The 288,358-nt window shown below is 41.3% G+C and overlaps 2 protein-coding genes across 4 annotated transcripts; one reads left to right on the plus strand and one right to left on the minus strand.

Moving 5' to 3' along the window:
- Positions 1-69,508: 69,508 nt before the first annotated feature.
- LOC111153484 (N(alpha)-acetyltransferase 35, NatC auxiliary subunit) lies at positions 69,509-160,960 on the plus strand. 2 transcript variants are annotated; one of them, XM_022512526.1, is made up of 23 exons: positions 69,509-69,617; positions 70,487-70,615; positions 83,163-83,196; positions 86,619-86,733; positions 88,047-88,121; positions 88,691-88,858; positions 104,559-104,625; positions 104,704-104,747; positions 105,924-105,974; positions 106,612-106,695; positions 107,608-107,722; positions 127,902-128,080; positions 132,641-132,700; positions 137,075-137,181; positions 145,315-145,381; positions 146,988-147,086; positions 147,695-147,873; positions 151,191-151,327; positions 152,194-152,261; positions 153,390-153,530; positions 153,923-154,045; positions 156,840-156,920; positions 157,554-160,960. In XM_022512526.1, exons 2-23 carry the CDS (start codon positions 70,492-70,494, stop codon positions 157,611-157,613), a joined length of 2,178 nt encoding a protein of 725 aa, XP_022368234.1. In that variant the 5' UTR covers positions 69,509-69,617; positions 70,487-70,491; the 3' UTR covers positions 157,614-160,960. The 2 variants fall into 2 exon arrangements, with proteins under 2 accessions (XP_022368234.1, XP_022368235.1); XM_022512527.1 differs by having other exon boundaries at positions 69,545-69,749.
- A 74-nt stretch (positions 160,961-161,034) lies between these two features.
- Positions 161,035-220,345, minus strand: LOC111153486 (golgi membrane protein 1). 2 transcript variants are annotated; one of them, XM_022512529.1, is made up of 10 exons: positions 220,217-220,345; positions 209,154-209,301; positions 207,160-207,339; positions 191,529-191,583; positions 188,789-188,891; positions 180,994-181,123; positions 169,563-169,722; positions 168,671-168,940; positions 167,086-167,199; positions 161,035-161,433 (listed from the first exon to the last, which is right to left on the minus strand). In XM_022512529.1, exons 2-10 carry the CDS (start codon positions 209,280-209,282, stop codon positions 161,357-161,359), a joined length of 1,218 nt encoding a protein of 405 aa, XP_022368237.1. In that variant the 5' UTR covers positions 209,283-209,301; positions 220,217-220,345; the 3' UTR covers positions 161,035-161,356. The 2 variants fall into 2 exon arrangements, with proteins under 2 accessions (XP_022368237.1, XP_022368236.1); XM_022512528.1 differs by having other exon boundaries at positions 169,572-169,722; positions 220,217-220,258.
- Positions 220,346-288,358: the final 68,013 nt, after the last annotated feature.

Consider the following 288,358-nt stretch of genomic DNA (forward strand, 5'->3'; position numbering starts at 1 on the left):
GTTGGTTGAAAAAATAAGAAAAAAGGAGAAAATGTGATCAGGCTGGAGACTAGAACAAAACGATATGCTAGATTTAGGGTATATTTTGATCTGTTAGAAGAAACTGTATCCCAAAATTTTAAAGAAAGAAAAACTTATATGTATATAAAAAATAAGATTAAATACAATGAAGGTATAGAATATGACTATAACAATGAATATGAAAAAAGATTTTTAAAAAGGAATTGATGAAATAGCTTAAAAAGATTAAAATAGGGAAGAGGAAAAATTTTTAAAAATAGAATAAGAAAAAAATAAAATTAAAAAAATTTGACTTTGAAAGACTAAAGAATCATGGGGGGAACAGCCATGAACCCTATGTGCTGCATTCCCCTAGGTCTGGAGTTCCGCAGTTCTCATTGATCAGTGAACTTGGTCTTGGCTTGATGTTCTTGTTGATCTTCTGGGGGAGGGGCCTGTTGCTGTGATTCTCAAATGTCTTTGCCTGAGCTGGAATTGCACTGCCCTTGCCAGGGGCCAAGGTAAGCAATCTGCTCAGGTTCACTCTCGGTAGCTTTTGTTCCCTGAACACTTTCTGTATAGCTTTGGAGGACAAGAATGAAAATAGCAGCCTCCTAATCTCCAGCCCTGTAGGAGCCGGGAGCTTAGGCCCCACTCCTCAGTGCACCCTCAGAGAAAAGCAGTCAATTCCTCCTGTCTCCCTGGTTTCCGGCCGCACTCCAACTTCACCTGGACTGTGACTGATGGTTTCTATCTCTGGCACAAGGCCCCCTTTGGAGACTCCAAACCCAGCGGATTCCTGCACCATGCTCCCACACTGCTCCCTCTGGGGAAGGAAGGTGAGTCTCCCCAGAACTGCCACTTGTGGGGTCTCTGAGCAGTGGCCCGACTGTACCTCAGACCTCAGTTTAAGTTAACCCTGAGCTGAGAGCTCACTCCTCGGCTCCATCTCTATAGCTGGCTTCCCTACTCTGATACCTGGGAGCTCTGCCACACTCAGACACTTCCGGTCCTTTGTGACCCCATGGGTCCTGAGACCACACTGTCCCCGCTAGGGCTCCACCACCTGCTTAGCCTCTGGAGCGACATCCCTCAGTGGAGCAGACTTCTAAAAGTTCCCGTTTTGTGCTCTGCTGTCCCACTGCTTGCGGGGAGCTGGCCCCTCCCCCCATGGTCTCTCTTCCCCTATATTGCTTTGGATTCACTTCTCTGCATGACCTACCTTCCAGAAAGGGGTTGATTTTCTGTTCCTAGAATTGTTGCTCTTCCTCTGTTCGATCTCCTGTTGAGTTTGTAGGTGTTGAGAATGGTTTGATAATCATGTAGCTGAACTCTGGGGACATGATGATATTTAGGTCTCCTGCTCTTCTGCCATCTTGCCCTCACCCCCTTAAGCTGATTTTTTAAAAAAATAAATCGCTGGTAAAAGACAAGGGAATGAGTAAAAGAGGAGGAAGTGACTAATAGTCCAGAGTGGCTAAGGAAGATTAGACAAAGGAGGTGAAGAATCTAACTGGGTTTTGAAGGTTGAATAGGAGGTTACCAAGAGGGAAGAAATTGGAATGGGATAATGGAATGGTATTTTTATGTTTATCTCTTGTCTCCACTAGACATAAACAAAGGAACAGGAAGGTGGGGAGCCTGGACTAACAGCATCCTGAGAGGACCTGACAGCGGTAAAGAGTCATCATCTCTAAATAGAGCTATTGGGAGAAACTCCAATTCAGTATGTGCCCTCGGGTAAGCCACACCAATTCTCTGGGCCTTGGTTCTTTCTTTTCTAAAATTGAAAGGCTGGAAAATAATCAAACTAACAAAATGAGGGGCTGAACTAAACCTTGGAGAAGGTAGTATTTCCAAGCATGTATGCTAAGTAATATCAACATAATGGGGACAGCTTTATGGGTGAGCAGTCATGTTGGTGTCCAGTGTGCACTCTGATTGGTCAATGCCTGGGCAGTAAAGGTTGTTAAAAGTGTGAGGCCCACCCCTGGTTATGGGTCTGCTGGAACCCCTAGGTCTGCTACTTTGAGCCACAAACCTCCTGATCCATTTTCTTGGTGTACAGTCTATACACCAATGTCTATGAAAAACACTAGAAAATATGAAGATCCCTTTCAGAATTAACATTCTGTGAATCTGTGAGATAAGCATTTGCATTTTCCAGAGGGAGAGATTCCAAACTCCCAAGATTATGCATAGGAAGCCATGAAAAAGACCAAATTTATTTTCTTTTGGAAATCTCAGAAAGGCAGGAAAGAGGTTCATGGCGAAGGTAGAGAATTTGCAGGTAGGTGTAAGAAACTTTGGCCTTTGAAGACATATTAATGTTTTTCACAACTGGATAATAATGATAAACATTAGAAGTGCCTCATCAAATCTGGCATAAAAATATGCTAAAGGAAAGGTGAATGAATATGACCTTTACTAAGTGGCCACAGGGTACTAGGATTATACCCATAAACCTGTAATTCCGTTGGTAAGACTTAAGCTAGCCATTTATGTATATCTGTTGCCTGCACTAGACTCTGAGGGCTTCTTGAGCAATACAATTTGTTTTACAGCACTTGGCAAAGTGCTTTGGATATACTTTTCACTCAACGCAAATATGCTGAGTTTAATTTAGAGATAACGGTTTGGATGGAGCACTTCCTGCTTTAAAAAATTTGCAGTGCATTGGATGTGTGAATAAGGCTAATCAACTTTAATAACTATACACATTACATATATTAACATGATAAGTTATGTTTATTAATATGTAAATTATAAGGATGTTTATTAATGAACTGTACACACAATTCAGTCTTACTTTCATTAAATGTGCTTTCTTGTTTACCTTTCATAGGTCTCCCCTGTGACCTGAAATTGATGTAATTTATTTTTCCTATTTGATGAAAGAGCTCTATTCTCCTTTTCAAAACCCTGGTCTTCCTCTTGTCCTCTCCATGGCTAGCACCTTTGCAGGATTCTGGGCTCAACTGGGTTTCAGGAGGACACCTCCAGAGCAGAGACTGAGATAAGCACTTCAGAAGGGATTCTTGGTAGCAGTAGTGAGGGAAGATAGAGGAATGAGACAGGAAAGGAGGAAAACCAATCACAGGACCCGTAAAGTGGCTGGTTGTGACTAGGGGCAACTGAGACTTCCACCCACCCCCATCCCAGGAGCCCTCTAATGAACCATGTAGATTAGGCTACAGAATTGCCCTCCTAGAAGGATCAGAGGCTGGGACTTTTATCTACCAACTTTTCTCCTCTCTTGTCTAAGGGTTGCTCATGGTGCACACTTCCACTTGCCCTGTATGTGGAAAACCTTGGTACCCAAAACTACCAAGAAAGAGGCAGAATCAGAAGTGGAGGTCTGTCCATCCACACACAGGAGAACTGACCCCTGGAAGTACAGTTAAAATCAGAAGTGAGTTAAGCCCTACAGAGGCTCTGCTAAAGTAGGTATCCTTCCATCATCTTGCATAACAATATAGATTATCTTTTACTTACTGATCAAGGTACATTATTGTTGATCTTTGTTCATGAACAGCTAATGTTTGGGGAGAGTCTGTCCCTCGGAGAAAGTCTCCTTTGTTATTCTCAGTCCAGGGGCTCCTAGTGAAGACTCCACTCTGGGGTCTAATAATGTCTGGGAGGGCCGGACAGGCCAATCGCAACATCACATTCCCAATCAGCAAATGAGAAATAATGAGAGGTATTCTGGGAACTTCTCCTCCCCAAACTGCTTCCACACCTTTGTGTATCAGGAGCAAGCTTGTTAAAGTGTGCAGCCCACAAATGGAAAGCAAAACCAGAAGCCCTAGACAAAGAGAACTTGGGTTCTGTTACTTAAATTGAGGTCCTAGATAAAACTTCATAGGAAGCAAGCTCTATTTATGGATTTATTTTTTTAAAAGATTTTATTTATTTATTTGACACACAGAGAGAGAGTGCACAAGTAGGCAGAGAGGCAGGCAGAGAGAGAGAGGAGGAAGCAGGCTCCCTGCCGAGCAGAGAGCCTGATGCAGGACTCGATCCCCAAACCCTGAGATCATGACCTGAGCCGAAGGCAGAGGCTTTAACCTGCTGAGCCACCCAGGCGCCCCTGGATTTATTTTTTAAATTACCCTTTTTCCATAAATCACTTTGGGTTTAGATTTTCCATTACTTGCAACTCAAAGGATCTTGTTACATTGCTTTACTACCCCCCACCCCTACAAGTAGTGTGTCCCATGAGGGCAAAGACTTTATCTTTCTCATTCACCACTGTATTTGCACAGTGTGCAGCACACAGGTGCTTAATAAATGGTTGTTGACTTAATTCAACTTCACCTCTGAGCAGGGTAAAATACAATAAAGAAGAAAATTCTAATGTTGAAAACAGAATGTAAGAGAAGTGGAGGAAATTAGGGTATTTCCTGGTAGGAAATTAGGCTCAGGTGTCTTACCTGAGGAGGCTTTAATGAATAGACTATTTAATGAAGGGACTATTGGTCCTTCACACAAGGACCCAGCAAGAGATGTTGGGGCATCTAGAGCCTGCAGCAGTTGGAATCTAAAACTACGCTAGGGCTAAAAGAACAAGGGGAGGAAATAGTGTCATCAGAGTTTGGGAAGAGCAGAGCTGAGGAGAAGGAACCATCCTGGAAGAGCTGGAGCTATGGAAGGAAGCTACCAGTGTCAAAACCACATTGCCCCAGGAGGTAGGAAATGGTGGAATTAATACCCTGTCCACTATCTCCTCCACACAACTCTGGCAAAATCCAACCAGAAATCAGTCTACAAGTGAGCCTGGATAACACAATCCCTAGAGGTAGCCTTCCAGGAACAAGTCAAAGAAAGGCAAGAGAATGGATCATGATTGGCCAACTACCACAAGTACAAAAGAAGGTTTTCTTGAGATAGTAAAGAAAATGGCCACAGATATGAGGAAGGAAGTCAAATATGACAGAAACCTTCAAATCAAGAGTCAATGCTGCTGTGGTTCACTTTCATATTTTTCCCCTTGTAGTAGGTATATTTGTCTTCATTTTTTCCAGTTGGACCTAATTATTGGCCTCATTACCATAAATGTTGTCTTTGTGTATAAAAAATACAACTGTTTACAGAAATTCTCAAGCATCTATAAAAGGAGACAGAATAATATATCATTATACCAACCAGCTTCAACAGTTAAAAACTCATTGGCAGGGGTACCTGGCTGGCTCAGTCAAAATTGCATGCAACTCTTGGTCTTGGGGTTGTGAGTTCAAGTCCCATATTGGGTGTAGAGATTACTTAAATAAATAAACATTTTTTAAAAACCCTCATGGGCAATCTTTCCACCTCTGTAATCCCAACCATTACCCATCCCAGATTATTTTAAAGCAAATCCCAGACATCATACACACATATTTCAGTATGTATCACTAAAGACAAAGATTCTTTGAAATGTAAGTACAGTATCATTACCACACAGATTTCACAGTTCCTGATTGCCTCACAAAAATTGTTATGCTTTGTTTTTTTAATCAGAATCCCAATAAGATCTGTCTTAGTTCATTTGGACTAACACAATACCATAGACTGGGTAGCCTAAACAAAAAGCTTGTACTGTTCACAGTGCTGGGGGCTGGGAAGTCCATGGTCAAAGCAGATTCAGTGTCTGTTGAGAATCCACTTCCTGATCATAGACAGCCATCTTCTTCTTACATCCTTACATGGAGGAAAGGGAAAGGATCTCTCTGGGATGTTTTTTATAAGAACACTAATGCCATTGATGAGTGCCCTATCCCCAAGACCTAATTACATCCTAAAGGTGCTATTCTCCAAATACCATCACATTGGGAGTTAAGGTTCAACATATGAATTTTGAGAGGATACATTCAGTTTATTTATTGCAATTGTTTGATATGTCTTAGGTCCCTAAATCTATAGGTTTCTCCTATTTTTTTTAAATACCTTGTGACTTTTTGTTAAAGAAAAAAAGTTTAGCTGTTTCCCACAAGGCTAGATTTTCTGGTTTTGTCCCTAGGGTGTCATTTAACACACTCCTTTGACCTCGACACTGATGCTTCAATTTAGAGTGTTGACCAGATTCAGGTTTGATATTGGGGGGGGGGGGAGAGTAAGATAATTTCCCAGGTGGTGCCATATTCTTCCCTCAGGAAGCCCATGCTGGCTAGTAGTCTTTGCATGTATGTATGTGTTAGCAATTGAGGATAACTGGCTAGATTGATTAATTTACCAGGAATTGAAAAATGGAGATACTCTACTTCTGTCATTATTCTTCATTTGTTAGCTGGTATACTTCTTCTTTTTTTTCCCCAATATTTTATTTATTTATTTGAAAGAGAGAGAGAACCAGCAGGGGAAGGAGTAGAGCAAGAGGGAGAAGCAGGCTCCCCGCTGAGCACAAAGCCCAACGCGGGGTTCAATCCCAGGACCCTGGGATCATGACCCAAACTGAGGGCAGATACTTAACCAACTAAGCCACCCAGACACCCTTAGCTGGTATACTTTTAAGAAAGAAAAACTTTCCATCATCAATTATTGGATTACCTTGTGGTACAACTAATATAAGAAAGACAAAATAAATGCTTGATTCTTTGTCCTTTACCAGTTTTTAAAATAATGAGTTCATTCCCTGGAATCCTCCAAAGATGACCAATGTTATTTTTTTCTTTAGTGTCATTATGAGCTCATGGATTTTAAACACACTTGAAGTACTTTAATATCTTGCAGTTATTATCTTTATTAATGTTCAAATGTCTCCATCTTTAGCCAGTGGAAGTCTATATAAGTTCGTTCCATGCCCTCCCCCTCTTTTTTTACTAAGTGCAGTGTCTCATAATAGTAGTGTATATCCTCATGTGTATTATGAGACATTTTTTATTGAGGTAAAATAGACATACAACATTATATTACTTGCAGGTGTACAACATAATGATTTGATATTTTTATATCTTGCAAAATAGTCACCAGATAAGTCTAGTTAATATCCATCACTATACATAATTATAGATATTTTTTCTTGCGGTAAGTTTTAAGATTTACTTTCATGGCAGCTTTCAAATATACAATACAATATTATTAACTATGGTAAATATACTGCACACTGTATCTCCATGACTTATTTATTTCATAGCTAGAAGTTTGTACATTTGACAGCCTTCACCCATTTTGACCACCCCCCCCCACCCTGCCTCTGGCAACCATCAATCTGTTCTCTGCATCTATGAGCTTGTTTTTTTTGTTTTTTTGGTTGTTTAGATTTCCCACATGAGTGAAATCATACGGTATTTGTCTCCCTCTGGCTTATTTCACTTAGCATAATGCCCTGAACATCCATACATGTTTTTGCAAATGGAACAATTTTCTTCTTTTTTCTGGCCGAATAATATTCCATTATATATGTCTCACATCTTCTTTATTCATTCATCTGTCAATGACACTTAGGTTGTTTTCATATTCCAAGTCCCTTTGATACACACTGCTAGTCCTGGTAGCTTTCTTATTATCTTGTGTTATAAAGTATCCCAGCCTTATCCTTTACTTTGCTTGCCCCAGACCTGAAATCAGCCATTTCTCCAAAAGGTTCTGGTGCTCATTCCAACTCATTCGAAAATACTTAAAAACAATGGCCAACCAGGTGACAATGAGGACCTGTAGTGGCCAGATTATGATCTCAAAATAACATTTTATCAGTAGATCATTGTTTCCAGGTCTTTTAAATATTGCCATGCTTAATATGGTAAATACTAAATTATGGCAAATTGTAAAAAGGGGCCCAAGCCCCTCCTCTTCCTGTATACGACATGTCTCTTTGCACTGTGACTTTGACACTCCTCCCATCAAGAGGTGGAATCTATTTCTCTAACCTTAGAATCTGGGCTTGGCTGTGTGATTTGCCTTGGCTAATGGACCACAGTGAAGGCGAAAAAGCAGGGACTTAAAACAGTACGTGTGCAATACAGGCTTACTCATCATAATGCTGGGAACTAGCCTGAGTTGGCTTCCCTGAGGATCAAAAACCACATGGAGAGAGGCACCCACCATCCAGCCTGTCCTGGCTAAGGCCACAGATATGTGAATTATTCTAACCTACACAATCCCTCCCCAAACTAGCCATCCCAAACCAGAAGACCCACCCAGCTAATCCACAGAATCATAATAAACAAAAATGTTTGTTATTTGAAGCCATTATACTCTGGGGTGGTTTGTTAAGCTGTAAAAGCTTGCTGATACAAAAATATGTATTTTAAAGATACAGTATATCATGGGTTCACATTAATACCTTAAGTTAAAATCCAAATCTACAGAGTTTTTAATGTAAGCCTCGATCTTCTACTGAAATGTCTTTCTCCTACCTCAAAAATTCTGATTTAAAACAAACTGGACATGATTACTCATTTTATGCCAAACTACACATATAAAGGTCTTAGAATAAAATACTACCTCTGTCACAGGCTGAGTTTTCTGGAAGCCGACACTGAGAAAGAGTTAGGATAGACCATAAGAAAGGTGGGGACACCAAGCAGAATTCGGCAAACTCCACCCATGTTTACCATGACCTCCAACAATATGATTCCTGAAAACAGTTGAGGATTAATTTAATTTAATTTAATTTAATTGAGAGAGAGAGAGAGAGAGGGAGGAGTGGTGGGGAAGAGCAGAGGGAGAGAGAGAAGCAGACTTCCCACTGAGTAGGGAGCCCAATGAGGGGCTCCATCCCAGGACTCTGAGAATATGACCTGAGCCAACGGCAGATGCTTAACCAACTGAGCCACCCAGGTGCCGGTCGAGGATTATTTTTACCGTTCTTAGTCTTTTGGGTTATATACCTCTAGGTATATGCAATCAAATTACTATATTTTAGAGACATTTAGACTAACGCTTCTCTCTGTAGTTATGCCATTGACTGGATCTATTTTTAAGTTCATTTGATTATATTTTAATTTTACATCTAATTTTATATTATGATTATGTGAAACATGTACATGGTTCCAAAATCAAATATATGAGCAAAACACATTTGAAGAAATCTCTCTCTCTCCCCTCCATTCTCTCCCTCCCTATAGGCAACCTACTTTTTAAATGTAACGGTTTGTCCTTCCATTATAAATATATTTTTAAAGATTTGTTTATTTATTAGAGACAGAGAGAAAGAGAAAGAGGGTAGGGGCAGAGGGAGAAAGAAACTTTAGCAGACTCCTTGCTGAGCTTGGAGCCCAACATGGGGATCAATCTCACGACCCTTAGATCATGACTTCAGCTGAAGCCAAGAGTCAGATGCTCAACCGACTGAGCCACCCACGGGCCCCCTTCCATTAATTTTAATCACTTTGTTAAGTCGTTTTAAATAAAATAAATTACTTTTTTGGTAATTAGAGTAATTTTATTAAGTCTTACATTTATCTAGAACATCATAGTTTACAGAAGTCTTCTTTGATCCAGAAGGCTTCAAAGCCCCTCACTTGAGAGGTCTGATTTTAAAGACACACATCCTCCTCTGCTTTAATTTGAAAAGACAAGGGAATCTGTGCTTTTTACATCCAAGTCATCACATGCGGTATGCACACCAGAGTACAGAAGAGTCTTTCTGAAGAATGAAGGAGGTGCCATAGGTTAACTAATGCTTTCTTCCAACTGTTGGCTGGGTCTCCTCTATTCTAACTTGGTTCCACTCCAACAGCTAAATTAAATGAATAATAATTTGTAATCCACTTCCACAGTGCAGCACATATGATTTGGAAAATGGTTGCTAGGTACTGTGGAGGACAGAACAAAAGGCAAGATCAGTGCTTGACTCGAAAAGCTAGGCATCAAGTGGATTTCTGAGGCCATTTCAACAAGCTCCCAGCATTTTTGTCCTTGAAAACAGTCCTACTTCACCTAGAAATTATATTGTCTAGGAAGCGTCACCAAGCATAAGACTTTGAACCAAGAGTTTGGAAATAAGCAGCTTCTGCTTTTCTATTTTTCTTCAGATTTATTGTGGAAAAACTGCCTTCTGGCTTTAGGGTCATACCCATGATTCTGTTAAACCATACCCTTGGTTCTTCAATATTTCCGTACACTGTGCTAGCAGTCAGGGAATGCACAGCAGCTCCCCCAACACAGAATGTTCCCGAACAGAACCTAGAGAAAAACAAGCTAACATGCTGTCAGAGACACTTAATTGTTCCACATAGTGGTACTTATTTTCTCTCTGAGGCTTGGAACTAGAATCTCCAGAGCTGATTGAAACAGTTTGGCAAAGGATCTATAAAGTAAATGAATAGACTGAAAAATTTTTTACTCCATATCTTATTTCTAAAAACCTCATATTTATGAAAGAAGGTGAAGAAAATGAAAAATGATTTTAATTTTTTCCAATGTTGTCAATCCTTTAGGAAGTTAAGAGTGCCAAGGTCTGTGATTGTAAAACTTGAGGTCTGTGGATAGGAAGGTATTGTTTTGGTGTTTTTTTTTTTTCTTAAAGATTTTATTTATTTATTTGACAGAGAGAGATCACAAGTAGACAGAGAGAGGGAGGGAAGCAGGCTCCCTGCTGAGCAGAGAGCCCAATGCGGGACTCGATCCCAGGAACCTGAGATCATGACCTGAGCCGAAGGCAGCAGCTTAACCCACTGAGCCACCCAGGCGCCCCTGTTTTGGTGTTTTTCAACGAGAACATTGCAAAGATACAATTGAAATTATAAAGTCAAATCTCAGGATCTGTAAGCATTCACTTTCTAGCTATAGTTATAAAAGAAATAAGTGATAATACTAATGCTATTACTCTACTATCAAATACCTTTTGCATTTAGTGAATACTATCTAGATTTAGACCGGGGGCCGGCAAATTATGGTCAGTAGGCTAACTCCAGCCCACTGTCTGGATTTAATATCCTAAAAAATCCTATCCTCATATCTATTTCAGGTTTTTCTTAGTTTGCTAATTTCTTTTTCTTTCTTCCTTTCTTCTTTAACAATTAAAAGAGCTTTACTTTCCCGCTAGCTAACTTTGATGCACGAGCTCCGAAGTGAGCTTTAGTTCCTGCCTAGGAATGGTTTTACATTTTGAAATGGTTAAGGGAAAAAATATCAAAGGAAGAGTATGTTTCCTGGCACATGAAAATTATATATGTAATTTAAATGTCAGCATCCATAAATAAAGTTTCAATGGCATTTTACCATACCCATTCACTTACATATTGTCTAAATCTGCTTTTGTGCTCCCAAAGCAGAGTTGAGTTGGTGTAAGAGACCACGTAGTTCCTAAGGCTTTAGATATTTTCTATCTGCATTTTTATATGTAAAGTTTACTGACCAATGTACCAGGCAGACCAGGGGTAAAGGGTACACTGATCACTGATGAGTCATAAAAGATGAGATTCCTTGACCCATGGAACTTACCACCAAGATACTAACTCATTTAAATCTCACAAATCTAGGAGAGGAGGTATAACATTATTATCTCCATGAAGTAGCTGAGACATGTTATTCTGCCCACAAGGCCACTGATGTAGAGAGAGGCTAAGAACCTTGTCAAAGCCCACATGGATCCCTGAAGGAGGTGGGCTGTGCAGCTCATTCTAGAATCCACAACCTGTCTGCACATCCAAGTGGGCTGGCTACTAAGTTATACTCCTTAAACTGAAAAAAAAAAAAAAAAAGAAAAAGAAAAAAAGAACTGACTATGAAGACAGTGGAATAATAATGAAGATATTATTCTATTAATGGACTGATTCAGGAATTGTTCTAGACTTACAGAAAAATTAAAGAAATAGTACAGACAGTATCAAAATACAGCCCCACCTCTGCTTATAATTGCTCCTATTAGTAACATTTTACATTAGTGTGCTAAATTTTTATGATTAATGATGATATTGATGTATTATTAACTATAGTCCACACTTTATTCACATTTCCTTACTTTTTCCCACATGTTCATGTTTTGTCCCAGGATCCCATCTAGAATATCACATTACATCCTGTTGTCGTGCCATCTTAGAGTCCTTTTGGTTGTGACAGTTTCTCAGACTTCCCTCATTTTTGATGATCATTACCATTTGGAGGAGTACTGGTGAAGTGTTTTGTAGAATCTGCCTCAGTTTAAATTTGCCTGTGTTTTTATCATGATAACTAGGATTATGGATTGGGGGGAGGAAAACCATGAAGGTGTCATTTCCATCACATCAACATAATTTTTAACTGTCGATGTTTACTTCCATCACCTGGCTGAAGTAGTATCTAACATGTTTCTCCACTGTCAAGTCATTCTCCCCACCAACCCACCCACACACACTCCTTTCCAGGCTGTGGAGGGAAGTCACTATGCACAGCCCACACTTAAGGGACAAGGAGTCATGCTTTCCTCCTTTACAATGGAGTTTCTACATAAAGTATTTGGAAGTCTTTTTTATAGAAGATTTGCCTCTTCTCCTCTGTTTATTGATTTACTTAATCATTTATTTATATTAGTATGGACTTTTAGTTATTTATTTTTTAAACTTTGGGTTATAATCCAATACTACTTTATTTATTTTGTTGCTCAAATTTTTCCAACTTTGGCCATTGAGAGCTCTTTCAGTTGACTCCTCTGTCCCTTTAAAACGCTCCCATAAATTTGTTCTGTTGCTGCTGTTGAAAACTTCCTTACTTTCTGGTTCTACAAAATGTTCCAGACTCATTTTGTATAGCTCCTGTCCCAGTCCTAGAATCAGCCATTTCTCCAGAAACCCTGGTTCTTCTACTGGGTAATGGTATTAGAAACCAATGTCTGGGCAATGGATATAATTGTTGTTACTGGGGTGTTGTTTCTCTAAGCTGCCAGGGTGAAGAAATGTGTGTGTGTATGTTAATCTGTATGTGGTAAGCCAAAAATTCTCTCTCTCTCTCTCTCTCACAAACACAAACACACACACACACACACACACACACACACCTGTCAAGTTCCCTACCTCAAATCCCTGGAGCCTATGAATGTACATTATCTGGAAAAATTGTCTTTGCAATTGTGACTAAGAATCTTGAGATGAGAAGATAATCCTGGATTATCTGGGTGGACCCCAAGTGCCATCACATGTATCTTTATAAAAGAGACACAAAGAGGAAAGACAGACAAAGAGGAGGAAGCAGAGTGATCACAGAGACAAAGACTGGAGTGAGGCAGTCATAAACCAGGAAATACCTGAAGCCACCAGAATCTGGAAAAGGCAAGGAATGGACTCTCCCCTAGAGTCTCTAGGGAGGGTACAGCCCTGCTGACACATTGATTTCAGACTTTTGGCTTCCAGAACTGTGAGAGGATAGATTTCACTTGTTTTAGGCAATCCAGTTATGGTAATTTCCTACAGCAGCTGCAGCAAACTAAAACACCGGGTATATACACACATAAAAATATTTCTCTATATGATCATGAGTATTTACATCATGCTAAACCTGAGTTCTTCCTGATGTCTCCAACTCTAATTGAGTGCCATAGGGGCCATTCTGCCTCCTCCCTGATCTGTCACTTCCTATTTCAATAGTGAGAAGCCTGGCTCCCACATCTGTCATCAATTTACTTAACTGCTCAAGCACAATATACATGTATAATATCAGCATTCCTATCCCGCCAAAGGAAACATTGTTATCAACTAGAATATAGGACTGCGTGCAGTTCATTTTGTCCTTGGTCACACAGACTCCATTCGTTGCCAAAGTTATTTAGGTCAGCACCTTTTCCTTGGTCCCTTCCATGAGTTTGTTTCATTTATTCATAATGCAGTTAGATTCTCTCAGCAGAGCCTGGATGCTTTCCTGGTATCCCCTGACCTTCCAAGTGGATTTTTAAATTTGTATACATTACAATTCACTCTTTGTGTTGTAAGGACCTATACATTTGGACCCATACATGATGTTGTGTGAACACCATTACACTATCATGAGAACAGCTTTGCTTCTCTAAAAGTCCCCACCCCCTCCCTGAATTCCTGGCAAGCACTGGTCTCTTTACTACTATTTCTATTCTTTTGCCTCTTTCAGAATGTCATATTGTTGGAATCACAGTATGCAGCCTTTTCAGACTGGCTTCTTTCATTTAGCAATAGGCATGCAAGTGTCCTCCATGTCTTATGGCTTAATAGCTCATTTCTTTTTATTGCTCAGTAGCATTCCATTATATGGATGCGACACAGTTATTTTGTGCTCTCCTAGATTTACAACACAGATAGGTAAATACCTACCAGTGTAATTGCTGAATTGTTTGACAAGACTATATTTAGTTTGAGGAAGGCAAGGTTATCTATGGATACTCTTATTCTAGAAAACAAAAGTATTTCAGTGATACCTTTACTTTTTAAAAAAGATTTTATTTATTTACTTATTTGAGAGAGAGAGAGAGAAAAATGTGAACAGGGGGAGGACCAGAGGGAGAGGGAAAAGCAGACTCCACACTGAGTGCAGAGCCTGATGCCGGGCTTGACCTCACCACCCTGAGATCAGGACCTAAACTGAAATCAAGAGTCAGATGCCCTAGGGGTGCCTGGGTGACTCAGTCAGTTAAGCCTCTGCCTTCGGCCCAGGTCATCATCTCAGGGTCCTGGGATCGAGCCCCACATCGGGCTCTTTGCTCAGCAGGGAGCCTGCTTCCCCCTCTCTCTCTGCCTGCCTCTGCCTACTTGTGCACTCTCTCTCTCTGTGTGTCAAATAAATAAATAAAATCTTTAAAAAAAAAAAAAAAAAAAGAGAGAGAGAGAGAGTCAGATGCCCAACCAACTGAGCCACGAAAGCGCCCCAACCTTTCTCTTTTAGGCAAGAGAATTCCCTTTGTTTTAGCATCTGATTATCTTCTCTATGTCTTTTTATTCTCCATGCCATTTATTACCATTTATTGAAAAATTCTGAATTAGGTAGTTTTTGTTTTGTTTTGTTTTGTTTTAAGATTTTATTTATTTATTTGACAGAGAGAAAGATCACAAGTAGGCAGAGAGGCAGGCAGAGAGAGGGGGAAGCAGACTCCCTGCTGAGCAGAGCGCCCGACGCGGGGCTCGATCCCAGGACTCTGAGATCATGACCTGAGCCGAAGGCAGGGGCTTAACCCACTGAGCCACCCAGGCGCCCCTCTGAATTAGGTAGTTTTTAAAAATAATTTTACTACCAGGGTGCCTGGGTGGCTCAGTCTGTTAAGCATCCGACTCTTGGTTTCAGCTCAGGTTGTGATCTCAGAGTCATAAGATCAAGCCTCATGTTGGCCTCCGCGCTCAGCTCAGAGTCTGCCCTACACCCCCTAAAGTAAATAAATAAATCTTTAAATAAAAAATTGTAATAATTTTACTACCTTCATATATGTAGAGTTAGGAAACATTTGGCCACATTTGCACTGACTAATAAAGTTCTCATTTATTAATAAAGAAAATACTTTTCATTAACAGATAAGAATTATAAAATGTAGTACAATATATGTAATTGGATTTGAAACTGTATGAAGCCATTTGTTTATTAAAATATGACTGACATCCTTTATACTTTATTTGGATTATAAGCTTGCCCCTTCTCTTCCCTACAACCAATAAGGTAACCTGTGTGCCTACAGTCTGCTTCCATTATTTTCCTTACACATAACTAACGTTAAATATCTTTCTCTGATCTCCTTGAAGCAGGGACTATACTCATTTCAAAGGTAATTTTTAGCTCAAAGTCTGATATATATTGGCCACTCAGTAAATGTTCATTAGGAGGAGGGATGGATGATCTTGAAGCTAGAAAGAACTTTGGCTGTGAGTTAGAGCATCTTTTAGACAAATAACCATCACCCCAGACCTTGTCTGGACTATCACATATTTTAAATCAGCGGAGTCTGAATTAATAAGTTAACTACTGAAGAATTTGTGCCTCCATACTCAGCACCTTTTACATTTTACTTCCACTCAGTATTTATTGTTTATTATGAACTCAGCAATGTGCAGCCAAACACAGCCCGTACGTCTTGTCCCCTAAACCAACGTCAGTGCTGCATCTGTGGTAATTAACTACCATCGGGTGTCTGGACTCATGAGATCCTATAAAGACCAAGCAAGCCAGAAAATTTCTGGAAAAATGGAGGAAATTTCAAAACACCAGAGAAATATGAGATTAGTAAAAAGGGAGAGATGTAAAAGGTCATTAAAGGTCTTGCTGCCAGGGGGCACCTGGGTGGCTTAGTCATTAAGCGTCTGCCTTCAGCTCAGGCCATGATCCCAGGGTCCTGGGAATGAACTCCGCCAGCAGGGAGCCGGCTTCTCCCTCTCCCACTCCCCCTGTTTGTGTTCCCTCTCTCACTTTCTCCCTCTCTCTGTCAAATAAATAAATAAAAAGTCTTCAACAACAACAAAAAGGTCTTGCAGCCAGGACAAAAGAAATCACAGTACCAGAGGAAAGGTAAGACCAGAGATCAGATGGACACAAGCCTTCATTATGGGTGAAGCTAGCCACAGGGGAGGGCTCAGCCCTCTGAGAGGCAGACTGGTTGGCAACCTAGAGCAGATTAACCTTGACAGTGTACTAAGAAGAAAGGAGAAGTATGTATTATTTCAGGATTTTTCAAATTGTAACGTGCACACAAATCACCTGGGAATCATGTTAAACAGCTGATTCTGACTTAGGGAATATTGATGAGATCTGAATTCTGACTCAGGAGATCTAGGGTGCGGGTCAAGAGTCTGCATTTCTAGCACGCAGTCAGATGATGCTACGCAGCTGGTCCAAGACTACACCTTGACTAGCGAAGCTGGGTTTGACTGAATTTCAGTAGAAATTTATAGGAGCTCTCTACATTTGGCTGAGTTTATCTGGAAGTGTCTAGATTAAATTTTCTGACATGAGGCAGAAATGAGGAACTGAAATAGAAATGAAGTTTGGTTTTAGGAAAATTAAAATTTACATTTTTATACAATCGATGCTATGAGAAATCCTGCATCACCACCACTGTTATCCTTCAGTGTCCAGTTCAAATACACCTTCCTCCCTGAAGTCTTTCCAGATTATTCTTCTGGTTGGAATTAGTCTTGAGAACCCATGTCTCAGGGGTTATGGGCTGAATATTTATGTCCCCCCAAAATCTATATGCTGAAATGTGATGGTTTGGGAGGAGGGCCTCTGGGAGGTAACTAACGTACAAAAGTGGAGCCCTCACAAATGGGATTAGTGCCCTGACAAGAAAAGAGCCAGCTCACCCTGTTTTCAGCCATAGAAAGACACAATGAGAAGTCAGCTACGTGCAACACAGAAGAGGATCCCCACCAGAGCTCGACCATGTTGGGATCCTAATCTGGGGCTTTCAATCTCCAGAACTATAAAGAAACAAATTCCTGTTGCTGAAAAACCACTGTTTATGATATTTGTGGTAACAACCCAAGCTAAGACATCACTTTACTGGTAAAACTCATTTTAGCATACATTCCACATATTTCATGCATCACAGTTATTTACTATAAAGGCAAAGATGTCATTATCTCCTCTTTTTTCTCCCACATACAGTGATTTATAGGAAAGTACGTGGCGATTACTCCTTGAATTGAAAATATTAGCCTGGCAATAGAATGAGAATAGTATCTCAAGGATTAAAGACATCGTAAAATCAAGCAGTTAATTAAAAAGCATTTGAGGGTGCCAGGGTACCCGAGCTAGTTAAGCGTCTGACTCTTGAGTTCAGCTTAGGTCATGATCTCATGGGTCATGGGATCGAGCCCCACGTCAGGCTCCCCCGACAGCTGGGAGTCTCTTTGAGAGACTCCCCTTCTGTCTCCCTCCATGCTCACACTTTCTCTAAAATTATTAAATGAATCTTTTCAAAAAGGATTTAAAGAAATGAAAGTGAGAACAGTGACAGTTGGATGGGAACTTCTCGAAGCAATAGAAGTTGGGAAAATAAGGATAATTTAGGTGAAACCAGCCCAGGGCATTTTAGGTGACTAAGTGTTTAATCTTTAAGACAGCTAAAAGACTTGAACAATGTAATTTTAAATTTACTGAAGATAAAGGGTCAGCAAGGATGTGAGTAAAAGGAACACTCATGCACAGGATACATGAATACTCATGCAGGATACAGAAACAACTCAAGTGTCCGTCAACAAACAAATGGATAAAGAAAATGTGGTATATATATATTTAAAAAAGTTGTAATGATGTACAATGACAGGTGTTAACTAGACTTATTGTGGTGATCATTTCACAATATATACAAATATAGAATCATGTGTTGTATACCTGAAACAAACAAAATATTATATGTCAATTATACCTCAATAAAATTTTTTAAAAATAAAATCAAATTACATTGTAAAGGCACAAAAATTAATAATTGTTACCACATGCAAACTCTAAAAAAATATGAGCAAAGTTAGGTTATACCTTACAGAAAGCCATCAAGATTCATCTTCTTAATGGTAATGATATTTCTAAAAAAAATAGATGCAGTAGGGGGAGGCTGGGTGGCTCAGTCAATTAAGTGTCTGCCTTTGGCTCAGGTCATGTTCCTAGGGTCCTGGGATCTAGGCTCCCTGCTCAGCAGGGAGGCTGCTTCTCCCTGTTTCCCCTGCTAATGCTCTCTCTCACTATCTCTCTTTCTCAAATATAATGAATCTTTAAAAAAAAAGATGCTGTAGAATTATTTCATACATGGAAATTAGGTTCTAATCTAAAAGACAAAAATTAAGATAGTTAAAATTCCTCTTTAAAATCCCTCAAGATCCAGAAAAAACATACTATACCTATATTTGTAATCAATTTTCTTTTTTGTCTGTTGCCTGTAGTTTAATTCATATAACTTAAATTCATGAGGTATGCTGGACCTCCAATACATAGGACTGGGAAAATAGGCATGCTAAAAATGTATTTCATTAATATCTATTCATAATTTCTTCTGATTTTGTTCAATTAGCAAATAGCTGTTACTCGTTTGGTAAGTCAGCCTAGCATATACAACAAAGAAAAAAATGTCCTGTGGGTTAGAAAAGCATCCCTCCATTCCCTGAAATTAAGATCACAGGCATTGGGGCATGCAGTAGGAAGGCCTCCAGGGATCTTAGTTAGCAGTAAGATTGTACATATACACATGCGCTCACACAGGAGGAGGGAACATAAGCTATATAAAGATCATTGAAAATCTGGAACCTATTTTGTTGGCCATGAAATCCTCTGTAATTATCACATTCCTCATAAAAAGACGAAATATGCATTTCATGGTTTACTAGCCTTACTAAAGTCAAGAGTGAAATTCTTTTCTGCCCTTAGGATTTCGTGGTGTCCACCCACGAGCTTTTGGAAATGTTATACAGCCTGCATTTGTCACTGAACAGCTGCATCTATTAGACCACAGTCTAGAACCTGGGTAGAGGGATCTGATTTTGAATGTGTAGGAAAACCAGTTTTATTTGGCTTTAGAGAACATGCAGGAGTGTGGCTGACATACTGTGGTTAAACGCATGCTGATGAGAGACTGAGTCCACTGAAAGAAGGAATGGACGTTTTCCCACTACCATGATGTCAGCTCCAAGTCTTTGATAATACTCTCGGAGTCTTTCTAAAATATCCCTGATTACTCTCATGACTGGTGGTTTTGTCTTGTTTCTTTTTCCCACAGGTCTCAAAATAGTTTTTCATTTTAGTAGTATGTGAAGTCTTTGAGCACTGGAAACATCTGTACATTTTATGTTTTAATTTCTGTCTTTCCATTGCCAAAACTAGAAGTAGAAATGATTTCATCTTTGTTTTATAGTAAATGCTTTATTATAGTTATTAGCTTTGACATTTCTGAGATAATTCTGAGTCCTTCAGAAACATACATACTTTCTTGGTAATGACTGTTTTCATGTGTAAGAATATCCAAACCAATTTTTAGAACCTATCACCAATTAATGTGCTAAAGTTATTTGTTCATAACTTATTTCTTCTGTGTTCAATTATAAGCAAACTGAGAGGTAGGGTCCTATACTATGCCTTACAAAAAATATATATATGGATGTTCTTTTTTTCTTTCTTTTTTTTTTTTTAAAGATTTTATTTATTTATTTGACAGAGAGAGATCACAAGTAGACGGAGAGGCAGGCAGAGAGAGAGAGAGAGGGAAGCAGGCTCCCCGCTGAGCAGAAAGCCCGATGCGGAACTCGATCCCAGGACCCTGAGATCATGACCTGAGCCGAAGGCAGTGGCTTAACCCACTGAGCCACCCAGGCGCCCCAGATGTTCTTTTTTTCTTATAAAAAACATACACTCTAGAATATTCTTTGACAATATTTGGGAACCACCCTTATAAAAGTGAGAGCATACAATGCAAAAACATAACTTTTACAATTTGGGGGGAACTATTACTACCTTAGTTGGAAACAGTATTAATTAATTAATTACTTTTTTTTTTGGTAGATTTTATTTATTTATTTGACAGACAGAGATCACAAGTAGTCAGAGAGGCAGGCAGAGAGAGAGGAAGGGAAGCAGGCTCCGTGCTGAGCAGAGAGCCTGATGTGGGGCTCAATCCCAGGACTCTGGGATCATGACCTGAGCGGAAGGCAGAGGCTTTAACCCACTGAGCCACTCAGGCACCCCTAATTAATTACTTTTTAAAAGTATTGATCTATAAGAAAGATTTAAGTCAGTATTTGAATTTACTCAAGATTTGAAATATCCGAGGGGTGCCTGGTGGCCCAAGTCATGGTATTGGGATCCTGGGATCAGGGATCCCCCCACATCCGGCCCTGCCTCTGGGTTCCCGCTCAGTCTGCTTCTCCCTCTCCCTCTGCCCCTCCCCTGTTCATGCTCTCTCTGTCTCTCTCAAATAAATAAATAAAATCTATAAGGAAAAAAGGATTCGAAATATCCAATAGGTATCCTTATTGATTACGTTTATAAATGCAGACAAAAAATTCAGAAATGTCAATTTTAACATGATCTGCTGAGTCGTATTTTACCAAGTATAGTGTTAGAGTGGGCTAAACTGCTAGAACAAAGAAACCAAGAGGGGCACCCGAGTGGCTCAGTAGGCTGAACTGCAGATTCTTGACTTCGACTCAGGTTATGGTCTCAGGCAGGGCTCTGGGATGGTGCCCAGCATGGGGCTCTGCACTCAGCAGGGAGCCTACTTCAGGATTCTCTCTCTCCCTGTCCCTCTGCCCCACCCTCTGCTCACTCTCTTTTTCTCTCTCTCAAATAGATAAATCTTTAAAACAAACTAACAAACAAACAAACAAACAAAAGGAACAAAGAAATGCAATGGTTCAAACACAAAAGAACTAGGCTTCTCACTTGGTCAGTGGGATCCAGCCTCTGTTCTCCGCGAGGTGACTCAGAAACCCAGACTCCTCTAGTGGGTTTAGTTAAGGATCTTGTGGCTCTAGTTAAGGATCTCCTTGTCTGCAACCTGAAACAGGAAAAAGGGGACAGAAGGCATACACTTGTCTCTGTAAAGTCACCTCCGCTTGTAAGCCATCAGCTAAATTCATTCAGGTAATCACATCCAACTGGCAGGAGGGCTGGAAAATGTATATAGTTTAATTGTGCAGTTTGGAAGCAGAAAAGCATTATCTGTGAACAGCTAGCCATTCCTGCCCCATCAGGTCAGACAGCCACACAGGACTACGTGTATTGGGAAAGCTATTTCCTAGGTTTGCGAGTTGTTGGGGTTAGAATTTAGGCAAGTCTTTCTTTTTGTGAGTTTTGAGTCTGGAAGAGTCATTTGCTTCCGGTCTTGGTGACTCCGGGGCGTCTGTCACAGAGAGACCCCTAGACACGGAACCGGAGCTGACCAGATGACCTTTCCTCAGGAACAGGGACTGCTGCCACCTGGAGGATAGACACCAGAGAGAAAACCCGTTCATGGGAAGCTCTCAGCATCCGTGAGAATACGTGTTCTCTCCCTTCTTACAATCTCATCTGCAGGAGGAAGGGTACATTGGCACAAAGACTTTTCCTTCCTAAACTCTCCCCAAGCATCTCTGCTTTTCAGCCTCGGAAAAAATAGATACATTTCATAGAAATACAAAGATGAGTCAAGTCAAGCTGTGGGGAAAAGCTCTGAGTGCTAGCAGCAAGGATTTGCTGTGGGGTTTTGAAATGTTTGCAGGAAGACCTAGCTCTCTCGCGATCTGATTGGTTAAATTTGTTTTCTTTTTTTAGGTGCATAATGGAAGGAAGAAACAACGTGTGCTATTTAAGAATTCCCAGAGTTAGAGATTTTTAACTGGACAAGGTTCCAGCTCTGATGTGCAGCTCTCATATGCTGTCGGGCATCCATCTCTGCTACATCCACAGTCCAACATTTTTAATGTCACCCTGCTAAGTAAGATCTCCATCCAAGAGTCGTTCTGCTAGACTAGAGGTAGGACTCCTGACCTCAAAAGAGGGCCTCCTTCAAATCAGATTTTGATAGGATGCCTCTACTTTGTGAAACATATTTTTCCCCATTTGGATAAGGACTCTGTTGCTCCCAAGCTGCTATAGGGACACCACCTCTGGTAAAGGACATGTGCTTCCCTTGGAAACTATCCTTGAAAAAGAGAGGATGGCCCGCCTCCAGAGAGAATTAACAGATAAAATTCCTGAGTCCCAAATTCAATGGCTCTTCTCTTTCGATTGATTTTTAGACACTCTCAAGAACTTATACAGATCTAAAATAAGAAGTGTCAAAGTTTGCCAGGGAAAAAAAGAAAGAAAGAAAGAAAAAAGAAGTGAAATAAAATCTTTAATGCTTTATATGAGCTATGCTTCTTGAGAAAATCTTTCCAGGATGGAAGAAATAAAAGTGTGAACGTCATGATAATGCCAAGCAGTAGAATATACTCTGTAACTTGCACAAATACTTTAAAATAGATTAAAGAGATCAGTCTTTAGGGAACTAAATCTTATAATGGTTTTCTACCTGGAGAAGATCCTTGTTCTATTCCAAGTAAAAATCAATTACTCAACTGAGTTATGAGACCATTGCTTAAAGGTAAATATCTTTACCAAATGAAAATATAACTTTGGTTTATTAAAGTATTCTTCAAGATCCTTGCTTCTGAATTATAAGATCAGGACCTAAGAGAGGCACATTGGCACTGCTGGCATTGGGCCAACAATTAGTAATTGTAAGAGATCTTTAAGGAATTTTTCTGTGTTAAGATCTTTTACTAAGGTTTGGAGGGTTTTAATTCTAGACCATAAAATTAATTTGAAGAATTCTATTTTAAGCATTAGCTAAGTCTACTTAACACTTCTAATACTGAAAAATCCTTAAATTAACTTTATTTTATGAATTGGAGTTAAAGGATAGTTGAATGCCCTCTCTCTGATTTATATCACAGTGCAAAACTTAAGTGCAAATATGACATTGTCATTTGTGCCAAATTTGAATTTGTTTTTGGCAAAAAGGTTAGTTAACTGTAACCTCCTAAATTTGTTATCCTTATTCTTTACACCATTATTTAGTATATGGAAGGAAACAGATTTCATTAAACTGAATTTTTTAAAATGATGGTTATATAATTTGCTCTTGTAAATTTCTGACATTACTGAAGATTATGTGGACCTGCAGATATCCTCCAATTACACCATCCTGGGATGTTTTATTTTTCTGATGCCTTCTTAATATTAATAGTGATTTAATAATTTAATGTCAACAGATTATACATTCTAACTGATTTTGAGACCTTGGAATACACTAAATTAATTAGTGAAGAATCTTAGGTTGCCAGGGAATTTTCTAAAGAAGTTCACATTTTGAAGGACAGAGAAGATAAATTATATGTGTGTGTGTTAATAAAAAATTTTGTGGTTTTAGATATTGACTAGGATATTGACATTGATAGAGTCAAGATATAGGACAGTTCCATCACCACATAGCTCCTTTTAGTCACACCAACTTCCCCCAAGCCCCACTTTGTCCAAGTGACCACTACTCTGTTCTCCCTTTCAATAATTTTGTCATTTCAGGAATGTTACAAAAATGGAGCCATATAGCATGTAACCTTTTTGGATTGGCTTTCTTCATTCAGCACAATTATCTAGACGTTCATCTGGACATCATCATGTGTATCAATATTTCATTCCTTTGTATTGCTGAGTAGTAACCCCTGATATGGAGGTTCCATAACTTGTTTAACCATTCACCTGTTGAAGGGTCACTGGGTTGTGCTTAGTTCAGGGCTATTATGAATAAAACTACTTTAAGTATTCCCTTGCAAGTTTATGTGTTTAAGTTTTCACTTTTATGGAACAAATGCCCAGGAGTGCAAATGCTAAGTTGTAGGTGAGTTGCATGTTGCATTTTAAGAAACTGCCAGTTTCCCAGAGTGGCTGTACCATTTTACATTCCCGCTAGTAATGCATGAATGATCCAGTTTTTCTGCATCCTCAACAGCATTTGGTATTGTCACTGTTTTTTATTTTAGCCATTCTCATAGATATGTGGTGATATCTCATTGTGGTTTTAATTTTCATTTCCCTAATAGGTAATGATATTGAATTTCTCTCCAAGTACTTATTTGCCATCTGCATATCTTCTTCAGTATGATGTCTCTTTATACCTTTTTTCCATATTTTATTTGGACTGCTTGCTCTTTTACTGTTGAGTTCTGGGAGTTGTTTTATACTCATATATTTTTATATGTTATATTATATATTATATATTATAAAAATATATTAAAAACACATTATATATGTGTTATAAATATAAATATATGTATTTTGTCAGTTATGTGTTTCACAAGTGTTTTCTTCCAATGTACAGCTTGTTTTTCATCTTCTTATCAGACTCTTTCACAGAGCAAAAGTTTATAATTTTGGTGAAGGACAATTTATTGGTTTTTCCTTTTTTTGGATCTGGTTTTAGCATTGCCTAAGAATTCTCAGCCTAGCCATTGATCCCAAAGATCTTGTGCCATGCTTTTTTTCTAAAAGCTTTATAATTTTACCTTTCATATTTAAGTCTGTAATCCATTTAAGTTCATTTTTATATAAGGTGTGAGACTGAAGTCAAAGTTCATCTTCTTGCAGATGTGTGTCCAACTGCTCCAGAGCAATTTACCAAAAAAGTTATTGTTCGTCCATTGGATTGCTTTTGTACTTTTGTCAAAAGTCATTTGAGTTGAAGAGACTGTCTTTTTTCCACTGTATATTTTTTCCTGTTTTGTCGAAGATTATTTGACCGTAGAGTTGAGGATCCATATCTGGGCTCTCTACTCTGTTCCACTGGTCTATGTGTCTGTTTTTATGCCAGTACCATGCTGTCTTGGTGATCACAGCTTTGTAGTAAAGCTTGAAATCAGGTAACGTGATGCCCCCAGTTTTATTTTTGTTTTTCAACATTTCCTTAGCGATTTGGGGTCTCTTCTGATTCCATACAAATTTTTGGATTATTTGCTCCAGCTCTTTGAAAAATACCGGTGGAATTTTGATTGGAATGGCATTAAAAGTATAGATTGCTCTAGGCAGTATAGACATTTTAACAATGTTTATTCTTCCGATCCAAGAGCATGGAATGGTCTTCCATCTTTTTGTGTCTTTTTCAATTTCTTTCATGAGTGTTCTGTAGTTCCTCGAGTACAGATCCTTTACCTCTTTGGATAGGTTTATTCCCAGGTATCTTATGGTTCTTGGTGCTATAGTAAATGGAATCGATTCTCTAATTTCCCTTTCTGTATTTTCATTGTTAGTGTATAAGAAAGCCACTGATTTCTGTACATTGACTTTGTATCCTGCCATGTTACTGAATTGCTGTATGAGTTCTAGTAGTTTGGGGGTGGAGTCTTTTGGGCTTTCCATATAAAGAATCATGTCATATGCGAAGAGAGAGAGTTTGACTTCTTCATTGCCAATCTGGATACCTTTTATTTCTCTTTGTTGTCTGATTGCTGTTGCTAGGACTTCTAATACTATGTTGAACAAGAGTGGTGAGAGTGGGCATCCTTGTCGTGTTCCTGATCTCAACGGGAAGGCTGCGAGCTTTTTCCCATTGAGGATGATATTTGCTGTGGTCTTTCATAGATAGATTTTATGAACTTCAGGAATGTTCCCTCTATCCCTATACTTTGAAGTGTTTTAATCAGGAACGGATGCTGGATTTTGTCAAATGCTTTTTCTGCATCAATTGAGAGGACCACGTGGTTCTTCTCTCTTCTCATATTGATTTGTTCTATCACATTGATTGATTTGTGAATGTTGAACCATTCTTGTAGCCCAGGAATGAATCCCACCTGGTCATGGTGGATAATCTTTTTAATGTGCTGTTGGATCCTGTTTGCTAGGATCTTGTTGAGAATCATAGCATCCATATTCATCAGTGATATTGGTCTGAAATTCTCCTTTTTGGTAGGGTCTTTGCCTGGTTTGGGGATCAGGGTAATGCTGGCTTCATAGAAAGAGTCTGGAAGTTTTCCTTCTGCTTCAATTTTTTGAAATAGCTTCAGGAGAAAAGACAGTCTCTTCAATAGATGGTGCTGGGAAAACTGGACAGCTATATGTGGAAGAATGAAACTCGAACATTCTCTTACACCATACACAAAGATAAACTCAAAATGGATAAAAGACCTCAACATGAGACAGGAATCCATCATAATCCTAGAGGAGAACAGAGGCAGTAATCTCTTCGATATCAGCCGCAGCAACTTCTTTCAAGATATGTCTCCAAAGGCAAAGGAAACAAAAGCGAAAATAAACTTTTGGGACTTCATCAAAATCAAAAGCTTCTGCACAGCAAAGGAAACAGTCAAGAAAACAAAGAGACAACCCATGGAATGGGAGAAGGTATTTGCAAATGACAGTACAGACAAAAGGTTGATATCCAGGATCTATAAAGAACTCCTCAAACTCAACACGCACAAAACAGATAATCATATCAAAAAATGGGCAGAAGAAATGAACAGACACTTCTCCAATGAAGACATACAAATGGCTATCAGACACATGAAAAAATGTTCATCATCACTAGCCATCAGGGAGATTCAAATTAAAACCACACTGAGATATCACCTTACACCAGTTAGAATGGCCAAAATTAGCAAGACAGGAAACAACATGTGTTGGAGGGGATGTGGAGAAAGGGGAACCCTCTTACACTGTTGGTGGGAATGCAAGTTGGTGCAGCCACTTTGGAGAACAGTGTGGAGATTCCTCAAGAAATTAAAAATAGAGCTTCCCTATGACCCTGCAATTGCGCTACTGGGTATTTACCCCAAAGATACAGATGTCGTGAAAAGAAGGGCCATCTGTACCCCCAATGTTTATAGCAGCAATGGCCATGGTCGCCAAACTGTGGAAAGAACCAAGATGCCCTTCAACGGACGAATGGATAAGGAAGATGTGGTCCATACACACTATGGAGTATTATGCCTCCATCAGAAAGGATGAATACCCAACTTTTGTAGCAACATGGATGGGACTGGAAGAGATTATGCTGAGTGAAATAAGTCAGGCAGAGAGAATCAATTATCATATGGTTTCACTTATTTGTGGAGCATAACAAATAGCATGGAGGACAAGGGGAGTTAGAGAGGAGAAGGGAGTTGGGGGAAATAGGAAGGGGAGGTGAACCATGAGAGACTATGGACTCTGAAAAACAACCTGAGGGGTTTGAAGGGGCGGGGGGTGGGAGGTTGGGGGAACCAGGTGGTGGGTATTAGAGAGGGCACGGATTGCATGGAGCACTGGGTGTGGTACAAAAACAATGAATACTGTTATGCTGAAAATTGAAAAAAAAAACTTTAAAAAAAAGTCATTTGAGTATATTTTTGTGGGTCTATTACCGAGTTCTCTGCTCTCTTCCATGGATGTATGTGTCTACCCCTTCCCAATATCACAGTCTTTATTACTGTATCTATACATAAGGTTTAAAACCATGTAGACTGATTCCTCCCATTTTATTCTTCTTTTTCCAAAATCGTTTTAGCTAATCTACTTCATTTGCCTTTCTATATACGTTTTAGAATAATTTATCTATATCCTCAAACAGTTTTTGCTGGGGTCTTGGTAGAAATCGTATTCAACCTATGTATCAGTTTGGATAGAATTAGAACATTTACTATGCTGACTCTTCCAAGCCATGACCAAAGTATGTGTCTCAATTTGTCTAGATCTTCTTTGATTTATTTCATTAGTATTACATCGTTTTCAGCATCCAAGTCTTGCACATTTTTGTTAGATTGATACCTAAACATTTCTCCCTCTTTTGAGCAATTGTAAATGATACCACATTTTAAATTTTGGTGTCTACAGCTGTCTGTAGCTAGTATATAGATGTCTACAGCTAGTATATAGAAATACAATTGATTTTTGTATGTTTATCTTGTATCCTATGACCTTGCTCAACTTAACAGTTTTAGTATTTCTGTATATCCTTTAGGATTTTTTATGTAGACAATCATGGCATCTACAGATAAGGACTGTTTATTACTCTTCATACTGGATAAATCATAACTCTGGGTGTAATCTTGACTTGGAAATACAAGGTGACCTCTTTTTTTTAGGAATATCTCTGTATTTCTAAAGTATAAATACTTGTCAGATTTCTTTAGCAACACAGAAGAAGATCATTGCAAGCTTGACTCTGCTGGCACATGTTTTGAGAATCTATCTTAATTTAGCATAAGAGTGGTAATTTAGACAGACTTTCATTGGAAACCTACATGAATTTTATTCAGTAATAAGTCTTGTATTTAGATTTTCTACTCTCTTTTAAATACCACTGTAGAAAATAAGCTAAATAATATAAAGCAATTGCTCCAAAGTACTAGTCTGACACTTCTCCTTCCAGATAATCAAATTTTCATTGATCCATGATGAAGGGAGAAAAATAAAAAGATAATGAGCTTTACATAACACTAATTTATCCAGTTTTGAAGATGATCTTTCATGAGATTATATCCTAACTGATTTTTTGGCATTAAAATTTTCTTTCTTTTGTGGAATAATAATGGTGGTTGATGTTAATTTTTATTATTTTGAATGTACTTGAGAAAACCAGAATCTCCAGCTTTATGTCTACACTGAAAATTTAAATTAAAATGGAATATTTTAAAGTCTTAGAAATTAAGAAGTCTAAATACCCTATTATCATGATAAGCACACACTACCATTTTATTAATGAAATATTAAATATATCATATATATATATGTATATATTATATAGATAGATCAATAGGCTGCTGCTCTATCAACCAAAACACCTCCAAGTTATAAAAACTAAATAAAAGTACTGATTTTAGTGCAATTGCAGGATTTTAGTCCTGAAGTGAAGAGGCTCAGTGCATCTCTAGGCCAGACATAGAATTCTGCTGCTGCTTGACCGATAACTCTCATTGGTGATGATCAGAAAAGCTGGACAAAATATAGGGCTTCCTATATTTTGATGCCTTCTACTTGAAGGCATCAGAAAGCTAACAAGGTAAGGAAGAATTGCTAAAATCCAAGAGAAGACAGGGATCTTGACATCTGAGGTTATTTGCCTTTGGGACATTTGTCAGCTGAAAGACCGAGTGATGTTTTTTGACAGCTTTGATTTAAGAGGGGAACAAAAGTTCAGGGCCCACTAAGAGAAAGGTACTGATAAAGCCCCACTTTGGAACAGTACACTGAAAGGTGCTAGCCTAGGCCTAAGAGGAAACCAAGGCATAACAGCCCTCAATCAAACTGCAACCCAGCTCCCAGTTATCTAGGTGGCTCATAAAAACTTTAGTCTCTGAAATTGACGAAGGTAATCCAAGATGGTAGTACTTACAGACACCTGATCAAAACAAATGCAACTCTTTTTCTGGAGAAAGATAACATCCTAGGACTTGCTCAAATACAATAACTAGCACATACTTATAGATAACCAGGCACATCACAAGGTAAGACAACATGAATGAAGTCCAGTTAGAAATCATAAGCAGGAAAATTAGATCTATAGAAGTTCTGGATATTGGAACTAACATATAGATATAAACAAATAGATAAAATTTTAGATAGAAAATTCAGCAGAGGGGTACCTGTGTGGTTCAGTTGGTTGAGGGTCTGCCTTCAGGTTGGGTCGTGATTCCAGGGTCCTGGGATCAAGCCCTGTGTCGGGCTTCCTGCTCAGTGGGAAGTCGGCTTCTCCCTCCACCTCTGCCCCTCTCCCCCACTTGTGCACTTGCACTCTCTCCCTCTCTCTCTATCAAATAAATAATTTAAAAAAAAAATCAACAGAAAATTGAAAATTATATAGAAATGACATAGATTTTTTTTTCAAAGGAAGTATCCAGAAATTTTAGAACTGAAAAAGTACAGTAACTGAAATTAAGAATTCAGTGGGTGAGCTTGGTGGTGGGTATTAAGGAGGGCATGTATTGCATGGAACACTGGGTGTGGTACATAAACAATGAATCTTGGAACCCTGAAAAAATAAAATTAAATTGAAAAAATAAATAAAATAAATAATGAATGAAGTTATCCGTGCAGCATTATGCTTTTGAAAACAAAATCTTTTACATCCCCCAAAAAAGAATTCAGTGAGTGGGTTTAACATCCAATTTGACACAGATGAAGAGTTAATTACTATAAGATAGGACAGAAGAAAATATCCAAGGTGAAGCACGGAGAGACAAACAGATAAATATTACAGAAGAGAGGATAAGAACCAGAGGACTTGGTGGAAAAAAAAACTAACTTGCATTTCACTGAAGTTCCAGAAGAAAAAGAAAAAGGAAGTAGATCAGAAGAAATATATAGGGATTATAGCTGAGGATTTTCTAAGCTAATTGAAGACCTTGCCTTAGCCCAGATCACTTAGAAAACAGAACCTGAAGCAAATGCTTATTTGTCATAACATTTTCTTAATCCCATAGGAGCAGGAGGTAAAAATGGAATGAGACAAAGAAAGAGATTATATAAATATATAGAATGTGTTTTGTCGAGCTGGCCATAAACTTGTGCCAAGCTCATCATTTAGTCTCACAAGGACTCTTCATATATATGCAACTGGTATTCCAACAATCTGGTTAGGAGGAGAAAGAGAGAGAAAATTATCCACCAGTTCTCCTCTTGAATTGGATAGAGTCCCCCAGTTAGGCATTAACCCCTGAACTTCAGGATTGTGTATGTGTAAGTGCCAAGTGAGTGCCTTGGTATGTCATGCCTCAGCCACACTGGGAAGCCCCAGGGCAAGAGATGAAAGTACATAGGGAGTGTATGCGGTGAGACGCTGGCAGACTGAGCTCAAGTGTGGCAAGGGACTGGGAATGGTCACCACAGAGGGCAGGGGTGGGGATGGGACTCAGGGCTGTGACCTGAATCTGTGGAAACATTAGCATATGGGTCATAGTGACACACAAAATAACTCTTGTACAGATATCAGCCAACCAGTTCAAGAACCTCTGAGAAAACTAACCAAAACTGGAAAAAGAAAGACTACCTAAGCACACTGGAGTAAAACTGCCAAACCCCGAGAACAAAAAGAAAGTCTTAAATGCAATCAGAAAAAGAAGGCAGATCATCTTAGAAATGAACAACTGAAATGATAGTTTGCTTTTCAACAGCCATAATGGCAGCCAGAAGGCAATGAAATGGCACCCTCGATTTGCTAAAAGAAAATAACTGCCATACCCAGCAATCGTACTCCTGGGTATTTACCCAAAGGATACAAAAATACTAATTCAAAGGGATACATGCACCCCAATGTTTATAGCAGCATTATCCACAATAGCCAAATTATGGAAGCAGACCAAGTGTCCATCAACCGATAAATGGATAAAGAAGATGTGGTATATACATACAATGGAATATTACTCAGCCATAAAAAATAGTGTAATCATGCCATTTGCAATGACAAGGATGGAGCTACCATGCATGATGTTAAGGGAAATAAGTCAGTCAGAGAAAGACAAATACTATGTGATTTCACTCATACGTGGAAGTTAAGAAATGAATGAGCAAAGGGAAAAAGAGAAGCAAACCAAGAAACAGACTGTGGAGGTATCCGGGTAGCTCAGCTGGTTAAATGTCTGATTCTTGATCATATCTTGGGTCATGATCTCAGGGTTGTGAGATCGAGTCCCACCTTGGGCTCCATGCTTAGTGCACAGTTCCCCCTGCCACTTGTGTGTGCTAAATAAATAAATAAGATCTTTAAAAAAAGAAAGAAAGAAACAGACTGTTAACTGTAGAGAACAAACTGATAGTTACCAGGGGAGAGGATGGTGGGGGGATGGGGGAAATCAGTGATGGGAACTAAGGAGGACACTTGTCATCATTAGCACTGGGTTTTATATGGAAGTGTTGAATCACTAAATTCTACACTGGAAACTATTATTATACTATGTGTTAACCAACTGGAATTGAAATAAAAACTTTTTTAAAAAGAAGAAGACATTAACTGCCATAGCTACTTGGTAAAATCTATCAGTAGTGAAAATGCCCTTTAGAAATGAAATAGAAATAAAGACATTTTCAAGAAAAAAAATTAAGTGAGAGGTCATCACCAGCAAGGCCATAGTATGAGTATTAAAGGGTGCACTTCAGGCAAAAAGAAAATGCATCAATGTAGAAGGTCAGGAATACAGAAGGAATGAGGAATAATAAAAACAATGGTATTAGTAAATCTAAAAATGCATTTATGATATACAACAAAAATAATAATGTCTTACGCAATTTAAATTATTTATAGAGTTAAATATAAGGCCACAATGGTACATAATTTGGGAGGGAGGTATATGGGTTTGCACTGTTCCAGAAACCTCCCATTGTACTGGGAATGAGTAAAAGTGCTGTTATTATTAAAATTTGGCAACGTAAAAACTGCATGTTGTAATCTCTAAGGCAACCCCCAAAAGAGGAGTGAAATATGTAACCTCTCAGTGAATAGAGATTAAAAGTAGAATTTTTTAAAAAAATCAGTCAATCTAAAAGACATCAAAAGGGAGAGAAAAAGAAACAGAGAACAAAGCAAACATAAATCATGTAGTAATCACAAATATAGAATGACGTAATCAAATATTTAAATGTTTACAGTCAATATAAACCAATGAAATGCTCCAACCCAAGCACTAAAAATGACAGGTTAATTTAAAAATAAACCCCAAGGAACAGAGTTTAGAGTTCCTCTTCTTCAAGTTATCTATAATGTGAAACTCACTGCATACAGCCACTCAGCTTTGGTTTGATCTTGTAAACAGTAGGCATCTCACTACATCGCTATGTCCCACTCCAAATCATTCTTTTCCTTCTTTCCTTCTTTTTTAAAGATTTTATTTATTTATTTGACAGAGAGAGAGAAAGAGAACAAGTGCGGGAAGTGTCAGGAAGAGGGAGAAGGAGAAGCAGGCTCCCCACTGAACAGGGAGCCCGATGCGGGTCTCCATCCCAGGACGCTGGGTTCATGACCTGAACCAAAGGCAGATGCTTAACTGACTGAGCCACCCAGCTTCCCCTGGGTTATTCTTTTCTTACATAGATCTTTTATCTCCAATATTAGAGTCCCTTCCTTATTGAGCCAAAAAGTTCATCCTAGGTGTATTTATGGAGTTACAGATAATATGTCTGTTTCTAATTCCAGATGATAGTCCTGCAAAAAAATGAATATGGCTACCTCCTTTTTCCTCTTCCTATTCCAAGTTATTTTTAGCAGTGTTTTACATGATCTTCACCATCTTTCTATATTATTTATGAAAATAGCGTTCTTTAGATTTGACTCATTGATCCAGCTTGACGAATTATTTTTGGATTCTGCCACAGCTATCCATCATATTGACGCTTTCTTCAACGTTGTATCATTGGGAAATGATCCAAAAACATGCTTTTGTGCTTTCATTTTGTTCACTGAGAAGAATATTGGGGGAAAAAAAAGAAAAATACTGAATAGAGCACATTGGATGGGAATGTTTCAAAGCAGACACTGGAGAACTTTCTTTAAGTTGACCTAAGTTGACCTGACTAATGGATCAAAGCCAACTTGATCCATTAAACAGCATTCTGAAAACCTGAGCATTTAAATAGTAATGACAAGTATAAATCAATAATAGCAATAACTAGTATAAGTCAATAGCCAGCTCACATTTGTCCAGTTTGTGAACAAAGCATGAGAGGCTTTGTTGGAACATCTTGCTGAAATTCAGACACCCTGGTTCTACTTATCAAAGTAGACCTAACAATCTCAGAGGTAATAGTAGATCTCATTTCCATTTGTTTTTAGGGACAGAGAGGCAGCTATAAAATACAAACCTACAGATTTAGGTTATTTTAATGCAATAATCAAGCCCCTCCTCTATCTATAGACACTGAAATTGCTGGGCATTACTTTTCTAAAAAGATGCCACATTGGAATGTACAGGGTCTTTGAACCCTGGAGAATCCCAAGTGCTCTCAAAAGCATGCATAATAAATGGATAAAACTGGTGATAGTTTTCAGAGAGATCAGGGGCCATTACAAAAAATGTCAAGCTAGACAAGATTCTCCTAGCCTCCAAGAAGTTAAAAAGAGGTCCATTCGAGGCTCCGAGGGCCCTGGTCTCCGAATCTAGGAGAAGTTGTTCTTTGGAGCATTTGATTTATAGTGATACCCAAACTCTGAGGTCCGTCTTAGTGAATTGGAATCACAGCAATGGACTCCTTTCTTGGGGATCTGTTCTCTGCTGTGCAAAACAAAAATCCTGACTCAAGCTGGCTTAAACAATAAAGAAATTCATAATTTCACTAAATCCAACTACGAGAAGCATAGCACCCTAGCACCCTTCAGAGTTGGTGCATTCCTTAGTGGAAGTCTGTCACTGGTAACCCAAGAATAGTTTCACCACTCCACTTTGGAAGAGAAATAGAATTTCTACAATGGATTAGACGACTACTTTTCTGGGGTTGAATATATGTGGGTGAATCAGCCAGTGTCCATCACAGGGTTTTTGAATCTTTTTTTTTTCTATATTCCCTATGCTGTACCTTTCTTTTTTAAGATTTTATTTATTTATTTGAAAGAGAGAGCACACACGAGTGAGGGTGAGGGGCAGAGGGAAAGGGACAAGTAGGGAGCTCAATGTAGGGCTCAATCCCAGGACTTGAGATCATGATCCGATCCAAAGTCAAATGCTCAACCGACTGAGCCACCCAGGTGCCCCTCTGCTACACTTTTCATCCCTGTGACTTACTCATTCCTTAACTGGAATCCAATATCTCCCACTCCCCTTCACCCATTTTGCCCACCTCCATCCCACTGACTTCTGAATGTAGAATTGATCTCCTTGTTCTAAGTCAAAGTCTCCTGACTTTTAAACTATAACAATAAAATTGAAATTAAGGTTGTAAACTGGCTGACCTGAGAACATCCAGCAGGATGGTGTTTTACTCACAACTACATACCAATATACAATTCTACAGAGACTTTCCAACATGACAATAACACAGTTCTTGAACCCTAACACAGGCCTAGGATAAGCACTAGTGTCACAGACATGATGTTTGAGAAGAAGTCTTTCTTTTGGAAGCTTGTGGTGGAGAATCTACCCAAGGGGGAGGATACCTAGGCTAATTTTAATCAACCTAGCCTAATTTTAACAAATGGTAAAACATAAGCTTTTGATTCTATATTTCATTATTCATTCAGTAATGGATTTAGTGAGGAGAAGCTGGAACTAATGAATAAACTGAGGAATGAGGTGTTGATTTCATTCATGTGTGTTATCCTCATCTTTGATCATAAATACGTAAGAGCTAACTACATAATATGGGCAACAATATTTTCCTTAATTTATTTCTTGCTTATTGAGGTGTTTTTGAAAACAGGGAAATATTTTTGATAGTCTAATTTATCATACATACTAAAATTTACAATGTATGCAAGAAAAAGAAATTATTAGATGAATTGCTAAAAATGAAACATTGACTTCACCACGGGATGATTTCAACAATCTTAGGCACGTGCATTTGTCTCAGTCATGTGGATTGCTCTTTCAAAGAGAAGAGGATGGAAAGAAAAGAATTTCATTTCTAGAGTAAGATAAGTGTGTAACTTCTGTCGACTAAGAATAAAAATTGCCTTGAATTAAAGCAAAACTTATTCAAGCTGCATATTTTCTGTCTCGTTCTACCTTTGGGTAGCATATAAATTTCTAAGAAGTAGACAGAAAGAGTGCCAGATTTGCATACAAATTTAGATATCCAATGCAGGAAAGCTATCTTAGGAGCTGACAAAACATATTTGAATAATGGAAGCCTGAAAAGCTTGAAAGCTTGAAAAGACCATGTATCTGGTGCTTGCATTGTGTTCTGTAGATAATTGCAAGTTAATTTTTTGCATATTAACATTTTAATGCAAATATTTCAATGGAACTTTGAGACCCACTAAACCTCCTGTGTATTAATGCAGCTGACTAACCCTTGCAACTTCATAATTCCTTCATTTGTTCAACATATTTGAAATGTGCCAAACAACCACAGCTCTAGGCATTGGGGATATAGTTTAATAAGATGGGTACACTCTTTGTGCTTGAGCAGATTACATTCTTGGGGGAGGGAGGAAATAACTAAGCAGATGAATGAACGAGGTAATTTCAAGTAGTAATGAGAAAATGGGACAGCATGATAAGATAGAGTGATGTAGGAACAAGATGAGGCGGTCAAAGATTTCTTGGCAGAGGTGATCTTTGAACTGAGACAGAAATGATGCGAGAGAGGCATCCACGGGCACAAAATCTTCATTCATCCAATATGAACAAGATATAGAAAGGACTACTGCTGCATTCATATAAAACCTTATTATTTATTGCTGGTAGGATGAGTTTTTCATTGAAATACTGTCACATTTCTAATAAGTGCTTGCAACTATGGATGTTAATTTGTCAAGCAAAACATGAATGACTTTAGTACCTGCCTTAAGATGTTGTAGTCTGTCTATTGTCTGGACTGGGGTGTCACTGAGGACCAAAGGAAGAAGTGTAACCTGCTAGCTTCTATCTCCAGGTTTACTGGTCATTTTCAGTTATGATAGCCTTGTGACATGCTCTTATTCCAAATGTGAGTGTCTTTGGCTGCTTTCTTGTTGTTTGATTTTAAGTTGGGATATAAGTTATTTAACATCACAAAAAAGGGGACAGTCCCTTTCACAGGCCTGAGACACATCTTCCTTAAATATGTCCACATGTTCTCATTGTAACTGGGAAATTGTGGAGACAGTCAAGCACAGAAGTGCACCACGCCGTTGTCCAAAATATGCCAGTTGGTAAACTTTCACAAAAATATGTATACCAAGGGGTGCCTGGGTGGCTCAGTCGGTTCGTCATCCAGCTCTTGATTTCAGCTCAGGTCATGATCTCGGGGTTCTGGGACTGAGCCCTGCGTCTGGCTCCCTGCTCAGTGGGGAGTCGGCTTGAGATTCTCTCCGTTTCCCTCTCCCTCAGCCCCTTCCCCAGCTGGTGCTGTCTCTCTCTCTCTCTCTCTCCCTCTCTCTCTCAAATAAATAAATAAATGTTAAAAAAAATATGGATATACCAAGAGGTATTCCTGCCCCTAAGTCTGTCTCTAACATTATCTTAAAACCTTAAAGCAATTGCAGGAAATAGCATCTTTTTATAAATGTTTATAATGGTTCAAAAAGTATGAAGGGGCTCATTTTGAACACAATGTTATTTATACCACCTCAAAAGATAGGAATTATTCTAAGAGGATTGTGTTTTCTGAAAATTCATGACTAACTCCTGCAGTTACAAGATTGTAAAGGGAAGCAGAAGTCACATAAAAGAGAGGAGATGCAGGACGCTTTGGTGGCTCAGTCCATTAAGGGTCTGCTTTCGTTTGGCTCAAGTCATGATCTCAGGGCCCTGGGATCAAGCCCTGAGTTGGGGCTTGCTTTTCTCTCTCCCTCTGACCCTCTCCCTTGTGGTCTCTCTCAAATAAATAAATGAAATCTAAAAAACAGAGAGAGAGAGAGAGAGAGAGGAGATGCCACATGACCTGACATATCTAAGACAGTAAAGGAAAGGAAAGAAATTAATGAGGATGATTAGGACATGGGAGGAGTTTCAAAAGAGGGTAAGTTAACCATCAAAGGATTAAGATAGGCCTCATGAAAATCAGGTTACATCCTTTAATATTTCGGCGAAAGTACTCAGGCTGTGAAAGTCCATTATGAAGGATGGCAGGTCCACTATCCTATAAAAATCAATGCTGGAATTCTTCTTCATTCTATCATCTAATGGTTAGCTGAAATTATTTAAATTTTGTTCAATATAAGATAAATTTTTTACACTGTTTAGTTTTGTGTTTCAGGATAAATTTCCAATTAAGCTTTTTTTTTTTTTTTTTTTTTTTCACAATTTCACAATTTGATTTTTCACAATCCTCAAAACTGCCATACAGGGTTGGTACTCTCATTATCTGCACTTTTTATTTTATTTTTTAAAAGATTTCGTTTATTTATTCGAGATAGAGAGAGTAAGTGAGAGAGAGAGAGAGCATGAGTGGGGGGGAGGGGCAAAGGGAGAGGGAGAAGCAGATTCCCTGCTGAACAGGGAGCCCTACTCAGGGCTCCATCCCAGGAGCCTGAGATCATGACCTGAGCCAAAGGCAGGTGTTTAACTGGCTGAACCACCCAGCTGCCCCACACCTGCATGTGGCCACTATGTCACTACATTCAATACTAGAACCCTCAGAGGAAATGGATATCAAGAAGTTTTAAAAATAGATGGTGAAAAAGAAAGGCACTTCAAGTAAAATCTAGGGATTGAGACTGCTGCTATTGCCAAGATTTAACTTTGCAAGCGAGCAAAGGGTCTCAAACACCTTTGAGAGAGGAAAAAGAATCCATTGGTGGATTACACTCACAGATTTTTTCAAATTTTTAATTATTGCAAAGGATATTGTCATCACATCTCAGTATACTAGCCTCGTATTTTAGTAAAGGATTTTTTTAAATTTTATTTTTTATAAACATATAATATATTTTTATCCCCAGGGATACAGGTCTGTGAATCGCCAAGTTTACACACTTCACAGCACTCACCATAGCACATATCCTCCCCACTGTCCATAATCCCACCCCCCCTCCCAACACCCCTCCCCCCATCAACACTCAGTTTGTTTTGTGAGATTAAGAGTCACTTATGGTTTGTCTCCCTCCCAATTCCATCTTGTTTCATTTACTCTTCTCCTACCCCCTTAGCCCCCCATGTTGCATCTCCTCTCCCTCATATCAGGGAGATCATATGATAGTTGTCTTTCTCCGATTGACTTATTTCGCTAAGCATGATACCCTCTAGTTCCATCCACGTCGTCGCAAATGGCAAGATTTCATTTCTTTTGATGGCTGCATAGTATTCCATTGTGTATATATACCACATCTTCTTTATCCATTCGTCTGTTGATGGACATCTAGGTTCTTTCCATAGTTTGGCTATTGTAGACATTGCTGCTATAAACATTCGGGTGCACGTGCCCCTTCGGATCACTACGTTTGTATCTTTAGGGTAAATACCCAGCAGTGCAATTGCTGGGTCATAGGGTAGTTCTATTTTCAGCATTTTGAGGAACCTCCATGCTGTTTTCCAGAGTGGTTGCACCAGCTTGCATTCCCACCAACAGTGTAGGAGGGTTCCCCTTTCTCTGCATCCTCGCTAGCATCTGTCATTTCCTGACTTGTTAATTTTAGCCATTCTGACTGGTGTGAGGTGATATCTCACTGTGGTTTTGATTTGTATTTCCCTGATGCCGAGTGATGTGGAGCACTTTTTCATGTGTCTGTTGGCCATCTGGATGTCTTCTTTGCAGAAATGTCTGTTCATGTCCTCTGCCCATTTCTTGATTGGATTATTTGTTCTTTGGGTGTTGAGTTTGCTAAGTTCTTTATAGATTTTGGACACTAGCCCTTTATCTGATATGTCATTTGCAAATATCTTCTCCCATTCTGTCAGTTGTCTTTTGGTTTTGTTAACTGTTTCCTTTGCTGTGCAAAAGCTTTTGATCTTGATAAAATCCCAATAGTGCATTTTTGCCCTTGCTTCCCTTGCCTTTGGTGATGTTCCTAGGAAGATGTTGCTGCGGCTGAGGTCGAAGAGGTTGCTGCCTGTGTTCTCCTCAAGGATTTTGATGGATTCCTTTCTCACATTGAGATCCTTCATCCATAACCAGTAAGGAGATTGAAACAGTCATCAAAAATCTCCAAACAAACAAAAGCCCAGGGCCAGATGGCTTCCAAGGGGAATTCTACCAAACATTTAAAGAAGAACTAATTCCTATTCTCCTGAAACTGTTCCAAAAAATAGAAATGGAAGGAAAACTTCCACACTCATTTTATGAGGCCAGCATCACCTTGATCCCAAAACCAGACAAGGATCCCATCAAAAAAGAGAACTACAGACCAATATCCTTGATGAACACAGATGCAAAAATTCTTGCCAAAATACTAGCCAATAGGATTCAACAGTACATTAAAAGGATTATTCACCACGACCAAGTGGGATTTATTCCAGGGCTGCAAGGTTGGTTCAACATCCGCAAATCAATCAATGTGATACAACACATTAATAAAAGAAAGAACAAGAACCATATGATACTCTCCATAGATGCTGAAAAAGCATTTGACAAAGTACAGCATCCCTTCCTGATCAAAACTCTTCAAAGTGTAGGGATAGAGGGCACATACCTCAATATTATCAAAGCCATCTATGAAAAACCCACTGCAAATATCATTCTCAATGGAGAAAAACTGAAAGCTTTTCCGCTAAGGTCAGGAACACGGCAGGGATGTCCGTTATCACCACTGCTATTCAACATAGTACTAGAAGTCCTAGCCTCAGCAATCAGACAACAAAAGGAAATTAAAGGCATCCAAATCGGCAAAGAAGAAGTCAAACTATCACTCTTCGCAGATGATATGATACTATATGTGGAAAACCCAAAAGACTCCACTCCAAAACTGCTAGAACTTGTACAGGAATTCAGTAAAGTGTCAGGATATAAAATCAATGCACAGAAATCAGTTGCATTTCTCTACACCAACAACAAGACAGAAGAAAGAGAAATTAAGGAGTCAATCCCATTTACAATTGCACCCAAAACTATAAGATACCTAGGAATAAATCTAACCAAAGAGACTAAGAATCTATACACAGAAAACTATAAAGTACTCATGAAAGAAATTGAGGAAGACACAAAGAAATGGAAAAATGTTCCATGCTCCTGGATTGGAAGAATAAATATTGTGAAAATGTCTATGCTACCTAAAGCAATCTACACATTTAATGCAATTCCTATCAAAGTACCATCCATTTTTTTCAAAGAAATGGAACAAATAATCCTAAAATTTATATGGAACCAGAAAAGACCTCGAATAGCCAAAGCAATATTGAAAAAGAAAGCCAAAGTTGGTGGCATCACAATTCCGGACTTCAAGTAAAGGAATTTTCTAATGTACGGTTTGGGTTGTTGAAAGAATTAAGACTCGGGAAGAGATTTTACAGCCAAGCAAAAAAGAAAGATCATATCTTTTGGAGAAGATGCCTTTGATTGGGGCAGTGGCAGTGAGGGTGGACAATTGTTGGGGCATATCACAGATCTTCTGCTTGGAGCTAAGCTGAACTGAATTTTTATTTAAAAAATAAGCATCCAACTCTTGATTTTGACTCAGGTCATGATCTTGGGGTCATGAGATGGAGCCCCAACTTGGGCTCTGAGCTGAGAGTAGAGCCTACTTGGAATTCCCTCTCTTTCTGTCCCCCTACCCCTTCTCACACACACAGTAAATAAATAAGTAAATAAATAATAGTGAATTGAGGGATTCTGGGAAGATGACACTGATAAGTGCAATTTTTAATCTCCTCAAATATTTTCCTAACAGTAGGCAGAGCAATTTAAGATAGCAAAGTGAAAATATCTTATCCAAAGTATGGGTGGTGTTCACAATCTACAAACAAGGAAAGAACAACGTGGTGTCTGCATTTGTAAAGTACAAAGAGCAAAAGTAAGGCTTCTGAGGGCTCTGAGAACAGGGGAAAAAATATAACAAAAAAACCACATCTCACTAACAAGTCTTATTTGGGCATAAGAAGGAGCGAAGTACTGCTACATGTTATAATGTGGATGAATTAAAAAACATTATGCTAAGAAAAAGAAGACAGGCACAGAAAATCACATATTGCATGATTCCATATATATGAACACAATAAGTAAATCCGTAGAAATAGAAAGCAGATTGGGTGTTTGCTGGGGACCAGGAAAAGGGGAGTGGGAGTAACTACTTAATGGATACAAAATTTCCTTTGGGGGTCATGAAAATATTTCCCAACTAGACAGAGTAGTGGTTGAATATAGTAGTGGTTGAATATAGTAGTGGTTGAATAACATGGTGGATATACCAAATGCCACTGAATCGTTCACTTTGGAAAGGTTAATTGATTTTATGTGAATTTCCCATCAATTAAAAGAAAAAAGAATTAAGGTCCCTGATAAATTTTGATAAGCATGCAACACCTTGCAGAATATCATTCCAATGACCCTTCTTTTTTTTTTTTAAGATTTTATTTATTTTTTTGACAGACAGAGATCACAAGTAGGCAGAGAAGCAGGCAGAGAGAGAGGAGGAAGCAGGCTCCCTGCCAAGCAGAGAGCCCGACTCGGGGCTCAATCCCAGGACCCTAAGATCATGACCTAAGCCAAAGGCAGAGGCTTTAACCCCCTGAGCCACCCAGGCACCCCTCCAATGACCCTTCTTGTGGAACCTAGGACATAAAGAACTCCTGACAAGCAAAAAAGAAAACAGATACATTGAATATACAATATATAGTGGCAATGTGCTCTAGAAATATAGATGGTGCGACTGTAAAAATGAACCGAGTATGCAAAACCCACGTGAACCAAGAACCAACGCACTAGCTACACTATCAGTGTTTAAAAAAAAAAAGTCATAGTTTAATATTTGGAGAAACACACAGGAACCTGACAGTGTCTGGTTAGATCTGACATGGAATCCAGAAGTCAGGTGTTGTGTAAGGTTTTTTAGGTATTCTAGTTTGATCCTAAGAATTCCAGTTTAAACCAGACTTAAGTGATGGATACCATAAACTGGTATTCAAAATCCCTTCTACTCTATATTTCCTGAGTGTCTCTATACAAAGACTGGAAGCTAAACTCTTATTTATACTTTTCCTACAATTGCTCGTTATCCCAAACAACGTTGCAACAAACATCACTGTACATGTACCCTTTGTGACCTGTGTGTATCTTTCTCTGGGTGCATGCAGTATGTGGTTATTTGGTCTAGAGGATATGGTATGCCTATCCATTTCACCAGTCAAGTACCCTTGACTGAATGACTCCCCCAGTGAAGTATGAGGGTTCCATTTTCCTACATTCTTACCAATATTTGGTGTTATCAAATATTCTAAGATTTTCCCAACTGAAAGGTGAAAGGTAACAAAACTAGTAGGTTGAACAAGCTGTCTTGATTTAAGGAGTGTAATTAGAGAACACCTTTCTATCTTTCTTTTTCCTTTTCAGCCTCATTGGGTCAGGATTACAGGGAAATCAGGACAATTTTATATTTTGTTTATGTGACTATTGATGTTTGGTCCAGGGGTATATTTAAACTGTAGTCTCTGTTTTGGTTTTTCATGAAGGGTTTTATGACTTGATGTTTTGGTATATTTATATGTTGTGAAATGATCACCCCAATCAAGCTAATGAACATATCCATCATCTCACATTGTTACGAGTTTCTCTTTCATTCTTTCTTTTTTCTTTCTTTCTTGCTTTTCTTCCCCCGCTCCTTTTTCTTCCTGGTGATAAGAGCACTTAAGATCTAGTCTCCTCACAGATTACAAGTACTTGGTACAGTAGTGGACGCTTGAACAACACAGGTTTTGAACTGCATGCATTTTTTCTGATACAGTACAGTACTGTAAATGTCTTTTCTTTATTACTTTTTAAATAACATATTCTTTTCTCTAGCTTGCTTTATTATAAGAATACAGTATACAGGGTGAGGGGGGTGGGGTTATGGACATTGGGGAGGGTATGTGCTATGGTGAGTGCTGTGAAGTGTGTAAACCTGGTGACTCACAGACCTGTGCCCCTGGGGATAAAAATACATTAGATGTTCATTAAAAATAAATAAATAAATAAATAAATTTTAAAAAAAGAATACAGTGTACAATATATGTAACATACAAAACATGTGTTAATTGACTGTTTATGTTATTGGTAGGGCTGCTGGTCCACAGAAGATAATTTGTAGTTAAGTTTTGGGGAAGTCAAAAATTATACATGGATTTTCGACTGCTAGAGGGGTCAGCATTCAAGGGTCAACTGTATTGTTAACTGTAGTCACTGTACTATACATGAAATCCCCAGATCATACACATTTTATAAGTGAAAGTTTGTACCCTTTACCCGACAGCTCCCCTTTTCACCTTTTCCCCTACCCTCCAACCCCTGATAAGCACCATTCTACTCTGTTTCTATGAGCTCAGCTTTTTTTTTTTAAGATTTATTTATTTATTTACTTATTTGAGAAAGAGAGAGAGAGAGAGAGTACATGTGATGGGGGAAGGGAGAGAGAGAATCTGAAACAGATTACACATTCAGCACGGAGGTAGGCATGGGCATGGGCTGGATCCCACAACCACAAGATCATGACCTGAGCCAAAACTAAGAGTTGGTTAAACTGGGCCACCCAGGGTCCCCGGAGCTCAGTTTTTTAAAGGTCCTTTTTATCTAATTTTTTTTTTTAAGTCAGGTGTTTATTGACTTTCTGTCTGGATGTTCTATTCATTCTTGAAAGTAGAGTACTGACTCCCACTATTACTGTATTGCTATAAATTTCTCCCTTCAGATCTGCCAATGTTTGTCTTATATATTTAGGTGCTCTGATGTTGAGTGCATATATATTCATAATTGCCAAATCTCTCTGTTGAATTGACCCTTTCATCATAGAATAACCTTCTCCATCTCTAGAGCCAGCTTTAATACCTGCTTTGAGGTTTATGCTTTCATATTGTTTAACAAGTTTTCATTTCAAGTTGAAGAACTCCCTTAAGCATTTATTGTAAGGCAGGTCTAATGATGTCAAATTCCCTTAGTTTTTGTCTGGGAAAGACTTATATGTCCTTCATTTCTAAAGAATTCTTTTGCCAGACATAGTACTCTTTGTTGAGAGTTTTCTTCCATTTAGCTGAATGGAAGAATATATCATACTCATCGAATATATCTTTTAATATATCATCCCAGTCTCTCCTGGCCTGTAAGGTAATGGTTGAGAAATCCACTGATAGCCTCATAAGGGAAATCCCTTCTGTGCGATGAGTCACTCTTCTCTCACAGATTTCAAAATTCCCTCTTGCCTTCATCTTCTTTTTTTTTTTTTTAAAGATTTTATTTATTTATTTGAAAGAGAGTGAACAAGAGAGAGCACAAGTCGGGGGGGGCAGTGGAAGAGGAAGGAGCTGATTCCCTGCAGAGCAGGGAGCCTTACAGGGGACTCGATCCCAGGGCCCTGGGATCATGACCTGAGCTGAAGGCAGATGCTTAACCCACTGAGCCAACAAGGCACCCATTTGCCTTTGTCTTTTGACAATTTAATTATAAATTAAACCTCTTTATATTCAACCTCTTTGGAGTTCTTTGGGCTGCCTTAATGCAAATGTCTATTTCCTTCCCCAGTTTCAGGAAGTTTTCAGACACTATTTATTTAAATAATCTCTTTATACCCTCCCTTTCTTTTCTCTTTCTTCTTTTGGGACTCCCAAGTGATTTACTTCAGGATGTCCCATTACCCTGTAGGCTTCTTTACCGTGTTTCATTCTTTTCCCTTTTCTCCTTCAGCTGGATAATTTCCAATGGTTTTTGAGTTTGCTGATTCTCTCTTCTGTTTGATTGAATCTGCTGTCAGAGGTCTCTATTGCATGTTTCATTTCATTCATTGTATTCTCCAGCTCCAGAACTTCTGTTTGTTTCTTTTTTAATGATTTCTCTTTGACGAACGTCTTGTTTTGTCCATGTATTGCTTTCTTGATTTTGTTGAATTGTCTATCTGAGCTCAACTGAGTTCACTGAGCTTCTTCACAAGAATTATTTTAAAATTCTTTGTCGGGTAATTCAGAGGTATCCATTTCTTTGGGGCTAGTGACTGGAAATTAGTTGTGCTCCTTTGGTGCTGTCATGTTTGCCTGTTTTTTGTGTGTGTTCTTTGTAGCCTCGTGTTTCTATCAGCACATTTTAAGAAGCAGTCACCTCTTCTAGACTTTAAGGACTAGCATCAGTAGGGAGAGACTTTCACCTGTAGTGGGCACCAGGGGGACGGCAGGGGACATGTGGTGATCCCCTTTCTGTGGACACATTCTGAGTTCCATTGAGTCCATGTCACTTCACTGGGTCTGGTGGGTATGCAGAACCTCCAGATCCGGAGTGGGTGGGTGTGCATATGGTGGTAACAGGGCTGTGGAAGGGAGGTGGGCCATAATGGAGCTGCTTCAGGGGGAGGGGACACTGGCCTGGGCTCCCTGGGTTTCCAGCAGCCGAGATCTCCATTGGCGAGGACTGTTCAGGTCCTCAGCTGTGAAGGCTATGGGGATCCAAGGAAGCAGTGTGGGTGGCTAGAGGCCTTAGTAGTAAAAGCCACTGGTGTCCTTTTGCTCTCCTTATCCCCCTCAGAAGAACTCACAGTGTAGGGGGTTCCTCTTGGCACTGGGGCTAGGGGGCAGGTAAAATGATTCCTACCTTCTCTGTTTAGCCATCCTTGGTTTTTGTGTTCCACTGAGTTGCTGTACTTCTTAACTATCATCTGGAATATTCCCAGGCTATTCCATCCATTGGTAGTTGTTAAATTATTATGCTGTTAATTTTTAAAATTATAGTATAGTTAACATACAGTGTTATATTAGTTTCAGGTGTACAATATAGTGATTCATGTTAGTTTATTTTCTGGGAGATTTTTCGAGGGGTTGGAGTGGGGGCTAGGACCTCCTGGTTATCCATTTTGCTAAAACCACTCTTTCTTTTTTGACTTCCACTGTCCCCTTAAATCATTTAGTGGGAAGTTACTTTCCCTGCTTCTATTTGAAACTGTAGGCATTCCCATGACATTTCTCTTATTTTTAGGAAATAAGAAAAGAAAGATAAAAATAAAAATATAGAATAGAAAGAGGAAGCCTTCTGAGATCAGCTGTCTCTATCAGCCTGTTTTCCCTTCCAATGAACTCAGACTGGTAGGCCAGCTCTTTGCTAATCTACTGAAACGATGAAGGGAATGAACCTTCAGGACCATGCAAATTTGTATGTCCTGAGCAGTGTGTTCAGGCATGCTTTGTCCTACAAAACAGTTTACCTCTCAACATTGGAGCAGTTAGCAACTCTTTCTCTCTGCCTTTAAATTTTCCAATGGTCAGATACCAGGCCACTTTTTCTCCCTGGTATGTTGGATAAATAGAAGATTTTAATAAATCTTGCTAAAGCCCCTCTTAGCCAAGGGGAAGAGGAAGTCATCCCCTATGCTTCCATCCTGGAGATTGGCATTACAGAATAATGCTCTCCAAAGAAACCTTTTTTTTTTTTAAAAGATTTTATTTATTTGACAGACAGAGATCAGAAGTAGGCAGAGAGGTAGGCAGAGAGAGAGAGGAAGAAGCAGGCTCCCTGCCAAGCAAAGAGACCGATGCGGGGCTCGATCCCATGGACCCTTAGATCATGACCTGAGCCGAAGGCAGAGGCTTAACCGACTCAGCCACCCAGGCGCCCCTCCAAAGAAACCTTCTTTTTTTTTTTTAAGATTTTATTTATTTATTTGACAGACGGAGATCACAGAGAAGCAGGCAGAGAGAGAGGAGGAAGCGGGCTCCCTGCTGAGCAGAGAGCCCGATGCGGGGCTCGATCCCAGGACCCTAGGATCATGACCTGAGCTGAAGGTAGAGGCTTTAACCCACTGAGCCACCCAGGCGCCCCACCAAAGAAACCTTCTTAACAAATTCTCTTTTGACCTTTTGTAGCCTCAATTAGTTTTGACACTTGCTTAGAAATTTCCACGTATTGGATGGAATAAAATCTTTTATGCTTTGTAACTAAGCATAGAAGGGTCACGAAGACTTTGAGAGTGGTTCTCAATCTTGACTACATGTTGGAGTCATTAGAGAAGACTTTAAAATATCCTTATGTCCTGGCTAAACCCTGACTACTTAAGTCAGAGTCCCTGGGGATAAGATCCAAACATCAGTAGTTTTTCAAGCTCTCTAGGTGATTCCAATGTGCTATCAAGGCTGAGAACCCCTGCTTCTGTAGAAACAAAGGCTTTGAAAGAGGAAACAGAATTACTTGAATTGATTCATGTGATTCAACATAATTTCCAGCAGCTTCCTATTGATCAAGGAATCAAGGATTCATTGGGTTCATCTGGTGCATGCCTTCTAAAAGCAGGCAATCTAGCTCCATTCCATGCTGTAGTTGGTACGGAAAGGTGAGCTGCAGTCAGTCGTGTTTCTGGAAGTTTCCCAGAGTACAATTTTTGCTTTCTTCCAGTTGTTTCTGTTTCCTTCCGTCTGCTGAATTCTGTTGCTGGACTTTCAAGAAGTGCTCCCTGCCACTTGGTTTGGAGAAGCTTTTATACTGTATCTGAAAAGGAGCTTTGGTTTCATATCAGTTGCCTGCTATGGCCATCAGTGTGTGCACCCACAATCGCAGGTGAGTGACTCCAGCTCCTGACTCTTCAGAATCCCACTATTGGCTATGGCTTCTCACTTCCCCTTTCCTGTACAAACACCCCTAAGGACCAAGATATAGGCTTCTACTATGTGCCAGTCACTGCTGAAAAATTCTTTACGGTCTGTGCTTTTCATGTTTGATCTTTTATAATCTTCTCAATCATGCTATGAAGGGAATGCTCTCATTATCCCTATGTTAGGGGAACTTTCTCTTCAATAAATTTAAATTTGATGAAACAAAATATTTTATATCTGTTTGCTCCTACAAGACTAGGAGCCTATTGAAAACAGGTGTGTTCTTTCTTTTCTAAGTAGCTAATGCAGGGTTTTGAACATACGGGGCATTTGTTAAATGCTTGAGGCACAGATTCTGTCCTCTAGTGCGATGCTAGGGTGTGGTTGAAAGACCAATAATAAGGTCTTACCTGGGAACCTGCTGGAAATGCAGTCATGGTCCCCACCCTAGACCTATCGGGATTCTGGGGAGACGGTCAGGACTCCTCCTTCGGACAAGCTTCCTTTCCCTGACCCTCACCCCAGGGAGATCCGATAGAGTCTTGGGTTTGAAAATCTCTGCTTCAGTGACTTTCAGTCTGGTAGACTAATGTGAAAATCACTTAAAAACAAATATTCAGAATGGAAACCTGCCAAAAGTAATAGTAATGTTTCCCTGTTAGAATAAAAGAGGTGCGAGTTCACCTCATAACTTTGATTTTTCATCTTCTTTTGCTTCGTGTTGCTTCATCTTCCCTTCTTTGCACTGCTTTGCTGTTCAGAAATCCAGCTAGGACCATCAGGGAGATTCAAATTAAAACCACATTGAGATACCACCTTACACCAGTTAGAATGGCCAAAATTAGCAAGACAGGAGAGGATGTGGAGAAGAGGAGGATGTGTTGGAGAGGATGTGGAGAAAGGGGAACCCTCTTAAACTGTTGGTGGGAATGCAGCCACTTTGGAGAACAGTGTGGAGATTCCTCAAGAAATTAAAAATAGTTTCCCTATGACCCTGCAATTGCACTACTGGGTATTTACCTCAAAGATACAGATGTAGTGAAAAGAAGGGTCATCTGTACCCCAATGTTTATAGCAGCCATGGCCATGGTCGCCAAACTGTGGAAGGAACCAAGATGCCCTTCAACGGACGAATGGATAAGGAAGATGTGGTCCATATACACTATGGAGTATTATGCCTCCATCAGAAAGGATGAATACCCAACTTTTGTAGCAACATGGACGGGACTGGAAGAGATTATCTGAGTAAAATAAGTCAAGCAGAGAGAGTCAGTTATCATATGGTTTCACCTATTTGTGGAGCATAACAAATAGCATGGAGGACATGGGAAGATGAAGAGGAGAAGGGAGCTGAGGGAAATTGGAAGGGGAGGTGAACCATGAGAGACTATGGAGCCTGAAAAACAACCTGAGGGTTTTGAAGGGGCGGGGGGGTGGGAGATTGGGGGAGCCAGGTGGCGGGAATTATGGAGGGCACGGATTGCATGGAGCACTGGGTGTGGTGCAAAAAACCATTCTGTTATGCTGAAAAGAAATAAAAAAGAAAAAAAAAAGAAATCCAGCTAGGAGCCAGGTGATGTTCCGCTTGTTTGCGTACAACGCTAAGAGCCTTAGCCCACAGACGGGGATAAGAAACCATCTTTCCCACCTAATGAGCTGGAAGAGAGGAATATTCGTTTGTAGTGGTGGGTCCCTACAGCACTGAGGAAGCAGAGTGTGGTTTCACTAGCATGAAACTTCACAAAGATAAACATCGGCCTCACATGGAAGACTTGTTAAAGCAGATTGCTGGGATCCGCTCCCAGAGTTTTCAATTGTGTAGGTCTAGGGTGGTGTCTGAGAATTTGTTTCGAACAGGTTCCCAGGTGAGCTCAGGCCTCGGCTCTGGAAAGCACACTTTGAGAACTACCAATGATACACAAAGATAACAGAGGCAGGAGTTGGGTGGAGCCATTCTCCAACCCCTCCTAAAGGAGAAATGCATGAACTTATTGCTACTTAGGGCAATTGCTTTCCTCCCTGGTTTGCGTGTTATTTTGCAACCGGGTTTTTTCCACCCTCCCAGGATAGTCCCCCCACCGTCACCCTCTGCCTCCCATAAGCCTATTTCTGGTTCCTGCTTTAGTAAGTAATCAGGCTTCAGCTGACTTTGGCTTGCTCCTAGAAGAATTGAGCTTCTAAGAGGACGGGTTTCATTTGCAGGTGGTAGGAATTTGAGAAAAATGAGAGTGCAGAAAGCAGCTCCTATTTCACAAATAGAGCTTAGCATGTAGAGTCAGAGAAGTTCCAGTGACACAGGTGAAGTATGTAGGGAGGAAAAAAATTAATGCAAAACTTAAAGAACCCAAGTGAAGTTGTGTGTGTGTGTGTCTCTGTCTGTCTGTCTATATATAGAATTATCTAGTGGTAAAGATTCTTAAGTGGCCATAATGCTTTTGGTAAAATAGAATATTTAAGACTGCCATATCTCAGTAATATTAAAGTAAGAATGCTGAGTGAACTTCTCTAGGGCAAGGGAGAGAACTCCATGTCCTGCCTATGATATTTTCTCCTTTCAATGACCCAAATGCTTGTGACAGAAACAGAACTGGTTGTAGCAGTTCCTGAAGATACTACTATTAAATAATCCAGAGACACATAGATCTGGAAATCCATAATACAGCAATTTGTGAATTTCTCATTCTTTCCCCTCAATTGCCAAGAAACTATGCTGTAGACAAACCAGACAGCTGTCTCCAAATCTCCTTACTCCTGCTCCTGGGTGCCTTTTTGTGCTTCCTTCAGGAGCAGCAGACAGGCTTAAGGACCAAATGCCACTAGGATGGTTAATTTTATGTGTCAAGTTGGCCACAGGGTGCCCAGACATTAGGTTAAATATTATGCTGGTGTGTATCCTGTCTTATTTCTGGATAAGATTAACCTTTGAATCCGTAGACTGAATAAAGGAGATTCCCTTCCCAAATGTGGGTGGACCTCATCCTATCACTTTAAGGAACAGAACAAAAAAGGCTCACCCTCCTGCACACAAGGGAAAACTTTTCGTGCCTGACTCTCTTCTAGCTGGAATATCTGTTTGTTTCACTGCCTTGAGATACTAACTAAAATATTGGCTGGCACACACACACACACACACCCCCTACATCCTATTGGTTCTGTTTTCTAGAGAACCCTGACTTATCCAACTATAGATGGTCCCAACCACAACCCAGCCTGGCCCTAAGCAACATTTCTTGGGGCACCTAGTGAAGAAGACTGCAAGAAGGTGTTTTGAGGGGCACCTGGGTGGCTCAGTGGGTTAAGCCGCTGCCTTCGGCTCAGGTCATGATCCCAGGTCCTGGGTTCGAGCCCCGCATCGGGCTTTCTGCTCAGCGGGGAGCCTGCTTCCTCCTCTCTCTCTGCCTGCCTCTCTGCTTACTTGTGATTTCTCTCTGTCAAATAAATAAATAAAATCTTAAAAAAAAAAAAAAAAGAAGGTGTTTTGAGCTCCGTGATTTCGGCTAATGAACTGGTCTTGAAATAAAAAGCTGAGCCTTCAGTGTATTCATGCTTATCCAGGCCAATCTAATCTCTGCTTTAGGTTAGACCCAGATTAGATTAGCCAAATTTAAAGTAGAATTCTTGGGTTGGTTCCCCCAACTTGTATTTGACAATTTTCTCTAGAGCAGTAGGTCTCAAGCTTGGCTGCACACAGAATCACCTGGAGGGTTTCTAGAAGTCTCATGACTCTAAAGATACTGCAGAGCAAGTAAAACCATCTCTGATGGGGAGGCTTGGGTTTTCATATTTAAAGCCCTCTGGGTGATTCTAATGTGCAGCTAAGTTTGAACCTCTGAGTCTAGAACATACTACATTTTGCTAGAAACCGATGTTATCTAAATTATGGTTATGAGTCCCAGTGTTCTTTTGGTTATAGTATATATACCTACCAGACAAATGGGTTCAGAAAAACAACACATATTTAATAATTGATTGTTCTTCATGACAGAGTGTTATATCCTTTTGTAGAATGAAGTTTACAAACACCTTGATGATGCCTCATTAACCTGAACCTAAAAGATGGGTAGTATTACGACCACTTCTAAGATGGTAACACCAAAGCTCGGAGGTATTGTAACTTGAAGTTCATAGAGCTAATAAATGCTGAAGCCAGAATTAGAACTCATGTGTTGGTGGATCCAAATTCAGAGTCCTGTCTACCCACTGACCCACCTATCAATGTAGAGAAATAACATGTTCCTCTGTGACCTGAGAAATCTGTTTTCACTTTGCAGTGAGCTCTGGATGCCTACTGGGAGTCACATAATAGATAACATAATTTATGACAATTCTCAGAATTAATGGGTTATTGGCAAGTTAGTAACCTAAACCTCAGTTTAAAGTAACTTAAAATTCTTAAAATAGGCATGTTCAAAATACTCACTGAAATACTACATTCATAAAACATTCAATTGTTGCTGACTTTTTCTTAAGAGTTTGGCATATATATATATTTATATATATACGGGTTTTATTCATTTTATAGTGGGAGTGAGCATGTGCATGTACAAGCGGGGGTGGGGGGGATGTGGAGAGGGAGAGGGAGAAGCAGCCTCTTCATTGAGCAGGGAGTGTGACCCAGGACTGGATCCCAGGATCCTGGGAGCCTGACCTGAGCCGAAGGCAGATGATTAACTGAGTCACCCAGGCACCCTGTCACATTTTATATTTAAACAGAAATTGTTTTCCCTATCTTGATAACCTATATTTTCATCCTGCTTCATTCTTGATTATCAGCAGATAGGAAACCAGTCCTCAGATATTTGCCATCTTTGTTATCATTAGTCCTTTCTGCTCTTTCTCTCTTATTCTGAGCCTTTGCTGGGAGGGAGAGAGAGTGTCTCACTTAATACTGTGGCTTCAGAGATACAGAAAAAAATTTTCCCACTTCATATTTGACCTACCTAAAAAGCAGATAGTTTTACAGAGAATGAAAGGAAACTTTTCTTCTTAGATATTTAGCAAGTGCCTGAGTGAGAACTCAAGTCCAGATTCATGTAGTCAGTCCTAAGTATCATGCCATCACTACCTCTTACCCTTTGAGATGACTCCCAGACCTACCTTTTCAACTCTCCTGACTTTTCTGTGGAGATCCTACTTTCTTAAGGACTTGCCCTAATCCAGCTTGAGTACTTCAACCCACATAGATCAGACAGGCTGTACTAGTTTGTAATCCCTTAATTTCTCTGTCAACATTTTGTTTTGCTTCCCCCTATTGCCAGGTGTGGTACTAATCTTGGATGAGATACCATGTGGTGGGCCACATTAGCTTGGTTCCCAGGGGTTGGTAGCTGTTAGCCTAAGACCAAGGCTGATACATACTACAGCATTTTATCCAGGTGCTACCTGAAGGGTTTCAGGGGACCCTTCTGGAGTTGTTGTCATATCACAGTAGATAGCTATGCTCTAGTGAGTGACCAGTGTTACATATTGACCAGACACTAGGTACCTATTTTTACCCATTCCATGGTCTTGCTCTGTGGTCTCAGTGGAATCCTAACAGGCCTGACTGGCAGAGAAACCAGGTAATCAGATAGTTCTTTCACTGCTGTTCAAGGTCAGACATGGCAGTCTCGGGATCATAGATCCAGTTCTGCCTGCATCGATGGCTAACCATATGGGCCTATCTCTCTATGCCAGGCTAGGAGAGAGAAGAGGTACCAGCTAGCTACAACTCTGCTTCATTTTCCCCCTTGTATAAAAACTCAACTCTGACTTCTGGCGTTGTATAGATGAATACCTCCCTCTGTCCCCCAACCTCTGATCCTTGGCATTCTCTGGAGGTATTAGGACATTTCATCTTCCAGGAAACCATCCTCTCTGGGGAGCTCCGATAACTGCTGTCCCAAGAAGGACTCCAGTGTAAGAAAACTCTGGATGACAATGCTGTACTAGGAAGCCTACCATAGTCATGTGTTCTGGAGGTTCACCTGGGGGGGCACGAAGAAGTGCTTAGCTGTACAAGTTACCTTTCTTTACCACCTAACCAGTTGAAAATCAACATATGACTGGTTACCTGGAATTTGTGAAATACAGTTGCTAACAGCAACACCTCTGGGCCTTGTGGCTGGCCACAAATTATGCTGCCCTACAGAACTTCTGCTTCAAGGAACGTAACTATTCCAGAACTCTGGATTCTGACCAAGAATGTTTCTAGTCTCTGAGCTGGAATCTTAGATCCTCTGAGAGCTTACTTAAATTATGTCAGATTTTTATTTACCATATACCTTATTCATTTTGAAGGTACACTTCGATGACTTAATAAATTTTGAGTTGTGAAACCATTGCCAGAATCAAACATTTTCACCAGCCCCGAAAGAATCCTTATGACCACCAGCAGTCAGTCTTCATTCCCATCCTGTGACCCCAGTTTTTTTAAAGCAGCTTTATGGAGCAATAAACCACAAACCATATAATTCATCCATTTAAAGTATACACATCCCTGGCTTTTAGTATAATCGCAGTTGTGCAATCAATACCATAATCAATTTTAAAACATTTTAATTACCTCAGAGAAACCCTGTACCTCTTAGCAATCACCGGCAACCCTCCATCTTGCCTAGCTTCAGACAACCGCTAATCTACTTTCTAGCTCTTTCCGGTTTGTCTACTCTGGATATTCTGCGTGGATGGAATCCTATGGGCTCTTTTCACTTGGCCTAATCTTTTCAAGGTCCATCCATCTTGTAGCGCATGTTAGTACCTCATTTTGTATTCTAATACTCCATTGTATGGGTATACTACATTTTATCCATTCTTCATTTGGAGGGCATGTGGGTGATTTTTTACTCTTTGGCTATCATGTGTAATGCTGCTCTGAGCATTCATGTCTATGTTTTTGTGTAGAGAGAAGTTTTCATTTCTTTGGATAGGGGTCATTCTAGTCTACTATTCTAGTAGAATAGTATCTGTAAGTTTAGCCTTTGAGGAATTTCTAGACTGTTTCCAAAGCTGCTGTACCATTTTACATTCCTATCAGCAATATAGGAGGGTTCCAGTTTCTCCACATCCTTGCCACCATTTGTTATTATTGGTCTTTTTTATTAGCGTGAAGTGGTACCTCATTTGTATCTCATTTAACTTGCATTTTCCTAATGACTAAAATGCTGAGTATCTTTCGGTGTGCTAATTGGCCATTTCTGTATCTTACTTGAATCTTTTGTCCATTTTTAAATTTTTGAGTTGTAATAGTCCTTTATATACTCTATATACAAATTCTGTGTCAGATAAAGGACTTAAAAAATCTTTTTTTTTAAAGATTTTATTTATTTATTTGACACACAGAGAGAGATCACAAGTAGGCAGAGAGGCAGGCAGAGAGAGGGGGGAAGCAGGCTCCCCGCTGAGCTGAGAGCCCGATGTGGGGCTCGATCCCAGGACCCCGGGATTATGACCTGAGCTGAAGGCAGAGGCTTTAACCCACTGAGCCACCCAGGTGCCCCTCTTCTTCTGTTCTTTGGGTTGTCTTTTTACTTTCTTCAAAGCTACTACCACTATTGTGGCACTTTACTTCACTGTGGCTCCTGCTGTGGTTGTCAGCCTATAACTCTCTTCCTTGACATTAGAAGCCAGTTGATGGTCATGTCTTTTAGCATACCAGAAACCTAGATTGTTCTCTGTACATACATACACAAAGTTTCTTTGGGAATTGAGGTGTGAATTATAGGTCCTATTATCTGAAGAATTTCAAATAACATCACTAAAGCCAGAGATTTTCTTTTCCAAGTAGAGGCAACCCACTCATTTTATATTTTGATAAAATAAATGGGTGAGCACAACTCATTCTATCTACCGACAATTGTTTTCTTTGACAAGGAAAAATAGCATTGTTACAACAGACAAAAGTTTATAAATAAGTCCTATTCTAAAAATTCATTGGTATGGTAGCCCTTTATAATGCCAAACATATTCTGACACCAACACGATAGCAGTTGTTCACAATTCTGGGATCGAAAGCCATTTGAATTTTTGAAGAAGCTTAATGGTAAGGCTACACTAAGTATATCATAGGCCAACAAAGCCCTTCACTCTCTGGCCTAGCCTGGGAATTGAAGTGCTGTTCATCATGTTCTTTCTATGAGAAAGTATATGTCCCATCATTGGGCAGCAGCATCAACAGGACCTTGTCTGTGTAAACCCATTACAGACCCGGAGATCCCTGATCAGCAAGACTGAAGTTAAAGGATTTGGATTATAAAGAACATTTCTCACAAACCCCAGTAGAGATTAGTTTTTCCTAAGGATGGAATAGGAACTAGAGTTCAGGATTCCATCCAAATACCAGTCTCAAGAAACTGAATATTTGAATAGTGTAAACTATAAAAATGACTATCTCTTCGGGTGCCTGAGTGGCTCAGTTGGTTAAGCGTCTGCCTTCAGCTCAGGTCATGATCCCAGGGTCCTGCGGTTGAGCCCCATATCGGGCTCCCTACTCAGCTGGGAATCTGTTTCTCCTTGTCCCTCTGCCTGCCCACTGCCCCCTTGCTTGTGCATGCTCACTTTCTGTCAAATAAATAAAATCTTTTTTTTTTTTTAATGATCCTGGGTGCCTGGGTGGCTCAGTGGATTAAACCTCTGCCTTAGGCTCAGGTCATGATCTCAGGGTCCTGAGATTGAGTCCCACATTGGGCTCTCTGCTCAGCGGGGAGCCTGTTTCCCCCCTCCCTCTCTCTGCCTGCTTCTCTGCCTACCTGTGATCTCTCTCTGTGTGCCAAATAAGTAAGTAAAATCTTTATTTAAAATATGATCCTTTTGAAAATTATGCAGTTACACGGGCACATGCTTAAAAGGAGAAAAACGTAGGATATGGTATGTTAACACTCTGTCGTACCCAGCCCCCCAACAAAGGAAATCAACCACAAATTCTGACGGCGGAGGGGGGGGGACTAGAAGCAAAGAAACTGAACTGCTAATAATAATTGTGTTGGGGTAGAATTCATTTTTCCTGCCTTTCTTTCTTCTGAATAACCTCAGATTTGATTTATTTTTATAATAAAACACCAGCATAATTAATCTTCCCAAGTTGTAAGTTCTGTGAGAACAAGAATCTTGTTGGCTTCTTATTCTGAGATGTTGCCACTGCACAGGAGAGCACATGGCAAAAAAGGGCATGTAATAAATACTTGTTGAGTTATAGAAGTAATCAGTAAAAGTTTCAGAACTGAAAAGTAGTGTTGGAAATGAAGGACTTGGTAACAAGATAATTTCATATTTTTCTCATGTGGAATAAAGAGTCATTGCCACGTGAAGACTCAAGGAATCCTACACTCTTCACAGGTCTGTGTTGTGTGGAAAGATTCCATGATGTGAACGTATGCTGTGATTAGCAGAACAAAAAGGGTGTGCAGAAATGAAAGTTCTATACAAAAACCCTACGAAATAGGCATTTTGTGTCTTGCCCCACCTACCTTAATTTCCAAAAAAATGAGCAAATAACGAAAGAATAGTGTTCCAAAGACCTTCCAGATACCATGGTTGATTTCATTGATCTATGTGTATGTGGAAGGATCGATCTTCTAGCTTAGACTCTTCTAGAACCTGGAAGTTATGCTGCATCGGATTCTTTAGTATAACTCTAGATTTTTTTTTTAATACTCATGTGCTGCCATTACATAATAATGTGAATTCTACATTTCATATGTTGGTATATCTACAGAAATCCTATTTCTTGAATGTCCCTAAAGAGGAAAAGGCTAGAGTGATACTAGAAAACTTACTAATCCTAGCTTGTACCAGGTAAACATTTTCTTCCCCCTCTACACTTGCCAGTATATTTTATCTGCATTATTTAAAAATTATTTTGGTAATCATTTGGTAATAAAGATTGTTAAAGTAGATTTCATTTTGCATTCTTAATTACTGCATTCAGTTTTGAATAAATCCTATTCTTAGTTTTAACTTCACATTATATATTTTCACTTAATACAACAAATGTTGTTTTCCTTTATCTCAAGCATATTTTTAAGAATAACTGGCACAGAAAGATGGAAATATACCATTCTATAAATAACCATTCTCTCGTGATTTTGTATATTTGAGTTGCCCAGACTTTTTAAACTTTGGCAGAGTTCTCCAAGGACTTCAAATACTTAGGGACTGTGCAGATTAAAGTAGCATTTCATATTTTTGGAAAGGTAAACGTAATCATTTATAGCTTTCTAAAAGTCATGTCCGAAGGATAAAGAGAAATTTACAAGATCATGTCTCACACAAGCACATATATTTTGATTCAGTTTAGCTTAGAATAAAAATGGTTTTATATTTTATTTTGGACTGACCATCATAAGAGGCTTACTATAATCTTTGAGCACCTGAAAGCTGTTCTTTAGGCAACTGAAATGATTTTTTTTTTCCAGCTACACTGAGTACTTGTAAAGTACAGAAGCTGAAGCATGAGTGCCTTAATAGTTTTATAAACTCAAGTCACTGAAATGGATTTTTGAAGAGATGGAGTATAAAATAAAGGTTCTTTTCCTCAAAGATGTTAAAAAATGAGATAAGCAGCCATGCATCTGAGTGTGACAAAATGAAGTATTGGAACTTAACTTTCAGTATAAGATAGTTTTCTAGAAAAATCTAGTCAACTGGTACCAAATAGCCAAAATACCAGAGAAGTGAGGAAAATTTACATTATGTCACTTTACAGTTCACTAGAATGGATTCTCTCAATCTTGTAAATGATGTAAAATCATTATCTCATGTGTAAGACTGGAATTTACATGTTTGGAAGATTTGCTTGAGATCCCTTCACCATACTTCCTGTTAAATATGGAGGACTGGACAAAGGTATTAACTTCCATAAAAGTGAAAAGGCACACACTCACAAGAACAAAAGGGATGGATAAAGAAAAAGCCATGTCTTTGAAGATACGAAGCACGTGGATGGGGGCACTGACTTGGCTGACCCAAGAAAGTCAGATCATGAGCTAGTGGGAGGGAAAGCCAAGAATCCACTTTGTTATACAGAAACTCCAAGAAGACCCAGAAACTGAGCTACTGGTAAGGGAAGCCAAGAAGCCACCCATTTTGTACCACAGAAACACCCAGAAGACCCAGATGCTTCCAGAGGTAGAGGCTAGGATGAAGCTAAAGACAGGGGATCATGTTTCAGAAGCACCAGGACCTAACATCTCTTCAATTCAATATGGCTCTGCTTCCCTTCAATCCCTGTAGACGATTAGAAAGCATAAGGGAGAGACCTTTTGGGAAATAAGGGCGTGGGGTAGAGAAGGGATCCTGGAAAAGATGGGGTGGGTAACTTAAGAAAAAGATTAAATGAAAATATCATAATCGATGTTGAGATTCTCCTTCCTTTACCTCCTTCCTCCACTCCAAAGGGCTGTTCAGTCAGCAGATCTTTGAAGAAAAAGTGCTAGGTTGCACAGCTCTGGGGAAGCCTTTCCTGCACCATTTATGTGAATGATACCCGTGGAGATGTACATGAAGGTCCTGGATCCAAAGCACCTTTGCAGAGAAATCGGACCAGTCCAAGACACAAGACCCAAAAGATAATGATGTCAGAAATTCACCAACAGAAGGCCCAGCCAGGTCTCCTAATAGTGAAAGCAACCCTTTTCAAGCCCCTTGGGAGAACAGAATCTTAGATCTGCTCTCGGAGATCCCATGCTTCAATATGAACCTCTAGCCAAGAATCACCAGATTGTGGAAGTCTCTAATATGGAAAGCAGAGACTGAAATACTTAGGAAGAAATCTTAGAAAAAATAATGCGTGCAGGAAGAAGAGAATTGCCGTCAATTGTATCAGATATGAGAAAATAATACATATATGGAAAACAGTTCTATCATGGTAAGAAATGTTCAGCGAGCAAAATGACCTCTTGGAAATTAAGAAATGTGCTAGCAAAAGGGCGCTTGAGTGCCTTGGTCAGTTAAGCATCTGACTCTTGGTTTTAGCTCAGGTCATGATCTTGGGGTCAGGAGTTGGAGTTTCCTATTGGGCTCCTCCGTGGGGAGTCTACTGAGATTAATTTTCCCTCTCCCCCACTCCCCAAATCTTTTAAAAAATGATAACGAAAATGAAAACTTGATCAAAGGTTGAGATAAAACTAAGTATTCAGCTAATTCAGTAAATAAAGCAGAAACAAATTTTAAGTACAATTTTTCCATACCCATTTAAATAGAATTTTTAAAAAATTGACCAGTTCCAGAAATCTGACACCTGAAGAATATTTCTAGAAGTTGAGGTCAGAAGGAAAAGGGCAGGATATAATAAAACACAATTTAAGGAAACTCCCTAGAACTGAAAGATGTGTTTTTACATTCAAAGGGCCCACTTAATGCCTGGAAAAAGAAATGAAAATGAAAAACTTATGCCTTACTACATCATCATGAAATTTCAGTGCTTTAGGATCCTATCTGATTATTAGCCAATAGAGTTAAATACATAATACGTTATGTATTTAAACACACTCTGGAATAACCTTGGATCAAGGAGGAATTTAAAAGAGATAGAATTGAGGAATCAGTGGAAATAGGAATATGTAATAAAACCTACAGGAGGAAATTGTATTATCTCAAATATCCTTAGTATTAAATACAAACAATGGAAACCGAAGGAATCAAATGCTCATGAAATTAAGAAAGGACTACCAAAAAAGCCCGAGAAAGCATTACTAAAATAAGACATTAATTAGAAAGCACACAAAAAAGACAAAATTAAAAACTGGTTTTGGGGGGGGAAGTGTAAGAAGTTTGACTCCCACAATTTTTTCCAAGCATGATGAGGAAAAAAAATCAATAAGATCAGAAATCACAAAGGAGAAGTAATCACAGATATGAGTGAAAGTTAAAAGACTGCTGAGTGGAAAAATACTTAGGTGTCTGAGTGTTCTACTACAATTTTTATTAAAGTGAAAGATATTCACAGTCGAAGTTAAAAGCAATAGAATACAAAACTATGTACAGTGAGAACTCACTTTTAATAGACAAAATAAAAACATATATGCATGGACAAAATGAATAAACAGTATGAACAATGGCCATGTCTCATTCAGTCTAGGATTATGAGTGATTTTTATGTTTTGGCTTACATGGCATCTGGAATTTTTTGTTTTATAAGAAATATACTTAGTTATTTTGCAAAAATTTTAATAAACATTTTTTAAAATTTAAGTTACTGACAGTAACTTTTTTTTTAATTAACATATAATGTATTTGTTTCAGAGTACAGGTCTGTGAATCATCAGTCTTTCACAGTTCACAGCACACACCCTCCCCAATGTCCATCCCCCAGCTATCCTATCCCTCCCACCTCCCTCCCCTCCAACAACCCTCAGTTTGCTTCTTGAGATTAAGAATCTCTTATGGTTTGTCTCCCTCTCTGGTTTTATCTTGTTTCATTTTTCCCTCCCTTTCCCTATGATCCTCTCTTGTTTTTCAAATTCCTCATATCAGTGAAATCATATGACAATTGTCTTTCTCTGATTGACTTGTTTTGCTTAGCATAATACCCTCTAGTTCCATCCATGTCATTGCAAATGGCAAGATTTCATTTTCTGATGGCCGCATAATATCCCATTGTGTGTGTGTGTGTGTGTGTGTGTATGTATATATATATACATATACAGAATATATATATATACACAGAAGATGTCATATATATTCTGTATATGTGTGTGTATATATATATTTGTGTATATACATATGTATGTATGTATGTATGTGTGTGTGTATATGTGTGTGTGTGTGTGTGTGTATATATATATATATATATATATATATATATATATATATATGACATCTTCTTCCATTCTTCTGTTGATGGACATCTAGGCTCTTTCCATAGTTTAGCTATTGTGGACATTGCTGCTATAAACATCAGAGTGCACATGCCCGTTCAGATCGTTACATTTGCATCTTTAAGGTAATTACCTAGTAGTGCGATTGCTGGGTCATAGGGTAGTTCTATTTTCAATTTTTTGAGGAACCTCCATGCTTTTTTCCAGAGTGGCTACACCAGTTTGTATTACCACCAACAGTGTAAGAGGGTTCCCCTTTCTCCGCATCCTTGCCAACACCTGTCGTTTCCTGACTTGTTAATTTTAGCCATTTTGACTGGTGTGAGGTGGTATCTCACTGTGGTTTTGATTCGTATTTCCCTGATGCCGAGTGATGTTGAGCACTTTTTCATGTGTCTGTTGGCCATCTGGATGTCTTCTTTGCAGAAATGTCTTGAACAGTAACTGTTTAGTATAACATTTAAGGGAAAACAATTTTAAATTTCCAATTTGACTTTGCTGGTTCTATGCCCACGTGTGTTATTTTGTAGCAACTTACTTGTTGTGGTGTGTCATGTTATTTAAATGGCTGGGTGTTAGAAGGTGGGGGAGGGACAGTAACGTATCCCCCAAACTGAGGAGGAGCTTTGAGATTGGAAAACGAAGCAGGTGACTCCATTCAGTTTACAGGAGTTCTATTCAGGGTAACTTACTAAGGGGCTTCTTGGGGAGATGGATGATGCTTGGTAAAGGCACAATTATTCTCCAAGAAGTCCAGACTTTAGTCCACAGATTTTATAGAGGGAGGGGACCCACAGAAGGGCATTATAGTGAGATCAAAGTGTTCACGAGTACTTAACTGACAGCTAACCTTTAATCATTTGGCAGCACTGTGGATTGGGAAGGGGAAAGACTGTGTTCTGTCGAACAGAGTCCTAGGAAGCCAAAGCAAGCCTCCCCACATTCCTCACTTTAGTGGGCATTTCTAAGGAATGTGTATTACTCTCCAAGGGGCCTGGGACGTAACCCCGAGAGAAGTGAACATGAACATGAATAAGATGGAGTGTCAAAGATGGAGTCAGGATGGTCAGTACTCCCACACGGGACTATCATAGTACAGCAGAGTAAAGATCATTTTCTTCTTGGATGAGCTAAAGAAAGCCATTAGGGACAAACATTTTGGCTCTTAATTTCTTTATTAAAGGAAATTTTTATTATTAAGAAATGAACCATCCAAAAATAGATAATACAATGAACTCTTACATCCATCACCATCTTCCGCAATTATCAATGCATCTTATTCTCTCCATTTACCCCCAACCTGTTGATGATTTTGAAACAAATACTAGGTACCATATCTTTTTGCTTATAAATGTTTCAGTTAGGATCTCTTTAAAAATAAATATTTTTTTTAAAGATTACTACAATGTCGTTATACTACTTAAAAATATTTATTTCTGGATATCAAATATCCAGGCAGTGTTCAAGTTTGCTCAATAGTTTCAAATTCTTTACAGTGTATTTCATTAGGAGCTAAAGTTTATCTAATTCTTAAGGGTTTTTTTTCAGTATTTGATTCTTTGAATTTCTCTTCCAATTAATTTCATATTTTGACTGTAATTGATTGATGTCTGCTGTGCTCACGTCCCTTCTGGTAGAAGTTTAAGAGTTTTAATTTCTCTGGATTGGACAACTCAAAGGGAATTACATATGTAGTTAATTTTTTTGGTTAATATTTTTTAAGAAAATTCACTTGATAAAGTGTGAAGGAACTGCATGAAAATCATTCATAAAAGGGAATTGTGAAAAGATTTTTTTTAAGATTTTATCGATTTTATTTGACAGAGATCACAAGTAGGCAGGGAGGCAGGCAGAGAGATAGAGGAAGAAGCAGCCTCACCGCTGAGCAGAGAGCCCGATGTGGGGCTCGATCCCAAGACCCTGGGATCATGACCTGAGCTGAAGGCAGAGGCTTTAACCCACTGAGCCACCCAGGCGCCCCAGTGTGAAAAGATTTTTAACAAAGAAAACAATACTATAATTTGTTATATATGCGTTCTTAAAGGGATAATTGAGAGTTGACATATCTCTTAGATTCAGTGAAACACTCTCTCCTGGTTTTTTTTCTAGCTTTGGTCTTTATTCTCAGAGCCCTTCACTAGGTCCCCTTTCTCTACCTGATCTCTATATGTTCGGCTTCCTCGGGACTCAATTTTGAGCCTGCTTCCCTCTTGATGCCATCTTCTTATGGGATCTCAGTAATACCCATGGTACTAAATGACATCTTTGTTGATTAATTTGATTAAAAAATACCTTCATGTAACAAGTATAAAAAACAACCAAAAACAAAGTAAAAAGACAAACACTGCACTGGCTAAACAATTGCAACTTAAATCATAAAGAGTTAATATAGAGAGCTTCTTAGAAGCAGAAAGGAAAATAACTAGTAATCCTACAGAAAAATAAGATGAGAGCAGACAGATCACAGAAAAAGATGTAAAATTCACTTAAAAAGATAAAAAAAAAACCTCTACCGCACTCGTGATAAGAGAATGCACATTAAAACTGTACGGAGATACCATTTTTATTATGTAGCAGTCCAGCAAAATTCTCAAAGTTTGACCGCATACTGTATTGATGACGCAACGGGAAAGTGAGAACTCTAGCACTCACTGGTGGACATTAAAAAAGGAAAAAACAAACAAACAAAAAAACACTCAGTAGAGGGGAATTTGGCAGTGTCAGGATTATATATGTATGTATACCTAGCCCCCAAATCCTGTTTATAGGAATTTAGCCCAAAGATACACTTGCAAAACTGTGAAAAGGCATAGACACAGAGCCATTCCTGGTGGCACTATTTATAATGTCAAACCATGGAAACAACTTAAATGTCCATCAATAGAGAACTGGTTGAATAAATTATGGTACATTCACTCAGTGAAGTAAGAAGACTATCTTTTTGAACTATCAGTGTAGGACACAGCCATATCAGGAAAAAAGTGATCTACAATATATACACATGTGTTATTACTTTAACACGAAGTTATGAAAAATGGATGTTTATTTGAAACTGTTCTATATTTAATTTTCTGTTACTTTTTAAAAAAGATTTTATTTACTTACTTGAGAGGGAGGGAGAGTGTGTGTGTACACACACACACACACACACACACACACACACACACCCACCCACCCAGACTCCCCACTGAGCGGGGAACGGATGCAGGGCTCAGTTCCAGGACCCTGAGATCATGACCTCAGCTGAAAACAAGAGTTGGGTGCTTAATCAACTAAGCCACCAAGGTGCCCCTAATTTTGTTACTTAAATGATATTATTTAAACAAAACTATAGAACTCGTTAACAGTGGTAATTATTAGTGATTGATAGGAACAACTGATGAAAAATGTGTGAGAAAAATATATTTATAATACACATTATAAACATACAGAGGATAATTATACATTATCCCCTAATGCAGAAGTTTAACTTTTTTTATAACTTTTTATTAGATTACTGTGTACTCTTTTTTTTCTTTTTATTGAGGTATAGTTGACACACAATGTTAATTTCAGGTGTATAGCAGAGTGATTTGACAAGTCTATATATTATACTCTGTTCACCGCAAGTGTAGCTACCATCTGTCACCCTACAATGCTATTACAGTACCATTGATTGTATTTCCAATGCTATACCTTTTATTGCCATGACTTATTCATTCTATAACTGGAAGCCTGGATCTCCCACTGCCCTTCACCTATTTTGCCCACCCCCCCACCTTCTCCCCTCTGGTAATCGTCAGTTTGTTCTCCATATTTATGGATCTGTTTCTGGTTTTGTTGGTTTATTGGTTTGTTTTTTAGGTGCCACATGTAAGTGAAATATGGCATTTGTCTTTCTGTCTGACTTATTTCTCTTAGCATAATACTCTCTAGATCCATCCATGTTGTTGCAAATGATAAGCTCTCATTCTTGTTTATGCCTGAGTAATATTCCATTGTGTATATGCATATACACACGTGCGTGTGTGTGTGTGTGTGTGTGTATCCCATCTTTGTCCATTCATCTGTAGATGGATACTTGAGTTGCTTTCATATCTTGGTTTTCTGTGTATTCTTAAGATGCATAAATGTAAGACTTTTGAAAAAGGATAATTAAATACAATAGAACTGCCTAACTGATATTGCCAATACTTAATTTTAAAAATGCCATTTTCTTTCTGTCATGTGGTACAGTGGGATACCTTTACTCTATTTGCTTTTTTGAAAGCATTTCTCTGAACTGTCTGCAGGTTTTCAATTTCTTTTATGTAGCAGTGAAACAACACAATCAGACATAAAGTTCACTTTGGTTGCTCTCCTTTTGTCAAACCCATGCTCCACTGGTTCCTGGTATTAGTACAAAATGATGACAGCAAGCTGAATTTCCTCTCAACATTAGTGTTTAGGAATGGAATACTTAGGGTTTTATGAGTCAAGACTCAGTCTTATAGGAATTCTTTTCCAGGTGCCAAATGCCCATCTCCTCTGTATATGTAGGTATGTTTAGGTAGACCAACTATTTGTCAATGAATTCCTTTGCATTCATTTATTCATCATGTAGCCTATCTGATATGTAAAATACTCATTTTTTTTAAGATTTTATTTATTTGACAGAGATCACAAGTGGGCAGAGAGGCAAGCAGAGAGAGAGAGAGGAGGAAGCAGGTTCCCTGCAGAGCAGAGAGCCCAGTATGGGACTCGATCCCAGGACCCCGAGATCATGACCTGCGCCGAAGGCAGAGGCTCAACCCACTGAGCCACCCAGGTGCCCCAATACTCATCAATTTTTAACACTATGGAGCATACTGGATGTCATCATAAATTAAAACTCTTTCAGAGAAAATGGTTTTTAATGTGGAGAGGTCCTTAGAATTTGTAAAAAATAAAATTGGATATCAGATAAGTTAAAATTTTTGTAAAGAAATTAAGCAAATCCTGTTTCACTTGGCTGCCTTGTTCTAGTGTTTTTGATTTGTATTGTTTTGTTTTTGTTTTCTCACTATATCTAAGTTTTTGTCACAATCTACACACTATACTGAATAATTCAGATGCAATCAGTTCATCCTTTTCTAAGTTTCTTATGGCTTCTGCAAAGCTCATCAAATTCAGTTTTGGAGAAACAATAAAGATTTGTTTTATTTTAATTTTTCCCTACACTTTCATCCTCATTGCATTTAGTGAGAACGTATCAAATGCCAACCACCACCCTAAAGTGAGGTAGATACAGCTTTGACCAAAATTGGCAAAGTTCCTGCCCTTATAAAACCCATTATTCTATAAGAAGCATAAAGATGTGCATTTTATTTTTTAAAAAGCAACTATCCCTATAGTTGGCTGGATAGGCTAAGTATCTCCCTTTGGCTCAGGTCATGATCCCAAAGTCCTGGGACCAACCCTCCCCCTCCAGCCCTCAGCAGGCAGTCTGCTTGTCCCTCACCCTCTGCACACTCCCCTCCAGCTCATGCTCTTTTTCTTGGGCACTCTTTCTAATAAGTAACTAAGCAACTAGATTGAGGTTTGATTTGCAGGTAATAAAATGCATATAAGTGTATATTTCAATGAATTTTTACAAATGTATGCACCCATATAATTGCTACCATAATCAAGATACAGAATATTTCTATCATCTCAGATCATTTATCCCTATTCTAGTTAGTCCTTCCTTGACATGTGTTTTGTCACTATAGATTACATTTTTCTTTTTTAGAGTTTCATATAAATGGAATCCTATTCTTTTGTGTATATTCTTAATTTCCTTTGCTTAATATAATGTTTTTGGAGATTCATGTTTCTGTGGGTCAAGTGGTTTACCCCCTTTTGTTGGTAATTATTATTACATTGTACAGATATGCTACAAATTGTTTAGCCATTCACCAGTTGATGAACATTTGGGTTGTTTCCAGCTTTGGGTTATTGAAAAATTTTTTTTTTTAAGATTTTGTTTATTTATTTGATAGAGATCACAAATAGATGGAGAGGCAGGCAGAGAGAGAGAGAGAGGGAAGCAGGCTCCCTGTGGAGCAGAGAGCCCGATACGGGACTCGATCCCAGGACCCTGAGATCGTGACCTGAGCTGAAGGCAGTGGCTTAACCCACTGAGCCACCCAGGCGCCCTGGTTATTGAAATTTTTAAAAATTTCTTTATTTGAGAGAGAGACAGAGCATGAGCATTGGGGGGGGGGGGGCTTTGTGCCTGATCCCAGACCCTGCAATCATGACCTAAGCATAAGGCAAATGCTTAATCGACTGAGCCAGCTACGTATCTCTCCAGTTTTGGATTATTAAAAATGCAGCTATGAAAAGTAATGTACTATTGGACACATTTTCATATTCCTAAGAAAATACCTGGGAGTGGAATTGCTAGATCAAGTGGTAAATGCATGATTAATTTTCTGGTAAAAGACAAACTGTTAAAGTGATTGTACCATTTTGCATTCTCATCAGTAACTTATGAGAGGTCCAGTTGCTCCAAGTCCTTGTCAACGTTTGGTGTCGTCTTTTAAATTTTGGCCGTTTTAATGGGAATATAGTGGTAAAAGTGGCTTCTTACCCCTGTCAGTCTACTTACATAATCCCAACTTAAAATAGATCATTTTATTAATAAATTTTAAGAAAAACTTAAACATTTACAAGTCTGAAAGAAAATGGCTTGCTTGATTCTGCAGATATTTTGTTTCTATTTTCCCTCAAGAACCCTCTAGGCTCTCTAGAAAAACATAAATCCTGTGTCAGGCAGCACTAGCTCCACGGAGCTCACAGCTAGGCTCTCCTTGCAGGGCCACAACTGCTAAGGTCTACAATTACTTTCCTCGCTTTTTATTTTTCGTCTCAGCATCACCTTTTTAAGAATTTCTCTGGGAGGCGCGCGGGGCGGGGCGGGCTCTGAGACTCCCTCCGCTAGCTCCACCCTTTACCGGGACCCGCCCACTACCCGGGACTAGGCTTAAGGCAGGCGATGGAAGGTAGCTTCCGGTCTCGCGATTGGCTCTAATCCCGCGAGAAGAGAAGACGGCTGCCCGGTGGCGGTGGTGAGGGAGGGGGTGTGGCCGGGGCGTGCGAAGTCCCCAGGAGTGAGGGAGAGGGGGGCGGGGTCGCGCGCACCCGGCGTACGCATGCGCGCACGCGGCCAGTCGGGCTGGGCTGAGAGGGGAGGGGGCGGCGGCGGCTGAGGCGGCGTCGTTATTTCCGCGGTTTGGACGGTTCGTGGCGGCGCGGGTGGCTACGGGAGAAGTAGGTAGGGACCGCCGGTGCAGAGGCATCGAAACTCCCTCCCTCCCGTGTCCTAGAGCCGCAGCCCCCCGCGCGTGTGGCGGACCCTGGGGACGCCAGGTCACCCTGCGGCCCCGGCCCTCCCGCCGCGCTTCAGGTAGGAGCTGTAGGCTCCCCGTGTCCATTGCCCGCCGAGGCCCCGGCCTTGCCCGGTGTTGCCCGGGCGACCACCCGGTACCGGGCGTGCCCGCCCTCCCGCGCGACGACAGCTCTGTCCTTGCTTCCGCACCGTGTGGGGCCAGGGCCGGGCCAGGCTGACCCGCGTAGGGCGGACGTGGGGCGGGTCCCCGCCTCAGGTGCGCTGCCACCCCAGGCCGGGCGGCTAGGTCCCCTGCCCCGCGCTCCCTCACTCCGTCCCCACTGTGCGAGGCTATGCGGGGGTCCTGCCGGGCCGGGGAAGAGGTTGTCCCAGAGAGCTCGGGCAAGGTGAGGTACCACCCCGACTTGAATATAGTTGCCTCGTGGGCTCCCGGGCTGCGAGAGGGGACTCTGAAGAGTGCCTTGGTCATTTGTGGCCAGTGTGGAAAGTTGGAAGCTCGAGTTGATTTTGTTTAGATCAGTGGTGGGGTGGCTTCTAATTTTTTTCCTTGGATGGTGGGAAGGCAAACTCTTAAAGCCTTGGTAGGTGCTGGGCTGTTAGTAAATAAGCAACAGTAGTGTTAATATAAGATTTAATTGCATTAAGATTTTTTCCCCCCAGTGTCATCCTCAAACTCAGATGAGGTCTGGCAGTTTACTAAGACTTCCGTCCAGTACTTGAACGCACACACATGGCTTGCAAATACTCTTGCCCTGAAAGCCACAATCTCTTTTACACCAGTGTTAATTTTATAGGCATTATGGTCATGAAAGCTTCTGTAGAAGATGATGATTCGGGATGGGAGCTCAGTATACCAGAAAAGATGGAAAAAAGCAATACAAGCTGGGTGGACATAACCCAAGATTTTGAAGAAGCTTGTCGAGGTGAGTTTGAATTTTTAGACTAGAAATTCAGAATCTGGGAAAAGGTAAAATAAAGTCTTGATTGCTATTTGTAGACTAACTCAGTAAATGAAATCAACAGGTAAGTGTGGCATATCAAGTTTGTTCACCACACTTACTCATTCTCTACCCTCTAATTTTAACTTTCATTTAAAGCCAGTAGGTATTCCGGGCGCCTGGGTGGCTCAGTGGCTTGAGCCTCTGCCTTCTGCTTGGATCATGGTCTCAGGGTCCTGGAGTCAAGCCTCTGCTCAGCAGGGAGCCTGCTTCCTCTTTCTCTCTGCCTTCTCCTCTGCCTACTTGTGATCTCTCTCTCTCTCTCTCTCTCTTTCTCTCTCTCTGTCAAATAAATAAATAAACTCTTAAAAAAAAAAAAGCCAGTCAGTATTTGATAGTGCATGAAATACTGGTGTTGAAGCAGTTGCTTCAATTTTTCTAGCTTTAAGTAACAGAAAGTGCATGGCAATAATTACAAATTGTGGAAATATGAGTTGTATTGACCTAAAGATGGTAGTAGTATTGTATAGTTGAGGTTTTTAAATAATAAAGTCACATTATTCACTGCTCAAGAGGGTCCAGTGACTTCCTATTGCAGGTAGAATAAAATCTTTATTCCATCCCCATAGCCTGTATGGTCTGGTGCCTGCCTACCACTGACTTCATTTTTGTACCACTGCACCACTAGGCTCATTATGTTAGTCACACTAACCTTTTTATGTCATTAAGCACATCAGGGCAGTTTCCCCTCGGACCTCTGCATATTTCCTTTTCTGTGTCTAAAACTGCTTTGCCTCCAGGTCTTCACATAGCTGGCTCCTTCCTGGCGGGTTGCAAGGATATCTCAAAACAACTAATCTAATTAGATTTAACCCTGTTCTTTCCAGCTCCACTTCAGTTGAATCACTCTGTTTTATTTTTATCATAATACTTATCTACTGTCAGAAACTGTGGCTTTCAGTTATTTCTTATTTATTGTCAGCCTTACCCAATGGAACATAAGCTCTGTGAGTGCAGAGATCTTGTCTGTAACCCTACTACACAGAACGTTGCCTGGTACATAGTAATAGTTTAATAAATGCATAGGCGTAAGTGATTAGAGAAATGAGCATGTTTGTTGTTGCAGGGGAATGAGCCTTAGGGAGAGACTGGAAAGAGAAAGGAACAAATGGTAGAGTGAGGGGGGTGCCTGGGTGGCTTAGTTGATTAAGCATCTGCCTTCCACTCAGGTCATGATCCTAGGGTCCTGGGATTTAGCCCCACTTCTCTGCTGAGCAGAGAGCCTGCTTTTTCTGCTCCTTCTGTGCGCTCCCCCTCCCCCCACTTGTGTTTTCTTGCATGTTGCTCAGGGATTCTGCCTTTCCCTCAAATAAATAAAATTAAAAAAAAAATGGTAGAGTGAGAGCTTGAATTTGAAGAGAGAGTAGGATCAAGAACATGCAAGAGAAATTAACTTGCGGGGGGCGGGGGTGCCTGGGTGGCTCAGTTGGTTGAGCGTCTTCCTTCAGCCCAGGTCATGATCTCAGAATCCTGGGATTGAGCCCCACATTGGGCTCCGCTCAGTGGAGAGCCTCCTTTTCCCACTGCCTGCTGCTAACCCTGCTTGTGTGTGCGCGCTCTCTCTCTCTCTCTCTCTTACTCTCGCTAATCTCAAATAAATACAATCTTAAAAAAAAATTAAGGGAAAAGAATGAGGAATTACTGAGACAGGAGGAACTGAGGTTAGGATTGGTGAAGAAATATATATACACACACACACACACACACACATATATATATATATATATATATACATATATATATATATATATGTTTTTAAGATTTTATTTGAGAGAGAACGAGGATGAGTGAGGGGAGAGACAGAGGGAGAAGTAGACTTCCTTTGGAGCAGGGAGCCTGATGTGAGATTTGATCCCAGGTCCTGAGATCCTGATCTGAGCCACCCAGGTGCCTGAAACAGGTATATTTCTCAGCAGATTGGGAGGAATGCATGCCTCGATGAGGTTTTTTGTTTTGTTTTTTTTTGGTTTTGTTTTTTTTTTTTTTTTTTTTTTTTTACTGAATCAGGTTAAGTCTTTGGTGCTGGTGAGACGGAGTGTTTAGTGCTCTTGAGAGGAGAAGTAGAGACTTGGAGCAGCTGCAGGTGGAAAGGGAGCCAGCTGAGTATAAGCAAAATGTTAAATCATGTGCCTGCCCTTTTCTTGTTTTGAAATACATGTCCAGTTAAAGTATGCCTACGTGAAATTGTGGAGAGAACATTACACTGGAAATTGGGGGACTGCCCATATCTGTCTATCCAAGGAAGAAAGAAGTGTAAGTTACAGTGTAATTTTTGTTCCCAGAGGTTTTTTTTTTTTTTAGATTTTATTTTTTTGACAGAGAGAAACACAGTGAGAGAGGGAACAGAACCAGGGGGAGTGGGAGAGGGAGAAGCAGGTAGCCCATTGCGGGGCTCCATTCCAGGACCCCAGGATCATGACCTGAGCTGAAGGTAGCCGCTTAACAACTGAGCCACCCAGGTGCCCCTGTGCCCAGAGATCTTAAACTGTTAGTGGATTATACCCATCATCTTGTACTGATGTTTAAGTGATCTGTATTAGAGAGCTGTCATTCTGAACCTAAATGGAAAAGGTTTTATGAAGTTCATATGACTTCAGTTGGGCCTTAAGGGAGTGGTCGAATTTTTATGTGAATGTGAGGGAATTGTTCTAGACTGAGATGAACTATTACAGCCAGAGTTCAGTGAGAGTTTGATGTTTGAGGAAAAATGAATAATTTTGCTTCTTAGTGGAGGGAACCTTGAATTGGCAGTATGGTTTAATCCCTGCTTCAGTGGGGGATGAAGAGGGGGTAGCATGTCATTTTGTTGCCAACCTCAAACCGTCCTATTAACTCTTCCATAATTAGCTCTTGCATTGTCTGAAGTGTCACGGATATGAGGTATACTTGAAACTAAAAAGTTGATATAGAAGTGATTTTCCTTTACATATAGATACACGGCTAAAGGCTGTTGGCAGCTCTTATGCTGTGATATTATTTGTTTTCTCTTCTTGAAATAATCAGATTCATAGCATCAATTTAGTTTAGACTTCTAGCAACTTTCCAAGAACTAAATTTAAAACAAATATTGTTATACCCTTTAACTGTTACAGTGGTCTTTCCTCTTTAGTAATAGTGTGATGGCATTTGGCTAGACTTTGGTGATTGTTTTTTTGGTACCAGAATGAATGAATGAATGAATGAATGAATGAATGAATAAACAAGCAAGCAAGCAGGCATAGTGTTGACAGTATTTTTTATGTACATTTCTACTTGTTCTTTTAGTGACTCTTCAGAGTCTTCTGGACCAAATTCTAATTTCATCACTTCTTTTATTTCCTGTTAGGCAGATGGCACACATTCCCTTCATGTTTCCTATATCTGACATTGAGACACTTGGTTTCTGTTTTTTTTCCCCCTGAAATTATTTTGAATATATGGTGCCATTACTGTATGTACTATATGTGCCTGATACATGACATGTCATTTATCTAAACAACACCTCTGAGCTTTGCTTCTTTAGGAAACTTTGCCTAATTCAAACCATCTCATTGACTCCATAAAAAGCCTTTTATCTTCGTATTTCATTTCGTTGTCTAAAGTTAGGTGCTTTCTGAAGTATAAACCCACAACTTAGAAATTTTACTTAAACACAGATGATCATAAAATACACATTGCTCTTTCTTCTACCTACCAGATTCCCTTCTTCCACACACTCTGTGGATAGCCAACAACCTCTCTTAGGATGATGACATCATTAAGTGTCTAGAACCCAGAGGTAATCTAAGTTTGGCTATTATTATTTCCATTCTTTTGAGCTTTAGTCTAGAACGACATGTGTCTGTCCTGTTATCCCATGTCCTTCTGTCTTTGATGGCTTCACTCATCCATTCTTAGTCTGTCTTTCTCATAGGCCCTATGGTTTAAAGCCTCCTCACCTACCCAGTTTCTTCAACTCTTGCCCAGTACTTTTGGGAAACTCCTTTTATTAATTTCTCTTCCCTCTTTTAAAATCCAGGATTTTTAAGCTTCTTGTTTCTTTTCCTTTCTGTATTGTCTTCTCTCATTTAGAACATTTGTAGGTGCCTAATATATACTTGTTTAAAGAATAAATTAATATATTAAGGCCATATTTCTTCAAATTAGAGAGTATCTGGATCTTGTACTTCAGAGTTTTGAGAACCACTGCATTACATTAAATGCTGTCATTTTGGGTGATTGTCTGAAACCAACATAATTATGAACACAAGACTGGGCACTGAAATTATAACAGTACTTGGTTATAATGTTATTACCCATTTGGTAATCTATAATCTTTTAAAAAAAATTATCAAACTGATTGCATAACATTTAATAGTTACCTTAGAAAAAAACGTAGATTCTTAATAAAACTTTCATGGACTCCTCTTCCTCTGAATTCATAAATCCCAGTTTGAGAATCATTGTTCTAGGAATTTGCTGTTAGCACTTTATTCCAAGAAGAAAAAGATGAGTAGAAATTGTCTTGGTGAAAGATCTGGGCAACCTGTAAAATACTTTTTTTTTTTTTTTTCAGTGATTTTGATTTTGGTGATGAAAATTATGTTTTTCTTGTTACATCTTATCAAGAATGTTTTCAGTGGTAGAGTGTAGGTGGGCTGGGCAGCACTGGTAATTATGGGTCACTGTAGATCAGCGATTATCAGGATTGATTTTGCCCTGCAAGGAACATTTCCCAGTGTCTTTTGACATTTTTGGTTGTCACAGTAGGAGGCGGGCTGCTACTGATGTCTTGTGGTACACACCAAGGATGCTGGACAGGATAGCCCCCACAAAGAAGTAATTATTTTGCATAAAATGTCAATAGTGCTACGTAGTTCACTCTGTTTAGATTATTTTCAATAACATTCAACTACCATTTAACCTTTCTGACTCTGCATTCTTCAGGAAAGGAACATATGGATGGAGGTCTTAACACCTCTAATAACTAGCATTGATGTACAGCAGGTTATGGGAAGAGAATGATACCTTTGATGCACTTGGAGTTCTCTTCTTTATTGTTGAATGCATCTTACCAGATTTTCTCTTTAGTCAGGCAGGTATTGTGTATCCTCCTTTATGTTGGTAGTTTTTGGTTAACAGAAAAGGTGTCTTCAGAAGTCATCACTTTCCCTATTTTGGCTGGTTATTTCACTATCCATAATTCTAGATAGTATGCTTTTACTGCTAGTTCTTAATCCTTGCATTCACAGTTTGGCATCATCTATGGACTTCTATCCATATGGTGCCAACATCTATCCGTGTAGTTGTAGCTACATTATGAATATTCAGATATTATCCATGGCTGAGCCAAAGAGTAAAGTTTTTATTACTTTTTCCTTCCTGCACAGTTCTGTGTTACACAAAAATTATTTTACCCAAAACCTATGTAGTTATCATTAATTCTACCTTAGTCTCCTTACCCCTTTTCTAAATCTCCTTAAGACATTCAGATACCTTGGACAAACTGTCATTTTCGTCTCTTTGAAGAAATTTCTCCTCAAGCCTTTTATTTATTGCTCCAGTTTGGACTTCTTGCCTTTGTACATCATGTAATCCTGAGGTCATCAGTCTGGGTTTCTTACTTTATCAAGATTACTTTATCAATCTTTATCAAGATTTTTGGCGCCATGGGTGGCTCAGTCGTTAAGCGTTTGCCTTAGGCTTGGGTCATGATCCCAGGCGAGCCCCCTGTCAGGCTCCCTGCTTGGCGGAGAGCTTGCTTCTCCTTCAACCACTCCCAGGGCTTGTGTTCCCTCTTTTGCTGTGTCTCTCTGTCAAATAAATAAATAAAATCTTAAAAAAAAAAAAGATTAGACATCTTTATTCTCCTCCTGAGTAGAGAGCATGGGAGATAGTTTTTTGAGGCTCTGAATGTCTGAAAATGTCTTTATTCTGTCCTCCCACTTTATTGATAATATAATATTTCTGGATACTTTTGATAATTTTGAGGGCATGACCCATTGATGTTTTTGCGGTGATGTTGCTATTAGGAAGTTTGATGATATTCTGATAACTTTCATATATAATCTTTTACGATTTCTGTTTGATCCTGTATATACACCTTTCACTGAGGTTTGCCTGGTTGACAGCTCTGAGGTCCTCTCATCTTATCTGATCCTTCAATTCTAGGAAACTTTAATTATTCTATTTCCTCATTGGGTTTTTTTTTTGTTATTTTTGTTTTTGTTTTTGTATTCTCCTTAGGGAGTGTCTATTTTTTGGAAACTGAACCTTTGGGAGGTGCTTAGATCATGAGAGTGGAGCCCACATGAATGGGATTAGTCCCTTCTGCTATTTGAGGTTACCGCAGAAAGATGGCCATCTAGCAAGTGGGCCCTCACCAAATATCTGCTGGTTCCTTGATCTTGGACTTCCCAGATTCTAGAACTGTGAGAAATAAACGTTTTTTTTTATAGGCTGCCCAGCTTATGGTATTTTGCTGTTGTTGTTGTAGCAACCTGAATGGACTAAGACTCTTCCAAACTTACTGTATTTTTCTTTTCTGCTGTAATGTTCTTTATTTTTAAAATTTCTTTTTTCTTAATATTCTTCCTCCCTTTTTTTAAAGAAAGTAAAATGTCCTGTTTTTGTCTCAGGGTTGCACTTTTTTATCTCTCTAAGAATAATAGTTCTTTTGAATGTTTGTTCTTCTACATAGTATCTTTCCTCCAACTAGTCTTTTCTTTTTTTAGTTTGTTTCCTTTAGTTTGTATCTTTTGGGCATTACTTCAAATATCTAAGAATTCTCTGTTGCATGTCTAAAGGTAGGAGACCAAAAAGCCAATTGGAAGTTCTGAATTTTTGGTGGGACTTATTGACAGACCATCGCTATCAAGTGATCTGACTTGGCTTTGTTTTTTGTTTTTGTTTTTCTTTTTTTTCTGACTTGGCTTTGTGGTAAAGAACATCTGATATAGAGGGAGACAAACCATAAGAGACTCTTAATCTCACAAAACAAACTGAGGGTTGCCAGGGAAAGAGGGGTAGGGAGAGGGTGGTTGGGTTATGGACATTGGGGAGGATGTGTGCTATGGTGAGTTCTGTGAAGTGTGTAAACCTGCCGATTCACAGACCTGTACTCCTAGGGCTAATAATTCACTATATGTTAATAAAAAAATTTAAAAAAATTAAAAAATAAATATGAATAAAATTAAATTTAAAAAAATGTGATATAAGTTATTTAGCTCTTTCTACTTGGAAAGATTGTATTTATACATTTTGTTGCTATTATAGAAATAGATATATGTGAATATTTTTCATATAATATGAAAAATAAATAAATGCATAAATATAAATAAATAAAATTTCTATTCATATTTCTATAAAAATATTTCTAAAGATTGTATTTAGAAATTGTATTTGGCAAATTTAATCTTTTGCCTTGAAGTTGAAGCTCTGGCTTGATTGCCTACGATTTAACAGTTAAGTGGGGAAGAGATCTCGGGTTCTCACATACTTGCTTAATGCCCCCTCTTTCCATACTGTACCTGGCCTTCCAATAACCTTATGTCTCTGGAGATGGTTTTGCCCTCTTCAAAAAAGTCTTCAGTATGTGGGGTTAGGGAGGGCCAGTTATCCTCTGTAAATAGGACAGGGTTCTGTGTTGTCCTGACAGCTCAGTCCTCCATGTTTTAGCCTTCCTTTAGCTGCACTTTTAGTTGTAAGCGGTAAGTCAGGTTGGTTTTTGCTTTCTTCACTCCTGGTTTTAGGATTCTGCTTTCTCGACTTTGCTAAGTAACTACTTAATTTATCTTTTTATTTACAACTTTCCCCAATTTTATTGTACATGTTTTTCTTCTTTGGAGTGTATACCTTTCTTAAATACACACACACACACACACACACACACACACACACACACACTTCCTCTGGTTGTTTTAATGAGATTTCAGGAAGGAATTAAAAGTAGTTGCAGTTTGCCACCTTTACTGCCTGGTAAACCTTAATTGGTTCATTTAAATATCACTATTACAATGATACTGATTTCAACTGTATCATTCAACCTACTGATTCAGTAGGGGTTCATAGGGTCCCTAGGTGGGAACTTAACCATCATTTATAATGTTATGGGTGGAAATCTGTTCAACGATCTATAACTTCAGTTTACACATCTGTTCACTTATAAGATGATAAAATTTATTTGCCTTGTCATATAGATACATGTTTTTCTCTGTCCTTTAAGAACGTTTTCTCAGGAGAGTGATCATATGCTTCAAGTGCTTAGTACTGCTGCATACCCAAAATCGACCACAAGTTATGATTTGTTACTCATTTCTAAGGCAAAAGGAACGATGTCCAGTAAGATGTTAAGAAATTCTGGGACCCGGGGCACCTGGGTGGCTCAGTGGGTTAAGCCTCTGCCTTCGGCTCGGGTCATGATCCCAGGGTCCTGGGATCGAGCCCCACATTGGGCTCTCTGCTCAGCGGGGAGCCTGCTTCCCTCTCTCTCTCTCTCTCTGTGCCTGCCTCTCTGCCTACTTGTGATCTCTCTGTGTCAAATAAATAAATAAAAATCTAAAAAAAAAAAAAATTCTCTCCTTCCCTCTCCCTCTGTTCTCACCCCCACTCACATGTAAAAAAAAAAAAAAAGAAAGAAAGAAATTCTGGGACCCACAAAATGAGTTAAATTTTCTCTCACAACAGATCTATTCATGAGTGAGAATATGAATGAGAGTGAGGATATGAATGAGAGTGAGGATAAAAGAAAAAGGCAGTTTATTGTCAAGGTAGTAAAAAAAAAACCTTGAATCATCAGCTTTTCCTCGTATCTAATTTTTTCCTTTGCTCTGAGTGTTTTATGTACTGCTGCACCTACTTAAGGCTTTAACATAAAAGTAGAAGTAACTATTTTTTATCACTGTGTTAACTTAGTTCAACTGTTTGGTGTATCTGTGATCCCTGGGATCCTCGAGACCATTTCAAAGGTTATGGAAGGTCAAAACAATTTCCATGGTAAAACTATTTCCATATAATACTGAGATGTTAACTTGCTTTTTTGACTCTTATTCTCTTTATTAGTACTGTGGAATTTTCCAAGAACTGTGTGATGTGTGATGATTTCATTGCTCTGTTAATGATAAATGTAAAACATCCTTCTCACTAAATTTTTTGAGACTTGCAGCCTAGTTGGATAAGACGCAAACTACTCAGGTCTGTAGTGCTATAGAATATCACGATTCTGTGTCCATTTGTTGATCATGCAGTGAGAGGGCTTGCACTCTGCTTAGTTGAGTAAATTTTAAAGTTTCCTGCCTACAGTTTACTGTGATCTGATTGTTGATGTTCTTTTTTTTTTTTTCCTTTTAAGATTTATTTATTTATTTATTTATTTGAGAGAGTGGGAGAGAGCACACGCATATGCATGTGTGAGGAGTAGCAGAGGGAAGAGGGATAAGCAGACTCTGCACTGAGTGTGGAGCCAAGGTGGGGCTCATTCCCAGGAATCTGAGATCATGATCTGAGCCAAAATCAAGAGTTGGTTGCTTAATTAACTGAGCACCTCTCTGATTACTGGTATTCTGAGGGACCTAATGAGAGTCAGCTAGTTCAGCCCTTCATTTTACAGATAGGAGCCCAAGGCCCAGAGTGATTGGCTTGCTTTTAGGTCTGTGGAGTGTTTTATGTTTAATGAAGCTATTTGGTACCCAAATCTACCTTAAATATTTGATAAATTATTATAGCAGTTCTCAAAGTTTTTGGCCTCAGGATCTCATTATACTTTTTTTTTTTTTTAAGATTTTATTTATTTATTTGACAGAGGTCACAAGTAGGCAGAGAGACAGGCAGAGACAGAGACAGGGGGAAGCAGGCCCCCTGCCAAGCAGAGAGCAGGACTTGGGGCTTGATCCCAGGACCATGGGATCATGACCTGAGCCAAAGTCATCCAGAAGCACCTAGGATCCCATTATACTCTTAAAAATTACACTTTTAAACTCTTAAAAATTGTTTGTGTTAACATATGTATAGTTTACTGTATTAAAATTTAAAGCAAATTTTAAAAATAGGAATTCATTTAAAAACAAATATAAATCCATTGCATGTTAACATGTTTTTTAATGAAAATAAATATTTTTCAAAGCAGAATGACTTACAAGAGTGGAGTTTTATATTTTTGAAAATCTCTTTAATGTCAGCATAACAGAGGGTGCCTGAATTCGTTATCTGTGTGTGTGCTTGAAGTATATAAGGTAAATTTGGCCTCACCCAATATGTAGTTGAAAAATGGAGGAACCTTTAAAGATAATTGTGGATCCTCTTCTTTGATATGACAGTGCAACAAAACTTGACAGGTGGTAGTTTCTTAAAGATTAACTGTGATGTGGAATCTGAAGACATATGAGTGGACTTTCTTTGTTACATTGAAATCCACTGGTCTGCCTTGAACTTTGAATGGATCTTTTATCCATGCCTGATTTTGGAACATTTGTTGCCATTTGGAAAATATTCGTTCACTGAGTTAAGCAGATCTTCCAAATGCTGATGAAATTACATAATACTGAAAAGCACATTTGTTAATACACCACCAGTATCATCAGAAAAGTATTTTTTAAGTATTGGGAATCTATCAGTTTCACAGTGTCAGATATGTTTCTCCAAATTCTAATTTTTGCCTAAAAGCTCAAATTTTATTATTGGCAACACAAATGTCAGTTGTTTTTCTTAAAGCAACAGACTCATTTATTTTCAAGAAAATGACATATTCTCATATCTGAATAAGTACATTTTGGCTGTTGTTCAAGTAAAAAATGGTGTTCCATACTTGTGGAAGTGCTTCTCCTTAAGACAACATCTTACATTGGTATGCAGCAAAAGTGTTTGTTTATAACTTTCCATTTTGTCAAATAGAATATTTAAAAGATGTACTCAGAGATTGAGATTTAATCAGGTAAGTCAGGGCCAGCACTAGAAGGAAGTGATTGAGGCACCTAGGGTGTAAAATTTAAGAATTTGCTAACTGAAAGTGAGTCACTCTTTAAATTTCACATGGGAGGTGCTTTACTTGCTGTACCCTGGACCCAGTCCTGAGGTTAATAATTTTACTGCTTCATCAAGGACCTCTTAAGTGAAATTTAAAAAAAAAAATTGTCTTTTTAAACTACAAGTGCATGGCGGTAAAGAATACACTGTTGAGCTTGGGGCCACTTTTTAAATTTGTGCTGAAACTAAAGTAGTGTAGCCCCACCCCCCATTTAAAAATTTTTCCTTTTTATGCATTGCTTTTGCATCCTCAGTGCAAATGTCAACACAATGAAAAAGACAACATTTTAGTATTACTATAAAAGTAATTTTTATCTATTCGAGAGAGAGAGAGAGAGAGATCGAGTGAGCGGAGCACACCAGTATGTGCACAAGAGAGCAGGGGTGGAGGGGCAGAGGAAGGAGAGAAAGCATCATAAGCATGCTCACCGTGGAGCCCAACACGGAGCTCAGTCTCACAACCCTGAGATCATGACCTAAGCTGAAATCCAGAGTTGGTTGCTTAACTGACTGAGCCACCCCTGTGCCCTGATTTACTATGAAAGTAATTTTAATATTACAGACACCACCTGGGTTCCCAGACCATATTTGAGAACTGTTGAAAACTAGTGCTTTGCACCTTCCACAAGATTTGACCATCAGTACTTAAGCTACTTAAAATGTTGTGGTAGTGGTTCTCACCTACCCTGCACTTTGAAATCACCTGTAGAGCTTTAAAACCACTGCCGAGGCCCCACCCCTAGAATTTAATTGGTTTAGGGTGCTGCTTGGACGCTGGGATTTTCCGGAGTTCCAAAGTTGATACCAGTATGCACCCAAGGTTGGGACTTGTTTTATAGGGTTTGAATACTGTTTTGATTAGCTGTTTACTCATGTTTTCTACATTGAAATAAAATGTAATTTTAAAAAACAACTTTGGTACTGTTCCTGGGACAAAAAGAGGTTAGATTTTGACACCAAGTAGTTTAAAAACAACTTGTGAAATAGCAGTCAGTTCTGTGAAAAAGTATACTTAGGGGAAATATACTAGTAATACTTTAAAATGAGGTTGGTAATTCTGATTAGATTGTTTTGGCCCGTGGTGGGTTGTTTGCTAATTCTAAAAAGTTCAACTTAAAGAGTTTAAATATTCATTCTGTGGAAGGCATTATATTAGTAATTGAGTACAAATAATCATTTCTTAGAAAATGAAGTTTAGGGGCACTTGTGTGGCTCAGTGGGTTGAGCCTCTGCCTTCGGGCTCAAGTCATGGTCTCAGCGTCCTGGGATTGAGCCCCACATCGGGCTCTCCCCTCAGCGGGGAGCCTGCTTCCCCCTCTCTCCCTGCCTCTCTGCCTACTTGTGATCTCTCTCTGTCAAATAAATAGTCTTTCAAAAAAAAGAAAATGAAGTTTAATGCAAGCTCATTTTCAAGCAAAACTTTTTTTCTTAGAATTAAAATTTAAATATTAAGATTGTATTATTCAAAGGATTTTTCTTTTCTTTTTTCTTTTAGAATTAAAATTGGGAGAACTACTTCATGATAAACTGTAAGTATTTATGTCATTTGAAATAGTTAATGTAATATTTCCATGTTTTTCCTTGTGTGCAGTAGTGTTCCTTGGAACCTGGGTAATATTACATTTCAAAGCTGTAAAAAGAAAATGATTTATAAATATATTTTTAACATTGGCGAGTTATTTTGGGGTAGCTGGCCCTGGTTGTAATAAAAATGGTTATAGTTAATGGAAACTGTGCCTCATGGTCCTTTCCTTGAGAGTTAGATAGAGGATGTGAAATTTCTTGAAGAAAGCTTACAGGCTGTATGTTATCTTAATAGGCTGGCTGATAACCAGAGAGATAAGTGAGATAATGGCTGGATGAAAGTTAGATCCAGAATCCCTGGAAAGGTAAAAAAAGATAGGTGCTTGATTCTATTTATACTACCATAGATATCCTCAGTTCCCCAACTGATCTGGCCAGGCTCAGTTTCAAGGTTAGAAATATAAAATGTTAAATTAGTGGCTCAGATTGGACATCTGGGAAGCAAGGGTAGACCCTGAAATTTAGTTCTTCTCAGACTCTAGTGTGAATCAGAATCATCCCACACATTGAAAACACATGTTGCTGGGCCCCACCCCCAGAGATCCTTCTTTAGGTCTGGCGTGGGACCGCAGTAGTTGCATTTCTACCAAGTTCCCTGATGAGGTTGATGCTGTTGATCCAGGGACTAACCACACTAAGAACCATTCTAGGGCATCATTTTGGTGCTGCAGGCAATTCTAGGAAAGATAAAATGAAACCTTATCCCAAGCTAATGCAGAAGAGTGTGGCTCCTGACGTGAAACAAGATTTGTAAGAAGATAGCTAGAGGGACCAGGCTGCCTTCATTTCCCCCAAGGTGCTAGGCTTAGCGCAGAAAACATGATTACCAGCAGCCTCCCCTGACCATCTATCTATTAAAGTTATATTCTTGTGATTCATATCTTCTTTAGCTGTCTTGTCTTTTCTGCCTAGCATACAGTCTTCTAACATGCTGTGTAACTTTTTATCTTCATTGTTTATTGTCCGTTTCCTTCCACTGGATGTGAGCTTCCTTAAGGCAGGCAAATTTGTTCACTCACTTATGTATTCTAAGTACCTAGAACCATGCTTAGCACATATTAGGTACTTGCGCTATTTGTTGGGTGAATGAAATAGCTAACTTAATGCTACTACAGTTTCTGTAGAGGTTTACTAATTAGGCAGATACCTCACTAGGGTTTTAATTGTGCCATTAGAAACTTGATTTAGTTGTTCTCTTATAAGTAATATATGGATACTTTTAAGCTAATTCAGACCTCAGGGGTGAAACAGAAACTGCACATGACACTGCCCCCGCTCCCCCACGTCTGTTCTTTGCCTGGAGATAATCACTGTTATCAGATTGTTGCATGTTTTTCTAGACTTACAGAGGAATGTATTTACATGAGTAAAAATCTACAAAATTAGCTAATTGTAAATGCGAATCTGCAGTATGTATTATTTTGAAAATTCCTTCCCAATTCAGTATATCTTGGAGATCTATCTTGGAGATCTTTCCATGTTAGTATATAAGCTCTACCTTGTTCATTTTAACTGTTGGTTTGTATTTTATAAAACGGCTATACCATAATTTATTCTGTGGTATCGCTATTGATGGACATTTAGATTGCAATATTTTTGGTAACATGGGAAAATTGAAGACACTTAATTTCTGCAAGCCTTTTGGTATACATGTACAAAAGATTTTTAGAATGGAAGCCTAGAAATCGAATGACTGGATTTTAATGGGTTCAGCCAGGCTTTTCTAAACAAAAGTCTGTTTCAGTTTACACTCCCACCAATGAAAAAAGACTAAATATATTTTTAAAGCTTTCTGAATGGCCAAAGAAATTTATCATTATTTTGTTTTGCATTACCTGATTACATTTAAATTTGAGCAGCTTTGCACTTTTTTATTATTAATATGAATTTTTTCTTTTGTGAATTTTCCATTCATGTTGTTTGCCTCTTTTTTTTTTGACTATTTGCCTTGCCTTACTTATTTATACCAGGTGGTTGTATTCGATATAATAACTTTTTGAAAATTATATTAAAAATATGTATCCTAGATAATTATGGAGTTCCAGCTATGGCTTATTATTGGCGCATCTAAATTTTAAAATATTTACACAGTTGTATATATCAACTCGTTTTATAAATTATTGGAAAGTTTTTTGTTTGCATGTTTTAGATTTAGAGCTTAAATCTGCGTGAAGTTTACTTTTTGAAATTGTGTAAATCAAAGATTTCACTTTTTTCCAGATGGTTAGCCACTTGTCTTAACAGTATTTATTGATTAACCCACTGTTTTTCACTACTTTGAAGTTCTACTTTTATCACATATAATTTCTTCAGAAATGGTGTTTAGGCTGTTTTTTATTGACCTGTGTGTTCTAGGATGCGTTCAATTATTATATCTTACAGTGTCTTTGATATTTGATGAATCTCTGTTGTTTTTGTTGAAAATATTCTCTTCCATTTTTGCATATTTACTGTTTTGGCTTGACAACCTCTTTGAAAAATACCATTTGGGTTTTGATTAGCATATACTAGAGTTGTCTTCAATAATACCATGTTCATATTGTCAGATTATCTTGAAGCATTAAGAGATTTGAGGGATTGCAGGGAAGAGTCTGTCTCCTTAAAGCTGCTGCTTTCTCCTTGCTGCTGCCTTTCTGAGAGAAATGATTTAGTGTAACAAGGTAGATGTCTTTATTTTGCTGGTAATCTAATAGCTTAGACTAAGCAAAATATGAAGTCAGTAGCTTCATCACCTGTCAGACTTTCTTTTAAGCTTCTTTTGTTCCTGTCCCATTTTTTTGAGGCATATCTCAGTTAATGATACACTTCCTAACCAGTCCACAGTGCATCACAGCTATCTGCTCTTATGGCTAATAACTCATAAATACCAGACACAAATAAGAGGATTCCTGGATTATTTTTCATTATGTTATTGCCAGAACTTGGGTCATTGCAGACAGTAATGTGCCAGATTATTATTATCATTCAATATGTAAAGAAAATGTTTGATGATTATTCCAAACACAACTTTCTAAATATTAAATAGAGAAAAATTATTTAAAGGCAAAGTGAAATCCATTATAGATCAGTTGATCGTTTTTCCAACATTTCTGATGTGCAACCTTTTTGAAAGAAATACAAAAAAATCTTTTGTTTTCTTTTCTCTCCCACAGTGCTTGTAAAATAATTTGAATGACAAATACATGTTATAATTTTTATGTTACATTTCTATTTAGTTGAAATAGAAGTGGTAGCAAATTGGGAAGATTAAATACATAGAATACTATAGTTATTTAAAGCACTGTAATAATTTTTATATCATTGTGAGAATCTGGGTAAACTTAACTGGTTCAAGAACAATTTGTGTGGTCATGTTTTTTATTTGCAGATTTGGTCTTTTTGAAGCCATGTCTGCCATTGAAATGATGGATCCCAAGATGGATGCTGGCATGATTGGAAACCAAGTTAATCGAAAAGTTCTCAATTTTGAACAAGCTATCAAGGTAATTACCATTGTGCTTTTTGTGTTTTATCATTTGTTATTTCATATGTTAAAACAATGAAAATCAAACTTGGCATATTAAAGTATAATTTTTTAAATTTATTTTTTATTTTTTATAAACATATATTTTTATCCCCAGGGGTATAGGTCTGTGAATCGCCAGGTTTACAGACTTCACAGCACTCACCATAGCACATACCCTCCCCAGTGTCCATAACCCAACCCCCCTCCCCCCAGCAACCCTAAAGTATAATTTTTTAAGAGCATTTCAGGTATATAAATAAAAATTAGTTATAACCTTCATTTATTGATCTCCTTTGAAATCTGTTAAATCTAAAAATTGTTTAGGGTCTTCATTACAAGCTTGCTCTAAATTTCTGTGTGTTTATTAATTTTTTTAAAATATTTTATTTGTTTCAGAGAGAGAGCACAAGTGGGGAAAGGGGCGGGGGAGAGGGAGAAGCAGATTCCTCACTGAGCAAGGAGCCTGACAGGGGGCTCAGTCCCAGGACCCCAGGGTCGTGACCTGAGCCGAAGGCAGATGCTTAACTCACTGAGCCACCCAGGCGCCCTATTCATTAATTTTTGAAAGCATTTCAGTATATATTTAAATACCAGGGTAGTTGGTTAAGGGATTAAAATTGGATATTAATATATTAAGCAAGGTGCTTATTGTTGTGAATTTGAAATTAACTCTGTGAGGATTGACTTATAAATTCATTCATAGTTGACAGAGAGTTTACTTTTGCATATTTTATGAGAAAAGATTTGCTAAACAAAATTTACAAGTAATATAGTTAACTTAAAAACGTTTACTTTTCTTGGGGCATCTGGCTGGCTCAGTTGGTTAAGCATCTGCTTTTTTTTTTTTTTTTTTTTTTAAAGATTTTATTTATTTATTTGACAGACAGAGATCACAAGTAGGCAGAGAGACAGGCAGAGAGAGAGAGGAGGAAGCAGGCTCCCTGCTGAGCAGAGAGCCCGATGCAGGGCTAGATCCCAGGACCCTGAGACCATGACCTGAGCCGAAAGCAGAGGCTTTAACCCACTGAGCCACCCAGGCGCCCCAAGCATCTGCTTCTTGATTTCCACTCAGGTTATGATCTCAGGGTTATGAGATGGAGCCCCGCCTTGATCTCCACGCTCAGTGGGGAGTCTGCTTGAGGTTCTCTCTGCTTCTACCCTGTACTCTGTGCACACCCTGTGTCTCAGTTTTTATCGATTCAATTTTTGGAAGGCAAAATGTTACTGGACATAGAAACCATAAATTTATAAAAAAAACTTCTCATATGTCCTATTTCTCCTCCTTTTTAGGATGGCACCATTAAAATTAAAGACCTCACCTTGCCTGAACTGATAGGGATAATGGATACTTGTTTTTGCTGTTTGGTAAGAGTTAAAATAACACTTGGTTAATCTAAAAACTGTGACTTCCCAGAAAGTTCCTCTGGTTGGGGGTTATTAAATTGGAGATGGAAGGCCCGAAAACTTGTGCAGATTCTTGCAGTAATCTAGGTGGGATGTGAAGCTCTCAACTAGTTAGTAGTAGTGAATATGAAAAAGAAAAGTTAAATGAGTGGCTAAGGACTGGTTCTAAAATTGTGAATTCCCTACTTTATGGATTTCTATTGACTCATTGTGGAATTAATTGCTTTTGAATGGTCTGTAAGGCAGCATTGTAATTTCATCAGTCTTCAAATATAATTGCAGACTGTTCTATATAAGAATACTTTCGTTAGATAGCTAGTCATATTTATGGTATATGATTCTTGAAAAACTAAAGTCAGTGAAAGTGAATTATAATTCTTTTGTTTCCTCTGACCTTCCTTTTAATCATCTTTGAAATGCCATGATTAATACTATATTTATTTGGGTCTGTGGCAGTCTAGCCTGGGTCCGTTTAGACTTTGCAGACTGTGTGTTGTCTTAAACATACACATACTTTTATCTCTTTATAGATAACATGGTTAGAAGGCCATTCCTTGGCACAGACAGTATTTACGTGCCTTTACATTCACAATCCAGACTTTATAGAAGATCCTGCCATGAAAGCTTTTGCTCTGGGAATCCTGAAAATCTGTGACATTGCAAGGGAAAAAGTAAATAAAGCTGCTGTTTTTGAAGAGGTAAGATTTTGTAATATGAGAATTCCTGAAGCTCATTTGACCATCTTATTTATTGTGATATATTTAAATGATATGTGATACTTATTTTTATCAACAAATATAGGTAAAAGCTGTTTTTAAAAGTGATGCTATGTTGTTTACAAATATGTTGGCTGAAGTAATCCAGTTTGAAGAAAGAACTTTAATTTCATTGTATTTTCTTTCCATCACTACCATGCATTGAGTATCCATTATGTGCAGATTGTTCTGAGTGTTGTGGGAATTCACAAAGAAAATAGCAGATATAGCTTCTTCCCTCAAGTCTCTTGTAAGGTATAACACAGAGGTGCTGTACTTTCAGTCTTTGGGTAAGAGGGAGCTAAGGAAAACAAAGTTTTGAGGAATATTTTAGGGCATAAACATATTTCCAGTTTGTACGAAGTACCTTGAGGAAGTGTTTTGAACTTGGAAAGATGTTTTTCTCCTTATGAGAAAAATAAGGTTTTAGGTTCTGATAATTTTAAGGGGAAATGTAATAGCATTTAAAATTATTGATAAGGGGGCGCCTGGGTGGCTCAGTGGGTTAAAGCCTCTGCCTTCAGCTCGGGTCATGATTCCAGGGTCCTGGGATCGAGCCCTGCATCGAGCTCTCTGCTCAGCGGGGAGCCTGCTTCCTCCTCTTTCTCTGCCTGCCTCCCTGCCTACTTGTGATCTCTGTCTGTCAAATAAATAAATAAAATCTTTAAAAAAAAATTATTGATAAGTATTTTTAATTCTTCCTTTTGTTGAAACATGTTTCTTTTTAACACTGTTACTAATCCAAAATAAATATCTTAGTCTCCTCCAGTGGTTCAGTCTATAGTATGTATAGTTTTTCTAAATTTATATTAATATTAATAAAATGAGAATAATACAGCTAATATGACTTCACATTTGAATATATGGCTTGTGAGTTGTGTATGAAATACTGTCTACTTTTTACACACTCATTGGTTATTTAGCTACTTACTTTAATTGCTATCGGTATCATGGAAAATCTTTTCCACTTGCTTGAAAATTTTAGAAAGATTAGTTTGCGTTAACAAGTGAGAAGAGATATATATATATGAATACTTGCATTCTCACACTACACCCAAAAGGACATTAAAAATCCTAATCCTAGGCAGAGAAAAGATTCATATAGCAGACAGTAGTTGGTAAGCACCCTTGAAAATTAACTTATCATTTTACATCTGCCTTAATCTGTTGGGTTATTATAGCAGAATACCATAGATGGAGTGGCTTGTAAACAACAGAAGTTTATTTCTTATAGTTCCAGAGACCAAGAAGTCCAAGATCAACGCACCAGCAGCTTCAGTGTCTGGTGAGGGTTTGCCTTCTGGTTCATAGATGGCCATCTTTGCACCATGTCCTCACTTGGGAGAAAGTGCAAGGGAACTCCCTTGGTCTCTTTTATAAGGTCACTGATCCCATTCATGAGGGCAGACCTAATCACCTTCCAAAGGCGGGACCTCCAGATATTATCACATTGGGTGTTAGGACTTAACATATGAATTGTGGAGGGACACAAACACTCAGTCTATGACAATATCAAAATAAATTGAATATAGTTGAAGTATTTTAGGTGTAAAAAAGTTGTTAAAAAGAAGATTGTAGAAAATGAAATGACCTTTAAACATACGAAAAGGTGCATAACTTAAGAGATATGCAGATTAAAACTGAGATACCATTTTTTACCCATTATTGGCAAAGATTAGAAATTTTGTATAATGTACATATTGATGAGGGTGAGAAACAGGCATTCACATGGGCTATGTGTGTGAGAGATGAATAGTCACTGCCTCGTTCTTTTTAATCTTTAATTTCAAATTAACAAGTTATAGGGAGCACAAAGAACAGCATATATTCCTTACCTTGATTCAGCTCTATTAATCCATTGTCCCATTTATTTTCTCAATTTCTCTCTCATGTATGTTTTTTTCTTGAACCAGCAGAGGGTAAGTTGCATACATTATTATCTTCTCCCCACAAACATTTCTTAGTGTGCATCTCCTAAGAAAAAAGGTACTTAAAATACACAACTGCAGTACAGTTCTCAACGTCAGTGAATCTGTAGTAACAGTCCACTCTCCATATTCTGTTCCTGTCAGGTGACCCACCAATATCCTTTTTAGTGTTTTTTCCCCCTACGGTTTGGGATCCAGTCTAGGATCATGTCCTGCATTTAGTTGCCTCTTTAGTATCCTTTAATCTATAGCAGTTCCTCAGCCTTTCTTTGTCTCCATGTCATTGATGTCTTTGGAGAATGTAGGCCTCTCCTAGTTTGTCTTTTTAAGAGTGTTCCTCACTGAAGCTTGTGTGTTTTTCCTCGTGATTACATTAGATTATGCGGTCCTGGTAGGAATATGATATAAGTGATACTGTGTCCTCCTTCTGTTGTCACAGGTAAGGCATACACCCACTCAGTGGTGATATTATTTTGTTCCAAGATGTTTTCTAATTACTGTATGGTTACTGTTTTCTCCCCTGGTGTATAGTAAGCCTGCCATAGGGAAACTCTTTAAGATCATACAAATACCCTGCTCATTAAAATCTTTCCCTATATTTAGCATCCATAGATTCTTGGTTGGACTAATCTTCACTTGATGGCTGCAAAATGATGATTTTCTCACTTTAGCATGCCTTCCACATTTATTAGGGCTCAGGTTTCCACTGTAAGCAAGACGCAAACATTTTTATGGTATTATAAACTCACGTAACTGTTACAAAGAGCAGTTGGTAATAACATAAGTTAAAGTATATATGACTTAACTCAGCAGATTCACTTTTAGGGATTTATTCTACAAATAGATCTGTGCTGTGTACAAAGACTTATGTACAAGGACATTAATTGTAGTTTTGTTTGTAGTAATGAAGGTCTAGAAACTACCTTAACGTCCAACATAGACTTGTTAAATGAAGCTACCTTCTTACAGTGGAGTATCATGCACCCTTTACAAAGAAGGAGGTAGTCTTATGTGTACAAGTAAGATTAGACCTCCAAAATAAAGTAAAATAAGTTAGGTATAGAAATGTATAGGTTTCTTTTTAAAAATGGGAAGTAGTTAAATCTTCATACATGAGATAACTGGAATCTTGAAACTTGGGATATATTTGTGTGTGCTGTTAGAGTTTTTATTATGTGCCTTGATGAGTTTGTTTTAAAAGGGAATGAAAATAAACTTTTTGTAATGTAAATAATTATAATTGAAATTCTGCATATTCTCTGGATGAAGGACTTAACAAATGGGAGAGATCATAAAGGAAAAGACCAATAGGAAAAAGATGATAGAAAAATTTTTGGAAAAATCTAGATAACAAAAATTATCTGTATTTGTTAAGATCTCATTCAAATAAAACGGAACACTGAAGTCCAAAACTGGGCAGTAAAATAAGCAGCTTACTCTTAGAGGAGGGTAATAAATAACAGTAGCATTTAAAAATTTAGTCTCTGTGTCATCCAAGAAACAGAGTTAAAATAATTCACTTTTCATCTACCAAATATATTTTTAAGTGAGAATATTCAGTATTGGTAAGAATGCAGTAAGTTGTCATTTGGTTTTTTATTAGTGGGAGTATGCATTAGCACAGCTGGAACTAATTAATTCATCTTTAGAACTCAGCCTTAAATGTGGATACTTTATGCAAAAACACTTTAATCACTTTTTAATAGTGAAAGTTTGCATCAACCAAAATGCCACCATTAGGGTTTGCTTGAATTAAATTATGGCTAATTTATTACACATAATTTATTATACAGAGTGATAGTGAAATCATGTCTAAAATCATGGGAGAGTGGAGGCACCTGGGTGGCTTAGTTAAGTGTCTGCCTTTGGCTCAGTAATGATCTTAGGTAGGGTCCTGGGATCGAGCCCCAAGAAGGTCTCCTTGCTTATTGGGGAGTCTGCTTCTCCCTCTCTCTCTGCCGCTCCCCCATGCTTCTGTGCACCCTGTCTCTCAAGTAAAATCTTCTAAAAAAAAAATCATGGGAGAGTATATACTTTGAAGGGTTAGGAAAACAGCACACAGTATAACCAACTGTGTGATAATAAAGAAGACTGGAAAGAAATATAAAGTTCCTGGGCTGGAAAAATTATGTTTTCTTGTCTGTAAACTTTTCAGGTTTTTCCTAGTAAGTTTGTCTTGGTCTTATAATTAGAAAAAGAATTGGTTGCCTATTGAATAGTCCTTAAGAGACCTGGTAATGAATAAGTAAGAATGAACTGTAATAAACAGATCATTTCTTTGAAATGGCTGCTTCTGAAGTTCCTAGGTGCTGGTTTATTTTGCCCTCAGATGTGTCTTTGCTTGATTTTACTCCTGAACTGGAGACATGTGTCTGTCTTAATATAATATCCTGTAGACCTCAACAAAATGGGAACCACTATTTCCCCATCAAACCACTGGTCGTCTTGCATTCTACATCTTGCAACGGTATCTACAGGGTTATCTAAAGATTTTTATTTATTTATTTGACAGACAGAGATCACAAGTAGGCAGAGAGACAGGCAGAGAAAGAGGAAGGGAAGCAGGCTCCCAGCCAAGCAGACAGACCGATGCGGGCCTCGATCCCAGGACCCCGGGATCATGACCTGAGCCGAAGGCAGAGGCTTTAACCCACTGAGCCACCCATGCGCCCCTTCCTTCCTTCCTTATCACCTAACAGCAAGAAGGGGAACAGAAGCAGGGGTAGTGGGTGAGGGAGAAGCAGGCTCCCTGCTTAGCTCGATCCCAGGACCCCGGGATCATGACCTGAGCCGAAGGGAGACACTTAATGACTGAGCCACCCAGGCACCCCTCCATATTTCTGGATAATAGACTTGTATTCTTATTTCTAAATATAAACAATTTTATACAGTTATTTTATACAGTTTTATAGTTTTAACAATTTTTACTGGGATATATCAGCACATTTTTAGCATATAACTGACATTCACATATTAACCCCTCCTGTATCCCAATAGTAATCCAGTTTTGGTTAAGTCATTATTCAGTGTTGACCTTATAGTGATTGTATAAATACTAATGACAAATGAGCCCGAGTGGTATAAGCATACATTTCCTTTCTCATACAGATTTTTATTTTTCTTGGAGATGATAACTGCTTCTTTTTGGTTTGCTTAGTTTTCTGTGTACTTCTCCTTGATTCTTCCCTTTCGATTATTATAAAACACCATCAGATAGTCTATCAGTTTATGTATTTTTTTTTAATTCTTCTTAGCTCCTTTGTTCTCTAGCTTCAGGCTGGATCAGTTCTCTTCTAGGTCTACTGTATAGCTGTGATCCCTGGTTCTATTCTCCTGGGAATTCCATTTCCCTTTCAAAAAATTTTTTTGTTTGTTGTCTAGTTATCTGGATTTCATGCCTATATTCTTAGTTTATTACTTTGTGTGGTATAGTATTTCCAGTTCCATGGGGAGAGACAGGGTTGGAATTGGAATTGTGTTTTTGAGAACTTAGCTCTGTCTGAAAATGTCTTTCCTACCCTCACACTTGATTAAAAGTCTGGTTGTAATAGATTTTTAGGTTGGAAAATCATTTTTCTCAGAATTACTTAGGCATTACTCCACTAACTCTTAATTTTAGTGTTGCCATCCTGATCCTTTTATATGTGACCCATGTTTTCTCTTTGGAAGCTTTTAGGATTTTTCTTTCTAATGATTACACTTTAGATTTGGTCATTACAACCCTTTTCTGATCTCAGTTTGAAGTATCCTATTCTCAGACCACCACCTGTTTATATGTTGCCTATGTTCTGATTTCTGCAGTTCACCCTTACTTGGACTCTGGTTTATTATATCACTTTCTTATTGTCAGTACCCTTTTGACTGTCATTGACTTAAAATCCATCATCCTTCATGACAGTTACTCCCTTTCCTGTACTTGCAGCTCTCTTACTCTCATGCCTTATTGTACATCAATTCTGGTTGAGTCTAGCCCTCTATCTACCGTGCCTTTATACTTGCGCATCTCAGTATAACTAGAGAAAAATACATTTACACTGATTGGTCCTACTTTCAGTTCATCACCACTAACTTCAGATGGGCCATGAATGCTTCTTCCCTAGGTCATTCCCTCTCCCTCTTAGACTTCTAACACTTTTACCGTCCTCACTTGAAGCAAACCTACCTTCCTACTGCACTAAATAAGTGGAAGTAATCTCACCTATCTGCACAGGTGCCCTATGTTCTTTGGCCCTTTTATCTGTCTAGATGAATCTTTTATCCAAGGGTGATCTCTTCTGCTTGTGCATTGGATTCCATACCCTGTCTTATTAAAAAATATTCCTTTATCAATCCTCCCCTCTGTCCCTTACATCATGAATATGTCCCTCTACTGGATCATTCCCATCAACACATTAGCATGGCTTTTCTTCCTCAATCTTAAAAATACCGTTTCCTGGCATAACAGAACTTTAGCTTCTGCCCCCATATTATGCAGTTCTTTTCAGCAATAATCCTTAAGAGGTTTCCATTCTCTCTTAAATCCACTCCAGTCAGGCTTTGAATGGTGTTCCACCAAAACCTTATTGTCATGGTCATCTAAGACCTTAGTGTTGCTAAACCCATTGGTTAATATTTGGTCTTAAACTTTATTGGTCATCAGATTTTTGACATGGAGTCCATACTTGAAACAGATTATTTTCTTGACTTTTAAGATGTTCTTTTTCCCTGTTTTCCTGCCCCACTGGTGGTTCTTGTTTGTCATCTCATTCACTATTGTATCTCATTCTCTATTTTATCTCTATTGTCATCTCAATCTCTATTCTTAATCAATTGGATAGCCAACACTATCCAATAGATATAGAATGCAAGCCATATACATCATTTAAAATGTTCTAGTAGCCTATGGGTGAAATTTTTGTAACATTTTATTTAGCCCAATATATCTAAAATTTCAATATATAATCTTTTATAAAATATTAATGAGAGTTGCCAAAAAATGGAAAGAGCCCAGATGTCCACTGATGGATGGATGGATAAAGAAGATGTGATATATACATACATATACCTATGTGTATACACACACACACACGCACACACACACATACATACACATGGAATATTACTCAGCCATCAAAAAGAAGGAAATCTTGCTGTTTGCAGCGATGTGAATGGAACTGGAGTATATTATGCTGAGAGAAAGACAGAGAAAGACAAATAGCATATGATTTCACTCATATGTTGAACTTAAGAAACAAAATAGATGAACAAGGGGAGAGGAAAGGAAAAATAAAATAAGATAAAAACAGGCAAACCATAATAGACTCTTTTTTTTTTTTTTTTTTAAGATTTATTCATTTAGAGAGTGCATGCAAGCAGGGGGAGGGGAAGAGAGAGGGCAAGAAGCAGATGCCACACTGAGCACAGAACCCAATATGGGGCGTGATCTCAGGATCCCAAGATCGTGACCTGAGCTGAAATCAAGAGTCGGATGCTTAATTCACTGAGCCACCTAGGTGCCCCAAGAGATTCTTAACTATAGGCAACAAAGGGTTGCTGGAGAGGAAGTGGGTGTGGGTAATTGGGTACATGAAGTAGGGCACTTGATGTCATGAGCACTGGGTGTTATATGCAACTGATGAATCACTGAACTCTACCCTGAAACTAATAATACATTATATGTTAAGTAACTTTAATTTACATAAAAATTAATGAGATGTAAAATTACGGGGATTTTTGGTAACAAGTATTCTAAGTGTGGTATATATGTTACACTTAGAGCATATCTCAGTTTGAACTATCCACATTTCAGGTGCTCACTACTTAATTGGCTGTGCGATGGCCGAATGGGTCAGCATAGTTCTAAGCACTGGTGTGGCTCAGGCCCCATCTTTACACCTCTTCTCTGTTTCATTCCCCTGATGAGCTCATGCAGTTCCGTAGACTTAAATTCTGTCTCTGCTAGTGAATCCTAAGTTAGTATCCTCAGCTTAGACTTTATAGACTTCCCTAAATCTCAGACTCACGTGTGCTGCTGCCTATTCTACATTTTCCACCTGCCTATCTCAGACTTCACATTTCCAAAATGCAACTGCTGGTTTTCCCCTTCCCTCCGAACTTCCTCCTTCTGTAGTCTTCTCAGTCTCAGCAAATGGAGCTCTGTTCTTCTTGTTGTGCATAACAGAAACTTTGGAGTCATCCTTGACTCTTCTCTTTGTCTCATATCTCACATCTAAACCCTCAGGAAGTCCTGTGGACCAAAGTTTGGCAGTCAGCAGCTTGCTGGCCTACCCAGCCTGTTGCCTATGTTTTTTATGGCCCTGGAGCTAAGAATGTTTTTTATGTTTTTAAAAAAATTTTTTAAAGTTTTTTATTTAAGGTTATTTATTCATTTCAGAGAGAGCACGAGCACAAGCTGGGGTAATTGGGGCAGAGGGAGAGGGAGAAGCACACTCCCCACTGAGCAGGGAGCCTGACCCAGGGATCATGACCTGAGCCGAAGGTAGACACTTAACTGCCTGAGCCACCCAGACACCCCTGTTTTTTGTGTTTTAAATAGTTACATTTAATATGTAAGTACCTACATAATATCTCTATTTTATCTCTTGGCTTGCAAAATGTAAAATATGTATTATCTGGCTCTTTTTAAAAAAATGTCCTTGACTGATACTATCTGTTTATTTGTTTAATTAATTTATTTCTTTAATTAGTACCAGGCATTGCCCCAAGTGCTACTGGGTGAAATTCTGCACCTGTAATGATAGGATATATAGCTTTGCTGTGCAGGGTGAGGGTGGAAAGGACAGTAAGGGTGTGCTTCCTGGCTCTTATGCCTTTTCTCCTTTTTAGGGGAAAGTCCTACTTATCTTTAGACTTGGATCCCAGTCTCCTGACTTGTCCATACAGACTTCAGTTTTCTTCTCTGCCCTTCTTAACACATTCTTCTGTTATAACTGGTGCCTACACACTGGTTTGTATGAAACAGTCCTTCTTGGCACCATTTATCCTGGAATAGTTATTAATAGCATCCCCTTTTACTCTCAGTGGTATGCCAGTTTGAGTAATAATGGTATGGTCCACCCCTTCTGTCATTTTTTTGAACGTGGATGTGATGTTTGGAGGTAGATCCTGCTTCATTTTGTAAACATGTAAATCTAAGAACAGCCTCAGAGCTTAGGATGGTGAAGCAGAAAGGTTACTTATGATATTCCTGTTACTTGGCATGATAGAAGTAAGTATGCATCACTTAAGTCACTGTAGTCAGATTTTCCTCGTATTTGCAACCAAACATATTTTTAATACAAAAATAAGTAAATTATAAAAGTTCTGGTTTGCCTGGCAAAGAGTAAACATGTTTACACATTTGGTGTGTATTTCTCCAAGTATTTTCTGTAATATGTATACACATGTATTTTACTTAACATGGAATTATGTAAACTATTTGCAACTTTTTTCCATAGACAATAGGAAATAGATTTCTGTATATACCAATATGTTGTAGGTAGAGAGCTACCTCATTGTTTTTTATTGGCTGCATAGCATCATGTTAAGAGTACAGGTTTTGAGTAATTATTTCTGGCAAGAATTATTAAAGGATGCTAAAACTATTAAACAGAAGTATAACAAGCACAGGATTTGTACCTAGCCTCCAAGTATCTTCCCACAAGATATTAATTAAGGAAAATGATCCATTTACAGTGAAGAAACATGACAGATACCACCTTAGCTAAATGGCCAGACTTAATATCACCAATAACGGGACGATTCAACGTTGTGCTTCCAGATACAGTGCTCCATGAAAGAACAAAACATCACTTCTGTGGTATTCCTATTAAATACAACATAAATTGGATTTAATCTTAGAGAAACATAAGGCAATCCCATATTGAGGGATGTAGTTGTTAAAAAATAACTTCGGCCTGTACTATTCCAAAATGTCAGGACATGGAAGATAAGGACCAAGGAAGTGCTCCATATTAAAGAGACATGAATTCCCAAATTTGATCACTGAACCATGGTTACGTAAGAGAGTGATTTATGGTTTTGGGAAATCACACTGAAGTATTTAGAGGTAAGGGGACATCACAGTCTGTAACTTAGTCTCAAATGTTTAAGAAAAAGTATAGAGAATGATAATGCAAATGTGGTAAAATACTATCATTTGAAGAATATTGGGAAGAATATGGAACTTCTCTGTACTATTTTTGTATTCTGAAATTTTTTCAAAATAAAAATTTTAAAAACAGCCTTTGGGGATTGATAACACCTAAATGTGTGTTCTTTCTCTGTCACTTATATGCTTTGTGGTGTTTGGGAATTTAAGTTTCTATGTCTCAGTGTCCTCATTTATAAAATATAGTTTGTAATAGTCCTCACCTCAGAGCATTATTTTGAGAGTTAATGAAGTTATTCAAGTTATTTGAATAACTTGAAAGTTATTCAAGTAAAATGGCACATAGTACTTAATAATGTTAGCTGTTATTATCATTTGTATTCCATTGTATATATACAGTAAATTAGTGGACATTTAATTTGTTTGAAGTCTTAATCTGAATCATCTGTGGGCATGTTTTACTCTTACTTGTAGCTTTATTGTGTTACTCAGTATCTAGTCTATAGAAGGTACACAGGTTTGATTGAAAATCCGGTCATTTCAGGACCACCTGAAATCTTTATGCAAAGTACTTTATCTGTGAAATGAGTTTTTAAAGCAGTAATAACTTGTAACCAATATACATTGGTAATTGTTGTTTTAGAAGGGGTTCAAAAATTTTTACTTTATTAGAATATTACATTATTAGTACAGTAAAGATTAGGGTTTGGTTGGAATCACATTTAGTACTGGTATTGGGTATTCTACTACAGTTATGATTGTAAATGTTTTATTATTCCAGATTTCTTTGTGGGGCTGCATGTTTTAAATGCTGTGTTTTATAAAATACCCCTGATAACTTTCTGCAGTTATATCTTGGCAGTATTGTAAAGACATTGTAAATACAATAAAGAACATGGGGCTTTACCTCTCAGGATGTCTTCATCACCCTAATGGCTGTGATTGTATTTTGTCATTGTACCCCCGGGTACCTAGCCCATACCAGCCCACATTGTGTGGTCTGAAAGAAAATGGTTCAGAAATGAATAAGTGAGGAGAAAATTTTCCTTACTAGTCTATACCTCCAAATTCTTGATTTCAAAAATACAACCCTTTGATGGCTACCATTTACTTTTTGGTGGTACCACTTACTTTTTGGCTTTCTTACTCTGATTCACCATCTCCTCCTCTCCTCCAGTTCCATAGCGACTTCCAGTTCCCAGATGCTGTTCCTTTAGTTTTCTCTGTTAGTTCTGTTGTGTCCTCATTTCATGGTCCAGTGGTGAAATCATTCTTTCTCAAACACCCTTAATTCCCTTGCCCCTCTCATCTCATCATAATGTGTCACTTATATGGCAGAACCCCAACCATCTGTCTACTTGCTGCCTGCACCCAAACAGCAGACGGCTGCTAGAGAAAACCCACATCTGTGTGTCTATTCTCACTTTAATTTTAGGACTGCAAATCTCAGATGGGCATTTAGCACTAGAGACAGCCTTATCCTTCTGTGGTAAGCTTTCTTTAACAGCCTCTCAGTGACTTCTCCACATCTTTTACTTCTCAAAACCTCCATTGCCAATGCTCCTCTCTGTTAGCTTACATTGTACCTTAATGAAATTTTAGATGGAATCAGATGTGGGCCAAAGTACCCTATCTTCTCATAATCACATGTGTTAAACCGTGTTGGTACTCACATCGTCTGCCTTCTGTCTTATGACAATGCAAGTACCCTGACAATCTAAGATCAGCCTCTTGTGTAGATTCTCTCCCCTCTTGCCTGCTGCAATCATTAATCCTTCTTTGTATTGCATTATTAGTGTCTCCTTCCCTACTACATTATTCTTTTGGCATTTAATCATGCTTAAATATTCAGTTTAAAACAGCCCAGTTCCCTTGATCCCATGGCTCCTTACACTAGTGTCATTTCTCTGCTACCCTATGCAAAAAATGCCTTGAATTAATATTTATTTTTCTTATCTCTTCTCACTCTCTTATTAGACATTCTTTTGTATAGCTGCACAGAAGCTGGTCTTAACAAGGTCCTTAATAATACCCATCTTGCTAAATCCTTTGTTCTTACCTCTCGCTCTCTAACTACTGGTGTCATTAGACCCAAGTGACCTCTCTTTGAAAGAGTTCCTTTTCCTCATTTTCCTGGTACAGCTGTCTCTTGGTTTTCTTCCTCACTGGTTAGCCCATTTTTTGGGCTTGCTTCTCTAGATAGCTGGGTCTACTCCTGGGGTCTCCTGTACCTTCTGCTTCAGTGGATGTCCTCTAGTTCTGCACCTTTTAATGCCAGCTCTGTGCTGATGAAGCCCAAATTTATATCTCTAGTCCTGATTCCTCCCCTGACTTTCAGACTCACAGAAGTGCCTTCCTAAAATCTTCACTTGGATAACTAAAGAAATTATAAACTTAACTAAAATTGTTCTCCATTTCTGCCCTATCTCAATAAATTGTACCATTATATACCAGTTCCTCAGACCAAACACTTAAAAATGATCCTTGGTTGCACAACTTGCCTTATACCCCACATTCACTTCATTGGCACATCATGTTGGCGTTGCTTTTTCAATATATCTTGATTTCAACAACTTCTCTCATTTCCAGTTATAATCTCAATCCAGTTGCTTGCATTATTGGATGGTGTCCAGTAGCTGGTCTCCCTTGGTTTGACTTTGACTTTTGTCCTTGTTAAATCTACAGGGTTTTAAGAATGATCTTTTAATGGTAGCATCTGTTTATATAACTTATCTGCTTCAGTCCTCCAATGACTGAGATTAAGTTCTTATTACTGAGGTGACTATTTATTACACAGATCTGTGATATTCTATCGCATAAATGTTTTTCCTTAGACGCCTTATGAAAAGCAATGCATAGATAGGACTTAGTGAAGTGTTTTGTCTTCACAGTGTTGTCTTAATTTTTTAAAAATTAGTAACATTTAAAAATTGGAGGATTTTACATTAGATTTTTTTTGTACTGAATAACACTAGCCTTGCATTCATTACTCAACAGGATAAGTAGTGGCTGGCTTTCTTTACATGAAGTGTGTGTTTTTCAGCTTGCCATAGTCTGTCTCCTCCACCACTCCCCCAGGTATCTTGTAGTCAACTGATCTACTTAGGAAGATGACGAGGCACGGCTGTGCCGTACAGTAGGTCATCATTCACTTGACATATTATTTTTATTTTCTAAAGCATTTTACTTTTTATTTTTTAACATGGGGCTTAAACTCAGGAGCTGGAGAGCAAGGGTCGGTCACCCAACATACCAAACTCCGACAAATATTTTTTTAACAGTACTTTGTGCTGAGTATAATTCTAAGCCCTGGAGATAAAGCAGTGAATACAACAGAGCCTTGATGTCATTGATTTTGCATTCCTTGGGAGAGAGGGTCAGTGTGTCAGTAAACACATAATGTCAGGTGTTGTGTGAAGAAGAATGAAGCAGGGAGAGGGCATATAGATTGGTGAAGGGTGCTGTTTTAGAATGTACAGGGCAAACCTCCATATGAGAAATTGACATTGGAACAGAGGCTAGAATATAGGGAGGGATGAGGCTCTGGAAATCTTAGGAAGAAACTTTGTGGGGAGGGGTCAGCAAGTACAGAGGTCCTGAGAGGAGAATATTTTGATGTGTCCGAAGGATGACAAGAATCCTTGTGTAACAGCAGTGCAGTGAATGTGGAGAAGAATGGCAGGTGGAAGGAATTGAGGTTGGAGAGGGAGGCCAGATCTGCATGGTAATGGGTGGTGGGGATCTCAGTTCATGTGGGGTTTTGGATTTTCCTGTGAGCAGGGAAACAACTGAAAAGTTTTAAGTGGGAAGTGATGTGAAATGAGTTATTTTAAAACAACCCCTTTGGCTTCTGGCAGTGAATAAATTGTAGCAGGGACAAGTGTGGAAGGTGGGGCAACCTGTGTGGAAGAGCTGTAGAAGTGAAGGGGGGTGGTGACTTCACTAGATGGAGATAACTGTGAAAGGTGGGAGTTATGCTTAGATGAGACATTGAAGGTCGGACTTAATTTTTTTTTTTTAAGATTTATTTATTTATTTGACAGACAGAAATCACAAGGAGGCAGAGAGGCAGGCAGAGAGAGAGGAGGAAGCAGGCTCCCCGCTGAGCAGAGAGCCCGATGCGGGGCTCGATCCCAGGACCCTGGGATCATGACCCGAGCCGAAGGCAGAGGCTTTAACCCACTGAGACACCCAGGCGCCCCCTTAATGGGTTTTCTGATGGTTTGATACAAGGCGTGAGAAAATGAGAGGAGGGGTGGGTGGGTCACTTGGTTAAGTGTCCAACTCGATTTGGGGTGAGGTCATGATCTCAGGGTCTTAAGATTAAGCCCTGCATCGGGCTCCACACTAGGCATGGAGTTTGCTTGAAATTCTCTTTTCCTTCTCCCTGCTCGCTAGCAACATTGTAAACACTGGGAGAGTTCCTTTTTAGACATGTAAAACCTGAGAATCCTGTTTGGCAACCAAGTAGGGATAGAGTATAAACTCTACCTAGAGGATAAGCTTATAGCTCTGTAATACAATCTGAGATTTTTAAAAGACCCAATCCTTTAGTCCTATACCACTAACAACAGTTCTTTGAACTCAGAGACATTGTTGTTTTTTTTCCCCCCTCTGTCTGTTCATAACATACAGTACATGATATGGATTGTGTACTCAGTTATGTTTTTGTTAAGAATCCACAGAAATGTTGCCATAGCTCTGGCTACTGCTGCAAATGCCTGTTATTCCAGTATATTAGGCTTCTATGTACATATTTTAAAAGATTTTGTTTATTTGACAGGTAGAGATCACAAGTAGGCAGAGAGGCAGGCAGAGAAAGAGGGGGAAGCAGGCTCCCTGCTGAGCAGAGAGCCTGATGCCAGGACCCTGAGATCATGACCTGAGCTGAAGGCAGAGGCTTAACCCACTGAGCCACCCAGGCGCCCCTTCTATATACATTTTTATAAGAATTATAATTCATCAGAAACATTCTTTTAGTAGAGCTGGTAACTTAATTGAATCAGCCAAATGATATTAAATTCAGTTTTTAAGGTGAGTCTAGCGAACTACTGAATTTGTTAATGTCTCAGTAGTATTTTAAATGACTGAGGGTGGGAATCCTTGTATATATGAATGATTTTTTCTTTACATTGAGGCTGAAGTGGAAATATGCTTTTGCTATCTCTTTGAGTAATTCTGTTTGAGAAGACTTCACTTTTGTGGCCTAACAGTGTGTAAACAAGCATTTGATAATTTTTGAAGTAAGTCTTCTATAAATCTTGCAAACTTATCATCATGTGGTAATTACTGTGTATTTACTGTTCACTTGTGAACACAAGAATACTTTGTAAATGCGAATTACTACTTTCCGGTATTAACATTAACCTTATTTTGCATATGAACATACTAAATGCAAGTGTATTTAAATAGTCTAAGGGCAAACAATTAAAGGTGGAGGTAGCATTAGAATATGGTGTTTTAAGGATACGCAGTAGGGAAAGTACGGGTGTATGATAGCACTATTTAGACAAGCAGGATGACATTTCATTACTGTGTTCAGACTAGCAAATAGTGATTTTGCAAGAGGAATGTAATGAAAGGTTTTGCTTCTACTCAAGGGCCTAATTATTCCTTTCCCATACAGGAAGATTTTCAATCAATGACTTATGGATTTAAAATGGCTAACAGTGTGACAGACCTTCGAGTCACAGGTAAAACATTTATAAGATGATATACAAGTTTTGTATTTGTATTTGTTTCCTGTTTAAACTCATTGTCTCTCTTTCTAGGCATGCTAAAAGATGTGGAGGATGACATGCAAAGAAGAGTAAAGGTAGATTTCTTTTCTCTTTGCTTTGGTATAGGATTTTCACATTCCTCTAAATGTCATTAACTTTAGCTAATTACAAACAGCTAGTGTAGGGAGGGCCACCAACTTGCTTTATATATGCTCTGCCTTTTTTGCAATTAACTTGAAAACAGCTACAGCAGTTGTTTCTGGTGAATTAATGTCCCTTTCAAGTACTGAAAATTTAACCTTGAAGATTTTTCAGTATTTTTGCCAGTGTTTTAGAATTATAGTATGCTCCTTTAAGAATAGCAATAATCTGGAATTTTAAGTTCCTCAAAGGTAAGGACGATCTTCTTCAACAGCTATTACAAAGTCTGCAACACAGTAGACGACCTCAGTATCCCAGATCTGGTGAAAGACTTCTATGAATGAAGTCCTTCAGCCAGATGGCGCTAACAGTTTGGTTCTCACAGAGATTTTTTAAAAAGGGAAGAAGTTATATTTCTGCCGTTCTTCTGTGCTTGGATAACACAACATGGTTGTCAAAGCAGTTTTATATTATTGCCTTAGCTGATATTTATAATTAAGCAGTGAATTAGGCAATAAAATGTACTCAGTGCCCTAGATTTAGGTGAGGAAAATACAGCTTAAAAGAGTTAAGTAAACTGAGTGTACTGAAGGGCATGCCACTAGGAACGGCAGCGCAGGGCTAGAACCCAGGTCTTCTGCTGTATCTTGTTGTAGTAACTGCCCTACAGTTGTCAGAATAGTCAGTCATATTGTTACTCATGCAAGAAGTTTTGTATATTAGTATAGAACAATCTGTATTTACAGTGTGACTTTATGATGTGATTTGTGTAAAGGTTACTATTTTTTTCTAACGGTTAGTTTTGAGAGCTTTGAGACTTTCAATTAATACATCCTTTTTAAAAAAGAAAGCAGTACCATGTGCCATGTACTTATCTTATTTCATTGTTTTGCTTTTGCTGTTTTTAATCCCTTTTCTTCTGTTTGATCCTAATAATTTCTATCAAAATGGACTTTTTATATATAGTATTAATAGGAAAATAAATACTAGATACAACTTTCTTCTTCCAAATATATTTCTTAAAAATGGATTCCTATGTACTCAAAAAATAGATTTAGCACTTTGTATATTTATAAGCTAATATTTTACAAGTTTGTGTTTATTTTAATTCACGTTTTTTAAAATTTTAGAGTACTCGAAGTCGACAAGGAGAAGAAAGAGATCCAGAAGTTGAACTAGAAGTAATTGAACTTATTTTCTGGTAGATAATATCAGAGAAGTCTACCTCTTAATGTTGTAGTTTTATGAACTGCGTTATAATTTATGGAAGCCCTTTTTAAGGTATTTCTTTAAAAGTTGGACATTGCAAGGGATTTTATTTCCCTTGTATTTGTTTTGATAGAATAATAATACTTGATTTCAAAACTCTTCAATATTCCTGTGAGGTAGGAAGAAAAATTATTTTTTACAGATGGTATATCAAAACGTGGCAAAACTCAAGAGCTTGGACAATATGAAAAGTACTAATCCTTTGTCGAGAGCCTTAATTTTCTGACTCTGCTTAAAGCATCTTTTCATCAATTCTGTTTAAAATGCTAATTAAATTAGTTTTTGAGATGATAGTCTAACTTCTTACTTAAGAAAAAATCCATCCCATTGATATAGGAGCTTTACTTTATATTTCTATTTCGGTAGAACAGGCTTTGTTTTATTTTCTGCAGCTCAATTTTCAGGCATTTAAAAGACTGTAAGTGAAGGTGTTTGTAATATAGTAAGTTATTAACATTGAAATTTAGGACTTAAAATACTATATTTTAAAATGAAATTCCTTTGACAGACTTTGCATCTTTTAACTTTTAGTCCTTTCTTATTTTTTAGCACCAACAGTGTTTAGCCGTATTCAGCAGAGTGAAATTCACTCGAGTGTTACTGACAGTGCTTATAGCCTTTACTAAGAAAGAGGTAAGAGCATTTAATCTATTTCAGTGGGCTTTTGGTGGGGGGCAGGACGTAGTGTGTTATTGAACTAGTTCTGAGACTTTTCTAGTGAAATGCCTCCAATCACACATATACAGCATTCAGCATTTGGTATATTTTATGTGTATTATATTAGAGATATTTAGAGTTATTAGAGATATTTATGTATATTAGAGGTATTAGATAATTTCTCAGAAAGTCACATGAATTTACATTCTGCTCCATAACATAACTGTGTCTGTTGTTGAAATAGAAAAATATTTTATATTACTTACTAGTGGTATAATAATAGAAACTGAATTTGCTTGTATGTAGTCCTGTTTTGTGGATTGAAAAGGAGAAAGCAAAAATGGGAATTTTAGGTAGACCTCTTCTTTCATTCAGTTCAATAACTAACTGTTGGATTTGTGTAGAACCAAAAAGCCCTAGATGGTAAATATTTTCTCTTCATGTGTATTTGCATTAATTTAAGTCAATTACAGACTAATTTGTGGATAATTAGAAAGTGGTGAGTAGAAATCCAACCTCTACCATTGATCTAACTTCTAAGTCTCTTTTTTCCTGTGTGTTTTTTTTTTATTTTCACATTTATGAATGGCACAGTACAAATGTTGAAATTTTCCAGTTGACTGCAACTCAGCTTTTAAACTATAAGATGAACAGAACAAGCTAGAAATGTTTCCTATCATTTTTTAACGGCTCTTACAAGAACAGAAATGGATTAAAAAAAAAATTCTATCCTAACAGGATCTGAGCATCTTGTATTAAGTGAATAGGTTGTGAAAACCGATGTCATTATGATATTTAATTTCATTATTGTTTATAGGATTTTCCTATTTAATGTATATCTTTCAGTGAAAGAATATGTAAGAATGTTTTTGGTGATTTGTTTGCTAGACCAGTGCTGTTGCAGAAGCTCAAAAATTGATGGTTCAAGCAGCAGATCTTCTTTCTGCCATTCATAATTCATTGCATCATGGCATCCAGGCTCAGAATGATACTACAAAAGGAGGTAATTGTCTGTTTTTACTTCTACTCTTTTTCCTTACCCATCCAGATTATATAGAGTTTGGTTTGTTCTAAATTCATGTGTCAATCCATCTGTTTGGACCTTGGAATGTTTTACTCCATAAACTTATATAGTGTTTATGCTTTCTTTTAAAGATATTATAGACCAAAAATTGTACTATAAAACTTGACCGTTTCCTGTATCTTACTGTTTAGGCTCTGAATATTTACTGTCAAGTGATCATTCTGTGATGTCAGCAGTACATTCTTTTTTAATCACCTCTCTCCTTTACTCCTTTGAGAGATCATCACCTCAATTACACAATATTCCCTGAATACTGGGGCTGTACCCTCTGTGGTCTCCTTGCACTCATACCTCTTATTACAGAATTTTTTAGTACATCATATTATAGTTGTTTTACCTGTTTGTTTTTCCGTGACAATATTTTAGGCCAGAAACTGTCTTATTTGTGTATCTCTATGGTGCTTAGCACATTGTTGACGGTAGATTTTATTCATGAAATTTTTTTTTAAGATTTTATTTATTTGACAGAGAGAGAGTGTGATCACAAGTAGGCATAGAGGCTGGCAGAGAGAGAGGAGGAAGCAGGCTCCCCGCCGAGCAGAGAGCCTGATGTGGGGCTTGATCCCAGGACCCTGAGATCATGACCTGAGCTGAAGGCAGAGGCTTTAACCCACTGAGCCACCCAGGTGCCCCTCATGAAATATTTCTTAAAACAAAAGGAATAATGTATGTTTGTTGTATAAGTTGCTGAGTTAACATATTATTTATTTTTCTTTTTAAAGATTTTATTTGAGTTAGAGCACAAATTGGGGGAGGGGCAGAGAGAGAGGGAGAAGCAGGCTTTCCACTGACCAGGGCACCTGACACAGGGCTCGATCCCAGGATCCTGGGATCATGACCTGAGCCAAAGGCAGACACTTAACTGACTAAGCCACCCAGGCATCCCCTGAGTTAACATTTTAACTCATATGTAACAATTGTGATTCTTAAAACTCATTATAATGAGGTATTTATATTCTCTAAATTGTACACTTTTAATAGATGAATTGAATGTTAATCATATCTCAGAGTTGTGATTAAAAGAAGATGGAACAGTGTTTTCAGAATTTGGGTCGGGGGATGGTTTGCAATCTTGAATCCTAGTTTCAAACTATCATTTAATTGTGAAGAAAGATAATTGTAGGTAAAGTCTCAAAATTAATCTCCCAAAGCTTTTAAAGATATTACTGGTATATATGCTCCATTAAAACAAGGTACTAAGGGGATTCTGGGGAAGATGGCAGAGTAGGAGGATCCTAGGCTCACCTCATTTCACAGATAACTTTATAATACCCACATCAGTGTAAATAACCAAGAAAATGACGTGAAGACTGGCAGAACAGACTCTCCATAGCTAAATATAGAGAAGCGACCACATGGAAGAGGGTAGGAAGGGCAGAGACATGGTCAGAAGCTAAACGGACCCTTGGGGCTATCTGCAGGGGTGAGGAACACCAAGGATACAGAGAGGGGAGAGAAGCAGACCCCACATGGAGGCATGAGGGACCTATGCAGGAAAGATGAATCCCCATAACATTTGGCTTTGAAAACCAGAAAGGTTTAGCTTATTGCATTCTTAAAATCAGTGGGTCTTAACACCCAGAACTTTGAAAGTCATTAGGTTTAGCGCTGAGCTAGAGGGCAATAGGAAACTGAGTCCCTGTCTTTCAAGAGGCAACATAACAACCCTGCTCGGATATAGCATAGAAGCAGCAGTTGTAAAATTTATTTGCTTTGGGGGGGGTGATTTCTAATCTTGAATTAGAAGCAGAACAAAATTTATTTGCTGGACTCAGAAGTGTGCTGCAGGGGCAGGGATCTGTAAGAGACTTTTCTAAAAGCAAAAGAGCTGCTAGGTGCCATTTTCCCGGCCTACCCAGCTGGAAACAGACACCTGTGGGAACCAGTGCTGCACGCCTCTTCATCTGGCTTACTAACAGCATATCCCAACCCCATGCTCTTCAGACCTGCCCCCTCCAACACAACCATTGCAGGAGTTTTCCCAAAGCCTCTCTATTACCATACCACAGCAGACTGTCACAAACCTTGCTAACTCTGTGTGCCCCTACTTGTATTCACTTGCAGACCCACCCCCGCTAACACATTCTCAATTGGAGTCCATCCAAAGTGGCACTGCAAGCATGGCAGTGTGCAGTCATCCCCAACAAGGATCAGGGCCCCGCAAAGTGACTCTTATCCTGGGGAGAGGGCAAGAAACCACACCCTGATCCAACTGCAGCCCCACAGTGGGTTGGGGGCACACATAGGGTCTGACTACAGGTGCTACCCACCAACAAAATGCTCAGGGGATGACACAGGGAAAGTGGCCTGCAGTATTTTGTGACCATGGCTCTGGCAAATGCCTAGTCTGACCCAGCTCCAGCCCAAGGCAGCACCGGACTGTCCCACAAATAACAAAGGACCAAACTTTGCCCACAGAAGGCAAAGAGAGCCATTGCAGATGACTGGACTAAAGGCAAACATGGCTCAATCACAGCAGTAGGGTGCACATAACACACATAGGAGATAACCCTAAAGTACCAGGTTCTGGTGAATGGGAGACATTGTATTATAGGTCACCACAGAGCCTCTTCTTAATGAGGTCACTACTTTTTTAAAGATTTATTATTTATTTTGGGGGATGGACTGGGGAGAGAGAACCTTTACAGACTCTGCACTGAGGTGGAGCCCACTCAGGGCTCAGTCTCACGTCTCTGAGATTATAGCTTGAGATGAAACCAAGAGTTGGACACCCAACTGACTGTGCCCCTCAGGCATCCCTTATAAGGCACAAAAGCTATAAAATCAGTATATCTTTAGAAATTAGTCAAGGGTTTCACCAAATAAAAGGATGTAAAGTAGGACACTACATATCTAAAATGGGGAGAGGAGTAAAAGTTTAGTGCTTTTAGAATGGCTTCAAACTTAAGCAACCATCAAATTAACATGGACTGCTACATATATAAGTTGTTATATGTAAACCTAATGGTAACCACAAATCAAAAACCAGTAATAGATATGCAAAAAATAAAGAGAAAGGAACCCAAATATATCAAACTATTCCAAGAAATAATAGAGGAAAGAAAGCTTCACCAAAGAAAGCCAACAAACCATCAGAGATGAAAGCAAGATAATAGAATTACAAAACCAACCATAAAGCAAGTAACAAAATAGGAGTAAGTATATACCCATCAATGATTACTTTGAATGTAAATGGACTAAATGGACCAATCAGAAGATATAGGATGGTGGAATGGATTAAAAAAAAAACAAGATCCAGCTATATGCTGTCTACAAGAGACTCGTTTCAGACCTAAAGGGACCGGACACATGCAGACTGAAAGTGAAGAGATAGAAAAATACTTATCAAAATGGAAGTGAAAAGAAAGCCAGTGTATAGCAGTACTTAAATGAAACAAAAGCAACTTTTAAAAAAAATACTGCAACAAGAGCCAAAGAAGGATACTACATAATCATGTAAGGAACAATACAACAAGAAGAGACAACGATTGTAAATATTTATGCACCCAGTGGGAGCACCCGAAAACATAAAGCAGCTATTAACAAACATACAGGAAGCAATCAATAGTACTGTAATAATAGGGGACTTTAACACCTCACTTACATCAGTGGATAGATCATCCAAACAGAAAATCAACAAGAAAACAGGTTTTGAATGACACTTTGGATCACATGGATCTAACAGATATATTTGGAACATTCCTAAATAAGCAGAATGTACATCCTTTCCTCCCCTTTTTTTTCTTTTTTAAAAGATTTTATTTATTTGAGAGAGAGAGAATGAGTGAGCAGGGAGGAGAGGGATGGGGAGAGGGAGAAGCAGGCTACTGGATGAGCAGGGAATCTGACATGGGCTGGATCCCAGGACCCTGAGATCATGACCTGAGCCAAAAGGTAGATGCTTAGCCTACTGAGCCACTGAGGCACCCCAGAATGCACATTCTCTTCAAGTGCACATGGAACATTCTCCAGAATAGATCACGTTAGGCCATGAAAAAAAATCTCAACAAATTCAGAAAGATCAAAGTCACATACCATGCATCTTTTCCAACCACAATGCTATGAAACTAGAAATCACAAGGAAAAAATCTGGAAAGAACACAAATACAAAAAGTTAAGTAACAGCCTACTAAACAATGACTAGATCAGCCAAGAAATCAAAGAGAAATTAAAAAACACATGTAGAAAAGTGAAAATGAAAAAAAATAGTCCAGAATCTTTTGGATGCTACAGAAGTAGTTTTTTAAGAGAGAAGTTTATAGCAATACAGCCCTACCTCAAGAAGCAAGAAAAATCTCAACCCAACCTTACACCTACAGGAGTTGAAACAAACAAAACCCCAAAATAGTAGAAGAAAGGAAAAATAAAGGTTAAAACAGAAATACATGAAATAGAAACTTTAAAAAAATGATAAAGAATGTAGGAGCTGGGTCTTAGAAAAGGTCAACAAAATTGATACACCATTAGCCAGACTCATCAAAAAAGAGAAGGGACTCTCAAAATCAGAAATGAAAGAGGAGAAATAATACCACAGAAATAGAAAGGATTATAAGAGAATTATATAAAATTATATGCCAAAATATTGGGACAATCTAGAAGAACTGGATACATTCTAGAAACATACAAGCTACCAAAACTGAAGCAGAAAGAAATAGAATATTTGAACAGATCAGTTACCAGCAGTGAAACTGAATCAGTAATCAAAATGTTCCCAACAAAGAAAAGTCCAGGACCAGACGGCTTCACTGGTAAATTCTATCAAATATTTAAATAAGAGTTAATACCTATCTTTTCAAACTATTCTAAAAAAACAAAAGAGGAAGGAAAACTTCCGAACTCATTCTATGAGGTCAGCATTACCCTGATACCAAAACCAGATAAACATACTACAAAAAAAGAGAATTACAGGCCAATATCCCTGATGCAGCATAGATGGAGAAATCCTCAACAAAGTATTAGCAAACTGCATTCAACAATACATCCAAAAAAAAAAAAAATTCACCATGATTGAATGGAATTTATTCCTATGCTGAAAGGATGATTCAGGATTCCCAAATCAGTCAGTCTGCTGTATTACATCAATAAGAGAATGGAAAAAAACTATAAGATAATTTTAGTAGATGCAGAAAAAGCATTTGACAAAGTACAACATCCATTTCATTATAGAAACCCTCAAAAAAGTAGGTATAGAGGGAACATATCTCAATATAATGAAGGCCAGGTCTGAAAAATGCATAGCCAACATACTCAATGGTGAAAAATTAAGTGTTTTCCCTTAAGATCAAGAGCAAAACAATGATGTCCACTCTCACCACTTTTATTCAACATAATACTGGAAGTCATAGGCACAAGCAATCAGACAGGAAAAAAAAAAGATTTATTTCTTCCTTGATAAGGAAGAATCTACACTACCTGTAGATGGAATGATACTATATGTAGAAAACCCTGAAGACTCAACCAAAAAACTGCTAGAACTGATATATGAATTCAGTAAGGTGAAGGGTACAAAATCAATATACAGAAATCTGTTGCATTTCTATACACTAATAATGAAGTAGCAGTAAAAGAAATTAAAACTACTCCATTTACAGTTGCACCAAAAATACCACCTAGGGATAAACTTAACCAAGGAGGGGACAGACATATATTTTGAAAACTATATAAAACATTGATTAAAGAAATTGAAGATGACACAAAGTGAAAAGATATTCCATGCTTAGGGATTAGGAGAACAAATATTAAAATGGACCCATAATACCCAAATCAGTCTGTTGATTTAACATAATCCCTATCAAAATACTAACAGCATTTTTCACAGAGCAAGAAAAGAAATCGTAAAATTAATTAATTCGGTATTAACTCTTCTTTAAAAATCCTAAAATTTGGTTGGAACCACAGAAGTCCCTGAATAACCAAAGCAGTCTTGAAAAAGAAAAAAATTGGAGGTATCAGAATGCTAGATTTCAAGGTATACTACAAAGCTATAGCGATCAAAGCAGTATGATACTGACACAAAAATAGACACATAGATTAGTGGGACAAAATGGAGAGCCCAGAAATAAACTCAACCATTATGTGGCAAATTAATCCTTGAGCAAGGAAGCAATAATATGCAGTGGGAAAAGTCTCTTCAACAGATGGTGTTGGGAAAAGTGGATAGCTACATATAAAAGAATGATTCTAGACCACTTTGTTACATCATAAACAAAAATAAATTCAGAATGGGTTAATGAATTAGCCATGAGACCTGAAACCATAAAAATCCTAGAAGAGAATTCAGGTAGTAATTTCTTTGACATCAACTGTAGCAACATTTTTGTGACTAGGTCCCCTGAGGCAAGGGAAACAAAAGCAAAAATAAACTATTGAGACTACATCAAAATTAAAAGTTTCTGCACAGGAAGGGAAACAATTATCAAAATAAAAAAAGACAACTTAATGGGAGAAGGTATTTGCAAATGATGTATCTGATAAGGAGTTAGTATCCAAAATATATAAAGAACATATATAGTTCATCTAAAATAATAATAATCCAATTTAAAATGGGCAGGAAATACGAACAGACATTTCTCCAAAGAAGACATCCGGATGGCCAGCACGCACTTGAAAAGATGCTCAGTGTCACTCATCATCAGGGAAATGCAAATCAAAACCCCAGTGAGATGTCACCTCACACCTGTCAGAATGGCTAACATCAAAAACACATGAGACAACAAGTGTTGGTGAGGATGTGGAGAAAAAGGAACTCTTGCATGCTACTTGTTGGAATGCAGACTGGCACAGGCACTGTGGAAAGCAGTATGGCAGTTCTTCAAAAAAATTAAAGAATAAGAGTTATCATATGACATAGTAATTCCACTACTGGGTATTTATCTAAAGAAGAGGAACACTAATTCAAAAAGATATATGCACCCCTGTGTTTATTGCGGCATTATTTACAGTAGCCAAAGTAGGGAAGCAGCCCATGCCTATTGATAGATGGAGTGGCTGAAGAAGATGCAGTTTTATACACACACAGATACACACTGGAATATTACTTAGCAATAGAAAGGAATGGGCCCTTGCTATTTGCAATGACATGGATGGATCAAGGGTATAATGCTAAGTGAAGTCAGTTGGTTGGGATAGACAAATACCATATGATTTCACTCAAATGTGGAATTGCTTATTTTTTTTTTTTTTAAGATTTTACTTATTTATTTGACAGAGATCACAAGTAGGCAGAGAGACAGGTTGGCGGGGGGGAGCAGGCTCTCCGCTCAGCAGAGAGCCCGATGCGGGGTCGATCCCAGGACCCTGGGATCATGACCTGAGCTGAAGGCAGAGGCTTTAACCCACTGAGCCACCCAGGTGCCCCGTGGAATTGCTTTTTAAAGACTTTATTTATTAGAGAGGGAGAGCGAGAGAGTGAGTAGCAGGAAGAGCAGAGGGAGAGGGACAAGCAGACTCTGTGCTGAGCACAGAGCCTGACATGGGACTTGATCTCACCACTCTGAGATCATGACCTAAGTTGAAATCAGGAGTTGGACACTTAACCAACTGAGCCACCCAGATACCCCTGTAATGTGGAGTTTAAAAAGAAATAAAAAAAGGAAAAAAGAGACAAACGAAAATCAGACTTTTAAGTATAGAGAACAAACCTGTGGTTACCAGGTTACCACCTGTGGTGGGGGGAAATGGGTGAAATAGATGAAGGGGTTTAAGAATACATTTGTCATTAGCACTGAGTAATGTATCAAATTGTTGAATCCCTATTGTACATCTGAAACTAATATAATGCTGCATGTTAATTTTACTGGAATTAAAAAAAAAAACAAGCTTAATCAAGAAAAAGGAAAGCAAGGAATTTGGGGAATATGGGAATCCAGCATGAAAGAATAATGAAGAAAATCCCCAAGGTAATTATGCACTGAGTTTACCAGATAGTAACTCAACACTGTACTTGAAGGGCAAGCCCAGCTTGGAGAAGGTCATAGACTTTAGGGAAAAGTCTTGAAGTAGATATAAGACTTGTTGTCACCAGTAAAATTAATACGGTAGCTATTGTGTTTTATGTAGTAAGAGGTTTAGAGGATTGGCAAAGGATTTGGGGTTGAATTGTAAGACAGTGATTAATTTCAGAATAAATCAAGAAGTTATTTCCATGTTTGCAAAGTTTTCCATGGTCCAGATAAGAATATCATTTATGTAATGGTGCACATGCCTGAATATTGATCATAATAAAATTGTGATTTAGCTGTATTAGAGACTAGGAGCCAGAAGTGTATGTATGCATATAATTTATACATACTTATAGTATATATACATATCTCTGGCGTCTTGAAGGAGTAAATCAGAGATAATGTGTAAAACTGAAAAAGTATGAAGTAGCACTGTAAGCTTGTTATTTGTTGACAGGGTGGCAAATTCCAAAAGAAATAGTTAAGAGGAAATGGAAGAGGTACCTCATTTGGTAATATGGTAGCTTTAACCTCCTGAGGACTGAGCTTGCTGCTGAAACAGAAATTTTGCTTCCTCAATCCAGTTGATTTTTTTTTCAGTGGGTAGTATACAAGAGAAGTAGGAGCTGACTTTATTTTAAAATCACAACCCATTAGAAAGGCCTATCCCGTGAGGTACTTGTGCCAGAAACTTGAGTTGTTTACTTTTTTTAAAATTGAGATGCAGTTGTTGTATAACATTAGTTCTAGTGGTATATCATAATGATTCAAAATTTATATTACTCTTTTATTTAAAGGGTTTTTTTTTCCTTAAACCCATATGTGAGGGTTTTTTTTTTTTCCTTCAAAAAATCCACAAGATTGTGGATGTCTTTAGATGGTAAAGATGTCTTTGCTGCTTTTCCTCTATATAACCAACTGAAAACTGTAAAGAACATGCGAAACAGAATCCTCTCAACTTTTAAAAAGAAATAGAAAACCCTTATATACAAACAAAAGTAGAATGGCCAAAAAACAGAAGAGCTGCTAAACACAGTAGGAGTCTCCCAGATGACGGAGACATTAAGAATGGATTCTAAGATTTCTTGGCATAAACATAAATGGACCAGCAAAGCACATTTTTCAAAGTGGTTTGTGTAATCTGAAGGACAAAACCAAGGATTCTTTTGGAATAATAAGTAAAAGTGGGGTATTCAAGTTGGCTGTGGGAACCTGTCTAATATTCAGGAGATACAAAGGAGGTAAGGGCTCCAACAGAGGCCATGCAAATGCACTATAGATGTTACTCCTGCAAGATAGGATACTAATTATCAGTCTAGCAACTGGTAATCTTTGTTTAGTAAAGGAGATAGAAAAGTAGGAATTTCTTTTGCTTGCTCACACATGCACATCATATGGAGCTTAAGTGCAAGTCAGTGAGGCTTCCTGTTAGTCTAGAATACTCTTCTAACATCTCAGCCATATAATCGACTCAGGAAGCACTCACTACATGATGTAATATTTAAAAAGCAACAGTACAAGGACACCTGGGTGGCTCAGTTGTTAAGCTGCTGCCTTCGGCTCGGGTCGTGATCCTAGGGTCCTGGGATCGAGTCCCACATCTGGCTCCTGGCTCAGCAGAGAGCTTGCTTCTCCCTCCCACTCTGCCTGCTGTTCTCCCTGCTTGTACTCTCCCTCTCTGTTAAATGAATAAATAAAACCTTAAAAAAAATTTCTTAAAAAAAGCAACAGTACAGTATTTATACAAAATATTCCAGAAAATTAATAAGCAGGCAAGAAAAAAGGCAGGTGAGAAACATAGACCACAACATTTTTTATGCACAGTCTCAATGAATTTATTAAAAAATTAAGGAACTTCTATAAAACAAGATCACAAAGCAGAAATATTATGAGTGAAGTAAGAAGTAATAAAAAAGTACAAGGGAGCAGGCAGAGTTCAGGTAAGGAGAAGAGAAAAATCCTGAGTGAAGACCTCACTGAAAATAGTAAAAAGTATGCAATGCATTGCTGAAAAGTTGTAAAGGACATGGAGATCAGGACTGAGTTAAAAACTAAGCAAAATGGGGGTGTCTGGGTGTCTCAGTGGGTTAAGCCTCTGCCTTCAGCTCAGGTCGTGATCCCAGGGTCCTGGGATTGAGCCCCGTATCAGGCTCTCTACTCAGCAGGGAGCCTGCATCCACCTCCCTCTCTGCCTCTCTCTCTGCCTACTTGCGATCTGTGTCTGTCAAATAAATAAATAAAATCTTTAAAAAAAAATTAAGCAAAATGGAAGTGAATAAAAATATTTGAAGTATTAGAAAATAGTAGCCAAAGAGGACTCAGCATACTTACAATTGGTGTCCCTTATGAGGATAACCAAATAACGGAACAAGAAAGAAAATGATAAACATTTCTAGAAAGAAGCAGATAGAATTAAGTCTACAGGTTTAATTGGAAGGCGAGAATGTGTCCTCGACAAAAATTGATAAAGAAGTATGTCCTAATAAAATTACATTAGGTAAAAAGCCAGTTATGTGTGCAGCCTGACTTCAGAGTCCTTCGCATGAGCATTGAACACAGAAACTAGAATAGTACCTTAAAGTTTTTGGGTAAGGAACTGTGATCTAAGAATTTTATCTCTTACGTGATACTTAAGTGATATCTTAAGTAATATTGACAGGTTTTTAAATGGACACATTTTTTTCTGTGACTTTCCTGGAGGAAAAAGATTGTAATAATGAATGAAATTCAGCTTACCGAGTCATAAATGGAAAAGCTATGTATGGCACAAAGGGTAGGCAGTGAGCATTAAATCCATTTCATTGTAGAACTGCAGTAAAAACAGCTATGGAAATTGATTTTACTAAATATAACTTAAGTGTCATGAACCTTGACAATATAGAAGTAATCATTTAACAAAAGTCAGGAGGTAAAGGGGAGGAAGAAGACTTTTCATATTTTTTTGTCCAAAGATAGTTTGAGAGTCAATAAATCTATTATTTAAATAGATATTTAAATATACAAAGGTAATTGATAATGATGGAAATAATTTAAATCTGGTGGGTAAAGGCAGTTGAAAATCATTGATTTTTTTTTTTTTAAAGATTTTATTATTTGAGAGAGAGAGAGAGAGCATGAGAGAGAGAGCATGAAAGGAGAGAGGTCAGTGGGAGAAGCAGACTCCCTGCTGAGCAGGGAGCCCGATGTGGGACTCGATCCCAGGACTCCAGAATCATGACCTGAGCTGAAGGCAGTTGCCTAACCAACTGAGCCACCCAGGCGCCCCAAAATCATTGATTTTTATAGGTGAGATTAATAGATACCTATCTGAAGATATAGAACCTTGGAGATATTCAGAAACTTAACAGCTATAAAATTAAGAAAACTTCTCAGTTATCAGAAGGAAAATGTACCAAAGTAAATTGTAGTGAAAGAAAAAGTCAAAAGCATTTCAGAAGAAAGCATCTATTTCCTGTGAAGTAGGAACAAAAGTAAGATCTGCTTCTTGCTGTTCTTTCTTTCTGCTCTTAAAAAATTCAGTCCTGAAGCCATGAAGTTGGTCTGAACAAGCTGGGCCTCAGTACCAGAGCAGCATGTTAGAACATGACCCAGTATTAGAATGGTGTCCCCAAAGGGAGTAGGGGTGGCTTGACACAGTGTGTTGCAGCCATGTGGGTAGGAAGGATGTCATCGTAGCAGGGTATTTCTCAGGGCCATCAAAGCCTGTGTGGGGTGAGCATATGTCCTTGTTAGAATGGTAGTTGAGTGGGGAGGGGATCTGCAAAGAGGTGGGCCTGGAACAAGATTCTGCACGTAAAGTGGCTTGAGGAGGGCATCGTCATAATGGGCTGCCTGGCTAGATTCACGGCTGCTTAGGTGAGGTGAGAAGTGTACCCGCACAGGAGGACAACTGACCTTGGTTCCCTGAGCCTAAGCAATATCAGGAGGACAACCATCTGGGAGCAACTTGGTTATATGTATCAAAAGCCCAAATAGGAGGGGTGCCTGGGTGGCTCAGTGGGTTAAAGCCTCTGCCTTCGGCTCAGGTCATGGTCCCAGGATCCTGGGATCGATTCCCATATCGGGCTCTTTGCTCAGCAGGGAGCCTGCTTCCCCTCCTCTCTCTCTGTCTGCCTCTCTGCCTACTTGTGATCTCCGTCTGTCAAATAAATAAATAAAATATATATTTTTTTAAAAGCCCAAATAGGATGAGGAGAGTGTGTCTATGGGAAAGCAGCCTAGGGCAGGGTTTTATAGCCTAAAAGGCATGTGGGAGCCCAGACAGGGCGAGGAGGGCATGTGAGTGTCACCTGGCCTGGGGTGCTAGAACCTGAGGCAGGTAGAGGTATGTCCCTGTAGAGGTAGCTGTGTGCCTAGCTGTTGGAGACTGTGCAGGGGGAAAAGGGCATCTGTGTGTGGAGGTGGCCTGCTGTGGGGTTTCAGAGCCTATGCATATTGAAGAAGCTGTTTCTGTGGAAAGGTGCCCAAGGGCAGGATGTCAGATTAGAAGTGGGGTGTAGTGAGCCATCTGCCCAGGAGGATAGCCCAGCATTGAATATCAGCCTAAGCAGCAAGATGAGGGTGTCAGAATGGAAAGATGGCTCTGTGAAGTGTTGCAGCTGAAGCCGGTCGAGGAAGGTTATCTGTACATGAAGGTGGCCTGGCATGGAGTTTCAAAGCTCAAAAGGGATAAGAAGGCATCTCTGGAGGAGTGGCCTGGCCTGAGGTATAGGAGCCCAAACAGGGTAGGCATTGTAATGGCTTGGCATGTCAGAGCCTAAATAATACAAGAGCCCATCTATGTAGGGGAGGTGATTGTCACTGGTAGGAGGTAATAATGGGCTGAGTGATAGCCTAAAGCATCAAAGCCCTAATTCTCGGAACCTTATATGTGAACAAGTAGGGATCTGTTGATGAGATAATCTTGGGTTATCTGGTTGGACCCTAAGTGCTATTAAGTGTCCTTCTTAAAAGAGAGGCAGAGAGGGATGGGGTGATATACACAAGAGGAGAAGACGATGTGAAGACCAAGATAGAGATTGGCATGAGCAGGCCAAGGAATTCTAGTAGCCACAGAAACTGGAAGAGGCAATGAACAGACTTTCCCTTAGAGCCTTTGGGTGGAGTGCTGCCCTGCTAACACCTTGATTTTAGCCCATGAAAGTGATAACTGAACTTACGGCTTTCAAAACTGTGAGATAATAAATGTTGTTTTCATCCAATTTGTGATAATTTGTTAATAGTTTTAGAAACTAATACAAAGATTGATTACATAGAGTGGAATTGATCATATTTAAAAATGTGTTGAGAATTGTGCTCTGCCCCATTTCTCAGAGGTAGGGAGTTATGCTAATTTCTAGAAAGGTAGAAAACTATATTGGGCTCTGGACTTGACATTAAATATGTGGGAATAAATTCATAATTTTTAATATATATAGATTGATACAGAAATGTAGATATAAGTGTGGATATCCATGAATATGTGTGTGTATGTAGGGAAACACACATACATATATGTCCTTATACATACATACATTTTCTGGCTCTATCATCTAGAGAACATGGGAGCAGTGACCCTAATAGCAGTGAAAACACCCAACACCCAGATCTTGCTTCCTAAGACCATTGTCCACTAAAATGAACTGGGGGGTGGGAGTTGACCAAGATGATGATGTAGGAGGGCTCCCTTCCCATGGACATACTACTAAATAAATGTGCAGCTACACATGGAACATCTCTCTGTATAAGATCTGAAAACCAGCTGAGCAAATACTACACATCAGACATGAAAAAATACATTAAAATGGGTAGGAAAGGGGACACCTCGGTGGCTCAGTCAGTTGAGTTCTGACTCTTGGTCTTGGCACGGGTCATGATCTCATGGGTGGTGAGATCAAGCTCTGTGTGGTGCTCTGTGCTTGGTGGGGAGTCTGCTTGAAGATTCCCTCCTTCTGTCCCTCTCCCCTGAGCACATGCATGTGCACTCTTTCTCTCAAGTAAGTAAATAAATCTGGAAAGGAAAAAAAAAAGGTAGTAAATACTGAGATACAGCCTCACCATAATTCCCATTCCTAAAACACCATAATATAGTTGGGAGAGCATCCCCAACTCCCAGCCTCTACCTGAGGAATAAAAGATTTGGCCCTCACATCTAGCACCCCAACTTTTAAGACTCCCTCTGTAGGGACAACCACCTAAAATACCTAGCTTCGAAAGCTAGCAGGTCTTGTGTCCATGAGACCCACAAGGCTATAGTGAACAGAGAAGCAGTTCTTAATAGGTGTGTGAAGTTTATTTGTACTCTTTAAAAAAAGTTGCCGCCTAAAATACTTTTAAAACTGTCTCAAATGGAAAAATAATGGCTATTGGAAGTGTGATCCACAAGGTTCATCTTCATGATACCACTCTGTCAAGACTGGGAAAGGTGACATTTTATCTAATGTTCTGAAACCAAATATGTTCTAAACAAAAGACCAAGATAAATATCCAGAAACAGATCTTAAACAGAAATTAGTGATTTGCCTAATTGAGAGTTCAAAATAATAGTCATAAAGATTCTCACCAAAGTCGGGAAGCAATGCAGGACTAAAAAAAGAATTACAGCAAGGACAAAGAAAATATATAAAGTACCAAAAAGAAATCACAGAGCTGAAGAATACAATTACTGAAATGAAAAATTGAGTAGAGGCATTCCAAACAGACTAAGTGGAAGAAAAGATCAGTAGACTTGGTAGGTCAGTGGAATTCATCCAGAGAGCAGAAAGAAAAAATTCAAGAAGTAAAGATAGCTTATAGGATTATGGGACACCATAATAAAAGCAGACCAGTTTATACATTATAGGGATTCCAGAAGGAGAAGAGAGCAGAAAGCTTATTCACAGAAGTAGCAGCAGAAAACTCCTACACTGGGGAAAGTAACTTCCAGGTCCAGGAAGTCTAGGTGGTACTAACAAGATAAATCCAAGGAGACCCATACCAAGATACATAATGGTTAAATTGTCAAAAGTTAAAGATGAGTAACAAATCTTGAAAGCAACAAAAGAAAAGCAACTTGTTATGTTAAAGGGAACCCCCATAAGACTGTCAGTAGATTTTTGAGCAGAAATCTTCCTTACCAAAAGGGATAAAGATCGTATATTTAGAGTGATGAGCAAAAAACCTTCCGACCGAGTGTACTTTACCCATCAAAGTTATCATTTCAGGATTGAGTGAGTTTTCCAGATAAGCAAAACCTGGGGGAGTTCATCATTCCCAGACCCACCCTTACAAGAAATGTTAAAAGGAGTTCTTGAAGATGAAATGAAAGGTTCCTAATTAGTATCAGGAAAATGTATGAAAGTTTAATACTGGTAAAAGTAAATACAGTTACAATCAGGATACTCTAATGTTGTAATGGTGGTGAGTAAATCACTTATAACTCTTGTATGAAGGTTAAAAGACAAATGTATTAAAAAATATCTGTAACTACAGCAATTTAATAGATACACAATGTTAAAAGATGCAGATTGTGATAACCAGAGCAAAATAAGGGGAGAGGAAGCTTTTGTATGTGTTTGATGTTATTATCAGCTTAAAATAGATTTATAAATATGTTCTCATGCAAGCCTTGGGATAACCACAAAACAAAAACCTGTAGTAGAAATGCAAAATGTAAAAGAAAGGAATTTAAAGCATACTGCTATAGAAAATCGCAAAATACCAATGAAGGAGAGCAAGAGAAGGAAAAAGGAACACAGGAATTAGAAAACAACCAGAACACAGTTAACAAAATAACAAATGGGAGGGGGTGCCTGGGTGGCTCAGTCCATTATGATTTTGGCTCAGTTCATAATCTCAGGGTCATGAGCCAAGCCCTGCATGGGGCTCAAGAAACTCTTCCTCTCCCACTGCCCCTCCCTCCTCTCTTAAAAAAATCAATCAAGGCAAAGAAAAACCAAAATAAATGTTAAACCCATACCTATCAGTTCTTCTTTAAATGCAAATGAATTAAAATCTCCAGTAAAAAAATGGATTGTAGTTAAAGATTTGTCCATTTTATTTATCTTTTCTAAAACCAATTCTTAATTTCATTCATCTTTCCTATATGAGAGGGAGTAGAGTCTCCATTTCCTCTCTGATCTTTATTTTCTTCCTTCTGCTAACTTTGGACTTAATTTGTTCTTCTCTAATTCCTTGAGGTGTAAAGTTAGGTTCTGTATCTGAAATCTTTTTAATTTCTTGATATATGCATTTATCCTTTTGAACTTCCCTCTCAGAAATGCTTTAGCAGTATCCTATAGGTTTTGGTATATTGTGTTTCCATTTTCATTTGTTTCCAGGTATTTTTTGATTTCCCTTTTGATTTCTTTGACTCATTGGTGGTTTAGCTTCCACAAATTTGTAAATTTTCCAGCTTTCCTCCTGTTGATTTTTAGTTCATACTGTTGTGGTCAGAAAAGTTACTTGGCATGATTTTGTTTTTTCTAATTTGCTAAATGATTTGTTTTGTGACCTATTATTTGATCTGTCATGGAGAATGTTCCATGTTCACTTAAGAAGAATGTGTATTCTGCTACTGTTGGTTGGAATGTTCTATATATTTCTTGTTAAGGTCTATTTGGACTGAAGTACAGCTCAAGTATTCAGTTTCCTTATTGATTTTTCTTCTTTTTTTTTTGGTCTGGATGATCTATCCATTGTTGAAGGTGGATATTGAAGTCCCCTGCTCTTAATCTGTTTTCTGTTTCTCTGTTCAGATCTGTTAATATTTGTTTTATATATTTAGGTGTTCTTCTAAGTGCATAAATAATTATAATTATTTTCTTGATGAATTAATCCCTTTATTATATATTGACCATTTTTGTTTTTTATTGTCTTTCACTTAAAGTCTATTTTGTGTTAAAATAAGTATAGCTAACCCTGCTTTCTCGTGGTTTCCATTAAACCTTTCTTCAGCATTGCTTACAATAGTCAGTGTATAGGAACAACCTAAGTGTCTTTTCATAGATGAATGGGTATGGAAAATATGGTTTACATACATATACACACACACAGTAGAATTCAGCCCAAAAAAGGGGAGATATTATAATTTGTGACAAAGTGAATAAATCTGGAGGGCATTATACAAAGTCAAATAAGCCAAAGACAGACAAGTGCTGTGTGGTATAACTTATATGTGCAATCCAAACAAAAACAAACTTGAATTCATAGGAACAGTAAAAAGATGGTTGTAGGAGGCCTGGGGAAATATGAAGAGGTTGGTAAAAGGGTCTAAACTTTCAGTTGTAAGGTTTGAACCTTACAGTGTATGAACATGGTGACTATAGGTTATAACAGCACATTGTGGCTCAGGTGGTTAATGTCTGTCTTCAGCTCGGGTCATGATCTCAGGGTCCTGTGATGGAGCCCCACACTGGGCTCTCTGCTCAATGGGGAGGCTGCTTCCTTTCCCTCTTTCCTCCTTCTCTGCTTGTGCTCGTGCTCTCTCTCAAATAAATAAAATCTTTTAAAACAAAAAGAAAAAAAAACCCAAATCCCACTGCACTGTGTATTTGAAATTTGCTAAGAAAATAGAACTTAAATGTTCTCATCAGAGAAAATGAATAGTAAATATGTGGGGTGATAAATGTAATAATTAACTTGATAGGGGGTGTATCTTTTCACAGTGTATACATAAACTGTCGCGTATACATAAATCAAACTGTCACATTGTATTATCTCAGTAAAGCAGGAAACAAAACAAAATAATAAAAGAAACTAGCACATCTTGGAGAATTGGTGGTTCCAGGGTTAGGGTAGGGAAAGAAGATGATGAGCCTGGAGTAGCTTACATGCTAAAAGTGCGTAAAGTGTTGAAAGAGTGATAGGGACATGTCAGTTAAGTTGAAGGGCAGTACACAAAATTACTACCATCTAATCGTCCCTGATCTTATCCAATAGCCACTGCCCAGCCTCAAATCCAGGCTATGAGGGCTCGTGTGTGTGCCCCCCTCAGCTACTGCAAGCCCTAGAACCTACAGAAGGCCACTTTATGGAACTTTTCCTGAGTTTAGAAGAATTGTAATTGCTTCTTTGCTACTTTGTATTTTGGCTTAAATTTTATCTTTGAATATTTGGCCTCAGGAAGGAGGCACAGGAGGGCCAGGTTCCTGGTCTTTCCAGCTTGGAAGAAGACTAAAAATCAAAATTAAATGCATCTTTTGGTTCTGACATAGATGTGAAGAACATTTTGGAATAGTTTGCGAAACTTGAATGAATTCTAGGGATTACATGATGATAACTGGTCAATGCTATTTTACTAATTCTGGTTAGTGTATTGTGAATATATAAGAGTATATATTTGTAAGAATAACACTCAGCATATTCGAGGGTTATTCAGTATTGACTGTACTTGCAACTTTGAGAGCGTTTCAAAGAAAAAAAAATTCACATTAAAAAACAGTTGAAAGAGGCGCCTGGGTGGCTCAGTGGGTTAATTTTTTTAATTAATTTTTTTAAAATTTATTATTATTATTTTTTTTTTACCTCTGCCTTTGGCGTAGTTCATGACCTCAGGGTCCTGGGACTGAGCCCGGCATCAGGCCCTCTGCTCAGCAGGGAGCCTGCTTCCCCTTCTCTCTCTCTGCCTGTCTCTCTGCCTACTTGTGATTTCTCGCTGTCAAATAAGTAAATAAAATCTTTTTTAAAAAACAGTTGAAAAAAGATCAGCGTGTATAATATTTTGATGTTTTTGTTAAAGAAAGGAATATATGTGAATGGACAGATAATGGTATATCCATATAATGAAATACTTCTTAATAATAGGAATGAAGTACTGATATACTCTACATAGTGGATAAATCTTGGAAACATGCTAAAAGAAGCCAGATATAAAAGAGCACAAATCGTGGGGCCTGGGTGGCTCAGTGGGTTAAGTCTCTGCCTTTGGCTCAGGTCATGATCTCAGGGTCCTGGGATCGAGTCCCGCATCGGGCTCTCTGCTTAGCAGGGAGCTTGCTTCCTCCTCTCTGCCTGCTTGTGATTTCTCTCTGTCAAATAAATAAATAAAATCTTAAAAAAAAAAAAAAAAAAGGTGCACAAATCGCATGATTCTCTTTGTACAAAAGTAGGAAAGACTAGTTAACCATAGAGTTGAGGGTCCATTTCTGGGCTCTCTATTCTGTTCCATTGATCTGTGTATCTATTTTTGTGCCAGTACCATACTGTCTTGATAATTATAGCTTTGAATAGAGCTTGAAGTCTGAAATTGTGATGCTGCCAACTTTGGTTTTCTTTTTCACTATTCCTCTGGCTATTCAGGGTCTTTTCTGGTTCCATATAAATTTTAGGATTATTTGTTCCATTTCTTTGAAAAAAATTGATGGTATTTTGATGGGGATTGCATTAAATGTGTAGATTGCTTTAGGTAGCATGAACATTTTCACAATATTTGTTCTTCCAATTCATGAGCATGGAACGTTTTTCCATTTCTTTGAGTCTTCTTCAATTTCTTTCATGAACTTTATAGTTTTCTGAGTACAGATTCTTTGCCTCTTTGGTTAGATTTATTCTTAGGTATCTTACGGAATACTATGCAGCCATCAAAAAAATGAAATCTTGCCATTTGCAATGACATGGATGGAAATAGAGGGTATTACACTAAGCAAAATAAGTCAATCAGCGAAAGACAATTATCGTATAATCTCACTGATACGTGGAATTTGAGAAACGAGTATTCCAGACTCAGGGGGTGGGAGGTTGGGCAGGCACTGTTCTCTGTTTTGCATTATTAGGTAACTAAATTTGAGTTGATGCTACTCTTCAGTAATTGAAGGGAAGACAGCTTCAATTTGTGTTCCCATTTTACCCCCACCCCAACAATCTCATTGTTAATACAGCATTGCTTTCCTTTTTTTTTTTTTTAAGGGAATATATTAACCCTGTTTTATCCCATTCTTGGCTAATGGGTAATTGGGAGGTAGCAACCCCTTTCTGTCACTACTTCCAGTTCCATGTAGTAGGAAGTACTAATTTTTGGGTTATTAAATCTTCTTATCTCCTTCAAAATATATAGAGATGTTTGTAAATTATAAAATTTGTTTAGAGAATATTGTGACGAATTTGGAGATGCTTTTTGAAATTGGCCTCTTTTTATATTTACTAGTATTTGAGGTTTAAGTTTCAGCAAAGCATTGAAAATCTTAACTTTTTTTCCTTTTTAGATCATCCAATTATGATGGGTTTTGAGCCCCTTGTTAACCAGAGGCTACTTCCACCTACCTTCCCTCGATATGCAAAAATAATTAAAAGGGAAGAAATGGTCAACTATTTTGCAAGATTAATAGATAGAATAAAAACTGTTTGTGAGGTGGTCAATTTAACAAATTTACATTGTATCCTGGTAAGTACAAATGTCTGTTCTGGAATATGGTTTTGATTGAACAACAGAATAGTTTATCACTTTTTAGAGGCCGACTGTCCCAAGGGTAAATAAAATTGCTTACTTGTTTTCTTTGATAGCTGGAGAATTAAGGTGTGTGTGTGTGTGCGCGCGTGTGTAGTGTGTGTGTGTGTGTCTGTATGTTGTGTGTGTATTTGTTTTTGTTTAATTTATAAGGATTATATACTATCCATTTTGGAGATTAAGAAACTAAAGTTTAGATAATTCACCCAAGTTTTAAGAATGAGGATTTAAACCCTGGATTCTGTCTTCAAAACTTCTTATATGTAAATATGTGTGTGCATATACACATAGATATGAGTATGCATAAATAGATGTATATTTTTATACAAAAAATTAGATCATGGTATTTGTAGCCTGCTTTAGTCACTCATCTCTCTATCATGAACATCTTTCTTTTCATGTCAATAAATACACATTTTTCTACATTATTTAAATAGCTACATGGTATTTCGTTGTAAGCATATATCAGTTTTTTCCAGTCCATTCATATTGAGTTGTATTTAGGTCATTTTCAGTGTTTTACTAAAATGAGCATTTCTGTAGGAACCTTCATATCATCTGCTTCCTTCTTCCTTAAGATAAATTCCTAAACCTTCATGAAGTTGCTGGGTCAAAGAGTATGTACATTTTTACATATTTTGGATTAATCTTCTGTATGGGTTAAAATGTAGAAAAGCAATGTTTACATAAGGTTAGGAAGGTAGAAAATATGCAAAATAATACTGTCATTATTTAGACATAAGTACACTATTACACATAACTCTGTATAGAGTACATAATTCCCAGCCCATGTCATTTTCTCTGTGAGGTCTTCCTTGTTGGTTCCAGGTTGCTTCTGTACCTGGATTCCTTGAGGAGATGAATTACCTTGCTTACATTCCTATAATTTGAGCAGCAGCCTCTGGGGTATAGTTGATGGTCAACAAAGATTTGGCTTTTGTTTATGCTCTTTCTTGTAATAACTTTATTTTCCCTTCTAATTCTTTGTCATTAACGCCCAGCTTAAGTCTTCATTCCTTAATGAAACTTTAACTGATTGTATGTTTGTTACCTCTTTTCTATTTGCTTTCTTTCTAGTAGTTTTGTCCTTATTCTGTCTTAAGAATCATAGAATCTTAAAGGTAGAAAAGATCATAGACATAATTTTGCAATTTGCAGTTCATTGTATAGCTAAACAAAGTAAGGTTTAGAGGGCTTATAACCAAATTAAATGATTGGTTAGTGGCATATCTAGAATTAGAATAGAGACTTTTTTTCTTCTGCTGCATCTGCTTTTCTGATTCTTAATTGTTACATGAATATTTGTGTTCAGATTAAATGTAAGATTTTAGAAGGCGATCAGTGTGAATTGGAAAAAGAAAAAAATAGTGCAACAGTTGGAATTTAATATTCTGGCAGAGGGTTGTGGATTGCCTTGTCAGGAAGGTGAATGCTGAATGACATACCATACTAGTGAGGAGCTGGGGGAGCCAGGCCTGGACTGCCAGCACTGGATGTGAAGAGGGCATAGAAAGAGAAGAGTCTGGATACCTGGAACACTTGTGACAAGAGTCGGTGGTGGTAGTAGAGGAGTGTGGCTAAGGCCAAGAATTGAGAAGATTAAAGTTAGAGAAAAGAGGGGACCAAATATCTGGTGGATCTGCATAAGAAACCTCTTCCTATTAGGATAAAGTACCAGATTATAAGGTGTGCTTACTACATACAAGACAAATCATCTCTGGAAAATTGGGAATGGACATGAGCACACGTGCTGAAAAAGAAGTAAATGTGAAAAATGCATACCTTTACTAGTAATTGAGGAAATGTGCTTTATAGCAACTTGATTGGAAGAATACAAAAAATTGTATTTAATGTTGGTGGATGGCAGTAGTTGCTCTCCTATAGTTGTGTGGCTGTTGCTCTCAAAAGTCTTAAAAATGTGTACATCCTGACCTAGCAACTCCCCTTCTAGAGATTTAGCCTAAGAAAACCATCTAAGATATATGCAAAGATGAACTAAAGAGGTATTTGGCTCGTCATCATTTGTAATCTTGAAAAACTAGGAACAGTTTAAATACTCACTGGTGATACTACCCATCCTATAGTATGTGTAGAATATATGCCATACTGACATTAAATAGCATGACCGTAGGGGAAGGGAGGGAAATCTGAAGCGGAAGAAATCATAGAGGGAGATGAACCATGAGAGACTATGGACCCCGGGAAACAAACTGAGGGTTTCAGAAGGGGGTGGGGGTGGTATAACCAGATAATGGGTATTAAGGAGAGCACATGTGGTGAGCACTGGGTGTTATACACAACTAATGAATCATTGAACACTGCATCAAAAACTAATGATGTAATACACAGTGGCTAACTGACCATAAAAAAAAAGCATGTTATAGGAAAATATTGACATAGGGAAATGTTATCTTTCAAAATAGATTATCCATTTTATACATTGTCATACACAGAAGTGATCATCAGAGACAGGTAAAATCAGTTTAACAAAGATTGGAATAACAAATACCAAAATGTCAGTTATGATTCTTTATAATTTATGCTCTCCATATTTTCCATTTTCACATTCGAGTTTTATGCAAGATCAATATGAGTGGGGTAGTTAAGTATCTGAATTAACAGTTTGCAGCCATGTGTGCTGCATTGTAGAGAAAACATGGAGGAAGGGGCCAGAGTAAACACAGGGAGATAAATTAAGAGACCATCATCACAGTCCAAGGGAGAAAGGATGGTAACTTCAGTTAGAAGGCAGGGAGATGATCTAGGTTGTCAGAGTTAGAGCTGTGCATGGACTAAAACTGATAGCATTGGTGTTGAATTAAACATTGGTGTTTAATTCAACACCAATGTTTAATTCATGGAGCATGACAGAACTCTCAGGAAGGTCTCTGGGTTTCTGACTTGCAGATCTTGATACACACTCTGCTGTTCACCAAAATGCAGAAATTCCCAAAGACCTTCAGTCAGCTTACGCTCTTAATGAAGCTGAATTTGAAGTGCCTTTAAGATACTTATGCAGAGATATTGAATAGATATTAACTCTGTGGATAGAGTTTAGAAGTCAATACTAGATATATAATTTTGGAACTATTACAGGTAGTAATTGAAGCATTGGTATGGTGAAGATTGTGAGGGAAAAAGTTTATGGCTTGAGAAAAGAAAATAGTCTGGAACTACACTTGGAACCTACTGCACAGGCCGAGAAGTGGCAACAAAGGAAGAAACTCGTGAAAGTCATTTAAAAGGTTTTATTTTACCAGAAGGAAGTCCTTTCAGATACTGAGAGGTCAGATGAAAGAAGTGAATTAGGTCCAAGACAAATGTCGACTGGATTTGGTGTCAGAGGACAGTGGTGACTAGAGTGAAAAACTAGGCTAGTGTGTGTTGATGAGGAGGGGCCATTGAGTAAGTAGAGATGGTTAAGTCCGCTCTTTCAGAAAGTTTAGCTGAGAAGGCAGCAGTTGAGAGAGAACTGTGGAGCATGTGACAGTTTCTTTTTAAAGATGGGGGGAAATTGACCGCTTAAATATGAATGGGGAGGATCTGGAAGAGAGGGAGAAGTTAAATATCTAGGACAGACAAGGATGGATTCTTGACATTGTGTAATGTTCCTGAAAAGACAGGAGGGAATGGAGTCCCTAGTACAAATGGAGGGTTTTCATTGTTAAAGTGGGCAAGGAAGGGATCTGAGTACAAATGTGGGTTCAGTTTGATAACGTTTAGAGGCTGAAGTGGAGGGATTTCCTGTTGATAAATGACTTAGTTTTCTTTGTAATGTTAAATGGGAGGACATCTATAGCAGAGAATATTTACTTTGAGAAGTGTGAGGAAGGTATAAAAGTTAATTGTGAAAAAAGTGAATTGACTAGAGAAACTTGGTAGGTTTTGGCAGAACACTCATTTAAATTGAGGATCATGAGTCTGGAAAACACACAAAAAATAGGAAAATTATAAATAACTACTATCCTATAATATACAGAAGCTAACATTGTAGTGTATTTTCTTACCTTTTCTCTTTTATCTATGTATAAACCCATATGTAGTTTTTCTAAGCATATCTTTTGGATGTCGAAAAAATCAAGAAGTCAGTTATATAAATCCAGTTGGCCTGGTTACTTGGTATTTATTTTTGTGAAGTAGGAAGTAAACCTCTGCTCTTAGTTAGCAGATTATTATTAATGCTGTTAATTTTCATGGTGTGCAAATTCATTTGGATCCACACAATTCTACTGGTCAGTTAAAAAAAAAAAGTCTCCAAAATCATTCATTGTCCCATTGATACAATTAAGACAGTTCCAATAGACATGATCCTTAGCTCTCTGTCATTTTTTAACTCTGGTAGTATATATATCGCTTCTTGGCCTTTTGGCTGAGATCAAGTGTAACTCTGGTAGTATATAATTTGCAGAAGGTTCTGGTAAAAATTACATGATATATACAGACATTTCCAGCTTTTATTTAATCTATTAATGACATTATTTTTTCTCTGTGTATCAGGATTTTTTCTGTGAATTTAGTGAACAATCACCTTGTGTTCTTTCAAGATCTCTATTGCAAGTAAGTTCTATTTAGTATTGCAGTACTTCTTTAAACATCAAATTTTGCATGTGTTGACATTGCTTTATTGATTGCTAGAACAAAAGTAGATGCTCTTAAAGGATATCAACAGTTAGTGTTATATTTTTGTGTTAGAAGTATTGGAATATTAGACATTCATTAAGATCATATCCTGGGCTGTAAAACAAACCTTAATAATGTAAAAACAATTGAAATCATACAAAGTATGCTCTCTAAATATTTTGGAATTAAACTAGTAATCAGTAACAAAGATATTTGGAAATTTTCCAAATATTTGGAAATTAACACACTTCTAAACCAAACTCAGGATCCAAGAGGAAGTCTTGAGGATAATTAGAAAATATTTTGAACTGAATGAAATTGAAAATAAAACCTACAGAATCTGTGGGATATAATCAAAGCAGTGCTTAGAGGAAAATTTATAAGATTAAATCTTTATATGAGAAAAAGAAGAAAGTGGTTGCCAGAGGGATTGGAGGTGGGAGTGGAGAGTGAAATAGGTGAAGGGGCTTAAGAGATACAAACTTTCAGTTATAAAATAAATAAGTCACAGGAGTGAAAAGTACAGCATGTGGAATATAGTCAATAATATTGTAATAACTTTGGTGACAGATGGTAACTACACTTACCATGGTGAGCATTTCACAGCGTATGGAATTGTTGAATCATTGTGTTGTACACCTGAAACTAATATAAGACTGTTAACTATACTTCAGTTAAAATTTTTTTAAAAGAAAGGTCTGGATAATTTAAGGTTCTACTTTTAAAAAAAAGCAGATGAAACTCAAAGCAAGCAGAAGAAAGGAAATACTAAAGATAAAAGCAGAAATCAGTAAAATAGGAAACAGTACCAGTGAAGAAAATTGATGTAACCAAAAACTTCGTTCTTTTGAAAAGATGAAGGGGTGCCTGACTGGCTCAGTTGGAAGACTGTGTGACTCTTGATCTCAGAGTTGTGAGTTTGAGCCCCACGTTGGGTATAGAGATTACTTAAATAAACAACACTTTAAAAAAATTAACCGAGCCTTAAAAAAAAAAAAAAAAAAGAGATCGATAACATTGAAGAACCTCTAACCAGACAAAAGAAGAAAAGAAGATACAGATGAATAGTATCAGGAATGAAAAAGTATTACTACAGATCCCAAAAGGGTCTATAAAAGGTTATATGGGAAATATTATAAAGAACTCATGTCCATAAATTCAAAAACATAGATGAAATGCATCAGTTTCTTGAAGGACATCACCAAAACTCACAACAAAAGAGATAACTTGAATGGTCCTGTATCTGTTAAAGAAATTGAATTCATAATTTAAAAACCTTCTAAAAAGAAAATTCCAGGTTAATTCTGTATAGTCTGTTCCAGAAAATAGAAGAACCAACAATACTCATGGTATAAAGCCAGCAATATCTCAGTAGCAAAACCAAAGACATTAAAAGCATGGAAAATTATAGACATATTATGAGCATAGACAGAACAACCTTAAAGTATTATCATATCAAATTTGACATTATATAAAAAAAGATAATACATCATGACCAAGTTGTTTTTTTTCCAAAAATGAAATCCTGGTTCAGCATTCAAAAATCAGTCAGTGTAATCCACCATACAATCTAAAGTCTCAGTAGATTCAGGAAAAGCATTTGACATAATTCATCCTCCAGTCATGATAAAAACTCTCAGCAAAACTAGGAATAGAAAAGAACTTCCTTAACCTGATAAAGGGAATGTACAAAAATATCTGCAGCCAACATCATACTTCATGATGGGAAATTAAATCCTTTCCTCCTAAGATTGGGAGTAAAATGAGGATATCTGCTTTCTCACTCCACTGTTTTTCAACATAGTACAGATGGTCCACAATTTAAGTGGGTTTGACTTAAGATTTATAAACTTTATGATGGTGTGAAAGGGATGTGCATTCAGTAGAAACCATACTTTATTATTTTGCATTTTGATCTTTTCAGTATGCAGTGTAATACTCTCTTATGATACTAGGCATGACCGGTGAGTCATAGCTCCCACTCAGCCACAGGATATTAGGGCAAACAACTGATTTAACCATTCCGTTTTTCACTTTTTTTAGTATAGCATTCAGTAAATTACAAGAGATATTAAGCACTGTATTATCAAATAAGCTTTGTGTTAGGTGATTTTGCCCCACAGTAGGCTAATGTTCTGAGCATGTTTAAGTAGGCTAGGCTAAGCTGTGATGTTCAGTCTGCTAGATGTATGAAATGCATTGCAACGTAAGAGTATTTTCAACTTACAGTGGGCTTATTGGGACATAAGCCAATCATCAAAAGTTGAGGGGGAGCTGTATTGGAAATTTTAGCCAGTGAAAAAAGGCAGGAAAAAGAAATAAAAGGCATAGTTGAAAAGGGAAAAGATATGTTTTTACAGACATTACTTTCTATATAGAATGTCAGGGAATCTACAAAGAAGTTCCTAGACCAGATGGGTGAGTTTAAGGAGAACAAAGGGTATGAGGTCAATATCCAAAAGCAATTGTATTTCTATATATTTGCAGTGAGCAATGGGAAGTAAAAAATTTAAAAACAGTACTATTTGTAATAACACAAAAAATGAAACACTTAGGTATAAATCTAACACCTGTTTATAGGACCAATATGCTAAAAAACTACAAAGTACTGGTGAAAGAAATCAAAGACCTAAATGAATGGAGAAATATACCTTGTTTGTGGATTGGAAGAATTAATATTTCTAAGATGTTAATTCTCCCCAGAATTTACCTACAGATTCAGAGCATTGTCAACAAGCTGATTCTAAAATTTATATGGAAAGACAAAAGAATTAGAATAGCCAGAACAGTTGTGCAGAAAAGCAGACTTAGGGAGCTATCTGACTGCAGGACAGGTATGGTATTGGCAAAATGGATCAGTAGAACCAGAGGAGAGTCTAGAAAAGTCCTATTCTTTAATTAGGCCTTTATTATATAGTACTGTATACTGTTACATAGTATTTTATAGTCCTTTTTATATAGTATATAGTACTGTATACTACATGGTCATATACATGGTCAACTGATCAGTTATTAATATGGTCAGTTATTTTTTTACAAAATACAAAAGCAAATCAGTGGAGAAATGGTAGTCTTTTCCGCAGTGGTACAGGAAGAATTGGACAGACATATGCAAAAAAAATGACTCAGAATGCATCATAAATCTAAAAGGTAAAACTATAAAACTTCAAGAAAGGATAAGAGAAAATCTTTGTGACTTTAAAAGATGGAATTCTTAGGTATGGCATCAGAAACAATTCGTAAAACATGACCAATTTAGAACTTTATTTCTGTGAAGACATTGTTACAGAAATGAAAAGAGATTCTACAGAATGGAGAAAATATGTGCAAATCCATGTGTGGCATAGGACTTGTATCATACAAAGAACTTTATAAACACAACAGTAAGAATAGACTACCGCTTAGTTTTTAAAATGAGCAACAAATTTAAACACTAAAGTATGAAAATATAAGGATATGCAAACTAAAACCACAGTGAAATACCACTCTCCACCTTTTATAATACCTTCTTAAAAAGAAAAAAAAAAAACCTACAATAGCAAGCCCAGGTGAGGATGCATTTACTGATAGGAATGTGAAGTGCTGTGGCCACTTATAAAACAATTTGTCAGATTCTTATAAAATTAAATATACAAATCCCACTCCTGCTTAATATTTGCCTACGAAAAGTGAAGTACTGTGTTCTCCTGGAATCTTGTCTGCAAATGTTCATAGCTGTTTTGTTCACGATCACCCAAAACTGGAAACAACCCACATGTGTTAGGAAATCAAGGAAGGGATAGTATAGCAAATAATAAAATACACTGAAGTCATTAAGGGAAGAAACTTAAATGCAAATTATTATTAAATAATGTATTCTTTAATCATGAAATCTATTTTTCCAATTTCAGAAAGTGTGTATGTATTCCAAAACTTTCATTAGAGACAGATTATCAACTAATATTGATAATCATTTGCTGTTTCATATTATATGAAGCCCTCTTTCTTACATACTAGCTTATTTGGCATACTCAGACTAGTCAGTTCACTTTGACTAGTTTACTGTCACTATCCTGGACATGGGAAATACATGTTCCTGCACATTTTTTTATTTTCCTTCATCAGAATACATCTTAATAGGGATTAATAAGTAATACCCATTGTTGAATTAGTGATTTATTGATTGATTGATTTCCACGAGGTTTTTATACTTTAATCTCTCCTTTAATCTGCAGTATTTATAAGAAATGTGTTCATGCCATAGTAATGACAATTATATGTATAATGTATTAAAATTTGATAGCATTACTAATATATAACATTTGTTTTAAGACCACTTTCTTGGTGGATAACAAAAAGGTCTTTGGAACCCATCTCATGCAAGACATGGTGAAGGATGCACTCCGGTCTTTTGTCAGTCCTCCGGTGCTCTCCCCAAAGTAAGTACCCTAAGACTTTTTATAGTGAATGTATTTCTTAAAAGCCCCAATTCTCTGTGCTTCTTTATAGCCAAGGCATAAAAACTATTGTAATCAAATCTTCATGTAAAAAAACCCAAAAAACTCAATCATATTAAAATTACTTGATTTCTGCTGCATATTATTTAGATTTAAACTGAGGTTTTTGTGAGGTTGACATTAGGCCCCATATGAGAAGAAAACCTTACAAAGAATTATCAAATTCAGTAAGTTGCATTTATTCTTACTGTGTGCAAAGCACTGTGTCAGGGAAGCACTTTGGGAATAATTATAAAAAAAACAAGATAAGGTCTCTTCTCAGTGCTCTGAGTCTAGATAAACATAGAAAATACAAATAATTGATCCATAAATTAACATTAGAGCAGTGGCTCTACCAGAAACATGTTGCCATAAGAAGCTGGAAAAGATTTCATGCAACAAGAAATCATTACTTGTGTTGGCATTTTGGAAAATGAATAGAGCTTTTCCAAAGGAGACGGAAGAAATGTGCTGTTATTTCTCAAGCAAAAAAACCAGCATGTCTGAAGACACGGGCATATGAATTATATATTTTAAGAACAGTTAGTGGTTCAGCATTCAATTTGTTGAGTAAATCATGCCACGTCTCACATAAAACTTTTTCCTCTCCTAACTTGGGTTTCCCAAAAGCCTTTTCCCAAAAGGTTTCTCAAATCCTGAGACAGTTCATAAAACCTTAGAAAGTATTCCAAGGAAAAACCAGCAGGGTTGTGGGCAAGTGGGACATAAAAAGGAAGAAAACCACACAGAGGTATACTTCATGGAAAGTAACTCTGATTGGGTCCTGTTGGGGAACTGTGGAGACAGTGTGGGTTGCAGCTCAGAGTTGTCCTTGTCAGGGACAAAACAAAGGGAGCCTGAGAACTACCCACACCGGAATCAGTTAAGGACTGTCTCAGGGAGGAGGTAAATTCCCAGGCATTCAGTGTTGGTTATATTCCCTGTTTCAGTCCCAATAAAAGCCAAAGCCCTTATGATTGAGCCTGGGAGGTCCCATATACTGTGGTCTAGACTCCTGTTCTGATGCCTCTCCGGCTTCATCATCTCTTACCCCTCTCTCCTCATCTCCTTTGCTTCAGCCACCTTGCCCTCCTTGTTATTCTGGAAACATATAGGTTGGCTCTCACCCTGCAGCCTTTACACAGAGTCTGTGGTGGAGGGCATTTTACAGAAATGCCCAGGACTGACTCCCCTCACCATCTTCAAGTCTGTTTAAATTCACCTCAGTAAGGACTGCTTTGATTAGACTATTTAAAAAGTGCATCCTCAGGGCTCCTGGGTGGCTCAGTGGATTGGAGCCTCTACCTTCGGCTCGGGTCATGATCCCAGGTCCTGGGATGGAGCCCCGCGTCAAGCTCTCTGCTCAGCAGGGAGCCTGCTTCCCCTTCTCTCTCTGCCTGCCTCTCTGCCTACCTGTGATCTCTGTCTGTCAAATAAATAAACAAAATCTTTAAAAAAAAAAAAAAAAGTGCATCCTCCATGCTGCCTCAGCCCATCACTGCCTTTCTCTCTCCTATAACGACTTTCCTTACATACTGTATAATTTACTTACTCGCTATGTGAAGAAGTCTATATGTACCATACAGTTCTTCACTATGTTTATTTCTTTATTTTTTATGTTTTTTTTTTCCCCACTATGTTTATTTCTTATTTCCCTGTCTCCTCCCTCCCACTCCCATTAGAATATAAACACCACAAGGTCAGGGCAGGTGGTTTTGGCTCTTTGTTCATTAAGGTATCACAGGTGCTAGAACAGTGTCTACAGTATGAATTGTCAGTACATGATAAATCTTTGTTGAATGAGTGAATAAATAAGCAAATGGGAGTTGGATGATTAAGATAGTTTGGGGTTAGACTTGAGAGTTGTGAATGGTTTGGTAAAATATGGTCTTTATTTTAGGGTCAGTGAGGAAGTGCTCAGGTTTTTAGGAGGGAATTGGCATAGTATAGTATGTATTTTTTCATGGGAAACAAACTGATAATGGGGCAAAGTGGTGAGGTAGGCTAATTCAGTACTACAAGCGAGAAATGATGAAGGATTAAACTCTGAGAATATAAAGGAGAGGACAGATTGGAAGAACATTTCAGAGGTAGAATTAATAGGATGTGATAACTGACTCAGCAGGGGAAGAAAAGGAATAAGAAGGTAATGAAGTTGCTTTAAAAATTAAAAATTAAAAGAAAAAAAAGACATGTCTAGTGGCATTCTTTTTCAGGATTATCTTGGCTCTTCCCTGGTTAACCCTTTATTGGATATGTGGTTTGCAAATATTATCTCCTGTAGGTTGCCTTTTTGTTTTGTTGATTGTTTGCTGAACAGGAGCTTTTCCCTCTGATGTAATCCCACTGTTTATATTTGCTTTTGTTGCCTTTGCTTTTGGTGCAAAATCAAAAAATCACTACCAGCATCAATGTGAAGGAGCTTATCCCCTGTGCTTTCTTCTAATACACAGTTTCAGGTCTTACATAGAAAAGTATTTTTATGCTCTTTAATCCATTTGAGTCGATTTTTGTGCATGGTGTAAGATAAGGATCCAGTGTTTTTCTTTTACGTGTGGCTGTCCAGAATTCCCAGTATTTTTTATTGAAGAGACTGTCTTTTCCCCATTGTGTATTCTTGACTTGTTTGTCAAAAATTAAATGACCATATACAATTGCTTTTTTCCCCCTTGGCTCTCTGTTCTGTTTTATTGATCTGTGTGTCTGTTTTTATGCCCATATCATTCTGTTTTGATAACTGTAGCTTTTTTAGTATAGTTTGAAATCAGGGATTGTGATACCTCTAGCTTTTTTATTCTTTGGGTATTCAGGGTGTTTTGTAGTTCTATATAAATTTTAGGATTATTTTCTCTGTATCTGTGAAACATGCTATTTGAATTTCAATGACGATTGCATTGACTCTGGAAATCACTTTGGATAATATGGACATTTTAACAATATTCTTCCAACGAAGAAGCACAGAATATCTTTCCATTTATTTCTGTCTTCAGTTTCTTTAATCAATATCTTACAGTTTTTAATGTATACATCTTTCACCTCCTTGGTTAAATTTACTCCTAAGTATTTTATTCTTTTTGGTGCTATTATAAATGGTGTTGTTTTCTTAATTTCTCTGACAGTTTATTATTATGTATAGAAGTACAACAGATTTTTGTATATTGATTTTCATATATTGATTTTTGCAACTTTACTAAATTTATTAGTTCTAACAGTTTTTTGATGGAATCTTTAGGTCTTTCTGCATATAATATGTCATCTGCAAATGGAGACAAAAGTTATTTTGAAATTTATAATTAAATATATTAAAGATTCAGATGTATAAACTGACAACTACCTATACTGCCATCCATTTTAAGCAACATTTTTACTTGGTTTTTATAAATTTCCCTTTTGGAGGATTGATAAAACTTGATAAATACTTAATGTATATTTATGTGAATTAATAAATTTTATCAGTTCCCTTTTGTAATAAATACAGTAAGTTGGTACCTGGTATTGCCCGAACCTTGTTGGGTTCTAGGGGAAAGAAAAACATATCTCCTAACAGGGAGCTTATAGTCTGGTGGGAAAGACTGAACAGTAGACAAATACGTAATGTGAGGTCATGGTAAGTGCTTTGTAGAAAGATAAAGGGATTGATGGATGTCTTAGGTATGATAGTTGTGGAAGACCTATTGCAGGTGATACATGAGAGTGAACTGAGGGAGTGAGCCATGCAGAATCAGGGGTGGGGCTTCCTGACAGTCAGCAACATCTGTAAGGTCCCAGAGTAGGGCTGAGTTTGAGTATCAAGGAGCAGCTAGTTTAATGAATTAAGTTATTGAGATAACCTCTAAATGAGCAATTCTCAAGCATTTTTGTCATGAAACACCTTTACATTCTTAAAAGTAATAGTAAAGACCAAAATAGCTTTTGTTTATGTAGGTCATATATATTGCTACCTACTGTTTTAGAAATTAAAAGAATACTTTAAAAGTATTTATTAGTTTTTTAGTTTTTTATTTTATTTTTTTATTTTATTTTTTTAAAGATTTTATTTATTATTTGACAGACAGAAATCACAAGTAGGCAGAGAAGCAGGCAGAGAGAGAGGGGGAAGCAGACTCCCTGCTGAGCAGAGAGCCCGATGCGGGGCTCGATCCCAGGACCCTGGGATCATGACCTGAGCTGAAGGCAGAGGCTTTAACCCACTGAGCCACCCAGGCGCCCCAGTATTTATTAGTTTTTTAAAAATAAGAGAACCGTTACATTAATGTGAATAACATCTTTATGGAAAATAACTGTTTTTAGGAAAAATTAGTGATGAAAGTGACAGTTTTACATCTTTGCAAACCTCTTTTCTGTCTCTCTTAATAGAAGATAGCTGGATTATTTTGACCTTCTGCTTTCAGTCTGTTGTAATATTGCATGCCACGTATTCTGGAAACCACCACTGTACACTTATGAGAGAATGAGTACAAAAAGAAAATAACATCTTAATATTGTGAGAATAGTTTCGACCTTGTATTCCCCTGGAAAGCATCCCCAGTCACCATCCCCAGCAGGGGAACCTGGGCCACATTTTGCAAACTACTCCCTGCAATTTCAATTCCTCCCTCACCCCATCCCTTCCTCCCACTCTGGTTATAGAGGTGACTACTGCACTACAGTTTGTGTCTCACTCTTATGAATGCTTGTACACCTCACCCAAATATGTGTATCTGGAAATGATACATCCATTTATTTTATATATATTAAGACTTCACATAAATATCACACTGTATACATCCTTTTGCAACATGATTTTTTTCATTCAACATTAAGGTTTTGAAATCATCCAGTTTGATCCATGCAGACTTACTTTACTCATTAAAATCCACCCTTTGAACACACTGAGTTTGTTTTGTTGTTTCTCTACAATTGGACATTTAAGTTGTTTCTAATTTATTGATGTTAAAAACAGAGCTGGGGGCACCTGGATGGCTCAGTTGATTGTGTGCCTAACTCTTGATTTTGGCTCAGGTTGTGATCTCAGGGTCCTGGGATTGAGCCCCATATCTGACTCCCTGCTCAGCGGAGAGCCTGCTTCTCCCTCTCCCTGCTTGTGCACTCTCGCTCGCGCTCTCTGTGCGCTCTCACTCTCTCTCTCTCTTTCGCTATCTCTCTCTCAGATAAGTAAATAAAATCTTTCAAAAAACAAAAACTGAAATTAATTGCTGATCATAGAATATGTACATCTTCAACTTTGCTAGTTTTGCTGAATTGCTTTCTGAAATAATTAAACCAATTTGTATGCCAGAAGACAGTATTTATGAATTCTAGTTTTCCCATACTTTGTTTGGACTTTGTCATTATCAGACTTAAGAATTTTTGACAATTTGATGTATGTGAAATATTGTCTATGTCTAATTTGCCTTTTTTCCTTTTCTGTTTAACAACCTTCCTTTAGCACTTTTATTATTAGCCATTTAGGTTTAATTACAGTTCAACCTACATTGTCTGAGGATTCCATATTTGCAAATCTTGCTTACTCGCTAAAAGATATTTGTAACCCTCAGTGGGTATTTGCTCCACTCTTGCTGAATTTGCCGACATGTGCAGAACAGCAAAAAAAATCTGAGTCATCCAGTGTTGAACAAGGCAGCTCTGTAAACAGCTCCATTAGATGCCATATTCTTCACATTTCTGTCCCTTTTTTGGTGAATTCATAGTTTCAGATGGCCTCCATGTGTAATTATGTGCTGTCTAGTATTCCTTAGCACAAGAAGGCTGTAGCATGCCTTCCAGTGAGAGTATATGTCTTAAAGATAAGCTTCACTCAGGCCTGACTTTGCTAATGATTCAGCAATGGACATTACATAAGGCATCTTTAAAGTTCTTTAGTGATCAGTTGATGAAAATGGTGTCATCAGAGGCTGGCAGGAACCTAACCCTGTATTTTACCCTAGCCGCAGTGTTTCTGTGTTGTCTAATTCAGTGTCCACCACAACTGTAAAGAACAGAACTATCATGAGTACCAAGAATAGACTGCATATATAACAAAGTTCATTGCATGATAATCTGTAAATATCATTCCACTCATTTTTTAAAAGATTTTATTTATTTTATTTTAGAGAGAGAGAGAAGGAGAATGTGGGGATGGGCAAAGAGGAGGGAAAGAATTTCAAGCAGACGTCTAAGCATGGAGCCCGATGTGGGGCTTGATTCCACAACCCTGAGATCATGACCTGAACCAAAACCAAGAGTGGGACCCTTAGCTGACTGAGCCACTCAGGCACCCCTGTTATTCCATTGACTTAAAATTCCAATGTTACAGATAAGAAATGTGATCCTGAAAAAAAAAAAAATAAACGTGATCCTTATCGGATTCTTTTTTTTTCCCTTCACTAATGATTTGACACTTTCTTCTGGAAGATTGTAAAGTTTCTTTTCTTTTCTTCTTTTTCTTTTTTGAGTTTAAGGGATTTACTGGAATGTACATCTGTCATTTTCAGCTAATCCTGTCAGGAAATCAGTCATTAAAGCCTCAGGTCTTCCAATCAGTAATTATCCTTTATTATTTTTTATGTAATTATTGCTTCACCTTCATCTGTTTTTTTCTTGGAGCTCCTCATATACTAAGTCCTCTAGATCTCTTCTCCACATTCTCCATACTTATCTCTTTTATTTATATTTATGTATATTTCTCTCTTTTGTTATTTTTGCCATGATGTGAGAAGGTTCTTCCTCTTGACCTTCAAGGTCTTAGTGTCTTTCTTCTATTGAATTTTTAAATTTGAAAATCCTAATTTTTGGATCCAGAAAATCTTTTTTTTTTTTTAAGATTTTATTTATTTATTTGACAGAGATCACAAGTAGGCAGAGAGGCAGGCAGAGAGAGGAGGAAGCAGGCTCCCTGCTGAGCAGAAAGCCCGATGCGGGGCTGATTCCAGGACCCTGAGATCATGACCTGAGCCGAAGGCAGCGGCTTTAACCTACTGAGCCACCCAGGTGCCCCCAGAAAATCTTTTTTTAAGAGCTTTATCTTACAATTTTTTTTTTAATTTATTTGACAGATCACAAGTAGGCAGAGAGGCAGGCAGAGAGAGAGGAGGAAGCAGGCTCCCTGCTGAGGAGAGAGCCCGATGCGGGGCTCGATCCCAAGACGCTGGGATCATGACCTGAGCCGAAGGCAGAGGCTTTAACCCACTGAGCCACCCAGGCGCCCCAAGAGCTTTATCTTAATCACCTTTTCTCTTGCCACCACCTCTTCCAGGCATTCTGCTTTTTCTTTTCGCTTGGCTGCTGCATGTACTGTCATTTTCCATTGCATGATTATGGCTCTGTTATCTCTGATGCTCTGGTCAGATTATATAGTTACGGCAAACACTGAGGAGTAGTACGTTGTCTGCTCCTGTCCATGCACCAGGGGAGTCTTTGCTTTTCCCCATCTTCTTAGGTGCACTGACCTCCCACTTCAGGGATGGAAAAAAACAATCTTCCCACCAATTCAGCCCCTGTATTTCCTCTAGGGCTAGGCAGGTAGCAGATCCTCCCAGACTGTGCTCAGGCGGGCTTTAGTCAAGAAGTGATGCTATTAACTGAGATAAGGAACACCACAAGGAAACCACTGCATGAGGAGAGAAGTTGAGGTACCAGAAATTTATAGGTGATGATTTTGGCCAGTGGTTGGAAATGTGGATACATCTTGAAAAAATTAGGATTCTGTATGGTATTTTCTTTGTAATTACTATTATGAGCACAGTCCCAGGAGAATGTCAGTTGTAGAAAAATAAATAGCATTGCAGTAGGGTTATAAAAAAGTGGCACTTTGGAATTTTTCTTCTCTTGTTAATTTCATCTTGTTGGATTCAACTCTGTCCAAAGATAGAGCTGAAAGAATTGGAAACAGTGTACATTTATGTGAATAACACAGTGATAGTGAAATATTTCCTAATCTAATGCTAGTTTTTTTTTTCTAATTCTAGTTTTTAATTTAGCAATGTATTTGATTCCATTTTCTCTTTTTCCCACCTTCTTTGTTGGTAGCACTTATAGTAATCACTGCTGCTTTTTGTAGGCCAAATAGTTTGATTTTAATGAGTATTATCTTAACAGGTGCTGCCTGTATAATAATCACCAGGCTAAGGACTGTATTGACTCCTTTGTTACTCACTGTGTTCGGGTAAGAGCTACAATTTTGGACCATTATGATGGATACTTTAAAAATTGTGGGGTGTAATTCCTTCAGTAGCATTAATTTTTGTTATTTTTTTATCTGACATTTCTTACTTGTTTTCATTGAATAAATAAATAATTTCTGTCTCCTCTTATACTCAAGTAGATAGCTCTCTAACCTGAAGTATTCCTGGCAGGTTGTTAGATACTGAGGCACTTTTGATGTCTTCACTATAACCCCCAGGAAAACAGGATAAGTTGTACACATTTTTTGTAAATGGGTACAAAAACTACTTATTTTTGACCTTTTAAACAAGGAATGTTTGTAAAAGTTCCAGATACCTTCTCTTTGTAGTACATTAATGAACAGGATTATAGTAAAATTGAAATTATTGATGTAGACAAGATCACAAGTTTATTTCAAATCTCAGGGAATTAGAAAAAAATACAAATCTTGTAGTGGATTAAATTAATCATAAATCATTTTTATTTAATTATATAAACATTTCTCTTGGAGAACTGAAGCAGTCAGTTTTGGGTACCTAATTCCAGTTATTAAAATATGTATATACATACATATAAGAAGGCAGCATGGGATGGTGAAAGAACTAAAAGGCCAGATTTCATTTTTATCATTAATATTTTATCATTATCATACAGGTCACTTTACTTTTCTATACACTTCCCAGTCTTTAAAAAGTGAGGTGTTAATACTGCCCCTGTACTTCTTAGAGTCTAGTTATTGATCAAGTGAGATAATATCTGTCAAACTGTACAAATTTAAAATGATACCTTCTAATTCATGTTTCTTAAATCAGAGCATCCTACCATTCATGTGAACTGTCTGATTAGTGAAGTATTATAATATTTTATTATGTAGAATAGGAATAGAAGTTTCTAGAGAACAACTGACCCTTGAACAACACGGATTTGAACTGTGCAAGTCCACTCATACACAGATTTTCTTCGATATAGTAACAGTACTATAAATGCATTTTGTTCTTCTTAGGATTTTCTTAATAACATTTTCTTTTTTCTAACTTACTTTATTGAAAGAATACAGTATATAATACAGACACAAAATAGGAGTTAACTGACTGTGTATACGTTCTCAGTAAGGCTTCTAGTCAACAGCAGGCTATTAGTAGTTAAGTTTTTGGAGAGTCAAAGGTTATACATGGATTTTTGATTGAATGGGGTGTAAGTGCCCCTAACGTTTGTGTTATTCAGGGTTCAACTGTATTAGCCCTTATTCAAGCCTTATAATTGTTCTGGTGTGTTTAAAGCAGCACAGAAATGTCACCCTTGAACGTTGGCTTATAGCGGGAAATAAGCAGAAAAGAAATTATTCTCTTAAAATCTAAAGATCAAAGTAAGATATTTTTGCCATATGAAAACAAGTTTCATTAACAGCTACTTTCTTCTGGCTGTTGATAAATTCTCATGTTGAGTTTCCTTAAAAAGAAATGCCTGTAAGAAATATGCACAGTCCTGATTCTTAAATCCACAGTATTTTCCCCCCTTAAACTCCATTTTGAAAATTTGGAATGTTAATTTTCTTTAGTGCCAAGTAGTTTTATGTTGCCAGTTAACAAACTGTATGTGTCTTACAGCCCTTCTGTAGTCTTATTCAGATCCACGGACATAATAGGGCTCGACAGAGAGATAAGCTTGGTCATATTCTTGAGGAATTTGCTACCTTGCAGGATGAGGTAAGAGCCCACAAGTTGTCCTCCCTTCCAGAATTAAGATATTCAGGTACCTTGATCAGATTTTTAAAAAATAATTCTTTGGGATGATATTTTGACTGTTTAATTTTTCAGTGTGATGATTTTATTTTTAACTTGTAACATGTAACATGTAACATGTAACAATTTCATGTATCAAAGAAAGAGTTTACAAAAAGAGAAAGTAATCCAAACTGAGAAACATCTTAAATTATTTCTTGGATAATCAGAATAAATTATAAAATATATGTAGAACTATGGTTTTGCAACAGGTTCACATTCTAATAAAATTTTTAACTTGTAAGCAGCAATATTAATTGGTAACATAACTTAAGACCTGAAGTCAATATTTTGTATTTTTGACTTATAAAGTGTCTTTTTAGTTTAAGGAGTATTTACACAAACGTTATCCACTGTGAAATGAGAAGTTTAAATCTAACCAAAAATGTTTTGAAAGTGCAAGTTCTTTATGTGACAAGTTTTACATTTTCTGCTTAAATGCTATTTTAGCTGGTTTGTTTTTGTTTTTGTTTTTTTTAATTCTCTCATTACCTTGAAAAGAAAGTCAATATTATAACATTTTATTCTGATAGGCAGAGAAGGTTGATGCAGCCCTTCACACTATGCTGTTGAAACAGGAACCCCAAAGGCAACATTTGGCCTGTTTAGGTACCTGGGTCCTTTATCATAACCTTCGAATTATGATCCAGTATCTTCTGAGTGGCTTTGAATTGGAGCTCTACAGCATGCACGAGTACTACTACATATATTGGTAAGAGAACAGCATGAGTTAAAATTGGCGGTGGGTAGAGTAGATAAGATCTGAGAGAGCATCTGTAGAACAGAAGATAATTTCAGGGTACTTTTTCATTTAATGTATTTTAACTTTAGTTGTGGGATAATTGGGAAATGTCTACTAAAAATTAGAGCCAGATCATCTTGAACATCTATCTTTAAGTGCTATAACAGCATACAAATACATTTTTTTCCAGCTATTGAGTATTTATTTAAAAGCTAATAAAAGTGGCTCCAAAGTAAATGGATTAATTGAAGAGCTTTCATTTGTTTGTAGAGAGAAAAATTAACACACATTTAGTCCTGACTTTAGTGATGCTGGGTGCTAGCTGTAGAATGTACTTAACTGAATTAAAGTTCAAAATCTGAACCAGATCTTTCCTCTGAGAAGAAACTGTGGCTAAGATTATCATTGGGAGCATAACTGTTGAAACTGCTGTCCTGGGGATTTATCTCAGGAGCTTGGAAGGAGCTGATAAGGGATCACCGTCCTCAGCCAGTAGTTCTTCACTTTCATTTGAGGATGAGAAACCTAGTAAGAGGGTGCTTGGAAATACCGTAGGCATGGGAAAGCTGCCACAGGAAAAAAAATAGTAAGAGCCAATGATCTTTTTCTTAGTTTGGCCAAGGATGGTGGTAATTTATTAAAATAATAACCAGTGTTGCTCATGACAAACAGCTAAGTTTAGTGTATAAGATCTTAACATGGTTCATCTTCTTTTTTTTTTAAAGATTTTATTTATTTATTTGACAGAGATCACAAGCAGGCAGAGAGGCAGGCAGAGGGAGAGGAGGAAGCAGGCTCCCCGCGGAGCAGAGAGCCCAATGTGGGGCTTGATCCCAGGACCCTGGGATCATGACCCGAGCCAAAGGCAGAGGCTTTAACCCACTGAGCCACCCAGGTGCCCCAACATGGTTCATCTTTTAACTCATATTTGAATTACTTAACATAGTAGATTAAGATACTGTATATTCCTTGGAATGACTGCTATAAGGGAAAGAAAGTAATTCTCTTCCACGCTGACACATGGTTTTGTTATCATGGCTGCTAGAGCTCCTAACATACAACTTTTTTGGCTGTGAAACTTGAATTTGAACATGAACTAAAGTAGTATGAGGATAATATTATTCGGTGTACTCTCCAATATTTATGTAGGTAACAACTCTTACCAACAGGTGTTGAAATAGCTATTTGGGATACATTTTGTTACTAACTCATAGTAGACACCATATTCAGACCAGACATTTTGTAGCGGAACACACTCAGATTCTTTCTCAGGTTTGAGGCAGCTAATGGGAAGCTTTTGTGCCCTTGATTCCTCAAAATAAAATTTTTATATGCTTTTTGGCACAAAGAATTGGGCTCTTAATTCGGCAAATGAATGATAACCACATAAACACTCCATTAGAAATGTATCTGCATATTTGAGCAATTCATTTCTTTTTTTAATGAAAGAAATTTTAGTTTTTGCCTATAAATACACTTGTGGTCTATTTTCATGTTAGTTTTAATTGCTTCTCAATTTCAAAATTATAGATTGGGCTCCAGCATTTTCACAAGATAAGCTTGTTGTTGTTATTGTTCATGAATTTATATTCTAAAATATAAACCTAAAGCATGTGGGTGCTTAAAAATGAATAGTAGAAAACACTGATTCTTAAACTTTACAGTGCATATGGGGACTTGTTAGGCTTGGTCCTTTGAGATCCTCGTTCAGTAGATCTGGGATAGGATCCAGTCATTTGCATTCTAACTAGTTCTGGTGATACTGCTGCTGATCCAGAGATTACAATTTGAGAACCACTGGTCTAGAATATCTGTACCCTGACTCTCTTTAGATATAACTGTGTATTAATTTTGATAATGCCTTTACTAAAAGCTCACTGAGATATCTGATATTTGATAAGAAAAGCCTGACTGGTGCCAACTCTGTCCTTCACTCATCAGTCCTTGTATTCGTATTTGGAAGGTAGAAGGCAGCATTAATTCCCTGTAGAAATCCTCTCACTGAGTTAAGATATAAACCTCAGATTTTATAGTGTGATGGGGGGGAGGATCATTTGTACCCTGTAAAAGGATACTCTAAATGCTTTTCTTAAATTCATTGTCAGGAATTATTTTCTCTTCATGTGAACTATTTGTTTTTGTTTTGTTTTGTTTTGTTTTATGAAATAAAACTGTAATTCCAAGTTTACCATTGCCAGGAAGCACAGTGCTTAGTTTGGCTTTAAAATACAGCACCTAATCCATTCCAGGCATTTTGGAGGGGTTTTTTGGTTTTTGTTTTTTGCCAGTACAGTTTTGATTTATAGACTGTGGGGCCTTTGTTTGGTTACAACAAAAAGGAATTATGTTTATCCTCAGGTGTATCTTTTGACTAGTTATTGTTTTACTTTAAATTTTCTTTTCTTTTCTTTTTTTTTTTTTTTTTTTTTGGTGGGAGGGTACATGTTTTAATATTGTAAACTGCCTTACAACTTTCTGGAGAATTTTAGAGATAGGCATTATATGCTCATCCTTGATAATAATAAACTTCCTAATAAATCTTTGATTTTTAGCTTAATGTAGTAGTGTTTCTTAATTTAATATAGATTATAGTATAAACTGTATATATTCATATTCTAGATTTGAACTTCTTTTTCTGGGCATTGGAGAATGTAATGTTAGTTAAGCTTCTGAAAAGTTAGTATTGGGTGGAATAATCTGTTTCATGTTTAATTTATTGAATAAACTCAAGTAAATTATAAGTCTGAATGTTCTTAGTTTTTAGAATGCTTTGATATAATGCCGTAATTTTACATTTTTTTCCTCTGTATTTGCTTTCTCTTGCAGTTAATGGGAAAATAAAATATTGTTAATAGGCTGAGGTGAAGTGTGTCCTGATATAATAAAAAAATTGTTTAATGAGCATTCATTTGATGAATTTATATATAAATGTATATATATTTATATTTTTATATATGTTACATATATACTTATATATATGTTTAACATATATAAATATAATTATCAAGAAGTCTTTTGAAAGGTTGTAAAGTGTGTATCATTGTAGGAAATTAAGCATATTTTCAGCATTGTCCAGCAATATAAGGGTACAAGAAAGGAGAAGTTAATCATTTGTAATGCTAATTTCTTATAAAATCTAATCTGTCAATTATCTAGTTGGATAATTGGGTTTTTCTTTTTTACTTTTAAAGCAGTATTAAAAATCTCTCTATTAATACCAGTACTTGTAGTGATAAAGCTATCTCATTTAGACATCTTCCATTAACTAATATCTGGTACACTTGAAGGTATCTCTCAGAATTCCTTTATGCATGGTTGATGTCGACATTAAGTCGTGCTGATGGCTCTCAGATGGCAGAGGAAAGGATCATGGAAGAGCAGCAGAAAGGCCGGAGCAGTAAAAAAACAAAAAAAAAGAAGAAAGGTACCGTGGATTATTTTTAAATTTAAGAAGTAACTAACATTGGAGTACACTTCAATTTCTACAAACAGATGGAGAACTGCCTACGCCTTGCTATGAGTGAATTAGTCCTTATATCTCAGTTCTTGCCCATCTTCTCTTCAGAAAGTAAAAGGTAGAGAGTGAATCCCAGTGTTAGTGACCCAAGCCTCTTTGGTGCCTTCCCTTGCTTTTCTTTTACTTCTTTGCTATTCTATGTGTTAGAAGACCTTAGGACAAGAAGTAGCCAAATGGAATGTGTAAGCAGGATGAGTCAAGGAACAAGGCAGCAGGAGACCCTTGACCTTTTGACAGAAGGCTCACCGCTTGGAGGGGAGTTGATCTGGAGCTGTGCTGTTACAGTGGCACAGACAGATGATCACAGAGGGCCTTGGTGCAACACCCAAAGCCCAGGAGGAGAAAGAAATGTTTCAAAGGCACTGCTCTCTTGATCACTAGTAGAAGGGTACAGATATTGCTACAAATGCTACAAAATATTACTGTGTATTTCATTAGGATTTCAGCAGTTTGGGTGGGTTTTTAAATAACTGTATGCGTGGGTTTTCTATTTCAGAAATTAAGTCTGCATGGTGAATTCAAAAGTTAAAATTATTTCATATTAGAATTTTATGGTATTACTTATTTAGGGAACATGGCTTTTTAAAAAGCCTTTCAGTTATATTTTAATTTTTGTAGATTTGGGCCATAAAATAAAATTTAACCTATAGGAATAAACTTTGAATTTTTAATTTTAGTAAACAAGGTGGAAGATTTTTTTTAAAATTAGATTTTCTCCTGCGGTAATGCAAGAGGAGGGGGAAAACTGTGGATAATTTTCTTTTTAATTATAGTTCGCCCCTTGAGCCGAGAAATTACAATGAGCCAGGCATATCAGAACATGTGTGCTGGGATGTTTAAAGTAAGTTGTCACAAATGAAGTTGTCTTTGCTTTTTAACTACATTGCTGTTACATAGTTTAATTAAAATGGACTCTTTTCTGTGATTCTTTCCAGATTCTAATTGCACCTTTGTGTTTACTATCTGCTTAAAGTTTACTTTTTTCCAAGTCTAGTTTTCATTAATTTGTTTAGCAAGTATTTGTAGACGAGTACTAATTTAACACACTTGACATGTGTCACATCTCTTCTACTGAATACATTTAAGAACACCAACTCTAATCAGATGTGATCCTTGTCTCAGGTGTCTAGGTAATGACAGGTCAGGTGATATGTGTGCCACAAGTAATAAGAGAAGGCAGAGTTTCTGATTCATGATCAGAAAAGGTTTCTTGGAAGAGATGGGGTTTGTATTTCTTTAGGAACATATTAGGAAGAGAGTAGGCTCCACAATGAATGGCTTAAGCAAGCATTTTCAGGAGTTAGCAAGTGCTTTTTTTTTTTTTTTTTTAAGATTATTTGTTTGACAGCGATCATAAGTGGGGGGAGACAGGGAGAGGGGGGGGGGGGGGGGGCGGGGGGTGAAGCAGACTCCCTGCTGAGCAGACAGCCGGATGCGGGGCTGGATCCCAGGACTCTGGGATCATGACCCGAGCCGAAGGCAGAGGGTTTAACCCACTGAGACACCCAGGCGCCCCGCAGGTGCTAACTCTTAAGTTGTACTTGGCAATTCAGGAAATTGTTTGAGGCAGCTTATATTAAAATATATAAAACAGAACATGGACTTCTGTTTGAGAAACAGAACCTATGCTTTTCTTATTATAATAGGACTATTTTCCTAAGAAACTTTTACTTGAAGGTTTCAAAGCAACTGTAAAAGCATATGTCATAGCAGAATAATGTACATGTGTTACAATTTCACTGGGAAAAATAGTAATGGATTAAACACTGGAACTTGAAAAATTTTTATGTAAATATGGCATATAAAATAAAAATGAATACTAAAGCCCGTTTTTCTCTTCCTATTCCTGATTTCTGAACCTTAAAATTGTTTTAACTCTGTAAATAGCTGTTTCTTGTTTTCTACTCTGTATTAATGAGGAATTCACTTTTTCAAATTGATAGACTCTTTTATTTTCTTTTTCCTTTAGACCATGGTGGCATTTGACATGGATGGCAAAGTACGAAAACCCAAGTTTGAGCTTGATAGTGAACAAGTTCGATATGAGCACAGATTTGCTCCATTCAACAGTGTGATGACGCCACCGCCGGTGCACTATCTGCAGTTCAAGGTGACCCTGCTCACTAAAGCAGTTGTAAAGGAAGTAGTCTGAGACCGGCTTAGAGATATGCTGTTTGTACCTAGCCGTTTCGTTAAAATAGTCAAATCAGAATATTATTGGACCAGTGACAAGGTGATAAAAGAATTTTAATTCCTGTGAAAATTATTTGGCTCTTTCTGGATGCACTCATTCCATTAAGAGTTATTTTAAGTATGGGGATAAGATGAGGTAATTGGGAATTGAATATTATGTAGGGAAAAATAGGGACACGTGTCAAGTGTTTGGTTGTGTCCATATATGAATCATGAGTCGGGGTAGAATTCTTAATTATAAAAGCTGTTTTAGAGTTTTTCATATTAAACATGTTTTGAATAATACAGTATTCCACCCCCCCTTTTTAGGAAATGTCTGACCTCAATAAATACAGTCCTCCTCCTCAGTCTCCAGAACTGTATGTGGCAGCTAGTAAGCACTTTCAGCAGGCAAAAATGATCCTGGAAAATATCCCAAACCCAGACCATGAGGTAAGCAGTCACAGTAATTCTGGAGGAAAAGCTGGCAGGAAATACGTATCTTACTACTGGAAGATAAATGAACCTTACAGTATTAATAGTGAAGCCTGTCATGTTTCTGGCAAGGATTTTAAGTGGCTTTGCTAGCCTAACTTTGTAAGACTTAAAATTAGCTCATGAAAGCAAGTAGCTACTTTGTGTAAATTTAGAGATCAGTGCAGAGAAATTGAGACATAGAACCACAAAGTGAGTAGGAGGAACAGAAATGGGATTCAGAGTGATCCACAGTTTAGAAATGGTGACATTTAAAATTTTTTATTTTAATGTATAGTTTATGATATTAAAATCTAATTATATAGGGACGCCTGGGTGGCTCAGTTGGTTAAGCAGCTGCCTTCGGCTCAGGTCATGATCCCAGCGTCCTGGGATCGAGTCCCACATCGGGCTCCTTGCTCATCAGGGAACCTGCTTCTCCCTCTGCCTCTGCTTGCCATTCTGTCTGCCTGTGCTCGCTCTCTCCCTCTCTCTCTCTGACAAATAAATAAAATCTTTAAAAAAAAAAATCTAATTATATAAATCTTAAAAATATGAAAAATGCTCTGGTCAGTTATCACAGGAAGTAAAAACCTATTCCACTTGACCATTTAAAATAGAGCCTACTGTTCAAAGACTTTGTTTTGAGATACTATCCCATAGACCTTGGAACTTGCAGAATCCGAAGTTGCAGCCACTGGTTGCTTTCACCATTTGCTGTATGCCTGATAATCCTGACATGCATGTATTCCGCAAATGAGAATGCTTTGCGTATAACACTCAGACTGCTGGGGGAGTATATCTTGGTACAACCTCCATGAAAGGGAAGTTAATAGCACTTACCTGTTAAAAGAAAGCACAGATGCTTAGGCCAGCAGTTCTGCTGCTTGGGGTTTATCTAACACACGTGCACATGTGGGCAGTGAGGGAAGCAAGTCGCTAATACACAAGAGTCCTCATTGCAGCAGGATTGTCAGAGCGAAGAAGTGAGGAAACTTCACTGCCCCTCAGCAGAGACTGTCAAATGAGTGATGATAAATCATACCAGACTGCAGAGTCTTGGAAAGGACACAGAAGGTTGTTACATACTGTAATGGGATGTTCTTCAAAGAGCGAAGCACTGAATGGTGTATAGTATGTTGCCGTTTCAATAGAAAGGGGTCCAGGGATTGTGTGTATGTGCAAATGTATCTCCAGAAGGAGATGTGAGAATTATGTGAGAGTTGATAACAATGTTTGTTTTTTGGGAGGGGAGCCTTGGGAAACAGGCATAGGAGAGAGATGACTTTTATGTATAATCGTGTAATAAAATACAAGGGGGAATGTAAAAATTAGAGGAAGGTACCTATAATAGATGGCATACGTTCTTCAGTGAATTAATTCGTTCACTCAGTGAATACTTGTTGACTGTCTACTGTGTCCGCAGCCTGTGGTAAAAACTAGTGAAGAAAATTAGACAAATCTCTGCCCTCTTAAGGGTAGAGGTTGTGGACAGTAAGTTACATTGTGCACTAGAAGATCGTAAGACTATGAAGAAAAATCAAGCTGGGATTGGAGATCGTGAATACTGTAAGGAGGCGGCGGCGGGTTAGGCTTTTTTAAGGCGGCCCATGAGCAAATCTCTGAAGAAGGTGAAAAAGCAGGTCACATGGCCACTGCGGATGGAGCTGTATGGGCAGAGGGATCTGCACGTGTAAAGGAAGGCCCTGAGGGTACGGACTGAGTGGGATGAACAAGGGGTGCTCACATTGGAGGTTTTTTGAGCAGAGGAGTGACCAGATTGGATTTTTGTTCTGAAGGTTCACTCTGGCCCCTGTGCCGAAAGTAGCCGGTGGTAGGGGCAAAGGTGGGAGCAGGTGGGAGTGGAGGCCACAGCAGTCGTCTGGTGAGAGAGGACGTGGATGGTGGAGGGATCCGAAGCAAGTTGGACTGATTGTGGGTGAGGAAGAGAGGAGTTAAGGAGGACTTCAGGATTTGGGCCTTAGCCTCTGGGTGGATGGAACCAGTGGAAGAGGCTGCAAGTGGATCCGGAGCTGGTGGGCTGAGGAGTTAGGAGCTCAGGTTGGGACGTGCCTGTTGGAGGCCCAGATGCAGCTGTCATGTGGACGGGCGGATGTGTTAGCCGGGGCTGAGGAGAAACTGTTCCAAACTTGTGGTAAGATGTGTTTCTGGAGAGAGGTCAGTCAGCAACCAGGAGCAGTGGGAACTTCTTTCTTCGGGTTGCACATTACTCCCTCTCTGGAGGAATGCAGCCTTCTAGTCAGTCCTCCGCTGTTCATTTGTTCAGGTGAAACCTTTCAGGCGAGTGTAGTCAGGAGTGACAGGAAACACAGGACACCTCCTACTCACTGGCGTGGTTCTAAGCTCGGAGTGTGTATTGGGTCACTTAGTAATCCTCCCAGCAGGTCTGTGCGGTGGTGGCGAGTCTGTCCCCATGCTTATAGATGCAGAAACTGGGAAACAGAGAGGCTAGAGAACTTGCCAGAGGTTTGCTAGCTAGTACCTGATGTCCGAGCACTCCAGCTGTGGTCTGGGCCGCACGTGCTCCGCTGCTGCCTTTGCGGCCGGATGCTCTTCAGGCTTGGTGAGAGCAGACCCGGGGCCCCACGGCTGGCCCATGCAGAGCGCTCTGTGGTCATGGGAAAGTGTGTCTGTTCGTTTTAAGTTGCCTTAATAAAATATCAGCATTTACCTTGTGCAAAGCTCCTATATTATAAAGACATTTTGACTCTGAATTTTATGTTTTGATAGCTTAATGTTGCTCATTGTTTAGGTCAATAGAATTTTAAAGGTTGCCAAACCCAACTTTGTGGTCATGAAGTTATTGGCAGGAGGACACAAAAAGGAATCTAAGGTAAGCGCACTGTGGGGAAAGTAAATGGGCGTTAAATTATTGTAGAACTTTAAAAAAAAAAAATCCCTTTAAAAGAGGTTCCGTGGCAGAAAAATAACTAGAGCTTGCCCTTTTATTTTGAAACTTAGAGATTTTATTGATTTAATTTCTAAAGTCTGCCCTTCCATTCCCCTCCGTTGTGTAAATTACCGTGAGTAAAACAAAAACAGAAAATGTGAGAAAACAAATTATGGGAGAGGTTTTTAAAAAGTCCTCTGCCTGTGGAAAAGTGAATGCTTCAGTAATTAAAGGCTTTTTTCAGTGGCTCAAGAGATGGCCAATTCCGTCAACGGTCCTTGCTGATGTTCGTCAGCCTGTGTGCTGCCAGGCACTGGCGTGCCGCGCGGACCTCGTGTCTGACGACTCCCGTTGCGCCTTGCTCTCGGCCTCCTCAGCTTCTGCCTTGCTTTACTAGAGGCGGTTTCGTTGCTGTACTGTCCATGGAACTGAACAGTGTGCTGACTCACCCCCCTTTCCTGTGATTTAAGTCCATTTGCCTTTGTTAACTATTTGACTGATAAACCCAGAGATAAACTCATTGTTTTCCCTCCAGATTTGTAAATACATTTCTTTCACTTCTGCCTTTCTTTACAGGTTCCTCCTGAATTTGATTTCTCTGCTCACAAATACTTTCCTGTTGTGAAACTTGTTTGAGAGACATTGAAAAGGGGACATCAAGGGCAGAATCTACTTTCAGATTCTGAGGGGATCGATCCATCCGTCAGTCTCAGCACATAACGTGAAGTGAAATGGCTTTCTTGGATAACAGCCTATTATAAGAGATACTTTTAATTTGACAGCCTTATACGACGTGAATGAAAACTGCTGTTTTAAAGTGGTTTGTTATGTTCCATGGATGAAACTGGTCTTACCGAATGCAGTGATGAACGTTATATGGTTTTATTACAGATTTAATCATAAATCATTTTTTATGAATGAGTGAAAATAGTGTTTGTAAAAGTTAATAAATTTCTTGACAAAAAATGCACTACTGGAAATGAAAAACAACAGCACTTTGATGCATGTTAAGAACTGAAGGTTTTTACTCTTGAGTAGTTCAGATTATTCAAAAGTTTTAAAACAAGGGATTGGTCAAACACTTGAACGGGGTTTTGGCAAAATACACTTGGAATGGGTGGGGGGAACCTCTAAACTGTCTAGGGAGACTAAATTACATGGGGATTGTGATTTTCTGTGTCATGATGTCTTAAATTCTATACCTATAAGAATATAGAAGTTTCTTAAAAAATCCTTTAATTGTTCATTTTGGCACTTTGAAAACATTCTGCTTAATGTTTGCTAGTGACATCATTTGAGAGGTGGGAATGTGTAGATTGTTAATTCTTAGGGTTAGGTTTCAGTGTGGCATACTTTTTGTTCACTACTAAATATTCAGTTTAACCCATGCAATGTTTTCAAGTGGGGATCTTTCCATTATCTGCTGGCTTCCACCTGTACCTTTTAAGTGCCCAGTGCTAGAGGCCCTACCTTCCTTTCCTGCTCAGTCCTCTTCCTGGCTCATGCTGCCATGGATTTTTATTCTGTATTAGATGGCTAAGGCCTTGGTTTGTAAAACTTGTTATATGAAGTTTATGCATAAATTTAAAGGAAATATTTCAAGTCCTTTAACTTCCCCAGAAGTGTGTTTCACAGGCACACCAGTAAGGATGGAAGCATTTTACTTGAGCTTTTTCAGAAGTGCATGGGATGATACCAACTTTGAGTAATCCTTCAATCTATACATTATTGGAATTTTATAAGCCAGTTTTTAGGGACAGTGGCTCAGTACACTTTAAGTATTGCTCTGTGGTGAGAAATAGTACATACACATTTAAATACACAATAAAGCTATTTCCCCAACTTTGATACTAATGAACATTTTCAGAGTCTAACAATGTAAAAAAGAAAAAAAAACAGCCTACAATTCATGGAATCTTTAATTTTTTGTAAAATTCAGAGACAAGCATTAGAAGTTGTTGAGAATTCTATAAACTATCAGTTATTTATAATAATCTCTTAGTGGGAGTAGACCAAGCCCTTGGGCCTTAAAGGCTCCTGAATTCACACTTGTCTTGCACCACTCTAGGTTCCGCTGAGAATAGATAACCAACCACTACGCATTAAAACAATCATGCCAGTTACTGATCTAGTTATTTCATGACCGCACACTGACTTAACACATATTGGTTTATTTCTCAAATTCCATCACACGAAAGTACATTAAGTATTTGCAGTGCTCTCATTACTCAAGAAATCTGAGTATTGTGCAGGGAATCTGCAGTCCCATCTGCAGAAGAAAAGAGGAGTCCTCACATTCCTGTCTACATACCATTTGAGAATACAGAGGAGGTGTAAATTAAAGAACTCACCCTATTAAAAATTGGAATAGGTGCTGATTAAAAAGACCAAAGTAGGGGGTTTGCCATCTATTTACGTATTACACAGGTTTTTGTTTTGCTTTAAAAACAAAAAACAGCCACGTCACCTCTATAAATTGTTGCCTCAAAACAGGTGCCTATGTGATGTCAAGGTAAGCCAGTGGTAAGAAAGCATGACTGTCTGGAGAGGTCGCTCACAGTACACACCTCCTGAACGAATGGCCTTTGGTGCCTCTGTACGTGAAGATGGAAACAGCATGGTTATTTTTCACTTATATTGATGTCCCATCTTAGTCCACAAGGTTTAAGGCAGACCACCACTCTTGATCCATGATTTGCAGGCTGATTCTTCAGGGACCCAGTAGGGCAGTAAAGGAAAACAATGCAGCTGAACAGTCTTGTTTCTCAAAACTCTGTGCACACTAATTAAAATGAAATGAACAGACGCTTTACTGAAAAAGCAAGAGACTATTAACCATAAGGCTAAGACACAAAGCGAATCTTACAAAGCTATTTTTAACACCCTTTAGTTGCCTTTTCCGGATAGAAAAGTTTAATCTTCGTAATTAAGTAAACAGATACCTATAGAGTAGCATTCACATTGGAGATCTTAACCTGAATGCAAACCAGGTCCTGCCTTCAGTGCCAGCCAGGGGCACCAGGAGTCCAGACCAGGTGAGGGGCCTGGCATGTGGCTCAGCAGCTCTCCAGCCTGTGGCATAGCCCTATAACTTCTCTGGAACCCCGTTTCCTCTCCAACGTTAACTGGTTATCCCAGGTGGTCTGAGGCTCCTGCATCTCAAGTCCGGTGACTTGTATTTAATAAGCATCACCACCTTCTTACCCTTAAAACCTGAGCATCCTGAGTATGACTCTGCCAGTCATTTGTAAGTGGCAAGAGCCTATTTACTGGAAATACTGAAAAGCAACTGAATTTGAATTACGATTAGACCTTTTCAAATTAACATTAACTTTTGATTTTTAAAACACTTTTGATAGTCATTTGCCACAAGCCAAATGTATGGACTATGGCAAAAACAACTGTTGCATTTCTCTTGCCTTTCTAAATTCTCCCCCTGTGTAACACTGTGTATACTCTTAACATCAGCGTCCTCTTTTTTCACTATGATGGTGCAGTGGGCAGTTTGTCCACAGCCAACGTGCCCCCACAGTGCTGTGCTGCCCCCACCCTTGCTCTGCCACAGGCCCCAGGGTCACCTCTGCTTTGGCCCTGTTCTGTCTGAAGTCTGATCCACTCATGGCTCTTGGTAACATAGACTTAATACAGAAGATTTTGCTTTGTCCACACATTACTAAGCAAAGTAAAAATAGATCACAAATGTCCAAATTACAAGTCAAGCATTTTTGTATGTTAATGACAGGTTATACAAGTAGTTTTTTTTTTTTTTAAATTCTCACATAAAATGCCTTTGTATATAGACTTGTTTAAAACTGTTGCTAGTGATATTTGTTTAACAGTTTTGTGCTCCAGGCCCCTGACTATCTGAACCAGAAATGAGCACATGAGAGCATAAGCCAGTAATCATTCGGCACTGACCTGGGAGAACAGAAATACCGGGCTGATACTGGCCACTCAGCACAGTATGTGAAGGAGGACACCAGAGGGACCAGAGAAGAATTCTCAGGTGTGGTGGGTCTCTTGGTGTCAGAAGACAGACTCCTCCTACAGGCTTTGATTTTTTTTTTTTTTTTAAGTTATATTCCAGAATTTCTGAAGCATCACTGTCCCCATACTTGGAGAACTGGGGTTCTATTTTTGATGTTGATCTTCTCATACCTATTAGCTGACAAATTTTGACACCTTAGTATAAACACCTTGAAAATACCCCTCAAAACCATCTACAACACAATCATTTTCCTACATAAAGTAAATATTAAAACTCCACAATAATCATCTTTAGATGCATATTTTACTTAGGACATTTCACAGTATTCATCTCCTCATAAATATTTTGTAGTGATCTCTCTTCAATCCTGAGGTATAGGATTCCAGTTGATTCAGAGTGTTTGGTTCTTCTTTTCACGCTGATCAAGTAAATTTATCATGTCTCCTTTCTGATTTTCAGCATTAAGAACTAAAAAAGAAAAATAAATAAAAACCATAATCTAACATTAAAATATTTAGGGAAACCAGCCAGGCAGTTTCCGTTTGACCTGAATATATAGGGACTGCTTCATCAGGAGGACAGTATCTCCCACAGCAACATAATGGGGAACTGCATTCCTAATCAAGGACAAGATAGTGAAGAGACTACATGTGTAGCCAACATGGTGCCATGAAATAAAGCTGTAACACCTAAAAACTTCCTATTTAAAATAATGAAATAATGAAATAATGCCCCATGTCCTCATGTACTCATAAAATTTGTGACACAAACACAAGTCTTCTGTACTCCATGCATCCCTGTTGGTGTCCCTCCAACAGGAAGCACAAGGCCCTCAGAGCTCCCTGCAGCTTCAGTCAGCTCTCGCTACTCTGAAGCTTCTGCTTTCCAGAGCTGAAGTCTTCATGTGGCTCCCATCATCCTTACTCTATCCTTCGACACACAAAGGACAAAGACCTCACAAAACCTAAAACCACCATGCTGATTTACAACTACAACACATTAAATGGTTAATGATTTTGTTAAATGCCTTAATACTGTCTTTTAAAGTTCTCTAATAAAGTTGGAACTAATGCCTTTTTCTTCTCATTTCCCTGGAGCAGGCAGGATCTTAAACTGTTTCGATGACAGAATCTTAAAATGATGGTGATGACAATCCTTGAAACTTAAAGCTGACAGAGAATTTTTCTTTGCCCACATCCTTCGTTTGAAGCCTCATACAAGGTGAAGTATGATCCTGGGACCCCTGTATGTAGGGGGTGAAAATCCCAGAGCTCTACTGCAAAGCCAAACATTTAGGACACTAGACTGATTTGAAAGGATAGTAAAACAGATGTTAGGACCGTAACCACACCAAATAGTCAAGGACTGAGGTACACAATGAGTGGAATCGATGACAGGAACAGAAAAAGACTTTGTTTAAAATTCTGACTTGCTAATATGTTTATGTTTTGCATAAAAAAAATCACCTAAACAGTCTACGAAAATAAAAATCAAGTTAGAACCTATTTCTAGAAACCTCAAATAACTCTGCCAACTGTAATAAATGCTGGATGAAATATGAAAAGATACTTTAAAGAACACACTTTTTTTTTTTTTTTTTTTAAAGAGAGCAAGAGCAGGAGGGAGAGGGAGAAGCTGGTCTCCTGCTGGGCAGGGAGTCTGACGTGGGGCTCGATCCCAGGACCCTGGGATCACGACCTGAGCGGAAGGCAGACACTTAACAAACTGAGCCACCCACGCGCCCCAAAGAACACACTGTTGAATCAAATCCAGGTTGAGAGACTCTACCAAATAACTGGCCAGAACACTTCAAAAATTATCAACGTCATAAGATAAAGACAGATGGTTTTGAGTTAAAGGACCCTAGGGAGGTGTGACACCATGGTATATAATCCTGGATTATTACATCTTGGGCCAGAAAAGGGATATTAAGTTGGACAATTCACTGAATTTGCATAATAGCATTGTATCGATATTCATGTCATTTCAATAACTGGACTGTGGTTATGTAAAATGTTAATATTTGAGGAACCTGGGTGAAAGGTATATGGAAATTCTGTTTTAAATTAAAATCAATCATTTTCAAACTGAAAAGTTAAAAATTTCAAAGACATTAAAATGCACCATCTATAATAGCAATTGAAGAAAGAATCTGTGAGGCCAAACGTGAAGTGGAAGTTCCAACCCCTGAAGGTAATAAACATCAAAGCTAGCTCTACCCTGAGGACTTCTAAAGCCTGAAGACACTGGGCTCCTCTCTTCACAGCGTGCAAAGATGCAGAGGGACAAAAACTAAAGATGAGGGTTCCAGTCTGGATGGTAAGCCCAGAAGGGGACTTCTAAATAAAGCTGAATCTCAACTCCCAAAGGCTCATGTCCTTGGATTAAAATAAAGGTAATGGAGCATAAGTCTGCCATGAAGATGGCACAGCCAGAAAGACGGCCAGAAACTCCAGTGGTTAGACTGAGGAGGAGGACTTCTTAACTATGAGATGACCGTGCAACTGTACAGTTTGAACTCACATTTCCTCTGTGATCCAAAAAATACCTTGAAGAGAATCTACGTTATTAAAGAAGTGGTGATTTTGTCATGCCCTTCTTGAGACTGCTAGAGGCAAATGACCTCTAGTGCAGTGCCAGTGTAACCCCAGAGGCTTCCTACTGATAACTGTTCCCAGGAAACCAGTAGCTCACAGTTAAAAAGTTAAAAAGCACAAAACCCAAGAAAAGAAAGTATCCTAAGGACAATCTGATAAATACCCACAAGGTTTTTCAGATACTGCAACTGGAAGATAAAAACGTTTCTAAACATGGGCAAAGAATAAGAAAGTTTAGATATGAGAAAATTAGAAACAAAGCATGAATTAACAGATAAGGCATAGCTAAAGGAAAAACTGGTGATCTCAAAGCTATGTCTGAGGAAATTCTGAATGTAGATCAGGGAAGCAGAAATGGGTATTATGAAAAAAACAGGGTAAGAGACGTGTAGAATGGTAAGATCTAACATTTCTGATCTGAGTTCAAGCAGGAATCGATGGGAAGAAGCATTATTCAAAGAGATCTTGACCAAACTCTTCCAGAAGTAGACTTGTCAGATACTTTGAAAAAAGGTGGGGGGGGCGCTGTTATCCTTAGAACAGTGTGGTATAGTGTGAGTCAGCAGGGAAACCAATGGAACAGAAAGTCTGAAAAGTAGACCTAAGTGCATATAGAAGTTTATTTGGTAAAGGTGGCACCTCAAATCAGTGGCCTTGAGCTGGTGTTGCCCTTAGGAAAAAGAAAATTGGACCCAACCTTGTGCCACGCTACCTGAATACATTTGGAATTAATTATGAATTCGAGATCTAAATATAAAATATAAAAACAGATGATGATCCTGGAAAAATGGGGACAACTGTGCCATAGTTTTTGTATTTCAGGGTCCCTACATACAGCGACTACATTGAAAAACTCAAAAGTCAGACATTTACAAGAGTAGATGACAAGGAAGCCTTTAGACCCCAAAATACAAGCAGAGACGAAAATAATGGACGGTGCTTGTAGGCTAGCAGAGTCTAGAAAGAAAACAGGAGCCACAGAGCACCCGATGGACCTAAGAATAGAACAGGAGAACCCCAAAGAGCCGAAAGACTTACACCAGAAAGTACCTGGGCGAAGGGACAAACTGCAACTAGAAAGCAGGAGACTTTCTGCTACTCCCGCAGCAGATGACCACAAAGTAGCTGTGGTAAGGACTCAAGGGCCAGAGGAGGCTGAGCCCCATGAACTTCTGACGCTCATTTGCCAGGACTCCTTTCTGGGGCTCCTTCCCAGGTAGAGCCCCATGAGGGGAGGGGGAACGGCTGAGTATGGAGGAGAGCTATGGCTGAGCAGGACAGGGAGAAGAGACAAAGGACCTGAAGGTTCAGATTAAAGTGGGGGAAGGTACCACTGGCCAAAGAAGATAGGACAACTTGAATTTCAAAAAGGATAATAAATACAATTAAACAAAACCCATCAAATAGCTTTAAGTTCAATGAATTTGTATTTTCACCTTCAAAGGATGACAGGGAAATAATTCATTATTTTGAAAATGGGTAAATAAAAAGAATCAAGCATTTTTATCCTATGTTATATGACTAAAACCACTGACTTGCCTGTTCATAAAAATATTCCAATTAACTAGTGGAATAGAAAAAGCTGAATTAGAATACCATGAATGAATGAATGAAGGCACTGAATATCAACTGCTAGTTCTGTCAGAAAAAGAAAGGTGCTCCTTGCCTCCTGATGAAAGAACACGCCATCACCTCCCACTTTACCAAGGGCTTGTGCCCAATCTGAACCAAGCCTGTGGCTATCAGCTGCTAATATGCGGGAAGCAGGAAAGAACATACTAAACAGCACTATGAAGGTACTATCAGCACTATACCGACTATGGAAAACTCCAGGGCAAATGGAGGAAAGGAGTGGAGGGGGAACCTGTAGACTATGATTTTAAGAGCTAGCAATTTTAAGGAGATGGGCAAAATTAAACTCCGGTGTCCAGGGATGCCCACTTGAGTGTCCAGCCCACAAAGAAATGCAAGAAAATGCCTACTAGAAAGGTCAGGAAAGGGGGCGCTATTATGGGGAGAAAAGGGGCTTCTGGAGGGCTGGTCAAGTTCTAGTCTTTGAGGTGGGTGGGGATGGAATCCTAAAAACATTGTTTTTAGGGGCACTGGGTGGCTTAGTCATTAAGCATCTGCCTTCAGTTTCGGTCATGCTCCCAGCGCCCTGGGATGGAGCCCCACTTGGGGCTCCCTCCTGCTTGGCTAGGAGCCTGCTTCTCCCTCTGCCTGCCACTCCCACTGTGTGTGCGCTCTGTCAAATTAATATATTTTTAAAAAAAAGACATTTGTGTGGTTTTCTGAATTTGTGTTTTACTTTTCAATAGAACTAAAAGAAAAATTTGAAAGCATACTTAAACACACAGATGAATTCTTCCAACACTAGAGGGAAAAACTTACTATGACTCAATATTTGGAGGCAATAAAAGAAAAGAAGTATTTTGAAACATTCACATGGCGAAAAACACCATACATAAAACCAAAACAGACTGGGAAGAAGTATTTGCAACTTACACCACAGATAAAGGGCAATCTCCCTAGCATGTATAGAACTCTTAACCAGGAAAGGAAACACTAAGAATCTGGTAAAATGAATTTTATAAAAGGGAACCATGAAACCACATGATGCTACAAGAAGGTATGTGGCAGGGTGACGGCATTAGAGAAGGCACCATCAGACAAGGGTTTTCAATGGACGCTAAAGCCACACCGTTTCAAAGCATCGCCCTCTAGATGACTTCTGTTACTAAGGGAAAATGGCCCTTTGCAATGGACGAGGCCGGCGGGCAATACCTTGACCAAGCCGTCGACCTGCCATGACCTGCCTCCTGGTGGGGAGCTAAAGGAGCACACCGCAGCTGCAGAACTGTCCAACCAGAATCCAATCAGAAGCATATGGACAAATCCAGAAGCTGATACATCCCACTGGCCAAGGCTCTTCAAAATTCCAAATAATAATGCAAAGTGCCACTCTAAAAAGCTGCTTGGAAGTACTGTGCAGATGTAAGGGCTTTTGGATTACTGATACAGTGTGACGAGAGGTGACCTAGCCATCTGTTGGAAAATCCTTAGGTGTCATGAAGACAAATCCTCTAGCCAACACCTGAGGGCTTGAGCCCCCTACACACACAGACCTTCTGGAAGGTCTTCATCTTGGACTTCTCAATCCTCCCCTTCCCTCCACTGCCCCATGTTCAAAGGCTTCTGGACTGGGGGCATTACCTATTTTTTTTTTAAAGATTTTATTTATTTATTTGACAGACAGAGATCATAAGTAGGCAGAGAGGCAGGCAAAGAGAGAAGAAGGGAAGCAGGCTCCCCACCGAGCAGACAGCCCGACGCGGGGCTCGATCCCAGGACCCTGGGATCATGACCTGAGCCGAAGGCAGAGGCTTTAACCCACTGAGCCACCAGGCGCCCCTGGATGCATTACTTATAAGTGCTGGGATTCAGTGTTTAGTCACTGCCAAAGGGAACGAAGGACCACAATGTGAAACACGAGGCAAGCCCACCGCCTCGGCAGGCCTCTTACCATTCAGGTTTCTGTTGTTCCCTGCAAGGGCTGCCTGCTTATCAGTTTCTGATTCTGCCTCATTTTCATCCATGTTGTAGTCCTCCTCTCCCCCCAGCTTTTGCTGGTGTCTCCCTGAAAAATGAACACAGGCACAGAGAATACAACCCACATGACTCTCTCAATGCCACAGGAGCTCCAGAGCCCAGTCACAGCTTACCAGGTCTCTCTGCGACCTCTCAGAGAACGGTGGCGCTTGTGTTCCCGCTGCCAGTACGAAGAGCTGGTGCGAGTCCTCCGCTGGTGAACGCCCCCACTTCAACTCTGAGTCCATATACGCCCAGACCCTCAACACAGGGCCGTATTCTGGGCTGGAACTCGGGAAACTAGCTAGTTAACCCCAAATCCCAGGGTTGTTTTTGTTTTTTTAAGCGTCCATCAACTCAAGGTTAAAGGAAGGTGCCACGCGCTGTTGCTATAAACAGGTTTCTAGTTAGTGACGGCACCTCCTGAGAAGGGCCCATGGCTCCGAAGGAAGGAAATGGGAGTGGCTACTGGGTGCCAAAGGCTTTTCCGTCACCCCTACAGAATTAAACCATTCATCGCCACAGTCAGCCCTGCAGAGGACCTCCACCAGGCTAGATGATCAGGGCCGAAGGCGTTCAAGAGGCATATTCATATATGTACATACACGTATAGGTAAGTAAACAAAATCTTCTTTGAAACACGTGTCTGGGAAACCTGGTTCTAGTTACATCTCCTGGACTCACTGCCTGAAGTGGAAGCAAGGGCCAAGCCTTTGGGCCCTGAGGCTTTACTCCACAGATGTGATGGCGACAGCGGCCCCAGGCTCTCAAACCAGTCTTCTCATGCTACCCTCAGTGGCTAGTCTGAAGCCTGAGTGCCACTGGATCGGCCACCCAAGCTTCCTCTTCTTTTTAATTCTTTAACTGAAACCTTGTGAAAACACAGTCTTCAGAAAGAGAAACTCGAGCACAAATGAGATCTGGAATCGGCAATTTCCACAAATAAGCACATTCTCCCACTCTTGTCCCAGAGCACAGGTATTGTCCATAAGTGTTCCTGGCTCGGCTGGAACAGCTTTTAGATACATAAATACATCCCAGAATATTGTGTTGATCTCAGTTTTCCCACACTGTATCTTTGGGGAAAAAAAAAGTGCACCGAACCAGATGGGAGTCATGGGTCACTTTGCTGCCAGGCTTAAATATGCCCGAAACCCCATCGACCCAGTCACCCTCCCCCCTCATTCACCAGGCACTGGTGGTGACCACGCGTGCGGATGCGGACCCAGGCGGGGCACGTGTTCCAGAGCGGGGGCAGCGTTCACTCCACGCAGAGCACCCGCCCCCCCGGCCTTCCGCCTGAAACCGCCCCCAGCCACCGCCCACCCGCTGTGTTACTTGGTCACCTCCACCTGCCGGCGTGCGCGGCGCTCTTCCCTCCCGCCTCCCGCATGCTCGCAGAGACCCAGCGAAAAAGAACCACCAAATCGCCAACCGGGCCCTTCACAGGGGCCCTGCCCGCGTCAGACGAAGAGCAGAGGAGAGGAGTCCGCAGACGACCCACAGAGCGGCGCACCCACCTTCCTCGGCCGCGTCCTGCTCCTCCTCCTCCTCCTGCCCATCAGGGACGACAAGCTGATCCCGCTCGAGGTCCTCCTGATTTTCCTGGCTGTCCAGCCTCGCCGCTGGCGCCCGTGCGGTCTGGCCCGGCGCCCCAGCTCCCCCGGGGCCTATTCCAGCCGCGGGTGCATCTGCCTCCACAGCCTGCTCGCGGCCGGGCTCCGGGGGCAGCCCCAGGCTGTCCCTCGGAAGCTCCTCCTCACTGACGACCTGGATCTCGTTGGTTTCCTCTGTGCAGAGAACAGTTAGCTGTGCCCTCACCAGCATTTAGTTGAATTAAAATGAAAACAAAAACCCTCCCACCACTCAATTCCCAGAGCCTTCCCAAGGGCTGGGGGCGGGGAGCAACTGGGTGACTGGTTCTGTGGCGTCGCAAAGACTGCGGCTTCTCCACACCTGCAGCTCAACTTCAGAACATAGGAGAGAAGCGGTTTAGGAAGAAAATCTGCACAAGTTATTTGATTTCAGTGACAACCTATGAGTCGAAGTTATCCGACCATCATATGTATCTGAGACAAGGCCCCCTGTTGCCATAACGGCTGCCCAAGGCCCAGGCATCTCCCCGTAATCCCACAGTCCCAATGTCCTCGGTGAAGCACAGCCTGGACCGTCACACGCTGCCAAAGAACAGGGCACTCGGTCTACAGGGATGACAGTAAGACAAGGAAAAGCCTTGCGGCCCCAATTCCAGGCACCCGGAGAGACCTTCACCTGCCTCCAGCAGCCCAAACCCAGCTCACCAGTTGCCTCCCACAGGGACACTTTGCCATGAAGCCATCTGCAAAGATGCCGGACTGCCACTATGTCTATCTTAGAGAGGGTTTAAATGTGCAATTACCAGGCTTCACTTACCTCTCTTACCTTGTCTCTTCAACTCCAAAGCCGCCTCAGAACTGGGGGCTGGTGTCTGGGGCTCGCCGATGCTGGGCACGTTTCCTTTCACCTGCAGCACCTCTGCCTGGGGCAGGTCTGCGTCCTGCGGCCTGGGCTGAAGCTCGCTGGGGGCTCGGAGCTGAAAGAGGAGCGCACGACAGCCGGGGGCTCCGTGACTTTAAACCTCACAACAACCCCATGCAAGGCAATGGACATCCTTCTGACAAAACACCCAAACCCCGAGAAATGCTTTGATCTACCCTAGTTGTGCCATACTACCTGGCATAAATCCAAAGGTCGAAGGTTAAGATCTCCCAGAAAGTACTTTCAGTAACAGATTAACAAGTAGGTTTCTAGCAGTCTGATCAACAAGGACAAGGATGACCTGAACGCTATAAACAAACCTGACCAGGCTGACTTCCGTAGAACACTGACCTGACAAGAGCAAAACAAATTCTTCAAGGGCACATGGAACATTCCCCAGGCCAGAGGCTAGGCCATGAACCAAGCCTCAACAAATCTGAAATGACTGGAGAACATACTCTGTATGATGTTAATCACGATGGACTGAAATTATCAATGACAATAAAATGTGAGAAACTCACAAACACGTGGGAATTAGGCAACATGTTCCTAAATTAAACCAATGGGTCAAAGGAATCACTAGGCATAAAGAGAGCATCCCGAAAAAAATTAAAACAAATACATGACATACCAAACTTATGGGAGGCTGTTAAAGCAGTGCTTAGAGGGAAATGTGCAGGTCTATATCAAGAAGATGGTAAATCAGTAACCTAATCTTCCACCTTAAGACACTGGAAAAAGAAGAGCAAACAGAACCTAAAGCACAGAAGGACATAATAAAGGTTGGAGCAGGAATTAATGAAATACAGAACAGAAAAACAGAGAACATGAATGAAATCAAAGTTAGTTCTTCAAAAAGTTGAACAAAATTAACAAACTTTTAGCTGGATTAACCAAGAAAAAGAGAAAACTCAAATTACTAAAATAAAAAATAAAATGGGACAACACTACTGACCTTACACAAATAAAAATATTAAAAAGGAACACCACGAATAACTATGTCAGCTTTGATGACTTAGAGAACAGTAACCAAGTTCCAAGAACAATACAAACTACCAAAACTGATGCAAGAAATAGAAAATGTGAGGGGCGCCTGAATGGCTCAGTCGGTTGCGTCTGACTCTTGGTTTCAGCTCATGTCATGATCTCACGGGCCGTGAGATCGAGCCCCACATTCTCTCCCACTGCCCCTCCACCCGGTCCCTCTCTCTCAAATTTCTTTAAAAATAGAAAATGTGTAAAGACTTGTTACATAATAAGAGATTGAATCAGTAATTTAAAAACTTCCCTCAAAGAAAAGCCCAAGCCCAGATGACTTCACAAGTGAACCCCACCAAGCATTTACAGTCCAATCAATACCAGATCTTCAAACTCTTCCAAAAAAAAACACACACAAAAAAAAAAACCCTGAAAGGAATATGCCCCAACTCATTTTATGAATCCAATATTAATAGATCTCAAAACCAAAAACACTACAAGAAAACCAGTATCTCTTATGAATATAAACACTAAAATCCTTAACAAAATACTAGCAAACCAAATCTAGCAACATATAAAAAGATTATATACCATGACCAAGAGGAATAAATCCCATGAACGCAAGGTGAAACATCTAAAAATCCGTGTAACGGTGTATCAGTAGCATAACAGACAAAAAAACCCCACATGATCATCTCAATAAACTGAGAAAAAGAATTTGACAAAAATCCAACACCTCCTGATAAAAACACTCATAATTAAGATCAAAAGGGAAGGGGTGCCTGGGTGGTTCAGTCGATTAAGTGTCCAACTTTTGGTTTGGGTTCCAGGCTCCAGTCATGATTGCAGGGTCAGGAGGTGGCAATTCTGCCTCAGGCTCTGAGCTCGGGGGGACTCTGCTAGGGACTCTGTCTCTCCCTCTCCATCTGTCCCTCCCACCTCTCACATGTGCTCTCTAAAATAAATCTTTAAAACAAGAAACAGAAGGGGACGTCCTTGACTTGATAAAGTCTATTCATGAAAACACACAGCTAACATCAAGCTTCATGGTGAAAAAAGAATGTTTTCCCTCCATGATCAAGAACAAGGATTATCTGTTTGTCCATTTCTGTTAAACACTGAAGGGAGGTTCTAGCCAGTGCAATTAGGTAATAAGAAACAAAGGCGGAGGAGGAGTCAAGATGGCGGAGAAGTAGCAGGCTGAGACTACTTCAGGTAGCGGGAGATCAGCTAGATAACTTATCTAAAGATTGCAAACACCTACAAATCCAATGGGAGATCGAAAAGAAGAACAGCAACTCTAGAAACAGAAAATCAACCACTTTCTGAAAGGTAGGACTGGCGGAGAAGTGAATCCAAAGCGACGGGAAGATAGACCATGGGGGGGAGGGGCCGGCTCCCGGCAAGCGGCGGAGCAACGGAGCACAAAATCGGGACTTTTAAAAGTCTGTTCCGCTGAGGGACATCGCTCCAGAGGCTTAACCGGGGTGAAGCCCAGGCGGGGTGAGCGTGGCCTCAGGTCCCGCAGGGTCACAGAAGGATCGGGGGTGTCTGAGTGTCGCAGAGCTTACAGGTATTAGAACAGGGAAGCCGGCTACAGAGACAGAGCCGAGGAGTGAGCTCTAAGCTCGGGGTTACCTTGAACCGGTTGCAGGCTCGGTCAGCTCGGAGCGCGGCCGGAGGCAGGGTGACGGGAGTAAATCGGCGCTGTTCTCTGAGGGCGCACTGAGGAGTGGGGCCCCGGGCTATCGGCTCCTCGGGGCGGGAGACCGGGAGGCCGCCATATTCATTCCCGCCCTCCGGAACTCTACGGAAAGCGCTCAGGGAACAAAGCTCCCGAAAGCAAACCCGAGCGGATTACTCAGCCCGGCCCCGGGTAAGGGCGGTGCAACTCCGCCTGGAGCAAAGACACTTGACAATCACTACAACAGGCCCCTCCCCCAGAAGATCAACAAGAAGCCCAGCCGGGACCAAGTTCACCTACCAAGGAGTGCAGTTTCAATACCAAGGAGAGCAGCGGAATTCCAGAGGAGGAGAAAGCAAAGCACGGAACTCACAGCTTTCTCTCCATGATTCTTTAGCCTTGCTGTTAATTTAATTTTTTTCTTTTTCAATTTTTTTTTCTCTTCTTCTGCTAAATTTTTTCAACTTTTACCCTTTTCTTTTTTAACGTTTTTTAACTAGTTTATCTAATATATATATATATTTTTTTTCCTTTTTATATTTTTTCTTTATTGGTTTTTTTTTTAATTTTTTTTTTTTCTTCTTTCTGAACCTCTTTTTATCCCTTTTCTCCCCCCTCACGATTTGGGATCTCTTCTGATTTGGCTAAAGCATATTTTCCTGGGGTTGCTGCCACCCTTTTAGTATTCTACTTGCTCCATCATATACTCTTATCTGGACAAAATGACAAGGCAGAAAAATTCACCACAAAAAAAAGAACAAGAGACAGTACCGAAGGCTAGGGACCTAATCAATAAAGACATTGGTAATATGTCAGATCTAGAGTTCAGAATGACGATTCTCAAGGTTCTAGCCGGGCTCGAAAAAGGCATGGAAGATATTAGAGAAACCCTCTCAGGAGATATAAAAGCCCTTTCTGGAGAAATAAAAGAACTAAAATCTAACCAAGTTGAAATAAAAAAAGCTATTAATGAGGTGCAATAAAAAATGGAGGCTTTCACTGCTAGGATAAATGAGGCAGAAGAAAGAATTAGCGATATAGAAGACCAAATGACAGAGAATAAAGAAGCTGAGCAAAAGAGGGACAAACAGCTACTGGACCATGAGGGGAGAATTCGAGAGATAAGTGACACCATAAGACGAAACAACATTAGAATAACTGGGATTCCAGAAGAAGAGGAAACAGAGAGGGGAGCAGAAGGTATATTGGAGAGAATTATTGGAGAGAATTTCCCCAATATGGCAAAGGGAACAAGCATCAAAATCCAGGAGGTGCAGAGAACCCCCCTCAAAATCAGTAAGAATAGGTCCACACCCCGTCACCTAATAGTAAAATTTACAAGTCTTAGTGACAAAGAGAAAATCCTGAAAGCAGCCCGGGAAAAGAAGTCTGTAACATACAATGGTAAAAATAATAGATTGGCAGCAGACTTATCCACAGAGACCTGGCAGGCCAGAAAGAGCTGGCATGATATATTCAGAGTACTAAACGAGAAAAACATGCAGCCAAGAATACTATATCCAGCTGGGCTATCATTGAAAATAGAAGGAGATTAAAAGCTTCCAGGACAAACAAAAACTGAAAGAATTTGCAAACACCAAACCAGCTCTACAGGAAATATTGAAAGGGGTCCTCTAAGCAAAGAGAGAGCTAAAGTAGTAGATCAGAAAGAAACAGAGACAATATGCAGTAACAGTCACCTTACAGACAATACAATGGCACTAAATTCACATCTCTCAATAGTTACCCTGAATGTTAATGGGCTAAATGCCCCAATCAAAAGACACAGGGTATCAGAATGGATAAAAAAACAAAACCCATCTATATGTTGCCTACAAGAAACTCATTTTAAACCCGAAGACACTTCCAGATTTAAAGTGAGGGGGTGGAAAAGAATTTACCATGCTAATGGACATCAGAAGAAAGCAGGAGTGGCAATCTTTATATCAGATCAATTAGATTTTAAGCCAAAGACTATAATAAGAGATGAGGAAGGACACTATATCATACTCAAAGGATCTGTCCAACAAGAAGATCTAACAATTTTAAATATCTATGCCCCTAATGTGGGAGCAGCCAACTATATAAACCAATTAATAACAAAATCAAAGAAACACATCGACAATAATACAATAATAGTAGGGGACTTTAACACTCCCATCACTGAAATGGACAGATCATCCAAGCAAAAGATCAACAAGGAAATAAAGGCCTTAAATGACACACTGGACCAGATGGACATCAGAGATATATTCAGAACATTTCATCCCAAAGCAACAGAATACACATTCTTCTCTAGTGCACATGGAACATTCTCCAGAATAGATCACATCCTCGGTCCTAAATCAGGTCTCAACCGGTATCAAAAAATTGGGATCATTCCCTGCGTATTTTCAGACCACAATGCTCTGAAGCTAGAACTCAATCACAAGAGGAAATTTGGAAACAACCCAAATACATGGAGACTAAACAGCATCCTTCTAAAGAATGAATGGGTCAACCAGGAAATTAAAGAAGAATTGAAAAAATTCAAGGAAACAAATGATAATGAAAACACAACGGTTCAAAATCTGTGGGACACGACAAAGGCAGTCCTGAGAGGAAAATATATAGCGGTACAAGCCTTTCTCAAGAAACAAGAAAGGTCTCTCAGGTACACAACCTAACCCTACACCTAAAGGAGCTGGAGAAAGAACAAGAAAGAAACCCTAAACCCAGCAGGAGAAGAGAAATCATAAAGATCAGAGCAGAAATCAATGAAATAGAAACCAAAAAAACAATAGAACAAATCAACGAAACTAGGAACTGGTACTTTGAAAGAATTAATAAGACCGATAAACCCCTGGCCAGACTTATCAAAAAGAAAAGAGAAAGGACCCAAATAAATAAAATCATGAATGAAAGAGGAGAGATCACAAATAACACCAAAGAAATACAGACAATTATAAGAACATACTATGAGCAACTCTACACCAACAAATTGGACAATCTGGAAGAAATGGATGCATTCCTAGAGACCTATAAACTACCACAACTGAACCAGGAAGAAATAGAAAGCCTGAACAGACCCATAACCAGTAAGGAGATTGAAACAGTCATCAAAAATCTCCAAACAAACAAAAGCCCAGGGCCAGACGGCTTCCCGGGGGAATTCTACCAAACATTTAAAGAAGAACTAATTCCTATTCTCCTGAAACTGTTCCAAAAAATAGAAATGGAAGGAAAACTTCCAAACTCATTTTATGAGGCCAGCATCACCTTGATCCCAAAACCAGACAAGAATCCCATCAAAAAAGAGAACTACAGACCAATATCCTTGATGAACACAGATGCAAAAATTCTCGCCAAAATACTAGCCAATAGGATTCAACAGTACATTAAAAGGATTATTCACCACGACCAAGTGGGATTTATTCCAGGGCTGCAAGGTTGGTTCAACATCCGCAAATCAATCAATGTGATACAACACATTAATAAAAGAAAGAACAAGAACCATATGATACTCTCCATAGATGCTGAAAAAGCATTTGACAAAGTACAGCATCCCTTCCTGATCAAAACTCTTCAAAGTGTAGGGATAGAGGGCACATACCTCAATATCATCAAATGAAATCAATATCATCTATGAAAAACCCACCGCAAATATCATTCTCAATGGAGAAAAACTGAAAGCTTTTCCGCTAAGGTCAGGAACACGGCAGGGATGTCCGTTATCACCACTGCTATTCAACATAGTACTAGAAGTCCTAGCCTCAGCAATCAGACAACAAAAGGAAATTAAAGGCATCCAAATCGGCAAAGAAGAAGTCAAACTATCACTCTTCGCAGATGATATGATACTATATGTGGAAAACCCAAAAGACTCCACTCCAAAACTGCTAGAACTTGTACAGGAATTCAGTAAAGTGTCAGGATATAAAATCAATGCCCAGAAATCAGTTGCATTTCTCTACACCAACAACAAGACAGAAGAAAGAGAAATTAAGGAGTCCATCCCATTTACAATTGCACCCAAAACTATAAGATACCTAGGAATAAATCTAACCAAAGAGACTAAGAATCTATACACAGAAAACTATAAAGTACTCATGAAAGAAATTGAGGAAGACACAAAGAAATGGAAAAATGTTCCATGCTCCTGGATTGGAAGAATAAATATTGTGAAAATGTCTATGCTACCTAAAGCAATCTACACATTTAATGCAATTCCTATCAAAGTACCATCCATTTTTTTCAAAGAAATGGAACAAATAATCCTAAAATTTATATGGAACCAGAAAAGACCTCGAATAGCCAAAGGAATATTGAAAAAAAAGCCAAAGTCGGTGGCATCACAATTCCGGACTTCAAGCTCTATTACAAAGCTGTCATCATCAAGACAGCATGGTACTGGCACAAAAACAGACACATAGATCAATGGAACAGAATAGAGAGCCCAGAAATAGACCCTCAACTCTATGGTCAACTAATCTTCGACAAAGCAGGAAAGAATATCCAATGGAAAAAAGACAGCCTCTTCAATAAATGGTGTTGGGAAAATTGGACAGCCACATGCAGAAAAATGAAATTGGATCATTTCCTTACACCACACACGAAAATAGACTCAAAATGGATGAAGGACCTCAATGTGAGAAAGGAATCCATCAAAATCCTTGAGGAGAACACAGGCAGCAACCTCTTCGACCTCAGCCGCAGCAACATCTTCCTAGGAACATCGCCAAAGGCAAGGGAAGCAAGGGCAAAAATGCACTATTGGGATTTTATCAAGATCAAAAGCTTTTGCACAGCAAAGGAAACAGTTAACAAAACCAAAAGACAACTGACAGAATGGGAGAAGATATTTGCAAATGACATATCAGATAAAGGGCTAGTGTCCAAAATCTATAAAGAACTTAGCAAATTCAACACCCAAATAACAAATAATCCAATCAAGAAATGAGCAGAGGACATGAACAGACATTTCTGCAAAGAAGACATCCAGATGGCCAACAGACACATGAAAAAGTGCTCCATATCACTCGGCATCAGGGAAATACAAATCAAAACCACAATGAGATATCACCTCACACCAGTCAGAATGGCTAAAATTAACAAGTCAGGAAATGACAGATGCTAGCGAGGATGCAGAGAAAGGGGAACCCTCCTACACTGTTGGTGGGAATGCAAGCTGGTGCAACCACTCTGGAAAACAGCATGGAGGTTCCTCAAAATGCTGAAAATAGAACTACCCTATGACCCAGCAATTGCACTGCTGGGTATTTAACCTAAAGATACAAACGTAGTGATCCGAAGGGGCACGTGCACCCGAATGTTTATAGCAGCAATGTCTACAATAGCCAAACTATGGAAAGAACCTAGATGTCCATCAACAGATGAATGGATAAAGAAGATGTGGTATATATACACAATGGAATACTATGCAGCCATCAAAAGAAATGAAATCTTGCCATTTGCGACGATGTGCATGGAACTAGAGGGTATCATGCTTAGCGAAATAAGTCAATCGGAGAAAGACAACTATCATATGATCTCCCTGATATGAGGGAGAGGAGATGCAACATGGGGGGTTAAGGGGGTAGGAGAAGAGTAAATGAAACAAGATGGGACTGGGAGGGAGACAAACCATAAGTGACTCTTAATCTCACAAAACAAACTGAGGATTGATGGGGGGAGGGGGATTGGGGGTGGGTGGGGTTATGGACAGTGGGGAGGGTATGTGCTATGGTGAGTGCTGTGAAGTGTGTAAACCTGGCGATTCACAGACCTGTATCCCTGGGGATAAAAATATGTTTATAAAAAATAAAATTAAAAAAAAAAAAAAAAAAAAGAAAGAAACAAAGGCATCCGGAGTGGGAAGGAAAAATGTAAAACTGTCTCTGCTTTGAGGACATCATACAGTATATAGAAAATTCAAAGAAATCAGATACCAAAAAATACTATTAAAGTTCAGCAAGGTTGCAATATACCAGATCAAAATAAACAAATGAATCTATTTCTATAGAACTAGCAATGAATATGAAAATAAGACAATTCCATTTGTAACAGCATAAAAAATAAATTGAACAAAGAAGTATAAGACTTCTGTAAACTACAACACATTGAAAGATTTTTAAAGGACGTAAACAAGCGGAAGGATGCCCCACGTTCACAGAGCAGTAAACTTAATGTTGCTAAGATGGCAGTACTCCAAACTGATCGACAGACTCAATAGAATTTCAGTCAAAATCTCACCTGGCTTTGTTGAAGAAACTGACAAGCAGATCCTAAAACTCATATGGAAATTCAGCTGGCACAGAATAACCAAAATAGTCCTTTAAAAGAACAACATTGGGGGTACCTGGGAGGCTCAGTCAGCGAAGCACTGCCTTCTGCTCGGGCAGTGATCCTGGAGTCCCTGGATCGAGCCCCACATCAGGCTCCCTGCTCAGTGCAGAGCCTGCGTCTCCCTCTCCCTCTGCTCCTACTCCCACTTGTGCTCTCTCTCTCACTCAAATTAAATAAATCAATAAATAAACTAAAATTAAATTAAATACAATGTTGGAGGGGTGCATGGGTGGCACAGTCAGTTAAGCATCTGACTCTTGGTTTTGGCTCAGGTCATTACCAGCCCTGAGTCAGGCTCCGTGCTCAGTGGGGGAGCCTGATGGAGATTCTCTCTCTCTACTCCTCCCACTGTCCCTTCCCTTAGAGAAATATTTTTAGAAAATTAAAATTAAAAAAAGGAGGAACCTGGGTGGCTCAGTCAGTTAAGTGTCTGCCTTCGGGTCAGATCACGATCCCAGGGTCTTAGGAACGAGCCCAGCTCTCAGCTCAGTGGAGAGCCTGCACTTCCCTCTCCCTCCACTGCTCCCCCGTTTTTGTTCATAAAATCTTTAAAACAACATTGGAGGAGTCATACTCCCTGAATTCAAAGCTTACTGCAAAGCTATAGTAATCAAGGCTGTACATACGGTACTAAAATAAGGGACAAACAGACCAATGGAATAGAACTGAGAATCCACAATAAACCCTCATAGCTATAGTAAACTGATTTTTGACAAGGGTGTCATGACAGTTCCATGGAAAAAATAAGTTGTTTTTTTTTTTTTCCAAAAAAAAGTGCCAAGAGACAACTGGATATCCATAAGCAGAACAATGAAGTTAGACCCCTACTTCACACCAGATACAAAAAATTAACTCAAAATGGGCCTTAGGACTAAATGTAAGAGGTAGGAATTATAAAACTCTTAATATTTTCAAGATCTTGGATTAGGCAAAGCGTTTTAAATTACAACACCAAAGGAACACACAACAGAATAAATAATAAACTGGACTTCATCAAAATTAAAAACTTTCATATTCCGATGAACACCATGAAGAAAGTAAAAAAAATAAACTCACAGAATAGGAAAAAATACTTGCAAATCATAGCTAATATCTTTATATGAATATATAAAGAACTCCAACTCTATTATAAAATAACTCAATTTAAAAATGGGTAAAGTGTATAGACATTTCTCCAAAAAGATACAAATGGCCAATAAAGCACAAGAAAAGATCCTCAATGTTAGTTATCGTGGAAATGCAAACCCAAACGACACTGACCCAGGGCCCCGCACCCACAAGCATGGCTACAAGGACAAAGACAGGTAAGAACTGGCCAGCACGTGGAGAAACGGGACCCCTCACACTGCTGGTCAAAATGTAAAAGAGTGTGATTGGTTTCTGAAAACGGTCTGGCAGTTTCTCATTGAACATTGAGTTACCATATGACCCGGCAACTCCACTCCTAGGTATACACCTAAGGGAAATGAAAACTTACCTCCATACAAAAATGTCTACACGCATGTTCATAGCGGCATTATTCATAATCTGCCTAAAACTAGAAATAACCCGAATTCCTATCAACTGACAAATGAATCAACAAAACGTGGCCTACGCACACGATACTGTCCACCCGTAAACGGGTGAAGCAGTCACACACGCGAACACGCAGGTGAACCTGGAAAGCTGCACACTAAGTCAAACGATCCAGACATACACAGTCACACGGCTATGATTCTCCTGACAGGACACGTCCAGCTACGCAAATCGATGGAGACAGAAAGCAGATTAATGGTTTTCTAGGAGTGAGTGGGGAGAGCGAACGGTTATGGGGTTTATTTGGGGGAACAAGAATGTTCTAAAATGGACTGTGATGATGGCTGCACAATTTTGTGAATAAACGAAAACCCAACAAATTGTAACTATATGTGGGTGAATGGAATGGTCTGTGAATTCTCTCTCAATAAAGCTGCTGTATTTATAGCCAACAAACGCAGGTTTCCCAAAGGCCTTGAGCAGCCGCTTCATGGGCCGAGCAGCACATGCCCTGCCACCAGGGGCGCCCAGCAGCCCCACCCCTGCCCCGCTGGTGAGGGGACCACAGTACTGAAGCCTCTCCCAGGGGGCTGTAGACTTTCACTGAAGCAACCCTGGTGATGCCCTGAGCCCAAGGACAAGGCAGAGCCCGGATGCCCTTCAGAGTGTCCACGTCCTGGGAACAGCCGGCGTGTCTCAGGGAACCAAACCCACAGCGGAGAGCAGAGATAAATGCCAATCCGTCTGCAGACAAGGGAACAGGATGCCTGAGGAGAGGCGAGGAATGCCTTCTGGAGTCCTGGGCAGAAAAACTCCCAGAATTACCTGCTGGTTTTGGTCCTTTTTTTCACTCGGGTCTCTGGAAGCAACGGCCTCCTTCCCCTTTCTCGTGACTTCTTCTATCCGCTCCTCACACTGCTCCTTCACCTCCTTCATCTGACTGATGCACTGGCTCCTCCGGGGAGAGAAAGCAAAGGGAAAGACAAAGATTTAGGGATGGGTCTACACCGCAAGTCTCCCCTGCCGTGACCGTACAATCCACCGCGTCAGTAACACACGGCTCGTCTTCTTCCTGGGTCCAGCTCTCCACCTCGAGAGGGCACTTAAGGCATGTGGTTTCAGTACTAAATGGCAAGAAAACTGGAGTTGGCTGAAACTTCAAATTTGTCACACTGTTCTAAAACAGGTGAACTTCATTAGTTAGGAAAAAATAATTCTTACGGACACCTGGGTGGCTCAGTCGGTTAAGCGTCTGCCTTCGGCTCAGGTCATGATCCCAGGGTCCTGGGATCGAGCCCCATGTTAGGCTCCGTGCTCAGCGCAGAGTCTGCTTCTCCTTCTCCTTCTGTGCTCGCGCACACACACACACACATACACACACACACACACTCTCTCTCTCTCTCTCCCCCCCCCCCCCCCAAACAAATAAATAAAATATTTTAAGAAGTTTTTTAAATACAAACTGTGGTATAATCAGAGATAGCTATATGGTCTTTTCCCCAGCTATTAGCACAAAGCTCCTAAAGAGCTTGGAATTTCCTGACTTATAGGAGGGTCTTGTCAGTCAAACGAGCCCCCCTGGACCACACCCGAGTTTGTGCTAATGTGCCAGCTCACAGAGCCTGACAATGGGGGCTGGCGGCCAGAGGGGTCACCCCCATGACTAATAGGGCTGGAACTTTCAGCCCCACCTCCCTCCCTCCAGGGAACAGGGAGAGTAGAGCTGGAGTTCAGTCATGTGGCCGACGATTTAATCAATCGTGCCTATGTAGTAAAACCTCAGGAAAAATCTCTGGGTGATGAGGCTTGACAAGCTTCTCAGTCGGTGAACACCAGGTACTAGAAAGGTGGCACCCCAACTCCACCAGGAAAGGAGCTATTTCTCCTACAATGGCCCTAAAACTAAGACTCCACTATGTAGCTGTTCCTGAGATACAGCCCTTCGAATGAGCCTCTCGTCGTGAGCACAGCCCGGGGCAGAGTTCTGTCAGTCATCCTAGAGAAGTACCAACCCTGAGCAGTTCGGGAAGCACTGAACTTGTAGCTAGGAGACAGAGTACAGGTGCCTTGGGGACACGCAGAACTTGTGGATGTCATGTGAAAAGGGGAGGGTCTTGTGGGACTATAAAGCCTGTGGGGTTTGTGCTAACACTAGACAGTGTCAAAATCCAGCTGGACTTCCACATCCGGGAAGATGGGATAGATGGATTTTTCCCTATTTCTCCCACTAAGTACAACTGCAAACCCTGGGCACTGTATTTAAAACAAACAGAAGAGGACTGAATGGTAGGAGAGAAGGCAGACTGGCCAGAGGCTTCGGGTCTATGGAACACCCCAGTGGTGACACTGGAGAGCACGTGGGAAGAAGCCTGTGTTTCAGCCCCCACTGATGGGAATGTGTCCTCTCCCCTCGGGGTGGCAGCCAAGGAAGTCAGCGATGAGTCAGGGCTCTCCCAACAACCAGAAGTTTCAAATGAAAACCACCATCACCTCAAGCACCAGGAAGATCTCAAATGAGTGAAGAGAGACCACCAATAGATTTCAACGCCGACATGACAGAGAAGTTAGAATGATCTGACAAACATTTCCAAACAGCCACCAGAGAAATGTTTCAGTGAGCAATTTGAAGATGCTTGAAACAAATGAAAGACTAAATATCTCAGCAAAGAAACAGAAGATGTAAGGAAGAACCACATGGAAATTTTCAAACTGAAAAACGCAATAACCAAAATTAAAGAACTTAAGGACTGAGTGCAAGTAGCAGAATGGAGGCAAGAATCCGTGAACTGCAAGACAGAACAACAGACATGACCCAATCATAGTAACAGAAAACAGACTGGGGAGAAAAAGAAAAAGAAAACAAACCCACTGGGGGATCTGCACAACTATGACAAGAGATCTAACATCCCCGTCCTCAGTTCCAGGAAGGAGGAGACTTTCCCAGTGGGGCCCACATAACTAGTCACCTGTACAACCATGCCCAAAATATTACTCCTCTTAGCTCACCTCCAGGACCACAGGATTACCTCTGCCTCGCCCAGACCACTCTGAGCTCCTCACGTCCTCTTTCTTTTCTAGAACAAGTCCTAGCTACCCTTCTTTACTCCCCACTAGGTAGGATTCCATTCTAAGTGACCTTCCCTAAGAAGGTCTTTTTTTGGGTAATAGAGAAGGATTCACGGAAATGACTGTGTAAGAACAGTATCCAAAGGCACTTTCAAAAAGTGGGTAAGTTAGCTTATCAGGTTTGGCTGGGTGAAACAGAAAGGGCAAATGATAGCAATCTGCTCCTTCCGCAAACTGAAGTCTCATGTAGGTAGCCCAGCACCAGGATGGCCGTTCTGAGTCATCAGGGATACAGCCTTCTCTGTTTCATAATCCTAGCACGGGTTTCCGGCCTCATGATCCAAGATGGCTACAGCAGCCCAGCCATCTTGTGTGAGTCCCAAGCAACAGGAAGGAATGAGGGGAAAGGTAAATGAGATGGGGTGTGGTGGACCATCCTCACTTTCAGAAGACTTCCTACGGTCCTGTGCTTCCACTTCTTTCCCACGCTGTCCAGAACTTGGTCACCAGGCCATACTTCACTGCGAGAAGGGTTTGGAAATGCAGGAATTATATTGTGGGAGAAAATCATGGATCTAGATAGGCCATGGCCAGTCTTTGCCACAGGCAGTTTTAAAAATATTTTGAGCCACAAAATATTAATAATTGCACACTGTCCCAAGTTGAGAAGATACCCAAAATAGACTGTTCTGTTAATTTAGATTAGAACGGGAGACACCAATCTTGCAAGACAGAACTTATGCTTGATTTAGTATGAATACAGCTGGTAAACTATAGAAATAGTCATCAATGTCTGTATACAACACAGGTTAGTACACACGTAGACCTCTTTACCCTGCAGCTGATGGGGCCTAGAAACAACCACACCCCAGCAGCAATAAACACACCTAGTACCCAGATCTTGGCTTTTTTTTTTTTTTTAAGGTTTTATTTATTTGAAAGAGAGAGAGAGCATGAGATCAGGGAGGGTCAGAAGGAGCAAGGGCCCTGATGCAGGACTTGATCCTGGGACTCCAGGATCATGACTTGAGCCAAAGGCAGTCGCCCAACCAACTGAGCCACCCAGGTGCCCCAGAACTTGGCTTCTTAATACCACTCTCCAATTTAGAGAGAGAGAGAAATGGTTGATCGAGGGGGCATCCAACTGGGTCCCTCCCAGTACAGAGGGAGAGATAAAGGAGTAACTTTATGGTGAAGAAAGCAAACAAACACTACCTCAGTAAGGTAATCAAGATTATCATCAACAAGGGACAAGCCATATGGATAGTATGTACCCTTGATACGAAATAATGAAAGTGGTACTTGACCTCTGTGGCCTTCCTCCTAGAAATGTGTTGCCCAGTTTAACCATGAAAAAAACACCAGATAAATCCCAACTGCAACAAACTGTAAGAAAACATACTATAGGCGCCTGGGTGGCTCAGTGGGTTAAAACCTCTGCTTTCGGCTCAGGTCATGATCCCAGGGGATCGGCAGGGAGCCTGCTTCCTCCTCTCTCTCTCTGCCTGCCTCTCTGCCTACTGGTGATCTCTCTCTGTCAAATAAATAAATAAAATCTTTAAAAAAAAAAAAAAAAAAAACATACTATAAGACACCCGACCAGCACTCCTTAAAACTAACAAGATCATAAAAAAATAAGTCTGAGAAACGGTCACAGCCAAGAGGACTCTAAGGAAACATGAACAGACAGACTGTGGGGTCCGGGAAGAGATAAAGGACATCAGGGGAAAATCGAGGAAACACAGACAAAGTACGAACTTTAGTTAACGATGGATCCATACTGGTCCATTAACTGAGCCAAACAAGCCCCATCCGTGGAAAGCGTTAACAGCACGGAAACAAGGTCTGTGGTACGCAGCAGCTCTCGTAATCCTTCTACACAGCAGCTCTTGTAATCCTTCTGCAAACCTGAAACTGCTCCAAAATTTAAGCTTCATTTTTAAAAAATAAAAAGAACTGGAGGATGCCCAGGCAGTATCAGAAAATTGTTACTGGAGCCCATCACCTAGCTCAGGCTGAGCTCCCTTTTAGCTAAGATATGCTGAGGCATCACCAGAGCTTTCAGCCTAGAGTTTAAGAGCATCCTGTGTGTCAGGGTTGTAGAGTAATTGAGAGAATTACACACTTGTACAAATAAGGAAGTTGGGAGGTGACCTGAATGTGGGCTGCTGACCAGGGTCAGAGAGAGAGAGATAAGGCTGAAAGAAGCCAGACCTGGGGTTTCCTGGCTCTGTGCCATGCTCTCTCTAGGGCCCAGCTGCCTCTTCTGGGTCACGGGCCCTTCAGCTCTCACTCAGCCCACAGCTCTTGTAATGTGACCTACGGTGCAAAGGAGTCCGTGGGTCCCCAAGAACCACATGCAGAGAAGAGCATCAGGGGTTGCAGACAGAGCACAAGACAGACTTCCGGACTTTGGACAGCTTACAGATCAAGAGAAGACTCGCTGAAAAATTTAGATAAAACGGTCACAAACAGGCAACTCGCAGGTGATAGACTAGTACGCAGTAGTTTGAACACATAAAACAAGAAGAGAGACTGCCTAAATCCCAAACGTACTAAACATGCCAGTTCACTGTTAGCAGACGGCATCCCAGACGCTTGGGACCAGCCAATGAACAGGGGCACAGCCATTCCCGAACATTCAGAAAACTACAAATGGGAAATACGTACTGTTTTCACCTGCTCTCAGCCCTGCCAAAACCAAGGACAAAGAGCCTCGCTCTCCCAGCCTTGCGGGTGGAGGCCAGCTTCCCCCATTCCAGCTCCACAGCGGTAAGGAAACAGCCTCAGAATGAAGCTCAAACACCGGGACGCAGGCCATGGGGACGGTGACAGTGTGACGTCCCGAAGGCCTCAGGTGAGCCTCCGCTTCCATGCACGTGCCAACCGTTCAGCCGCCAACTAGAGCGAACACGCGGACACGCAGGACCTGCCACCAGGGTGATCACGGATGGTGCGATCGATGCGCGGGTCGTACGCCACACCGGAATCTATGCAGGCGGGTGGCTTGATCGTCCAGGACACAATCTCAGGGCAGTGCTGGGTCTAGACCAGTAACAGCTTTGGCAAACTATTTCCTCATGGCGTGGAAATGAGAGGACAAGCAGTTCACGTGAGAAGACAACCCTACGTGCTCCAGGGAGGAAGCCTGCAAGGCCGCGTGTGACCAAGACCGACAAGAACGTGACCGCTTAGTGACGTCTGCCACAGGGGTGGGAGCGAGGAGCGGGGACGCCGATTCAGAAGAACGAACACTAACGAGTGCATCAGGAAGCCGGCCTCGCTGTCCGCTCTTCCAGTCCCAGCACTGCCGGTAGAAAGGGTTCGGGCCTGACAAGGTGTTTCCAGAGCAGCTGTGAGGGTGACCTTCCGCTGTCCCATCAACGGAAGGCACGACTTCGCAGATATTGCTAACAAGTGATCTGCACCTTTCATCAGGTCCAAAAGGGTCTCTAACCCAAAGACAGCTTCCAACACTCCATGAACATCATCCCCAGGAAACGCACCTATCTGGGATAACATTTTGGGCACGACAACCTCAATACCAACTTCAGCCAAAACGGGTTTCAAATTAGCCATCAACCTCCTAAGAGAAAAAGGATGAGTCCAGCAGGCCTGGCCACTCTCCCTGTCCGCTCCGACATGGGGCGCAGAGCCGCCCTCCCCGTTGCTGGGCCTGGCCGACTACTGATTTCCAGTGAGGTCAGCTCCTTCTGAGTCAACATAAATCAAGTGAGGGCATTAACGGCTTATTCTATTTCAAAGAATGGAAGGGAAGTGCGTTTGAAGGTATCTTCTAAGGATGAATAATACAGAGACTGGGCTGTCTTCATTTCTGTCTGAGTGCTAGCGATCGTCGATGACTGGCCCAGCTCAGGGGTCGTCAACTGAACACCACCGTGTTTGAGGCCAGGGAAAACTCCAATATGAGGTCTGCCCTGTGCACTGCAGAATGCTGACCGCAGGTCTCTGGACATTGCCAAAGGTCTCCTGGGAGCAAAATCGCCGACCAAAATTGAGAACCACTGGCCTGGCTAAAGAAGGTTCCATACGCATATTTTCTAATTACATTTCCCTTCTACTGACGTTAGTGCATGTCCTCTGCATGTTTATATATGTGGGGCTTCCTGGTTTTAGTAGTATTTTGTTTTAAAGTGATCAGGATGCTACCACAGTGAGTGGACCATCTTTTGGAAGGACCTGAGAATCCCGGTGAGGGCAGTGGGGTGAGGAAACTTATTCAGAAGGCAACTTGGCAATTTATGACACTGAACCTACAGGTGAGTCCTTTTTAGAAGGAAATAATTCAAAATAATTATCTTTAAAAGGTATACACATTGCTATCAGGCTAGTCAGAATAATCAAAAACTTAGAAGTAACCGAAATACCCAAACACGGACATCATGAGGTAAATTCTGCACCTCCACAATATTAACCAGCCATTTTTAGTGATGCTACATTTTGGAGCAGTACAGACTTCTATTTATAAATAACACAAGCAAGTGGAAAACAATGATTTAAAACTGTTACCAGTGACTGCAATTATGTGAAAAATCCACATACCTTGGACACAAACCAGGAAGAAGTCAGCCAACGGTAAAGAGGACGGGGCTCAGAGGTGGCTGTTTCCAAATCCCAGACCCCCTGTGCCTGAGTTAATGCTGCTCTTATCGGGGAAAACAATACACAGACTAGGACTTACTCTCTATTCCCTACAACTGGTTTTTACTCTCTTACTATAGGGTTTAGCCAACCTTTTGGAAGTTTATTGTTTTGTTTTGGTCATAAAAATCCTCCCAGAGGTAAATGTGTAGGGCTTTTGTACGCAATTGAGGTTCTCATCCGCTTCAAACAGACAGGCCTGGCCGTAAGCTGGGATGGCGGCAGCGTGGGGAGTGCGGCTATGAGTCACGCACACCCAGAATGCGCTGACGGCACAGATCCTAAGTGTTCTCACCACACACGCACAACGAGCATGTTTAATGAGCTTGACCCGGGACACTACACAATGTCGAGGATATCAAAATTCCATGCTTTATACCTTAAATATAGACAATGATTATCTGTCCATCATACTTCAATAAAGCTGAAAAATAAAAGCGCTCCCTTCTCACTGCAGAAATGTGAAGAGACGCTAGGAGTCTCACAGAAACAGAATGTCCACAAGCCAACACCCAGAGATAAACCCCGGATCTGATGCCAGAGACACCTTTCAGTCTAGGAGTGGACGAAGGGCGTATCTGAGCACTTCCCGAAGCCATTTTTAAAGGCTTTCTATTACTGACTTAACCAGCACACCTGCCCTGTAAAACTTCACGGAACTTTACAAGTATGTTGACAGGCCATTTCCTGCTCCGGGACGCTGCCCTCCCGTGTATTCTGAATCATGAGCCACCAGCTGGTCCTCTTCCAGAGCTTTCTGAAGCTCGGCTCACACTTACATGAGGAAGTGCGCAGGGCCTCCTGCAGAACCCGGACGTGCAGTGCACACCCACCCGCTCACGCCCACTGCTCAGAACACAAAGCACCCCCACCCCTTGGGGGCTGCACTTACAGGTCATAGGAGAACTTCCGCTCCAGGTTGGTCTGGTTCCTCTGGAACTGGAGCACGTCCTGCTGCAGACGGCCGTAGTTCTTCTGCAGGGCCTTTAACTGGTCTGAGGCCAGAGGACCACCCAGGAGCCGGTAGGTCGCCAGCGTGGCCGTCACAACAGCAGCAGATGTGTCACAACACAGTGGGCAAGGGCACACAGGAGAGTACAGAGGGGAGGAGAGAGGGAAGAGAACGTTCCAGAACCGTGGAGGAGCCTTGGAAATCCACAACCCAACCGGAATCTTACAGTCTCTCTAATCGCTTTTGACCTCTGACCTTCAAAATGCATTAGGAGGTTCTGTTCAGCTGTTTCTTAGACATCCTAAACCCTAAGCTGTCCCACAAGGTGACCCATGCCACGGTGTCCCCTGGTCCCCAGAAGACTTCCCCTTCAGCCTGTGAAACGTGGATTTCAACATCTGCTCAGGTAAGCAGCCGCTCAGGGCAGAACCCCGTCTCTGGGCCCAGGCTGCCGGCCGGCTGACCCCCCTGCTTACCTCCTGTCACTCACCGCAACCAGCCATTCCCCGGGCCTGTGCCCATTTAATCCCCACCCCCCAGCTGGGAAGCAGCATGCTTTCCTTGAGGAGACTCATCAGCCCTGCTGCCCTGAACTCTTGGCTCCTAAAAGTCTTGCAGAAAACAGCAGCCGCTGACCAAGGGCGGGGGGAGAAAGAAGAGCTGCCACAGAGGGGACAGCAGAGTGGCCGGAAGGCTGCAACCAGCCTGGGACACAGCCCTAGACACATACCCGCTTCCCCGGGGTCTGTCCCCATGACTCCAAACCTACAGGGCTTCCTGGGGGAAAATGAAACGAAAGTGAAGGATTCAGTGAAATGCCAAAGACACAGTAACAAGCCTCCATCTCATGAGCAGTTCTAGGAGATGCCCCAAGACTTAAAACTGGAGGGTTGTAAAATCACTCAGAGGGGCTGGAGGCTGAGGCAGGGGACTGACCTCAAAGGGTTGGGGGGCACTTCCTGCAAGACAGGGTCTGGTCATGGCTGCGTTGATCTAGGGGATGGGGCATTTGTCCAAACACAGAGCTCTGCACTACAAAGGGTACACTTTACTGGGTGTAAATTACACCTCAATAAACTGCACATTTAAAAAAAAATTCCCATAATCAAATCAAGTATGGGGCGAGGGACTACTGCTCAGCAACAGAAGGAATAACCTACTGACGTCCACGACGTGGATCGTTCTCAAAAGGCCAGACAAGAAAGGGGAGCTCTGCAAAGCCCCCGGCAGTCCAGGGACCCACATAACTTTGTAAAACCCTGAATGTCCCCTACTCGTATTCTTAGAACCCACTGTGGGACAAGAACCCTAGACCAGCACGGTCCAACAGAACTACAAGGCAAGCCACGTAGGTAATCTTCCTAGCAACCACATTTTTAAGAACCAAACCAGTCTTAAGCGGTCTGTGCCTCAGTTTCCTGCCCTCTAAAATGGGATAATATGCTGCTCGCCTCAGAACCTGGGGAGAGGAGTGAGCGAGCGGACTGCAGAGCTCAGAAGGGCACCTGTGCATTATCACTTTTAATAACACATTTGACTGAACTCGACAGCTATGCAACATTACCTTGCCAACACATAGTGAATACAAAAAAACTATGAATGAGATATTTTATGTTCTCTCTTTCATACTACATTTCTGAAATCTGGTGTGTACCAGTTAGAGCACATCTCAACCCAGACATTAAATCTGCACTGGGAATGCTTCATCTGAATTTAGGTTTTATCACATGCACAGTTAAAAAGTAGACTAACATATTAAGCTGTAAATACTTAGTTCTCCCAGTAACAGAGTCGACTCAGAGTTTCAGTCTTTAACTTAAATCACTGAAAATCACACAAAAATTTAAAATCCAATTCCATCCCACTAGCCACACTTCAGGGTTCACTGGCCATAGGGCTCATGGCCACCACTCTGGACAGTGCAGCTCTAGACAGACCTACCTGCCCAGAGGCTGAAGTGAGGCTTGGGGCAGGGGTGGGCATAGGAGCTTCCTACCCACGGTAAAGGTCGGCCCCATGGGACCCAGCTCTCCTTTCACCAGGCCCCAGGACCACCCAGGGCCTGCCAAGCTGCCCAGTCACAGCCAATGGGGGAGCCAACCAGAGAGGGGCTCACCCCAGGACTGCCCTTGCCACTGCTGCTTCCTAGGGCCCAACGGAAACCAGACCCGGCTGCCAAACTGATCAGGGCAGCAAAGAAATGGAATTAAATTGGGCTGGATAATTGTTACAGTTTTCATAAAAGAAATCTGAATTCAGGGTTACCCATTTAAAAGAAATCCTAAAATCCTATATACACCACACATACTATATTTATTTGTGTGTGTGTGTGTGTGTGTGTGTGTGTGTACAGATGTATATATCTATATATATAGATACACATACAGATCACCTATCATTCATATATATGTGATCTGTTCTGGTATACTTCCTAACCTACCAAAAAGTGAGCATCTGAATTCTGTACCTAATACCTTACAATGTGTTCATTAACATTTTTAAAAGGAAAAAGCTGTTTAAGGAACTGTTTGGCAAAAAGAATCCAGTAAAGATTAGTCAATTACTCATGATCCTACCCATCATTAGATTAGAATAAAAGCCACTAGAAAAGGATGAGAGGAAAGGCGGGCTTTTCCTAAAAGGCCTAACATCTGGTGTAAAGGAGGGGACTGGAACTCACCTTGCAGGGTTCTGATGAGCTTCTCACCTGTGGTGATATTATGCACTAAAACCGCCTGCAAAAGAGAAACACAGAATGAAACGCGCCCCAACCTAACAGCTTAGAAGAGCCTGGATAAGATGTTCTCATTGGGAAAAGGGAGCAGCGATGCTCGTCCCCCACCAGCTGTTGGGAGGGACGGGCACAGCTCTCCTGCTGAGCTCCCGATGGGATGGTGCTGCACCCACACGGACCTGGAAAAGGAGCTCCCGTGGTGAGAGGTCTGCTGTCCCAACAAGAACCTGTAACCCGAGCAAGGGCTAAATGGAGCCTCTGGCTGTTTGGCCCTGAGATGTGTTTCCTCCATGGAAGCTGCAGCAGCAACTTGGGACCTCTTGGGGGTGGGGGGGAGTGTTGGGGGTGCAATCCCGTCCTGAGCCACGGGTGTGACTACACCCTGGGGAGGGAACAGAGAAGAGGAAGAGCTTCCATAGGCGGCGGGGGGGGGGGGGGGGGGGGGGGGGGGGGGGGGGGGGGGGGGGGGGGGGGGGGGGGGGGGGGGGGGGGAGAGAGCGGGGACACGGGGGCTCACGTGAAGTGACAGCAAGCTGGGGAGGCTGAAAACAGAGGAGGAAGGACAACACAGGACTCAGGGAACTAAGAAAACCGAGGGGAAGGTGAGGAAAGGGCGTGTGGCGTGTGCGTCACGAGCAGCCTGTGAACCTGTGGCCACGGTCACCAGGTGCCCTTCTGAGCTCTGCGGTCCGCTCGCTCACTCCTCTCCCCAGGTTCTGAGGCGAGCAGCATATTATCCCATTTTAGAGGGCAGGAAACTGAGGCACAGACTGCTTAAGAGACTTTCTTCACAGCCAAAAGGCAAAGCCTAAACCCAAGCGCCGGCAGGCCCGATCCAGAAAGCAAGCTGGTGCTCGTCGCATGCCGAATTAGGACACCAGGCCAGCAGGCTGCACCCTGTGCCAAAGCCAACAAAAGCCTGAAAGAGAGGTGATCGGAATCTTCAGTATGAGAGCGCACACACGGGTGCGGCTTTGTACACACAGTGAAAGGTCACGAGCAACAAAGCCTGCGAAACACACACCCAGGCCACGCGGCCCACAGCTTGGGGACACGTTTCCGCCTGGTTCCTGCCCAACGGTGGACAATGGCAACCGTGCCACCTCCCACGTCTGCGCCTCCGGCTTCCTCCCGGACCTCTGTCCAGCCCGGACCCTTCCCTTGGCCCGGACAGAGCTTTCTGGAGTACAGGGGTGCACCGGGCAACGCAACGTGGCCAAACAAATCATGTTTATTTGGGGAGATCAGAGGACTCGGAACATTTCCTGGCACACCAGGAAGGAAGTCACAACGATGGTATCACATCGCTGGGAGAGATTATCAAGAGGTGCTTCTGCAGATACCCTAGCGGGCAGGGGAGACAGGAGAGCCCTGGGGACGGGGACGCACGCAGCAGGGAGTCCGACAGCCCTGCGCAGGGAGGCGTGCCCAAGTTCAGCACACACACAGGATCTAGTGGCTCCCACTGAGCCGCCAAGAACTCAGAGCAGAATCTTGAAGAGATGTGTGCGCTGGAATGTTTGCGGTAGCACTACTCAGGACAGCCCTGAGTGAGGAGCAACCATCCTCCCGGCCGGTGACCGGAGGAAGGAAACGCAGCAGCTACAGTCAGCGGATGTCATGCAGCCTTTCAGGAAAACGTGTGCCATGTACTGTTCCATGCATGAACCTCGAGCATACTCTGCAGAGCCAAGTAAGCCAGTCACGGGAGGACGGATACGCTCTGATTCCACTCGAGTGTATGTTCATATAAATATATATATTCCACATAAATCTATATAAATACGTGTGTGTGTGTGTGTGTGCGTGCGCGCGCACACATACTTTTTTTTTTTTTTTAGAGCACACATAAGCAGGGGCAGTGGGGTGAGAGGGAGGAGCAGACGGAGAGAGAAACTCAAGCAGATTCCACGTCCAGGATGGAGCCCGACACAGGGCTCGATCTCATGACCCAAGTCATAACCAGGAGCTGGATGCTTAGCCGACTGAGCTACCCAGGTGCCCCCAGGACACTCTCATTTGTTCCTTCTCCACTCACTCCCCTTGGCCCAACTCCAAAAACCCCACACTGGAGTCTGTACCTGAGGGTCGAGGAAGCATCTGAGGAAATGCCTGTCTCCCATGCGACTCTTATCTTCCAAAGAAAAGATATTTTCGTTATCTTCCAGCACCTACTTACTTATGCATGGAAAAGTACAGTCTGCACCGAAGTAAATGAGAAAAGGATGATAAAATGCCATCAACATGTTTTATATGCAGTTTTATATTTATTTAAAATCTTGTTAAATCATTTTCAGGAAACAATGGAAATGTTTCTAGCTTTTTGGAGATTCAGTAAAAAAAAAATCTGCACTAAACAATATTATTTTTAAATGAAATATATATTCTCCTCTAAACAACTTCCTATTTCTCACATTTTGGTGAGAGTGACTCTGGGAGACGCTGCACTTCCCGATGTGTGTGGAGTGTCCCCGGGGACACTCAGCAGCACTAACGACACCAGAACGTAACTGGAAACTGAACTCAGAGGACCTCAGGATCCATCACCCACGTACAAATGTGTTATAACTGTCTGAGAAACGAGTGCATTTGATCAAACTATTTCTGCATTCGATTCCTAGAAAAAGCAGCTCAACATTTTTCAAAGCAGTAGTTCAACAATAAATTCTACCTCTCTAAAAGCTCCATAAAATGTAAATGACTAACTTTTTAAAATCCTAACTTTTGGAAAGCTTGCTGCAAGGGTGACACAGATCACGTGATAAAGGAGAAAAGATCCCCTCCATGGCTCTGTTTCGCTCATTGAAATAATCTGCTTTGAAGGCCAGAGGCCCCCTTCCCAGAAGCCGGACTCACATGCCCCTCAGACTACCTAAGCCTTGTCCCCTATGCCTGGAGAAGATCTATGTAACGACACTGCTGTTAGTGCCTCGGGGAGAAGATCTCAAAGTGGTGACCGGTGAATGACACAGAGAATGAAGGAAGAATATGCAACATTCCTTCGTCTTCCCCATCCCCCTCACCAATTTCGGAATCTCCCAGAGCAGCACTATCCAAGAGAAAGGTAAGGTCGGTCCCGTACAGAAGGCTCACGATTTCTAGTAGTCACATTAAAGTGGAAAGAAACAGACTGGGTGAAGGATTGGAACAGACATTTCCCCAAAGATGATACACAAATGGCCAAAAAGCATGAGAGTGACGCCCACCATCCCCAGAAACACAAATCCAAATGAGAAGACAGCACATCATACACACTGATGCGGCTGCAAGTTAAAAATAAAAAGCAAAAAGGAAAGTAAGGGTGAGCAAGGATGTGGAGAAAGTGCAGAGAAACTGGAACCCTCAGATGCAGCTGAGGAGAATGGGAAATGGCGCAGCTGCTGTGGAAAGTGGCTCGGCAGTTTCCCCCCAAATTAAACAGTTGTGACATGACCCTTACTCCTCTTCCCAGGTTTATACCCTAGAGAATCATAAACATACGTCCATCCAACGCCTGTCCCCAGACATTCACAGAATTATTCAGAACTGCCAAAAGGTGGAAACAACCCAAACGTCCATCAAGTGAAGACTGGATAAACAGCGCCCAGGGAGGACAGCACTGCTGTGAGGTGTTGCTCAGGTAGAAGAGCACACCGCACAGGCTTGGGGAGGGGCCTGGAAATCTTCTCTGTGTTCAAAGGGAGAAAGCCCCTCACGGCAGCAGAGACAGCAGCAGTGACTCGGAACACTCCCCTTGTTCTGGAACCAACAGAGGAACTGCCCCCCTCCCTGCGGGGCTAGTGCAAAGGGCTGCGAAGGCTGACTTCACTTGGGGGGCGGGGGCAGGAGCCCTGGGCTGAACCCCATCTGTGAGCATTAGTTCTTCTGTTTCTAAATGGGGAACTGAATGATGTCCCCACCCGCACCTGTGAGAAACGCCTTGGCTCTACAAAGTCTGACTCTCTGCAGATGGTTGTGTGTGTAGGGCGGGGGGTTACGCAGGACTAAAGAACTGAATCCTATGGGGTTACAGCAGCCCACTCATTGTTCTTGAATGCAAATAATCCCAGAATCCCACTGGTGGAGCCACAAAGGAAATAAATGAAAAGGTAGGTCCAGGGGTACCTGGGTCTAGTGGGTTAAGCCTCTGCCTTCAGCTCAGGTCATGGTCTCAGGGTCCTGGGATCGAGCCCCACATCGGACTCAGCAGGGAGTCCGCTTCCCCCTCTCTCTCTCTGCCTGCCTCTCTGCCTACTTGTACTTGCTCTGTCAAATAAATAAATAAATCTTAAAAAAAAAAAAAGGTAGGTTAAATGTTCCTCATGTATTTTACAGCAAACACTCGTCCTGCAGCAAGGGGTTAAGAAGTTCAGAGATAGGGACGCCTGAGTGGCTCAGTTGTTAAGCTTCTGCCTTTGGCTCAGATCATGATCCCAGGGTCCGCATGCGGCACCCTGCTCAGCGAAAGCCTGCTTCTCCCTCTCCCACTCCCCTTGCTTGTGTTCCCACTCTTGCTGTGTCTCTCTGTCAAATAAATAAATAAAATCTTTAAAAAAAAAATTGTTCAGAGATGAACAGAGGGTCAAGGGGTTCTGAGTCCCCAGATGAGACAAAAGCTGGCCACAGGACCACCTCCCACAGCTCCTACAGAAGGAGGCACTGACCTGCTCCTTCTGGGGAGAGTACCCATCCCAGATCCAAGAGCTGAGAGCAGGCATGTCCACGGGGATGGCTTCTCCCCCCACTGGACACAGGACAGCAAACGCATCTGCTCAACCCCCAATCCTCCGGGCAACTTCAGCAATCCCGTGCAGCAAGACCACATCTTCGGGGCACCCCTTCTGTGAGGAATTAACCCCAGTCCCCTTCCCGTGGAGGTGGGGGGACAGAGGGGATGGAGGCTCAAAGCTCAGTGCAGGGACAGTGCGGAAAAGGGAGTCTGAGGTTCTCCTTAACAGTCCTCACATGGGAGGTGAATGACTTGATCACAAACCTGTATGAAGGCCATGTCTAGCCAGCAAACTGGAGAATTTATAATCGAACAAACCCCTTTTTTTCCAGGGGCACAGATTTCGAAGGGACCCCCCTCCCATGTGCTCGCATCTGCCCCTGCGCAGCCCTCTCCACAGCCCACCTGCCCCTGGCCTGGGGATGCCTCCTCCGGCTCCTCAGACCATTTTCCCGACTCCGTCCCTGTGGGATTTAAATTCTGATCAGATGCAGTCACCCGACACTGAAAGGCAGAGCAGTTAGGACGTTGAGTTACAGGTCAGAGCCGGAAGTAGGGTGCTGTGGCTCTGGGCTAAGGCTGCAGCGGCCTCCTAAACTGCCATCCAAGAGCTGCCCCTGGACGGGGTGCTCTTCCAGACCCTTCCCACCTCTCTATCGGCACCTACTTCCCTGCACTCAGCACCCTGGAATGGTGTCTGTCCCAAGTGGCCCTGACAGACCCACCAACCTGTCTTTCTCCTCTGCCATGCAATGGGCATAGCCCGAACACCTGTGCAGCTCACAGGTCAGACACCAGCACAGCCCGGACACTTGCACAGCCCGGACATGGGGTACAGCCCCGACACCCGCACAGCCCAAACACCAGCACAGCTCATAGCCTGGATACCCGCACAGCCTGGACACCCACACACCTCAGACACCAGCCCAGCCCAGACTCCCACACCGCCCGGACACCCAGCAAAGCCCGGACACCCAGCACAGCCCGGACACGCAGCACAGCTTGGACACCCACACAGCTCATAGCTGGGACACCTGTAGAGCCCAGGCTCCCACAGAGCCCAGACACCCGCACAGCCTGGACACCTGCACAGCTCATAGCTCAGACACCCGCACAGCCCGGACACCCGCACAGCTCGGACACCCACACAGCTCAAAGCTTGGACACGGGCACAGCCCAGACACCCACACAGCTCACAAATCAGACACAGCCTGGACACCGGCACATCTTGGACAACCGGCAAAGCCAGGACACCCACAAAGCCCGCTGCATCCCTGGCCCCTGCCCAGCACCCCACAGAATAAATTCTGAATGGACAGAAGTAAGATACAGAAAATCAGTACAGATTAAAAACAGAAAAGCACTTCTAGAAACCCTTTGGTCTTCAGTAAAACACAGTGATAAAAGGTAGTAAAAATAAAAGAAACTTTGTATCTGCACAAGTCTGCTCTGGTTCCCCTGAGAAAATCACCTCCTCAGAAAAACGTCACCACTTTCTCAGGTGCTCAGGAGAAGCTGCCAGAGAGAGAAGCAGCCAGGACCCTCCGAATGCTGTAGAAGTCCTACAAGACACACGTGCTCGCAGCCTGCGTCCAGCCCCGCGGGCCCCTCCTGGCCAGTCACCCCAGTGGGTCTGCACCTTGCTCAGAGCTAACCACACTGGGCTGCCGGCCAGGATGGTCCAGGAGCTGGGGAGAGCTCTCTGGAAACTCTCAGGTAGGAGAAACGACCAGAGTCCTTAACGTTAGTCACTTCCTCTTTAGAAAGTCAGTCTTGGAACCAAATGAAGCTAGAGTCGTGGGGAGCAGCCCAGCCCCGAGTTCAAACCCCGCATGGGAACCCAGGAGCCAAACCAGATGGGCCCACCCGACCTGCTCACCCACCCCTCACAGCACTGAAGCCCAGGCAAGGCGACGTGCTTTCAGACCACATACGCCCCTCGGGTCCACCTGTCAGGGAGGCAGGAAGCTCACTGCTGCACAGTCACACTGGCAGTGACAAAGGGGCCGCAGGCTGCTCCTCCCTCCGCCTCCCCCCTCGATAAGCTTTTCTCTTTCTGGACAGGAAACCCTTAACGTGTCACAGCTATGCCCTCCCGCTCTGCAGGCTGGCCCTGCCGCTTCCCCCGCCCCCCACTATAAATGAAACGTTCCTCAAACCTGTTCCTTCACACTACTACAGCGTTAATTTACAGATTTAACACCTAAGTGAAAAGTTCAAAGGTCTAGGTGGAAAAACTGCAAGAAAAGAGCCAGGGAGAAGGTCACAAACATGGCTAAGGAAAAGGACACAATTTCAGACACTAACTCTGGAGACCAAAAAAGCGAGCCCAGTAGCAGGAAGCTGGGCGTTCCCTGGGTGAGGGGCCACGGAGTCCTCGGGGTCACTCAGGCTCCTCCACTGGGCATTTCAGAGATGAAGGGGAATCTGCCCCTGACGGGCCTTTAGGGCCACCTCCTGGCTGTGAGCAGCACCTAGTGAGGGTTTGGGGGGCACTGGAGATCTTGGTAAGCCTTCAGACCCGAAATCATCACCAGCCTTCTGACAACAAAATAAAAGACTGGATTAACACACCCGGCACCAGATTTAGGAGAGAAGAACTTTACAAGTGGGTCTCCACTAGCTTTTGGCAAAAACTAAAATCTGAGGATCTGTTTTTACTTATGGCCTTTAAAATCTTATTTGATATGTAAACACATATTTAGTGTTAAAAAAAAAAAAAAAGGTGAGGGACCCCTGGGTGGTTCAGTCGATTGAGGGTCTGCCTTTGGCTCAGGTCATGATCTCATGGTCTTGGGATCAAATCCCACAGTGGGCTCTCTGCTAGGGAGCCTGCTTCTCCCTCTGCCTGCTGCTCCTCCTGCTCGCTCGCTCTCTCTCAAAAAAAAAAAAAAAAAAAAAAAAAAAAAAGGGTATTTCACTGGAAATGTTGTGGCTTAAAAACATGACTCCAGGGGCACCTGGGTGGCTCAGTGGGTTGAGCCACTGCCTTCGGCTGGGGTCATGATCTGCTTCCTCCTCTCTCTCTGCTTGCCTGTCTACTTGTGATCTCTGTCAAATACATAAATAAAATCTTTAAAAAAAAAAAAAAAAAAAAAAAAACACATGACTCCAAGGCCTCAGGTGCCGCTCCCACAGGTGGAGCCTGGTTCCCACCCTTTCCAAACTGGGCTGGCCTTAGTGGCCTACGAATGTTGAAGAAGTGACCCTGCTGATTTCTGAAGCACTCAGTAAAAGGCCTCATGGGTTGGACCACGTACCCCCAAAATTCATGTCAACCCAGAACCAAAGAATCCCCTTATTTAGAGACAGAGTCTAAGCGAATAGAATGAAGGTAAAACGGAGTCATGAGAGCAGGGCCAGACTCAGCAGGACTAAAGGGAAGAGGTGAAAGTACAGAGACAGGGCGGGGGACGGCCAGGGGAGGACGGAAGCAGGGGCTGGAGGGACACATCTACGACCAAAGGCTGTAGGCAGACACCGGGGACCAGAACTGGTGAAGGAAGGATCTTCCCCTAAAGCCTTCAAGGGAGCACAGCCCTACTGACACCTTGGTTTTGAACTTCTATCCTCCAGAACCTAGAAAGAATACACTTATGTTGTTTTAAGCCACCCGGTTTATGGGACCTTGTTACATGGCCACTCTGGAAAATGAATATAAAAGGGGACAGCTTTCGGCAGGCTCTCTCTAGGAGCCTGGCCTCCAAGCTTCAAGGAGGCCTAGCAGCCACTCAAAAGCCACACAGAAGTGTTGTAGCCCTGACCCCACCATGGTCTTAGGTCACCAACACCAGACACACAAGTGAGGGAAGTTTCAGGCCATTCTGAGCCTTTTGGTCACCCAGACAGCGAACCGTGGAACAGAGACAAGTTTCCCCTGAGCCCTCCCAACTGCAGATATACATGAGCAAAATAAATGCCAGCATGGCTTTAAACCACTACGTTCCGGGGTAATTTGTGATACAAAAATAGATAAGCAGAACACCACACACACTGTTCACCTGAATGACGTGTGTCTCTTCAGACTCAAAACAGTCACCTGTGCCAATTAGGGATCAAGGTAGACTACAAATGCAAATGCTATAAAATGCTACAAAAGCAAACATTCATGAAGAATATTCTTGCTGGGGGCACCTGGGTAGCTCAGTGGGTTAAGCCTTTGCCTTCAGCTCAGGTCATGATCTCAGAGACCTGGGATCGAGCCCCACATTGGGCTCTCTGCTCAGCAGGAAGTCTGCTTCCCCTTCTCTCTCTGCCTGCCTCTCTGCCTACTTGTGATCTGTCAAATAAATAAAATCTTAAAAAAATATTCTTGCTGGAAATGGTCACCTCCATGCCCATAAGTTGAAAGTTTCTGGGCTTTTTAATAATGTGCAAATACCAGATGTGTTCGAACGTGTTTCTCATTTCAAGAACCTCCCTTATGTTCCACCATCTTCACAGCATACCTACGTTTATAAAAGCTCGAGTATAACAATCATTTATAAAAGCTTAGATGTAATCTGCACGTTTTAAAAAAGGCATGAGGGGGAAAAAAATAAATAAATAAATAAATAAATAAATAAAAAGGGCATGAGGGGTTCTCAGTGGCTAATCTCAGAGTGATGGAATTACATGGGATTTTAACTTCTTTGTATTTTTAGAACAGTGATAGTATTTCAATAATTTATAAGACAACTTTTTTGAAAGTTACTTAAGGCTGCCTTACACAGTCACTTCTGCTGCTTTCAAAAAACTGAAACCCCCCTGTCATCTACAGCTCAAGAAGCGACCACACCTGTGCTCCCACCAAGTTCTACAAGTTCTAGAAGTATGCATGAACCTGTCTACCCGCATTCATGCAAATCTTCACCACATCCCCTTCTGCAGAACACCAGGAGGCAGGGAAGAAGGGAGACAAAGGGGCGCCTGGGTGCCTCGGTCCATTAAGTGTCTGCCTTTGGCGCAGGTCAGGATCCCAGCAACCTCACCAGGGAGACTGCTTCTCCCTCTCCCTTTGCCCCTCCCCCTGCTTGTGCGCTTGCTCGCTCTGTCTCTCTCAAATAAAATCTTTTAAAAAAAGGGGGGAAATGAAAACAAAAAGGTCCATCTTCAAGAATCAGCTGAAGTCTCATCTGAAGTGTTTATGATCAAAAACTCAGAGGCTTTGGGGGCACCTGCGTGGTTCAGTCGTTAAGTATCTGCCTTTGGCTCAGGTCATGGTCCCAGGATCCTGGGATTGAGCCCAGTGTTGGGTTTCCTGCTCAGTGGGAGCCTGCTTCTCCCTCTCCTACTACCCCTGCTTGTGTTTCCCCCTCTCACTGTGTCTCTCTCTGTTAAATAAATAAATAAAATCTTTAAAAGAAGAAAATCAGAGGCTTTGGTTAAGATAAAAAAAAAGCAGTAGGATTTGATTCACATTATTGAGACAGAATCTGATGGTCAATGCTCTGGCCACTGGACATCTGCAGAAGTTAAGAAATATAAACTATAACCACTAGAATTCAAAATAGTAGGGGGTGAAACAGGTGACGGTGGTTAGGGAGGGCACTTGTCATGAGGAGCATGAGGTGTTTTGTGGAAGTGTTGAAACACTATATTGTACACCAGAAACTAACATAACACTATGTTAACTACACTGGAATTACAATTTAAAAAGAAATTTATCATGGTGGCGATATTTGGGCAGAAAGGAAAGAAGGAAGGGGCAGAGGAGAACACAGAGGACCTCAACTTGATAATGGTTTTGTTTTACATAATTTCTGGGGGAGGGACACACAGGTATCAGCTTATTATCCCTCTGACTTCTCTTCATGCCCTGTTCCTTCCTACAAACCCTGCTCCAGAGCTCATTCCAGCACCACAGCGAGGCTGTCTGGAGCTCACCTGGTGTCTCACACTTGCCCACCCGTTCCAGGTGACCTCGAAGGGGCGCCTGAGAGGCTGGTCTCAGGACCGAGGACCTGCAGACACACCCATATCCCAAGGCTGAGGGAGCTGGCAATCTTGGGGAAAAAAAGTGAGCAGGAAGTTTGCAACTTGGCCCATCTTCTAAAAACTGTCAAGGATTCTAGTAATGCGGGTAAAGATATCAGAAATACCTTAGAAAAAAACAGTATCCACATCTGTTACTTTGTAACGACACTGCCAGATTATTTTTAAAGAATTCTCTCACTTCATCATAATGCCCTCCATTTTAAAGTCATTTCATTGAGAAAGGGAAAAAAAAAAAAAAAACCCAAAAATGAAAACCCTGATATGGCAATTTTATTTTTAAGAGTGCGATACTGCAAAATGCCCAGTAGCTCCCCCATCGGTCTCCAGATGAACCCCCCCACACCCCCGCTTCTCTGGGATCTGAGCATTTGGAGAAAACCATGCACCCACACGTGTGTGTACCATCTTTCAGCAAAATTCAATATTCTCCCAGGCCCAGCACCTGTAGAGTCAGACCCAGCGTATTTTTAAAATCTGTACGTGTTTGCAGAAGCTCCTGGGCGACCGTGGTGTGCTGCCTGGCGAGGCCGGGTTTCTCTCAAATAAACAACCAAGTTCTTAAGGGCCAACAGGATAAGCTGAACGGAGAATTCTGCACCACTGATCACTGCCTAGCAGCAGAGGCTTCCACAGGGAGCACAGCTGCCTCACCACAAGGTGTCCTCGTCATCCATGGCCCAATTCGGAATCGAAGAGTGAAAGGGGAAAGAGCCTAGAAGCAAAGGAAACCCGGACTCGGCCCGTGGCTTCTCCCACAGAACAGGACACTCAGCCTTTCCACCAGAGTTCAGCCTCTATCATTCAAACCCGTGCTGTTCGAGATTTGGCCACTTATATTTAAAACTGAGTAAAATTCACAATTCAGTTCCTCGGACCCACCAGCTACATTGCCAGTGTTCAATAACAATACGTAGCCGGGACACTGCACAGCAGAGCACAAACAGGACACTTCCCTCCTCCTGGGGAATTCTACCACACAGTGCTGACCCGAAGCATTCCATTCATGACCCCATCATCCCTGGTGGGTTTGGCCTTCGGGCTTCGGTCCACCCTCCCACGTGATGACTACAACACCCCCCAGGGCAACAGTGCCCACCCAAGGCAGGGGAAGGTTCCAGGAGGTCAGAAATGTCTAGGGCACGTGACATTTGCAAATCACCCCCACCCAAGATGCCGACCTCCCCAAAGTCCTCCCATGGCTGAGAAGCTCTATTCCACCACCAGATGATTCTTTAACATTCTGAAAAAGAGCCTCATTCCGATTCACACATGTGCTGACCTCCCAAGTGGGGGAAAAAAAGAAAAAAAAAGGGGGGGGGGAGAAGGTACTGGTGTGACAGACCAGCCCTACTTCTCCAGAACTGCCTGGCCACAGAGAATCTGGTATTTTAATGCCTGAGAATTTGGAAATGGGGCCAAAAGAGAAGGAGCTGGACTACCGTGTTCTTTTGAAGCATGGAGATAAATATAGGAGCCCATCACCTAACTTCAACAACTATGGACTTGGGCCAGCCTGGTTCCCTGTGGCCCCACTCACACCCCTTGTGTTATTTAGGGATGGAGAATTCTGGAGGACAACCCTCCTCCCACCATGGCCCTATGTCTGCACAGAGCAGAGGGAGGCTCCCCTGTGTGGGCTCTCGGGGGTCTAGGCCTCCACCTGGGGGAAGGTTTACAAACTCTCTGAGCCGAAGCACCAGTCTCATGAGGCTGCTGAGACAAATCCAGGACACGATCCCTGGGGAAAGCTTAGTCTGGCGTCTGGCGGTGGCGGTACAGAGGCTCCCGACCGGGAGCTCCTGTCATGCTGGGGAGGCGGTCACTGTTACCTTTCCTGTGGTAAGCAGGAACACTCAGCAACACTGAGCTACATTAGAATCAGCAACACTGGTTCTAACGGCCACCCCAGCATCTTTTAATCCTTTCCTAAAAGTAGGGCAATTTTGTTCCATGGTATCAATTTGGAAGTAAAAAAAAAAAAAAAAAGGTCCACCTTCCCCCCACCCCAAAAATAGTGTTATCACTTCTGATGCTGTGGTTTACGACTATCTCTATCTTGATGCCACTGCTGTTACTACAATTACTGGGACTAGCTGTAATAACACCAGCTCCCAGTTTTTGAGCTGCTGGTCCACGTCAAGCATTGTGTCAAGCCCTCTGTAAATATTATCTCACCGAATCCTCACAAGTGTGGCTGTGAGGGGGATTCTGTTGCTCTTCTCACTCGAGAGCTAAGAAAACAGACCCAGAGAATTTAAGTGACTTGCCTAAAATCATAGAGCTGAGGAAAACAGGATTTGAACCCAGGTCTGCCTGAATGGACAGCCTATGCGTTTTACCACCACACCAAGCTACAGCTAAACTCCTCCTGGAGCTAAGGGACTAGCCCCCACCCTCAAATTAGAAGAACTTTCTATCACATATTTTAAAGGTTAAAAACGTTCTTCCCCAGTGGCTCTCAGTCCCGCTTTCAAATACGTATTTCACCCTCTTGACTGGGACTTCCGAATTTCCAATATGTAAGCTGCTTATTACAAATACAATAGCCTTCCCCACCCCATTCCCAAGCAGCTTGGAGTGGAGGGGGTGGGAGAGCTAAGCCCCCTTTTAAAAAGAATCCATAAAGCTGAAGCATTAAGAACCAAGGTAAAGGGGCGCCTGGGTGGCTCAGTGGGTTAAAGCCTCCGCCTTTGGCTCAGGTCATGATCCCAGGGTCCTGGGATCGAGCCCCGCATCGGCTCTCTGCTTGGCGGGGAGCCTGCTTCCTCCTCCCTCTCTCTCTGCCTGCTTGTGATCTCTGTCTGTCAAATACATAAATAAAATCTTTAAAAAAAAAAAAAAAAAAAAAAAGAACCAAGGTGAAACAGTCACCTCATTTCTGGCTGGAAGATGTTCCCACTCGTCTCTTCCTCTATAGAGAAAGGTGTTCAGAAAATAGCTCCTCAATCATATTTCAAAGAATCCCAAGTTTGTGCTCTTATCTCCACGTCAGATTATACTCAAATGAACCAGCATCTCTATCTTGAGGACCTGCCTGTGGGACAATGCTCCACGGACTGCATTACCAGGAATTCTCTTGGACAAACACTTCTGTGCTCAGCGTGCTCTGAGGGGTCTGCCCACCCAATACGGAAGCACGGTTGTTTGCAGCCCATTTCACAAGGGTCTGGAGCCAAAGTAGTGCAAACGCCACCAAAGCCGAATGCCCACGAGCTGAAATTCACCTGCAGCCTCTTTTCCTTCTCCCCACCCAAACTATGCACCCGCACTTTCATGCAACACACCGAAATCCCGGCTTGGAGGAGAACAAATGAGAGATTATCACTCCCCAAATTTGGGATTTCGCAGGGCAGTGGAATTTCGGAAGCATTTGGTAGACTGACGGCAGTTACGAGAAAAGATACTTACGAGCGACAAGCCAACACCTCACACAGCCACACAGCCATACTATCTTCTATCGCTACCATTTCAAAAAGGAAAAAATTTAAAGTAAAAACCGAAAAAAGCCAGAAGCTCAGAGTAAATGACAATTCTTCTTAAGAGAGTAGAACTTTCAGGCACTGACACATGGATGTACAGGGGTGTGGCGGCAGGCAGACAGTCACAGGAAACACCCTCCCTATTTTCCTCCCTCCCTGCGGATGGGACAACAGCTTCTAGACCACAGCTGGGCACTCAACCAGCCCCGACACCAGCCCCTCCCACCCACCCCCGGCCCAGCAGGGGAGCCCATCTCAGCAGAGGCCCTCCCTCCTGGGATCCCCTACCCCAGCCGCACACTCCCCAGTAACCAGGCAGCGGCCAGCAGCCAGACATGGTCTCTGCATGTCCTACAAAGCCCAGACTAAAATCCTGCCGACTTTGCTCCTGGAGAATAAACTCTACTTTCCCCCAGAAACAAGCTTGAAAGGGATCGGTCTATGACACACTGTGAGCCATGTCTACATCCTACTGCAGTCAGTTAAGGGGGATGGAAGGAGTATAAATAGTGTCACCCGCAATTAGGGGACATTAAAAAGCACTTCACTATAAAATGGGAGCCATTTTCAGAGAAGAACTACACATGTGTGAACACGGCACAGTACCCCGCAAATGAAGAGAGCATTTCTCTAAATCAAAACCACGCAAGTGATCACCTTCCACGCGTCAGAATGGCTAAGATCAAAGAGACGAGAACTGAAGGTGCTGCTGAGGATGTGCACAGACGGGAGCCCTCGTGCGCAGCAGGTGGGAAGGCGTGCGGGTGCAGCCGCGATGGAAAGTGGGATGGAGCTTCCTCAAAAAAGTAAAAGTGGAACGACCGTATGATCCAGCAATTCCACTTCTGGGTATCCACCTGAACAGAAACACTACTCTGAATGGATACATGTACCCCACATGCCCTGCAGCGTTATTCACAACAGCCAAGGGAGGGGAGCTGCCCAAGTGTCCATCGACAGATGAACAGATAAAGTGTAAAAGCACACAAGCACACACACACACACACACAGGAGTACTACACAGTCACAAAAAAGCAGGAAGTCTTGCCATTTGTGACAACACAGATGGACTTGGAGAGCATTACACTAAGTGAAATAAATCTGAGAAGGGCAAACACGCCATAGGATTTCACATACATGTGGAAAGGCTCACAGATGAAGAGCAATCCAGTGGTGGCCGGAGGGGAAGGGCTGGGGGTCGGGTAATGCAGGGGAAGGGGATGAAGAGGGACAAACGTGCAGGCCTAAAGAAGACAGGGATGCAAAGAACAACTCGGGGAACCGCTGACATGTGACCTGCTCCCCCTCATCACATGAACGCCCTCCCCACCGCTCCTCCTCCCAGCCGAAGAACTCAGCGGTGTCCCAACTGGCATCTGGAACAGAACTAAGGGGGGAACAGAGCAGGTCTTGCCTTTTCGTCCTGGTAGATCTTGTTGACGCTCTCCAGCTGCGAGTCGTGGCTGGACTGGATCCGGTCGAGCTGTTCCCGCTGCTTTTCCAGCTCTCCCTGGAACTCGTTCTTCTTCAGCTCCACTGCGCCTCTCTCCGCAGCGGCCCTGCGAACCCGGCCCTCCAGCTCCAGGATCCGGGTCTAGGAGGACAGCACAGAACATGAGGGGAAACCGCAAGCTGTCCCTGCAGACCTGGCCGCTGGAAGGAGCTCCCTCTGAGAAGCCAGCAGCAAGCCCTTTGCTGGAGGTGTGCTCCCAGGCCCCGTAGGCAGTGCTGCCGGGCCCTCCTGGGTCCCCTCCCCAGCGCCACACTCCCCAGCTCCCATTCCACTCCTCCTTCCTAACCAGGCAGCAGCCTGGGGCAGACATGTTCTCTGCATGTCCTGCAAAGCCCAGATGGAATTTCTGCCAACTCTGCTCCTGGAGAATAAATTCTTCCCCCCAAAAATGTGCCTGAGGGGGTTCTGGTAAGAGCAATCTTGGAAATCAACTGTACAGAAGCTATAATTTTTCCCAGAAAAACCATATTACAAATAGAGGAAGTCACTTCTCTGGGCTTCTTGGGCACCCCAGCTTATCTCCCAAGAAATCCCACCACGTCCCTCCCGGAGAGTCTGAGGCCTGAAGGAGGGAAATCCATGAAGTGCCTCCCACTTCCCCAGGTGCTCAAATATTTAGTTCCGTTGCCCTCCCGCTGACAGAGCACTCAACCCTTCGGCAGACAAAACCTCTCAGAACAGATTCAGTTCTCTAACTCGGGACCCCAAGCCCACGTCTGCCCAGAGACCAGCTCCCGCGGAAGCTCCCAGGAAAGCGCGGCCGCCTTGGGTTGGCTGGGACAGGGGCAGGCTTTCAGGGCTGAGAGCCCCAGCTCTGGGGAAGAGGAAAGGCTGGGTTGGAATCCCCGCTCCTGGTGTACTGCCCCTGTCTGCGTCAGGATCTGCGTGCCTGGGAAGGGGAGAGATGAAGTCCCAAGCTCACAGAGTTTGTTTCGTGTCCTAGAGCAGAGCGTGTATATAACGCCCTGTTAAAGAAAAAATCACTCGGACACTTGTGAAAACGGGAAGGAAAACTTCCTTCAAGGCTCCCGCAACAGGAGTCTGTTCAGGAGGGGAGAGAACCGGCTCCACTCTGAACCCAGCTGAGGCAGCTAAGGGTTTGCAGCCAACAGCAGAGTGAGGGGCCAGTGGGGGGAAAGTGTCAAGAGGGGACCTCAAGGGCAGGGAGATTTCTTGCTAAAAGCAGGCAAAGGGCTCAGACATCAGCAAGAGGGAGGAGGTGCCTGATCAGATATTGGGGGGTTGGAGAGGACTTAGCCAGAATTCTTTGCTAAGTGGGCTGGGCAGGCTAAAGGCGAGATGGCGGGATGGCGGGGGGAGCCAAGACGAGGCCTAGAGAAGAGGGTCAGAGATGCCGGACTGAAGTCTGGTCAAGGAGAGTCCCCGTCTCAGCTCAGCACTGTCTGACCCACAACACACAACCATAAATGGGGAAGCTAAAATTACCGTCCTTGAGTGAGGACTTGAACAACTGGCACCTATAGAAACACACTTCCCACACCCGTTGTTACCCAAATGCACTTCCAACACCACTCTGAGATCTGGTGTGGACTGGAGGACCCAACGGCTGTTGCGGTGACGAAGCAAGTGGCCTTCCCAGAACCAGCCCCAGGGGATCCATGAAAAACCCTTCACTCACAGGCCAAGCAGAGAGGGGCGTTCTGGGAGCCATCCTAAGTCACAGAGAGGTTCTCTCCTACCCAAGTGCAGAGTGGATGTGGAGAGTCTGGCCTGGGCGGTGTGTGGGGACGTGGGGAGCCCCAACCTCGAATTACAGAGTGCACAAGCCGCTGAGCGGGATGCCTTAGGGAGCGGTGGACACCAGGGCCCTGGGACTCCACCACCAGCCACCCGAAACATGGGGAGACGCTCATGCACCCAGATGAGCCAGGCACCTGGAGATCGACGCTCCGGGAGCTGGCGATCCAGTAGTTGAAGCCCAGGACAATGATGCAGGCCACCAGGGCAGCCAGCACAAGGGGCGGCGACTTCATGCTCCGGCGCCCGTTGCCCAGTCCCATCATCTCAAAGGCTGGGGCGAATCTGCCAAACAAAACAGCAAAGAAGCCTTTGTGCTCGCAGTACCGCCCTGGGAGCAGACCGTGTCCATCCCCACCACCAGCAGGAAGGCGTCTGTGCCTCCAAACGTGAACCTGTGGGAAAGAGAAGACCACCAGCAGGCCGGCCCCCCAGGACAGGCTGCTAGGAGGGAGCACGGCCCTGGGAACCCACCGCCTGCAGGGAATGTCTCCTGCACATCAGTTTCCTCTTCTGTAAAATGGTGTTAAGTGCCTTCCCCATCCTCCCCACCCCCTTCTCCCCGCCTCCAGGACAGGTTAAGAAGGAATCAACTCTGTGAACAGCAACAGCAAATGTTAAATGCTTCCACATCACTTTAGGGGGAAAAAACCCATTTCTCACTGCTCCCCAAAGAGGCCTTTTTGATTCAAGTCCTAACAAAGGAGGGCTTTTCACCTTGGAGAGAATTACTAAGGACACCCAAATAAAGGTTTGTTGTGCAAAGCCAGAAAGCACCCCGGAGGAGTGTGGATGCCCACTGAGGAAGTCACAGCCAGCGTGGACCACCCACTCACACACACATACAGGGTGTTGCTGGCAGGCGGGCAGTGCCGGCCCAGGCTTCCTCTCAACGCTTGCTGCTCTCCCCGTAGAGGCCATCCACGTTAGCTAGAGAGCTGCAGAGAGCATTACCTCTGCAGAGAAAGCCAGACACAGCTTCAAAAGGTAGGTGACCAAGTTTGCTCATGGACTTCAACCCAAGACCAGGTGTGCCTGGATACCAGCCCCAGAACCAAGCGCAAGGAAAGCTGACCTTCCCACGAGGCGGATAAAACAGGCCTTATCAGAGGAACGTGGCAGGCACCATAAAGGGCATCTCTGTGAACAGGGCCTTTTTTATGCCAGATGTGGCCCACAGTGGAGGAAAGACCTCCCAGGGACTCAACCTCCAGGTTAAAGTTCATTCGAGCAGAAACAGAGCAGAGTCCACAGGACCAGTTTTCCCCCTCAGGTGTTCCTGGTTAGGCACGTCCCTGGGAGACCGCTTCCATAATAATCAGGTACTAGTGTGGACGTCTAAATGGGGTAAATGAGCGCTGCCTGGAGTCACCTGAAATAAAGGACCATCAGAATTCCGAAGCACAGGGGCACCTGGATGGCTCAGTGGGTTAAACCTCTGCCTTCGGCTCAGGTCATGATCTCGGGGTCCTGGGATTGAGCCCCGCATCGGGCTCTCTGCTCAGTAGGGAGTCTGCTTCCTCCTCTCTCTCTCTCTCTCTGCCTGCCTCTCCACCTACTTGAGATTGAAATAAATAATATCTTTAAAAAAAAAAAAAAAAGAATTCCGAAGCACAGAGCTGACCTCAGCTTCCCTCACCAGCCCCTGGCCTTTCAGGGTGAGAGAGGGGAAAAAATTTAAAAATCCATTATCAGTGGAAATCAGCAAGCCCCATACATATTAAAGGAGAGTAATGCTCAGAAATACTAAACTTCTAGAAAATTTTGTATATCTGCGGATACATGTCCTGTATATATGTCTCCACTGCCTTATATCTGATTTTCATCACAAAACAGTCTTTTTTACTCTTTTCATACTTCAAAAAGTATATATAAAACTACAAACACAACTGGGGAGAAAAGCTGCACAGTAAAGTGTGAAATTTGAAGTCTCCCTAACGGTGGCATCCTCCTATTCCAGTGGCTCTCGACCCTCACAGGACCCCAGCATCACCTGGGACCACCCAGGACCCCAGCATCACCTGCGATGGGGGCGTGGGCCCCACTCCTCCACTTCCAATTCAATGGCTGTAGAAAAGGACCAGGTGTTGGTAGTTCTCAGTGTCCCCAGGTGATTCTAATATGCAGCGAGTCTTCTAGATGTTTCTTGATGCTTATACAAGCATCAACATACATGTTTTTAAATCCAAAAAAGAACATTCACACTGTTTTGTAAATGTCAGGAGTCACTTAATCATACTTCTTATCACACTTTTTCTCGTAGCAAATTATAGCTTGTTCTTTTCTCTCGGAAGTTCTGGAGGGGGCTCCACTGTGTACCAGCATTTATGTAACCAGCCTCCTACAGAGGGCAATTGGGCTTATTTGCAACCACGCTGCCACGAACACCCTTGACATCCACACCTGTGTTTGCAAGCTTCTATCCAGGTGTGCGAGCCCTTACACACAACTCTGAAACCCCAAATGCTCTAAAAGCGTTTTGGACAACTAAACAAGAGAACTGTGAGTGAAGGACATATAGGAACCTTCTGCACTATGTTTGCAACTCGTTCATAAATCCAAACCAACTAAAAAATTGATAGATCTTACTCAATTGGCTTTCAAAGCACTTCCAATAATTTACCCTCTCACTACTAGTGAGAACTACTACTTACTACTAGTATGAGAACTGTTTTCTCACACAGTAACACCAAAATAAAACTTTTTGATGTTTGGCAATCCCATCAGTAACGATATTTTAAAATACATCTCTTGGGGCACACAGCTGGCTCAGTCCGTATAGCATGTAACTCTTGATCCTGGGATGGTGAGTTTGAGCCCCATGTGGGGCATAGAGCCTACTTAAAAAAAAAAAAAAAAAAAAATTCTTTAGTTATGAACATAAATGAGCACCTTTTCATTTACTGGCCATTTGTTCATTTGGTGAAATGCCTTTTTATATTCTCTGCCTATTTTTAACCTTGGGTGTTCATCTTGTTGATTTGTAAGAGCTCTTTGTATGTTAAAGATAAACAAATCTTTGGTCTTTCATGGCAATGGTCTTTCATGGCAATAGCTTTTATTCTCAATTTTTCGTTTGTTCTTTGAAATTTTTTGCCCATGGTTTTTGGTTATCAGTGGTGTTTTTAAAACACTCTAATCTTGCCAATCTTTTTTTTTTATTGTGTCTGGATTTTGTTTTGTACTCAGGAAGACATTTCTACTCTAAGTTTAGAAATACAAATTTGCTCATCTATCCTCTCAACACACCTATGGTCTCATATATTATCTTTCATCCACTTGGAATTCCCTTTTAATGTTAAGAATAAAAAATACAAAAAAAAAATGAAGTTTTGGTTTTATGTGTGTGCATGTCTGTAATGGCTAGCCAGTTCTGTCAGCACTCTTTATGGAAAAATCTACTTTTACCTAGGGCTTTGAAAGCCTATCTTTGTCTATACTTAATTCCCTAGCAATATACTTCTAGAGGGGGGGTCCTTTTATGACCTTTTATTTTATCCCAGCAGATATAAGTCAATGGATGGGTATACTACAAGTCTGAAAAGAGTAAAAACTCAATTCTCACTTCAAGGGAAGTATTCAGATGATCATTCAAAATGCTCCTTTCTTGAGCCAGCCAATGAAAATGTAGTGAACAGCTATAAGAGACAGGCACCGTGCTGGCACCGAGCAGCTCAGGGCAGTGTTAAGAGAACAAACTCTGGGACCTATTGGCCAGTGTCTGACCCTAGTTCCACCTCTTAGGAACCACAAGACCTATCTGAGCATCACTGTCCTTAAGGATACTTGAGAATTAAATGAGTTAAGATATGAAAAGTGCTTAGAACCACATCTGGCACGTAGTAATTGCTCAATAAATTTCAACTTCTTCTTCTTATTATTAGAGATGGAAAGATGAATAAGAAATCATTTCTAGATCTAGTGTTTTCCCCCATTTTATAAAGAAAAGGTGATGAATGTCGCTCTTCTACCACCTTTCTACTTTATGGGAACCAGCCTTATGCTTAGTCCTATGGACTCTGCTCTCAGTGCAGCAGCGGTAACTCCCATCCCCTGGGGCTGACTCCCTGCCCCAGCACTGGGACGTCCCAGATAGGACCACAGTATGACAAAGAGGGGTTCCAGGAAGCCAAACATGATTCTGGTCTCAGAAGCCCCTCACTATGGCCCAGCCCTTGGCTGGCCAGGAAGGTATGCAGCTGCCCGGAGGGCACAGTTAGGGGAGTTTGGGGCTCCCTATGGACACAGGGCTGGCCAGCTAAGAAGGTGAGCAGGAGGAAGGGAGGCCAGCACCGAGCCTCTGGGTGGCAAGGTGCTGCGGCACTGACTTCCAGGACTGTAGAAACTCCTGCAGCTGAAAACAAAAGGCCAGACACAGGTAGGAAATGAAGACTAGGGCAGTAACTCAGAGCCAGAGCTTACAGGTGTCAGATACCATGAAGGCTCTCCTGCCCCCACCTTAGTTCTGTGGACCTAGGGGGTGATGCAGGAGACGTACTCCATCGAGTGTACTAATATTCATTAAAACTGAGGCTCCAGAATGTGTTTTGTCTCGTATTTGATTGTCAGTATCTGACATACCAAAAAATGATTAACTCAAATCAGCTAAACTCTGTGAAACCCCAGGTTTCCCTGGAGAAAAAGGAAGTGGATGTTTCTGCATTAAAAGTGTCTTGGTAAATTGGAAATGTGAAGAAACTGTACAATCCTTCCTACTGGCTTAATTTAAAAAAAATTCAACCTGAGGAGCCTGGGTGGCTCAGTGGGTTAAGCCTCTGCCTTTGGCTCAGGTTATGATCTCAGGGTCCTGGGATGGAGGCCCGCATCAGGCTTTCTGCTCAGAGGGAGCCTGCTTCCTCCTCTCTCTCTCTACCTGCCTCTCTGCCTACTTGTGATCTCTCTCTCTCTGCGTCAAAAAAATAAAATAATTCAACCTACTGGTTAAAATTATTATTTGCATGTTAGACAAAAAATTTTTTGTAAAAGAAAAGAAACCTCTTATTACTTTTAAAAAAAGGAAAGAAAAGAAAAAGCACCTGAAAATGAGCAACCTGTCAAATATACTGGCCCCTTGAACCTGCTAGTTAAATACTTTTATTTTTTCTCATTTCCTTATTTCTTTTTTTTTTTTTTAAAGATTTTATTTATTTATTTGACAGAGAGAAATCACAAGCAGGCAGAGAGGCAGGCAGAGAGAGAGGAGGAAGCAGGCTCCCTGCTGAGCAGAGAGCCCGATGCGGGGCTTGAACCCAGGACCTGGGATCATGACCTGAGCCGAAGGCAGCGGCTTAACCCACTGAGCCACCCAGGCGCCCCTCATTTCCTTATTTCTACGTAGGTTGTTTTGTTTGTTTGTTTTAAGAGAGCCAGAAGAGAGCACTCAAGCCGGGGCAGGATAGGCAGAGGGAGAGAATTTTTTTTTTTTTTTTTAAGATTTCATTTATTTATTTGAGAGACAGCATAAGTAGGAGGTAGGGCAGAGGGACAAGCAGACTCCCCACCGAGCAAGGAGCACTGACACCTGGGATCATGACCCAAGCAGAAGGCAGCTGCTTCACCGACAGAGCCACCAAGGCGCCCTGGAGAGACAGAATCTTAACCAGATTCTACACTCAGCGCAGAACCTGACGTGGGGCTCAATCTCGTGACCCTGAGACCATGACCTGAGCTGAAATCAAGAGCACAACCAATGGAGCCAACCAGGTGCCCCAAGAATTTATTTTTAAGTAATCTCTACACACAACGTGGGGCTCGAACTTACAACCCTAAGATCAAGACTCACACGCTCTATGGCCTGGTAGGTCTTTAGTCACACAGGCAAATACTGTACAAGAGAGTAATCGAATCAGAACATCGTGTTACACCAGCGTGACCCCTGCAGAAACAACACAGCTGCTCTAGCAGGAGAGTCGCACCTTTCTTCCTTCTCAGAGGAAACGGCCTCACCTGGACCTTGGAGAGTCTGAGCAGGAAGTCCACAAGACCCTCGGCAGTGAGCACACAGGCCTGAGAACTCCCTGTTCTGCACAGGTGAAGGATTCGGTCACCAACATTTTTCTGAGGGTTTAAAAATACCCTGCCATGCCCCAAGAATGTCCCCAAGCCAGGGGTCAGCATACCAGGCCCACAGGCCCGTTTTGTAAACACAGCCACAGCTGTTTTCTGGCTACGCAGCAGAGCTGGTCCAAAGCTACTCGTGGGGTTATTATTCGGACTCAGCGGGTCAAAATACTAATTATCTGGTCCCTTAGAGAAGTTGATCAACTCCTGCTCTAAACCATGAGGGTTGAATGACCAGGTCCACAGCACTCTCCTTAAATTGCTCCAAAAGCTTACCAGGAAGTGCAGAAAATCTCTCACTACCCCAATCTCCAATTATAAACATGTTTCCCCAACTCTGGAGGCTGACAGTTTATAAATGAAAAAACTTCAACAACATGGTGATCACTGTTAATAACACTGTACTGTATATCTCAAAGTTGCAAAAAAGAGTACATCTTACAAGTTCTCACTGCAAGGAAAAAATGTTGTAACTGTGGTGACAGACGTTAACTAGATTTATTGTGCTCATCATTTTGCAACACACGCCAATACTGAATTGTTACGTTGTACACCTAAGACTAGCATATGTCCACTATACCTCAAACTCTTTTTGAAGAAAAAACTTTTAAAGTTCATGTGCATGACAGGGTCCCTGAGTGGCTCAGTCAGTTTGGCCTCTGCCTTTGGATCAGGTCATGATCCCGGGGTCCCAGGATTGAGTCCCACACTGGGATTCCTGCTCAGCAGGGAGTCTGCTTATCCCTCTCCCTCTGCCCCTCCCCCACCACTCCACCCCTACTCAGGCTTGCTCTCTCCCTAACCCACTCTCCCCTCCCCCAACCTTTCAAATAAATAGTTTTTAAAAATTCATGTGCACGTTTAATATTATGCAGTGGAAATACCAAAGAGCGAGATGGACAAGTGAAAATGAATGAGAGGAACCAAATTCTTTTTTTTTTTTTTTTTAAGATTTTATTTATTTATTTGACAGAGAAAGCACGCACAAGTAGGCAGAGTGGTAGGCAGAGGGAGAGAGACAAACAGGCTCTCCACTGAGCAGGGAGCCCGACATGGGGCTCGATCCCAGGACCCCAGAATCATGACCTGAGCCGAAGGCAGCCACTTAACCGACCGAGCCACCCAGGCGCCCCAAGAGTAACCAAATTTTATCCTGTTTTTTTCCAACACTTGAAATTTTCTGAAGAAAGGCCACATCCCATGTGGATGCCAAGACTACATCTTGGCAGGAACTCCCGAATTTTCCTCCAGTTCAAGAGTTGCCAAACTACAGCCCAAAGGCTGAATCCTGCCAGCCACCTGTTTCTGTACACTGCCCATACGCCTAGTTTTCAGTTTGTTTTGTTTTTAAAGATTTTATTTATTTATTTGACAGAGAGAGACACAGCAGGAGAGGGAACAGAAGCAGGCTTCCCGCTGAGCAGGGAGCCCGATAAGGGGTTCCATCCCAGCACCCTGGGATCATGACCTGAGCCAAAGGCAGACACTTAACAACTGAGCCACCTGGGCACCCCAAGTTTTCAGTTTTTAAGGGTTGAAAAAATAGAATAGTTCATACATGAACAGCACATGAAGTTAAAATTTGGACGTCCATAAATTTTTATTAGGACACAATGACTCTTCATTTATGCCTTATCTGCGGCTGTCAGACTGTAAGAACTGAGTCCACCAGCAGGGCACCGCCTCCCGGAGGGCAAAGAAGATGCTCCATCGGGCGAGGGAAGAAAATCCTAGAGTTACATTAATTTGTATCCAAAAGTGTGAGAGCAACTACGTTTCAGTAATTTAACTATCAGATAAAAATAACTTGCAAGTACATACATATACTAATTATGTTATTTTATACTACATTACATTATGCTAATTCTATTATACTACCATGAAATAAATACTAACAGTGGTAATAAGAGTAGAAACTGACTCTGCATTTTAAGTCTCTCTGTTGAAGGTCACAAGTCACCACCCTCTGAGGGCCCTGAAGAACTCCTCTGACTCAGTTCGGCACTGAGCGGTGGGCAGACAAATTCTAACTACACTAAACCTTACAGAGACTAGGAAGCTTTACCATTCGTATAAAAGGCACGAACTGAATTTACTCTGATAAATGTAAGCATGGGCAAACACAAACCCACCGCTGGGAAGGCACAGGTTTCTGATGCAGTTCTGCGTTAGCCATGTCACAAAGTAAAACCTATGGTGATACAATCAGATCTGACAAGAAACAGGCCAAAAATACTTACAATTCAAGGAGTATATGAAAGAGGGGTCTACTCCCACTGTCACTAAGCATGAATCCAGCCCTGAGGGTATCCTGGGCCTTGAGATATGAGACAGTAACAACAGGACGTGCACCTAACTGATAAATTTGCAACATACAGGCCAGGGCTAACCATTTTAATTGAGATAATTGATACGTAACACTGAATTAATTTTAAGTTTTTGTTTATTTCTTATTATTTTTAAAGATTTTAAAAATAAAATAAAATAAAGATTTTATTTGACAGAGAGATGGTGAGAGAGGAAACACAAGCAGGAGGAGTGTGAGGAGAAGCAGGCTCCCTGCTGAGCAGAGAGCCTGATAAGGGGCTGATCCCAGGACCCCAGGATCAGGATCGTGACTTGAGCCGAAGGCAGATGCTTAATGACTGAGCCACCCAGGCACCCCAAGTTTTTCTTTTTTGAAGTAATGATAAAGATCAAAAAAGTTTGGAAACCACAGCAAACTACCGTCTATATCAACATGCTCAGATTATATAGTACTCTTCGTATCTTTTCCTCCTGTCAGGCATTAATTAATCTTCAAAATCTTAGCTAGGGGAAGTTCTATTAAAGTTCTTATAAAAATAAGACCAAAATATTATAACAATCAGAGAAGGCATGATCTTTTTTTTTTTTTTTCCCCTGGAAATGTAGGAAATTACTGTGTGAAACAAAGTAGACTCCCTGGGAACCTGGTAAGCATTTCTGAAACTTCAAGCCAAGTTTTCTCATGTAATGTCATCACTAACTGGAAAAGTCTAGAAAAGAAAATGACCACAACCTAAGAATGTTTTTTGCTAGAGGAAGCGGGAAGCAGGAAGCAGGCAAATGAAATACCACTCACACTTTTCAAAGGTTCAGACAAAACATATCAAGACCATTCTTCCTACTTTTGTGGGCGCGCGCACACATGCACAAACACGTGCACACACACATACACACACAAAACCAAACCAAAACAAAAAACTAAGACTTTGTTTTAGCTTTTTTTTTTTTCTTTAACAACAACCAAAAAAGAAGTGTTTCTTTTTTCCTTATCCCAATGAGGGATGTTACTTCTCACCTTAGGTCGTTAAACAGGTAATAAAACAATACAACCACATTAAAGCCAGGGCATGGGGCCTCCTATCCCTAATCTGGGCCTCCTGCCCTCCCTTTCCTGGGGCTGGCCTTCTCTGGAGGCTAGGCCACCTTCAAGCTCCCCTTCACTAAGGTACCAGCCAGGGGGCTGTGCTTCCCCAGGCTCTGCCTTTTCTACCCTTTGCGCTTCAGATGCAGAAAGCCTGTCTGCACATTCACAGGATTTTCAATAAGGTCAGCAGTTTCCTCCCTGCTGGGGGGAAGGTGGCCACACAAACCCCTAGGCCAGACACCGTCAACCATCCCCACTTCTGTTTCCGTCCCACCCCTCAAAAAATAACATAAATACAAAATCTTTTCATCCCCCATCAATAACTAGGCCCATGGCCAGCAATTAGAAAGGAGATGGCATCCTTTGCTCCAGCAGCAATGTCATCCATATCTGTTACCCGCCCCCCCTCCCGCACTCCCAACTACTCCTTCCTCTCATTCTTGGTCCTTCATTTTTGAACAAAACTGATGGGGGAAAAATGTGATAACCTCTCCATAGGAGAACAAAATACATTTGGAAGAGCTGATAGTTTTCTTTAAACATCTTCAGAATTCAATGTCTTTTTGACCACCGATACCTTAAAAATTGAGTTCTGGCCCAGGGACAGAAATCTTACTAAATTACTGCTTTCTATTCACAAATAAAATTATTCTTCCCGTGCATAAGCTTACCTTAATCTTCTTTAACACAAGCAGGAGAGGCCAGAATGCCCTAGGAGACCCACAAGGACCAGTCAGCCTAGAGACTCCACTGCTCCCCGGTCTCATGCTCCAAAAATTTCAGAAATACTAAAAGTGCCTAAATTTGAGTGAGTCTGATGGCTGTAAGCCAAACAGAGTCACTCGAAAGCTGTTAAATATTTCATCAGACTGTGGGACATCTTAATAATCCTACCCCCAGGAATGTCCCTCAACATTTGCAGAATTTCGAGCTTGGGGCCTTGGAGACCCCAAACCAGACAAAGAAAATCTCAGACCCACAAAAGCCACACAAGTTTGGTTAGGCAAATTTGGAAAACAGATATCTGAAAATGACCAACAACATCACCGCATTCCCAATACAATGGTCCTTAAATTCCGCTAAAAAGAACATCCATCAAAGTAGGTATTTTCTTACTTTACCTAAAAAAGAAAAAATCATTACAAACATCAAACACGGTGTGAAACAGAAACGGTATATAAAGTCAGGAGACAGTTTTTACAGCAGAGCAGAAGTTCTGTGGATGCCCCCACACAGTCATGGGTGGGAAACACACGAAGGACGGAACCTGGAGCATCCCAGAGACCGGCTCCGGATGCTGCGGCGGCTCGCGACCCAGGGACCCGGCGCCCAGCTCGCGGTCACCTGCCGGGACGCGACCTCTGCCAACGTGGGCGCCCGAGCGCCAGGACGCGGAAGCGAGGGCGCGCGGCGGCCACCCGCTCTCCCCCGGCGCCCGTCACGCCCGCGGGACCCGCACTAGTGCGACTTCGGGCTGCACGCTTCCGACTTCGGATGCCGACGCGCGTGACACAGCGGAGAACAAAAAAGAAAGGCCCCGCACGCCCCAGACCGGCCTCCGCCGGGGCAGAGAGCCCTCGCACAGCCCCTCGCGACGGCCGGGGGCCTGGGGGTGGCGGCGGCCCCGGCGCCAAGGCTCCGGCCCCGCGCGGGTTCCGGTGACAGGCTGCGGCCAGGGCGCGGGCCCCGGGCCGGGAAGGACGGGGGAGAGGGAAGGCGGCCAGGGCGGCCCGGGAGCCGCGCACTCACCTCCTGCCGCGGCTCCGGCGGCCCCTCAGCGCTGCCCGCCCGGCTCCAGGAACGCCCGCTGCTCTCCGGCAGCCGCCGGACTCGCGCCCTCGCCCGCTCCGCGGCTTGCACCCCGCGCCGCCGCGTCTCTGGCCTCCGCAGCGGCGAGTCCCCGCCCCCGGACCGCGCAGGCGGCGTGGGGAGGAGGCGGCGCCGCGAGCGCGGGGCGGCGAGGCCGGGGGCGCGCCCGGACGCCGGCCCCACGGTGCGCGCGCCCCAGCCCATGACCGCCCCTCCGCCCCAGCCCGGGCTCCGGTGTCGCGTACCCTCCGCGACCGCCGTCCCCATCCCCGCCCCACGCGGCTCCGAAGCAGCAGGGGAGCGGGCCCCGAGCGTCCTAAGGACGTGCAAGGATGGGAAGCGGCGGCGCGGAGCGAAAGGACCTGGAGGAGTGACGACCTCTCACCTCACCCCCAACCCGGGCCAGAGGGAATTTTCTGGAATGTAGGGCCGACTCTATCCAGCGCCACCCACCTTGCCACACTCGCGTCTCCTTCAGTGGTCCCGGCCCAAACCACCCAGAGGAAAAGGGGCCAAAGGAATAGCAGGAATTTAGGGGGTCTAGCCTCACAGATTTGACTTTTATCTTCCACCAATCCGTCCCAGTTCCTGGTCTCCCCACGACTGTTTATCCCTCAAGCTTTAATTTTTCGGCCTGTGGCCCTCCGGACTCCTTGTGGGTAAGATGAAGATTCTCAGACGCTGCTCAAGTGTGATCTTCTAGTACTCTCTGAGGACGAAGCTCGGGAGTCTGATTTTTAAACAGCGCTCGGAACGCACGTTTGCTCCAGAAGCCCCGCTAGGCCACGCCTCCCTGAGAGGGTGCCACAAAACGAATGATCTGCTGGATACCCATTCTAGAAAATTCTAAAACACTGGTTCTTAACCCTGACAGCACTGGCCAGACGTTAAATATATATATATATATCTGGGAGCTTTTAGAGTATTTGGATGCCAGGGTCCCACCTCCAGAGTTCTGAGCCCAAACATGGGTAGTTTTGTTTGCTATAAAGCTTGCCAGATAATTATAACATATGGTCAGCACTAAGAATAAATTCCAGGTTTATCGCTTTTCGAGCCTACCTAGCTCTGACTTCTGGAAAAGGAACCTCTTCCTGTCACCCTTCCCAGCTCGCTCTCTCTCTCTCTCTCTCTCTCTCTCTCTCACACACACACACACACACACACAACAACTACAGCAACAAACAACACAAGTAAATACACAAACTCCTAAGGGAATGCTCGCAGCCAAAATGGTTTTCAACCAGAACAAAGACTCACCTTGAAAAGACCACCAAGATTCCTTACTACCACTTGAGCATGGTCTCAAATTCAGGAAAAGGATCCTTTATGAGCCAAAAACCTCCTAACTGAATTTAAGTAATAGAGTAATAGTCTATAGCCCAAAATGATATTTTTGTGACCTGCTGTTAGACCATTGTCCTGCTGGACCAAGACTGCAAAAGCCAGGGGTGCGTTGGACATCCGCCTTGTATCACTCCTTTCTAATCTTCTACTAACTGTAAGTGACTTGTATCACTCCTTGTATCACTCCTTTTCGGATGACTTGTATCACTCCTTTCTAATCTTCTACTAACTGTAAGTGACTACAATCAGGATTTTTGGGTAGGTACAGTAAATTGCTCCTTCTGGCTTCCCTAGTTATGTTCTGCCTTCTTAGGCTGGTGGGCCATAACTTGCACCTCATTTGCCTCTAACTAAGGTTCCTTTGTGTGACTAAGCTAGTGATTTTTTCCCCAGTTTTATTGAGAAATAATTGACCTACCTCTCTGTGTAAGTTTAAGGTGTTCAGCATGATGGTTTGATTTATAGGTATTGTAAAATGATTACCACAGTAGGTTCAGCTAACTTCCAGCTTCTCATATAGGACAGTTTTGTTGTTTTTGTTTTCCATTTTCTTTTCAGTGTTCCAAAATTCATTGTTTATGCACCACATGCAGTGCTCCATACAATACGTGCCCTCCTTAATACCCACCACCAGGCTCACCCCACCCTCCCCCCTTCCAAAACCTTCAGTTTGTTTCTCAAAGTCCACAGCCTCTCTTGGTTCATCTCCCCACCCCTCCATTCCCCCCAGCTCACTTCTCCTCCCCATCTCCCAATGTCTTCCGTGTTATTCCTTATGCTCCACAAGTAAGTGAAACCATATGATAATTGACTCTCTCTGCTTGACTTATGTCAGTCAGCATAATCTCCTCCAGTCCCGTCCATGTTGATATAGAAGTTGGGTATTCATCCTTTCTGATGGAGGCACAATTCTCCATTGTATATATGGACTATAGTACAATTGTTTAAAAAGAAGAAGAAAAAAGGAAGAAAAAATTTCTTGTTGTGATGAGAACTCTTATGATTTACTCTGCTAACCACTTTCTATAAATCATACAGCCATGTTAGCAGTAGGCATCACGTTGTACGTCACAACCCTTGGTACCTATTTATCTTATAACTGCAAATCTGTACCTTTTGAAACTTCTCTGATTCCCCCCTCCTCACCCAACCACCTCTGGTGACCACAAGTCTGATCTTCTTTCCCTAAGATTTTTTTTTTTAAGACTCCATATATAAGTGAAATCATACAGTACTTGTCTTTGTCTGATTTATTTCACTTAGCATAATGCCCTTAAGGCCTGTGTTGTCATAAATGGTAGGATTTTCTTTTTATGGCTGAATAATATTCCACTATGTGTGTGTGTATGCATAAATATGCACACATACCACATGCCTATCCATGCATCCATTGATGGACACTTAAGTTGTTTCCATGTCTTGGCTATTATAATGCTGCTGTGAATATGGGGGTGTATATATCTTTTCAAGTTAATGTTTTTGTTTCTTTGAATAAATACCCAGGAGTGGAATTAAAAAATTAAAAAAATTTTTTTTAATTTTTGAGGCTCTTCCATACTGTTTACCATAGTTAAACCTGTGATTCTTTTTTTTTCTTTTTACGTAGGCTCCACACCCAGTGTAGAGACGACAGTGGGGCTTGAACTCATGACCCTGAGATCAAGACCTGAGTGAATATCAAGAGTTGGATGCTTAACCGACTGAACCACCCAGGAGCCCCCAGCCCTTAATTCTTTTTTTTTTTTAATTTAAATTCATTTAACAAACATAGAGTACATACTTAGTTTCAGATGTAGTGTTCAATAATTTATCCATTGCATATAACCCCCAGTGCTCATCACATCACTTGCCCTCCTTAATGCCCATCACCCAGTGACCCAATCCCCCACCTCCTTCCCCTCCATCATCCCTCAGATGAGAGTCTCTCATAGTTTTTCTCCCTCTCTGATGACTTCCCATTCAGTTTTCCCTCCCTTCCCCTATGATCCTCTGCGCTGTTCCTTATTTTCCGCATATGAGTGAAGCCATATGATAATTGTCTTTCTCTGATTGACTTATTTCACTCAGCATAACAGGCCCCCTCATTCCATCCACCTTGATGTAAATGTGAAGTATTCATCCTTTCTGATGGCTGAGTAATATTCCATTATATATACGAACCATATCTTCTTTATCCATTCATCTGTTGGTGGACATCTTGGCTCTTTCCACAGTTTGGCTATTGTGGACATTGCTGCTATGAACATTGGGGTGCAGGTGCCCCTTTGGATCACTACATTTGTATCTTTGGGGTAAATATACCTAGCAGTGCAATCTCCCAGCCCATGATTCTTAAACATTTATGGAACAGGCCCACATGTCTAGGTGTTAGGGCAGTTGTTTGAATCAATACATCTTTGCTGAGGGGGAGGAGTCCTTTCCAAGTTTCATGAGACTCCTTATGATGAAATTTGGCATTTAAAAAAAAAAAAAGACTTATTTTATTTATTTATTTTAGAAAAAGAGTGCTTGAGCTGGGGGGAGAAGCAGAGAGAGAGAGAGAAAGACACACTGCTGAGCACAGAGCCCAGTGGGTGGGGCTCCATCCTAAGACTCTGAGATCATGACCTGAGCTGACACCAATAGTCAGTGACTCAACTGACTGAGCCACCCAGGCACCCTGAAATTTGGCATTGAAAAGATGCAGGTAAACATATAGGATTTGCATTCTATAAAGTTCTCTTTGATTTCTTCAAGGCCTCTCACCCAAAATATTTAAACTAATCAATCGCCAGCCCTAAAAATTCAGCTAGGTCGATTCTGATTCACTGACATGCAAGGGGCTGTGGTGGCTGGTTGGAGTGGGCATCTGTGTTTTGTCTGTTCAACTTCCTTTCCCATCACTTCTCAGCCTTTTGTCTAAGGTCAAGTGTAGCATCCTTTCCCTCACTTGCTAGTAACACACTGTTTTCATACAGGAATCTCCTCCCATCCCCAAAGGATATAGCCTTGGTAGATTGTCAGTCAAAGCAATGTTCTCTCCAGCTCAAGGGATGGGCCTTATATAAGTTTCCTATTTGCTGCTCTAACAAATCATTCAACTTAAACCAACACAAATTTAGTATCTTAAAGCTCTGTAGGTCAAAACTTTCACCAAGGCGTCAGCAGGGCTGCATTCCTCTCTAGAGACTCTAGAGAAATCCCTTTCTTGCCTTTTCCAGCTGCTAAATTCTCCCTGCCTTCCTGGGTTTGTGACCCCCTCCCTCCACCTTCAAAACCAGTAATTTTATAGTTAGTAACATCTTTCTAATCCTGCTTCTACAGTCACATCTGTCAGATCCAATTGGAAAGTTTTCCTCACTTCTTAGAATCCTTGTGGTTGATTACACTGGTCTCACCCAAATAATGCAAGATAATCTTTCTACCTCAAGGCCCTTAACTTAATCACATCTGTAAAGGTCCCTTTTGCATGTAAGGTCACATTAACAGACTCCTAGGATGAACACATGGACATCTTGGGGGGGGGCATTATTCTGCCTATCAGAGACCCCTAAACTTAGCCAGTCCATTGCCCTCTGTTCCTGGAATGAACAAAGTGAAGATTTGAGGACTGAAAAATATTGAAATGGGGCGCCTGGGAGGCTCAGTGGGTTAAAGCCTCTGCCTTCGGCTCCAGTCATGATCCCATCCGGCTCTCTGCTCCGCAGGGAGCCTGCTTCACTTCCTCTCTCTGCCTGCCTCTTTGCCTACTTGTGATCTCTGTCTGTCAAATAAATAAATAAAATCTTTTTAAAAAAATATTGAAATGCACTTATCTCAATGATAGCACCCATCTTTCTCAGCACATAATTCTGTAGGGTGGTTTCTGTGCATTCCCAAAGCCCAACTCTTTTATCTACCCCTTAATTCTTAGACTTTGCCAGTAGACTAGAATTTGCTGGAACTAAAGGTAACAGTAGAACAGCAGTGTGATATCAGTTAGAGCTCTTGGTTGCAAACAACAGGAACAGCCTCCATCAATCGTAAGGAAACGGGGAGTTAATTGGATAAAGGCCAGGGTGTCACAGAATCAATGGTGAGAATCGGTGAAATCATATTGATTGGTTTTCAATCAACTTGGAAAACCTGGATGCTGCAGAAAGCTAGGGAGCAGAAGTCACTGCAAAAGTGACACAGCAGAAAGCGCGTGTAGTCTGCATGTCGCACTCCTCTATCTTTTAAGAAATAGGACCCCCAAGTGACCCCATGTCCTTGTAACACTTGCTCAAGAAACATAGTGCCCAGAGGGGGCTTCTAGTTGGAGGAATTGATTCTGAGTCTATCCGCCCAGGCTAACAGGGACAACTCATCTGGTTTCTGCTGCGGGCTGGGGCTACTAATTCTCATCAAGGCTACCAAGGCTACACGCCAATCTCCCAAGGAAGGAGACTGAGATGCCTATAAAAAGAGATAGAAGGCTGGCAGGCAAAAAAACTAGCAAATGTCCCCCACAAATATCCACAGAAATTCAAAGGGCGAGGAGAGGCAGAAATCATACCTAATTAGGAAAATCAGGAGAGACTATATAGAAAGTGGATGTAGAACAGGGGCTATCCTATAGAAAGGGAATTAAGGCACATATGTAATTTTATTATTTTTATTTATTTTTTTTTTACTTACGTAATCTCTACACCAAATGTGGGGTTCGAACTCATGATCCCAAGATCAAGAGTTGCATGCCCTTCTCACTGAACTAATCAGGCACCCCATAACATATATAATTTTAAATTTTCTAGTAGCTGCATTTAAAAAAAAGAAGAAAAACAAGTGAAAATAATTAAAAAACACCTTATCTAACTCACTATATCCAATGTATTATCATTTAGACATGTAATTCATAAAACGTTGATGAGACATTTTACAGATAATTAAGTATTTAATGGAAACATTTACACTGCTCCAGTTTTTTTTTTAATTTAAATTAAATTAAAAATCCAGTTCTTGGGGCGCCTGGTGGCTCAGCCAGTTAAGTAGCTGACTCTTGGTTTCCACTCAGGTCATGATCTCAGGGTCATGAGATCAAGGTTTACACAGAGCATGTGCTCAACATGGAGTCTGCTTGAGATTCTCTCCCTCTGTCCCTTCCCCATTCATGCTTGCTCTGTCTGTCTCTCTCTCTAAAATAAAATATTTTAAAAAAATGTCAGTTCTTCCTTGGTACCAGCCACATTTCAGGTGCTCAAAAGTCACACGTGGTTAATGGCTACCATATTGGAGAGCCCAGATCTAGAAGGATGGTGTATCAGCGTGGGTCCCATCAGGAGAAAGAAAACACAGTAATTTGAACAGGGGATGTTTAATATTAAAAAAAAAAAATCATAATTGTAGCAGGGTATTGGACTAACGAGGGTTTGGCTGGTAAGATGCAAAGAGAACTCTAAAAAATGTAGGAATGGCAGATATATGAGGCAGCCAGTACACCCCTGGGGCTGAGATAGATCATCCAAGTATCCAAGTAAGAGCTCTCCATCTACCCACCTACCCAAGAAGGAGGAGACCAAGATTTCACTGAAGAGAGCATAGCTATGGTTCCTTGAATGGCAGAGAAATTTCTACTGGCTGTGGTCCCAGTAGAAGTTGGTGAAAATCTGTCCTCCAGAACTTTCCAGAAATCACCTTCTGCTGTTGGTTGCCCCTGGCTGCCCTTCACTGCAGAAACTCGACACCAAGGAAGACATGTGTGCTGTGGGAACCAGAAGCATGGATATTTTTATAAAGACAGAAACATGAAGGAGAACTACTCCAGCATAATGACAGGAAAAAACATGACACAGAACAAGGGGATTAGTCGGGACTGGGGAACCACTGTAGGTGGGAGGGTAAGATAGAAGCGCAGCTCTGTTGCCCAGGGTTCATGAGTAAACCTCAGACTAAACAAAATTCCATACAGCATCATAATCTTCCCCAAATACCAGTCAGGTCACATCACCCCTCTCTCCAAAAACTGTTAGTGGTTTTTTCTTGCCAATACAGAATCATAGCTGTCTATCTGTCCAGGTTTCCTCAAATCATGTCAGGCCACTACTCTGTGCTCCCCAGAGTCTGGCTTTGCTCTGCTCTGCTGCCTGAATTCTCCCCTTTCCCTCCCCTTTCTCGCAATTCAGCTCTAAAGCCCCAGTCATCAAAGCCAACCCTAGCACCCACCACATTCTGCTCCACAAAGTAAAGTGCAAAGTTCCCAAAGGAAGGGGAAGCTCAGTATCCTCCCCAACACTTGCACGGATACATAATTCAGACTGGACTGGAGCTCCTGTGGGGGGCACAGTGAAGACACTTTCCAAATACTAAATAGTTGTAATCAGTGGAAGGGAACAGAATAGATGGTCCTCGTCACAGACATCTTGCTACGCTCGCTTTCCAGAATGCCTTTTTCCCTTCTTCAGTTACCAGCACCACCATGTTTTCAAGTCACCCCTCACTGACTTTCCAATCCTCAATGTCTGAAGTGAGCTGAATAGTGACCCCCCCAAAAGGTATTTCCATGTCCTAATCCCTGAACCTGCCCTTATAGGGCAAAAATGTGATTAAACTAAAGTTCTTGAGGCACTTGTCCTGGATGACCCAGGTGGGCGAAACACAATCCTAAGTGTCCTTGTGAGAGAAAAGCAGAGAGGGTTGTAGACAGAGAGGGAAAGAAGCCCTGTGATCACAGAAGCAGAGCCTGGAGTTACGGGGTCACAAGTCAAGGGAAGGCCTGGAGGAAGGCCGGGAGTCACCAGAAGCTGGAAGGGGTAGGAAATAGATTGTCTCCTAGAGCCTTTGGAGTGAGCCCAGCCCTAGTCCCACTCCCACAGGAGTATAAAACTTCTGCTGCTGTAACTGCCCAGCTTTGGTGATCCGTCCTGGTAGCCGCAGGAGACTAATACAATCCTGGAGTCTATAGTGATTGGGTCACAGATAGTCACATGACCCAGTGCATGCAGTGAGACTCCCTAGGACACATTCTCTTCAGCCACTGAGAAATAGAAGCTCTTTTTTCCCACTAAGACAGCCTGTCCTGGGACAACATAACCCTAGAGCTGCTTAAGATCACAAAGTGGATACACCAGCCTGATAGGCTGAGAAAGACGGACAAACACCAATGTTGATGGTGTCATTTGATCTTCTGGATCCAGCTGTATCTGAAACCAGCTTTATCCCGGATTTTCAGTGATATTGGCCAATGACTTGCCCATTTTACTCAAGCCAGCTGGCACTGGATTTCTGTCACAAGCAGCCCAATGGATTCTGACTCAGTCCTTTTGTTATTGGTATAGGGTTATCAGTCACATGTGAGCTTCAGGTAAACAATAAAGAAGTTTTTCAGTGTAAGTATGTTCCAAATATTGCATGGGTCAGATAATTTTAAAAAATTGTTTTTTATCTGAAATTCAAATTTAACTGGGAATCCTGGAGTTTTGGGTTCTGTCTTTTGCTAAGGCAATCTTATGTTGGAAGAAGTTTTTTATCGATCACTTGAAACCTTTGAAAAGCCAGGTTATAGTACAAAGCATGGTAAGAATAATCCTTCTAAAGTAGATGCTTCTAATTTTAGACATTCCAATAACGATCTTCAATGTCCTGTATTAACTGGGGTTTTAAAAGTGTGTGGTTATGTCCTCCTGGTGTTGTGAACATGAATGTGTTCTGAGGTTGAGAAGGAAATAATTCAAGGCCTCCCACCAGTGAGCGAAGCAGTGAAAAAAGAAAGGTGCCTTTGTGTGTTATGAGACCCACAATTGCCTTTAACACTGATGCCCTTACTGAACTTCATTCACAGTTGTCTCTGCTTGGTGGGACATACTCATTAGGGAACAGTCCAGCAACAAAGGACTGGGAAGGAACCAGTCGGAGAGGCGGGGGAGAGGGCCATGAGATGCCTGTCAGCTTCCTTGAGCAGATGGAGAGAAAGGGCCCAGCTGAGGGTCTCCTGAATCTGGGGGCCAAGCTGACGACATGAGGTTCTGTATATACACTGTCATACCCAGCCCAGGATGAGTGGGGGGGTCATGTGTCTGTTTTGTGCTAAGAGGAAGTTGTTCTAGAAGAGGTGGTCTATCTGCTTTACAGACGTTTGCATCTCTTTTGTTCTCAAAATATGTCCCCTCAGCCTCCTCAGAAAAGGCTTCTAAAAGAGGTTAGTGCTTTGACCTCAACAGTTAGGACTGTAGAATGACTGATTCACAGTTTAACTTGGCAGCAATATTAAGAATGCTTAAATACTTAGAAACTTCAGTTCCCTGGCTCATGACTTTTCCACTAGAGCTGATTTTCCAATGATGTTGGAAAAAAGAGGCTCTTTCTTGAAAACACAGTTTGAAATGTCAATTGCATTTCAGTAACTTCTGTCCTTTGTTTTGATGTGTATTCTCTTTCTTCATACAAGGGTGTATTAAGTGCTGTGGGTTAGGGCGCACTCATCTGGCTCCCTCTCCTAGTTTATGTTCCCACTGACTTACTATCTTGCCAAGTGTGGCAAGCTCCCCACACCCAGCAAGATCTTCCAACAACCCCAGGGACAAACCACTGTGTCCACCTAGAGTGACACAGTGACGTCACATTCTTGTGAGTAATGGATGGGTCATACCTGGTGTTAGTCCTGAGAATGGACTTTAGAAAAAAAAAAAAAAAAAGATTTCATTTTTTATTTTTAAAGATTTATTTATTTGAGAGAGAGAAAGTATGCATGGTCTCATGTGCTGGGGGAGGGGAGTGCAGAGGGAGAGAATCTCAAGCAGACTTCCCCCTGAGTGCACAGCCCGATGGGGGCTTGATCTCACAACCCTCAGATCACGACCTGAGCCAAAATCAAGAGTTGGACACCACTCAACCAACTGAGCCACCCAGCGCCCCACAAGACTTTTTTTTTTTTTAAATAATCTCTACACCCAGTGTGGGGCTTGAACTCACAAACCTGAGATCAGGAGTTGCGTGCTCTACCGACTCAGCCCGCCAGGTGGCTGGAGAGAGAACTGAAGTGAGCTGGCAAGAGGATCAGGCTCCTGAGTCTGGAGCAGCGATTCTCAGCTGAGGCTATGGTGACCCCAGGGAGCACTTGGAAATGTAAATTGAAATGATTTGACATGTAGCATTGTATAAGTTAAAGGTGCACAACATATTAATTCTTTCACATATTGTAACATAATAGCCATTGTAGTAATAATCAGCACCTCTACCAGGTTACGTGATTATCACTTCTTTTTAGTGGTTGAAATAATTCAGTTCTAGTCTCTTGGTAAGTTTGAGAAATATAATGCAAGATTGTTGTCTAGAAGAGACTTCCTCTTTTGAACAATGACTCACGGGGGTGGGGGAGCGGTCTACTCTTGACCTTTATTTAAGTATCTTTCAAAACAGGGGCACCTGGGTGGCTTAGTCATTGGGAGTCTGCCTTTGGCTCAGGTCCTGATCCCAGGGTCCTGGGATCAAGTTCCCAAGTTGGGCTCCCTGCTCAGTGGGGAGCCTGCTTCTCCCTTGCCATCTTGCCTGCTTGTGTTCCCTCTCTGGCTGTCTCTCTGACAAATAAATAAAACCTTAAAAAAGATTTATTTTTAAGTATCCTGCAAAACAAAACATGCTCGCACCCCCAGTGCCAATAGTGGCCCCCAGGGCCCTCTGCAATTGACAAACACTGGTCTCAACAAAGAAATCTAAAGATCCAGGAGGAAGTACAAGGATATTCACCAGGCAGAAGGGCCTGGAAAGATCTTTTTCCTTGTAGGCTCCCACTCTATGGGACATGAACCTCAAACCCGAGAGGGAGCTTTGCTTTGCATATAATTTTAGGATAAGGGTCAGCTGCCATTGATTAAAAACAAACAAACAAACAAACAAACAAACAAACCCTAAATGATAGTGGCTTAGCCTCACAAAGTTCTGATCTCTCACAGAGTAAGTCTTCGAGTAGACAGTCGGGCGGAAGGGGCAGGTCATCAGAGTCAGCAGAGACTCAGACTCCACTGGTCCCAGATGTGACCCCAGTTCATAGGGTCCAAGATGGGTGTTTCTGCTGCAGCTGCCCCTTCTACATTCCACCCAGAAGACCGGAGGAAAAGAAGAGCTTACTCCCTCGCTTTAAGGACACCTCTTAGAAGTTGCATATGACATTCCCAATTACATTCCTTGGCCAGAACTTAGGCTCCTGTCCACCCCCAGCTGTCAGGTAGCTGGGAAACAGAGGCTCATACTCTGGTTTGCCATGTGTCCAGCTTAAAACTGTGAGTCCTGTTCCCAAAAAAGACAGGAAGAGAACTCTTTAGTGACAGCTAGCAGTCTTTGCCCTTCCTGGGAGGACAGATTACCAACATCAATGACAAGTGAAGCCCTAGTATTTTGCTCAAGCTGGGTTTCAGTGGTCTAAGCCTGATTCAGTAGGGGAAGAGGAAGCATTGACCAAGGCCTGCGGAGAGTTTTAGCCCCCATGTGAGAGAATCCTAACGTTGGGACTTTAGAGATCATCAAGTCCAACATCTTCTTTTTAAATGTCTTTGATTCTTAGCTAACATATGTTTTTTCTTTTTTTTTTAATTATTTTTATTATTATAAAATATATTATTTGCCCCAGGGGTACAGGTCTGTGAATCATCAGGCTTACACAATTCACAGCACTTACCATAGCACATACCCTCCTCAATGTCCATAACCCAGCCACCCTATCCCTAACCCCCTCCCCCTAGCAACCCTCAAATTGTATTGTGAGATTAAGAGTCTCTTATGGTTTGTCTTAACGTATGTTTTTTTCCCCTGTTTCCAGCATTTATTTTTATTTATTTATTCATTTTTGCCTCCTGCCTACCCTGCCATCCCTGATCTTTGATCGTCAAATTTTTGGTTCTTGGACTGCAAGTTTTTAAGTAAAAATACTTAAAAGTGATTGATGACCCCAAAGAGTTTTTGATCATGTGGGTTTCACAATCAATATTTTAGAGATTAAAATTGAGAAATCTTAAAAACATTACAGTACTCACAGTGCCCATGACTTTGTAACCAATAGAACATGCAAATATTTTCATAACACATATTTGCATCAAATAACATGTGTGCACATCAACACTTTGAAATCAAGGTGCTTGATCTGATTAATGTATTAACCAACCACACATATTACACGTATATTACACATTTGTTTTTTTAATATATTGACAACTGTATTTCAATATGATTGGTTTCTTTATTTTTCTGCATTTAAAAGTTTTATTCTGAAAAGTCCATAGGCTCTCCATCTAGGCCCTCTGTGTTCATGGCCTAAGGCTGGGATTAGCACAGGAAAACCAGAAAAACAAACAAACAAAAAAGGTTCAGTTGGTCTTTGAATTTCCAAAGCCCCAGTGCGAGAGAAATGGAGAGTAGATTTAACTCAGAGGTCATTAGCCTCTTCCTAACACCCAGGAGGCCTCTGGAGTTATTTTCCAGGCCTCCAGCTACCTGCTCTCCATCTGAGTGAGTACTGTACTGGGTCACAGACCTGTCTTAACCCAGTTTTCTTCTCGGAGAGATGGGTGAGGGTCACATTCCTCTGCAGCCAGAAGCCCCCATGCCAATGCAGAGGGACTGTGCCTTCGTCAGGTACCCAGCTAAGCTCAGTCCCAAACAACCCACTTCTGCCTCTTTCCATAGCCTGTTGTGGGCCTCATGAGATATAAAGTGGACCTAGGCCCCTAGAGGGGTGGTGTGTTGTGGAAAAAGAGGCCCCCCATCTTGATATTGGATCACTCCTATGTCTGGTGGGATCAGACAGAACCATCTGGAGATTTTTCTCTGGATCAGGTTAGAGAAAAACTCGCTCCTATCACACACAGGGCAGGGGAGGAGGCTGGAGGTAATGCAGTCATTTGCCCAGGAAGTAATATTTCCTTATTGTTAATGTCTTTGAGCTGGGAAACACAGAGTTGTTCCCTCTGTGGGCTCGGAGTGACTGTGGCCCCAGAACCCGTGTGTGTGGTTACCCACGCTCCCCTCCCCCATTTTCTGGGGCTGATTTCAGCACCGTGCTCCTATTGCTATGGTAATGAGCCAGGGAAGCTTTTCGAGCTAGCCAGGAAGAGAGGAACCTTCATAAAAGAAAGGGCAAATCAGGGCCACAGTGTGAAATCTGGAAAGAATCAGAGAAGAGAGGAGTGAGAATTTGAATTAATGATGGAAGAGATACAGCAGCGAATCCCGCTTAAACCCATGGGGGAAGGACCGGGGTGGGGGGTGGCAGAGGGGCATAGGTCATCAGGAGGCTTGGGTGTAACTTGTCCTGCCCCAGTGGTCTCCATGCAACAGTCTAATTGTCCCAGATGCCTGACACTTACCAGCAGCACTCTGTGCTTACAGGTCCTTCTCCCTCACACAGACGTGCATTCTTAAGCAAACCCTCTGGAGACAGAAATACATGTATCAAGGCACTAAAACACTTGATCACTTAAAATATATATATTTTTTTCTTTTCCTGTATCAGAATAGAGCACCCTTCACACATGGAGGGATCAGCTGGAAAGGGGACAGAAGGGAGCACATACAGCAAAGAAGAGAAAGGAGAGAAAAATGGTGGGGGGTTTGCCACAGGAGGGCTTTTGAATTGCCTAAGATTCCCAGGACTAGAGTTAAAGAAAAATCATTCAGAGTGTGGACAGCACCAAACGCTGCTGACAATGGGGAGCAGTGAGAACTCCCATTCACTGCTTCTGGGAATGCAGTCTCCTTGCTCGCTCTGGAGGATAGCTGAGCAGTTTCTGACAAAACGAAATACACCCTTCCCATTCGATCCAGCCGTCGTGCTCCTTGGTATTTACTCAGACACTGGAAACCCAGCTTCACACAAAAACTTGCACACGGATGTTTCTAGAAACTATGTTCATAACTGCCCAAACTTGGAACTTGCAACCAAGATGTCCTTCAGTAGGTGAACGGGTAAATAAACTGTGGTCCCTCCAGACAATGGGATTTTATTCAGGACTAAAAAGCAATGAACTGCCAAGCCATGAAAAGACATGGGGGAACTTTAAATGCATACTTGCTTAGTAAGTGAAAGAAGCCAGTCTGAAAAGGCTGCACACTGTCTGATTCCAACTATATGACATTCTGGAAAAGGCCGGGCTATGGGTGAGGTGGTTTAAAAATACCAGTTGTTGCCAGGCATTAGGGTGGGAGCGGGATGAATGGTGGATCACAGAGGATTTCTAGGGCAGTAAAAATACTCCGTAACGAATGATCTATTTCATTACACATTTCTTCCAAACCTGTACGATACACAACAGCTAGAGCGAACCTTAGGGTACACTGTGGGCTTTTGGTGGTGTATCAGTGTATGCTTGTCAGTTTTAGCAAACGTGTCACACTGATGAGGGATACTAACGGGGTTGGGGGAGGCTTTGCATGTGCAAGGGTGGGTGGGGTGGAGGAAGTATATGGGAAATCTCTGTACCTTCTTCTCAATTTTGCTATTCTGAAAAAAACAATAATAGGGGTTCATAATATATTTGTAACATAAAGTCTGTTTCGTTACTTGTAAGCACCTTTCCAAAAATGGTTGTGGCCATGCAGAATGAAATAGACACACTCCTTCAAGGTACCCTGAAACACGGAGCCCACCTGGCCGGCTCAGTCTGTGTAGCATGTGACGCTTGATCTGGGGGTTTGAGGTCAAGTCCCATGCTGGCTGTAGAAATTACTTAAAAAATTAAAATCTTAGGGGTGCCTGGGTGGCTCAGTGGGTTAAAGCCTCTGCCTTCAGTTCAGGTCATGATCCCAAGGTCCTGGGACCGAGCTCCGCATCATCACATCATCTGGCTCTCTGCTCAGCAGGGAGCCTGCTTCCCCCTCTCTCTGCCTACTTGTGATCTCTGTCTGTGAAATAAATGAACAAAATCTTAAAAAAAAAAAAATTCAAAATCTTAAAAACAAAAATAAAAAAATAAAACCAAACCAGCAAAACAGCTAAGTTCAAAAAGAACGCAGACCTCGAAGCCTGATTACTAAGACAGACATCCACGACAAAAGCCAGCCATCACAAGGGATCACCATCTATCATACACTGTATCGAATTCTCACTCCCTGCAATATATGAAATAAATGCAACTTTTGTTCTCATTTCACAGGTAAGTCTAGGCTTGGAAGTTAAGTGACTTGCTCCAGTCAGAGCAAGTACGGGTAGAGGAGGTGGGACCTGGAAACCTGCTGGTGGGTCAGGCTGCAGAAGCCCAACCAGGAGCCATTTTGCTCTACTGGACACAGTTCCTGTTCTGATGGTGCTCCAAGTGGCCGCTAGCAAGGCCTTGAGAGTCATAGAGCCCTCTGGGTTATTTCCAGTTCCTGCCTTGGTTTTAAATGGCTATTTCTTTTCTTTTTTCTTCCTTTCTTTTTTTTTTTTTAAGGTTTTATTCATTTATTTGACAGAGAGAGAGAGATCACAAGTAGGCAGAGAGGCAGGCAGAGAGAGAGAGGAGGAAGCAGGCTCCCTGCTGAGCAGAGAGCCCGATGTGGGACGCAATCCCAGGACCCTGACCTGAGCCGAAGGCAGAAGCTTAACCCACTGAGCCACTCAGGCACCCCTGAATGGCTATTTCTGGGCTGGTGTTTGTGAGATGTGGGCACTGGCTCTGTCTGGATGCATGTCCCGTTGGGATCCCTTGGTGCCCACAGGCAGGTTTGTACTTGTGCCCTCATCAGCCTGCACTGTGTCTCAGCAAGCATTCACCGAGTGCCTACTGTGAGCTCAGTCACCAAACAAGGGGCAGAGCGTGAGAGTAAGAGCTAAGCTACCAGATCCCTGCTCTAGGGTCCCCCTGACGCACTTACACAACAGTGGTGTAACAGACACACAGCTTACACTGTTAAGCATGCTCAGAGAGCGAGCAAGCTCTGAGCCGCTGTTACACACCTCGCCCTGCTCATCGGTTCCATCTGCCTGGGCCTGGGTTCTGTCCTTGCAATGAACCGGTGATCTAGTAAGTAACAAGTTTCTCTGAGTTCTGTCTTCTCCAGCAGACTATTTGAACCTGAGGAGGCAGCGGTGGGGTCTCCAATCTATAGCCCATAACTTGGACACACAGGTGACCTCTCTGCCCAGCCACTGGCTGACCACCAAGTTAACAGCACAGGAATCCAGTGACCACACACAGCAAAGAACACAGACTTTACAAAGTTAGTTCAGAAAAGGCACTAAGCCAACAGTTGCAACTGCAATGAGCAGCAATCATGAGGCCTGGCATGGGGAAAGTCTGATATTCAGGATGCTTCCATTATAATATTCCTCATCACAGACTGGACTTGTCACTGGAGCCATGTCCCCTGGCTGAGGGTCACGTAGCTCCTACATGTCCAACCTCCCTCTTGTTGGCTCCCCAAACCACGCACATCCCTGTACTGCTTCCCAGCAGACGGCGGTTTAACCAAGGCCAGGAAGATGGGATGGGTTTTCCTGACTCCCCCTATCCCCCCTCACCCCGTGCTGCAGGAGAGGAAAAAGTTTTCCTCAACCTCTTAAGGTCCTTGTCTGGGTCTGGAAATTAACAGACAGAAGAAGAGGGGGAAAGCAGGCAAAGTGTATTGATTTTTTCTGTGGGAGCCTCACAAGACCATGGAGACCAACAGAGGCAACAGGAGCAGACAGCTCTCCTACCTTTTAGACAAAGGAGCAATAAACATGAATTGACAGACACAGGGCTTTGGGCTAGGTCTGGTAAACTTTAAAGAACTGGGAAGATAAGGGTTAGTTTAACCAGGTTTGTTCATACGGCCTTAGTGGCCCTAAATTCTTTGACTCTCATGATGCGAATGTCCTCTCTATGGTCCAGGGAGAGAAAATTCTACACGGGAGTACTCTGACCTACTTCAGAGAAGAAGGGCTGACGGTTGGGGGTCAGAGGGACCTTCCTGCTTCTGCTCTATAAGAAAGTTCTTTCAGCTTCTATATTTAATTTGCCAAGGTTCCGTATTTGGGGTAGCGCGTCCTGACACTCACTGGCCTGGTGCTGTACTCTGTCTCCTCCTAGTATCCAGGACACTGAATGCACTGCTGTGGAGACCTCCCCACCCCGGGGCAGCCCCTTGTCCAGGGAGGCACCTGCCTCAAGGGGAGGGCTGCCTACACTTCCCATGCAGGTACCCTGCGGCTAAGTGCTGGGCCCCTCCTCATGGAGGATGTGTGAGAGAGTGCAGATCTTACCTCAAGAAACAGATTTCAGGGGCGCCTGGGTGGCTCAGTGGGTTAAGCCGCTGCCTTCGGCTCAGGTCATGATCTCAGGGTCCTGGGATCGAGTCCCGCATTGGGCTCTCTGCTCGGCAGGGAGCCTGCTTCCCTCTCTCTCTCTCTCTCTCTCTCTCTCTCTCTCTCTCTCTGTGTGCTCTCTCTCTCAAAAAAATAAAAAAAATCTTAAAAAAAAAAAAAAAAAAAAAAGAAACAGACTTCATTTTCTGCACATGTTTGCCCAGCGGTAGGATCATACAGGAGATCTATTTTTAGTGTTTTGGGGAAGCTCCTATGTTTCCCAGACTGGCTGTACCAATAAAATTTTTACATATAAACGAGAAATTTTTCAAGAACCTCTCCAGCAGAGAACATGAGGAGAACATTTTCAAGACCTTAGACAGGCACTGATTTCCCAGAATGCAAAGTTTACGAACTATAGGAACACACCAGTAACTTAGAAATGACTGAAATGAAGAACAGGTTCTCCTTCTTCCATTTCTGGTGAGTGTGCTGGTCTGTGGCTCCAGCTGCCCCCGAATGCCTACTCTTCCCAGAAATCCTTCAGGATGTGGCCGAGGTTTCCCGACCTGTGCACAGATCAAGTTGACGCCCTCTGTCCCTGGTCTCCCAGGCATGTCCCCCACCCCCTGCTCCCCAGGAGAGCCATCACACTGAGGGTTTAGGGGGACGGGAGGTGCCCCCAGGCAAAATCTCTAGAGATTCTCACTGTCCCTACCTGACCTCAGTTGATCCTGTGCCTCTGGTGTCTTCCTGGAACCCTGATCTGGCTGCTTTCCGACCGCTGGTCCCGTGGTACCCTCACTTTCTGGGAGGGGGACTGGTTGTCATCCTCAGTGTGTCCTGCTGCCCTGCCTGAATCGCCTTTTGAAGGCATGTCATCTGGGCCCTTCAAGGACCCAAGGGGGTGGGTCTGTGGAGAGATTCTGAGCAGAGCTGGTGGGATGAGAGGGCTGCAAAGCAGAGACACGTTTCCAGAAAGCTGTCTGGGGTCCTCAGCATCCTATCTTTTTGAATCAAAGCCCCAAGATCTTTAAAATGCCAGCAATGTGACGGCGTGGGCCAGAAAATCAAATGTCTCTCCTCCGGTGGGCTCACTGTGCCATGTCCTCCCTCAGGCACCCTGGGCCCGAGTCCTTGCTTGGGGACCATCCTCGGCTCAGGCCCCACACTCTGGGACTGGGAGCAGGTCATCTGGACCTTTTAGACTCTTGCTTCTGTGCCTATGACACCGGCAGAGGCCAGCCTCACACACTCGTCAGAGGACACCCAGGGCAGGAAGAGGAAGGCCACTGCAAGAAGAGATGCAAAGTGACCCCAGAGGGAGCACACAGGCCTTGCACACAGCATGGGGCTCGCAGGGCCCAGCGCGGGATGTGGGTGCCAGCCACAGGGTATGGGGTGGGGGGGTGCTGGTGAGGGTGGCCCTGATAGGGGGAGGCCCCTGAAGGGTCCCAGAAGAGGCAGGAGACAAGGAAGACGACAGGCCAGAGCTTCCCAAGGAGGTTGATGGAAGAGTCAGAGGATCACAGAAGCCCTTGGGAAAACTCGGGGGCCCTGGAGTTGTTGGGTGAAATGCTGTCATTTGGTCAGGAAAGTTGTGTCACAAGCCCCCAGTCGACACTGGCTGATTTACCCTTGGTTGGTTCTAGGAATCAGGGCATTCACGCCATCAGAACTCACGCCGCATGAAGTTGAGGATATGCTTACTTTTCGTCATCACTTTTCAGGACTAGATTTTCTAGAGGATGTGCTGAGCATGGGTCTCTCCATTTTTCTCGTTGTGCAACTGGCCTCTGGTTTCAGGAGCAGATTCCTGATGCTCATCACCACGTCTAGCCCTGAGGACTGCCCCCGTCACCTCCCACAGTGACATGTCATGTGGGCAGGGACCACATGGGCTGGGGTGTGTTCATGGATGAAGCCCCAGTGCTTACTACACAGCAGGGGGGGCATTCAAGCACGAGGACGACCCGTGGATCACCCATCTCCTTGGGCATTAGCCTTGCTCCATTCCTGGCTCTCTCCACCACTGCTGTGCCGAACACTCCTCAAAACACGTCTGTGAAAGCCCAGGCCAGCATTTCCCCGAGGTGAGTCTGAGAACGATCCCTGCTCGGCGACATGCGCACCTGCGGGCTGGGGGGGTGCTGCTCACTGTTTGCCCAGACATGGGTGCCCGTCACCCTTCTCTCCAGGGGACCTGCAGGGGACCTCTGCCTCCTCACCTTGTCCCCAGGGCTCCCCGTACAGGCTCAAGCTCTCCCTGCAGAGGGTCATGTTCTGCCTGCCCTGGTGGCAGCTTTCCCTGCACAAGTCACCTGCTGGCTTGGGGTCTCCTGAGGGAGTTGCTCTCCAGAGCTGTGGAGGCAGGAGTGGCCGCTCTGGCTCCCGCCCCTGCACCTGGGTCCTCCAAACCTGGGAAGGAGGCCGTCGGAGGCAGCTCTGGCAGGTCCGATGGGTTCACAGCTGTGAGTGGAGAAAAGCGCACCCACATGCCTGCCTCTCCATGGGCCTTTGTAGACACAGAACCCAGCCTTTTCAGACTTATTTGTACTTATGTTTCCCCAGGGCCTGTAAGGCATCTGCTACATTGTTTTCAAAGTCCCTCAAAACTCAGTAGATGATGGGGGTTAAAGGAGAAGGACAGGACAGGAAAATTGCATTTAAATAGAGAGGCTGATTATTCTGAACTCTTTTTTTTTTTAAAGATTTATTTATTTATTTATTTGACAGAGAGAGAGATCACAAGTAGGCAGAGAGGCAGGCAGAGAGAGGAGGAAGCAGGCTCCCCGCTAAGCAGAGAGCCCGATGCGGGGCTCGATCCCAGGACCCTGAGATCATGACCCGAGCCGAAGGCAGAGGCTTTAACCCACTGAGCCACCCAGGCGCCCCTATTCTGAACTCTTAAAGTAATTTTACACAGAACCAGAGAGTCACCCCCAAGCAAATGATTAAAAAGAATAGGCAACCAGGGTGTCCGGCTTAGTCAGAAGAACTTATGACTCTTGATCTCAGGGTTGTGAGTTCGAACCCCATGATGGGTACAGAGATTACTTAAATAAGTAAATAGGGGCGCCTGGGTGGCTCAGTGGGTTAAAGCTTCTGCCTTCAGCTCTGGTCATGATTCCAGGGTCCTGGGATCGAGCTCCACATCGGGCTCTCTGTCGGCAGGGGGCCTGCTTCCCCCTGCCCCCTCTCTGCCTGCTTCTCTGCCTACTTGTGATTTCTGTCAAATAAATAAAATCTTTAAAAAAAAAAAAATCTTTAAAAATAAGTAAATAAAACTTAAGGAAAAAAAAAAAGAGTGCCAACTGAGTCAGTCCCAGTTAATTAATCACAGTTTCCAACACACCACACAGAGCAGGCTATGAGCCCACCGATAAGCAGGCTGTTTCTCTCAGCCCAGCCCTGCCAGTGACCTCGCATCCCGTCTTCCTGCCTGCTTCCCTCTCAAGGACCAGATTCTACTCCCTACAGCTCTGTGGGGACACAACAGCCCCTGCCCGCTAGGAGGGCCAGGTCTCACTGTCCACATTGCACAGAAGAGGAAACAGGTTCGGGCGGCTTAAGGACATACAGCCAGTGAGCAGCACGGCCGTCGTTTGACCTACCCACAGCTGCCCTTTGCAGACCCAAGTCTAAATGACTGTTCCTGGCTCCCACTGGACATTCTCACCAATGAGGTCCCAACATCGACTGGTGTCCAAGCAAAGTATGGCTGCGTATCTCTTAGGAGGAGACCTGTTGAGTTGTATTTGCAGTAAGTGATCCAAGAGATGGAGGAATTTGGATGGATGCAAGAAAGCACTTCTCTGGAAAGAGATTAAAAGCATCTGGCTTAAGTTCAATGGTATCTGCTGCTGCTGCTGTTTTCTTCTTCTTTTTCTTTTTTTTTTTGAAAGTAATTTCTACACCCAACATGGGGCTCAAACTCACTATTCTGAGATCAAGGGTCACATGCTCTACCAAGTGAGACAGCCAGGTGTCCCAAGGCATCTGCTTCTTAGTCCCTTATCCCTTTAGCTAAAGGATTGAGGTCTTGACCGTGGGATTTTAGGGCAGACCTTAAGTGGACAGGCAGCCCCAGCGTCTTGGCCTTGAATCTACTCCGCAGCACCTGAACCTGGTGAGCCTACCCTCCCAACCCCCCCGCCCCCCCCGCAGCAGAACACCAAATACAGAGTCTGTCACCCCAATCAAGCTAGTGTCCGGCCCAGTGTTGAGGAATATTGATTCCGGGAGTAGAGCGGCGCCCATAGTCTGGGTTTTCAATGACGATTCTAAGTCATGGCTCTATACTTTGAGAATGCTGCCTTGGGAATGAGGGAAATGAAAGGTGACCCAATACTGATCAGGCAGAACCCTGAGTCTTCCAACTCAGACCAGATCAAGCGTGGGTGTTGGCTTCCTAGGACTGCCATTACAAATTGCCATGAATGCACAGCTTAAAACAGAAATGTATTTTCTCGCAGTTCTGGAGGCTGGAAGTCTGAATTCAAGGTGTAGGCAGGGCCATGCTCCCCTCGGAAGGCTCCAGGGAGGAGTTTTCCTTGCCCCTTGCAGCTTCCGGTTGATGCTAGCAAGCTTGGCATTCCTTGGCTTCTAAGAGCACCACCCCAGTGTCTGCTTCCATGTCTGCATGGCCTCCTTCCCTATGTAGATCCCTGTGTCCTCTCTTCTATAAGGACACCAGTGGTTGGATTCAGGGCCCACACTAATCTGGCATAGACCTCACTGATGTCTTAATTATCTCTGCAGAGACCCTATTTCCCAGTAAGGTTGCACATACAAATGCTGAGGGTTGAGACTTAAACGCATCTTTTTGGTGAACATTATTCAACCTCTTACAGAGTACTGTACCTTACTACGCAAAGTATGAGCCACAGACCAGCAGCCTTGGTCTCACTTAGGAGCTTGGCAGAAACCCTGGGGTATGAACGGATTAGGAATTGCAATCTGCATTTCGACAAGACCCCTTGGTGATTCTTCGCACACTGTGTTACAGGTCTGAATAGTTCTGAATCCAAAAGGGCACATGTTCTTTTCACAGTAACCCTGGGAAATAAGGGTTTAATTTCCATGGAATTCCCAGCTGAATTCCAGTATCCTGTTGGAGTCAAGTCTTTAATCCCACAGCAATACATTCTTTCGAGGATTTGTGCTGGTAGTTAGTTTCACAGGTGCCAGGTGATGTGGGAAACAAAGGCATAAGAAAAATTATTATATTTCCTTACCGCCTACAGCCCACTGGCAAGTTCTTGAAACAGGCAGAGTGACATCCCTCTAGGGACTCAACTGCCTCGATGTTGACACTTTGTTAAGCCCAAAAGGCAATCCTAGTCCAAACCCCACTCCACCCCCGGATCCTGTAAGCCTATTTTAACATTTAAAAATTCCTTTGGAAATTTCCTTTATCTCTAATACCACCCCCCGCCCGGCCAAGATACAAGATAGGTGTTGGCAATCACTCCCCAAGCATCTGACCCACTGATATACATCTGAAGAGTCTCATGACCGAGTTTCTACTTCACAGTAATAAAAGATCTTTCCTAAAAATAGCTGGCCCCCTCAGGATCCTAGGAACCTTCTTCCCAAAACACGTGGAAGGCTTACACTATCCCTAACCCCCTCCCAACTTGGTAGTATATAACGGGCCACTCTTCATGACCTCAGTTTCTTCTGCCCACTGGTTTTGTCCTCATGCTTTCATAAAACCACCTTTTTGCACTGAAGAGGTCTCAAGAATTCTTCCTTGGCCACTGGCTTCGAACCCTCATGTCTTTCCTATATCACCGGGGACTGGTCATTGTCTCCTGTTATCTGGTCCCTTCTTTGCAGTAGCAGGAACCTTGAGTTTCCGTGGGGCATGAGACCACCCTGAATCCATTCTCCGTTTTCCTACCCGCCCCGGCAGCACAGTCCACCTGTTGGGGCTAAGTTCTGGCCTCTGGGACGGAAGGGGAAGTGCCGCATGGAATTCTGAAAACCAACCTGGATGCTTCAGAGCTAAAATAGACCCTTTGGGATGAAAAAGAACAATAGCTTTATTGCTTTGCCCGGTGGAGGCTGCAGCAGGCTCTAGGATTCAAAATCTTCAAACCCTCCTGGAGGAGGGTGCTGGGGAGGGGGGGGGGAGCAGAGGTAGTTATGGAGAAACTCAGGATCTAGCTGGTTCCAACAGGAACTCTTTACTTGCTGCTAGCCTCATTCTCCTGTCCTTAGGTTGGTGCTGGGTTCCGGAAACAAAGGGCTAAGAAGGAAAAAGGGGAATTTTGAGGAAGAGAGGAAAACAGTTACTTTAAAAAGGGATCTTTGTGGGGTGTCCGTGTGGATCAGTCAGTTAAGCATCTGCCTTCTGCTCAAGTTATGATTCCAGGGTCCTGGGATGGAGTTCCGCATCTGGCTCCCTGCTGAGTGGAGAGTCTACTTCTCCCACTCCCTCTGCCTCTCCCCCTGCTTGTGCTCTGGTGGTTTTTTTTTCTCTCTCTCTCTCTCTCAAATAAATAAATAAAATCTTAAGAAAAAAAGAAAATTGAGCTTCACTGAAACATTAATACAGCTATTTTGATTTTTGTTCAATTTTCTTTTTAAGTGGTTTCCCTGGGGCATGTCCCTACAAGGAGGAGTGTAAGCTTTCTTTCCTCCATCCAGCAGCAAAGCCCCCTGGGGTGCTGAGTCTTCCTGTGCTCAGTGGATGCAGACTTAGTTTCAATAAGAAAAAAGGAAATAGAACCTTTATCTTTTTTTTTTTTTAATTCCAGAGGTTTTTTTAATTTTTTAATTTTTTTAACATACAATGTATTATTAGCCCCAGGGGTACAGGTCTGTGAATCACCAGGTTTACACACTTCACAGCACTCACCATAGCACATACCCTCCCCTCCCCAATGTCCATAACCCAACCACCTTCTGCCTTCCCCACAACAGCCCCCACAACCTTTGTCTTTTGCTTAAGTATTTAAAAATAAATGATGGTCTGTCACATGTTCTCTTGATCTTGGAGTTTAGAGTTCAAGACCCAGGTAGGGTGTGGAGCCTATTTAAAAAAAACAAACAGCAAAACTAAAACAAAGCCAAAATATATTGCAGTTCCAAATTCACTCTACTTTAGGATGCATGTGGATCCACATTGTTCTGTGTAGTCATTACTCAAAGACCTAATCAAATTAACAATAATTTCCCTAATATCATCTATACTGTCATTCAGATTTCTCCAACTGGGGATTTGTCTTGACCTGTATTTGCATAAGGAGCCTGCTGTTTTCCTCTCAGCTGTTTATTTGAGGTGGTTGACTGGGGATTGCCCCTCCCCCACACTCCTCTGTGTCATTGACCAGAGCACTGGCCCCAGGGCCTGGAGGAGCCTGTCAGCTGTGCATGTTCAATTTCGGATCAATTTCCGATCCTTGCATCTTGGTGTTATCACTGGCCAAGTTACCATTTGGCCAAGCACCAAACTGAGCTGGTCAGTTCTTGCAAGACTTTGCTTCCAGTGGGTAGCTCCGCCCCAGATTCTGCTTTAAGCCAAGATAGGGAAACAGGAAACGGATTTACTCTCTGGCCTGAAAGAACAACCACCCAAAAAAAAGCAGACACACTTTCTCAAGTGCACCCAGAGCATTTACCAAAACAGACCATATCTCACGCCATGAAACAAGTCTCAATAAACTTAAAAAGATTCAAGTCATACACACTATGTTCTCTGACCACAAAGGAATCACATTAGAAATCCGTAACAGATTTGTTAGCTAGTATACTTCTTTTTTCCACAAGATTTTATTTATTTATTGGAGAGAGAGAGAGAGAAAGAGCACCAGGAGGGGAAGGGGTAGAGCAAGAGGGAGAAGCAGGCTTCCCGCTGAGCAAGGAGACCACCGGTGGGCTCGATCCCAGGAGTCTGGGATCATGACCTGAGCCAAAGGCAGACGAGACGCTTAACAACTGAGCCACCCAGGCGCCCCTAAGACATTTTTAAACAATGCAGCCAAACAAGAAATCAAACAGGAAATTAGAAAGTATTTTGAGGGCGCCTAGGTGGTTCAGTGGGTTAAGCCGCTGCCTTCGGCTCAGGTCGTGATCCCAGGGTCCTGGGATCGAGTCCAGTATTGGGCTCTCTGCTCAGCAGGGAGCCTGCTTCCCTCTCTCTCTCTACCTGCCTCTCTGTCTACTTGTGATCTCTCTCTGTCAAATAAATAAATAAAATCTTAAAAAAAAAAAAAAGAAAAGAAAGTATTTTGAAACGAATAAAAGTGAAAATGTGTTGGAATTTGTGTGAGGCTCCAAAGGGGAAAATGTGTAGTACTAAAGGCCTATATTAAAAAACAGGAGGGTCTCAAAAGAAGAAAGCTCTCAAGGGTGGCTAAGTGGTTCAGTCAGTTAAGTGTTTGCCTTCGCCTCAGGTCATGATCCCCTGGGTCCTAGGATCAAGCCCCAACTGAGCCTCTGTTGGGCTCCCTGCTCAGCGGGGAGCCTGCTTCTCCCTCTCCTTCTGCCCCTCCCCTACTTGTGTTCTCGCTACCTCTGTCTCTCTCAAAAAAATAAATAAAATCTTTTTAAAAAAGAGAAAAAAGAAAGCTTTCAGGCTCCACCTTTAGAAACTTGGAAAAAAGAGAGCAATTTAAACCTAAAGGAAGCAGAAGAAAGGAAATAAATATCAAAGGGGAAATCAATGATACAAAAACAAAATGCAAACAAAATCTTGATCTTTGAGAAGTCCAATAAAACTGATAAACCTCTAGCCAGATTGATTAAGAGAAAAAGAGAAGACACAAATTATTAATATCAAGAATGAGGGAGGGGCACCTGGGTGACTCAGTTGATTAAGTGTCCAACTCTTCGTTTCTTTCTTTTTTTTTTTTTAATTTTTTTTTGTTTAACTCTTAGTTTCAGGTCAGGTCATGACCTCAGGGTCATGGCACTGAGCCCAGCATTGGGCTCCATGCTCAGCAGGGAGTCTGCTTGAAGATTCTCCCTCTCTCTCTCTCCTCTGCTCCTCTCCCTACTTACGCATGCTCCCTCTTTCTCTCTCTCTCTCTAAAATAAACAAATAAATAAATCTTTTTTTTTTTTAAAAGAATAAGGGTAGTGATGGTTATATATACTGAAAAGAATAAGAGAATATTATATAAACAACTTAATTCCAACAAACTCAACAATTTAGATGACGTGGACAGATCCTTTAACGACATAAACCACCCTTGCACACCAAAGAAAAACCATAAGTATCCCTATATTTATTAAAGAAATTGAATTAGTAATTTTTTTTTAAAGATTTTATTTATTTATTTGACAGAGAGAGATCACAAGTAGGCAGAGAAGCAGGCAGAGAGAGAGGAAGGGAAGCAGGCTCCCTGCTGAGCAGCGAGCCCGACGCAGGACTCGATCCCAGGACCCTGGGATCATGACCCGAGCCGAAGGCAGCGGCTTAACCCACTGAGCCACACAGGCGCCCCTGAATTAGTAATTTTAAACCATCCCTTAAAGAAAACTCTAAGCTTCTAGGGTCTGAATTGTTGGGTCCCCCAATAATGGGTCCGTGATTAAAGGAGTGAGACAGATACAAAGCGAAGGTCAAGCAAAGCTTTATTTCACGCCAAGCATTGAGAATCAAACGGACTGTTCGGGGCTGCGCCTCTTATAGAGAGGGCGACCCCTCCCTGCCTCACAGACTAACTTTTAAGTAAATTCCCCCCCCCGGGGGGGGGGGCAGGGTCAATTTAGGTTTTACTGCATAAACAACAAAATGGCTGTTCAACCGGGGTGGGCCCGCTCTGGCTGAATAGACCCTTACAGAATATGTCACTCCAAAACTCATGTTGAAATGTAACCCCTCCCCCAAGTGATGGTATTAGGACATGGGACTTTTGGAAGGTGATTATGTCAGGAGTTAAGTGTCCTCATGGATGGGATTTGTGTCCTTATAGAAATGGCCTTTGAAAGTTCCTTTCTCCCTTCCACTTCTGCAATCTGGAAGAGCAATCTAACCAGAACCCAGCCATGGAGGCTTCCTTACCTTAGACTTCCAGCCTCCAAAACTGTGGGAAATAAAGTTGTAAACAAGCCACCCCCAATCTATATTATTGTGTTACAGCAGCCTGAATACACTAAGACAAAAGGCCCAGGGATTTTACAGGTGAATTTGAAAAAGCATTTAAGGAAGAAGAAAAAGCATTTATTTTATTTTATTTTTTTTTAAAGATTTAATTTATTTATTTGACAGAGAGAAATCACAAGTAGGCAGAGAGGCAGGCAGAGAGAGAGGAGGAAGCAGGCTCCCCGCTGAGCAGAAAGCCCGATGCGGGGCTCGAACCCAGGACCTGGGATCATGACCTGAGCTGAAGGCAGCGGCCCAACCCACTGAGCCACCCAGGCGCCCCAAGAAAAAGCATTTAAGGAAGAAGAAATAACAATTCTATACAAGGGCACCTGGGTGGCTCAGTTGGGTTAAGCAGCTGTCTTCAGCTTAGGTCATGATCCCAGAGTCCTGGGATCAAGTCCCACATCAGGCTCCCAGCTCTTTGGGGAATCTGCTTCTCCCTCTGACCTCCTGTCTCATGTTTTCTTTTTCTGTCTCTCAAACAAATGAATATAATCTTAAAAAAAAAAATTCTACACCAATTCTCCCCAAAATATTGAATAAGAGGCATCCCCAACTCATTTTAAAAAGCATGTGTCATCCTCATACTGACATTAGTCAAAACTATTACAAGAAAAAACTCTACACACCAATATCCATCATGATTGTGGATACAAGAATTATTTTATTTTATTTTACTTTATTTACTCGAGACAGAGTGAGAGAGCAGACTGATAGAAAGTAAGACAGTGGGTGGGGGTTTGCAAAGGGAGAGGGAGAAGCAGACCCCCCACTGAGCAGGGAGCCCAAGAAACACAGGGCTCCATCCCAGGAACCCAAGATCGTGACCTGAGCCAAAGGCAGATGCTTAACCAACTGAACCACCCAGGTGACCCTGAAAACAGAAATTCTAACATAATTTTAGCAAACTGAATCCAACAATATATGAAAGAGATAATACAACATGACCGAAGGGGTTTAGCACAGGAATACAGAGTTGGTTTCACTTTTGAAAATCAATTATTGTAATTTGCAGTATTAACTCAAAGACCAAAAGCAAACAAACCAATCATATGCTGATCTCCATAGATGGAGAAAAAGTATTTGACACAATCTGACATTTATTCCTGATTAAAAGCTTTCTGCAACCAATAATAATAAAAAGGGACATCATCAATTTGATAAAGGACAGCTACAAAAAAAACCTGTATCTGACATCATGGTGAAAGACTGAATACTTTCCTCCTTATATGGGGAACAAGACAGGAATGTTTTACTCTCACCACGTTTATTTAAGACTGTACTGGGCGTACAACTGGTCCCAAAAAATAAATAAAAGGTATAAGAGACTGGAAAAGAACAAGTAAACTATCTTTTTTTGCACCTATGAGCATCTATCAGATCATTTTACTAGAAAATCTGAGGGACTCTGCAAAAAAACAAACGAATAAGACAACAGCAAAACTGACAGGACCAAGAATTTGGCAATTTCTTTGAAGGTTAAACATACACCTACCGTGTGATCCAGCCATTCCACTCCTACATATTTATTTACTTATTTTTTAAAATGTTTCTTTATTTAAGTAATCTCTACACACACTGTGGGGCTCAAACTCATGACCCTGAGACCAAGAGTCACATGCTGTGATATAGGGGCACCTGGGTGGCTCAGTGGGTTAAGCCTCTGCCCTCGGCTCGGGTCATGGTCTCAGGGTCCTGAGATCGAGTCCCACATCGGGCTCTCTGCTCGGCAGGGAGCCTGCTTCCCCTCTCTCTCTACCTGCCTCTCTGCCTACTTGTGATTTCTCTCTCTTTGTCAAATAAATAAAATCTTTAAAAAAATGTTAAAAATGTGATATATATACAGAATATTATTCAGCAATAAAAAGGAATGAACTATTGACACACACAATATGGATGAATTTCAAAATAATTCTGAGCAGGGAAGCCAGACAAAAAAAGAATACTGTATGATTTCATATATATAAAATTCTAGAAAAGGCAAACGAATCTACTTTTTTTTAAGATTTTATTTATTTGACAGACAAAAATCACAAGTAGGCAGAGAGGCAGGCAGAGAGAGAAGAGGAAGCAGGCTCCCCGCCCAGCAGAGAGCTGAGCCCGATGTGGGGCTCGACCTCAGGACCCTGGGACCATGACCCGAGCCGCAGGCAGAGGCTTTAACCCACTGAGCCACCCAGGCGACCCAGAAAAGGCAAACTAATCTAAACGGACAGAAAGCACAGGAGTGGTTGCCTAGGATGGGAAGTGGGTGGGATGGTCAGGACGGGGGCTTTTCTTGGGGTCCAGGGATACTTCTGAAGGGGTTGGATATGTTCTCTACCTTGATCAGGAGGATCATTTCATTGATATATACTGTCAACGAGAAACAAAGCCAGACACTAGTTAAAGGCCACGGGACTGATGTTATTTAGTGTGATAGCAATGGGGGAAAGACCTCGGTATCACTTAAGCTCAACTCCCCAGAAGCAAAAGGCAGGAGGCCTTTTAGTCAGTGGGGTGAGCTAAAGGAGAGCACTGAAGGACGTTCAGGGGTGTGATGGAGACCACCTCTGTCTGCTAACTGGTGCTTATCCAAGTTGGGCTCCTTGCCTCCCACAGAGACTGGGAGATGGAGGGCCACATCCTTTCTGGTGGTCACATTTCAAAGGAAAGCCTCCCACGTTCTTCAAAAAGACATTCTCGAGTTGTAAAAAACATATATAGATTTCAGAAGGACAGGAGAAAGGATTTACAATTGCAAGTTTTCTAAAGTATATGCTCTAAGGAAATGGAGGTCAGGGGCTTATCAGGTCTTGGCTGGAACAAACAGTAAATTCTTTTGACAGCCTGAGCTTCCCCCAACAGGGGCTCAGTCATTCCAGGGACATGCCTTGGGCTTCTGTGCTCTGTGCTAGGGTCTCAGCGTGGGGAGGAGGGGGGCAGGTTGGGTGAGTATTTCATGCTGAGACTTTCACAGTTCTCAATACATATGTCAAAGATCAGCTTATTCATTTTAAATTTGTATAGTTTATTATTTGTCAATGAATCTGTTTTATCCTCAATAAAGCTGCTTTTGAAAAGAAAAGAAAGGAAGACAGGGGTCCCTGGCTGGCTCAGTTCGTAGAGCATATGACTCCATCTCAGGGTCATTAGTTCAAGACCCATGTTGGGCATAGAGATTACTTTAAAAAAAGAAAAAGAAAAAAATCTTTAAAAAAAAATTTTTTTTTTGACAGAAAGAGATCACAAGTAGACAGAGAGGCAGGCAGAGAGAAGGGAGAAGCAGGCCCCTTGCTGAGCAGAGAGCCCGATGTGGGCTCGATCCCAGGACCCTGAGATCATGACCTGAGCTGAAGGCAGAGGCTTAACCCACTGAGCCACCCAGGTGCCCCAAGAAAAATATCTTTAAAAAAGAAAGGAAAATTAAAAAAAAGATCTTGTTGACAGCAACTTCATATGGAGGAGGGAACCAGAAATCCGGCCTTTCTTTTACGTTTCTTAACTTTGGGACTGGATGTGATCAAGACAAATGTTGAATGCCTTTCTCAGGGCAAACTTTCCTAATTGTCTCAGACATAACCTACTGTCTTTAGAAAGTCCAAGAGCCCCAGGATCCAAACCTTTTTTTTAATTGATGTGATGGACAATTTGATTTCTCTTTCTTTTTTGGCCACCAAATGGAAAGTATGAAATACTTCCTAATAATTTTCCTCCCAACTGGAAAATTAGCATAAACTGTACTTTAAGAAGTGGCATATATATTATTAAATTTCGTTTTTTAAATAGGTAATACATTCACAATTCATGTGTTGAATACGGACACAGTGAAAAGTGCTCCCTCTTCTTCCTCCAACCAGCTCCCAACCTGAAAGGATAGTCCCTGTCACTAATTTCTTTAACCCACTGAGCCACCCAGGTGCCCCACTGTCATTAGTTTCTTGTATATCCTTCCAGTTTTCTACGTAGATGCCCTCTATTCAGTTCATTGAACTCTTGTCTACCATTAGGCCAATACCATGGTGTTTTAAATGGCGTAGCTTTACAATGATTCTTGAAATTAAGTAGCGTCAGCTCTGCAACTTTGTTCTTTTCCAGACTTGTTTTGGCTCTTCTAGGTCTTTGCATTTTCATTTGAATTTTAGAATCAGCTTTTCCACAAAAAAGCATGCTGAGATCCGGATGGGGATTGCATTGAATTCACACCCACACCCACACCCAAACACCATGTTGCTTCTCTTTACCTCAAATAAAGAATGCTACGTATAGTTATCTTAGAGGTTATTTTACTTTTAAAAATATTTTGTTTATTTATTTTAGAAAGTGAGAAAGAGAAAGTGAGTAGGGGTTGGGAGGGGCAGAGGAAGAGAGAATCCTGAAGCAGACGCTAATCGCAGAGCCTAACTTGATCCCATGACCCTGAGATCACGACCTGAGCCAAAATCAAGAGCCACCCAGGTGCCTCAAAATTTATTTTAAATTAAATTCAAAAGCTATCAAAAGCTAATGTATTCATACTATACCAAATTCAACATGTCGTGAAAAGTAAGTCCCATCCCACCCCATCTCTCAGTCTCGGAGATTCTGTCCTTAAAGGGAAATCTGTGTTTTCAGTCTCTTGCAAATGCTTCTGGGTTTATTCTCTGCACATTCACGTCCTCTTCCCCCCCTCCCCGCTTCCCGTCTCCATCCGGGGAAACGCATCACACGTACACACTGTTCCGTTCCTTACTTTGGTCAGTGTCCATGGGTCCTGAGATAGTTCCCTCTCCACACATAGGGAGCCTTGCTCCTTTTGATGGTTGCATAGCCCAGTCCTCCTGCTTTAAAGCCACGTGTTTAAATGATACGCGCTGCACTGACTCAGCTCTGATGTTGGGGATCACCCTGACTCACCCCTGCGGCCCTGCCCTCAGCTGGGTTTATCCACTTCTGTTCCACCTTATCTGATTTGTCATTGGTGGGCCCAAGAGATTTATGGAGTTTATTGAGGAGAAGGACTGTGGTCTCCAAGGCTGCACCTCCCACCGCGAAGTAGGGGTCCGCTCTGCAGAAAGCAGATACAAGGGAGCACAGCACAGCCTTGGCATCGAGCCAGCTTCAATTTTGCAGGGTGAGCTGGATGGAGCAGCTCAGCAGGAATAAGCAGACCCGCGATAAGAGAGAAGGTGGCAGCTTTGGGAAAAGCTCTCCACGCTCGAAAGGCTGCTCTAAGGTCGGCTATAACACCCCTCAGTATTCGGGTTCACTGGCAGAGTGTTTGTCTTCTGGAATTTTCTCACCAATGATTAAAAGGGTTTGTGCAGCCGCCCGTGGGCAAGAAGCCAGTCGTGGTTTATTCGTGGTCGTTTTCACAATGGAGCCATGTTTGGGCTTGGGGTGGGGAGGGAGAAACAGGCTTGTGTCAAGCATTTTCTAGAGTAGAGCTCAGTCGACATCTACAAAGAAGGGGAGGGCCCTTCTGCCTCGGAGGCCCCTCTTTGGCCCTGAGCGACTTTGCAAGGAGCCAGCTGGGTCCCCAGACACAGGCAGTATTTCTTTGGGCAGAGCAAAGGGACAGCTGTTCATTCACAAAGAACACTAGCTATCTCCATGTGGCCGCGACTGGCCTGATTGCGCAGGGATCCTGGAGTGGCCCTTGGCCTCCTGGTCTGGCTGTCACCATGCCCGTGGCCCCTCGGTAGGACCTGGGTCAGCCCCCCGCTGCAGTCGGGACCCTAAAGCTACTTCAACCTCTGAGTGAGGCAGGGTGGCTGTCCAAGTCTCTTCTGCAATCATTTTGAAATCGATGCTGTGCGTGTCTATAAGATCTAGCTGGGAGCAGAGCGCTGTGTCTGCCTTGGGACTCGCTTTTCCGGTGGTAAGATGTATGTGTTGTCTAGCTTTTATGTTTGTTTTGTTACCCACTGAGTAACTGTCACAAGAACAGGGACCACTTTCTTAGTATCTGGAGTCTTGTTTTATTTGATATCTCCAGGCACAGGGCCGCTTTAGAGAGAAGTGCTCTGAGAATTAGGAATTACACGCAGCCTTTGCCCTTCACACAAAACAGACATATTTGCACACCGGTAATCAGTATGTGCATAAGGTTTAGCAAAATGCCAGAGCGCCTGGCCAGCTCATTCCGTTAAGTGTCTGACTCCGGATTTTGGCTCAGGTCATGACCTCAGGGTTGGCAGATTGAGCCCTGCATCGGGCTCCCTGCTCAGCGGGGAGCCTGCTTCTCCTTCTCCCTCTGCCCCCCTCACTCAAGCTCATTTTCTCTCTCTCAAATAAATAAAATCATAAAAAAATAACTAAACCCATAAAGCACTGTATACTTTGTAATGTGCTTTAATAGAATATGAGCATCTTTTGCATTTATTCTCTGGTCTGAATCGATGGCCGCTGGGAGGAGTACAAGATTTTTAAATAGGGAAATGAGGTCTGGGGTCCAGGTCACAAGGCTAGTCACAATTCCAGTGTAGCTAATATGCACAAGGCGCTTACTATGTGCTCGGCATTGTTCTAAGTGCTTTGTATATGTGTGAACTCATTCAGTCCTAGCACGCCCCTCGACCTTGTTTTCTGCAACCAGACACTCGGAGGGGAAGTTGCCCAACTGCTAAGTGACTGGACCACAATGTGAACTCGTGAGTGCAGACCTATCCTGGCGCCCCTCCCTCCCGAGAGTCATCCCCTTTGCCGTCCTGGCCCACCATGAGCTCCGCGGGGGCAGACCCACATCTGTCTGGTTCACCGCTTTCTAGAGCACACGGCACGAGTCCCAAAATCTGGGAATACAGGCAAACACGCACAATGTCCCCCAGGTCATCTTCAATTTGTAAGGCACGAATGATGAGTCACGTGTCCGGACGTCACCGACACCCTGAAGGTCCTCAGTGGGTGAATGCCACCTGATGGAACGAAGTCTGGGCCTTTTGATCTTAACTTCCCGCGACACCACCCTGTCCAGATAGCGGAAGTCTGTTCCCTGCCATGGTTCTCTTCCCAGGAACGCAGAGTCGTGAGGGGCGAGAGCGGATAATGTAAGTAGCTTTGGATCATCCAAGAAGGGGAACTCATCCTCTCCTTTAATATTTAATAACAGCATCAGCCTCCCCCGGCCTGACCGCAGGAGGCCCAGCCCCTTCCCCAGGGACTGCCGCTAAGGATCCTGGGTGAGCGTGTGAGTCCGCGTGAGTCCCTGGGTTGGTGCCTGCCACATCCTGCTCCGTGTCCCTCCCTTCTAGCCGTGTCTGGACCACTTTGAGGTCTACGTGGTGGCAGCGTAGACTTCTGGTTGTGTGCCTTTTGTTTCCTACTGCTGCTGTAACCAAGCAGTACGAATTTAGTGGCTTAAAACCAAATACATTTATTTGCTTACAGGCTGTAGGTTTCAGAAGCCGGATGTGAGTTTCACCTCAGGTGTCAGCAGGGTCGTACTCCTTCGGGAAGCTCTTTAGGAAATCTGGTCCTTTGCCTCTTCCAGCTTCTAGCGTTCACCCCCCTCCCCATATTCCTTGGCTCGTGGCCCCTCTGTCTTCAAAGCCAGCAGTGTTGGTGCCTCTGGTCCGGCTCCTGCGGTCACAGCTCCCTCTGACAACAGCCAGGAAAGTCTCTGCTTTTAAGGATTCAAAGGGTAACATGGGGCACAGCCAGATAAGCCAGGATAATCTCCTTGTCTCAGGATCCTTCAGGACATCTGTGAAGTCCTACTCGCCATGTCAGGTGACATTCCCAGGTTTTGGGGGGATTAGGACATGACCATATTTGGGAGAGTGGGTCACTGTTGTGCCGACCGCATGCTGATGTCACTCTGCCATCCTTCCGCACTAACAGAACTTTTGATTTCTCTCTGAATCCACAAGCACCTAAATACAAGCTACGTTTCCCAGCCTCCCTACGTGAGCATGCTCTGGTCAGTAAGAGTAGAAGAGTCACATGGAACTTGATGAGGTGTCTTGGGGGCGGGGGGGGGCGGCTTTCTTCCCCTCCTTCCCCCTACCTGGGAGCTGGCATGTGACCGTGGTGGCTGATAGTCAGGCAGTCACTTCAAGTTGGTAGAGCAACAGAGTAAGAGAACTGCAGGTTCCTGCTGGTCATGGCACCCCCTCCCAGTCCTGAACAAGCTATCTTTGGATTTGGTTGACTTGAGAGAGAAAACTATTTCGATCTTGCTTGAACCTTCTCACTTTCAGATTTCTATCACTTGCCAGTGACTTTAATCCTTATTTATCCTGTGAGATCACGTCATCCCAAAGTATGGGCATAGGCTTGGTTCCTCTTTTTTCCACAAGGCACCAAGTATACAAGATTGTCAGTCATACCAAGTCCAGTCACAAACTAAAAATAGAAAAACAAAACTCCACGCTTGATAGCAGGTATCTCAGCTCTGGAAAGCCACTGGACACGTCCCATCAAGGGGTCAGCCTTCTCCCTGCTTCCTGCTGCTGCCGTGCTGGGTAGGCTTCTTGCCTTCTTCCAAGGAAGCCCCCTTCTTTCTCTTACCTCCAAGGCCACCCTACAGATAACTTAATGTTCTGATAACTTCTGCAGAGCCATACTCTGCCTCTAGCAAGGACTGCCTTTATTTTATTTTTTTATTATTATTTTTTAAAGATTTTATTTATTTATTTGACAGACAGAGATCACAAGTAGGCAGAGAAGCAGGCAGAGAGAGAGGAAGAAGCAGGCTCCCCGCTGAGCAGAGAGCCCGATGCGGGGCTCGATCCCAGGACCCTGGGATCATGACCTGAGCCGAAAGCAGAGGTTTTAACCCACTGAGCCACCCAGGCGCCCCAAGGACTGCCTTTAAAAAGCTATACAAGGGCACCTGGGCGGCTCAGTCGGTTAAGTGCTCTATTCAGTCTCAGCTCAGATCTGGATCTCAGGGTTGTGAGTTTAAGCCCTGTGTGGGGTTCCACACTGGGGGTGGAGCCTACTTAAATAAAGGGGGCAGTCCCTCAGTGGCTTAGTTGCTTAAATGTCAGCCTCTTGAGTTGGTGCAAGGTCGTGGGATGGAGCCCAGGATGGGCTTGCTTGGGATTCTCTCCCTCCCTTCATCACTTGCTCTCTTTCTGTCTCTCTCCAAAAAAAAACAGTATCAATTACATTAAATGGTTAATGTCTCAATCTGAAGCATCTGCTTTTGGGTAGGAACTTTGCTTATTTACATTGGCATTAAAAAAAAAAGGGGGATCATGAATGTGATCCATCCATGAATGGATGGAAATTTTCCCTCGAAATAAATGCCAGCCTCCAACAATCTGTGCCTACACATAGTAGTATGTTACAATTTCTAGCCTCAAATATATGGATGTCCACTGTAAGCATGCTTCTACAGTCACTGGAGACAGTGGGGGCTCTCCAAAAAGAAAAGATAGGGCACCTGGGTGGCTCAGTTGATTAAACCACTGCCTTCGGCTCAGGTCATTATCCTGGAGTCCCGGGATCGCATCCTGCATCGGGCTCCCAGCTCTGCAGGGAGTCTGCTTCTCTCTCTGAACTTCCACCCTCTCATGCTCGCTCTCTCTCTCCTTCTCTCTGTCTCTCTAATAAACAAAGAAAATCTTTAAAAAAAAAAAACAACAAAAGAAAAAACAAAGAAACAATCAAACAAAGATAAGGAGAAAGCTCAACAACCCAAGAGAATAAAACCATGAGACAACATGAAGACTTTTGTGTTTGAACACAGAGGAAAGTGGCCAAGACCAATAACTGGTGAAACCCATCACAGTAAGATGGGGAGGCTCGTGAGCAAGAATCAAGAAGAGCACTGCGGAAGGAGTGCTCTGGGCAAAACGGACTGCGATCTCAGAGACAGGGACAAACTACAATGGCGACAAGTGCTTCCCGCCCGTAGCAGGGAGGGCTTGAGCAGAAAACCTCTCTCCCTCTCTCCCTCTCTCCCTCAGTTGGGTGGAGGAGAAGAGGGGGTTGAGGAAGAGGCAACATCCAGCAGCTGTGATAAAGGCACCGGATGCTGCTCCTGCTGAAGCCTCCAGGGCATCTTTTCAAGAGCTCTCACTGCCGGTGCGCTGGACGGTCTGTCCATATGGCCACGTGGTCCCCGCACCTGGCTTCAGAGGCAGGGAGACCGTCACTGGCTAGCGTTGTGACCAAGGCAGAAATGACAAGCAGAGGTCCTGGGGACATTGTCTCAAAGGTGCATGCCATCTTTGCTGTAATGAACCACAATCAAGGGTCTTATCACTTTAACTTCTAGCTTTATTAAATACCACAGCAGAGCGCATCTGGCCGCACACAGCAGGAGATGAACGAACACCTCCATCTGTAGTGACAAAGCTGGGGTTCGAATTCAGGATTTTAAGCCCAAAGTTGATCACGATCATATTTGTGTTTGTTTTGTTCAGTTGCTGGCATTTTAGTGTTTCTTTTTTTTTTTTTTTTAAAGATTTTATTTATTTATTTGACAGAGAGAGATCACAAGTAGACAGAGAGGCAGGCAGAGAGAGAGAGAGAGAGAGGGAAGCAGGCTCCCTGCTGAGCAGAGAGCCTGATGTGGGGCTCGATCCCAGGACCCTGAGATCATGACCTGAGCTGAAGGCAGAGGCTTAACCCACTGAGCCACCCAGGCGCCCCTTCTTTTTTTTTTTTTTAAACAAATGTTTGATAAAATAAGGTTTCTTAAGAAGCTGATCGGTTATATATAAAAAGATTTTTGGTTTAGTTGTTTTTTTCCAGGCTCTGAATTTGTGCATTAACTTTATCCGCTTTTTTCTTTTTAAAGACTTTATTTATTAGAAAGAGAGAGAGAATGAGCAGAGGGGCAGAGGAAGAGGGGCAAACAGACTCCTTTCTGAAGGGGGGACCGTTGCGGGGCTTGACTACGGCACCCTGTGGCATCAGAACCTGACGCTTCACAGACTGAGACACCCAGGTGCCCCCACGTTAATCCCTTTTATTTCAATGGTGAATTCACCTGACGCTTATTATAAAAGGTTCAATCAGGGGCGCCTGGGTGGTTCGGTGGGTTAAATGTCTGCCTTTGGCTCAGGTCATGATCCCAGGGTCCTTGGATCAAGCCCCGCCGCCTAGGGCTCCTTGCTCAGCCGGGAGCCTGGCTCTCCCTCTGCCTGCTGCTTCCTTGCTTGTGCTTTCCCTCTCTCTTTCTGTCAAATAAATAAATAAGATCTTAAAAAATAAAAAATAAATAAAAGTTTCAATCAGTACTGTGGTCCATAGGTTGAAATTCTAGTTGTCTTGTCCACTCCCCCAAATGCCAGTTCTCAGAGGTCATCACCACTCTCTCTTGATTTGGACCCTTCCAGATATTCTCTGTGCATGTTTCTATCTATGCAATTAGCATGACAGGTTTCAATTTGAAGTTTGTGATTTTAAGCTTTTTAATTTTTTATTTTGCAAAACCCCAAAACAACCAAAAAGCAAATATCACCTATTACAGCAAAACTTAAAACAATTATAAAAAGATATACTTCATACTATGCAGCCATCAAAAGAAATGAAGTCTTGCCATTTGCAATGACGTGAATGGAACTAGAGGGTATTAGGCTGAGCGAAATAAGTCAATCAGAGAAAGACAATGATCATGTGATCTCTCTGATAGGAGGTATTTGAGAGGCAGGGGCGGGGGGGGGGGCTTGTGGGGGGTAGGGAAGGAAAAAATGAAACAAGATGGGATCTTGTTTCTATGAAACAAGATGGGATCGGGAGGGAGACAACCATAAGAGACTCAATCTCACAAAACAAACTGAGGGTGCTAGTGGGTGGGATGGTAGGGTGGCTGGGTTATGGACATTGGGGAGGGTATGTGCTATGGTGAGTGCTGTGAAGTGTGTAAGCCTGATGATCCACAGACCTGTATCCCTGAAACAAATAATACATTATATATATATTTTTTAAGATTTTATGTATTTATTTCACAGATAGAGAGATCACAAGTAAGCAGAGAGGCAGGCAGAGAGAGGGGGAAGCAGGCTCGCTGTCGAGCAGAGAGCCCAATGTGTGGCTCGATCCCAGGACCCTAAGATCATGACCTGGGCTGAAGGCAGAGGCTTAATCTACTGAGCCACCCAGGCACCCTAATACATTATATGTTAATAAAAATAATTTTAAAAAGTCAATCTTTGAGCTCATAAAAAAAAAAGATATACTTCATAGTTCCATTTCTTTCCAAAGTAACATCTTCCCCAAGGTAGCCATTATTTACATTTTGTTCATTTTATTACTAAATTTTACCCACATGTACAATGTCATTTCTTTTTTTTAAATAAAGACTTTTTTAAAAATATAATTTCTACAACCAATGTGGGACTCAAACTCACAGCCCTAAGATCAAGAGTTGCATGCTTTACAGAATGAATGAGCCAGACACCCCTACATTGTCCTTTCTGTACCTATTTCAATATCATCTGATCATAATTGTTTATATTGATAAAATATAATTATGTTATGCATTTTGATTTGCAACTTGCATTTTGCAACTTAATCCATCCTGGGCATTTTCTCAGGTTGGTTATTCTAGAGCGAATTTGAAAAACTATTTTTTTTTAAAGATTTTATTTATTTATTTGACAGAGGTTACAAGTAGACAGACAGGCAGAGAGAGAGGAAGGGAGGCAAGCTCCCTGCTGAGCAGAGAGCCCGATGCGGGGCTCGATCCCAGGACCCTGGGATCATGACCTGAGCCGAAGGCAGAGGCTTTAACCCACTGAGCCACCCAGGCACCCCTGAAAAACTATTTTAAAGCAAGTCCATGATAGCATGTCATTTTGCTCCTACGTACTTCAATATGTAGTTCTAAAACATAAGAACATTTTTCTATTAAAAGCACAATGTCATTATCACTTCTAACAAAAGAAATGATGAATCCTTGATATCAGATAGTATCTATTCGAGGGGTGCCTGGCTGGCTCAGTTGGTGGAACATGTGACTCGATCTTGGGGTTGTGAGCTCAAGCCCCACGTTGGATGTAGAGATGACTTTAAAAAAAATCTTACAAAAGGGTGCCTGGGTGGCTCACTTGGTTAAGAGTCTGCCTTTGGCTCAGGTCATGATCCCAGGGTCCTGGGATCGAGTCCCGTGTTGAGTTCCCTGCTTGGAGGGGAGTCTGCTTCTCCCTCTACCCTCCACCCTTGCTTTTGCTCTGTCTCACACAGTCTCTCTCAAATGAATACATAAAATATTTCTAAAAAAATCTTTTAAAAAATCAGACAATATTCTATAGTCAAAATTTTCTGATTGCATAAAAAAATCAGGGATGTATAAAAATCTATCTCTATAATAAGTTTGCCTGAGTCAAGATCCAAGTAAGTTCCATGTGTTCTATTTGGTTTTATATCTACAGCACCTACACCTTCTTATTTTACGCATGCTTTGTCTTATAGAACGTCTCGTAATTTATCTGCTTGTTTTCTCATGGTGTTATTTAACTTTTATTCCACTCTTTTATTTTCTCTCAACTGATACTTATATTTAAAATCTCCATTAGATTTAGGCTCAACATTTTCGGTAAGAATTGTTTCCTAAGTTGTGCTATACACTTTATATTAATTCCATCTGGGACACACAATGTCTAGTTGGTCTAGTTGGTCCACTTCTAGTGATACTGAGATTGGGTATCAGGTTTTGAAGACATAAACCCTGTGTTCTCCTCAGACCCTTAAGTCTTAGGTTACCCTCTGGCTTCCCATTCATTCGACAGTTGTTGAAAGTCTGGGCTGAGAGAGAAAATGCTTTTTTTGTTTGTTTGTTTGTTTCTTTTAAAGTAGTCTCCAGGGACTCCTGAGTGGCTCAGGTCATGATCCTAGGGTCCTGGGATCGAGTCCCACATTGGGCTCCTTGCTCAGTGGGGAGCCTGCTTCTCTCTCTGCCTCTGCCTGCTTGTGCATGCTCTCTCTCTCTCTCTCTCTCTCTCTGACAAATAAATAAATAAATTCTTTAAAAAAAAAATAAAGTAGTCTCCAGGCAGGGTTTCAACTCATGATCCTGGTCAAGACCTGAGCTGAGATCAAGAGTCAGATGCTTAACTGACTAAGCCACCCAGATACCTCATAAAATGTCTTTCTATAGTTCAAAAACCATCTGTTGACACATAGCAAGAGCCAAAATTTGGTTGATTCAGAGCACTGAGTTTGACTGTAACCACTGAAAGGGTATAGAGAGGATATCATGGGAAAGCTGAACATGATCCCAGGACTCCGAGATCATGACCTGAGCCGAAGAATGGGGAGGCCTTTTAGATGAGAGAAGGGGGCAGTGGGTGGTGTGTCTGTGAGTTGGGGTGTAAGTGGGAGAAAACTGGGTGAGGTTAAATAGGCGGGGAGTAGAAAAATCAAATAGGTTTGGGGAAATCTGAAACCTTTTTGGCTACTCGTTCCCCAGCTAGAGCCTAAAGAAGATCGAAACTTGGTATTCTAGATAATACCATAATACCATATTCAACATGATGCAGGAGTGATAGGAGGTTTTTACTGAAGTAGAACTGAGAGACCACTCAGTTTTCAGGGTCTGTTTGTGACTAGAGGAGATCCTGTCCTAGAGGTCAAATTAAGTCATCTTTTGTCAATGGGAGCCCTTCAAGTTGACTAGTGGTCCTTTTGTTATGACTCCAGTAGTTTTGATAACTTCCTTGCTTTCTACTACTATAGAGTATCCAGGCTTATCCTATACATTTCCAGTCTCAAACCTGGAATAAGTGATTTCCCCAAGGAGCTCTGGTTCCTTTTAATGGTTAAATGGTTTAGAGAATAGTTCACCTGCTGGGGGTGCTCACTGAAACTGGGATTGTCAGGGTTTTTTTTCAAAGCTTTTCCAATGGAAAGACATAGAAAAAAAGTGTTCACTTTCTTTTATAAAAAGTTTATTGGGATGCCTGTGTGGCTCAGTCAGTTAAGCATCTGCCTTCAGCTCAGGTCATGATCCCAGGGTCCTGGGATCAAGCCCCAAATTGGCCTTCTTACTCAGTGGTGAGCCTGCTTCTCCCTCTCCCTCAGCCATTCACTCTGCTTGTACTCTCTGGCTCTCTCTCTCTGTCAAATAAATAAAATCTTAAAAAAAAAAAAAAAAAAAAAAAAAGAGTAGGGGCGCCTGGGTGGCTCAGTGGGTTAACCCTCTGCCTTCGGCTCAGGTCATGATCTCAGGGTCCTGGGATTGAGCCCGGCATCCGGCTCTCTGCTCAGCAGGGGAGCCTGCTTCCTCCTCTCTCTCTGCCTGCCTCTCTGCCTACTTGTGATCTCTCTCTGTCAATAAATAAATAAAAATCTTAAAAAAAAAAAAAAAGAGTATATCACATTTTCAACTGATGTATCCAATTCAAATTTAAGACCACAGAGCTTTACTTAACCTCTTCTATTTTACAGCTGTATCCCTTTCCTTCCACCCTGAGAATCACCATTCTTAAGAATGCTGAAGAAGCAATCTATAAGGAAGGACAGTTGGCAGAGTACGAGGATCCTGAGCTCCCCTTGTCACATGGACACACAGAGGCAGTAACTATATCCATGCACTCAAATTTGGAAATGACCCAAAGACTGACAGAACACACCTTCCACAGCTAGTTGTAGGTGTTCAGAATTGGAGGAGAGATAAAGAGTTTCCCAGACTAACAAAAGATGTAAAAAGTGAGAACATACATAGGAAACATGGAGAAGGGAATAAAAGAGAAAGAAATAGAAAGGGAAAGAGAAAGTTTTTTTCTTTTTGTTTTCTTGGCTTTTTTTTTTTTTAAGAATGTGTTTGGACTTAAATGATCATCAAATTAATATCAACAGTTATTTAATTAGGATGTTTTATATGTACCCCATAGTAAATACAAATCCCAAACCTATGAGAGAGAAACAAAAAATAAAGAGAAAGAAAGCCAAACATAACACTGTGGAAACTCATCAATCACAAAGAAAGAGAGCAAGAGAAGAAGAGAGGGATAGAAGAACTACAGAAATATCCAGAAAATAAATAACAAATGACAATGAGTATATATCTATCAATAATTACTTTAGCTATAAGCGGCCTAAATTTTCCAATCAAAAGACACAGGAATGAATAAAGAAGAGTTCAAAGTAATGGTCATAGAGCTACTCACAGGTTTTAAGAAAAGAGTGGATGATTTCAGTGACAACTTCAACAAAGAGAAAATTTTTTAAAAGAACCAATCAGAGTTAAGGAATATAATATGTGAAATAAGGAATAAGCTAGAGAGAATCAAGAGCAGTCTAGAGGATACAGAAGAACAGATCAGCCATCTGGAAGCAGGGTAATGGAACGTAACCAAACTGAACAGCAAAAAGAAAAAAGAATTAAAGAGAGAGAGAGAGAGAGAATAGGTTAAGGGAACTCTACAACATCAACATCATCAAGCATAATAATAATCACATTACAGGGATCCCAGAAAGAGAAGAAAGGTGCAGAAAACTTATTTAAAGAAATAATAGCTGAAAAATTCCCTGATCTTGGGAAGGAAATAGACATGCAGGTCCAGGAAGCACAGACAGTCCCTAACAAGATCAACCCAAGGAGATCCATGTCAAGACACATAATAATTAAAATGGCAAACTAATGCTAAAAAGAAAATATTAAAGCAGCAAGAGAAGAGAAAACAGTTACATACAGGGAAAACCCAATAAGGCTGACAGCTCCTTTTTTAGTAGAAACTTTGCAGGCAAGAAGAACGTGGCATGATATATTCAAAGTGTTGAAAAGAAGAAACCTACAGTCAAGAATACTCTACTCATCAAGGCTATCATTCAGAATTGAAGGAGAGATAAAGAGTTTCCAAGACAAACAAAAGTTAAGAAGTTCATCACGGGGGTGCCTGGGTGGCTCAGTTGGTTGAGTGGCTGCCTTCAGCTCAGGTCGTGATCCCAGAGTTCTGGGATTGAGCCCCTCATCGGGTTCCCTGCTCCTCAGGGAGCCTGCTTTTTCCTCTCCCTCTGCCTGCCGCTTCCCCTGCTTGTGCTCTCTCTCTTGTCAAATAAATAAATAAAATTAAAAAAAAAAAAGGAGTTTGTTACGACTAAACTGGCCTTACATGAAATGTTAACGGGGATTCTTTAAATAGAAAGAAGAGACCATAACTAGAAGTAAGAAAATAATGACAGGAAAAAATTTTTACAAGTAAAAGCAAACATGTAATAAAGATAGTAAATTACTCACTTATAAAGCCAGTGTGGATGTTAAAACACAAAAATAATAAAATCAATTATATCTATAAAAATTAGAGGATACACAACATTTTAAAAATGTTAAATATGGCATCATATATATAAATATGGAGCGGGAAGGTGAAAATGTAGTGTTTTTAGAATGTGTTCAAACTTAAGTGACCATCAGCTTAATAGAAACTGTTATTACACATAGGATGTTATATTTAACTCAAAGGTAACCACAGATCAAAAACCCTATAATAGATACACAGAAAATAAAGAGAAATTTAAGCACAACACTAAAGAAGGCCATCAAACCACAAGGGATGAGAGCAAGAGAAGAAGAAAGGAGCAGAGAAGAACTACAAAAAAACCCAGAAAATAATTAACAAATGAAAATAAGCATATACCTATCAGTAACTATTTTAGGGGCGCCTGGGTGGCTCAGTTGCTTAAGCGACTGCCTTCAGCTCAGGTCATGATCCCGGAGTCCTGGGATCAAGTCCCACATCGGACTCCCAGCTCTGTGGGGAGTCCGCTTCTCCCTCTGACCTTCTCCCCTCTCATGCTCTCTCTCACTCTCTCTCTCAAATAAATAAATAAAATCTTTTTAAAAAATAATTATTTTAAATGTAAATTGTCTAAATGCTCCAATCAAAAGATGTAGAATGACTGCATTCATAACAAGACAAGACCCATATATATGCTGCCTACAAGAGACTCAATTCAGACCTAAAGACACATAAGACTGAAACAGTCGAAGGGATGCCAAAGATATTCCATGCAAAAGGAAGACAAAGAAAAAAAGCCAGGGTAGTAATACTTAGATCAGACAAAATAGGCTTTATTTATTTTTTTTAAGATTTTATTTATTTATTTGACAGACAGAGATCACAATCAGGTAGAGAAGCAGGCGGGGGGGTGGGGGGAAGCAGGCTCCCCACCGAGCAGAGAGCCTGATGCAGGGCTTTGATCCCAGGACCCTGGGACCATGACCTGAGCTGAAGGCAGAGGCTTTAACCCACTGAGCCACCGAGATGCCCCAGACAAAATAGGCTTTAAAACAAAGACTACAACGAGAGACAAGGAAGAACACTGTAGCACATAATGACAAAGGAATAAATCCAACAAGACTATACAGCTATTGTAAATCTCATTGCACCCAACACAGGAGTACCTAAATAAGTAAAACAAATATTAACAGACATAAAAAGAGAAGCGGATAGCAATACAATAATAAAAGGGACTTTAATATCCCACTTACATAAACAGATAGATTATCCAGAAAGAAAGTCAATAAGGAAACAGTACCTTTGAACAACACATTAGACCACAGGAACCTGAGATACAGAAACATTCCATACCCAAACAGCAGACTACACATGCTTTTCAAGTGCATGTGAAACATTTTCCAGGATAGAACAGGTCTCAATGAATTTTTTTTTTTTAAGATTTTATTTATTTATTTGACAGAGGGAGACAGCGAGAGTGGTGGACTGGGAGAGGGAGAGACTGGGAGAGGGAGAAGCAGATTTCCCACTGAGCAGGGAGCCCGATGTGGGGCTCAATCCCAGGACCCCAGGATCATGACCACGGCCAAAGGCAGACACCTAACAACTGAGCGACCCAGGTGCCCCAACAAGTCTCAATGAATTTTTAAAAAGTTGAAATTGTATCAGGTATCTATTTTTACCACAATATGAAACTACAAGCCAATTACAAGAAAAAAAACCCACAAATTCGTGGAGGCTAAACAACATGCTACCTACCTAGCAACCAATGGATCAATGAAGAAATCAAAGAGGAAATTAAAGAATACACAGAAACAAATAAAAATGAAACACAACAGTCCTAAATCTTTGGGATGCAGCGAAAGCAGTTCTAACTGAGAAGTTTATAGCAATACCTAAGAAATAATAAAAAGAGTCTTAAATGAACAATTTAACCTTACATCTGAAGGAAGTAGAAGAATAAAACCCAAAGTTAGTAGAACAAAAGAAATAATAAAGATTAGAGCAGAAATAAGTGAAATACAGACAAAACAAAACCTCATAAGATCAAAGAAACTAAGATCTGTTTTTTTAAGATAAACAAAATTGATAAACTCTTAGCCAAACTCCTCAAGAAAAAAAGAGAGAAGACCCAAATAAATAAAATCAGAAATGACAGTAGAGAAATAACAAAGGACACTACAGAAATACAAAGAATTACAGGAGAATGCCATGAAAAGCTAACTACCAACAAACTTGACAACCTAGAAGAAATGGATAATTTCCTAGGAACATACGATCTTCCAAAACAGAATCAGGGAGAAATAGAAAATTTGAACAGACCGATTACTAGTAATGATTACTGATTACTAGTAATTAATAATTAAAAAAAAAACCTCCCAACAAACAAAAGTCTAAGAGAAGATTAGAGAGTTAATTCCTATTCTTATCTAACTATTCCAAACAATAGAAGAGGAGGGAAAACTTTTGAATTCATTGTACAACATACTACAAGGTTAGTATTACCGTGATACCAAAACCAGACGAAGATATCACAATGAACAGAAAACTACAGGCCAACATCCCTGATGCATATAGATGCAGAAATCCCCAACAAAATACTAGCAAACCACATTTAGCAATACATTAAGGGATCATTCACCATGACCAAGTGGGATTTATCCCCAGGATGCGAGGGTGGCTCGATATTCACAAATTAGGGCACTTGGGCGGCTCAGTGGGTTTAGCCTCTGCCTTCGGCTCAGGTCATGATCTCAGCGTCCTGGGATCCAGCCCCGCATCGGCTTTCTGCTCAGCAGGGAGCCTGCTTCCCCCTCTCTCTCTCCACCTGCGTCTCTGCCTACTTGTGATCTCTGTCTGTCAAATAAATAAATAAAATCTTTAAAAAATCAGTGGCTCAGTGGGTTAAAGCCTCTGCCTTCAGCTCAGGTCATGATCTCAGGGTCCTGGGATCGAGCCCCACATTGGGCTCTCTGCTCAGCAGGGAGCCTGCTTCCCTTCCTCTTTCTGCCTGCCACTCTGCCTACTTGTGATCTCTGTCAAATAAATAAATAAATAAATAAATAATCACAAATCAATCAATGATCAATCATCACATTAACAAGAGGAAGGATAAAAACATTATTATCATCTCAATAGATACAGAAAAAGTATTTGACAAAATGTGCCATCTGTTCATGATAACAACTCTCAACAAAGTAGGTTTAGAGGGAATATACTTCCACATAATAAAGGCCATAAATGAAAAACCCACTGTTAACAGCATACTCAATCAGTATAAAATGAAACCTTTTCCTCTAAGATCAGGAAGAAGACAAGAATGTCCACTCTCATCATTTTTACTCAGCACAGTACCAGAAATGCTAACTGCGTCAACCAGACAAAAAAAAAAGAATAAAAAAGTAAAACATCCAAACTGGTAAAGGAGAAGTAAAACTACCACTGTTTGTAGATGACAGGATATGGTACACCCAGAAACCTAAGGAATCTGCTTAAAAGCTATTAGATCTAGTAAATGAGTTCAGTAAATTTGCCAGATACAGCAACTTATTCTATTTCCATATTAATAACAAAGTAGCAGAAAAAGAAACTAAGAAAACAATCTCACTTCAATTTCACCAAAAAGAATACATTATAAATAATAATACATTTATATAAATAGTATTTATATAAATAAATAATACATTTATTATAAATTTAACCAAGGAGGTAAAAGACCTGTACTCTGAAAACTATAAGACACTGATAAAAGAGATTGAAGATGACACAAACAAATGGGAAGATGTACTCAAGGATTGCAAGGGTTAGTATCGTTAAAATGTCACACTCTCCAAAATAGTCTATGGATTCCACACAATCCCTATCAAAATACCAATAGCATTTTTACAGAACTAAAACAAAAATCCCTAAAATTGTATGGAACCACAAAAGACCTACAAGACTCAAAGTAATCTTGAGAAAGACCAAAGCTGGTGGAATCAGAATCCCAGATTTCAAGATGAGCTACGAAGACAATGTGGTACTGGTACAACAATAGACAAATATTTCACCAGAACAGGACAGAGAGGCTGGAAATAAACCCACAGCTCTACGGTTAATTAATCTCCAGCAAAGGAGTCAAGAATGTACAATGGGGAAAGACAGTCCTTTCAATAAATGATGTGGGAAAACTAGACGGCCATCTGCCGAAGAATGAAACTGGACCACTTTCTTACACCATACACAAAAATAAACTGAAGATAGATTAAAGACTTAAATGTGAGACCTGAAAGTATAAAACTTGTAAAACAAAACATGCACAGTGATTTCTTTGATATTGGCCACTGCAACATTTTTGTAAGTTTGTCCCCTCAGGCAAGGAGAACAAAAGCAAAAACAAACAATTAACACTAAACCAAAATAAAATCTTTTGCACAATGTAGGAAACCATCAATAAGATGAAAAGGCAACTTACTGAGTGGGAGAAGATATTTGCAAATGATATATCAATAAAGGGTTAATATCTAAAATATATAAAGAACTTATGCAACTCAACACCAAAAAAAAGTCTGCTTAAAAACGGGCAGAGCGTCTGAACAGAATTTTTCCAAGAAGACATACAAATGGCCAAGAGACACGTGAAAAAATGCTCAACATAATTAATCATCAGGGAAAAGCGAATCAAAATGGTAATGAGAACTAACTTCACATCTGGTTATAACCACAGAATGGTTATTACCAAAAAGACAAGAAATAACAAATGTCAGTGAAGATGTGGAGAAAAAGGAATTCTCCTGCACCCTTGGTAGGACTATAAGTTGGTGCAACCTCTGTGGAAAGCAGTATGGAGGTTCCTCAAAAAATTAAAAAGGAAATACCATATAATCCAGTGATTCCACCAGTGGCTATTTACCCAAGGAAAACAAAAACACTAATTTGAAAAGACATATGCATTCCTGTTTATTGCAACATTATTTACAATAGTCAAAATCTGGGCCCCTGTGTGGCTCAGGTCATGATCCCAGGGTGCTAGGATCAAGTTCCACATTGGGGGGGGGGGTGTCCTCACTCAGCAGGGAGTCTGATTCCCTTCTCCCTCTGCCCTCCCCTCTGCTCATCCCCCCCACTCAAATAAATAGAATCCTTAAAAAAACAGCCAAGATATGGAAGCAACCTGAATGTCCATCAGTAGATGAAGGGAGAAAGAAGATGTGGTACAAATACACAGCAGAATATTACTTAGCCACAAACAAGAATGAACTCTTGCCATTTGTGAAAAACAAATAGACCTAGAGGTTGTTAGGCTAAGTGAAATAAGTCAGACAGAGAAAGAAAACGACCATATGATTTCACTTATACGTGGAATCTAAAATACACAACAAATGAATAAACAAAACAGAAACAGACTCATAAATACAGAGAGCAAACTGGTGGTTGTCAGAGGGGAGGGAGAGGTAGGGGTAGATAAAATAGGGAAAGGGGGTTAAGAGGTACAAACTTCCAGGTATAATATAAATAAACCTCAGGGATGAAAAGCACAGCATAGGGAATATAGTCAATAATTGTAATAACATTTTATGGTGACAGATGGTGACTGCAATTATCCCAGTGAGCACTGAGAAATGGATAGAACTGTTGAATCACTGTGTTGTACATTTGAAACCAATATGACACTGTATGTCAACTATTCTTTAATAATAATTAAAAAAGGTGGTACAACCCAAGTGTCCCTCAGCTGATGGATGGATAAACAAAACATAGCATACACAGACAATGGAATATTCTTCAGCCTAAAAAGGAAGGAAGTTCTGTCACATGTTATAGTACAGATGAAACCTGTGGACACTATGCTAAGTGAAATGAGCTACCAGAAGACAAATTGTGTCTGATTTTACTTATCTGAGGTATTAGAGTAAGCAAATTCATAGAGACAGACAGTAGAATGGTGATTGTCAGGGGCTGGGAGGGCGCTGTTGTTCAATGGGTACAGATCTTCCATTTTGCAAGATGGAAATGTTGTAGAGATTGATTGTACAAAACTGTGAACATATTTAGCACTTACTGGACTGTACACTTAGAAAGGGTTATGACGGGGAGGATCCTGGGTGGCTCGGTCAGCTAAGCATCTGCCTTCAGCTCAGGTCATGATCTCGGGGTCCAGAGATTAAGCCCCGCACCAGGCTCTCCGCTCAGCGGGGAGCCTGCTTCTCCTTCTCCCCCTGATACTCCCCCTGCTTGTGCTCTAAGATAATAAATAGAATCTTAAAAAAGAGAAATAGTTAAGATGGTAAGTTTTACATTATGCATTTTTTACCATAATAAAAAATAATTGGAAAAGAAAATGAAAAATAAAAAAGTTTTCTCACGCAAGGAGCCTGTAGAGCCCAGAGCTCCCAAACACAGGCTTGCTCCTCCTTAGCCCCCCAGCTTATCCCCCTTATTGTCAAAGGAGACCCGGGGGAGCCCTGGCCGTCTGCCACAGCACTTCCATCACAAGTAACCATCATTCATGGTCGAACATGAAATGAGCCTAGAGATTTCCTTTTCGCAAGATATATTATTTGAAGGTATGTACGATTCCCTTCTTCATCATTCTTTACACCAGATTTAATAAACCCCCAAAGTGTGGTCCCCAGAACCAACTACATCAGTGAATAATTGGAAATGCAGATCAAAGTCCCATGGTTCCACCAGCCCTTCCTGTGACTCCGATGGGACACTAACATTTGTGATGCTCTGCCCTATGTGTTGATGTTTAGGATGTGCCTTTTTTTTTTTTTTTAAGATTTTTTATTTGTTTATTTGACAGACAGAGATCACAAGTAGGCAGAGAGAGAGAGAGAGGAGGAAGCAGGCTCCCCACTAAGCAGAGAGTCCGATGTGGAGCTTGATCCCAGGACCCTGGGATCATGACCTGAGCTGAAGGCAGAGGCTTACCCCACTGAGCCACCCAGGCACCCCTAGGATGTACCTTTTTTAAAAAATAATCTCTACACCCGACACGGAGCTCGAAGCCACAACCCCAAGATCAGGAGTCACATGCTCCCCTGACTGAGCCAGACAGGTACCCCAGGATGTGCATTTTTACAGATAGTAACCCATCCATTTCTTCACCCCAATTAAGAAATAGAGTATCACGTGTTGCCTGCCATCATTTTTACCATGAAATGTGTCATCGTTTATTCAGAATCAGGATGAGAGTCTCTGCTCTCTTTCCAAACTACAAGCTCGTCAAAAATCTCTCACGTACACTTGCAGAGTGCCTCTGCAGACGAAAAACCACTTCCTAATAAATCCAGGCCAGGAAGCACCTCAGGACAGTTTTGCAGAAAGCCTCTCCTTCCTGAAGGTTTATTTCTCTATACTGTCCTCACTTACCCTGTCCCTCTCTGCTGGTGAGAGTCATTCATGCAGAGAGAGAGAGCAGATAGTACAAAGATTGTTAAAGCTGGTTCCCCTCCTATCTTTGCAAATGGTCCTGTAGACTAGGGGTCAAGAAAAGGGAAGGCATTCACACCCTATGATTAGTACTTGCCTTCTAAAACTCCATCACATTTAGAAACAAAGACAAGGACTTATGCTCATGAGAGCAATGAAAACAAGAGACCATCTGAATAGCCCATTCTGGGAATAACTACACATGTTATCCATAAATGGCCACACACACAACGGAACGCTACGAAGTCCTAAAACGATGTTTACAAAGTTCTAGTGAAGTGGTGAAATGCTTACAATACCAAAAAAAGCGGACTATGAGATCGTGTATACAGTGTGATCACAAGACTTTTTTTTTTTTTTTTTTTTTTAAAGGACCAAAGAAACACACTATGTCTAAATGTTAACTGTGGTCAATTTTTTTTTTTTTTTTTTTTTTTTTTTTTGTGGAGAGAGCAGGAGGATTTCCTGGTGTGTGTGTTTTGTGTTTTTTGTGTTTTAACTTTCCATATTTCTCTGGAAAAACCGGTTTAACTTGCATCCTCCAGAGGAACGTGTACGTAGAAATCCTTTCTCTTTGTATCTGTTGATTCACAAAATATTCTGGATCCACCGTCCAAAGTTTTGTGACTCTTTGGTCACTAGCCTAATTTACATGGCGGACACCAGTCATGTTGTGTGTCTGCCCAGCATCTTTGAGCCCCTTCCTCTTGTGGATGAATGTCCCCTGTAGGCGCCCCTCTGCAGCTTGGGCCCCTGCTTGGGCTCTCCCCTCAAGAGCAGGGGGTCCATTCAGAAGACAGCAAGGAAGGAAGCAGGTGCCTTGTTCCGGCTGGAGAGGGCTATAGCAGAGGCAAGTGACTTTGGGGGGTGGTGGTGACAGACTGAAGATACGATTGGACAACAGTCAGTCACACCACATGTGAAACCAGGACCCTGGCCCAAATCTGTGCAGCCATGAGCTCGGTCAGCCGAATGGCCGTAACCCAGGCCCACACAGTTAGGACTTGACCAATGACCAATGACTGCTGGCTTCCCCACTTTTTTTTTTTTTTTTTTTTGCCTCTGCTTCCAACTCAAGACCAACCCAAGAAAGCCACATATCCAGGTGCCCTGGATACCCTGCCCCTGAAGCCTTTCCTTTTACCCACCTTACAGCAGCCCCACTCCCTCCCCCTCCCAGCCCTTCAGCCTCTGCCAAATGCAAATGATAGTGGCGGACTCTGAAAAAAATGGCCTCCACTCATCCTCCTCTGGGTGGCCCTCTGTATTTCTACACAGGACACAGGTGAGGGGCAGTGCCCTGTGGCAGCTCTGTGCAGGACAGTGGAGTCCTTAGCTGGACATCCCATGCTGGCCCTCCCAGGAGTCCCTGAGCCGCACAATACTCAGTGATAGGATTCTTTTCTGCTTCTCTCAGCTGGTGCAGCTCCGGCTCACAGCTAAGAATGCTGACTGACAATAGCTACTATTCCAAATCACCTGCCTTTCAGGACGGACTATGATGTTCCCGTGACACATGGGTACTACAGTGACAGACTGCGTGTGTGCGTGTGTGTGCGTGTGCGTGTGTGTGTGTGTGTGCGTGTGTGTGACAGGCTGCCGGCTCCCATGACCTCAGCAGGTACCAGGCCAGCAGATGTGGCCTGAATTTCGACTGCTAGGGGCCTTGTCTGTTCTGCTCCCTTCAGGGCTTTCTTTGGGGGCAGGCTGGAAGTGCCAGGGAATTCATGCCCCTAAGGAGCAGCCCTCAAGCCATGGCTGACAGACATGGATGAAAAAAATACCCCAGCTTACTCTCCTCTCTGAGGCTCTGGTCTCCTCTCTCTCACAGATTTCTCACTGATGTGCCTTTTATTGGCTTTCTGGCCCCAGTCAGGTTCCTACTCTCTATAGGGTTGCCTGGAATCTTCTCCCGTCGAACTGTTCCCACTCAGATCCTTACCTCAGGGATTGCTTCCGGGGATGCCCAAATCTTCACAGACTTGTGAATTTTCTGGTTGCTTCCCCTATGCCAATTTGAACCTTTCCTTAGGATTCCCCTTGGAGTTTTGGTGATGTCCATGAAGTACTATTAACTAATGAATCATGTGATGCACTTAAATTAACCCAATGTTTTCAACACCCAAGTGATCATTTTTATAGCTGGCAATAGTATTTCTCAACTCCTGAACACTTAACCTTTTTCTTTTTCTCACCAGAAGACGAGGAATAGTATACATGGTGTTCTCTAGGCCAGGGATTATAAACTCAAACACCAGGATCAGGCAGCTGACCTTTACGTGTAGAGGGATGCGTGGACAGTAACAGGGAGGAAGGGTCTAGAAGCCTGAGCAGCATTCAAACACAAATTTTATAGAACAGCCTGTTGGCTGAGTGAGACAACAGAGTTTGGCCTGTGGGCCACCAGATTTCCATCCCTAGATTTAGAGCTTTTGTACACAGCTCTTCTTCCTGTTTGTTGTCTTCCCAAGGGCCATGTCTAAGAATTGTCTCATATCATGGCCCTGAGCACACAGTGCCCAACAAGGATGGAGAATGCTTCTAGGACTGCACTTTCTTTTTTTTTTTTTTTTTAAGATTTTATTTATTTATTTGTTGGAGAGAGGGAGAGAGCACAAGCAGGCTCCCTGCAGGACTCCATCCCAGGACCCTGGGATCATGACCTGAGCTGAAGGCAACCATTTAGCTGACGGAGCCACCCAGGTACCCCTAGGACTGCATTTTTTTAATGCACGTACCAGTCTGATTCACTCTGAGAGTCAAAACGTTGTGCTGAGTGTGCACACTGTCCTTCTAATGAATAACTCACCCAACACTATATACACACAGTGTTGCTGAGGAGAAGGCCAAAACCATTTTGGTTTGCCCAGAACTGAGAAGGTTTGGGGAAAATGAGACTTTCGGTGTTAAAACCAGAAAAGCTCTAGGCAATTCAGGATGAGTTGGTCACCCTAGATGTGGGTTACCTGCCCTGCCCCAGTCCTCCACTCTAGCCACAGCTGTTTGGAAAATAGCAGGTATCTGACCAAAAAGAAGCCAGCCCCTAGAGTGGGCTGAGCCAATAAGATTTTTGCTTTCTACAAGTGGAGAGAAAGAGGGAATTAGAGCATAATGGACCTTTCCACTGAAAGGTCAGACAGATTCAGGCCCAGGTGGTCCCATGGTATGTGACATGGGCTGAAATGAAGAGGCAGAGAGACAGAGAGAGTTCATCTTAAAAGAAAAAAAAAGTGGAAGCTTATAGCTGATTTTCTACAAGAGTGTCAAGACAATTCAGTGGGAAAGAATAGTTTTTTCAACAAATAGTACTGAGGCAACTGCATCTTCAGTGCAAAAGAATGAAGTTAGATCCCTATCCTACACCATACACACAGAATTACATAAAAGAGCTAAAACTGTCAGACACAAGAAAACAGGAATAAGTCTTCATGGCCTTGGAATAGGCAATGGTTTCTTAGATATGACACCAAAAGAAAACAATAAATGAAAAAATAGACTGGACTTTCTAAAAATTTGAAAAAATCTTGTGTTTCAAAGCATACCATCAAGAAAATTAAAAAACTATAGAATAGAAGAAGATATTTACAAATCATACACATATGATAATGGACTTGTCTCTAGGATACATAAAGAAATTTTACAACTCAAAAATGGTCAAATAACATAATAAAAAATGGACAAAAGATCTGAAGAGATATTTCCCCAAGGAACATGTACACATAGCTAACAAGCACAAGAAGAAATGACCCAAATCTCTAATCTCTAGGGAAATGCAAATCAAAGCGACAATGGGATGGATAGCTAAAATAAAAGGGATAGACAATAACAAGTATTAACAAGGATATGGACAAATAAATACCCTCATACACTGTTGGTGAGAATGTCACATGGTACAACCACTTTGGAAAAGTCTAGAAATCTCTCAAAAAATTAAACATGGAGTTACTATATGAACCTGCAACATATCCTAGGTATGTATACAAGAGAAATTGGGACATATTCACACAGAAACTTGTACACAAATGTTCATAGCAGCCTTATTTGTCATAGCCAAAAAGTGGAAACAAGTCAAATGCCCATTGCTAATGAATGGATAAACAAAATATGGCATATCCATATAAGGCAATATTCTTCAGCCACAAAAAAACATGCTACAACATGGATGAACCTTGAAAACATTCTAAGTGAGGGACACCTGGCTGGCTTAGTGGCTAGAGCATGTGACTCTTGATCTCAGCATTGTGAGTTCAAGCCCTATGTTGGGTGCTTAAAAAAAATGAAATGTTCGGGGCGCCTGGGTGGCTCAGTGAGTTAAAGCCTCTGCCTTCGGCTCAGGTCATGATCTCAGGGTCCTGGGATTGAGTCTTGCACCGGGCTCTCTGCTCAGCAGGGAGCCTTCTTCCCTTCCTCTCTCTCTGCCTGCCTCTCTGCCTACTTGTGATCTCTGTCAAATAAATAATTAAAATCTTTTAAAAAAATGAAATGTTTAAAAAAAAAAGAAAGAAAACATGCTAAGTGAAATAACCCAGTCATAAGAAAAACCACATCACGTAGGATTTCATTTAAATGAAGGATCCAGAATAGGCAAATCTAGAGAGACATTCAGAAAGTAGATTCGCAACTGCCAGGGGCTAAGAGGTTGAGGAATGATGAGGAGTCATTGATCATGGGTATGGGTTATATCTGGAGTGATGAGATGTTCTAAAAGCAGACAGTAGTCATGGCTTCATTATTCTACCAACATACTAAAAACAAATGTATTGTCTCTTTTAAAATGATTCTATACTATGTGAATCAAATGCAGTAAAGCTGTCATTTAAAAAAGTCAGCTTTGGGGGTGCCTGGGTGGCTCAGTCATTAAGTGTCTGGCTTTGGCTCAGGTCATGATCCCAGGGTCCTGGGATCAAGTCCGGCATCCGGCTCCCTGATCGGCAGGAAGCCTGCTTCTCCCTCTCCCACTCCCTCTGCCTGTGTTCCCTCTCTAGTGATGTCTCTCTCTGTCAAATAAATAAAATCTTTAAAAATATAAAAAAAAATTTTAAAAAGGAAATAAATGGGCACGTCGTCCTTTTGAACAGGCTGTATTCCTGTGTGGCCAGTCCTGTCAGGTCCCTCCCCTCAGATGTCCAAGGGACTGGTGAGGAAATCTTTCCATAAATCCTCTCAGTATCTGAGCTAGTTCAGATGGGTTTCTGTCATTTACCCCCAAACGATCCCTGTTAACACGTTGATTTTGCCTTGATTCTAGACCACCTGGGCTCATGTTGGGGGTGTCACTCCCGGGACCCAGGTCAAGGCTATGGGCCAGGCTTTGGCTTGGTAAAGAAGCAGCCAAGTGCATGCATCTTCCCAGACGTGGAGTGGGCTTGTGTGGGCTTGTGAATACGGTAAACATATTCACACAGGAGAGACGAGACTGAGTCCAAACAGATATTCTCAAAACTTTTCTGAAAATTAATAGTTTTCAAAAAAAAATTTTTTTAAAGATTTTATTTATTTATTTGACAGAGAGAGATCACAAGTAGACAGAGAGGTAGGCAGAGAGAGAGAGAGAGGGAAGCAGGCCCCCTGCTGAGCAGAGAGCCGGATGTGGGGCTCCATCCCAGGACCCTGAGATCATGACCTGAGCCGAAGGCAGCAGCTTAACCCACTGAGCCACCCAGGCGCCCCTCAAAAAAAATCTTTTTTAAGATTTATTTATTTGAGAGAGAGAGAGAGAGAGAGATTGAGAGAACAAGCGCACACAGTGCGGGGAGGGGCACGGGGGAGGGGAGAGAGAATCTCCAGCAGACTCCCCACTGAGCACAAAGCCGGACTTGGGGCTCAGTCTCAGGACCCTAAGATCACGACCTGAGTTGAAATCAAGAGTCAGATGCTTAACTGACTGAGCCACCCAGGCGTCCCAATAGCTTTCCAAAAAATAAAACGAAACAAAAAACAACCACAAATGCTCACTTGAGGACTTCCTTGCATTTACTGGGTAAAAGACAAATTGGTACTACAGATGCCTGATCAGGTTTGCCTTGAAACCATGATGTCCTCTGCCTTTGGTAAGAGGTCTATGATTATTTAGATGAACGTTTGTCTGACTTCCTGCTGTGCGGCAAGACTCACTTGAATATGAATATGCAATTTTGTTGCATGTGGTTTCTTCTGAAGAAAGCTTTATTTGTAGATGTACTATATGCCTTGGGAGAAGATTCTGAAAAACTAATTTAAAATGTTTGGCTTAGAGAAGTAACCTTCACATTTGTAAAACAAACACTGAAAAAAAAAATTCCCCATTTCCTCGAGACCCTTTTGTGTGAGCTCATTCAGTTTAGCAGGTCTTGTGTTTGGGAGAAAAGTGGTTTGATGCCAAAGAGAAATCATTTTGCACATTATGCCTTGACTGTGGGAGACAAAGCCTGGTTTTTGAAAGCTGATTATATTCATACATTTGCAATTGAATAAAAAATATGAAGGTAGAGCAGCAAGGAAAACACCCATAGCTCCCTTTCATTTTTATTGATGAACAAATTGTTCAAAATCTTACCAGTGTGAACACGTGTTAGAAGGTATTTGTGAATTCCCAGTAGGGATCAATATTCCTGCCTCTAAGGCACGTGTTCTTCCTTCCGGCTGCCTGTGCTCTACGGATGGCTCATCTCCCCCTCACCCTCTCTTCCACGTTGCCTACCTACCTTTAGAATTCAGACGTTATGTCCACTTAGAGCTCCCTCTTCCGCAAGCTACGTCAGACCCCCCTAAAGTCCTAAACTAAAACCTGTGTCCATGTTATCATACTGTATTGTTAATCATGAGAATGTGAGCTCCTCAAGGGTAAAAAAGTTTCCCTTTTTCTTCTCGGTGATCCCACCAAGGAATAGAGATATTGACCTAGATAGGTCTTCCATTCATTGTTACTCAGTAAATGGATGAATGAATGACTTATCTTCTGAAAGAATTTCTCTCCACCAATTCCCCAAAACGTTTTATTATAGATCTTTATTATAGACCCTTCTGTTACTTGTTATGTGGCCCCCTCCTATGGTGAAATCAGATCCCATGTCCTCCAAAATGGGACAAATAGGGTTGGGTTTTCATGGAGTTAAACAGACACTTTTTTTTTTTTTTTTTAAGAATTTACTTATTTCTTTGACAGAGAGAGAGAGATCACAAGTAGGCAGAGAGGCAGGCAGAGAGAGAGAGGGAAGCAGGCTCCTGCGGAGCAGAGAGCCCAATGCGGGGCTCAATCCCAGGACCCCAGGATCATGACCTGAGCCAAAGGAAGAGGCTTTAACCCACCGAGCCAACCAGGCACCCTGACACTTTTTTTCCCCCCTCAGAGATAATTCTTCTGACTTTTTTGGTATTAAAAGGTTATTCTTTTATGAACTGGTGAAGGAACTATAAGGTGAGACACACATGTATACACATGCTATGGGTGATATATATATATATATATATATATATATATATACACACACACACACACACACACACACACACACCAGTAGAGGACATACACAACATATTCATCTCATACTGAGATGTATATCGTCACTCTAAGAACAAGAAATGTAGGGAGCCTGGCTGACTTTGTCAGCAGAGCATGGGACTCTTGATCTCAGGGTTGTAAGTTGGAGCTGCACATTGGATATAAAGATTACACAAAAATGAAATCTTGGAGCACCTGGGTGGCTCAGTTGGTTAAATGTCCGACTCTTGATTTCAGCTCATGTCACTTTCTGAGTCATGAGATCGAGCCCTACATTGGGCTCCACACTGAACATGGAGCCTGATTAAGATTCTATTTCTTGCTCTGCCCCTCCACATCATTCTCGCACACTCCCTCCCTAAAAAAATAGAAATAAAGTCTCAAAAAATAAAAATAAAATAAAGAAAACTGTCCAAAAGGCAAAAATGTTTGGGATCAAAGAATCGCAATGCGGAGTATACAGATGTAGTTAGAAACCTAAATAGTGTCCCAGTTACAGGGGGGTGACTCAGGGTCTTATGGAAAAAGGAGACCAGGTAAGTTAAAAAAAAAAAAAATTGTTGTTGAAGTATAGTAGATATTGTGTTAGTTCCAAGTATACAACATAACAATTCTATACATTATGCAGTGTTCTCATCTATATGCATAGTTACCATTGATCACCATACAATGTTATTACAATATTATTGAGTATATATATTCCCTATGCTGCATTTTTCATTCCCATGATTTACTTATTTAAGAACTGGGAGTTTTTACCTCTTAATCCCCTTCAACTATCTTGCTCGTCCTCCCACTCACCTTCCCTTTGACAACCACTAGTTTGTTCTCTGTATTTATGAATCTGTTTCAGATTTTTTTTTTTTGATTGCACATGTACATGATGTCATATGGTATTTGTCTCTGACTTATTTCATTCAGTGTAATACTCTCTGGGTCTATTCATGTTGTCACAGGGGGCAAGACTTCATTCTTTTTTATGGCTGACTAATATACCGTGGTATAATTGAACCGCTTCTTCATCCATTTGTCTATTGACAGACACTTGAGCTGTTGTAAATCATGCTGCAGGAGCGCCTGGGTGGCTCAGTCAGTTAAGTGTTTGACTCTTGAGTTCAGCTCAGGCTGAACCCCATGTTGGGCTCCGTGCCCCACGTTCTTGTCCCTCTTCCTTCCCCCGCTTGTGTTTTCTCTCTCTCGATAAAAAATAAAAAATAAACTCTTACAAAATCATTTTAATAATGTCACAATAACCATAGGGGTGCATACATCTTTTTGAATTTGAGTTTTCCTTTTCTTCAGAGGAGGACCCAGTAATGGGACTACTGGATCATATGGCATTTCTATTTTTAGTTTTTTGAGGAAGCGCCATACTGTTTTCCACACTGATTACACCAATTTACAATCCCACCAACAGCTCACAAGGGTCCTCTTTTCTCCACATCCTCACCAACACTTGTTATTTCTTCTATTGATGTTGAGCATTTTTTCAGGTGTCTCTTGGCCATGAATAGGTCTTCTTTGGAAAAATCCTTGTTCATTCTTCTCCTTCATCCTTGGAGAGAAGGATGCTCCTTTCCTCCAGGTCTAGAGAAGGAACTTCTCACATGACAGTCTTATGATCTGCCTCAGGGGAAGGTCACAAAACCCTTCTTGAACCTGCTGTTTCTCAGATTCCTTCACGTTGAGATATTTAATATGCCAAAGTGTCAGATTTTGGTGCAGCGTGTCCTGAACCCTGTCAGTCTATGAATTATATCTTTATAATACTAATTATATGCTATAATTAAGAGGCTTAACCCATTGAGCCCCCCAGGCACCCCATTACTCTGCCTTCTTGTTTCAGCTCATACTGGAAACAAGTTCTTTTTGCAGTCTACTTGGTAGCATGTTTTTCATTTTTGTGTTCTTTGTTGATGATTTCACTGTTTAAATGGCTGAAGTAGTGTCACTCCTAAGTACAGGAAGGGTCTCGTATGTCTTATGGAGAAAATATGTGTGTTAGATAAGCTTTGTTCAGGCAGAGCTGTAGGCTGTCAGCCAGGAGTTCAAGGTTAGTGAACCAATTAAATAAGTGGTCTTTACACACAAACATATGTAAAACAAGATCATGTACCCATCAGTTGATGAAAATATTGCAGTCAGAGGTTCATAGGAATCCAAGCCTGTATTTCCTCTAGGAGCAATGGTTAAATATTCTCTAATGCACTGTTTGTGGGGGACTTTAAAGAACTTAACTCCAGAGAATAGTGAGAGTCAACTTTATATCCATTTCAATAAATTTTATATGATACAGATGTATACAAATATATAGAAAAATCTGAAAGGTCATGCAGACATACAAATGGTGATTATCTCAGGATAATGAATAGAAGTATAGTTATTGCCATTTTATTTTTGGCAAACTGCGTTTGAGGTTTTTTTATAATATATTCATTGAATTATAAATATTAGAATGGATTGGGTGCTTCTTCACACAGAAAATATATTCGACATCTTCAAATACTTGATCATTTTCTTTCTTTTTTTTTTTTTTTTTTTTTTTTTTAAGATTTATTTGAGTGAGATAACACAAGCACACAAGCAGGGATAGAGGGAGAAGAAGACTTCCCACTGAGCAAGGAGCCCAACGTGGGGCTTGATCCCAGGACCCTGGGACCAGGACCTGAGCCAAAGGCAGATGCTTAATGAATGAGCCACCTAGGTGCCCCTGATCATTTTCAAAGTATAACAAAGCAAGAAAAAATAAGGGGATGAGAAGTTTATTTTTAAGCCAAAATATGAATTTCAAGGTTAGAAGGCTGCTTTCAACCTTTCATCCATTCTGATGCTGCTTGCCTTTACCCTCAATCCAGATTTTCATTGAAGGAGCATATCTGGAAGTTTTTCATTAGCCACTTAAAGCTAATTAAAAATAAATGGCTCAGTCAGTTGTGCGACTGACCGACTCTTGATTTTGGCTCAGGTCTTGATCTCAGGGGTGTGAGGAAGAGCTCCAAGTAGGGCTTCCTGCTCAGCAGAGCGTATGTTTGAAATTCTCTCTCATTCTCTCCGTCTTGCCCTTCTTCACTGCTCTCCCTCTTTAAAATAAATAAATCTTAAAAAGAAAAGGCCGATTAAAACTGAACTTGTGATTAAAAACCCAAATCTTCCTTCCATGGTGGGGATGGATAAACCAGCTGTGTTACAGCTAGATATACGGAATAGAATATCATTCAAAGATAAAAAGAAATGAGCTACCAAGCCATGACATGACATGGAAGAAATGCAGATGCACATTGCTAAGTGAAAGAAGCCAGTCAGGGCTACATACTGCGTGATTCTAACTCTATGACATTCTGGAAAAGACGAAACTATGGAGACCGTGGGAGATCAGTGGTTGCTAGGGGCTTGGAGGGAGGCAGGAAGGGAGAATTTTTAGAGCAGTGAAAATATTCTGTATGATACTTTAATGGCGGATCGACGTCATTACATAAAACCCATAGACTATACAACACCAAGTGAACCCAAATCTAAACTATGGATTTTAGATAATAATGTAGCTCTAGCGGCTCATCAGTTGTAACAAATGTCGCTCACTACACAGGATGCTAATAATAGGGGACTGGGAGAGGGGAGGATGATGGGAATGCTCTGTACTTTCCACTCAGTTTTTCCATAAACATAAAAACCTGCTTTAAAAAAACAAAGTCTATTAAAAACCACACCAAACACTCATTTAGTTTCTTTTGGAAAGTATAAGGAAATGTGTTGGCTTGAATTGGGCAAAGAGAGAGCTATGATCTTTCTTCTGAGAGAGAGCGTGTGCGTGTGTGAGCTGAGGAAAGGGGCAGAGAGAGAGAAAATCCCAAGCAGACCCCACACCCAGCACAGAGCCCCACATGGGGCTCAATCCCAGGCACCTGAGATCATGACCTCAGCTGAAATCAAGAGTCAATGCTTAACTGACTGAACCACCCGGGTGCCCTTAGAGTTAATGATCTTTTAACACCATTAGAAGCCTTGACTACTAAGTTTCCCCATTAAGGACAACATAAACTCTGTAATATTCTTCCTCCATCTCTATGGTCCATTCTTTTTTCAAATTGGATAAGAAAAACAACAACTTAATTGGTTGTTAATTGGATTCTACACTTAATGAGATTTAAAATATTTCGTATTTTTCCCTTTTCTTAAAATCAATATGCCTTCATTTGCCTTTAAATAGTCTTACTATCTTATTTGTTATTCTTTCTTTTTTTAAGGATTTTATTTATGTATTTGACAGAGAGACACAGTGAGAGAGGGTATATAAGCAGGGGGAGTGGGAGAGGGAGAAGCAGGTTTCCCACTGAACAAGGAGCCTGACGCAGGCCTCAATCCCAGGACCCCGGATCATGACCTGAGCTGAAGGCAGACGTTTAACGACTGAACCATTCAGGCGCCCCTGTGATTTTTTCCCTAAGCCAAGATCTCACTGTGGCTGCTTTGTATCCTTTTCTCCATTTTCCCCGTTTATCCATTATGGTTTACAGATATTTTAATCATGTAAGTCTACACATGATGGGACTTTTTAAAAAGTATCAAATACTTTAACAGTAATGCAGAGCAAAACCAGGAAAAAACTCAGACTCTCAGGGAAAAAAAACTGCCCATTTTCATTTTTTTATGTTACTTTTTATGTAATGTAATCATTGCAGAAATCCAATATTGTATCTTCCTTACAATAATTTATGTGTATTTTCATGTTTTTATATAGTTTTGACAGTTATAATTTTAGAGGAAAGATATTTCAAGTTAAAATAATATAATTATTACTCATTTATTTACTTTTTTTTTTTTTTTTTTTTTTTTTTTTTTAGAGAGAGCAAGCACACGTGTACTGAGTAAGGGGAGTGGAAAGGGAGAATCTTAAGCAGTCTCCATACCTAGCACAGAGCCTCACAGCCTTGAGACCACAATTTAGGTTGAAATCCAGAGTTGGACACCTAACTGACTGAGCCACCCAGGTGCCCCTAACACAATTATTATTATTATACATGGTTTGTTTTCATTTTTAATTTTATAAACACAATGTATGTAAAAGTCTTCATGTATGTAACTTTTCACTTTTTAAAAAAGATGTTACTTTAGGGGTGCCTGGGTGGCTTGTCATTAATGGTCTGCCTTCAGCTCAGGTCATGATCCTGGAGTTCTGGGATCAAGCCACGCATCGGGCTCCCTCCCCTGTGGGAAGCCTGCTTCTCCCTCTTCCACTCCCCCTGCTTGTATTCTCTTTCTTATTGTCTCTCTCTGTCAGATAAACAAAATCCTAAAAAAAAAAAAAAAAAAAAAAAAAAAGATGTTACTTTAGAATAAATTTCTGGGTAAAGGATCCCTGATCTTTTAAATTTTGCTGCTATTATAGGCCAGAAATTCATTTATTCCCAGAACTATGTGTTACCTTGAGGCAGATTTTGGACTTTATGTCTCTCATTAAATGAAATTATAGAATACTTCATATCAAAATAATACCTAGATATAGCAGTGACTCAAGAGTAAAAAGTAAAACCAAAAAAGGAATAAATGTAAACATAGAAAAATACAGTTCTAATCTTGAATAGGAAGATGCTATTAAGCCAGAGGCAAATAAGTAAGCCAATTAAGAAGTTTAACAAGTGGGGCGCCTGGGTGGCTCAGTGGTTAAAGCCTCTGCCTTCAGCTCAGGTCATGATCTCAGGGTCCTGGGATCGAGCCCCCCTTCGGGCTCTCTGCTCTGCGGAGAGCCTGCTTCCCCTTCTCTCTCTGCCTGCCTCTCTGCCTACTTGTGATCGCCCTCTGTCAAATAAATAAATAAAATATTTAAAAGAAAAAAAAAAGAAGTTTAACAAGTGACAACTAAAATTCTCTGCAGAGTCAAGGACAAAATGCAAGCTGAGAAAATATATTTGCAACACACATGACAGTCAGTAGCCCAATAAGCTTAGTGCAGTGCTCGTAAATCATTAAGGGGGAATTCATTAAGGGGGAATTCTCCCATAGGAAATTGGGCAAAATGAGGAGCACAAAGGCAAAAGAAATGCAGATAAAATTAAATCTCCTTACAACTTGCAGCCCGTTGACAGACACTTCAGACAGGCAGACCGTGAGGACCCACAAGGAGTTCACAACTGCCTGAATGTCAATGTTTTCGAGAGGCAAAAAGCCACCTTAGCTTGACAGTTAATAGCCAGACCTCCTGTAGTCTTCTTTAACATAGGAAAATCCTTTTGGGAAATTCTTTGATCTCTATCCCCCCACAACCTGAAAGTATATAATCAATTGCTCCTCACAATCCCAGCGTACCATTTTCTGCCCACAGGTCCTGCTCCCATGCTTTAATAAGAACATCTTTTTGTCTCAAAAATATGTCAAGAATTGTTTCTTGACCATTTGCTCCTGGCCCGCATCACATCAAAAAGACCAGAAAAGCAGGGGTTGTTCAATATCTTCAGACCAATCAATATGATACACCACATTAATAAAAGAAAGGATAAGAAACATAGGATCCTCTCAATAGATGAAAAAAAAAGCATTTGACAAAATATAGCACCCTTTCTTGATAAAAACCCTCAACAGGGGCACCTGGGTGGCTCAGTGGGTTAAGCCTCTGTCTTCGGCTCAGGTCATGATCTCAGGGTCCTGGGATCGAGTCCCTCATCCGGCTCTCTGCTCAGCAGGGAGCCTGCTTCCTCCTCTCTCTCTGCCTGTCTCTCTGCCTACTTGTGATGTCTGTCTAAGCCATAGGCGAAAGACCCACAGTTAATGTCATCCTCAATGGGGAAAAACAGAGCTTTGTCTCTACAGTCAAGAACAAGACAGGGATGTCCACTCTCACCAATGCTATTTAACATAGTACTGGAAGTCTTAGCCTCAACAATCAAAGCAAAAAGAAAGAAAATACATTCATATCAGCAAGGAAGTCAAACTCTGTGTTTGCAGATCACATGATACTCTGTGTAGAAAACCCAAAAGACTCCACAAAAAAATTGCTAGAATACATGAATTCAGCAAAGCTGAAGGATATAAATAACAATATGCAGAATCTGTCCCATTTCTATACACCAGTAATGAAGCAGCAGAAAATTAAATCAAGGAATTGATCCCATTTACAACTGCGCCCCAAACAGTAAGATACCTAGGAATAAACCTAACCAAAGAGTTAAAAGATCTACACTCTGAAACTATAGAATTCTCATGAAATTGAAGAGGACATGGGAAATGGGAAAAAATTCATGGATTGGAAAAACAGACATTGTTAAAATGTCTATACTACCCAGAGCAATCTACAATTTAATGCAATCCCTACCAAAACACCACCAGCATTTTTCACAGAACTGGAACAAACAATCCTAAAATATGTATGGAACCAATTCTACTCCCCAAATCATTATTACACTCTATGTTAACTAACTAGAATTTAAATAAATTTTGGGGAAAAAAGCAGAAAAGATATAAACATAGCCAATAAACATGAAAATGTACTCCATTTCTTTTATCACAAAAGCAATGCCCATTAAGTTAATGAGATTATTTATAGTTATCTGATTGACAGTGATAAGGTTTGGCCATACTTAGACTCCTGGGTAAATGGCAGTGTAAAATGGAACTTTTTAGAACGCCCATCTTCTTTGATGAAAATTGTAGCTTGGATTTCCCAAAAAGCAGAGCCTGAGGCAAAGGTTTACATACCCCAGGCTTATCCTAGGAGACCAGAGAGGAGCAGAGTACACACAGCAGGAGGGAGACCCATCTGGGCGGCTCACTGTACCTATTTGCTCCCTCTTACAGGGTTGGCTCCCAGGAAGCACACACAGGAAGGCTGCTGGGGACAACCGATTGAGAGAGGAGAGAAGCACAGAACCCCCTCTCTGCACTCCCTGCTCAAAGCTTCTCCCTGTGGGCTTTCTTCTCCCACACTTGTACATCACGCAGACATCTTGCGGAGTCGAAGGAGAGCGGATTAAAGAAATTATGGAAAAACTGCGACAAATATTTTAAAACTATAGAAATTATAGTTGGCATGGCCATCCTGGGACTTTCCCATGTGAGTAATACAGAATAAAACAAATAAGCAACTATGTGATATTCTAAATTCCTAATTTTCAGTGTTCAGTGCAAGTATAATTGGCATACAACGTTATATTAGTTTCAGGTGTGCAACACAGGGACTCGCTAATTCTTTACATTCCACAATGCTCATCCCACTAACTGTGGTCACCATGCGACGTTAGTATAATACCACGGACCATCTTCCTGTCTTGTACCTTTCATTTCTGTGACTTATTTATTTTATAACCCAAAATTTGTACCTCTTAATCCCCTTCAACTAGACCACTCATCCCGTCACCCATTTTCCCTCTGGCAACGACCAGCTTATTCTCTGCATTTCAGAGGGCTTGCTTCCACCCGGGGCTGTTACCAACAGTGCTGTTACGAACCCGGGCGCCCAACGAGA

This window comes from Enhydra lutris, unplaced genomic scaffold (assembly GCF_002288905.1).
Source record: "Enhydra lutris kenyoni isolate GAN:26980312 unplaced genomic scaffold, ASM228890v2 scaffoldscaffold33, whole genome shotgun sequence".
NCBI classification, from domain to species: Eukaryota; Metazoa; Chordata; class Mammalia; order Carnivora; family Mustelidae; genus Enhydra; species Enhydra lutris.

Bases quoted from the DNA above. Each gene is read 5' to 3' on its own strand.
- LOC111153484 (XM_022512526.1), top strand. From the start codon at position 70,492: ATGGTCATGAAAGCTTCTGTAGAAGATGATGATTCGGGATGGGAGCTC. The intron at 132,701-137,074 runs GTAAGTTCTATT...ATTTGTTTTAAG, and splicing joins TTTCAAGATCTCTATTGCAA to ACCACTTTCTTGGTGGATAA. The intron at 137,182-145,314 runs GTAAGTACCCTA...TTATCTTAACAG, and splicing joins CCTCCGGTGCTCTCCCCAAA to GTGCTGCCTGTATAATAATC.
- LOC111153486 (XM_022512529.1), bottom strand. From the start codon at position 209,282: ATGATGGGACTGGGCAACGGGCGCCGGAGCATGAAGTCGCCGCCCCTT. The intron at 181,124-188,788 runs GTAAGTGCAGCC...CTCTCCCCGGAG, and splicing joins CGGAAGTTCTCCTATGACCT to GAGCCAGTGCATCAGTCAGA. The intron at 169,723-180,993 runs GTAATTCTGGGA...CTCCTCTTTCAG, and splicing joins AAAAGGACCAAAACCAGCAG to CTCCGAGCCCCCAGCGAGCT.